This window comes from Equus caballus, chromosome 29 (genome assembly GCF_041296265.1).
Source record: "Equus caballus isolate H_3958 breed thoroughbred chromosome 29, TB-T2T, whole genome shotgun sequence".
In the NCBI taxonomy this organism is placed as follows: Eukaryota; Metazoa; Chordata; class Mammalia; order Perissodactyla; family Equidae; genus Equus; species Equus caballus.
This window is the reverse complement of record NC_091712.1, coordinates 18,381,074-18,669,431: the sequence shown is the minus strand read 5'-3', so window position 1 is coordinate 18,669,431 and position 288,358 is coordinate 18,381,074. Positions and strand designations below refer to the sequence as shown.

Sequence of the window (288,358 nt, the reverse complement as noted above, 5' to 3'; positions counted from 1 at the left end):
TTGCAGCTGTGTTCTCAACAGTCTTACAATTTCCTCTTCTCGGTGGAGGTACGGAGGCCTTCCACTGGCCGAACGTGCATCTCATGCTTTTAAAATGAAAACCTTTTCCCAGGAGTCTTCAAAAGTGTTATATTCCTGAGAGGACAAAGGAGGGGATGAGACCCTCTCCCTGGAGCCCCCGAGGTGAGAGTTCTTTGCCACCCCTGCCCTCTCTGCAGTCACTCGGCTCCGACCTTCGGTATCGCCTTAGGTAATGCAAGCGTCAGTAATCTCAGTGTCACTGATACAGTCAGTGTTAACCTACTCAGCACTGCCACAGCTCATATTTGGGGGTTATTTTGGTGGGGATGGGGGGAGCGAAAGGGGAAGGAGAAGGAAGATGGGTGCAGGGAGCAGGGACACAAGTGCTCAGCCACGTGCTCAAAATCCCTCCCCCGCCCCCACACCCACAATGAAAGAGCTCTGGGCCCTGCCTTCTCGTGGATTTGGGATCCCCGGGCCCTGTGATCACAAACACGCTGCTTGTCAGTCAGCACACCCTGAACAGGCTCATCTCAAAACCTTCTCAGACTTGTCTCTGTGCCCTTAGAAAACAGACTGTCATGACAGACAGAGAATGACATTAACAAGCTAGTCATTCAGTGGCTCTCTGCCAACTTCCTGTCTGATTAAAATATGGGGGCTCTGCCTGAACACGGGGTTTTGGAGCAAAGCATGTTGCAAAGCCCACCTGGCCACACTCCCAGAGAGAGTTCAGAGGGGCTCCCTGTCAGCCTCTTCCCCATGTCAACCCTGGCTTTGTTTCCCTACATTTCTTTTCCTTGGAACCCTGGGACTCTGGCTTCCTTTGACTTGCATGTGAAATCCTGCAGGACGTAGTTAGCTGAACCTTGAAACGAAGGAGACACAAACCCTAACCTTGTATGGTCTTAAGCGAGGGAAATGACTTGCAGAATGCTGCGTGGTGACTGCCTCTATAAAAATTACTCTGATGGCAGAGACTCAAACGAACCGTGCAGTGAGCCGCATGGTTTACAAAGGAGAGGTCTGCTAATTGAACAACGTTGCTCAGCACATGGACCGCAGCCCAGAGCTTACATTCAGCTAGATTCCCAATCCTCACTTGGTGCTAGTAGCCAGCTGGATAGTGGAGGATTCTGTCCATCCCAGTGCTGAGTCTGAGAGAAGAAGAGATCAGTGTTGCATTTCTCTGAAAGGTAACCTGCTGTGCCAGTGAGGCCTGAATGGGTAGATCAAGTCTTTGTCTTGTCTCCCCTTCTAGGAAGTTAATGCCTCATTTCTGAAGGGCTCTCCTCCTCTGGATTCACGTTGCCGGTAATTCAAGAACTCAACTGGCAGTTGGCTTATTGACATTTATAACTTGCATAAATTTCCCCTTGCTCAAGTTCAAGGGAGCTTGGCACGGACATTCCCTTGTTCGTCCGTCAGATCAGCTCATCTGTCTCTCCGAGCTGCAGTGGCTTTCCTACGTCACTGGTTCTTGGTGGATGTGGACAGGACAGGATCCGGTCTGGTGTCTGTCCCCCCATTCGTGGTTTGGGTGTCTTCAGCTGATCTCAGTCATGGGTCTGCTTTCTCCTTCTCTGCTTCCTGGGAATCCTTCTGGAAGCTGTGTTCTCTCCTTCCCAGAGGGTGACATTCCCAGAGAGAGGGGGACAGTCCCCCAGGACTGGCACATGTGTCCAGGGCAAGAACGGCCGCTGCCTCATGTTGTGGTCCCTCACCTGAGTCCCACTGCTCCCTGACCTCCAGTGTCCCATCAGCTTGTCCCTTCACATCTCCCTTTGATGAGCTCGCGCCTTGGTTTACATCTCACTGTGTCCGTCAGTCCTCAGACTCACAGCTGCGTCAGGGAAATACCAAGAATAAAATTATTTACACATTTGGAACGCAATGAGGCTTTAGGAGGGGACCACAGAGCACCATCTATTCCAGACCTTTGGAGGCTTTGGGGAGCAGGTGGTATAGGAAGAGAGCTTATCTTTCATGTCCAGGCTGATGGACCAAAGAGACATGTATTTTGTGTTCTAAAATGTCATCAAGTGACCTCCTGGAAGGAAGCAGGCTCTTTGGGGGAATGGCTACCTCCAAGTCTAGGCAGGAAACATGCAGGCGGAGCTGAGCCGTCCTGTGTCGTGATGCAGGGAAGCGGTCGGAGACTAATGGGTGTGTGAATAGGTCGCAGGAGCTGACGTGAAAGGCCTCCCACTGGCCAAAGATGGAGCGAGGTAAGAATACAAAGGATTGGTGAATGCAACTGATTGAGACACATCGAATACATAAAAACCCATGAGTTCATAATAATAGTAATAATAATTTGAAAGAGAGAGTCTCTCAACCAAAAAACAAACAAACAAACCAAAAAAAGAAAAAAGTTTGGACACCACTGGAATTAACTAGGGCACCAAATCTTTACTCTGAATATGCGTCCTTGAAAGGAAAGAATTAAGCACCCATCCAGCCTTTCCTGTACGAACTATATTTGAGGGTAATAATAGCTCTCATTGATGAGGGAAAATCAGTTGATGGACGGAATCTAACTCATAAATGTGAAAAGGTAATGAATTTTTAAAAACAGCCTTTTGCAACCTCCGAGGAAATGATCGATCAAGCCACAGTCGCCAGTGAATGGTCTGCCCGATGAAGGACTGGTGAGAGATTCTACAGTGGGAGACGCCGGCTGTCACCACCCAACCCCGCTGCTCCACTGAGTGCCACGCTAGGCGGGCAGCGTGGCATCATGCACCTGCTGGGGTGAGCCATGAGGACCGCCTGGGACAGCTCCTTGCCAAAACAGTTTTTGAATCTAAACTAAATTAAGCCTCTGGAGTTAACTTCCACAGACAGGAAAGACTGGGCCTAAAAAGAAAGGAAATGACACCAGGAAGGAAACAGACCAATCCAGAAAGTGGGACATGCCACAGGGCAAGTGACCCAGTTTCTGCAGCCAGTCCATGGCCTGGGCGGAGCAGGAGGGGCTTCGCCAGCTTGAAAGGGGATGAAGGGACCTAACAACCGACAGCAATTTGCAGACCTTATTTGGATACTACTTAGAACAAACGCACTTCAAAAACAAATTTTAGACAGTTGAGCAAATTGAGTCACAGACTGGGTATAAGATGACCCTAGAAATTACTGTGTGTGCTGATGGCATTGTGATTATGTAAAAAAAAGTCCATATTTTCTTAGAGATACATCCAGAAGTGTGCAATGGTGAAATGATCCCTTCATATAGAGGGATTCACTGTAATATCATGTCTGATTTTGAGTACATTTGAATTTTCATAATGTAAAAACTTAAGAAGATCCAAGATGAATCTTTTAAAGAGTAAAAATTATAGTGAGAGCTAATCATTAGAGTACTGGCTTTCCATTTTGCTTTAAGTATTAAATTAGAAGTTGACATCAAGTTCTCAGCATTTCATTTATGAATTTTAATAGCGAAGACCGAATAGTAATCAAAATTGCAGTAAAAAATCAGCATTCGAGAATTCCACTAACCATGCTGCTCGCTGAACAGGGTTACAGAGCCATTCTTATTCCTTTACAGGCATCAATAACTGTTAAAAAATTCTTACTAGGCCACACAGATGCTGGGGCAGGACAGGACATTGGGAGGGCCTGAGAGAGCCACTTGTAGAGATGGGTGTCCTCTGTCCAGGGGCAGACCACCTCTGGCTCCTGCTGAGCTGCAGAAATTGCCTGGGAGAGCCTCTTGGGGGCGGTGGTGTGTGTGACTTAGTGTCATTGTCCAGTGTCTACTTCCGCTACTTCTGGGCATGGGGGAAGTTCACTTCCCTGTACCCCTGAAGTTTCCCGAGGCCGTGTGACCTGTTCCAGCTGGAAATCGACCCAGAAATGATACGTGCCACTCTGGGTGGAAGTACCTAAGAGGCAGCACCTGCTTCCGCCCCCCCCCCCACCCTCTGCGCACTGCAGCCCCCAGGACAGCCTGCCCACCGCGACGCATGCCGGACATGGTGCAGGAGGGAGAGCTCCAGCTCTCCCCGTGCCTGCCTCTCTCAGTCTCCCTCAGTCTCTCTCATGAGCCACTGAGACTTGGAGAGTGTTGTTCCCGCAGCTCAGCCTACATGGTCCTTTCTCATACAGAGTGCAAATGGAGTGAGCACTGTGGTTTCTTGTTAAATTTCTTATGTTTGTTTTATTTTGCATTTCATGTATTACTACTACAATAGTACTACTAATTAATGAGGGTTTATTATGATAAGCACTTTACAATTCAACTATTCCAGTCTTATCACAAGCTACCTGTAAGAGTTTGTTAATATCATCTCCATTTCATATCTGGAGCAGAGGCTCAGAGAGGTGAGGTAGCTTGCCCAAGATCACACAGCTGGGATAAGGCAGAGCCAGGGCTAGAACCCAGGCAGCTGGACTCTAGGAAACGCTATTAAGCTGTGCTGTCTTGTTATTGTATAAGGGTCCTGTTTCTTACATTTGCAGGGGTTCGAATTGGTTTATTAAGTATTGTTTAAAAATAAACTTTGTTACAGAGAGCAATTCAATAGAACAGTAATTTTGAGGCTAAGTCTTTGAGGTTTAAAAATTAGAGCCCTGGCTTCAGGGCATGGACCACTGTTTGCTTCTCTGTAGCATACAGAACAATACTTTTTTCTAGAAACAGAAACCAAAAACTCTTCGCAAATTGCTTTGTTCTCTAGAGCAAAGCTTGCCTTACGGATCACTTCTAACTGGATAAACAACCAAGGTAAAGCCTCTGAAAGTTTCCCAGAATTTCTGTCTGAGGCTGACTCCAGGGGCAGCTCTCCTCCAGGGAAGAACGCTCTGTGTGGGAGGCACCGGCCTCGAGTGGACCTCAGACCCACAGGCCCCCTCCCGCTGTGCATCCTCGTGGAGCGACATCTCCTGAGCGGACTGCGTTGGGCACTTTTCTAAGTGATTCACGTGTTAATCTTGACAGGAATCCACTGAGGTAGGTGCTCTTATTAGACCTTATTTCACAGATGGGGAAACCAAGGCACGGAGCAGTTAAGTAACTTTCCAGGGCCACAGAGCTAGTGCACAGCAGGGCCAGGGGTTGACCAGGCAGCCTGTCTGGGATCCAGAGCTTTTCACCATGGAAGCACCCTGCCTCGTCCCCTGCCCATGTTTCCAGGGACCCCCACTGGAAGCCGCCTGACATAAGGCAGCAGGCACCATGCCTCCCTTCGGAGGCCCCCTCCCCTTCTTCCTTCCCAGTGTCTCTCACTGGGCTGTCTCCCAGGGGCTGGATACAGGATTCCTGCGGGAGTTCCGTGGCATGAGCATCTCAGAGGGCACATGGTCAACAAGGAGAGTGGACGATGAACCGGCGGTGTTCGCAGAGACCCCAAGGGGGACCCCTCCCTTGCGAGAGCCAGTACCAGAGTCCCCAGCGAACTCCTGCCCTTTCCGACCCTTTCTAAGAGGCTCACACATTTCTTTGGGCATTCTGCTTAATTTGGGGTCAGAATTGACAGGTCCAAAAGGGCGAGACTAGAAACGGCTGTCCCTGAATATCACGGTGAGGCCAGGCTTTTCTAAGGGACGCCAAGCCCCAGGCAGTTTGCAGGAGAGTGACTTTTTTCTCTTTCACCTCACATGTTGGTAGACTGCTGAACTCTGATTAAACTTAGTATCAGGGACAGTCTTGAAGGAAGAATAGGTCATTAAAGGACAGCTTTGGGGTGGGGTGGCGGGTGTGTGATGTGCCTTCTCGACCCTCCTTCAGTGAAAGGCCTGTTGCCCCGCTGCTGGGAGTGCTGGTGGCCGCGCCCCAGCTGTCAGTCCCTTCAGGGATTGCCTCAGCTGTAGAAAGTGCCCTCGGCCCAAATCACACATTTTCCAAGGCAGTCCACGTCCAACAGCGGGTCCATGTGGGGGCACGCGGGCCTGAGCATCTTGGTCCAAGTCTGGAGAACTGTTTTGGCCCATGGGTTGGCCAAGGCTGTCATCAGCCCTCACTGCAGCTTGACTTGTCCCTCTGCCCACTCCTGCTGCCTCCCCTCCCTTCCACAGGCGCATCGCCATCAACATTCTACATACTAAACGCTGTCTCAGAGTCTGCAACTCCGAGAGCCCGATGCACGGGCATGGCCCCGACCTGTGCCAGCTGGGCCTGTGAAGTAGGCAGAAGCCAAAGCTACCACAGGTGGTTGTGTGGGTTGTACTGAGTGTACCGGACACTCAGCTGAGCTCCGGCGTGGGGGCCACACCTGCCAGAGGAAAGTCTGCCTCTTGACAATTGCACAGCAGTGCTGTGTGGACTTCTTTTCCTGGAACAAGTAGTGAGAGGCTTCAAAAGGGCTAATTTCCCCTGATTCCCGGCATCCTTTGCAGTTCCAGCTCCGGCAGCCCAGCTGCTTCAGATACAGCCCAGTCATTCTTGCTTCCGTGGGTCCTCTGGGCCCCAGGGCAACTGGGCCAACTCGCTCTGCCCTGAGTCATGGAATCAAAACAGGATTCCTGTTTGCAGAATTTACTCATGGTGGCAATGAGGACATCTGAGGAAGGCACTGTGTATGGCAAATGGAGCTTTCTGTGTCCAACATGCTTCTTTCAATTCGGAAAGTAATGTACCGACTTCTCTTTACCCATGCACTTAGCCTAGCGCCAACCACAGACCTTGGACCCTCAGCTTCAGCCACCATCAGTGAGAACAGAGGAAGTCTGGAGTGCGGAGCATTGCCTGAGCTGGAATCATGAGGTTCTTTATGTAGTTACATGTGTGGAGCTCACCTCTGTTTCTATTATTAAGAGGTTCTTCTGTGAGACAAACTACTGGTCACAGGTAATCACGAAGAAGTGCATTTCCTTGGCTAACGACAGCTGCCCATGCCCACATAATCATTACTTCTGGTCAAGTGTTAGCCCCTGGTCATCTCTCCGGACAGACCCCAGGAAGCACTTGGCTGAAGAGGAGCTCTGAGGGTCTGAATCTGGGTTCCACACGTCCAGGTGACACATATAAATAACAAGTTTTGAGGCATCCTTTCCCTTCTCCTCAGTCACTCACTTTATTTCCCATGTGGTCCCTTCTCCCTCCATTCCTCTACCTCTTCTTTCTTTTTTCTTTCGTCTTCTTTCCTTGTTCTACCAGAAGAAGACTGATCAAAGATTTGTTTATTTGTTTATACACAGTCTTGTTCTAGAATGGCTTTTTATAAGAGTGCGTAAAACACAACAAGATTGTGTAAGTGTAGAGTGGGTCAACAGGAGAAGAGAAACAAGGCCTGTAAAAACACAAGGCCCAGGAATAAGACAAAGACAGACTCATACAAGCCAAGCCAAGCCCCTGTGCCCCACGGTCTGTGCTCCGGAGGGCTTTTACGGTTGTTTATGCTACCTCCCGTGATTGGCCATCCCCTCTCTTACTATTTCATTATCCGACGCCATGGCCATAAATACTATTTATACACTGATGCCTCTCTATAGCCGAGCCTGTACCCATTATCTAGAAGCCTAGCGATGTTATTAAGGGTGGCAATGCACCAATGAGAAGGTCACATCTCCCACATCCCCCTGCAGCCATGTAATTAAGTTCCGGACAATGAGATGCAAGGAGAGGGTGAGGAAGTCTCCTCAGAGGGAGCTGACTCAACTGGAGGTGGAAGCTGTTGCCTTCCCCCACTCTTCCTGCTACACGAATGTGGAATTAATGGCGAGAGCTCCATGGTCCATACTAGACCATGAGATGACTGGAGAACGGCAGCCACATGCTGAGGGTGACAAAGCAGAAAGACAGGTGCCTGGGTCCTTGATGACACTGGGGGCCCCCGTATCAGCCCTGACATGCCTACCTCCAGTTTCCTGCTAAGTGGGAGAGAAATAACCCTTGGCTTTGTTTAAGCGACTGACTGATATTCGGACTGTCCATTCTATGTAGCCACGCCTAATTCTAAATCTTTGTCTCTACTTCTAATCTTTTCAGCTACATATTTGACCTTTATACTTGAATTTTGAATAGGTGTTCTAAACTGAGCAAGACCAAACAGAACTCTTGATTTTTTATCTCTTCTTTCTTCCTTAAACTTGGTCCTTCCAGAGTCTTCCCAATCTTAAGTAAATAGCACCAGTTGCTCAGGACAAAAACCAAGGCATCATCCTTGACTCCCTTTTACTTCGCTCTCCGACATCGGCAAATCCTGTTGGCTCTACCCCGCCCCCTCCCACCTCTCCCCACCCCCGAGCTCCCCAACCTCTCCCCACCCTCCCTGGCCCTCGCCACGGCAGCCACCACCGTCCTTCACCTGGAGTATCACAAAGGCCTCCCAACTGCCCAGACTCCACCCTCCCCCACAGTCCTTCCTCCACAGCAGCCAGAGTGACGTTTTAGGAAACATAGGTCAAATATTACCTATTTGCTTAAATCCTCCAGTGAGTCCACTGTGATGAGAATAAAATCCGAACTCCATTGTCTGGCCCACAAAGTTCCAAGTGAGCTGGTCCCTGCCTCCCTGTCACGCCACTTGCCATGAGCTAGACTCTTCACCCTCTGTGCCTTTCCCACCCCAACATCCTTGATCCCACCATAAACACGCTGGGAACATTTCTCAATAATTTTCACCAGGCTCCCCCTGCCTGAAAGTCAGTGAAGCTATCGCCTCCAACGCTCAGGGAGCAGATACACAAACCATGGTGCAAATGTAAACTTGCTTGTGTTTTATCATAGAATTTCAAGGGGATTTTGCATTCGGCTCTCTAATATTTTTAACCATCAAGAAGAAGAGATGGCCAGGAAGAAGCCATGTTCCTTGTCTGACTCGGCCAGCCTGGAGCACACCAGCACGCATGGTCATGTCGCACATCACGGGGGGACACTTCCTGCTTTGATTCTGACATCGGACTGGTTTGCTGAGCTCACTACTTCCACTACACCTGAAGGGTACGGACATCTCTCTTGGAGTCAATGCCCTCAGAATCGTTGCCTGGTACGGGAAGGTCAAACACTCCCGCAACTTTGCAGGAAGAAAATGTTTATGACTATGAAAAACATGACAGAAGTGTCTTCGCTAAGTAAAACAAAACTTTGTATGTTTTGCAGCAGGATAAAAACAGCAAATCTTTCATCAAGATAAAGAGTTGTAATCAAAGAAAGGAACTGCAGCCTCTGGAGGAGCAATCTGCTACCCCTCCTGTGTCCGTGCCCCCGCGCTGCCCCCGCGGACACCTCACCCCTCGTCAGGCACCGCCCTGCAGCTGGGCCCGCTCCCAGCACTGTGTCCTCCCTCTTATGGACCCTCTGCCCAAAGAGCATTCTGGGTTCGAAGGCGAAGAAGGGATGAAGAGCCATTCTATTTATGATTCTCTCTTTTTTAATTAGCTTTTCTTTTTCCTGAAAAAATACATAAATAAATACAGTAACTGAGAACATTCAAATTAGCGGGAGATAGAACGGAAAGTCAGTTTCACAGTGTGATGATTAAGAGCACGGACTGCAGTCAAGCCGCCTGTTTAAACTCAGCTCCTTCACTAACTGCCTGGGGGAACGTGGACAAGTTACTGAAACTCCTTGTCCCTCAGTGTCCTTGTCTGTAAAATGGGGATCATCACGCCCACCTTAGAGAACCGTGGTGAGGATTCAATTTGTTAATTCACATAAAGTGCGTAGACTAGTGCCAGCACACATCAGCTCTGTATAAAGAGAGATGATATTATTATTGTCGTTTCTGTTATTTCCTTAGACTTTGGGGTAACCAGAGATGACAGATTTTTGTGTATCTTTCTGGAAATGTTTTAGGCGTGCACGAGTATACCCCTGTTTTTTACATGAAAGACAACGTTATGCACGCTCTTCTGCATAGCAGCTCATACATATGTCTGTTCCTTTCATACGAATATTCCTTATTTGGCCAGTCCCTATTGATGGACATTTAGGTTATTGCCCCTGTTTTGTACTTACAAACAATACTGCAATACATTCTTATACTCGTACTTGATGTATATTTGTGAATATATCTGTAGAATAAATCGCCTGGAGTTGAATTACTGGACCAAGGCTACATACGTTTTACATTTGATATGTATTATTGCACTGTCTCTTAATCCATTTTCCACAGGGTCATCCCTAGGACAGCAGAGACAGATCACCAAGGGACATAGAAAAGCACTTTCTCTGCAGGAAACTCTCCAACCCCCCACTGGCTGACACCTTCCAGAAGCTACTTCACACCACCCTTCCTGCCCCTGGGGCTTCTCCTCTCTGCCTTGTCTTACCTGGAGCAGGTGTCTTACCTTTCCTGCCCGTTTGTACATTATCCATTTCTAACTCTTCCAACCCTTCTGTTATAATGAAGGATTTAAACTTACACTATTCAGGTCCAGTATGAAAAGTCTTTATCCACCTTGAATCTGCTTCCCAATTCCTATCATTCCCTTCTGACTTTATGATTTATTTATTGGATGCATTTTCTGTGAATTCTAAGACTCAGGAGTCGATTATCGTTTTTATTGATGGATGATTTGTCCTTCTTGGAGAGGAAGGGGCATCATTTGAGTTAGGGCTTCAAAAATCCCTTATAAAAGGCATATTTTTAACTCAAATGCCCTCTCACGCCTGCCTTCACTTCTGTGCTACTTGCCCTCCATTTCCTGCCATTGAACAGCACACGTGCCTGAAAAGTGGATTTATTGTCCAGCGTCTTCCTTGACAGAGAATGCTCCTAGGGTTGGAATTTCCCTAAATCAACAGTCTCCCTCAGAGTCATGTCCCACAAGCAGTCTTTCTGCTCTGCTATGGGACTGGGAATGGCTGCGGCGGATTGGGCATCAGGAAACCTCGACTGTGGGCAACACTCGGCCAGCACCTGGGATCTCCTCAAGGCCCTTCAGAGGCCTCAGTTTCCTCACCTGCAGAAGCGGGGCCAGGCCATCAACCCCTGTCAGGATGAAAACTCTGTGTGTTTTATATGCTTTTCCAGATGAACTCTATCTGCCAGTAATGTTTGTGACTATTCTTTCTCGAACAATGTCCTTCTTTCCAGAAAGAAATACAGAAACAATTAAGAAAATGTTTGAACACACATTAGATTTGCTCATTGACTCCCCTCAAGGAGTGTATCTTTTGAAGCAAATGAGAAGTAAATAAAGGGGCCATAAAGTTTCCACCGAAAAACAACAGCAACAAAAACTCCCACCCAAAGATGGAGGCCACCTTTGAGGGAGAAGTGTTTCCAGGGAGAGAGGACATTAAGCTGGGGTCTACAATAAAACCATACTCTGGAGCCTCCTTTTAAATAACATTAAGTGGGAAATTAGAATTTCTGAAAAGAAATTTAAATGCTTAAAATAGAAATTAAAGAATCTGTCTTTGTTTAAACATTTCCTCCGTTTGGCCCTGTTGGGCCTCTATGTGGTTTAGCATAACTTTCCAAGATTTATATCTGCAGATTGTGAAAACTCCTTTCTCACAGTCAGAAATCTCATCACCTTGCACTCTGTAGAACTGTGAAGCTATTTGCGAGTAATTGGACAAAGAGAAGACCAAAGAATAACAAAGAAGATGAGGTTTTCTTCATAGACTGTTGGAAGCATTTTCCTTCTTGGCATTTAGTGGAAGGACTGGTGAATGGCATTAGTACATCGAAGTAGTTTTGGCTTAATGTAAACAGTACAACCTCAAGAGGAAAATAAAATTTGGAGACAGATTTCTCCTTGAACAAAATGTCAGTTGATGTTATATTAACAAGTCTCTTTTCCTAATCTAATCAGCTATGTTCCTTGCCCCATCTTTTACTTGCTCTGTGTTCCTGCAATACTTTCTCTGTTCTCGCTGTCCACCATTTTCAGCCTCATTGATTGCTTCTGTGCATAATATCCAGGAAGTTGGGAGTTTCTCCTAATAACTCGATCAAGATTTCCCTGTTACTCATTTCATATCAAAGCTTTTCCAGAAACTAATTGTGCATTTATTCAATCATCTAACAAACACTTACTTAGTAGCAACAAGGTTCCCAGCATGGGGACATGTGCTCTAGGAAAAGAGTCTTTCTTGCCTTTCAAGGATCTATATCCCAAATTTGCTTTGGGAAGACATATGAATCCAAAGTTACGGAGTAATGTAATTCAGTCCAGCAAATATTCGTTGAAAGCCCACTATGTGCTAGACACTGGGAACACAAAAATAAAGAGGATGCAGTGGAACTCCAGGTTCCACGGGGAAACAGACAGGGGCAGGCAGGCAGTTCTGCTCAGCCCTGTAACACAGAGATGTGCAGATTGCAGAGAGAATGTGGAAGAACACAGGAGGGAGTGCTTCACTGTGCCCAGAAGAGTCAAAAAAAATCTATCTAGTCACCCTCTGCAGGACTTGAAATCTGATCAGGAATTTGCAAGATGGATATGGTGGTGAGTTGGTTACGGAGTAAAGGAAACAGAGTGGGGAGGGAGCATGGACCACTTGGAGAAGGCAAATGACTCCTCACGTCTGGAGCCTCAGATGCAGGTGGACAGTGGAGCAAGGTGAGGCCAGGCAGGGTGACCGGGAACAGGTCGTGTAGGACCAGATGTTCCTAACCAAGGGGTTAGATTTTTTGTTACAGTCTAGGTGATGTGGGGCCGTTGAAGAGTTTAAGTAAAGGAGTAATATGAGAAGACAATAGAAAGAGATGGTACAAAGAAGCATAGAAGAGGTGGTGAGGGCGCAGCATTGACAGCAATGGCCTGTTAGGGTCCAAACTGCAGCCCCACAGCTTACTAACTGCATGACCTAGCTCAAGTACCTAAGCTTTTTGTGCCTTGGTTTCTTCATCTGCAAAAATGAAGACAAAAGTTGTAAAGAGAATACAGCGTTAATACAGGAGAAGTGTTTAGAAAGGGGCCCAGCACACAGGAAGTGTTCATTAGGAGTTACCTGCTGTTATTAGTAGCATCATCATCATCGTAGTTTTAGTAGTTATATCACGTCAGGGTTTTGTCACAATGCAAGTGAGATTTGAGCTGGAGTTCCCACAAGGGAAGAAGAGCCGGTCTTCTACTTGGGTGTTCGATGCGACAGTCAAAGCCAGGGTGGTGTTGAGTGTTGGCCTCCTACAGCATTGACTGGGTTCTGTGAATCCCAGTACGTCCGCATGACACAGCGGCCCACCACGCAGTCCTGGAGCAGGGCTCTGGGAGGAGCAGCACCTTCCTTTTGCCATGCTGGGCCTTCATTATGACCAGAGTCGTGGAGAATGGATCCAGCAAGGCCCCTAACCAACTCACTTATTTTAGAGGTGGGGACACTGAGGTCACAGCCCTCTTCTTCTGTGGTCACATTACCAGTTAATCTCAAGACTGCAGCTGGAACTCAGGGGTCCTGAAGCCCAGGTCAGTTTTCTTTGTCCCACTCCATGCTGGCCGGACCACAGAGAGTTCCTAGTCTTGGTCAGTGTTTTTGTTTCCTTCTGGGAGATCTTCCACCTGGCCTGGTGCATGAATACTCTCTGTATGACTCAGAGCCAGAAAAAGGCTTTTTTCCCAGGCCAAAGTCCTCCTAAGACACCTGTCTCTTTTAAGGAAAGGAAAAACAAACTTGTCCTTTGCCCAGAATCTGTGGATCCAAACAGTCTCTCTTGAATCCTTCCAGTAACCCCTCGGGAAGAATTTCCCCGCTGCCTGCCCTAGTATCAATCACTTTGATTTTTCTCTCTCTTTCTGTCCCCAACCACTTTTTACCTCTATCGCTCCCTGCCTTCTCCCCAAGAGCCGTCCCTGGAGAGTTTATCACACTCCATCACCAAGCACCGCCACCCATTAGGAGGATGCGGGCACAGGGCATCTTCTTCCACTCATGTTACCTGCGTGGGGCAGGATGGGAGAAACGCAGAGAGGGGAAGGGATGGATTTGCGGCCTCAAACAGCCTCTGGATTTCACACATATTAACAATGACACTGGCTTTTTCCTTCTCCTCCAGAAAGATTTTTGACGATAACACTCCAATATATTACCAGCAGGCCCAGCCCTGGTTTTACTGTCTAGCTGGGTTCTGTTTGTACTGGAATGCATTCCATTCTCAATTTAGTTTGGGACAAACCAGAAAGGGAATGCACCTCGAACATAATAAATGCCACTTGAAGGAGAAAAGAGACTGAGTTCCAGGCCTCGGGCCAAATTAAATTCATTCTTTGCTACCGCCACCTCCAGATTATGCCTCACTCATTAACTATTTGTTATATGCAGCTTTAAAATGGTAGGAACAGGCAGGGTTGGAAACCATGCCGCAACTTCAGACAGCACTGTTGGTAACTTTCAAGTTCCCCATGTTTGGCTGGAATGATTCAAGCCAGGATCATTACCAAAAGCATAGCCTGTTTTGTAAAATGTAAGAGAAATGATTAAATAATAGATAAACATCGTTATCACTAAACATATAAATAGATGTTTGTCTTGCTGTCTGGCATGCCATGCACAGAGAACTTGAATTGCACTATGTGGCTAATTCTGTCTGAGAGTGTGGACAGCCTTATTAGGAAAAGGTAGTGCTTTGTTGTGGAGGCAATTTCAAAGGCACAGAGGCATCGCTCGCCCAATCTCTTTCTCTCTCTCTCTCTCTCTCTCTTTCTCCCCCTCAGCTAGGAGAACTGTGGTAAGTGAAAAGGACATTGTTTGGTGAGTAGCTCCTAACAGTCCAGTGTGAGAATGGGGACACGACATATTTTGTGGTTTCTGAACGAAGCCCTGGTTTGAAATAACTAATACAATCTACATGAGGCTTTATTCAGCCCAGGCTGATAATTCCAATGTCGTGAACTGTTTTCACATTTGTCTGCTCAGTTTCAATGCTGAGCCCATCCTTTGAAGACAGTGCCTTAAGCCTAGAGCGGCGCCATGCCACCTCTGAGAAAGACACATCAGCAAAGAAGATTCTTTTCCAGCCTAATTGGGCCCAGAAAAAAAAATACAAACAATTCTTTTCTAGTTCTCTAATACGTAAGGCATACTTTAAAAAAATATATATATGTTTTTAGATTTGAAGCAATCACAAACTTACAGAAAAGTTACAAGTACAGTACAAATAACTTTTTTTCCCTTAGACTATTTGACAGTAAGTTCCTAATCTGATGCCCTGCCTCCCCGAATAAGGACAAGGACATTCTCCTCCATAACCACTATACGATCATCCAAATCAGGAGGTTAATAGTGAGGCATTAAAATTCCACCAATTATCCCAACTTTTTACAGCAAAAGGAGTCAGTTCAGAATCACACTTTGTTTTCTGTTATCATGTCTCTTTAGTCTTCTTTAGTCTGGAACATTCTTCAGTCTCTCCTTGACTTTTATACGTTGACATCTTTGAAGACAATAGGCAAAGTATTTGATAGAATGTCCCTCAGTCTGGGTTTGTCTGATGTTCTCTCAGGATTAAATTCAGGTTCTGTAGATTTGGCAGGAAGATCCCAGAGGTGATGCTGTGTTCTTGTCACTGCATCCCGTCAGTGGTCCGTGATTTCAGTCTGCCCCATCACTGGGGATTTTCACTCTGCTCGTTCCATGAAGACAGCGCCTGTCAGGTTTTTTTCCTCTTTGTAATCAGTAAGCATTTTATGGGGAGTGATTTTAAAACTAAAGACATATTGTTTTTATATTTAACAAAGAGTCAGCATTTTAACTCAGCCAAGACTTGGAAACATAAGTTCCACATCTGGTAGAAAAAGAGGCAAAACAACTTTGCCAACAGCGGCGTCTCATTGGAGTGGACCCTGGAACAGACACGCTGGTGCTCCACCAAGACACGCCTTTGAAAGTGGTGAACGGTAAAACCCCTTGAGGTAAGTGATGCAGAGATTTCTGTAGAGGGAAAGAATCGTTGGAAAACCTCTTTGTCACTTTGTCACTTTTAGTTTCCACTTGGACTTGTGGTACACGATGAGAAACTTTCTTTGAGAGTGTAGTGTGACTTCTTGTTTAGATTTAGCCTGTTCTTATCTCACAACTGCCTTCCAGGAGTCAGGAACTGGACTTGAAGAACATCAAGAGTGTGTCTGAAATCACAGGCCAAGAAATTGAGGAGCTTCCTGGCTAAGAATGACAGTAATGAGCCCCGTGGGGGGAACTTTTTACTAGGAAGCTACTAGATATTGGATAAAGTGGAGTATGCTAGACATGGTAGCTAGTGGTATAGTTTTTATTTTATGTATTTATTTATTTTTTGCTGAGGAAGATGAGCCCTGAGCTAACATCTGTGCCAATCTTCCTCTACTTTGTATGTGGGTCACCATCACAGCATGGCTGACAAGTGGTGTAGGTCGGTCCCCAGGATCTGAACTCACGAAACCGGGCCGTGGGGCATAACCGCTAGACCACAGGCCCGGCCTCTGCTAGCGGTGTGGTTTTTAATATCCTATCCTATAGAGTATCCTAGATAAAGGGAATGCTAATATTATTTGCATTTCAGGAATAAGGTCAATAGATATTAAGTGGCTAGCCCCTCAGCCCAGAGCCAAAGCCTGAAGCCACGTTTCCTGACTCCCAGCTCTTGGGGAAGACCATGCCTGTGGAAGTCAGAGACCCAGGAGACCCTCCCACAGAACACCACCACCTCCTCTTGAGGGAAGAATCCCTCGGCTCCCACAGGCACTCTCTGAAATTGCTCCCGTGTTGATAATTGCTAGAAATTCCTGGGAGTATAACTTCCCACCTTGTTACTTAGTGTGTCACGTATAATGGAACCAAGGCCCAAGTCTATTCATTGCTATGAATAAGACTGATCCTTATAGAAATGTATTGAATATGACTGATAAATTTATTAAAGAATAAGCCATCTTATTTATAAAATGTGTTTGGAATCCAGAACTTTATTCTCCAGGATTTATTTTGATTGTTTGGTTAGATATTCTCTATATGAAGACATTTCAATAGGCCTAAATTTTCTAAAACTTTCAGAGGTTTCTTTATCTGCTGCCTTATAATAAAAGGTACGACAGTGAAATTTTCCTTGTTTTGCCAACTTCATTAGTCTTTAGCAACACTCAGCGTCTACTTTTAAGGGTTCTGACCTGGTTTTGATCATTTTCTAAAGATCTTGAATAAATTAGATGACCTTTGCACATTTTCTGACTTAAGTATTTCTCCAGTCTCCAGGTCACTTTCAGGAATCTACTCCATAATGTATCTAAATATATATATCTGTCTATGTACATTGGTATGGATATAGGTATATGTGTGAAATATTCCAGGGGATCTAGAAAGCCACCAACATTTGCTATAATTGCCAAACAACCAAAATTTTGGGGAGGTAACCATAATTTCAAACATCGTGCTTTCTTTTCAAGTCAGATTCAAGGTTTCCCCCAGAAAATGTAATTTTAAACATAATATAAGCAGAGTGACAGACATATGAGATTTCCCTTTTCTATGGAGCTGTTGAGGTAGTTAGGAAGAGAACTGGGACAAGTAAGAACAAATGGGGGGGAGGGGAGCAGTCATGAAGAAAGAGAGAAGTCCAGGCTGACAAGTCAAAACAGATCAGACGAGGGATGGTGAGGGGGAGGGGTGGCCGGGGAGGAGTCCACAGAAACAGAGCCCACTCCAGTGGTGCGCACCAAAAATCTGAGCTGCTAAAGCTGAAGTTGCAAAGGGAGCAAGCATGAGCATCCTCTGGGTCCAGGCTGAATCCAGCTGGACTGCTGGCTGATCTTCCTGCTGACTTTTATTTATTCTCTCCCTATTTTTGTCTTCTTCCCTCCCCAAACACACACACACACGCACACACACACACTCACTCGCCTTAAAGTTACATCTTCAAAAATAAAACACCCTGGGCTTAGAGCAAGTTGAGAAAAGTTAAGTTCTTTTTGATTAAGCAATAAGACCAACCAAACAATAATTTCATGGGAAACACAAACCAAGAGCCCTTCAGAATTGTGGATAATTACCTTGCACAATAGCCTTCCCTCTGAAAGGGACCAAATCACTGGAATCACACAGGTAAAATGAGTGGAAGGAATGGGTCATGCTCAGCAACTTGCAGCCAAGGGGTGAATCTGAGTTTGATAAAGTTGGTTGCAGTAATCGTTAAAGGTGATCAATGCCAGACACAAGGGGGAGAAACAATGCGAGAAAGTGTTTGGTGCTACAGATAAGCTCCTCTTTAGTGGATTTTGAGAGGAATCTTGATATTCTTTGTCTTGGACTCTACTGGTAGTTGGAGATATTATCATCAGACTCGCCTAACGCCTCTGGAGGGAGCATGAGTTTGTTTAGTTCAGGTCAATAAACACTTTTTAAGCAGAGCACCTCTTAAGAGCCAGGAATTGTACTAAGCCAGTGGTTCTTAAGCTTGAATGTGCATCAGAATCACCTGGAGGGCTAGACCCTACCTTCCCAGAGTCCCTAATTCAATAGTTCTGGGTAGGGAATTTACACTTCCAGTAAGAATTTACATTTCCAGTAAGTTCCTACATTACGCTAATGCTGTGGTCTGGGGAACACACTTTGAGAACCACTGCTAGAAACATGGTAGCTGCTCCATAGCCTAGGATGAGAAACAGCCTGTAAACAACTACATGCACTGTCGCGTAGCACATACAGCAAACCAGGTTAGATTCTGGCCCAATAAAGGCAAAGGAGGAGGGAAGAATCAACTTTACTTGAGTAAATCAAGGATAGTTTCATAGAGAAGCACATGACTGAGTTGAATTTCGAAGAATAAGAGTTTGCCAACGAATCTAAGAGAAAACAGTGTGTAGAAGCATGGAGGAGTGAAACAGAAGGGCTGGGAGCCTGGGAGTTCAGCTCAGTGTGGCTGGAATGAGGAGCGCATGTGTGAGAGCGGCCCGGGACATGAGGGTGGAGACCAGGTCACGGAGGGCCGTGCGCCCCACGCTAAGGAGCTGACTTTGTCCTGTGGGCTTTGGGGAGTCATTGTAGACTTTTACACCAAGCAGTACCTTGGTTCAATTTGTCAAAACACCCAGTGTAATTTTTGCGGGGAAAGGTGCTAGGAACCTGTTTTGGAAAATCACATTGATCAGGCAGGAGCTACATCTGTCTTCTTCGCTGCCGTTTCCCAAGTGCCCAGCCCATGCTCTGGCACGTAGTAAATATTTATTGAACTAAAGGATGAATGAGTGTGTGAGTGAACCGATGAACGACAGGATGAATGAATGGGTGCCTGAACCAATGAAGGAACAAATGAATGAATGAGGTGTAGTCACTTTGCAAAGAGAGAGCACAGAGAGAGAAATCCCTGGACTGTGAATTCGGAGACCTGGAGCCAATCAGTAACTAGCTATGTGACGGAGAGGAAGTCTCAATTTCTCCAAATTTCTGCTTCCTGAGTTTTAACACAGGTGTGGGGGGCCGGGGGTGAGGGGGAGGATAGATTAGACCAGAGATTCTCAGGGCTATGTATTAGAATCACTTAAGGAGCTCTTAAAATGTAGCTACTGGGGGACAAATTAAACATCCACACGGAAGCAATAATGCAGAAGATGGAAAATTCTATAAGCAAATGACCTGATTTCTTCCACAAATGAATGGGAAAAATAAAAGGAGGAACTGTTCAGATTAGAAGAGTCTTAAGCGAGATCTCCCCTTATAATGTGTGGATCTTGTTCGAATCCTGATTTTAATCAAGCAATCAATCAATCAATCAATCCAATTGTCCAGTCATGGACGTTTGAACATGAGGTTGGTTATTACATGATATTATCAAGGAATTATTGTTAATTTTGTTAGGTGTGATAATAGCACTAGATGTGTGTGTATACATGCACAGACACACACACACACACAAGTATAGTCCTTACCTGTTAGAGATACATACTGAAGTTTTAGGATCAAAATGATATCATTCCCAGAATTTGCTTTAAAATATTCTAACAGCAACCAAAGAAGATGGAGAAAGCAATAGATATAACAGGATTGGGAAATGTTGGTAATTATTGAGGCTGAATCATGGGTACAGGAAGTGCATTATATGTTTCTCTCTACCTTGTATATTTTTGAAATTTGACTTTAAAATTATTTTAAAGATACTGATTCGTGGGCTCCATTACAGACCAAATAAATTAGCATCCTGGTTGAGGGTGGAGGATAAAGCTCTTGGTTTTGGTGGTTTTTACCTGTTTAACCTGCCCTCAGGTGATTCTAATTTTGTAGCTAGGATCGAGAACCATTGGATTATTAGGTGATATCTTTAATTATCCCAGAATGGTTAATCAATAAAACATCCGTAAATCAATAAAACATCAGTAAAATGTCCATATGGACATTTAGAAGAACTGTTTGAATAAAGGGACAGACCTACTGAACTCTCAGTATCCCATGGAGGTTCCCCCCCTTGATCATATATTTTTTTAATTAAATTTGTTATTTTGAGATAATTGTAGATTCACATGCAATTGTTACAAATAATACAGAGAGATCCCCTATACTCTTTACCCAGTTTCCCCCAAAGGTAGCTCTTGCAAAACTATAGCACAGTATCATAACTGGAATATTGACATTGATGAAGTCAAGATACAGAGCATTTCCATCACCACATGAAAACTTGATGTGGTTCCTTTTATAGCCACACTCACTTCCCTCACATTCCCACCCCTTCACTAACCTCAGGCAACCACTAATCTTCATTTCTGTAATTTGGTCGTTACAGGAATGTTATATAAATGGAATCATGAAGCATATGACCTTTTTTGATTAGCTATTCTCACTCAATGTAATTCTCTGGAAATTCATCTAACTTGGTGCATGCATCAGTAATTTGTTCCTTTTTATTGCTGAATTTTATTGCTGAATTCCATGGTGTGGATGTACCACAGTTTGTTTAACCATCCATCTGTCGAAGGACATCTGGGTTGTTTCTAGGTGCTGGTTATTAAAAGTAAAGCTGCAATAAACATTTATGTACAGGTTTTTGTGTGAACATAAGTTTGATTTCTCTAGAATAAATGTCCAGGAGTATAATTTCTGGACAGTATGGTAGTTGCATGTATAGTTTTTTGAGAAACTGCCAAACTGTTCTCCAGAGTAGCTATACCATTTTACATTCCCATCAGTAACATATCCCAGGAATACATAATCCAGTTTTTCCACATTCTTGCCAGCATTTGGTATTGTCACTATTTTTCATTTTTACCATTCTGATAGCTATGTAGTGATAGCCCATTGTGGCTGTAGTTTGCATTTCCCTGGTAGCCAATGATGTTGAGCATCTTTTCATGTGTTTATTTTCCATCTGTATACACTCCTTGGTGAAATATCTCTTCACATCTTTGGCCTGTTTTCTAATTGGATTTTTGTTTTATACTGTTAAGTTTTGAGAATTCCTTACATAATCCAGATACAAGACCTTTGTTGGATGTGGTTTGCAAATATTTTCACTAAGTCTGTAGATTGTCTTTTCATCCTCATAAGAGGGTGTCTCAAAGAGCAAGAGGTTTTAATTTTGATGAAGTCAACTCATCAATTTTTCCTTTGTGGATCATGCTTTGGTTGTTAAGTCTAAGAGCTCTTTGCCTAGCCCTAAATCCCAAAGATTTTCCCCATGTTTCTAAAAAGGCTTTAAAAAAAAGTTTAAAAACTCCCATGTTTTAAAAAAATTTTATGTTTTACATTTAAATGCATTATCCTTTTTTTGTTTTACATTTTATGTTTTAAATTTATGCTAAATTTACGTTTTATGTTTTACATTTAAATCCATTGTCCTTTTGGCGTCTATTTTTGTACGAGGTGCAAGACAGCTTGAGTTCATCTTTTTGCTTTTGGATGCCCAATTTCTCCAACAGCGTTTGTTCAAAAGGCTATCTTTCCCCCACTGAATTGCTTTTGCACCTTTGTGAAAAGTCTGTTGGACACGTTGTGCGAGCCTATTTCTGGGTACTCTATTCTGATCCATTGATCTATGCATTTATCTCTCTGCCGTACCGCACAGTCTCGATTACCGACCCTACATAGTAGGTCTTGAAACCAGGTAGACGGATTCCTCCAGCTTTATTCTTCTTTTTCAAAATTATTTTAGCTATACTATTTTCTTTGCCTTTTCACATGAATTTTAGAATAATCTTGACTATATTTACAAAAAATCTTGCTGGGATTTTGATAGTAACTGCATTAAGCCTGCATAACAATGTGAGGATAATTGACATTTTTACTGTCTTAAGCTCCCTAACCCGTCAACATAGTGTGTCTTTCTATTTAATTAGATCTTTGATTTCTTTCATCAGCATGTTGCAGTTTTCAGTAAACAAATCCTGCACAAGTTTTGGTAGATTTACACCTAAGTATTTCATTTTTTGAGCAATTGTAAATGATATTTTTAATATCAGTGTTCTCATATTCATTGCTAGTGTATTGAAATATTTTTTTATGTTTATCTTGTATCTTGCAATCTTGTTCAACTCACTCATTAGTTCTAAGACTTTTCATGTAGATTCTTTGGGATTTTCTACATAGACAACCATGTCATTTGACACAGGGGCAGGTTTTTTTCCCCTTTTTCATCTGTATAACTTATATTTTCTTTTCTTTTCTTATTGCACTGGTTAGAATTTCCAAGAATATATTGAATAAAAGTGATGAGAGTTGACATTCTTGCCTTGTTTTCAATCTTAGGGAAAAAATATTCAGTCTTTCACCATTAATATAATGGTATCTGTAGCTTTTTTATACCTGTTCTATTAAGTCGAGGAAGTTCTCCTCTATTCCTATTTTTCCAAGCATTTTATCATGAATGGGTGTTGAATTTTGTCAAATACATTTTCTGCATCAATTGATATGATCATGTGCTCCTTATTCTTTAGTTTGTTAATCTGACAGATTACACTGATTGATTTTTGAATGTCAAACCAGCCTTGCATCACTGGAATATACTCCAGTTGGTCATGTTGAGTAATTCTTTGCAGATATTGCATAATTCTATTTGATAATAATTGTTAAGAATTTTTACACCTATATTCATGAGGAATATTTGTCTGTAGTCATCTTTTTTTGTGTTGTCTTTGTCTCGTTTTGATATCAGAGTAATACTAGCTTTTTAAAATGAATTGGAGATAGGACTGGCCCCGGTTGAGTGGTTAAGTTTGCACACTCCACTTCAGCAACCTAGGGTTTCACCGGTTTGGATCCTGGTGCTCATCAAGCCATGCTGAGGTGGCATCCCACATAGCAGAACTAGAAGGACCTACAGCTAGAATATACAACTATGTACTGGGGGGCCTCGGAGAGAAGAAGAACAAAAAAAGAAAGATTAGCAACAAATGTTAGCTCAGGGTCAATCTTAAAAAAAATGAATTGAGAAGTCTTCTAATTTCTGGAAGACGTGATGTAGAATTGGGGTCAATTTTTCTTTAAACATTTGGTAATATTCTCCAGTGAAACCATCAGACCCTGGAGATTTTTTTTAGGAGTTTTTAATTACAAACTCAATTTCCTTAAGAGTTATAGGGCTATTCAAATTCTCTACTTAATATCAGGTAAGTTGTGATAGCTTGTGTTTTTCAAGAAATTGGTACATTTAAATCTAAGTTGTCAACTTTATGTGTGTAGAGTTGTTCATAGTTTTCCTTTATTATTCTTTTTATTTCTGCAAGGTCTGTAGTGATATCCCCTATTTCATTCCTGATACTGTAATTTGTGTCTTCTTTGTCAATCTTACAAGGATTTTGTCAATCTTTCCGATCTTTTCCAAGAACTAGTTCTTTTTTTCATTGATTTTCTCCATTGTTTTTCTGTTTCAATTTCATTGATTTCTGCTCTTTACTTTCTTTTGCTTGTTTCGGGTTTGCTCTTTTTTTTTTCTAGGTTAATGTGGGAGCTTAGATTATTATTTGAGGTGTTTCCTATGTTCAGGGTAAAAATTTAGTGCACTGTTTTAGCTGTGTCCCACAAATTTTGATATATTGTATTTTCATTTTTATTCAGTTCCATGTATCTTTTTATTTCCTCTGAGATTTCCTCTTGGACCCACATGTTACTTAGAAATGTATTATTTAGATTCCAAGTGTTTGGAGATTTTCCTGTTATCATTCTGCTATTGCTTCCTAGTTTGAGTCCATTGTGGTTGGAGAACACACTTTGTATGACTTCAATTCTTTTAAATTTGTTAAGGTTAGTTTTTTGGCCTGGGATATGGTCTATCTTTGTATATGTTCCATGGGCACTTGAAAAGAATGTGTATTATGCTGTTGTTGAGTGGAGTGTCCCATAAATGTTGGTTAGATCCTTCAAATGATATTGTTGAGTTCTTCTGTATCCTTTCTCATTTTTCTCTCTAGTTGTTCTATCAATTATTGAGAGAGGGCTGTTGAAGATTCTAACTATAATTGTGGATTTTTCTATTCTCATTTCAGTTCTATCAGTTTTGCTCACATATTTTGCAGCTCTGTTTTTTTGTACATACACATTTAGGATTGCTATGCATTCTTTGTGGATTGATCCTTTTATCATTATATAAATTTATTTGTTCTGAAGTCTGCTTTATCTGATATTAACATAGCCACTCCTGTTTTCTCTTGATTAATGTTTACATGATATAACTTTTTCTATCCTTTTACTTTAAACTTGCCTATATAGTTACATTTGAAGTGAGTTTCTTATGCACAGAATATAGTTGGATCATATTTTTTAATTCACTCTATCAGTCACTGTCTTTTAATTGCTATATTTAGACCATTGACATTTAATGTAATTGCTGATATACAGTCATGTGTCACTTAACAATGGGGATACATTCTGAGAAATGCATCATTAGGAGATTTCATCATTGTGTGAACATCATAGAGTGTACTTACACAAACCTAGATGGTAGAGCCTAATATGGCTACTTAGGCTAGATGGTACTAATCTTATGGGACCACTGTTGTATATGCGGTCTGTCAATGACCAAAATGTTCTTATGTGGAGCACAATTGCATTAAAGGTAAATCTGCCTTTTTATTTCTGTTTATTCTCTCTGTTTTTCCTTTCTCTGTTTTCTTTTTCCTTCCTTCCTGTAGGTTACTTGAACATTTTTTAGAATTCCATTTTCATTTTGATTTATGTACAATATTTTTGGGTATGTGTAGAGCTTTTTTAGTGGTTTCTTTAGGTATAGTAGTATAGATATATAGATAGATCTCTATATATTCTTTATTCTACATATTCTCTCTATACATATTCTTTATCTATATAGATCTATCTATATATTTTGGTCTAAATATAGATATATATTTATTTCATATGTATATTTTATATTTTGTATATATTTCATATAGTGGATTTATGAAATATATGAAATAAATGATTACAGTCTACTGGTGTCATCATTTTACCAGTTTTAGTGAAGTGTAGAAACCCTACTTCCCTTTAAGACCATTATCATCCCTGTTGATTAAATAATTATCTTAAATATTTCCTCTATGTACATTTAGAACCACATCAGCCAGTGTCATAATTTTTGCTTCAACCATAAAGCATAATCTAGAAAACTCAGAAAGAGAAGGAAAGTCTGTGGTATCTACCCATATTTTTGCTTACTGTGTTCTTAGTTCCTTCGTCATGTTCCAAGATTCTTTCTTTTATCATTTCCTTTCTATTAGAGGACTTCTTTTAGCCATTCCTTGAGGGGTAGGTCTGCTGGTGACAAATTCTCTTAATTTTGCTTCATCTGAAAATGTCTTGATTTCTCCTTAATTTCTCCTTAATTCCTGAGGACATTTTTTTCCTCAGTATAAGAATCTCAGTTGACAAGTCTTTTCTTTCCACATTTGAAAGAGATTGTGCCATTTACTGTCACTCAAATTGTTTTCCCCTATAGGTAAGGTACTGTTTCTCTCTCACTACTTTCAAGAGTTTTCATTGTCCTTTATTTTCAGAAGTTTAAATATGACATGTCTTGTAAATTTCTTTGGGTTTTTCCCATTTGGGGCTTGCTTACCTTCTTTAAATCTGTGGCTTTACCTCTTGCCAAATTCAAGTCATTTCTAGTCATTATTTCTTCAAGTACATTTTCAACCCTGTTCTCTTTCTCTTCTCCTTCCAGGGCTCCAGTGACATGAATACTAGATCTTTTATCATCTCACAAGCCCCAGAGGTTCCATACAATTCTTCTCTGTATAATTTCTCTCTGTTGTTCAGAGAGCATAGTTTCAATTATTCTGTCTTCAAGCTTACTGATTCTTTCCTGTTTTCTCTCCATTCTTCTCTTGAGCTCGCTTATTGAATTTTTTTTTTATTTTGGTTACTGATTTTTCAGTTCTAAATTTTAATTTGGTTTTTCTTTATGTCTTCTATTTCTTTGCTGAGATTTTCTATTTCTTTGCTAGACTTTCTATTTTTTCATTTGCTGCTCTTGTGCAACATGATGCACTTGAAGACTTTTTATTTTTTCATTCACTCATTGAAGCATTTTTGTGATGGCTGCTTTAAAAGCTTTGTCAGATCATTGTGTCATCTTGGTGTTGGTATCTATTGATTATCTTTTTGCATTCAGCTTGTGATCATCCTAGTTCTTATGACAAATGATTTTCTATTGAAACCTGGATGTGGGGGATATTATGTCACGAGCCTCTGAATCTTATTTAAGCCTTCTGTGTTAGCTAACTTCCTCTGACACCCTTCTTGCAGGGGAAGCAGAGGATGACGCCTCATTACTGTCAGGTGGGAGCAGAAGTCCAGATTCCCTGTTCAGCCTCTGTTGACCCAAGGGAGGCGACTCTCACTACTTCTGGGTGGGAGTAAGGATTCTGGCTCCCCACTAGGCCTCCACTGATACCTCCCTGGCTGCGAGGTGTAGAATCCCTCATTACTTCTCCCCACGTGGCCTCCACTGACACCATGGGGTGGTGACTTAGTTACCTCTGAGCAACAGTAACAGCCCTTAGTTTCAATTAGGGCTCCTCGGCCACCACCTCAGCGAGGTGAGGTAGGGGCACCGCATTCCTGCTGGGTGGGGTGTGAGGGGTAGAAATCCATTCCTCACCTTTGCTGGCATGGGTGGGAATGCGACCACAGTCTTTTCTGTGGTATTTGCCTGGAATAGACTGATTATTGTCTAAAAACGTTCTGTCTTACAAGGCTGCCCCCTTCTTTATCCTTTGGTAGAGAAAGCAGGCTCTGTTTGGGGCTTTTTTTATCTGCTCCAATTGACATTTTCAGGTTACCAGGTTCTCTGGCTCCAAGTCTGGGATACACGAAGCAGCGGAAAACCCAGAGAACTTATCGCTGTGTTGTTCCTCGGGTCCTAAGCTTCCCCAGGCTGTCTGCTTTCTCTCCACCTTCCAGATTCTTAAGTTTGTTTTATATTTAACGTCCAGGGTTTTCAGTTGTACTTTGTGGGAGGAATAGAGAAAAGTATGGCTACTCCAACTTCCTAGCAATGTACAATGTTTTTAATGTAATATTTATATATAGAAAAGAATATGTGTAAGTATATGTGTGTGTTACAAAGCATAATAGCAGGAACTCTGAATCTTTGAACATGCTAAATATATAAAAGTGAGTTGGACTTTTTCCTAGGGAAAAATGAAAACCATACCACTCACTCCGAAACTAATCGCCTCTGGCTAGCAATCTAAGCTCGCCCTCCCAGGACTCTGAAATGTCCTTTGGGTCTAGAACCTGCTGAGAACCAAATCTTGGCCCCATGACCTAGTTAGCATATCTCTGGTTGTTGTTGTTGTTGTTATTTAAAAGCCACCTTTCCTCTGTTCTGAAGTTTCCTGTCTCCAAGCCACATGTCAGGAGTGACACATCTCTGCAGCTGGGAAGCCTGTGAAGCTGATGACTCAGGATGGCTAAAATAAACATACTTCATTGCTGAGAAGTCCCCAGTCACAGGCTGCTCTGACCTGCTCTCCACGCCATCCTGTGCCTTCTGTCCTTTCGTCTTTCTCCTGGATCCTTCCTCCTTCTCTTGTGCAGCATGATGTTTCTATCACTCCATCTTCTGCCTGTAGTAATGAGCATCAGCTGTCTGGGAGAAGCATCCCAACAGCTGTCTTGTTCAAAAAGAACCAGAAGAGGTATATGAGGAATGGAATATACAAACATGGCCAGGGACCCTGACCAGGAGACAGGGTCTGATTGTCAATTGAAGCATTACCTGAGAGGGCTCCAGATTGGCTGCCAAGGTTCTCCTTCCTTGCCAGGGGGGTCGGTTTGGTAATGCAGGGATTTTCCCTTCGCTCTTCTAGACTCTTTTCCTTTCCCCTGGCAGGACTCCCCAGGCTTCAGGAAGTGAGGGGTACAGGAAGTAGAGCTCACATTGTTATTGAACAGATGAGAGCCCCTGAGATCCAGGAACACCACATGGAGCCATTCCATCCATAACAAACAGGGCGAGCCCCAGCAGGCGGGATGGCTGCAGAGAGGCTGAGCGGCAGGGGTTGTGTGTTCTGTCTGCAGCACACTCTTTGGATTGATTCTGGGAAAAGATCTAAACAAATCTCCCAAGGAACAAAGAGTTGCAGCTGCAATATCTTCCCAATCGAGAAACATACCAGCTGGATCTCGCCTCTGAGACTCTGTGACTGCTCCCCACTTCCTCCATGTCTCCAGCGCAGGAGCTACGGTGGAAAGCACACTGGGCTTTGTGGCCAGAGGATCCCAGTTCTGGTGCAGTGCCCTTCCTTACAGCCATGTGACCCTGAGTTAATTGCTTTTGTCTTTGAGACTCAGTTTTCTTGTGAATAAAAAAAAATGGGGTAAGGATACCTAATCTACAATCAACTATTTATTACGATGATTATATCATTTATTATGTAATGATATAAGGGAATTATTTATAATTTTATTGAGTATGATAACGGCATTGTGAAAATAATGTTATCTGGGATTTGCTTTAGAATACGCTAGTGGAAAAGAAAAAGTCAAGAGGGGACGTAGAGGACAAATGAAACAGGATTGGCAAAATGTTGATAACTGTTGAAGGAGGATGCTGGGCTGGGGGTCTGTCACAACAGTCTACTTTCTACTTTTGTGTTTGAAATTTTCCATAATTAAAAATTGAAAGACTAATACCCATGTTACATTCCAATGCGATTGACAAGATGATGGATGGAAATGCTCTTCGGAAGCAGTGTCTTGCTATCGAAGAGACTGTCTCCACACTGGTACCCTGACTGTGTGAGGATGCACCTGTCTCATGGATCCACTTTAACTGTAAGAACTGGACCATGTCCAGGCAGCAAACCTATGGAGAAGCCCATCCTCAGCACCCCTGTCGCCAGCTCTCCAATAAAGGGGAGATCAAGAGCCTCTCATGGGGCAGAAGGCGGAGTTGTGTGTCCAACCCAAACTGGTTTCAATTGCCTGTCAGTCTTTTTCCTGTGTGATAGGTTCTCCGCTACGATTTCGTGGCCGCCTGTCATTTCTTCTCGGATCTCTGGCCTCCTCTGCCTGGGGGAGATTTTCTGGTTTCCTCCTCTTCTGGATTCTCCTTGCTCTTATCCTCAGATACAAGAGAGGCAGAGCAGGTGGCAAGGAAGCTACTTGACACAGAGAGCTGAGTCAGGCCAAGGGTAGGAGGTCAAGGCCAACGAAACTGTATGGGGCGGAGGTCCCCAGGCCGCCACTGGGCAGTGAGCAGGTTGGTTGGCATCACTGTTTTTGAGCTCTGGGACAGCACCATGCTGGATGCTGGCTTTGCAAAGATGACAAAGACTGATGCCCTATTCCAAGGAATTCACGTTTAGTGGTAAAGAAACACAGATAAACAGATGGTCATGAAACGAATTAAATTCCAGGGATAGACATATGTAGAGAGGATTAATAGGGTCTCAGAGAAGGTGCCCTAACCTTGCCTCTGAGTGTTTAGCTGGGGGTGGAGTGGGGAGCTGTGTGGTGATCAGGGCAGCTTCCCAGAGAGGTGACTCCTGAACTCAGTGTTGGAAGATGGGTAGGTGGCGAGAAGAAGGAATTTCAGCAAACCTGGGGCCTGGCACAGAGAGGAGGCGTGCCTGGACAACACACACTCTTCTTCCTTCCTTTCTAGCCCTCCTCTTGCAAGAACTGTAAATCAAACCACAAATCCCCACATCAGATGCAAGAGGACTAACTCACTTGCTTCATCTATAATCAGGAACTTCAAACGAGAGGTCACTGACAAGTGACAAATGATTGCAGAACCACAAAAGGGTCCAGGTAGTTTACAGAAAGAAGGAAGAATGAATTTTTTCCCACCCTGATCAGGAAAGAACTGGATTGCGCTGGGACTGCACTCTAGCGACCATGAGGATGAAGGATGTTTTCCAATATTTTAGGGTTTTTTGCTACTCTCTTCCACTAATAGGAAACCCTGTTTGTTTTCTGGTCCACTTTAGTGCCCATCGCTCCTGTTTCCTGTGTTTATTTTGGATGATTGAGTCTGAGGTTTCTCCTTGTTATAATTATCTTTCCTCTACTGTGGAGTCTTTTATCTCGGCCACACTAGTAACGTTAGCTTATTATTCATAAGACTCTTGAAAGACAAACAGAACAGAGTCGTTAGAAATATTAAGACAATACCAAAAGATGGCCCTTCTCTAAAGAACCGTAAGCATTTTCAACTTGCTTTTTCTCACACATGGGGGCACAGTGTGCTCACACAGTGGATGTCCTTACTTCCTCTTCCCGGAGGTCTGTCCTTGGCCTCCTTTCTTTCTCTCTGCCCTCAACCTGGGTGGTCTCATCTACTCTCCCGCCTTCATCTTTGTTGATGTCCCCCAGTCCTTACCTTCCACCTCTCTCCTGAGTCCCAGACCTATCTGTCCAAGTGGTACTGGACATCTCCATTTGAATGTTCCATGGGCTCCCCAAACTTATATTTGCTACCTTAGACTTGCTCCATTTCTTATATTTTCCAGCACTAGGGACTCAGCCCCGTGCAAGACCCCTGGCAGCCACGCCCGGCTGCTCCTCTGCAGCTTGTCCTCCTCTCTCCTCTCTGCCGATCCCTCACCAACACCATCCACACACTCCAGAATGGAGCAACTTCCCTCCGGCCATAGACCTCTCTTCCTTCTACTTCCTGCTGCTCATCTCTCCTCTCTTGAATCAATCACTACCACTGCTTCCAAAGCAATTCCTTTAAAAACTTGTGTCACTGCTTTGCTTTCAATAACTCACTGGCTTTCCATTGCCTCAGGATAAATCCAAATTCTTTACTGATATGCAAGGCCTTTTATGCTCAGGCACCAATCCATCTTTCCAGGCTCACATCCCCCCCGCGCCCCGACCCAGGAAGTCAACACCATCCTCACCCTAAACTCTCGGTCATCATCCAGCAGCTCTGTTCTTTCTGCCATCACACACTTTTGTTGAGTGATTCTTCTCCCTGCAATGCTCTTATTCTGCCTCTCAGTTTTGTTCCTTATAAGAAGAAAAAATTGTATTAGATAATCCCCAGGACTCCTGCCTATTTCATGCTTCCATTTATTCATAAGTCAACAAATGTTTATTGAGCATCTACTATACGCCAGGCACAGTTCTAGGCAGCAGAGATGCCCCAGTTACCAGGGTTATGATGAGTGCAGTGTAGACAGGTGAAGCAGGGAGTTGGCGTCACAGTGAAGGAGGTAGAGAGTTTGGATTCTTTCTCCTCCTTCTACACAGTGGCGACAGGTGGCATTTTCTAGCCTGCACAAGTTTCCTGGGGCTGCTGCAACAAAGTACCACAGACTGTGTGGTTTAACAACAAATATTTATTCTCTCACAGTTCTGGAGGCTAGAACTCTAACATCAAGATGTTGGCAGGACCATGCTCCCTCTGAAGGCTCTCGAGGAGGTTCCCCCCTTGTCACTCCCAGCTTCTGGTGGCCCCAGGTGTCCCTTGGCTTATGGCAGCATCGCTCCAATCTCTGCTTCTATCTTCACACCACCTTCTTTCCTCTCTCTGTGTCCTCTCTTCTTCTTATAGAACACCAGTCATTGGATTTAGGGACCGCCCCAAATCTAAGATGGTCTTATTTTGGGATCGTTAACTAATTACATCTGCAAAGATCCCATTCCAAATAGGGTTCCGTTCTGAGGTTCCAGGTGGACATGAATTTTGGAGGACACTCTCCAACCCACTGCACTGTCTAAGCTATAAGCGGACAGTGGCTTGCTCTTACCTCCGCAAAGGAAATGGCAAATTTAAAAGGAAATAAAACATAATTATGACTTTGAAAGGAAATTCTTCCTCACCTATTTAGATTTTTTTCTTTGAGTTCAGCAGTAACTCAATCAGCCATCATTTCAGAGGCTAGAGCTATCCAAGACCCGAGATGACTTTGGTATCCATCCAAACCCTCCCTCATCAGGCTCAGACTGTTTCCTCTTTCCTCAATTACGTTTTTGACCATGGAGATAAAAAGGAGAAGAGAAACAGCTCAACAGCAAGAGCGGCTGTTTGGACATCAGCGCGTGGCTCTGCAAAGGCTCTGAGTTCCCCTGCTCCTTCAGCATCGCCCTGGACTTCTGTCACAGCGTCAGCCCTTTTCAGAAGCAGAAAGAGAAGAGGGCTGTGCTGGTCAGAGGCTGATTTTTTCTCTCTTCAATTTTTACTCCAAACAGGAGTGAAAACGCCTTACCAAATAATAGGGAATTGAGCACCAAATTGATTGAGCACAGTGCTGTGTTTTATATGCATTATCTTCTTTAATCTTCTCAACAAACTTATGAGGTAGACATTATTAATATTCCTGTTTAATAAATGGAAAAAAATTCTGAGGTTCAGATAAGAGTTCACGTGATCACTCCCACCGACGGATGCCCAAGCATTGAGGGGTCACCGTAGCTGTTAATTTACACACTGATGACGTGTGGGTAGTGATTCTTTACCAGAAGTACTTAGATTTCTAAGCATTTGTTTAGCTCATATTCTTAAAGTTAAATTTAGAATTTCTACACCTATTTTCAACTTAATACAGCTCATAAAAGTGTTTATAAGAATTGCACTTATTTCTGAGCGCTTATTTACTTAATTGGTGACTTTTACACATTTTCCTAGTATTTGTTTGCTTAAAGGTTTAAAAGTGTTTTTTTAAATGTAAACACGGTTAAACAACATGTACGACTTTGAAGAACTGGAGAGGAAATGCTTATGAAATAGTTGAGGAGCAATAAGAGAGATACCAAACCAGCAGAGAACATTGAAAAATAGAAGAAAAGTCAGAAATGAGGCCAGCAGAGCAGAATGATGTGAAACTTACTGCAGGCACGGTCCACGTGAGAACAACCAATAAGCAGTCATCAGCCAGGAAAAGCCCCATTTTAGGGAATACCGATTCTAAATGTGAGACCACAGTGTGAAACAGTAATAACAGAGATGAACCAGTCACAGACACCCACTGGAGGCCGTCGTGATGGAAACATTTTACCTAAGCCTGCTTCGAGAACACCCTCAAGAGCTGTTTATGCACCAAGCAACAAAAACCACAGAGACCAAGCTCGAGTTCTCTCAGCACTGGCTGTCACATCAAAGATACCACTTTGGTCCTTGGATTCTTTCAATGTTTTATCTGAGAAAATCATGACAATTTATTGCACTTGCAATAAAATAAATGATTATAAATTAGGTGCAATAATACTTTATCGATATTCGTCCACCATCCAACACTGATCCAGCCTGGCCAAGAGTTTTCCACCTGCCCTTGACCAGAATGCCTTGAACTTCGGGTGACGTCTGCTGGGACTGGAGTTGGGAGCCCTCTGCTAGGGTGTCTAATTTCGATGTGTCTGCTAGGCCTGCTTCCCTTCCTAGCTGAATTTAGTCAGCCTGATTGAATAATCTCCCCCCTCCACAATTCAGATAACTGGCAAGATTAGTTCACTTCTTAAAGTATTTAAGTTTTTTAGACGAATATGCCTGTTACAGGAAAAAGTCACAGAATTTCCAACATCAAAGATCTCTGATTTTGGCTACCCACAGTTACCCACAGTGATAACCTGGCTGATAACACACTTTCCCTCCTTCTCTCTCTTACCCCTCTTCCATTGGTCTTTCCTTCACCTCATAAATAAACTACCTGTACACAAATCCTCACATTTTGGGTCAGCTTCTGGAGGAACCCAAACTAAGACAACACAAACGTCACCGATAATTAATATTTAAGCTGGAATCTAAAAACTTCTAGTTCTTATGTACCTGGAGACCTAATTTTCAATATCTTCAACCTTTGGCAAAATTCTTAACTTAAATGGCCACTCATGGCTCTTACAAAATTTAACTGTGTCTCTGTAAACATTTCCATGTTTTCTTACTGACTGATTTCCTCATTAAGTAGCTCTGAGCACTGGAAATTATCATCATGCTACCTGATGTCTTAACAGGTAGTGCACCAACCAACAGCACAAAAAATTCTGAATGTCACAAAGCAGCTTCATAGTTACCTGGAAACGATAATGATTCCATGGGACACAGACTACTGGAGATTCGCTCACCCCTCTCTCTCTCTTGCACACCACCTTCTTCTCACCCTCCTCCCTCTCTCTCTGTCAGAACTCCAAACCCCTCTCCTTTCAGACTTGGACAAAACACCACATCATGGAGCCTGGAATCTGGCTTCTGGAGCAGCCACTGAGACACAGGAAAGTGTCGGGTGTAAGCTCTCGGTGGATGAGAGGGGTGGGAGAGATGGGCAGACAACATCCTCCCCTGCCTCTCTTCTGTGGACCACTCTGAGGTGTGGCTCCTCAGCAGACTCCTCCAGAGAAGCCCCAGTGCCCAGCGAACAGGCTTCCGAGCCACCTGCTGTGTCTCTGGCTTGTTGCACCATGCACCCCATCTCTGCCCTGCATCCTTCCTGTCTCACGTTCCTTCTGTCCTGCCTCCCAATGCATTGGTTACACCCCTCACGCAAGTGTCACCTCCTTAATCCTACCTCAGGCTCTGCTTTCAGAGGACCCAAAGGCTGTGATGAGGGCCCCATCCCATCACATGGGCTTTCATGTCTGTTTCAGGCAGATTTCATCTCCAGAAATAAGTTGTATCATGCCCAGTCTTTGCTTCTGGACTATTTCATTTGGATTCTATGCTTATTTAGGTTGAAATATGGTTGGAAGGTACTTTCAACACTTTAAGAAGGTTTGCAGTGATTCTGATTTTTAAAAGTCTGGAGTCCCATGGTCCAGCATTGCTTACAAGATTCAGACCCAGACCAATTTGCCCGTTGACTATTGACAAATGTTTGCTAATTTAATGAGAATATCTTTGAGAGCTTCCATTTCACATGTAAAGTGAGAAATGAGATGATCAAATTTATTGTGATCATATTGCTGTTGTGAGATTTAAATGAATACCATTTTTAAAAATATAAAGTGATTTACATACACACAGGGTTGTTTCTGGTCTCCTGAAATATGTGGCATAGCTGTTTTCTTGTTGTTAGTGACATGGAGTGGATTCTGACTCCTAGCGCCCTGTGTACAACAGAGCAGAGCCCTGCCCCCTTTCAGAGCCATCCTCTCACCTTCCAGCCTGTGTCAGACATGCTCCACTGCTATTCACAGGGTTTTCACGGGCAATGTTTTCCGAAGTGGGTGGCCAGGTCCTTCTTCCTAGTCTGTCTTAGTCTGGAAGCTCCGCTGAAATCTGTCTGCCATGGGTGACTCTACTGGTATTTGAAATACTGGTGGCACAGCTTTCAGGATCATAGCCACACACGGCTGCCACAGTACGACAATCGACAGAGGGGTGGTGTGGTTCCCTGACCAGGAAACAACCCTGGGCCTCAGTGGTGAGAGCACTGAATCTTAACCGCTGGACCACCGACTTGTTTTCTAACACAGAGTGAATCTTCAACACTTCATTATCGACTCTCAGCAGCGTAAGACGTGTCAGAAAGGTAGGTCAAGGGGCGTATCTGACATCAATCATCTCTTCCTTTGATCCTTTCTGACGCCGTTGTCTGCTTTTTGGCAGCCTTCTAACGGAGGGTTCTGACACGGCTATCCTCTCATCCATCAGGTCATTTGCTGACCTAGGTCCTCTCTGTCCTCCGGGCCAGGCATCTTTATCCTCTGACCAGGCCCTTACTACTTGTTTGGAATTAAAGTGTTCCTCATTGCATGAAACGATAATGGCAGATGATGAGTTTTATTTGTTTCTTTAATAAAAATTAAAAGTTGTCAATGCTACACTGTCTTTCCTTTTTTTAACTAATATTTTATTGAATGTGAATGTCTGGGCATCACATTTCTGGCTTGCCTCTTCAAACGGTGCCTCGAGTGTAGGTTTCCAGTGGTGTCAAGGTTCACTAGCTTTGTAATAAGCAGGTTTCCTACAGCTGATTAAAGATTCATGTTTTGGTGAGAGGCACAGTGTGAATTCTGCTGTTCCGAATGGTTTCTCGTCTCCCATTAAGGAAGGTGTCTGCCTTCAAGGTTCAATGATTTGATCCATTCTATTAAAGGCCTCCTTAACCAAAGGTCTCTCTACAGCCTGTGTCTGTGCCTGAAAGTCTAGCTATTAGAGAGTTTCTTCCTTAGATTAACTTATTCTGGCTTACAGTGCCCAAGGACAAGATACAAGAGCAACACAATGTTCAATCCTCTTCTTAAAAGTTGGAGATGACCTTGCACTTAGAGCAATGAAGCTAAATGTGAGCAGAACTTAAGATGGCAGAGCAATGATGAAAAGGTTCCACACTGTGAGTAAATAAAATTTGGCATTAACTCTCATCCAATCCTATTTTCTACGTGGTGATGTAGAAAGGAGGAGAGAAGCTAGTGTTGCATTCTGCACCAAGTGAGGACAGAAGGAAGGGAAAGTTCAGTCAAGGGAAATGGCCTGGCAGAACTTCCCTCTGCAGGATGGCGGCCTTCAGGGCTCCGGGGCCTGGAGATGCTGGGGACTTAGGCAGGTGTCCTGAGAGGACTGGCTGCCCACACCAAGGCGGTTCTCAACTCAAGAAAGGACAAGATATCAAGAGGTCTCCTCCCTTCCCAAGAGAAGAGGCTTGCTCATGCTTCTGGTATGCTACCACACGAAAGCCACCCAAACACGTGCCGGTTCCTCGATCCCTGAACTCTCCTTTTCCCCTACTTTTTATTTTGTAAGTTTTCAAACTTACAGAAAAGTTTAAAAAAGTAGTACTATGGACACCCTACCCCGAGAACCAACCTAGAACAGCATTCCTGGAACCACCACCTCCACCCAGAACTAACTACTTACATCACCCTGCTTTGTTCCTAATTAATTTGCAGACATCTCCTGAGAATAAGAACATTCTCCTGGTAACCGCAATGGCATTATCGTGCCCAGAAAAGTTAGCAATATTGAACAGTATCCCCTAAGAATCAGCCCTCCTTCACCATTTCCACTTGTCCCCGAATGTCTTTCACAGTTATTCTCTTTGCTTGGTGAACAAGGATCTAATTGAGGTTTGTACCTTCCTTTTGGGTTTTATGTCTCTTTTCATCTAGAACAGTCTCCCATTTTTTCCTGGAATGTTGACTTTTCGCAGAATCCAGGCCAGCTTTCCTGCAGAATGTCTCGCCTTCAGGAAATCCCCAGTGTATGCATCCTGGTGTAATTTAACTTCACTGTCCTGTACATTCTCTGTAAACTGTATGTTAGGTCTGAGGCATAAGCTGTCTCTAACCTTCAATGCAATTAAACCTGTTCTCACTGTAGAACAGTCTGCCTCAGTCACATTCCCAGATTACACAACTCTTTTGAATTTATGGTTTGTTATTTAACCAGCACACACATGGTAGTTCTCTCTTTGTCATTCACTGCCTCTGGAAGCGGATTAACTCTGCACAGATGGAAGGCATCCCACTAGAAATAAACTATCTTTTGACCGAGGAACACGGCATGAATCACAGAATAGATGGTGGATCTCTACCTCCTCTCCCTCATTACATGAACACAGTCGACATCTGGGGCTTGGGATCAAAGGGGAATATTAGATCCTGGAGAAGATTCTCTCTAAGTCTTCTTCTCTTTGAACCGGATCCTGCCCAGTGAGCCGGGCATTTCCCACTCTCGGTTCCCACATCTGGACCCCATTGACACCCAGCTCCTTCCTGCGCGCAGCCGTCCTAGCTCCACAACCACGTTTGGTGGACAGTGCATCCGTGTGCAGCGCAGAACTCCAGCACTACGACACTGAGCCCGAGGGCCCTCCCGCATGAGGCCTGCTGCTAAAAGACTGAGTCTTCACGTGCAAAGTGAGTGAGGCAATGAACCAGACGGACTAGGTCAAAATAAGTGGAAAAAGGAGATGATTTCTGACGAATCCTGGAGTTACTAGCTCACTGTCACTCAGCTCTGAAAATGGTTTTCCATATCAGGAGAGCTGGAGTCTCGCAGGCCGGTGGTCATAACACCAGCCAACATTTCTTGAATGGGCGCAGGCCAAGTATTCATCTTGTACGTGATTATCCCATTTGAAGCCTCACAGCCTGTGTGTTAGGTTATGATTATCATCGCTAAATTGGAGGCACAGGGAGGTTAAGCATCGTTCTCTGGCCACACAGCAGTGAATTGGAGGAGCTGAGATTCAGACTCCAGCATGAGCTTCATGAGCCTGAGGGTTAACCGCTGTGCTGTGCAGTGACTTTTCCACGTGATCCAAGTGAAGCCGTCGGGGAAGGAAGAGGCTGCCGCTGAGGCACTCTGCAGCCAGGACGCGTCCAGACCTCGAACATGCCTGTTCTTTGGTGCGCCACCTGATGGGCCACCTTTAAACTGTCCAGATACGGCTGGAGGCATGTGGGTGAGCAAGTCAGTTGTGGGGCACTCCCTGTCGCATCAAAGGGAGCAAATGTAGCCTCCATAGATAAGCAACGGATGTGGGGAGCAGCTGGAAATCTGTGCGCAGACTCACAGATCCACCTTCCTCCCTGCCTCCTCCCCTCCCCTGGATGTGCTCATTCTACCCCTCCTGTGACCCTCAATAGGATCACTACAGTGGCAGGTGCAGAGAGAAAGAAAAGGAGCCAGGTGCCAGTCATGCCTTATTTATGAAACTCTAAACGGCTGCTGCCCCTGCCGGTCCCCAAAAGTGAAAACTGGCCCCTTAAGGAGCGCGTGCAGCAGAGAGCCTGGCTCTGCCCTGGTGTCCAGGCCAGGGCGGTGCCAGACCTCTGGGTTCCCCGTCGACGACATCCCGGCAATCAGCGACCTAGCGGACTCGGACAAGAGCAGCAGAGACAGAATCGGATGTGGACATGGGCGTCAATGTTTCTTCATCGACACACTCGTTTATAAATTAACTATCTCTTAATCTACCTTTGTTGGATTTTCCCAAGAGCTCCCTGCTTCATGAAAATATCTGGGTAGTGGAAATTATTAGGTCAAGGGACACAAAATATTGCTGGATACAAATCACTCTTTCTCCACTTGTAGGGATCTCTGCACAATGTTGTGTATTCTTTTTGGTAAAAGATTGAAATGGAGACACTTATGGAAGAAATGCAAACTGAAATAAAAAAGACACCTTTTATTTTTAACATATCAGATTGGCAAAGCTTACAAGTTTAATAAAACCTGGTGTAGGTGACAGTGTAGGGAAATAGTCCCTCTCATTGATTGTTGGTCAAATAGAAAGTCCTTTATGGAGGCCATGGTAACAGCTATAAAAAAAATTTTTATGTGCATACCCTTTGACTTGGTAACTCCACTTCTAGGATTTCTTGCACAAGTGTGCAAAAATATATGAATAAAGAATGTTCACTACAATATTATAATTTTTAAAAACTCTGTATGTAACTTAAACGTCCATCAATAGGGAGACTGCTATGGAAAGAACATCTACAAAAAAGTATACTATGTAGCTATTAAAAAGAATAAAGCAAATCTGTATGTATTGAAATGAAATATGTCAAGATATATTATTAAATATATAATAATTATTTAAAAAACAAGTATCATAGTGTATACAAATATTAAACTACATTAAAATATGTATTGCCAATGTTTGTGTATGCATGGAAGACTCTGGAAGGCTATATAAGAAACTGCTAACAGTATTTATCTTTAGGTAGTGGGGAGGCATAGGGGAAAAGCCTTTTATCTTTCATCTTTTATATCCTTCTCTGCTATTTGAAGGTTTTAAATGAGCGTGTATTACATTTATCATTTTCTAAAACTGGCTTCCCTTTTTTAGAAATAGTGACACTGACGATTCCTGGACCATATTTAGAATTTCCACCCTCCTCTTGTCTATAGAACATACAAACGCCAGAAGCCTCCAAGGCTGAAAAGGAAAACAATTGCAAAAAAGGGAAAGGAACACAAGCCGTGTTAGCCCAAAGGATGGCACGTCCTCAAAAGAGCGTCTGGGCTGGAGCTCAGGCCCGCCCCGGCGCACAGCTGCAGGCGACAGGAAGAAGTGTGGTGGAGGCGCCGGCCGCTGGTGTCCCTGAGCCTGTCCTTTCGACTGTGACAGAGAAGATGGCTAGTCCACAAAGGGTGCCCTGTGCTTCCTGGGGCCTGCATGCAGTAGGACCGAGGATAAGTGACTTTACAGCTGCACCGACTGATTGTGCCGACTGGACTCTCGGTTTTCTCTCTGTCAGCGGCGGCCGCCCCTGGCGGCGTGGACGCACAGGGCTCGGTGCAGGGTGTGACTGCGGGTTCTGACACGGCTGGAGAAGCTTGTGCCCGCGCTCTCTTTACAAACAGCTTTAGCAGGAGGAAACATCTTCACGTTCAATTTTGCCTTTCAAAAATGTTCTCTAGATGTTTCTGAAATATTTCCGAGATGGTGGCTCTCTGCCTTTTCATAGGATTTAAAATAATGATGTTCTAAGTGACAAGTATTATATGGTACTTATATCAGTGATAAGTTAGCTGGGTGATGTTCCAGTTCAAGAGAAGGGCCAGCTGATGAGAGCAGAGGGTGAGACCAGTGATTCCCAGCCAGGAAACGGGGACCCTGTGCATCTCAAAAAGCTCCTATCCTAGTTCCGACCACCTTCCTGCCTACTTCCCCCACTGCCCCCCCTCCACCCACCATAGCGGGCGTGGCCCGGGGTTGGGGAGGTGAGCTTTAACGCTCTAAAGATGTCCTCATCCTGCTGTTCCTTCCTGCCGCTGAGCCCTCAGGTGAAAGCGCTGACAGAATAGCCCCCGGCGGGGCTGGGCTCTCTGCTGCCCTTTCTTCCCCATCAGGGTCTCAAAGAATATTCCCTTCCCCCCACACAGAGAGCCCCCGACTCTGTTTCCAAATTCACAGAGCTAGAGGCGAACTCGGGTGACCATCTTCCCGCCTTTGCCTCCGAGGAAGATTGTACATGCAATCATGGTCTTCCACTTTGTCCGTGAGACTCACGATGTCTTCTTATTACAAACGCGGGTCCCTGGGCGCCCTCCGCAGAGACGCTGATTCAGCAGACGTTGTCAGGGCGCGGAGGTCGCACTCCAAGCAAGCGCTGCGGGGATCAGGGCGGCACGTGGAGGAACGCTGACCAGCCCAAAGGAGGTGCCGAAACAAAAAACGAAGTCATTGAATGAATTAACAAACTGACAAAATGACTGAAGAAGAAATCAGGAACCTCTCAAGGAGTGATTTTTCAAAACTTTCCGCTAAAGCATCTGCCCAAAGAGTTTTATTTTGAAGCCTAATATGTAAAATAAATAACCACCAACTCCTCTGGTTGTCAAAAAATGCAGTCTCTTGGCCCTCCTTGTCCCGCAGGTTGACAATCCCTGTTCTAAGGTGCCCTGGAAATGCTAAACAAGATGGACTTTAGGTAAAAGTGGGTGAAAGACTCTCCCTTATTAGCAGGATAAAGTGAAAACGCCGTTCTGATAGAACCAGCTTCTAGACGTAGCAGGGCTGGGGGACGTGGGATACACTAACTCCCCAGCCGGCTCTCCCTCTATCTCTTCGTTTCCTTTACTGCATGACCTAAACTGCTCATGACTCCCCAGTCCGTATCCCTAACCCCATCCTCTCCTTGGAACCCCAGACTCCTGTATCCCACTGTCTCCTCCACTGCCCCGTTAGAGAACCTGCTAGACATCACAGACCTAACTTACTGATTTCCTCAACATACACTCGGCTGCCACCACATCACAAAACCTCATCTTTCCTATCGCAGTAAATAGCACCACCATCCATTTAATCGCTCCAGCCAAAAGTCTAGATTCATTTCTGTAGCAGAGATAATACTCTATGTTTCAGCAAATCCCATTTCATTTTTCAGCACCTGGGCTCACAGGAAGATTAGTTTTTCAAGCTTCCCTCGCAGTCAAGTGGGGTCTATGCGATGGGGTGGAAACTGCACTTAACGTTCCTGCTTCTCTTGCCCTGACCCAGAGGTCACAGAGACACTGTCTTCTGAAGGTACTGCCACAAGACCAAGGAGGCTCCATCCACCAGCGTCCCTGACTGAGTACATGGAGCAGAGTACTCCTCCCCCTACCACTTACCAACCAATGCTTGGAAACACAATGTGAGCTAAAACTGAACTTTCATTGTGTTCAGCCACTGAAATTTGGGGGGCTGTTATTACACGTCAGCCCAGTGTTAAGTATCCTAACATATTGTCTTCTCCTCACTTCAAACATCCTAGTAATTAGCAATCCTGCAGACTCTAAAACATACCCTGAATTTTCCCAGCCTCCTGCAGGCCCACTACTACCACCAGGGCACGCCAGGGGCTCTGCGTGACCCACCTGCCAACAGGGATGTGTCTTTTCTGTCAGATTGCCAGAGCCGGTGGGATATTGATCTCCAAAAATCCCATTTTAGAGTGTGTTTTCTTAGACCATTTCTGGGACCAATCCTCAGAAGGTGGGTTTCCCGAGATGCTGAGTCAGAGATGGAAGTTAGTATGCAGAAATGTTCTTAGGGAGTGACATGCGGGGCAAGGGAGTAAAGCAGGCTCGTGCTTCCAAGGGACCAAGAATCTTCTACTTCATAAGCTGAGTGATAGGGATGCGGGCATTCGTTTTATTAATATTCTTTAATCTGCACATTTATTTACATACGCTGTCTTAAGTGAATGACGTGATTCACAATTTTGAAAAGTTTTTTTAAAAAAGCCTTCAGAGTGGTGGATCACAGTGGGTAGCTCTAACTTCAGAATTCCTGCATTCCTGGTATGTTACCTTGGGCAACCATTTAAGTGCTCTGTAGTTCAATGTCTTCATGTATAAAATGGGTATTGAAATAATATTTACTTCACATTGTTGTGGTGAAGATTAAATGAGATTATGCATGTGTAGTGGGTTAAATAGCTTCCCTCCAAATTCACATCCACTTGGAACCTCACAATGTGACCTTATTTGGAAATACAGCCTTGGCAGGTGTAATCAGTTAAGATGAGGTCATACTAGACTAGGGTGGGCCCTAAATCCAATGACTGCTGTCCTTATGAGAGGAGGAGAGAACACGCAGAGATGTCTGCAAACACACAAGGAAGGAGGCCATGTGATGGAGGCAGAGATTGGGCTGATGCAGCTAAAAGCATCACCATGCAGCTGAGTGAGGTCTGCAGATGGAGTTTTCTGAGGAATTATTACTCTCTGTATGTCTATATGTAGGCTTCTCACAATTTGATATTTGTGTAGCATAGAGTTTTCCACTCATTAAAAATTTTTTCTTTTCAATCAACTTTATTGAGGTATAATTTTAATTCATATAAAATGCACCTATTTAAATTGTTGATTTTGATGAGTTCTGACAAGTTTATAGACCCAAGTAACCACCATACAATTAACATTCAGAACATTTGCTTCACCCAGAAAATTCCTATGTTGCTTCCCAGTCAATCCTTCCACCCCCGGCTCCAGGCAGCCACTGATCTGCTTTCTGTCACGATAGATTAGATTTGTCTTTTCTGGAATTTCATATAAATGAAATCATACAGTACGTACTCTTTTGTGTGTCAGGCTTATTTTACTCAGTGTAATTATGTTGAGATCCATCCATGTCATTGTGTATAGCAGAAGTTCCTTCTGTTTTTATGGCTGACTAGCATTTCATTGTATGAATAGATCTCAGTTTGTTTATCTCTTCACCTATGGATGGAATTAGGGTTGTTTCCACTCTTTGGCTGTTACAAATCAAGCTTCTGTGAACATTCGTCTCCATGTCTTTCTGTGGACATATGTTTTCACTTCTCTTGGGTAAATATTAGGAATAGGATTTCTGGGTGTATCTCTCAAAATGTATCATTATAAGAAACTGCCAAACTATTTTCCATAGTGGTTGCACAATTTTGCTGTCCTACCAGCAGTGTATGAGAGCACCATTGCTCTACACCCTTGCCGACACCGGCTATGAACTTGGTATGTCTTTTTAATTTTAGATATTTAAATGGGTTTCTCTTGTGCTTTTAATTTGTATTTCTCTAATAACTCATGCTATTGAGCATCTATTCATGTGCTAGTTGGCCATTCTAGTATGAAGTGTCTCTTCAAATTTTTTTATCATTTTTGTATGGATTGTTTCTTATTATTAAGTACTAAGAGTTCTTAAATATGCTGGCACAAGTACTTGTCATATATGTTGCAGATACATGTGTATGACTAGCACCCTGAAAAGACTATCATTTCCCCCATTACAGTATCTTGGCATCTTTGTCAAAAATCAATTTTGTGTGTATATGTGTGGGTCTTTTTCTGGACTCTGTTCTGTTTCTGCAATCTGTCTTTCTCTTCATACATCAATACCACACTGTCTTGATTCTTAAAGCTTTACAGTAAGTTTTGAAATTAAGGAGTATAAGTCCTTCAACTTTGCTCTTCCATTTCCAAATTGTTGTAGCTATTGCAGATCTTTCGTATTTCTGTATAAATTTTAGAGTTAGAGTGTCAATTTAGATATTTTTAAAACTGGCTGGAATTTTTATTGAGATTGTATTGATTCTATAGATCAATTTGGGAAGAACAGATATGAAAACACTATCTTCCAATCCAGAAACATGATATTTCTCTCCATTTATTTAGGTCTCATATTTTTCTCAGCAATATTTTGTAGTTTTCATTGTTCAGATGTTGAGTATATTTTGCTAAATTTGTCCCTAAGCATTTCATGGTTTTTGATGCTACTGTAAATGGTACTGTTTCTTGTAATTTCAATTACCTACTGCTCTTTGCTAGTTTACTAAATGTTTTCATATGAACTTCTGCTAAAATTTTCCCATTTTTTTGGTCCTGAACAAAGGCACTGGGCAAAGCATAAGTGCTATCCAGAAGTACTCTTGAAACTACTGGAAGAAATTCACGAAAAGTGTGTATAGACAGAAATGCTGCCTAAGAAATGGCTTCTCCTAAGAGCGAGGCCTCAAACAGAAGTTAGCCAAGGTCACAGGGGACCCTGCATGCTAACCTAGTTATCTTAGAGAGCCAAGTTCAGTTGGTCTGACTCTGTGGGAAGAGGAATTAAGGGGTTTTGATTGGTGGTTCACAAACTTGGGGGAAGAGGGAAGAAAGAAATTACTCCACTAAGCTCCTCAGAATCCCCTGGACAATTTCTCAGAAACCCCTGAGATTCTGGTACTCAATCCTCAGGTAGGTATCCTTCCGCCTAACTGCACTCTGACGACCACTGGGAGCACTGCGTCTGTCTCAGTGCGTAGGCAGTAGTTCTGCATGACATGGCGTCATTTGCAATGTGGGTACTTAGTGTGGGGCTCTGAAGAGAAGTCACTCTGAACCTGTCGTTCCTGCTACTATGCTCTTGTTCCACAATTTGCAACTGGTTCTGATGGGAATGCTTCAGTCCCTCATTAAATTGGAAACGCCCCGGAAGTGATGACCTAGGTAAGTCATTATCAAACAGTTAACACCTGAACCAATGAGTAATTTTTTGGAAAGAACCATCACCTTGGAAATGGTCTACAGTGCCCTATGGATAGGATTTGGGGACTTTCGATGAGAGGGGCGGTGTGGCAGAGGGAAAAGGAGGAAAACTCCGGAGCATTCGTGCGCTACTGATAAAGTTCAAAATATACGAATAAGGGAAAAGAACAAAGAAAGGCCAGTTGGAAAAGTGAAAATACACTACCTCCCTCCACTTGCAGAGAGCGTGTAGTTGGCTCACAACTACCACCCGTTAGCTGGGCCTGCCTTCTAATTAAAGAAGTGAAGGAATATTTATGCAGATTGTCCAAAAATTCCTCTGCATTAGCCTAACAAACTCCTGCCCATCCTTCTAGACTTATCTCAACAGCACCTCCTCTGTGAAACCTGTTCTCAGTTACCCACATTGGTAGCTACCCCTCCTTTCTGCTCACACAGAACATTATTCATAACTCAATTTTTGCACTTTCTAGGATAAATCATAACTATTTCGCTTGCATGTCTCTCCTCCACTATTCCGGGAGCAAGTTGCTCCAATTATCAATTTTTATCTCTACTTCAGACTTTGAGCTTCATTCCCCTAAAATCCGACTGCCTTTTCTGACATCCGCATTTGAATCCATCAAAGGGACCTCCAACTCAGAGTATCCAAGGCTGAGCTCACAACATCTCTTCTTTTTCAGTGTTTTCTCTCTCTTGGTGAATAGCTTCTTTGTTTCTCTAGTTGGGCAAGCCAGAAATGTACAGTCATCCTTGACACCCACATCCGGGTCATTCTCCACACCCACATCACTCTACGACTTTACTTCCTAAATATCTCCCAAATCTCATCTTGTTCATCCATTCTGGCTGTCATCACCCTAGAGCCAGCTTGCAGCATCCTCTCTCCTGCACTCTTGCAATATCCTGTTACTGATCTCCCCACATGTAGTCTAGCCTGCCTCTAACCCATTTTCCTCACTGCAGCCAGTGTGATCCTCAGGAAATGCAAATCTGGTCTGTCACTGCCCTGCCTATAAGCCTAGGGTAAAGTTTCAAGTCTCTAACATCACCTACAAATCCCTGTGTGGTCTCCAGCTGCCAGCCTACCAGCCTCTTATCACTTTCAATGCTCCAGCTGCATTGGTCCCTTTTCCTTTAACTCTTTGCTTAAACTTTTTATTTGAAATAATTTCAGACTACAAAAAAGTTACAAAAATAGCACAAAGATTTCCTGTATACCCTTCACCCAGCTTCCCCAAATGTAGACATCTTACATAACCAGAGAATAATTATCAAAAATGGGAAATTAACATTAATATGCCATCCTATTAAGTAATCTACAGATCTACAGATCTTGCTTGAATTTTAATAGTTGGTTCAGGATCCAGTCGATGACTCCTCTTTGCATGTGGATGTCATGTCTCCCTAGTCTCCAATCTGAAACAGTTGTCCATCCTTCCTGTGTTGTTAATGACCTTGACAATCTTGAAGAACAAAGGCCAGTTATCTAGTAGCATGATTCTCAGTTTGGGTTTGTCTGATGTTTTCTCATGTTTGAATTCAGGCTATACATGATTTGGCAAGAATATCTCAGAAGTGATGTTGTGTTCTTCTCAGTGTATCATATCAGGAGGCGCTTGATATTAACGTGTCTCGTTACTGTTGATGTTAACTTTGAGCCTTTGGTTAAGGTGATGTCTGCCAAGTTTTTCCACTGTAAAGTTAGTCTTTACGGGGGATGAGGGGGTGAGGGAACGTTGCAGCAAAGAGAAGAGAGAGCTTGAATCTATGTAAGTATTCTGTTTCTCGTCATACTTTTACCTGCGAATTTTATCATCAGTTGATGATTCTTGCATGCAGTAACTATTACTGTGGTGTTTGACAACTGGTGATTTTGTTTCCATCATTCCTTCTTCATTTATTAATTGGAATTCTATTATAAGAAATAGCTTTCCTTCCCTGTTTATTTATTTAATCAGTTGTTGATTATCACTGTGGACTGGTGGATATTTATTTGTTCAATGAATTATAATCTATTGCTATCATCATATATTTTGTTGCTCAAATTGTTTCAAATTTTGGACTTGACCCTTTTCATTGCCGTAAAAGTAACAAATATGTATCTGCCGCAAGGCCTTTGAACACCCTGTTCTCTTAACCTGGAATAATCTTCTAACCTCGCCCGTTGTCTCTGTTCCACCTCCAACTTCTTTGTGCAGTGAATGCTTTTCAAGCCTGGAGATTTCGGATCCAGTGTCCTAACTCGAGGGACGCCTTCCTTGAGACTCTGCGAACTGGTTAGGGCCCCTGTGATAAGCTCTCACAGCACTTTTCACTTTGTCTTCATAGCACTTCACATATTTTGAAATTAAACCCCTCTTTGTGAAGATTTCCAAGGGCAAGGATTGTATGTGTTTAGCTTAGTGCATTAATAAGCACTCAGTAAATTACTCGGATTGGATTAATGGAAGAACTTAATACCTAAAAATGTATGGGTGCGGTCTTTACAGAAATGCCATACGGATGATTTATTTGTACTCCAAAAGAAAGCTTTTCCCCAGATTATCCCGTAGATTCAGATAAGATATGGTTGACAGACAGTTTGACACAATGATTTGTTTTAAAAAGTCATTAAGTCTGACTCTGTGACTCGGTCAGATCTAATGATTGTTTCCTGGACGGTCTCAATCCCGTGAAGGTTGTTTTGTCTTTTTTTTTAGATTGGCACCTGAGCTAACAACTGCTGCCAATCTTTTTTTTTTCTGCTTTATCTCCCCAAATCCCCCCTGGTACATAGTTGTATATCTTAGTTGCAGGCCCTCTAGTTGTGGCATGTGGGACGCCGCCTCAACGTGGCCTGACGAGAGGTGCCATGTCCGCGCCTAGGATCCGAACCAGCGAAATCCTGGGCCGCTGCAGCGGAGCACGCGAGCTTAACCACTCAGCCACGGGGCTGGCCTCATGTGTTGTTTTGTCTTTGTTTCTTGCAAAGGTAACAATGTACTTGCACCCGTATCTCATGTATGACCTGTCATAACTCCATACTGTCTTACAAGGAATTATTTAAACTTTGACTCTGAATTGTGGGAGAAACATGTTACTGGGTGCAAAGAGCTCTGCAAACCCCATTGTTCTCTGAGCCTGATTGTCTGCAATACATTTTCTTCATTCAGACCATCGCAGGTGACATATTTGTAAGTTAGATCCTAAAACTTACACCAAATCCTTAGAATCAATTCCATACTCTGTTCAAATAGGATTCTCACTGGGCAGATTTCATTTTCAATTTGGAAACTTGGAGTGCCAAGGCTTTCTGATATTTGAAGACAGACAGCAGGGGCTACAAGGAAAGCAGACCCTTATTCAGGCAGTTTGAGAGTGATGCCCTCGGGTAGCATTCTGGTTTATCTTTTCAAGCTGGTTGCTTAGATTCCCAGGAGGGTGTGAAGATTCCAGAGAAAATTCTCCTAACAGGTGAGAGCAGCTGAGCACACGTGCAACCCAGCACAAAGCCCATACCCAATCTTGGGGTTTCAATTGTCTGAGTCTGCCAGGATTAAGAAAAGAATATAAGAAATATTATTTGGAAGAAGTTTAATTTCTCTGGGCAAAGTCCTGAGATAAGCAGGTTTTCTCTCTGACTTCTCTCTTTATGCTTAATTTGGAATGTTACCTGTCCATAAACAACCACCTATGTCAGGAATTATGAATGGTCTGAGATTTACCCTACTTGCAAGCTAAAAGGTTAACCCACCATGGTTTCATGAGTGCTGTCTGGAGACACGAGACTCCTGGGTCAGAGACAAAGGACAGTCTATTATTCACAGCAATAGCAGTAGCTGGTGTATCAGAATTTTTCACCACAAGTGCAGAATTTTTCACCACAAGTGTCTATTCCCATTGGGTGATGACAGCTACACACACAGTGGGTTACATTACAGGAGAAGAACCCTGTGCTTAAAGAGCCTGACTCTTTTATAATGGGCACTAAGCATGCCTGCTTTGCTATGAAGGGAGACCTTATTTTTATTATACTGCCTGCCTTTGCTTCAGAGAAAGATAGAATCTCTACCTTGAAAGGTGGTAGGCAAAACTACTCTTTGCTCTGGAAGAGACATCTCTATCCTTTGAGCTGTTTGCTATACAAACATCCTTGAAAAGACAGTTTGGAACAAAAGGCAGTCAGTGCATTGATCACAAGATGTGCAGAAACACCATAGAGCCATGGAGAGTTTATTCCAACCACATGTTCTTTCCTTTCTCCTCTTATTGAAGTTCCACTGTGTGTGTATACCTGAATGTTCCTGATCTCTTTCTGATGACCCCTATACACATACACCAAAACTCACTTGTTCTCTGCTTCAAAATCCTTAGGACATTTATCTGTTGTGTGGTGGGGCAAACTGTACTTATGTACATCCTTAGTCAATTGCCAATTGGTCCAAATGCCTAGAAATGAAGTAATTTTGGGGGTGTGGGTAGATGGAGGGAGCCTCCACTACTCCTTATATCTCATATCTATAGGAACTAGAGATCTGTGTGTTATCACACACCTGGAACACAGCAAATACTCAGTACATGTTAGCTATTGTATCCGTCAAAATCAGCTAGGCTTTTGCTGCAGTAATAAATTATCTCAAAATACCAAAGTATGTTTTTTTGTTTGTCATGCCCCTTGGCCATTGCAGGTGGCCTGGAGGCTGTGCTCTGTGCTACAAGGAAGCCATTGTCCAAAGCATTGCTGGTCCCTATGACAGAGGAAAAGAGCCATCTGCAGAAACTATACAGGCAATTAAGTGCTCTGGCCCAGAAGTCATACACGTTACTTCAGTTCACAGCTTACAGGCCAAATCTGGTGACATGGCCCCAAAAGGGAACCAAGAAATACAATGTTACCATGTATAGAATATTTGGGGAACAACACAATGATTATCATAGCTTTTATTATTAATATTAAAAATTACAATAAAAATATATCCTGTGGCAGAGACATCATAACTACCTACTCAGCATCCTTTGGATTTTTTTCTTTTTGGTAATATAACCCCAATTTCAGCTCTCTCCCCTTCCCCCCATAACCACTGAGCCTCAGGGGAACATGGCTGACACCCCCAACACCAGGGTTGGGCCCGATTGGTCAGGGGCACTGCCATCTCTCTTGCTGGTGATTGACTCAGGAATGAGCACCTGAAATTCAGGCCAGTGACTTGGAAACAGAAGCTTCAAGCCCCTGAGGGCTTAGGGGAAATTTATTTCTCAGTCTTCTTAAAGAGCTTCAGGAAGTGTCTTTTTCTTTCTTCTTGCGGATACTGTCAAGCACATACATGAGGCCCGGAACCAGCTGCAGCATCTTCCTGCCATCAGCCTGAGGATGAAGCTTGCAGAAAGAATCCACGGGAAAACAGACCTAGAGCCACTGGACTGAGTGAATCCTAAAACCCTCTGGACTTCCCATTGTGGAGCCTCACTCTTGAAGCTAACAGAAAGATGATTTTCTGTTATGTTTAGCTGAAAGGAAGCTAACCAATACTACTATCTTCCTGTGCTAACTTTGGGAAAGAAGGACAGTATGGAGTGGGGGAGGGGCAGAGTCAGACAACCAGCACCACGGGTGGCAAGAACCCAGCAGTGGCAACAATCAGAAGGTGCACACGATGTCTAAGGTCCACCACCAAGCCTGTCCACCACCCCTGAGAACCTAGCCCTGAGAACGCCCAGCAACATGGGCGTTTTGCTGACCCATTCTGCAACTGTATTCTTAAGCTCTCAGGCAAGATCTATTGCACTGTCTGGAAGAAAGTACTATTCTTAAGACCTGTGATTAACCCCAGATTTTGATCTTCAGCACAGATTTCCTGCTAGTTCCCTTCGAACCTTCTAGAGGGAAGCGCCCAAAGGGTTTAACTGCAATTTCCAGGGCTGGGTCATAAGACAGTCCTGTAACTTGACTGCAAACCTCCTGTTGTGTCAGCCAAGCTACTGCACACAGACCGTGTCCAATGTGATAGACGAGCAAGGCCTTTCGATTTCCACTGGATCAGGTCAGGTGGTCCCCGTGGATGCTTCCAAGGCAGTCCCCGTCACGGCTAAGCAAGCCTGTTGGCTTTCATTTTCTGGAGGTGGGTTTCTCTAAGCCTTTTCTTACGTCACCTTCTCCAAGGCATATCAGGTGAGAGTCAGAAGGAACGTCTTAGATCAGCATCCCCAGCAGGAAAAGTGTCTTCAGGCCCCTGACTGCATGGCTTGGCTTTTATTTCCTGTGTTGTTCTAGTTCATACCGAAGGGGAGAACGATTTATTTTTTATCCTGCCATATTAAATAAAATCCTGGCCTAGAGTCAGGCAAGTTTTTATAAAGAGGATAAAAGGGCTGTTTTTAATAAACAGGGGTGGAATGATAAGAAACATCTTCCCTCCGCAGTAGCTCAGTAACACAATAAAGCCTGAGGATCTCCAGCTACGTGAAGGATTATCGTCCGCAGTCCGATCAACAGCCAGCTGTTTGCTGTCTCACCCGGGAATAGAACTAGAGGAAACAGGCTTAATTAAGGCATATAGGCTTGGGTTAGACTGGGCTTGAAAGAGGTTCAGGAAACTTTGTAAACAGCACAGACCATTGCTGGGGTGTAAATACGTCCACCACTGCTGAGTGAGCACCAGTGCTGGGGCGGGAGCACCCCAGGCTCTCACCTGTCTCGTGGGAGCAGGAGCAATCTCTAGACCAGCGATGTCGCAGGTAGGGATGGCATTTGCAAGGTCACTCAGGTCATTTTGTGCTGGTGTAAAAATGAATGTCTACTCTCTGAAGCAAATGATGAATGGATCAAGACCCTTGAAACGCTAGCAGAGCGTCTTCCTGAGGTTTTTTTTTTTCTGTCTTTCTTCACTGGCTGACTTCTATCCATCTGTCACGACCTAGCCCTATGTAGGTGCCCCCCGCACCTCTGTTTTCATGCTTCTGCTTGAGTGCCAGCACAAGGCCCCTTGGGAGGCCCCGAGCCCAGCCCCGCAGCGTCTGGAAGTCAGAGGTTGTGAGATCAGCTTTGAGGGGCGCTCCTGAGGGGCTTGGCTGATGGCAGATGGCAGAATGTTAGCTAAGCTACTCTGGGGATCCCAGGCATCACTTAGAAAGGAAACCCAGGCCACGCCGAATTTCCTTTCAGTCAGGGCAGTGGAGGTCAGCCTGCAAGGGCTTACAGTCTGCTGGGAGGGGCAGCATACAAATACAACTCAGACATCCTCAGACTTCACCTGCTGGGGACTGCAAATAACCCCTGTTGCCTCTGTTATCTCAAACACAAAGATGCCGGCTGATAATTTTCCATCTAGTGTCTGGCACAGGGCCTGAGAAGCTCAGCAAAAAGTTGTTGCAACAAACACAGAAAATGCCTGTGATGGTGCATGACAGGACATCCGAGCTTCCTTAGACTGCTGACAAGCTTGACTAAGTCCGAAGTGGTTCCCATTCAGGTAAGTGATTCACTGAGATAATGAGGCTGGAGTTTTCATTTATAATAACTAAGAACAATAGTCAATATTTATTAACCACTTACCACGTTTGAGGTATTGCCCTAAGTTCTTTAAAACAGTCCCAAGAAGGGGCACTCTTATACCCTCAGTTTATAGATGAGGAAACTGATGAACAGGGAGGTTAAATAACTGGCCCAAAATAACACAGCTGTCAACCCAAGCAGGCTGGCTCTGCAACCCTCAGAGGATAGAGATACAGGTAACCTACAGGGCTAAACCAGAAAACAGACTGCAGCCTACAGGAGGTGAGAAGGAGGAAGTGACAGGTGAGCAGAGAGTAGGCAAAAACCAAGCAAAGGGCAGGGAAAGGTCGCTTCACAAAGAATCCTATACACTATTGGGTTCAGCTGCTAAATCCCATGTCCTGGGGTCTTTGGCCATCTCCCACCACAAGGGCTGAAAGAGCCCTCTGTGACTTGTGGCATCCTTTTCACAACCCCTTTGAGCAAAAATGGTATGGCTTCCTAATTCAGTGGACTCTGACCCACCTTCAGCTGTCTCCCTCAAAGGAGGATGGCTTGCTACTAATTTTAACAGCCAAAAGAAAGCTGACAGCGCCAAGAGATGCAGCAACACAAAGAAAATAACTACACGGCCTCCTGCAGCAGCTCCCTTGATGGAGGTGAGCACCTTCTGCTAAGCTAGTTCCACCCCAGGTACGTTTTCAATTTTTATTAGAGCCTTCTGTTATATATTCCTCTTGGTACCCAAACCACCGCTAATTTTCAAGGTATTAAAGAAAGGTTTATTTTTTATTTTTTTGAGGAAGATCAGCCCTGAGCTAACCATTGCCAGTCCTCCTCTTTTTGCTGAGGAAGCCTGGCCCTGAGCTGACATCCATGCCCATCTTCCTCTACTTTATATGTGGGACGCCTGCCACAGCATGGCTTGCCAAGCAGTGCCATGTCTGCACCCGGGATCCGAACTGGCGAACCCCGGGCTGCTGAGAAGAGGAACGTGCGCACTTAACCGCTGCGCCACCGGGCCAGCCCCTAAAGAGAGGTTTATTAATCATAAAATTACACAGAATAAGGAATGGAGGATGAAATTATAGCTAAAGAATCTGCTCTGTATTTAGGGGAAAAATTCAAATGACACCCATTTCGTTTAGTTTAGATCGTTGAGACATGGCCAGTGTTATAAACAATATCAAAGAATATTTCAGCCTCCAGGAATTTTTCACAAAAGCACATTTTTTTGCCAACCTGTTCTGTTTTGTTTTGGGTTTTTTTTTTTTCCCCCAAAAGCTGAAGAAGAAGAATCTGGAAACTATTTTGAAGTTTTGTTAAAACTCATACTTGCCTTCATCTGATTTCTTTCAGATTTTGTCCATCTTCCAATTTCAAAATATAATTCTATCATAATATTCATGGTCAAATATATTTCTATTTAGAAACAGAAGAATAGAGAAGTTTAGAATTTCTTTTCTATTATAATTTTGGCTATCTCTATTTGCCTCTCTTTTTAAAAAGCTTGTCGATATTCCCCTGGCCCAAGGTTTTATTCTTTTAATCTGCCCAGACAAGAATGATTTAAGCAAAAAAAAAAAAAAAAAGCAATAACATGTATTCTTTATTTACATGGCATCCTTCTTTTACAGATTCTAAACTGTAGACTAGAGAGTGAGAACACTGCCTTCTAAATATTTGTGGGCTGGATCTAGGTTCCTTGGTTAAAGGCGTTTAATGTGGATGGAAACGCTCGGCATGACTCGCAAGGTTATAGTTTTATAAGGGCCACTTGTTATTCTCCTTTGTTACATAATCCTATCTCATTTCTGCCCTTCTTTCATAGGCTTCCAGATTAGTGGACTGTCAGAGATTAGAAAATTTGGCTTTTCAGCTAAACATATTGCTTTGAGCACTGCCCATCGCTCTGGGCTTCTCACATCTCCAACTCAGAGAAAGTCGTATTTTTATTTCAGCAAAGGTTAGCTTAATAGCATACTTTCGATCTTGGAACATTCGTGATGGAAACCGAGTTAGGAATTCCCCTGACGCCGCACCTCTTGCTCATGTTTGGAAAGCTCAGGGAACACCAGTACCGTCTGGCGACAAACCAGGCCTCCTCCCCTTCCTGTGTCATTGATCTCAAGTCTTCTTACTCCTGGACAGACTCCAGCCAAGAGACCTTCCCATACATATCTTGCACATTCCCATCCATCTCCACACAGACACCAGTCAATAAAAGCATTTATGAGGCACCTACTGTGTGCAGTAGAGAGTTTCACTCTCCACTCTGCCAATTCCTTGATTGAAAAACTGGCTCAGAGTATCTTTCCAGAAAATGTTCTCGGCTTAACACCACCCCTCTTCCATGTCTCCGTAAATACGTCCTCTGAGGAGCACAGATCCAGCACTGCCTAAGACAGTATCTGTCCAACTTCTTGACCACGACCCACAGGAAGGAATAAATTCGATGACACAGTAACGCTGTATCCACACACATTCACACACAACTCACAAACACAGTTAACCGAAACAAAAGTTTCATGAAAACGATAAATACTCTTAATATGTATGATGCACTTGAGTATATTTAATTCTAATTCTACTTCATAAAACAAAAATGCTCATCTTCACCCACAAAATTGATTTCACGACCTGCAGTTTGAAAAATCTCCAAGGAACATTGGGTATTTAGGAAGGAGAGAAGAGAATTAGAGGTTCTGAAGGATCAACCTATAGCTCAAACAGGAGGTGACTTACAAGTGTTCACAGATATTGTCAGAAAAGTGAAAATTGCTCCAAATAAGGTATTTTCAAACAGATGCTGTTGGATCAGATCCTCTGAACATCTGAGAGTTAATCATTCTGTTAAGCAAACTTTTTTTTGAGCATCACGTCCATCTAGACTTCAAAGATACAAAAATGGATAAGGTTCCTATCTTCCAGGAGCTCATGATTTAACAGAGGACACAGAAAAATGACCCAGTAATTATGGCCCATGTCCTAGGTACTGTGACTGAGAACTGCATTGGCTGCTGCAGGAGCCGTGAGGGGGCACCTAATTCAGAAACAGGGGGCGGGCTTCCTGGAGCTGGTGACTCCATGGAGGAGGCTAGAAGAGGAGAGACACCTTCTTTCTAGACCAAGAAAGTCCTGAATATTTGTGTTCAGAGAGCATGGAACCTTTTGAATCTGCAGGGCGTTGTGGGGGGTTCCTAGCGCTGTAGGAAAGGTCACAGATGGAGGAATAATCAGAGATGAGCCTCCGGAGGGGGGCGAGCAAAGGAGCTTGGATTTTCTCCTGAAACAGGAAATCTGCTGCGAGGTTTTAAGAAGGTTTCTGTTTTTTGAAAGATCCCTGAAGATGCTGTGTGGGGATGCTGGCCAAGAAGCCAGGCTGGAGCAGTGGGTCTAGTTAGGAGGCTGGTGTCGAAGACTGGAGGAGAAATAACACAGAGGGCCTTGGCTGTGGCAATGAGGGAATGGATAAGAGGAGAGGCTCTCAGAGGCCTTAAGGACACAGTAGCTGGTGGATTAGAGCAGGGCATGTCCCTGACGACTCCCGGGTTTCTGGCAGGCATGACTGGAGTGGCATTTGTGCCATCCACCCAGATGGGGGTGCGGGGGGAGGACAAAGTTTGAGAAAAGAGTTCAGTGAGGGACACACCGAGTGGAGTGCCTGTGATGATCCAACAGCCACTTGGACCTGGAGCTTGCGGAGGTCTGGCCTGGTGTTAGATGAAGCTACAAAATGAAGTCACGTAGTTAAGACCAGGAGAGGACTGGGGAAGAGATCCTAGGAAAGCCCCCGAATTCAGGGCAATTACTGATTTGCTTAAGATCAGTCATTGGGATGGCTCTGGTTAGTGTGGGCTCTGTGCACACAGCCCTCGTCCTCGCTTCCTTCCTGCCTTCTCTAGCTGTGAGTGCCGCCAGAGCTCTCAAAGACAGCTGGAGGATTGAGTCCTTAACGTGTTTATTCAACACAGAGCTTCCTTCAGGGGCCTTCTGAGATGACGCAGGTGCCAGGCAGAGGGCACAGCTCCGACAACGGCAGGTTGGAGACAAGGCTGACTCTCCACCTACCACTCACAAAGGGTAAAGGGCCAGTTCTGAAGTGTTTGTTGGGTTGAGATCCCAAATTCCTGATAGATTCCCAATATTCTTTTCACACATTGGAGTGTTGTCCTATGTGTCTTTCAGAGGCTCATAAGCTGAGTTGAGAGGGCTGTTTCTTTACTAGATTTTAAGTCCTTCCAACCTTATATTACAGCGCTTAACTGTTTGTGTGCGAGTCTACAGGCCTGCCTATAGTTGGGGGCATAGGGGTGGAGCAGGGACTAGGGAAGGCAGAGCTCTGTGTCTGTCCTAGGTCTCAGGGGCAGTGAAGTTCACTGTTATGGGGTGAACTGTGTCCCCCCAAAATACATCTGTTGAAGTGCTCACTCCCAGTACCTCAAAATGTGACTGTATTTGGAGACAGGGTCGTTAAAGTGGTGATTAAATTAAAATGAGGTCATATGGGTGAGCTCTAATCCAGCAGGACAGGTGTCTTTATAAAAAGAGATTAGGGAACAGACATATACAGAAGGAAGACCATGAGAAGACACAGGGCAGAGACAGCCACCTACGAGCCAAGGAGAGAGGCCTCAGAAGAAGTTAACCCTGCTGAGAGCTTGATCTTGGGCTTCCAGCCTCCAGAAGTGTGAGAAAATAAATTTCTGTCCTTTAGTCTGTGGTTCTCTGTTATGGCGGGCCTAGCAAACAAATACCCTCACCTTCCGCTTTTCTGATGGGAGCTAGCACACACAAGCTTGGTGCATAAACAAGAGGAAAAATGAAAGGGTCCACCATTCCGAAGACAAGAACCAGCGGGTAGAAGCAAAGTAAACGCGAACGCTGCTGAAAGACAAGGAGCACAAGTGGATGTGACATGTTTAAATTTATCCACCGCTTTGCAGATTACCAAGTCCTTCACAAACCTTAACTTGCTTAACCTTCACGACTGCCTCAGCATCACCTGGGAACTTGCTAGAAACGCAAATTCTCGGCCCCCCCCCCGAGACGTCCAGAGTCAGAAGCGGAGCGCATGGCAGCAGCAATGAGTGTTCTAACAAATCTCGGGGATTCTGGTTAGCTAAAGTGTGGAGTGTGAGAACCACTGAGAGAGGGTATGCTCCCCTGTCACGGCGGGCAGTGCGGGGGGTGACGTGACTTTTTCACAGTTATGGGCGGCCAGCCAGGGCCGTCTCCTTGACGACGGGCCCAGAGCGATCCCGACCACAACGTTCGCACACGTTGGTGGGGTCTGTCGCTGGAACGGCTGGAAACTCAGAGAGCCCGCTCTGCTCTCTAAGGTAAGCGGGCCCCTCCGGCCTCCGGGCAGCGGCGCGGCTGTCACCACCAGCAGCCGCGGCCCTGGAGCCCGGAGCCGCCGGCGCGTACGCGTGGGCGCGTCCCCGGGCCGGGCGGGCCGGGTGCGCGCCGAGGGGGTGGGTCGCGCCGGCCCCGCCGGCCTGGCGCGCCTTCCGAGCCACTCAGATCGCCCGGCGGCGGACACCCGGGGGCCCTACAATTAATACCCGGCGCCCGCCCGCCGCGCCGGGACTCGCGCGCCCGCACTCCGGGAAGGAGGAGCCCGGTCAGCCCCGATCAGCCTCGCAACTCGCTCTGGTCCGGCAGCTGCGGCGACCGGCGGCCGGACAGACCCTCCCGGGCCCTGCGCCGAGAGCCAGCTGGTGCGGGGTCTGTGCCACCGCCACCGGGGTCCCGCGCGAGGGTGCGCCCCCCGGTCCGGCGCCGCTGCGTAGCGGCCGCCACCTTCGTCGCTGTGGGGAACTTTGTGCGGCGGCCGGCCCGGCAGGTGGGCGAGGGCGGCCGGGCTCCGGCGAAGCGCGCCGAGTAGGTGAGTGGGGTCGGGAAGTTGGGGCGCGAGTGTGGACGCGCTCCCCTGCAGGACGCCGGCCCTCGCGCGTAGTTTTCCTTGCCCCCCTCCCCCCACATCTGGTCCCATCCAGAGTTTCACTCAGGACCTGGGATTGACGCCCCCGTCGAGTAGGCTAACTCGCTGGAAGTGTGTTTACTCGGGCGAAAGAGTCATTCGGACAGCCACTCCTCCTGGCTGGGGGAGTGACACGCCGGCCCCAGCCTCCAGCCCCAAGCCGCACCTTGGGCTCCACGGGGACCTGAGAGCCCCGGCAGCCCCGGGGCTACGACGGCATGTGGAGCTCGCCCCAAGCCTCTTCCTAGGACTCAGGGGGGTGTGACAGGCCACCGCCCTCCCTTCCGTCCCTTTAATTTGGGCAGAAGAGGGCTACTGAGATACAGGACACAAACTTCGTTTTCACACAGTAAAACTGCCTTTCCAGTGTTTTAATACAGGACGTGCATATGCGATTCATCGTGGTCTCCTCGGGACACCTCCTGGGCGCAGGGCTGGACCGGCTGGCCCACGGGTGGGGAGATTCAGGGCGCGAGTGGGTGCCGCGGGGACGGGGCTGGTCCTCCCCGCCTGGGTCTGGCCCTGGCCTGTGTATGAAGACCCAGGATGGGCCCGGCGCGCTGGCCCCTGCTGGGGAAGGAGGTGACCCGCGGTGGGCGGCGCGGGGTCCCTGCGCTGGGCTGGGCTCCATGTTCTCGACCCCCTCTGCCCTGCTCCTCGCTCTGTCCCGAGGGTGCTCCTGCCTGGTGGCCCGGCAGAGGGCGCCAGCTCCCGATCGCTGCGCGGGCCGGCGGAGGGGAGGGGACTTGTGCGAGCCTCCAGGTAAGGAGCGTAGTGAATCATCCCGAGAGGGGGGACCCGGCCCGCGCTCCGCGAAAGGAGGCGGGGAGTGGCCGTGGTGCAGTCGAGAAGTCGGGGCTGCCGAGTTGCTGTCCGGCGGGAAGCGGCGATTCTGCCACCCGGAGGTCTGGGGAAAGCTGAGGAAGGTGAGGAACGTCCCTCCGCCCGGTGGCCAAGGGGTAGGGGGCGGCGGCGTAGGGCTAAGGCCGGCAGACACTTGGACGCGCCACTGCGCGCCCTTCTCCGGGGCCGCAGGTGGGTCCCTTTTACCCTGGCTCTGGGCGCTTTTGCCGGGGACGGCGACGGGAACCTGGGAGCGCCGGCAGGGAGGGGGCGGCCGATGCTGGGGCCGCGGCGCTGGGGCGCTCCCGGCGGCCCGCGGGTCCCCGAGCAATAACAAAGGCGCGGCGCGGCCACTGCTCCCACCCACTTCCGTCCCCGGCGCGCCCTGGCGCGCGCAGCCGGGAGGTGCGAGCCGGTCAGGATTTCCCTCTGCGGAGTTTCGGGAAGTTAACACGGCGGCCCGTTACGCTGGGAGGAGGGGCGGGGAAGGGGCGGCCCGTGGAGCTGCGCGCGTGTGGTCCGCACTGCGACGTCGTCGGTTTCCTTTCCGGACCGCGCGGGCCAGGGGCGCGAGCTCGCGCGCCCTGCTCCGGGCCCGGGGTCTCGCCTCCGCGGGGCCCGCGCGGGTTTGAACTCCCCGCGCCGCGCGCCCGGCCGGCCCACGCCCCTCCCTGCAGGCTCTGGCCGCGTGCGGGCTCCCGGAAGGGAGTGGTTGGGTCCCCCGGTGACAGCCAGCGCCCCGGGCTCTGGAGTGGAGCTCCAGAAGGCGGTAATTGCATTATTGTGAGTGAGCGGCCGTGAGGCTCGGGTCCAGGCCGCAATCTGGGTCAGGAGCCGGGTTAAGCGCCTCTGGCGTAGGCATTACCGCGCTCGTGAAGTCTGACAGTTATTGCGGCTGGAAGTTCCACCGAAGGAGAGGGGACAGCAGGGGACATGAAGAGAGCTCCTTGTTTTCCGCGAGGTTGTGGCACCTTACGCAGCCCCCGGCATAGGCACGCTTAGTGTCATTGAGAGGGCGGGGGCGGCACCCACCGCGCCCAGGACGTCCCAGGAGGGGGAGGTGCTGCTGAAGAGAAACCCAGGGCCCTTGCTTGGCTATGAAACCTTATCCCCCAGGCAGCGATGGGTAGAAGTCACAGGTTTTCTTATCTTGTCTGATCTGCTGCCACTCCCTTCGCCTGGAGAAGGGAAAGGGCGGGAGCTGGCTCTGATGAAGCGCCTCATGTCTGAGAGAACCTGACACAGCCCTTTGGAAGATCTTCATCCTTCTCTCTGAAACCTCACGGCCTCCTCCAAAGAAGTTATTTCTATTTTACAGATGAGGAAAGTGAGGCTTAAAGAGGTTTACAGGACCAGGAGCCTGTCCTGCTCCCAAGAGGACTGCTTGCTCATCCCTGTTTCTCTGGCACAGGCTGTTCCTGAAGAGTCATTTCTGGACTGCTGACTGAGGAGTCAGCGCAGATGCTGGAACCCAGGTTCCTTTGCTTATGTTAGGCACTGGGGTTAGATAGACCTGCCACATATTGCTGGCTTTTGTTCCAGCCAGCACCTCAACTAAACCAGCTTTTAGTTTAGAGCTTAAGGTACTTGAAGACAAGTAAGACAGAGTTATCTGACAACTCCAAAGACAGTCAGAAGTACCCGTCCCTCCCTTGCTTTCTCTGGTGTCTCACCAGGCAGGTGGGCCTGGGCTCAGCAACTCTGCGTAGCCTGGGGCCCTGTTTGCCTTCTCTGCAGCAAGGAGCTGCACTTCCCGCCCTGTTTAAACTGTTACTTTGCCACTGTGCTGAATATATGTTTAAAATTAAGTGAAGTCTGCCTTGGAAATATGGCCAACCTTAATTAACTGCCTGATGAGTTAAACCTCTAGAAATTCCTTTTAGGCATCTAAGAACATGGTGTTATCTACACACCTTTATGCATCTTTGAGCTCGAGTTTGTGATATGGGACGTTGGTATTGTCTTGAATGTACTTAAAGTGTACTGCCGTAAAGAAAGATGTTGTTTGAAACTCTGGAATGACAGCCTGTGACTCAGAATGTCCTAGTGTAGTGCCAGTTGTGGAGCCAGCGAGGCATGATGGTGAAGGGCCAGCCTCTGAGGTCAGAGTGGCAGGCCTCACATGCTGCCTGCGCCATTTAGAGCTCTGTAATAGTGGGCAGGTTGCTCAGCCTCTCTGAACCTCATTTTCGTCTTCTGAGGCAGGGGTGATGATCGCACCTCCTGGTTTCGGGCTAGGAGGGTTAGATGTGATCATCCCTATAAGGCACTCAGTACCACAGAGTCTAGCACATCATAGCTGCTCGACAGATGTTGACTAATAACAATGATGTTTAAGAACAAAATCCTTCTTCCCTTCCCTCATCCAAAGAGGTGGAATCGATCGTTCCCTTGAACCACTGTTCTTCCTTGTTAATGCTGCAGTGTGGCTGTGGTGCGGTTAGTGATCCCTGTTTTTTGTCAGCAATTGGGGGTGGGGTTGGTAGTGATGGAAAACTTTGTCTAGTTGCCCAAGGAATTTACAGGGGGCCCCAGGACTGTCGACCTTTCCTCCTAGTTTTACCACTGTGTAATTTTGTGGCCAGCCCTCCAGCCACTTCTCTTTTCTTTAAATGTGAAGCCAATATCCTAAAGGCCAAGATGACAGGTCTTAAAGAAAAAGACAAACTCGAAACCAAACTGGAGAAAAGGAAGCAGGTCTTCTCTTTGCTCATTTACTAGCCGTTTAGAACACTAAAGAGAAATATCTGCTTCTCTGAAAGTTGTGCTGGCCCAATCTTGGCAAGAGGGAGCCTTTTGTTGGAAAATAGAAAATTTTCTGGAGTCTCTTTAAAGGTGACCACCAAATCAATGGAGGAGGGAGGAGAGTTTGAGATAATATTTTAAAAATACTTGCTCAAATATGGTAAACTATGTATGATCTGGAAATTGCTAAAGTAACTTTTGGAAGGTGACACAAAGAAGTATGGTTATGTTAAGCTGAATAACTAGTAAACAACCAGTATAGCTGTTTCTTATGTTAAAAAACTTGGAAGCTTTTTAGTTTAGCAAATAGAAGTGGGGAAATGGTTTCTTAGAAAATGTCAAGTTGTTTTTGAAAGACCTTTTTAACATTGCTATTTTATAGTTCTTGATTTTACTTTTGCGTAGCATGGGCTATAAAGCACTAGAAACCTTCTAATGTCATTAAACACCACCCAATCATGACAGTTGTCACCGAGATGTGCATAGGACTGGAGTACAAGCAGGGATTGCCATTAAAAGCTTTATAGAGGTTCCACATTTGGATACAAAATGCAGCTTTCCCCCACACAGGAAAATGAACTGTGTGTGTAACAAGTGACAGCACGCAAAGGGTTAGGAGCAAGCTTCCCGCTTTTGTGCATCTCGCTCCATTTGTAGCCACTTGTTGCACTCCGGCTGTGAAGAAAGAAGCAGCTGCGGGGCATGCGCCAGACCTGCGCTGGGCTGTCGCTTCCATTGTACGGAAGATGAACAGGCAGCCTTATTTTGGATCACATAGCAGCTTGTTCAAAAGCATCTTGCATTCCCCAGCTGTTCCACAACTTCTTCGCATATGGGAGAGAACTTGCCAGCTGCTGGGGCAACTGTACTTACATTTGTTGCTTCTGTGCAGTAACCAAGGAAGGTAAAAATCCAGACGCCTTTGTTCAACTGTAGCCATTGTAAATAGCCTTATTTGTTTCTGTTATGTCAATGTTATTCCAGATACAGTCTCTCAGGGGAGAAGGTTTAAAAGGAAATGTCAGAATTAACATTTTTTTCCAAATACATTTTTTTTTTAAGGATAACAAAAAGCATGTATAGTTTTTCCATACTTAAAACCTAGGCTGCTTTTGTATTTCATTGAGTAACAAAGGAATGGGTCTAATATGAAAATTGCGTGTTTTTAAAATTGCCATATGAATCAGGTTTAATTGTGTACATTTTTCTTTATTGCATGAAATATGTAAAAGTGTGTCCAGACAGTGCTTTTTTTGTTGTCAGAAGATTAAGTTATTTTGCATTTGTGAGAACTGAAAGATACTCTGCCCACACCCCTTATCTTATCCAGGAGAAAACTTGAATTTCTAAGCAGTTGTTACTTATCCAAGGTGATTTGGCTCTTTGGTTTAATTTGGCAAATCTTAAGTTGGGTGTTTACTGTGTGGCGGGCCTGGAGAACCTGCAGAGATGGGTGAGGGCTTGGGCCCAGCCCTGGATGGATTCACAGTTCAGAAACAGCAGACGCCAAACAATACCAGACGCGGGCTCTTGTAGAGACAGCACCTTATTGTGAAGATACTTCTTCAGGCACCTTTTGGTGTCATCGTGTCAGTGTGGTAATCATGTCAGCTCAAATAAAGCCAGAAGAGCAAGTTGACGTGCCAGTTAAAATCAAGGAGAGCCTGGGTTCTGGAGGATCGAAGAGACATTATGTGGTTTATCAAATTTTGAGAACATGTACTTCAAAAAGCAGACCTTGCGTTCGTATAGAGACACCTGTGTCCACATACACCTCCCTGACCCCGACTCCTGCCCAGCCCCTCTCAAGCTTGTTGCCTCCTCGTCACTGAGTGGGGTGAATCAGTGCCCTCTGGCAGCTACAGCATCAATCACCATCCTTTATTGGGATTCGGTCAGCTTCAATCCCTTTATGCTGTAAGAGATTATAAAATAAACCATAATCACTTGGACATGTATAAAACCCTCTGACTGAATCTCATCTAACTCTTAGGAGCTCTTGTCCTGGAAACGGCTGTTGCTTCAGATCTCCTAGCGACTCATGCTTGCTGAGTTAGACCCGCAACTCTGAGCTCTTTAATCCCCTTCTGGGCTCTGCTGCCACATTCCTGTATCTTTTATTTCATCTCTTTTGCACAGTAATATTAGATTTTTACAGTGTTTCAGGTTTCAGTTGGTTTTACATTTTCATTTTCATTTGAGATTTTCAAGCACTCTGTCTGGTTCTCAGGGCTGATGGCTGGGGAGCTGTTTTGCAGAAGGGGAAACTGAGGCTGGGCAGTTGAGAAGCTTGCCTGGGCTCGGATTAGAACGAACATCTCCTGACTCAAAACTCGGTGTTCTCATTGGCTGAGTCTCAGAAGGATCACCTTATACAAAGCTAGAGCCTGAGTCACCTCCTTCCTGAGCTTCCCGTGCATGTCCTGACCACAGCAGTCTGCTGGGATTTTCCTGGGTTCTTTCCCTGGAATAACTCTCTCTTCCTTATTACACTTCTCTGCACGTTATAATTGTTCACTGGTCACATTAGGTTTTTAAGTCTTGGCTCTCAAGTGCAATTGCTGGCTTTCTAACATATGCATCCCTCCTTCCTATCACACACACTCACACACACACACACTCACACACACGCACACAGGCCCAACATAGCTATTGGACCCATTATCCTTCTTCCGCCAACCCAGCTCGTGTCAGAAGATGACTTCACATTTACTGCATCAAAATGTTTACTCCTGTGTGGAGTGCTACATAATTCTTGATGGATGTCAGATATAGATGGATGGTCAAAGTTACCCTGTCTCATCTTTTCCACCAGGGCCTGTTGGAAAACGAGCCAGCTCCCCTTGGTAATGGTGACCTTGCTGTCCTTCAGTATCACGCTCCTTAGTGGTTAGAAACAACAGCTGTTTCCCTTTAGAAAGAAGAAGGTGATGAGCTTTCGGGGTGCAGACACAGAGGGCCCCCCCTTTGCGCAAGACTTCTCTAGCATTCCTTGTGCAGCCACAGTCCTGCTCTCCATACACATCCTAATGGACCCCCTCCAACCCCCAAACTTTGGCAGCTTTCTCCTCATCCTAGGACCCTTTGTTTTCTGTTTGACACGCTGCTCCTGCTCTGTTGCTGCTGCCTGGTCACCTTCCGCAGTCCTCGGTTTCAAGTGTCTTAAGGACAGTTTCCCTTGGATGCCCTTATCTCCATCTGTCATTGGTGTTTAATTGCTCTCCCCACTTTCCAGCCTGCTCTTTGACACGGGGTAAGTTTTCCCCCTTGCTCTCCTTTCTGGTGACTTCTGTCAGCTGTTCCTCTGGCTGATCCTCCAGATCAGGCTGCCCCGTGTTGGCTTCTCCCCTGTGCACACAGCTCCTTGTGTCTACAGTTTCCCAGGATTTCCAGTCTGTGTCTTTGTTTCTGTCCGGCGCTGCCCTGCTCACTCTTTCTCTCTTTCTTTGCTTCCTCCCTCCCCCCTTAAAACAATTTTTTATTGAGATATTTGACATATAACATTATATTAGTTTCAAGTGTACAACATAATGATTCGATATTTGTATATATCATGAAATGGTCACACTAAGTCTAATTAATATCCATCACCATACACAGCTACAAATTTTTTTTCTTGTGGTGAGAACTTTTAAGGTTTACTCCTAGAAACTTTCAAATATATAATATTTCCTTCCTGTTTCTGACAGTGCTTCTTGAGAAGTAAATTCTTTCTCCCTTATTTGTTCTTCTCAACAATTTATAGACCCTTCTGCCTCTGTCCTGAGCCAGTCCTGTTTGGCTGTCACCTGTGTTGGGTGTAATAATTACATTAAAGACTCTATCACAGTTTTTATTTAGAGGAAACCTTGCTTTGAAAAAATGGTTCTTTGGAATTTAAACTTGCAAATGCCAGTTTTGAAACTGGTCAGGTCAGGGCATTTCAAAGGCCTGAACTTCGGGGGAAATGGTTTGGAATTTATTTTGGCTTTCCTTCCACATACGGGGCCTTGGAAGCAGCTGAAACATGGCTTGTTTCTGGATGACCTTTCCTTGCAAATGGAAACTGTACATACACAGAGCAGAGTTCATGTTTGCTTTTTTTTTTTTTTTTTCCCAAATTTCTGAAAGATCTTGGAAGGCAGTTTGTGCGTTGTGGCCAGTCTGGCCTGTGTGTAAGTCGTGAGCGATGGGTCGTGTTAAGACTGTGACGGGCCCTTTGGTTCCAGAGGCTCATCAGTGGTATTTCCAAGCAGTGATCCTGTGGCCATGAAAATATACTGGAGAGTAGGTCTGAGGAGATCCTTGGTTTAAGAATCTTTATTTTCCTCTCCAAGGCTGTGAACATGGAGGGGTGTCCGCGGGTCCGGGACGGGGCGGGTGGGCTGCTGGGAAGCAGTGGGAAGGCTGTTCTTGTCCTGCCTGGAGCCAAAGCTGCAGGGTCACCGTCTGGGTTGGTGAGGTTCCTGCCTGGCAGTGTTCGCTGTGAGCTCTAGAGCCCTTCCGCCTTTACTCACTCACTGCACAGAAATGGCTCTTTTTCTGAAATTTAGGGTTTTTTTGTGCTGACTACTTAACTTACATTTCTCCTTGCTGTCCTTTCTTAAGTTCTGAAAAAAGTGAAAGGATGCTTACCTGTGCCAAAATGGAGTTTGGTTCTGGAACGTCCCAATGAAGAGGGCGCCCAGTGTTCTTGCCCCAGGAGATAGGAGAGTCTGTTCACAACACTGGGATAGGAGCTTATGTTAGCATAGACGGTAACTCACCCAGACCAGGGAATCCTTGTTCTTCAACATCCTTAACTGATGTGGCAGCAGAATCTTGATGTGGTTCCGTTAACCTAGTCAAGTTATCCATCTGTATCAACATCTAGAAGAACGTTTCTAAAACTAGAATTATATAGAAATAAGAAATGAAAGTAATCAGTCTGTTCATTCATTCACTCATTTGTTCAGCATATATTTGTTAAGCCCATGGGGGGGTGTATATGTGTGTGTGTGTGTGTGTGTGTGTATTTAAGTGTATGTGTGCATGCTCGGTATTGAGAATAGAGGGTGAATCCTGCCCTCACGGAGCTTACAATCTGGAGGTGTGTTTGTAAGCACAGAAGCGTAGGAAAGTGCCATGGGTGCTGTGATGGAAGCACTTTTCAGGTGCGAGGGAGACACAGAGGATGCAACGGTGAGGGCGTGCTGCTGGTGACGGCAGCATCATGGATTGACTGTACACCACACGCTGGGCCCTGTGCTGAGGGCTTGGCATGCTGCATGTCTTTTAATCAGCCTGATCTTATAGGTGGAAGCCTTGATAGGTGAAGTACCTCAAGTCAGGTAAGACAATAAGTAGTGGAGTCTGGGTTTGAAGTCAGATTCAAGGTCATAAACCTTATGCAGGAAGTGAGAGGAAGCGGCCGTATCCTCCTGGGATTGCTCTTCCTTCGCTGTCCATCTCTGCCACTGTTTGTAAAGAAGGAAGGAGGCAGCCGGGAGAGCCATTTTGTGTTAAGGGTGTACAGTGGGGATCTTGACTCCCCCCACTGTCATATAAAGGATATACCATTGGGATCCAGACTAGACAGTTGCTCTAATCTGTAATGATGCATTTTCTCAGAGTATTCGTTGTAGTCAGTGTTTTGCCAACTGTATTTCTAAAGAGGCTTTCTTTGCCCTCTGCCAAGCTTTGCAGACACTGGCTGCCAGGCTTATTGTCACCCAGGAGGGCTTGTACCCCACAGCTCTCGGCCTCTTTGCTTGGTGCTGGGCCTCGTAGCCAAAAGCCTCTGATTCCTGCCTTGCTGGTCTCAGCTGTGTTTGGGTGCGGGAAGTGGTTCTATTTCAGGCAGTAACCTCCTCATCAGGCGGAAGCCCGTGGGGCGCACGTCCGGGCTCTCAGAAGTCTCCTCTTCACATCCAGCGTGGGGTGGTTTCCCCTGCCCTCATCTTCCGTTTTCTGCCTTTTAAGGAATACAAGTCTGTGTTTCTGATAAAACCCAGTTCTGATTGTAAGAATGCCGGCCAGGCAGGTTGGAGGAAACCCAGTCTTGAAGGAAAGGAGAGGCTCCAAAGGGAAGCCAGGTCCTGCCTTCTTCCAGAGGGCTGCTGTGAGGCCAGGGCGCCGCCCTCTTCAGGAGGGTCTCTGGGGGGCTCGAGAAGAAGCTGGACAAGCACAGTCTGCCTGAGGGCTGGGGCTCTGTGTCCTCTTTCAGATGTGGCTCTTGAGAGCAGTGCAAGTAGGAAAAGAGACCTCTGTCCCTGAACTGTGTGCCAGAAGGAGGAAATTCCATGCTCAAAAATTTGGAAGTAAGCATGCTTTTTTTTTTTAAAGACTGTGATTTTTAGTCCGTTGGATTTTAAGTCCAAAAGCTCGAAGAGTAAGGCTCAGAACCTGCATTCCTGGAAAAATTGATAGACCATGAGCTCAAGCCTAGAGAGAACTTCCTTCAAGCAAAGTTAGACTATTTCCATCCCATTCCTAAAAACGAATTTGATATGACTTTTAAATACAATTTATATGTATATTTTTCATCCTGACCCCAGAATTATCCAATTATCTGTTGAAAAACAATCATCCTCGCATACTTCTGACACTGAGTTTCCAGAAAAAAAGCATGTTATATACTTGACAATAAAATTATATGGTAGAGAAATGTTTTGGTTGATTATTTATGTAAACCCAACATCTGTGTGTTTAAAAAAAAAACTTCATCACTTTTAAAAAAACGATAAGCTTTGGTTGCAGAGCGGTTTTTTCTATACTTAGTTCTCACAGTGTTGGAAAAAACATAACAGTTAGAGCAGGCAGGGAAAGTGCTTTATTTTTTTCCATGAACAAATTAATTCCGTCTCGAGTGTCCAGGCTTCTTTAATAAAAAAACAACCTAGAGGAAACTGCAAATTTATTGTGGAAAACTTCACACTTTCATTTTGAGCACAGATACTGGTTCTAGCTTCCGATAGTAGCATCTTTTATCTGATTGTAGAATGACTAACATTTATAAACCCACTTACATTTCATTTACCCCCAACTGTGGTTTCCAGAACACATTTTCTTCACCATCACTTCTCATTTCAGCTAGAAGTTGGCTTTAAAAAGTTAAGTGCTATGTTTGCATAATCATCACCCAAACCTTTTTCTCCTCCAAGCTTTTTATCCTCTTTGGTTGCCAAATTCACAAGGAATGGCTTTTCTGTTTCATCTTATCTTATTTTCCAAATGGTTTTCCCATTGTTTTTGGTTCTAGGGACCACTGGGGAGAGTTAATGAGCTGTGGTGGGAGAGTTGCCTCCATTGTGTTGCAGTCGCTGAATTAGTTATCATGACCAAGTGTAGGAAACAGGAGGATGCCTGCCGAGGTAACGTTGTCTAGTTTCAGTATAGAAAAGAGAGTGGAGACAATTTAAAAGAGGAAAAGATTGCATAGTTTGCTAGAATTTTTCTCTCTTAAGATGTTTTTCCTTTTATTATTATTATCATTATTATTCCCTAAAGTATCGTTCATTGTCTGATAGGACAAACAGCTCTTGCTAAGAGTAGTGCCTTCTTAACCGTGAATGCTGGAAGTTTGAGTGACAGTACTATGAAAATGACTCATCATGAATAATCATCATTTAAATTTAAGAGACGCCTATTCAAGTTTATTAATATTTATGAGCGCTGTCACGCACAGAGCACTCTGCCAGGCACTTTCACGTGTCTAATGTCATTTAATCACAACCACCACGTGAGCTAAGTAGTGTTATTCCCATTTCACAGATGAATGGTTTTGAGGCTCATGGAGGTAAAATGACTGGGCAAAATCATTTCTCTAGTGGGTGACAGGATTGAGATTTACATCTAGATCTGCCGACTCTAAGGTCACATTCCCTTTGCGGTGCACTAAGCCAATGTCCCAGTGAAGGTCACACATATGATAGGGGATTCCAGAAGTACAGCTTGATGCTAATGTAATAAAATTGTAGGAACAAAACTATCAAATTGGGGGCAGTTTTTCATGCCCTTAAGTCCACATTGGGTTTGGAGGATAGTATTCAAGTATTGCCTGCTTTTTGCTAATGACATTGATTGTCCCAGATCTATGTCCAACTGTGTTTCCAATAGTGGAAACACGAGGGTTTTTCCTTGTTGCTTTTGTTGTTTTGTTAATGTGTGCATCCTCCAAAGGCCTCTTCCTTCCTTCCTTCCTTTCCTTCTTTTCTTTTTTTAACAGCTTTATTGAGGTGTAATGTTGCCACTGTTTTCTTAACTTTCTAGCAGGGTTTTTAGGGAAAGTTTGGGCCAGTAGCCAAAAATTTCTTAACTTCTAGGGCCTTATGATATAGTCTTGGATAAATTACTCCAAGTTTTTCTTGTTACTACACTTCTGTATTACTTTCAGAGAAATCTTTTCAGTAGTAATTTGGAACACTTTTGAGTTTTAAAAACTCATGGTTGCTGACACAATATTGGGTGCATAAATCTAAAAAGGAGAAAACTAGTAGCTTGATATTGAGCTTTTCCCCTTTCAGTTACCTCTTGATTTTCTATGTTAATAGGAGGAAACAATGACCATAATCATTCAAAATAATACTACCTTGCAATTACATGTGCTTTATGGTTTCACATGCATCTCATTTTCATTCTTTCTGCACTACCTAAGGTGGGCAGGGCTTGCCTCATCTTTCTTCTATAGGTGAGGAAGTTAAGGCTTACAGGGCTCCAAAGAAGAATTTTCCATGCAAGATCGTAAGGGAAGCAGTACCAGGGTCTGGCCTGGAACCCATATCTTCTGATTCATAGCCCTGTTTTTTCCACTCTTGATTTGGTTGAGTCAATAACAAGTGATAAAGATTTTCCAATGGGATTTTTAAAAAACTTAAAATAGTTATGGTTATTTCTGATATATTTGCCACAATTTAGAACTTTGTTATGAAGCTGTCTAACCTCTTCCTTTCTCTCTTAATCCATTATGAGATGTAGGGCAACAGCTGTGAGGATATAAATTACCACCATAAATAAAGTGAAGCTCTTCATTGAGAATGAGAAGGGAAGGTATTGGCTGAGTTGAATGGTGTCTCAGGATTTTCATTGATCAAAGTGGAGATACTGGCGTGCTTTGTAGCTGACGCTATTGACTTTCCTCATCCTTACTGGGACTATTCAAGCAGAAGGGCTGGGAAGCTGTGCTCTGCACCAAGAGTGATCACACTGATTAGTCAGTGCTGGTGGGAAAGGAACCAATGTTTATTGAGCATGCATTCTGTGTTAGGATGTGTGCTAGGTCTTGTCTACATATTACATCACCCAAGCTCTTAGCATAGCCCCATAGAGTACCTTTTGTGTGTGTGTGTGTGTGTGAGGAAGATTGGCCCTGGGCTAACATCTGTTGCCAATCTTCCTCTTTTCTTTTTCCTCCTCAAAGCCCCAGTACACAGTTGTAAGTCCTAGTTCTTCTATGTGGGATGCCACCACAGCATGGCTTGAGGAGCCGTGTGTAGGTCCACACTCAGGATCCAAACCAGTGAACCCAGGGCTTCCGAAGCAGAGCATGCGAGCTTAAACACTCAGCCACAGGGCCGGTCCCTGTAGATAACTACATTAAATCTCAAGGAGTTTAAATCTAAGTGATGGAGCTGGTGTTATTTTCAGGTCTATAAGATGAATAAGTGCAGAGTCTTTCAACTTTACTGTCTCTAAATTCCGTGATTTATTTTTTAAGATTAGCTTTCTTGAAAATACCTTCTCCTCTAATTTCTGGTTAACCTTTAAGCCAGACAAAAGAGCACCAGTTTTGATGATACCAGTGAGAAGCCGAAAGAAACATTTGCCAGAAGTTGACCGAATATGGGCTATCTACCCATTATGAGTAGTGTAGAGTAGTGTTTTTCAAACTGTAGTGTGCATACAGATCACCTTGGGATCTTGTTCGAGTTTGTATATATTTACTGATTTTCTGTCTATTTGTTCTACTTGTATTTGATACAGTCATGTGTCACTTCACAACTGGGATATGATCTGAGAAATGCATTGTTAGGCAATTTTGTTGTTGTGTGAACGTCATAGGGTATACTGAATGGGGACAAAATTTGCCACCCAAAAATGTATCTCTTTAACATGAGGGTTATTTTAGACTGATTATTTTTAAGAAACAAAAGATTCAGAATGTTTTTCTTGTTACCTTCCCTTAACTGCCTAAAAGAATTCAGATTAAAAAAACCTGTCTCGGGAAACAAGCTATCACCTAAGCATCATATGAACTGGGTGGTAGATAGGGAGGAACCTACAGAAGCCTGTTTGTTGGGCTCCCCTCTGTGTTCTTCTGTTTCTGTGGCCAAACACTTGTTTTCAAAACGCTTGCCCCTTTTCAGCTGCCTGGGAATTGCCTGCCTTCCCTTTGAAGTCCCTGATTCTCCCCACTCACAACATCTTCTTTTGTCTTTAGCTGAGGACGGTATTTAAGGTGAGGGCTTTGGCCATTTTGGTGAGTTACTCGGTTTTCCCGAGTTTCTCTCATCTATATATACATTATTAAACTTTTGTTTGTTTTTCTGCTCTTAATCTGTCTCATGTCAGTTTAATTCTTAGACCAGCCAGAAGAACCTAGATGAGTAGAGGAAAATTTCTTCCTCCTTTACAGGACTTACACAATCCTGGATGATATACCCAACTACACACCTTGGGTGTGTAGTAGTTGTCTTATGGGACCACCATCATATATGCAGTGCATTGTTGATGGGAATGTTGTTCTGCATCACATGAGTGTATATGGGGAGAGCAGTATTGAAATCTGTCACTTTTATTGTGAATTTGTCTTTCTCCTTGCAGTTCTATCAGCTTTTGCTTTATATATTTGGAAACATGGTTGTTAAGGTGAATTGACATTTAGGATTGCATTAGGATTGCAATACCCTGTTAATGAATTGGGACACTTTATCATTATGAAATGACCTTCTTTATACCAGGTGATATTCTTTGCTCTAAAATCTCCTTTGTGTGATATTAATAAAGGCACTTTAGCTTTCTTTGGATTGGTGCTAGTATGATATATCTTTTCCATCCTCTTACTTTTAACCTATTTGTATCTTTATGTTAAAGTGCACTTCTTATAGGCAGTATATAGTTGGATTTTGCCTTTATTTTTCCAACATGACAATCTCTGTGTTTTAATTGGGGGTATTTAGACCATTTACATTTAATGTAATTATTGATATGATTAGTTTGAAGTCTGTCATTAGGCTTTTTGTTTCCTATTTGTCCTGTGCTTTATTTTCTTTTCCTGTTTTTCTGCTTTCTTTTGTATTATTTGAGTATTTTTTATGATTCCATTTTCTCTCCTTTGATGGATAATTAGCTATATTTATTTGTTTAGTTATTTTAGTGGTTGCTTTAGCATTTACAGTGTACTTCTTTAACTAATCACAGTCTACCTTTAAGTGATGGGCGCTTACAATAGTATATTTACATCTTGTCCTTTGTATTATTGTTGTCATACGTTTTACTTTTTCTTATGTAATTAACTCCACATAAATTGTTATTATTTTGTTTTAGAAGTCATTTTTCTTTTAAAGAGGTTTAAATAAGAAAAGTGTCTTGCATTTACCTACATAATTGCCAATTCTAGTCTCTTCATTCCTTTGTGCATATCCATACTTCTACTGGATATCTTCCTGAGTACCCAATGCCCCTGAATTATGAGGTTTTCCAGTCTGCTGGTGGAAACAGGTACTGTTGTTGGCCCTGTGTGAGCACCAGGCAGTGCTACCTCTAGTCCTTTCTCATAATTTTTTCCCTGGCCATAGGTGGTTTGCTCACACACATGCACTGATCAGTACTCAGCTGAACACTCAGGGCAACTCTGCAGATTCTAGAGTTCTCTCTCTGCAGCTCTCTCCTCTGTCCTCCAAACTCTAGCTATCTTGGTCTCTGCAGACTCACAGCTCTGTATCCTCAACTCAGGGAGTCTTCTGAACTCTTCCTGGGTTCTCCCTTCCTGTGTCTTGGCCAGGAAATCTCTTAAGGCAATAAGCTGGGACAATCATAGATTCACCTCATTTGTTTTCTAATGTCCTGTCCCCTAAAAACCATTGTTTCCTATATTTTGTCTGGTTTCTTTTTCTTTTCTTTCTTTCCTTTCTTTTGAATGTCTCAGGAAAAAGGATAAATCTGTTTTCTATTACTTTGTCTTGGCCAAACCTGGGGTTTTTAATAAAATTCAGATTCTATTCAGTAGGTTTAGGCTGTGGCTTGAGATTCTACATTTCTAAGAAGTTTTCAGCTGATATTAATGGTTCTGAAAAAAGATTGCTTTGAGTAGGCGGGGCCTCTATTCAATAGAAATATAATGTGAAGCACGTACGTAATTTTCTAGTAGTTACATTGAAAAATTAAAAAGAAATAGGTGAAACTAGTTTTAATAATACATTCTCTTTAACCCAACCTACCCAAAATGTTACCATTTCAAAATGTAATGTATATAAAAATATTAATGAGATATTCTATTTTCTTTTTATTGTACCGCCTTGGAATTTGGTGTGGATGGTAGAGTTATAGTGGTTCTAAATTCAGACACTACATTTTCATCTGAAATACTTAGTCTCTATTTAAATTTCATAAAATTTAGAGTTGAAAAAGTAGATCTATGTAACCAACTTCCAAACATACTTGTTTTTGAGTAACTGAATCAAGTGTCAAAAAAATAGTTTTTCTTAATATTTGCATCCAAATTGACAAAACCAGTTCATATTTTTTAAAAGAATTGATTTGACTTTTTGAAACAAAATCATATCAGTTTTAAAGCTATGTCTGTTCGCTAACTTAGGGCACCTCAGAATTACCAACATGAAATTCAAAGGAGTATTATAAAAATTGAAAATCAACTCTAAACTTGTCAATCTCAATAAAGTGTTCTTCAAGTTTTCCTTGTAGATTTTGAAAGTAATTTGTATAACGCTTTTGATTCCAATTAAATCTGCATGTTGATTCAAATTAGAAAAATGTGTAAAACCTTTATATTTTGCTTACCTTATGAAAAGTATTAGTTTTGATATAAATTTTCTTACTTGTTTAGCTAGATCATAAATAAACATTTCCTTTCCTTGGATCTTCAAAGTTAGCTTGTTCACATGCAGTGTGATATCTGTGAGAAAACGTAAATCACACAGCTATCTTTTTTTGTCTTTATTTGGCAAGTATTCTTTTTGCTTACGTGAAATCTTGAATTGGAGTTAACTCTACAGTGAATCTTTGTAAACTTCTTCCATTACTCAATCAAAGATCACTGGCAGACAACGTGTGATCATTGAATTCATTGTCTTTGATTTCTTTCAGCAGTTCTATAAACCGGTGGTAATTCATGGCATTTATGTGAATATACTGAACAATTTTAACAATATTGATAAATGTTTTCATAGATTGTGCTTCAGAAAATCGAATACAAATTAATATCATACAGTAGAATGATGCAGTCAGGGAAATACCAGTCTCTTGTTTTAAAAGTCTGGATTTTTCACCCAACATAGCTGGAACACTGTCGTGGTAAAAGCTTTTAATTTCCTTATCTAGCTGAAATTCTTCTCTGACAGATGTAAAAGATTCAAAAGTATCTATGCCATGAGTTCAGTTTTTTTAGGCTGTGAATCGACAACATCTCTTCATAAATTTGGAAGTCTTGAGACAAAAATGTTCCCAAAGTACTAATTGGGCAATATCTCTTATATTGTACAACTCATCTAAAGCTAAAGAAAACCTTTTGTGATTTTTCAAGTTTAGAATTTATATGTTTTTGATATTATTAGAAGGATCTTGTATTCTATGGGCAATTGTTTGGTTGCTTAATTAAAAATCTTTCGCTTTTTGTACAATTTTTAAAATCTTTTTCTCATAATTTTCTAACAAAATTTCCATAACTAAATAAAAATCTCTTTTACCATCTCTCCATCTATAAATATTTTTGTTTTTTTCTTTTTTTCTGTTCAAGAATCCAAGATGTTTCATAGCTGGTCAAAGTTACAGGCTCAGATTTGTTAAAAATCATTTAAAATTTTTTTCTTGACCATTTAATTCTGATTTCAGGTGACTGATGTCATTGATTCCTTTTTGACTACTGAAAGGAAATTTAATATCGAATTCACTATTGCCTTTGCTGAAATTGTCTCTTAGTATTGTCTGCTTTACCTTTGATTTTTTGATGCAATAAACAGCTTTTTCATTTTGCTCTATCACAGCAAATTGTAAATGCTGTTTATTATGACATTTTTTTCTTCCAGTCCCTTTTTTCCTTTACTGTTCTGATTATAGGACTAGCTTCTGTATCTCCACTCTATTCTATATCAGTACTAAGACTTTGTTTTAAATTTGACTGTATTTATTTTATAAACCAGAAAAATAATTAACTATTTTAATTAGAACAAGTATTTCGTTGAACACCAGTTATGATTTACCTAATTATCACTGCAACTTGTGCTGTCTGCATAAAATATTTCGATGAACGCATTACGGTGTTACTTACATCAATGTGTAGAAAAAGAAAGTCATTTAAACGGAATGATCTTGTTAACTCCGCGTAGGTCAGTGATGTGTTTGTGTGCAGACTCACACACTGCAATACGTCAAGACCATTTCAAGCAACGTAGCGTTTAAAGTGGATCTGTTCCTACCAAAGCAATACATTTGTGTTTAATGGAAAAACATTTTACATGGCTTCAGGGTTTAAAAGTAAATAAAATCAATTAAAATTCATTAAAATTTAACATTCCGTTCTTCAGTTGCACGTGCCACATTTCAAGTAGCCTTGTGTGGCCAGTGGTTCTGGTATTGGACAGAGCAGGCCAGGGGCTGTTTGTGTTTAAATCTAGGGACCTTGTATCAACTTAGATGGGTTCTCGCTTTTCTTGCCCTGCAGCTGCTTCCTCCTTGTGCAGTTCCATAGCACCTAGGCATTTTAAGAGTATGGCAATGGGAGTCTTGTATAATTAGTGGTCTCTGAAGGATCTGATGACTGTCCCTCCAGGGTTGGACAACTTCCCACTGTGCTAGGCCATGAGAACGAGTTTCAGGGCACGAGTTCTGACCTCAGGGACAGTTTGCAGGTTGTAATATTGGGACAGGGCAAAGGCAAGGTTTGTAGGTCAATGGCAGCTGCTCTTTCTCTTCCCATGGGCTGCTAACTGACTGATGACCTTGGAGCAATCTGACCCAGTCTTGTTGGATGGGAATTCTCTCAGCAGACGGAGCATTCCCATGGTACTGGGAGAAACAGATTTCCTTTGCAAACCATTGATGAGGGTGTTAGGAGCAAGCTGCCCCTTAGCTAAGCTGGCTAAGAATGTTTTCAGAACTCCATCTCTATTAATAATCATGGGCTATGAAAATATACCTAAAAACATGAAGATTTGTGAATTAAAAGAAAAGAATGACGTTGTAAGACATTCCAAAAATCCGTAAACCACCTTAGGAACCGAGATGGGCTTTTCAGGAGGGGTCTACCAGTTCTGTTTCATCCCACTTTGCCTAGAACACCTGTTAAGTCCTGCATTTCCTCCTTTTCTTCTTTTCTTCAGTTTATATCCTGAACGCTTTTCGGAATATGTTGCTTTGTTTCATATTTTTGAACTATCTTCACAAGAAATTAGGGATGTTTCCTTAGATCTTAGGTTTCCCAACTCTTTTTCTTTAGTCCCCAATCCTTCTCAACTTTCCTTTATCTCCCACACACCTACTCTGTGCTTTGTACGTTGCTGTGTGTTCAGATCGAGCTTAATCAACAGCTGTTTGTGACTTATATGTCATAAAATACAGAATGTGCTTAGTACCATGGAATAATATGCTCTAGAATCATAAAAAAATGTTGAGAAAAAGATTTTGCTCTTCCTCCTTATTTATTTTTTCCTACTTCTTCCCACCCTCGCCCCCCCACCCCCGCCCCCTCGCCCCATAATAGAGATGAGGAAACAAACTCACAGTGAATGAGTCTAATTGGTTCAGCTCACCTTAGGATGTTTCTAAAGAAAATAGTAAAATCTAACCCCACAGTCTTCAGGTTTTTTAGGTTTATGTATTGTTGCATCAATGTAGTTACATTGTCTCAAAGTGTGTCCCTTAAAGTCACGCGGGATAGAGATGTTATTAGCTTTGCTCTGGTTTGTTCCATGGGCATCTGAACGATGCCCCTCTGGAGTTGGCGGCAAGCACCTCGTGCTTTCTGAGTCCTGGTCCCGGTGCTGGCACCATCCAGCTGAGGAGCCTTGGACAAGTCATGTGCCACTCTCTGAGCCTTATTTATTCATCTTTACAGCGTAGGAATTTGATTATGACACTGTTTCCCAAACTGTTTTACAGAATACTAGTGGCCTTTGATGCTTTTCCAATGTATTCAGGCAAGCCAGGGAAATGTGTACAATAGACTCCTTCCATATTGGATATTCAAGGCTCAAAGCACACCAGGGGCTGAAGTCTTGAAGTAAAGAAGTCTGCTTATCATTGTTTAGTGGTTTTCTAAACTCTGAAAAGGCAACCTCTCCCCCCTTTTTGGAAGAATACCCTTAAATATATCAAAGCATCCTGTAGTACATAGTTTGGGAAATGCCGGACTAGATCAGGGGTCAGCAGCCTACAGCCTGCAGGCCAAATCTGGCTTGCCACCTGTTTGTGTAAATAAAGTTTTATTAGAACAGTCGCACCCATTCGTTTATGAATTGTCTGTTCACACTACAGCGGCAGAGAGGCGTAGCTACCACAGACCCATATGACCCACAGTGCCTAAAATATTTACTCTCTAGTTATTTACAGAGAGAGGTTGTACAATAGATGATTTTCTATTTTCTAAACATCAAAGTGTTTCATGGACGTGGTTGAAAAAAGTCAGATGGGAGAAAAGCACTGATAATGAAAAACAATAGTCTTGTTGTCCAGATGCAACACGTTAGTTCTTTTAGCAGTTATTACTTATATAACTCTAATAATGTATTTACTCAGCTGTTTTTGATGTATCTGCTTGAGGTTTTATCTGTTGGCTCTGTCTGCTATTATAGATGAAGCCCCCCCACCCCCTACTAGCATGACAACTTCTTAGTTTTAAGACTATATGAATTCCTCTGTTGATTACCATTGCAATTTTAATATTGATAAATCTCTGTATCTTGTTCCATCTACTTTCACGTTTTATATCAAGTGCCAAATTTTGTGACATGAGGATATTAGGTACCACTACCCTCTGTCTGCCTCTCTTTTCCGTTTGTCCATCTTTCAGTGATATCTTTTAACTGTTGAGGTTGATAATGTTTGCCTTCTCTAACTGGCGATATTTTCTTTGCTTTCTCCGTGAATAGAGTTTGAAGGTTGCAAGCCAATGAGCATATTAATGTAAATACTGTCTGTGGCAGAGCCAAGTAGTGTGCTATACTTATACTTCTCTCCCTGTAATTCTAATATCACAGCATCACTCAAAGGAGAAAATTTCTGGGGCTGGCCCAGTGGCGCAGCAGTTAAGTTCATACATTCCACTCTGGCAGCCCGGGGTTCGCCGGTTCGGATCCCGGGTGTGGACATGGCACCGCTTGTCAAGCCATGCCGTGGCAGGTGTCCTACATATAAAGTGGAGGAAGATGGGCTTGAATGTTAGCTCAGGGCCAGTCTTCCTCAGCAAAAAGGGGAAGATTGGCAGCAAATGTTTGCTCAGGGCTAATCTTCCTAAAAAAAAAAAGGAGAAAATTTCTAATATCATTTTCAAATGGGTTTATTCTGTTCACTTTCACCAGTTGCTCAAAATTATGGCACATTTGGACCATATCATTCTTGCATTTTGTTTGTGGCATTTGTTTTTCCTTGAGTTTTTTGTTGACATGCCCTTTTTCTTTCTGCCTTGTGGAGGGAAGAATCATGTCTCCTTTATCGTATCCCCAATACCCTCTGAACTTCTAACTCATTTGTCTGTTGCTGGAATAAATTCATTCCTCTTGAAGACGTCCTTTGTGGAGCCCCCTCGTTGAAGTTCTCATTGCCCCTGGGCCTGCTCCTATTAATCTTCCTTGAATTCCGGGCTTTGTTCCACCATCCTGGTATTCTACATTTCCCCTTTCTTGTCTTTTACTCTCATTTTGGTGGAATATAATCTCACGTGACTTCCCCAGATTGAAGTAAACTTTCTGCGTCTTGCATGTTTGAAGACATTCTAAGATGTTCTTCGGTATGATCAGTATGGATTTCTAGGTTTGAAATAATTTTTTTCTAAACATCAAAAATCTTGCCCTATTGTTGCTGGGTTGAAAAGCCACATGCTGGTCTATTTTTTTTTTTTTTTAAATCTTCTTAACTGACTCTTTTTTCCTTTTTGGAAGCTCCTAGAGTTTCTCTCTTTCTCTTTATTCCTTAATATTTTGCAATTTGACAGTAGTTTCACAGCTGAGAGTCTTTTCTCATTTGTTGTGTTTGGTGGTCAGATTCTATTGAGGCGACAAAAGGCACAGGGCAAGTTTAAAGAGTTCTTAGTAGCAGGGGATTGACTACTAAGGGGTTAGCAAGGGTCAGCTACTGATGGGGGGAGAACCGTAAAGCAGGGAGGAATGTGGGTACAGGGAGCAGCCACTGCCCCTCGGGCTGAGGCAGGCTCGAGCTTGGAAGCAGTGCCCCTTGCCTGCCCCCCAAGGTGAGAGACCCCCTGGGAGGGGGCATGGCCCTGGGGCCCACTGTGCCAGGGCAGGTGGGTGAGGTGGCACATGCAGGCCCAGGTAGGACACTGCCTACTGAGGTGGTGACTGGGCTCGTTAGGAAGCCACCCCTGGGTGCCTACAAGACTTGGTGAGGGGCTGCTGAGGGAGCTCCCTGGACACCGCTCACGGCTGGCTGCTGCTGCTCCTGGCTGGGAAGCGCCTACTGGGTGCCTGCCACACTCGCTGGAAACTACCTGCAAGGGTGCTGCCCACGCTCTCTGGGGTGGACGCCCTGGGGTGTTCTCTATGCTGCTGGCCACTGGGCGCAGCAGGAGCCAGCCGGCAAGAGCACAGCCGACAGAGAAGCCCCTTCCTCCTGCCCCCCTCCCACACCCTAACAAAGCTTGGCCTGATGTCAGCTGGCCAACGAGAGACATTTTCTGTGTCCAGCTCCAGTGTCAGAAAGGGGGGCCGAGAAGGGGTGGGCTGGAGCAGAGAGGCAAGGCCATCATGGCCCACACAGCCGGGATGTCTGAAGACACACTTCTCCCTTTAGCTTGGAAAAGTTTTCTTATATTATTTCTTTGATAACTTTTCTTTTTTTCCCCCACTTTTCTCTGGTTTTTAGAACTCCTATCATCAAATGTTAGGCTTCCTGGATTAATCCTGTCCTCTTACCTTTTCTTTAATTTTTCATCTTTTTATCCTTTTGCTCTGTGTTCTGAGTGATTTCCGTAACTTTGTCTTCTAACTTTTCTATTAGGTTTTTATTTGGTAATCATATTTTTAAATTCCATTAGCTCTTTTTTTTGTTGTTTTCAAATTATATATTTTCTAAGCATTCTTTCTTCTTTGCTAGCTGCGTGTTCTTGTGGTTATATTCATCTTCTCAAAAATGTGTCAAAATCCTTAGCTTCCTGATGACTGATTCCTCTTTTCACTAATGTAAGTTTACGCATTTTAAAAAGTTGTTTTCACTGTCGTCTTAGTGGGTCAGACTACCTGAGCTTAAATTGCAGCCCTGATGCGGAGTATGTGTGTGTGTATGTATGCGTGTCTATGTATTTCAGCTGTACTATATATGACTTGTCTAAGTCTTAATTTTCTCATCTATAAAGTTGGGATGATAATAGTACCTATGTCAGAAGTGTTAGGAGACTGAGATAATATATGAAAGTACTTGTACAGTGGCTTTAGCTCTTATTTGTAAATATGCCACATTATTTTAAACTGCTTATAATCTATTTAATTACAATTGAAAAAGCACTTGTAATCTGTAAAATACTATTTCTTCGGTTCTTTACTGCAACTGCTGTTGCTGCCATTACTACCGTGAATGTCTTTGAACCAGTAGAGAGAGTCATCAGCAGAAATTAGTTTAGGGCAAAATAATGACATGAGATGTGAAGACATTTACCTTTCCCTGGAATTTTTCTTCCAATTTTGTAAATTTTGAAAGTTTTTAACCCTACAGAAAAGCAGGAAGAACAGTTTAATGAATCTTGTATTTTTTACCTAGATGTACCAACCGTTATTCACATGCATTTTTTCCCTTGTTGAACAATTTGGACATAAGTTACACACATCGTGAAATTTATCCTTAAAGAAATAATTCAGGCATTTCCTAAGAATAAGGACAGTCTCGTAACCACGATACCATTATCACACTGAAGAAAACTAACATTAGTTCAATAACATTATCTAATATATAGTTCCTTTAAAAATTTTTCCAATTGTCCAAAAATGTCCCTTTATCCCCCATCCACCCCACCCACCCTCCAGCCCCCGCCTTCAGTCTTCATGCGTTTCTTTTGGTTATGCTTCTTTGGTCTCTTCTAATCTAGAATAGAGCTCTTGCCATTTTCTGTTTTTCATGACACTGTCCTTTTCTCAAACTGGACTAGTCGTCACGACAGATGTCCCACATTCTGCGTTTGTCTCCTTGTTTCCTAATGATTAGACTCAGGTCTAATCACTGTCCCGAAGTGATGTTGTGCCCTTCTTGCTTAATCTCATCAGGAGGCGGCTATAATTAGCTTATCCTGATTTGGGTAACTCCCAGTTTGATCACTTCGGTGAAAATCATAAGATCTCTGCCTTTTTAAGGGGACATTATAATTTCCAGGTTCATATTGTACTTTGCCGCAGATTTGGAATCAGATATTTCTCCGTGGAGTCTGGTTTCTTTTCGTGGGGATGGGACTTAGAAATCAAGATCTAGGGGCCGGCCCGGGAGCGCAGCGGTTAAATTTGCACATTCCACTTCTTGGCGGCCCGGGGATCACCGGTTCGGATCCCGGGTGCGGACATGACACCTCTTGGTACGCCATGCTGTGGTAGGCGTCCCATATATAAAGTAGAGGAAGATGGGCACGGATGTTAGCTCAGGGCCAGGCTTACTCAGCAAAAAGAGGAGGACTGGCAGTAGTTAGCTCAGGGCTAATCTTCCTCAAAAAAAAAAGAAATCAAGATCTAATTGATGTGTGTGCTCTGTGTGCCATGTATGCTCTCTGCTGGTGTGATGTCCTTCTGTCTAGGTCGCGTCTGTGCACAGAGCTAGGAGGTAAACGTAAGGAAAAAGGTTTTAGTTCACACTGCTACTCTCCTATTCAAATCCACCTTCGCGGGTCCTCTCACCCTTTTCCCACAATGAAAACCTGGGCTCCCAAGAGGAGTTGTCTCTTTAACTATTTGCTATACGTGACCTGCAATCCTCATAAAAGCGGATCCCGGTTCCAGCACCAATGGCCCTGCCGAGGAAGGGTCGAGATTGCCTGCAGTTGTTTGCAAGCACTAGATGATGCGTTCCTCAGAGTATACAATCAAAGCACTCTGGGCCAAAGTCCCTTGAATTTATTTTCTCTGTTCTTAGAATTTTAAACTGTTACATATTATTCTTATTAAGCAAATATGAGGCTATTCTCTTTTGTTTCTTTATTATTTTGTTTATAAATGCTTCAGATGTTTCCAGGATAAATCATAGTTGAGGTCCTGGTAAGTTTTGTCAGCTGACACATTTATCCATTTGCCCAAGTGAGGCCTGCTCTTTATTGAGCAAACATCGCTTTGTTATTACTGTGACAGTTTCTAGAAGTGGAGAGAAAGCAACAGGTATAAAATTGATAAATTTTGAGGTCTCATTTAAACTTCTATGTCTATTATTTAGCCAGTAAATACAGCCTGAGATGCCATCAGAGTGGATCACAGATAAGCTGTATTCTCTAAAGTTTGGTGTGACGAATTGCTGTCGCTTTCATTCCTATTTTAAAATTAGAGTTGAGTCAATTGCAGCAGGTATTTCTAATCCTAATTTGTAATAAGAATTATATCTAAGAACTAAGTTAGCACTATAAGATTCAAGAAAATATACCGTTATAATAGAACAAAAATAAAATACAGATTTCCAATTATATCTTGAATGTGATAATGATGGGAGGGTCTTGCTCTGAAATGGAACCAGAGGTATAGCTTCTGCAAAGAGAAAAGTCACCCAGAACTTATTAGGTCAGACTTAGAGGTTTACATGTTTGGGTATGAGAATTTCTAATTATTCTTTTTCTAATTAGATTTTTGATCAAGTAATTTGGAATCAAACAACCACAATGTATCAGTTTCCTGTTGCCACTGTAACAAATTGCTGCACACTTAATGGCTTAAACAACACAAATATATTCTCTTACTGCTCTGGAGGTTAGAAGTTCAAAATGAGTCTTTTGGGGCTAAAATCAAGGTGCCAACAGGCTGCTTACTCCTCATGGCTCCAAGGAAGAGTCTGTTTCCTTGTCTTCTTCAGCTTCCAGTGTCTGCTTGCATTCCTTGGCTTGTGGCCCCTTCCTCTGTTTTCAAAGCACATCTCTCCAGTCTCTCTTTCCATCCTCATCTCGCCTTTCCCTCTCTAGTTAATCTCTCTCTGCCTCCTTCTTTTAAGGACACTGGAGATTATCATGGGCCCATCCAGATAATGCACGATAGTTTCCCCATCTCAAGTTCCCTAAGTTTATAATATCTGCCAAGTCTGTGCTGTATTAGGTAACTTTCACAGGTTCCAGGCATTAGGACATGACTATCTTTTGGGGGGCCATTATTCGGCCTACCACACATACCTTTTTCCTTTTGACCATGAATATTTATGCAGGCTGCATTAGTTCTGGCTGTACTGCACATCTCTTTGGGAAAGTGGCAAATTGAAGAGAAAGTGCCCCTCCCCCCCCAATTTTCCTTTAATTACCAATATCCAGGGATAAAGAACTTCCAGCACTTCTTGGTTTATATTATGTGTATTCAAAAAAACAATTGTGAAGCTCTCATTCCTAGTCTCCTTACATTTCAAAAGGTAATGATACTTTAACAGTTGGTACCACATTTATACGGTTTAAAAGGACCATTGTAAGCATCTCAATTTAGATGTAAAACTAGTACATAAGTGAGGCTAATGGTTTTTAACAAATATATTAAACATTAAAGTAGCCCTCCCCACCAGGACTCCTGAGAAGCATCTGTGCATGTTTTTGGTGTTTGGAGGTTAGGCCTCAGGCACTCTGGGTTATCCTCGCCAATGGAGGAAATGATGGCGGGAGCAGTGACACTGAACAGGTGCCCGAGTGGCCAGCACTGGGTTGGGTGTGGGACACAACCATGGCTCCCAGCTCCATCCTCTTCTCTGTGAGCTCCAGCTTGCATTCTGTTCCTGTAATCCCCCTCACTCCTTTCCACTGGCCCTTTCCCCATCCTGTTCCCACCCGCCTCAGAGACCTGGGCCCGGGAGATCATGCGGAGGAGGGTTTTATGCTTTGCGTATGTCTGTTCTCCAGATCACCTGGCTCAGGAAGAGAGAGGAGGAAGTGGCAGTAATTGCTCGGCCACTGTCTACCAGGCACTGTGTTAGGGGCTCTGACAAGGACCCTGTAGGGAGGCAGCTGTGCCTGTTTTATGTAAGTAAAAGGAGGAAGAAAGATGAACCCCTCAGGGCTGCCTGACTCTCCTGTTCCTGTGGGTGACCATTTGCTCCATTCGCTCTCATGAGCTTCCTCTAGGATTTAGGACAGCTTTTCTGACTCCCTCCACCTTCGACCGTGGTGGTGGGATTGGCCATCCTGGCATTTGTATCCTCACGTGTTTATTTGTTCACACACCCCCCTTCTCTGTGCAAAGTGCTGTGCTAGGTATAAGGGGTGCAAAGAACAGGCCTGGCCCTGCCCTCATGGAGCTTTCAGTCTAGAAAGAGAAACGGACATGAGCAGCGAGCCAGGAAATCCAGGATTACAAATGGGTTCCATGCTCCAAAGTGTGCTGTGGGGAATGTGGGGGAAGGAGAGAAACCTAACTTGAACTGGGTGAGCAGGGGGCGCTTCTTAGAGGAGGTGCCACTTAAGCTGATATCTGAAGTTGGAGGAGCAGCCGGGCCCATGAAGAGTGTTGCCAGCAGCACCAGCTGCGTGTGTCAAAGCCCATGTGTATGTGCATGCACAGCACACGTGGAAGCCCATGTGTATGTGCATTCACAGCGCACGTGGAAGCCCATGTGCATGTGCATTCACAGCACACGTGGAACTTCAGTGCACCTTGCTGGGCACACATCCTCTACCCTCTGCTTACAAGTCCTTGAGGACAGAGACAGTGCATTTGTCACTGTCCTCCCAAAGCTGAGCGTGTTTTGTGAATGAATGATTAAATCCCCAGAGTAATATTATTAAGTTGTATCTTTTATCCTGGCTTCCTGATTTGAAGAATTTGTGTTCTAGGATAACCCTTGATATTCCTTCAAATTAAAGTGAACAATAGTTAATTTTTCAATTTCACCAGTAAATGATTTTCTTGGTTGTGGATGAAGAGAATGATTCAGGGAAATGATCAATAACCTGAAAAATTAACCTTTAAATGGAGTGTGGTGAACAAATAATTGAGAACCTGGTCTATATCTACATCTGTGTTAGGTGCTTTGGGAGATTAAAAAAAGGAATGTGAGAAAATATAACCCCTGCTAGTGAGAGAGACGTGGTAGAAACATTTCAAAAGTCTTGTCAAACAACATATTTTATGTCGCAATTTAGTGCATGCTCAGTTACTCAGTAAATGCACACACAGAAAATGCTATGGCTAGGGAGTGGTGTGAGCCCTGTGGGCCTGGAAAACTTAATGGGAAATCACAGATTTGGCTGTGGGCAGACTGATTGTAATTTTGGGGTGGCAGACTGGGGGCCTAGCCCACAGAATCAGGAAATGCCAGTGAACTGCGATGTTAGTCTTCATCTGTCCGGGCTCCTGTAACAGAACCGTAGACAGAGAGGCTTATGTAACAAACTTTGATTTCTCACATTCTAGAGCCTAGGAAGTCCGAGATCAAGGTGCTGGCATGTCCAATGTCTGGTGACGACCCACTTCCCGGTTCATAGGACAGCTGGCTGTCTTTTCGCTGTGTCCTCACGTGGTGGAAGGTGGGAGGGAGCTCTCTGGGGTCTTTTCTCTAAATTGAAGTATAGTTGACACAGTATTATGTTCGTTTCAGGTGTACAAGTGATTTGACATTTATATAAATTATGGAACGATGACCATAAGTCTGGTAACCATCTGTCTCCATACAAATTTATTACAGTGTTATTGACTGTATTCCCTATGCTGCATATTACATCCCCTGACTTATTTATTTTATAACTGGAGGTTTGTACCTCTCAGTCCCCTTCACCCAGCCTCTCATTTCCCTCCCCTCTGGCAATCCCCAGGTCTCTGCATCTATGAGTCTGTTTCTGTTTTGTTTGTTCATTTGATTTCTTTTTTAGATTCCACATATAAATGAAATCTTACAGTATTTGTCTTTCTCTGTCTGCCTTGTTTCACTTAACATAATACTTTCTAGGTCCATCCATGTAGTGCAAATGGCAATATTTCATTCTTTTTTATGGCTGAGTAATATTCCATTGTGTGTGTGTCTGTGTATATGAACACACAATATCTTTTTTATCCATTCATCTGTCAATGGACACTTGGGTTGCTTCCATGTTTTGGCTATTGTAAATAATGCTGCAGTGAACATAGGGGTGCATGTATCTTGGAAGTCCTAGCCACAGCAATCAAACAAGAAAAAGAAATTAAAGGCATCCAAATTAGAGAGGAAGAAGTAAAACTGTCACTGTTTGCAGGTGACATAATACTTTATATAGAAAACCCTAAAGACTCCACCAGAAAATGATTAGAACTAATAAATTCAGTAAAGTTGGAGGATACAAAGTTAATATACAGAATCTCTTGTGTTTCTATACACGAATAATGAGCTATCAGAAAGAGAAATTAGGAAAACAATCCCATTTACAATTGCATCAAAAAGAATAAAATACCTAGGAGTAAATTTAACCAAGAAGGTGAAAGACCTGTACTCTGAAAACTATAAGACACTGATGAGAGAAATTGAAAAAGACAAAAATGAAGGGAAAGATATATGGTGCTTATGAATTGGAAGAATTAATATTATTAAAATGTCCATACTACCCAAAGCAATCTACAGATTCAGTGCAATCCCTATCAAAATACCAACAGCATTTTTCACAGAACTAGAAAAAATAATACTAAAATTTGTATGGAATCACAAAAGACCCCAAATAACCAAAGCAATCTTGAAAAAGAAGAACAAAAATGTAAGTGTCACACTGCTTGATTTCAAACTATATTACAAAGCTGTAGTAAATCAGTGGGGTATCTTTTATAAGGGCACTAAACCCATTCATGAGGGCTCCATCTAATCACCTCCCAAAGGCCCCACCTCTGATTACTGATACCCTGGGGATTAGGTTTCAACAGATGAATGGGGTGGGGAGGGCACGAGGATTCAGTCTGTAGCAGTAAACATGCGGGTTCAGGAGCACACCTGACAGTTACCTCCTGCGGGCCTCTGCCTTTGCCACTGACAAGATTGTTTCTTGGGGCCACTGAGGAATTCCAGATGAGAGGAGAACAATCCATGTTTCAGGGCACTGTTACCTGCAGGTGGGTCCAGGGATTCCCCACTGACGTTTCTCTGCACCCTTTCGAGGCCACTGATGCCTGGACTCTTCACTTAGCAGGAGTTGCCTGGCTGGGTCCACGTGTCCGCCCCACTGGCCCCACACTGGGGTCTTTGTTCTGAGCCCAGAGCCAGTGGCTGCTGGAGTGCATTTGGAGAACTGACTGACAGAAGGCCTGTGTTCTGTCCTCTTGCACTTTCCCTGCTTCACTTGTCATGAATGAACATCACATGAGTGGAGCAAAGGAATGCATTTGGGGTGGAAGATGCGGTTTTCAAGAGGGGGGCTTCTGACAACAGGTGGCAGAGATGGCTGAAGGGCTGCCCGCTCTTTATCAGCACAGCCAGCCCGTGAAGGGGAAGCGCAGACGTGCTCAGTGTCTGGTATTTGACCCCAAACTGACCCAAGTTAACTTCAAATCCAATGTTAGAACAAAACCTTAAATAACTGAACCCAGAGAAATTTTAAAATATTGATGAAAAACCATGAAAATGGGGAAAGAATCATGGATCTGTTTTAAAATTAGAATTTTTTTTTCCTTTTTACAAAAACTAAGCTTTCTCTTTTTCCCGTACTAAAAATAAAGGCCTAGATTATTCACATTACCCCGAAGCCTGTGTTGGGCCCTCTCACAATTTTGCAGTATCTTTATTAAGATCCTAATATCCAAGGTTTTGGTTTGTTTTTTTTTTTTTTAATAGGAAAGTGAAAGGAAATATGATTTATCTGCTTAATGAATATTTATTTGTTAGTCAGCCTGTCAAGTTCCACTAGAATCTGGGCCAGGAATCGAGATGAGTGAGACGCCGTCCCTGTTCCTAGGGTTTGGGTTCTGCCGCAGGAGGCGGACGTGCAGAAAACAAGGTGTCAGTGGGGAGCTGGAAGTTGGAGGTTTGTAACCAGGAACAGGAGCAGCCCAGAGGTAGCCCCTGAGGAGGTGACATGTCTGGTGAGGAGATTGTTCACAGATAGTACATTTGAAAGTCAGGAAAGATCAAAGGTCTGTGAGCTTTGTCAGTTTGAGGATTTATTTTCAGTGTCACCGTAGTAAATTTTAAACTGATGCCTGTTAGGATGGCCTAGTTTATGAAATGGAATAACTTGATTAATTATTCCTACCACATCTGAGAGACCTCATCAGCATGTGGTCTGAGTTCACGTCCTGATTCCGCCTACAGCTGCACACAGCATCCGGGGAGCAGTGTCTGAGCCAGCGCAGAGGCAGCGGGCCGTGGTGGGCGGCTGCCGCATGGGCCGCTCCAGTGGTTCATCTTAGCAGAATCCAGTGGGGAGGTCGGCGTCTCCGCTGGTCTCCGAGGGATGGTTCCGCCCTGGGTCTCTCGGGATCACAGAGTAGCACCTGCTGTCTCCTGTGGAGAAGTCTTCATGAGGCTTCAGCCTGGGACGGTTCACAGGGAAGCACCTTCGTTGATTACTTTTTAAGTTGCCACCATGTCCTGTGTGATGTGATAGAAATTTTTTAAAAGCATTTTATGTGATTTTTCAAATTTATTACAATGTCACAATATATTAAAAGGTCATTTGGAGGCTTAGAATTAAACCATTTACTTATAAGATTTCAAATAGCAAATTAGAACAATTTTCTGCACAACAGAAGTGACCATTGTATGGATGTCTTTGTGAATAATCATTTCCTGTCCAAGTGAGGAATCTATTTTACAGGAATTGGTAACTGGGTACATTATTAGATATAAAATTGTTTTCATATTTAAAAAAGCAACTGTCTTAAGTTTCTTAGGAAAGATTGGGGTTACACATCTCTCCCCTCCCCAACTCAAACTAGCTTAAGCGAAACGTGGAATTTGTAGGCATACACACTAGGGGAATCCAAGGATGACGCTGGCTGCAGACGGGGCTCAAGTGCTCTGTGTACCTTGGCCTCATTTTCTCTTGCAGTGGATGGGCCTGAAAGATGGCTGCTGGCGGCTCCCACAGCTTCCACCCAGAAAGGAAGGAGGGGCGCCCTGTGTTTGAGCTGAGGCGGGGCTGGAGGGTGGAGAAGAGGGAAGTGACAGTACCCACGTGTTTACTCAGACGCATTGTCTCCCTCCTCTGTCAGGTGAGCTTTGAGGTTATGGGCTAAAGTACAGTGCTTTTCAGACTTGTTTTTATTTAAGTCCCCGAATAGCCAAGAAGAACGAACTCATGCTAATAGGGGTGTGAGTGTAGGGGGAGCAGCCAGATATTGCCTCCCATAAATAATGGAGGCAGTATGAATTTCTTCCCTGCTCTAGAAGCTGCGGGAGGGGATCCACTGAGGGGATGCCCAGAACTCTCCCTGTGACTTTCTCAGGCTCCTGTTGGTGGAAAGATTTTGCAAGTGTGTCTTCTTGGTGAGAGGGTGTCCCCGTTTTCACGTGGTAGGTGAGAGTGTTTTCGGGGAAATCCTCATCAAAGGGCTTTCTCAGTAAAAGACGTGACTGGTGATGGCCTTCGTTTTACTGTGAGTTTCCGTCATGCATAAATGAAGCTGGAGCCCCAGCCTTGCCAGGGGCACCGCTTCCTTTTCATCTCAGCAGCTTTGTCTGACACAGTCAACAATGTGTCTTGGCAGGATATCTGTTAAGAAGCCCGCATTCCGAGCCCCTGTTATTTTAGGGGCATTAATTTACATCGGCTATGTTTTACTCTTTCCTGTGTTGTCTTTTTTCTTTTTGAAGAAAAATAGCGCTTCGTCCCTGAGTTTGGAGACCTCCCTTCCTTCGTCCTTCCTTGGTGAGCCAGGGCCCGTGAGTGCGCAGTGAGCCTTTAAAACCCCTTTCCAGGTCCTTACAAATTTGTCTGAGGGGAGGGTTTACAATTCAAACCACTGTTCAGTTTGTTGGGTTTGTTTTCTTTGGAGCTCACCGTTTTCACCAGCCCATCATGCCCCGAGGAAATAGCGCAGTCCATGTTCTCCGGAAGCTTCCACGTGGGCCTGCCGGTGCCCTCAGGTGACGCAGGCCTGGACCTGAGCTGCCTTCTGCTCCCTCGAGTGGAGATTTGGCCCCATCTGGCTTCACATCCAGTGTCCCTCCGTCACCGCTACCACTCACTAAAAAATTTAGCAAATCTTGCTGAGAAAATTCTCCTCGTCCATTTGGCCTCAACATGTCCTGAGCTATTGTTAAAAATATAGCAACTGAACAGCAGTCGTTCAATTATTAAAATCCCTTCTTTTGTTCAGCTATCAGACAAAGAAAAGGGCCGGGTGGAGTCCGGCCTGTCGACCAGTTGTTCAGACTGGTCTCTTGGGCACAGTAAAATGCAGAGTTACGGCGTCACGCGATGAGGTGCTGTCACAGCCGGGCTGGCGCCTGTTTGCTCTGACAGGTGCAGCCACACCGGGCACGGAGCTTCACCAGCTTGTCGCTGGTTAGGGCCGTTTTTCTGTCCATCTTGATTCTGAAACGGAGCTTGAGGAAAACTTGGAGCAATCTTGATTCTGAAACGGAGCTTGAGGAAAACTTGGAGCAATTTTTAATTTGTATGAATGTGCTTCCCATAGTCTGCATCTAGCCACATAGACTGCTTTTTAAATACAAAATACGGGGTTTGTTTCCCTTCAAAAGAGTGAGAGGATTCAAGCAGCGGGGTTTTTTCACAGAAAACATCAAGGTTACTCACCGTCTGAAATTACCAATTCGCATTTTAAATAAGCAGCTCCCACGTTCTGTGTAATTGAACTTGGCTGCTGCTTCTGGCTGTTGAAGCCTTTATTTTTGCTGCATCTTCTTTCCTAGGCTGTCTTCATTTTTGTGGAACCCAGGGCCTCTTAGCCTCCAGCAGAAGTTGTTCTCTAAGCCCCTGGGATCCTGACTCACCTGAGTTTCCTACTTTCTGCCCTCGGAAATGCCAGGAGGAGTGCGGTGTATGCACAAGAGGGACCAGCCTGGCTCCACAGCAATTCCCAGCCCTTCTCTCTCATTGGAGCCGTCTTTCTTCCTGAATTCACAGCTACTCCCCAAACACCCAGTTTCCTTCTAATTCTGCCCGTAAGGTTGCTTAGTTCAAGTGGGTTAGGATGTCAATCTCTCACCTTGAGCTTTCCCACAAATGCCAAATTCCTCTTTAGTTTTCCTTTTGCCCTTTGGTTGTGTGAAGAGAGCCTTAAATTGTATTTTGGGACACACTTGTGATTGCTAGCATAACTATATTAACCGTAGGCGCAACAGGAGCTATGTTAAGCTTCGTTGTTCCCTTCCCTGTTCTCGCAGGTGTGTGCCTTCCTCCTGGGGTGCAGTAGTCACCCAGCGCGATTCCCAGGGCTGTGTGTGGGATGGGGGCAGGTGGTTGCTGTGGTCTTCCAGGAAGTTCACTGGGCTGCTTAGCCTGTCATAGCATCTACAAGCGGGAATTTTAATTATGTAACGTTGATAATATATATTATATATATATGTATCAGTCACTCTGTGGCTTGAAGCGCAACACTCCATCTCACAGGCTTGCCCTGCAGTGGGGATAATATTTAATGGCGAGGGGAGATTTGAGTCGGGTTGGTGATGAAGTTTGAGACCAGACACATATATTCCCATCCTTGTTTCAGTAGCAGCTACTGGTATTCTGGCTTTTCTCACATTTGAAGTCATCCTATTTAGGAAGAATGCTTTGGGGACTATTTCTAGGGAGGGAGAAAGGTCTGGAATGCACAGGTGTCTTGTGTTTGTGTAGTTGTGATAAACACAACAGCCTGGTCCTAGACCGCACTTGGGTCCACAACAACACGCTCCTCTCCAGGGACGGCGCTGCAGGTCTCATCTTTCTATGCTTCTCTGTGACACCATCCCGCCTGGTGTCCAGGCCTCTCTTGCCTCCTGCTTCTCCAAGTATCTCTAGGAAAAGAATGCCCTTTTCCTAAGATATTGAACATTTTTATTAGAACAACCAGCCGGTGAGAATGTACTCGGTGATGTCTTTACAATTGAAATTTTCTTTGCTGTGAATGTGTGTGTGTGTGTGTATTGAGGGAGAGAATCTTCTAGACTGTTTTGTTTTTTCCTTCTTCTTCCCTCCCTGCCTTTCTTCTCTGCACCCCCCAAATACATACACAAAACAGAGGTCCTGTGCGGACTCTGCAGCTGCCCTGCATGGCTTGAATCCTGGTTTGGCTGTGACACCTGGACAAGTTGCCTAACGGTTCTGTGTCTCAGTTTACTGATCTGTCAAATGGAGATAAGGACCCTTCCTGCCTCATAGGATTATGAGTTTTAAATAAGTTAAGACATGGAAAACACTTTGGGGGCCTGGCGCTATGTCACTGTCAGTGATCATTAAACACAGTCATAAGGGGCGTGTCTATTCTGGAGGCAGGAAAAAGGAGTTCAGAATGCTGCCTTCTGGAGTCTTAGTGTTTCTGTATCTTCATAGTAATAAAAAAATCCCTGGTCATAGTTTTGGGCGGAAAGGGTCAGCTTTAATTAGAGAAAACGTCTAATGCAGCCTCCCCCAAAGTTCAGAGAAGGTAGAAAGTTATTCTATTCTGAATTTAGTAAGAAAAATAGTAATAACTAACCCCCGAACGTTTTGTGTATGCCAAGCACAGTGCTGCATGCTTGATACCTACAGCTGTCAGAATTGTGTGGGTTTGTTCCTCTACCCGTTTTACAGAAGAGTAAAGAGGTTTGGAGAAGGGAGGAAGCTGCCCGAGTTAGGAAGTGGCCGAACGCCTCAGTCCGAGGCATCCCTGAGCCCACCTGGCCCACCTGCTTTTATGGGGTAGGGTGTTCTGCCTCGCTCATGCCTAGAAGGCTGCTCAGCTTTATCATCTTAATCGTCTCATCTCTTAGAGTCAAAAGTAAGTCTAGGAATGCCTTTCCTTTTAAAGGCAGGTTTAATGTTGAGAAATATCTGCTTCTAAGTCAATTGGCTGAAAATAAGGAGCCAAATTCCTGACTTCTTGTTTTCTGTGGGTTGCTCAAGCTTCCCTGCACAAAAACGTCCTTTCGATGGCCCTGAAACCACCAGGGTTCTTCACGGAGGTTGACGGCCGCTCACCTGAGCAAGCTGGAGCAGGGTTCCCTGTCCTTGAGCTCCCTGTGCTACTGGCTGCTCACTGCGTCCCTTCCAGGAAGGGCCAGAGGGCTCTTCTCATCCCTTGGCGTGAGTCTCAGATTTGGGAGCTGGTTTCGAGCTTACTCTTCTTCTTGTCCTTAGACTGCAGCAGTGAAACAATCCGGGCGTCTGCAGTAGAGCCTGGCAGGTGTTCCACATCGCTGTCCCTCTGCATCTGGTGGCTGTGGGGAACCGGGGCCTTGTTGTCCTTCCTGGAGAGAACTACTAGTCACATCTTAATCCTGAGCCATACATTTATACTGATTTGAGAGATAAATGAGTCTGACAGCAAGACTGAGTCAATATTCTTGGTCTTGACCTTTGAGACAGAATTAGTAAACAAACTAAATCATAAATTGTTTATTTTCTTGGTCATAGAAGCTGACAAGTCCCTAATAAATGAATCTTTAAAAATTATTTATTATCCCACATAGTTTAAGTGTTCATCATCAATTATTTAGACCACTAATATTGTTACCCATTTGGAAAGTAAAAGGAAAAATATCTTTCTACTATAGAATGTTGCAATTTTATTTAATGGAAAAATATCCTCTTATTTTTCTTATTCTTCTGGAAGAAAATGTTCCATTAAATAATTGAAGCTTCTAAAATGAAGCCTTGTGTTTTTATCATACTAGAATAGCTTTCATTTTCTACGTGAATGTTAGAGAGCCCTGAATATTAACTATTTTCATGTAATAAACATTTTGAACATAGGGAAACTCAGCCAACTTGATTGTTCTCAGGTGAAGTTCAGACCATGAATTATACAGAACTACAGATAATTGCAGGTGATAAAACCAATCACAGTATGCAAATCAGCAACTATTAGAACCTCATGGAGCTTTTTCCATGGTTTTGTTCAAATAAAATAGGATGGTAAAACTGGAAACTTAATTATGTAATTCAGGATGCTAAATGCATTATTATATTCTCACACTTTTTAAAAGAATTGGGACAAAATAGTCATTTGTAATTTTGTAATCTTTGCTTTCATTTTGTATAAAACAAAATATAAAAATGTGTTATTTTTGAGGATAGAGGGGCCAGCTAGAGACGTGACGTCCCTGAGTAGTTCATATTTCGGATCTGAAGTTTCCGCTTCTAAAATGCATGCTTGGCTTGAAATGATAGATAAATACCCTCCATATTACTGATTTATACTTTAAAAAATTCTTTCTGAAAATTCTACAGCAGGTCCTTGTTATTCGAGGATAATTAGAACCAGAAAAAGGCCATTTGAAGTGAATCCACTTAAATGAGGACCAAAATTTCATAATGTAATGAAAAAAAGCTTTGGGATTTTATCTTGCAAAAAAATAAACTGAAAATTATGAAAATAAGTTTATTTTAGTTTATAGTCAACAAAATTTAGATTATCATTTTGACCATGGCTGTCTCTTAGAATGAGCAATGGAAAATCAACTGTTGATGGTTTTGAGATGAGTAAATCTTTGGACAAAATTGTATGATCGTAAATTGTGGTACTTTTTAAATCACATGTGACATTTACATCACATCTTAAAGATGGCCAGTTTTTCAAAAATATTCCAGGTCTTGATCATTTTCCTTTGGGGTCTTTTCTATTCTTTAATATTAAACTCATTCCATATTGAAATCCCTAGCTTGCCACCAACTTACAGTTTTTCTCTTTAATGATTGTCTCCTCCTCAAACTGCTTAGTCCCCGTCTGCCATTGTTTTTACCTGTTATTGGGGAAGTTCTTTAATGTCATTTTGATTAACCTCCTGAAATTCTGTTTTGGGGGCAGGATTTGCAGTTTCACTTTGCAGTGGACACACATCATTTTGTGGGAAGTACAGGACACTAAGAGACATGATCGGGTGTAGCTGCTGATGGTGAACAAGGATGGAATTTTGAGTGGGAATTCAAGTCATAAAATGGTTGATTATTAGGAAATATTTTAGTGTTTTGAAGGCATGCTTCCCTGAGAAAGATCCTAACTGTCCAGGGATTTGGATGCTGAGTGATGACAAGGACCCTCTGACTTATTTGCATGAATCCATTGCCATGGGCTCTGTAGAAAAGAGGACAGATTTATGAGTGGAGAGATCCCAGTGCTGGTCTTGGTTCTGCCAGTGAGTAGCTGTATGATCATGGATGAGTCACTTAATTTATTTTGGTGTAAATTTACTAAGCTGTAAAGTGAAAAGGTTGAACTCAAGTCCCTTTTGGTCACAAGCTTCTGTAATTCTGAAGTGTTGGATATTTTAAGTCTGGCCAGAGCTACATCACTCTGTTTTCATAGAGTCCTAGAGTTTAATAGTCATCGACCAACTCCTTCTTTTAGTTTATTTGCACTGTATATGTCTATGGAGATATATAGATATATCCCTCTCTCTCTCTTTATAGATATATGTATATATTTACATATGTAAAATTTTATAATTTCTGTAGCTATATCTATATGTCATCATACTTTTGATAAAGTTGTGATCAGCACTTGGGTACAATTTTAACTTCTGCTCTTTCCAATAGTGTTCTAAGTGTTTGCCTATATATTATAATCTTAATGTTTCTCTTTTTTTCACATTTATCTGATCTAATGGCTGCCTCATAGCCCATTGGGTAAATCTGTTTTAATATACTTAAATATGTCCTGACCACTGGGCCACTGATCATCTGTGTAGTTTAGAGTTTGGGGGTTTTTTGGGCCATGTTGCCGTAGACATCCCTGTAGGTAGACAGTTTTGTGAAGAGCTTCTCACACGCACGCACAGTTCTCTGTGCACTTCGGTACTTCAATGCCTTTTGCTGCTGCTGTAAACAGGAAGACACAAACTAAGGCGAAGCCTCTGGTGAATGAAGCGGTGGGAGGAACAAGGAAAACTGAAAGAACATTGTCTTTTGCTCTGCCAAGCAGGGCAAATAGAGACCCTGGGGGGTGTGGCGTTAATCACAAAGGAAGCAGGGAAGGAGACGGAAAACCAGGGTTCTGAGTGCTGCCCCTGCCACACCACACCTAGTGTTTGGACACCTGGGGGGGCCGGTGACCTTTGGCTTCTGAAGTTGCACTGTCTGGTCCAGAGAACAAAGCCATCAGTCACGGCCAGAGGGAAGACGGTCTCAAGGAGCAGATGTGGTCACAGCAGTAAAGCATCCACAACCTGAATTAGCTAATCCTACATTATTAAAAATTGCAGCACTTTTCATTTTGATTCAAGATCTTGGAAATTTTCATTGCATCCTTGGGAGATAATAATTTGTTCATCCGTTATAATTAGATTTGCTCCCTCTCATTGAGATAAAGGAAGCATAATTGACACTTTTCCCTTCCTACTTGCAGTGTCTACTGTGGATGGTCTGTGGATGTTGTTGCTTCCTCTGCCTGTGTGGGTGAACTGTTTGCAATGCTTGTTTGACATAACTTGCCACAATACTGAGGTGGTTATTGGGCAAGAAAGGGAACTGTGCATTGCTGAAACTGGGGGTAACTTGGTTGTTTACAGTCGCTGATGGCAAATGTTTCAAGTTAAGTCAGATTAAAGCGGATTCAATCAAGTGGTTTTAGTCATGATTTAAATTACCAAGTAGAGAAAAAAAAGAGAGTCATAGAAATTGTGTGTCAATTTCCAATTCCACTGTGCTAGGTCGTATGGGAATGAAAGATATTGATAAAGGAGGATGTACTCTAATATTTTCAGAGGTTAACTGAAGCACAGACCTCACATATGTATTTCTCAGCTTTGAAAGTTACATCCAATAACTTTTAAAACTTTTTTTTTCTTTTCCAGATTCTAGCCACATTGGAGACTGGTTGTTTTCCAAAACTAAAGGAGAAGCCCATGAAGGGATGGTGAATTCTTTTTGAGTTTTGAGTAACAAAATAAAGGTAATTATTGATGCTTTCAGAATACGTTTGCAATACGTTGTGGAGGCCAGCTGCAGTGGTAGCAAACAAAACACAGAGTTTTGGGTATTTTCTCTCACAAAAAAAACCTGGTACTTTCCTGATTTAGTAATCTGATTTTTTTTTTAAACAAAACTTAGCATATTCTTCTTACGTAAGCTTTTCCAGGTAGGTATACATGAGGATGAAGGTGTGACCCAGCTAAACAGTTTACTCCTTTTCTTAGCCTGGATCCCTGGCCACACCTCCCTTGCCTGTGCTGTGTGACATCCCCACATTAGAGAGAGACTGAGAATTCCCAAGATTATAAGTTATAGAAAGACAGCTACAGTGTAGGGGGCTCATTTTAATCACACATAAATTTGATAAAACTTAATGACCAGCTTCCCTATCACCTTCCCGGTCCCAGCTAATTTAAGACCCATGACAACTGAGGGCCTCACCTTGTCAAGACCAGTTCTTTTTTTGGCTGGGTTTCAGGAGCAGCTCTTCTCTCCCAGCCATCTAATCCCAGAGCTCGTTATCCTCTCCAGGCCAGAATTCCTTACCTAAATGCCCTCAGTTCTCGTCTTCCCCAGAACGTTCGGCCAAAAGCTCAGGCCCACCATCAGCTTGTTTACTGTTCCCCAATAGACTGGTTCCAGAATCTCTTCACAGTATGTTGTCTTAGGGACAATCACAATTCCTCCTCACCAATTCTCAGACTCTCCATTTATTTTTCCCCTCTTTTTCAAATTTCTCTGCTTAATGATTGGATTTATAGTTAAAAAGTAACCATATTTAAATTCATACTGATCTACTTTTTTATCCAAAGCAGTCCTTGGGCCAATAGGCTGAGGATATAAAGAAACATCAGGAGAATTTTGGAAACATCTGACTGTCCGATGAACAGGTTGCCTTGCCTAGAGGAAGTTCTCTGTTGTAGGAGATATTTCTGTAGAAACTGTACACCTGTCCGATGAGGACGCTGCTGAAGGGGAGCCTGACTGCATCAAGAAGAAGGTTTTCTAGGTCCCTTTCGACCAAAAGGAATTGTCCAATTTCTCAATTGATGGCCCAAAGGAAGTGAAGATTTTGGTTCATTTTTTTCCTGCACATCTAAAAAATTAAGCAGATATTCACCTAGATTATGGCCCTTGTAACGTCTGGTGCATCTGTCATGCTTTAGGGGTGACTTTCTTGAAACTCATTCTCAAGCATATTTTCTGAATGGCTCCCTCTTAGCCCTTATGACCTTGGAGAGCTGTCTGGAAAGAAACGGCATACTTCCTTGGTAATGAGGTGCTTAGAGGGGGCTGCAGGGCAGCGGGGAGCCCAGAGTGCCGTGGACAGTGAGGGCCAGGCCAGGCCAGGCAAAGAGCACCCTGCAGCTGGCTCCCAGCAAAGGCGTCAGCGCCCGTGAATCATGGTAAATGACAATTAGGAGCCACCCAGGGGAGAAAGTGCTGAAAAGCTGTCTGAAGTGGGTGTGTGTGTTGCTGGGCTGGGAGGGCGAGGATTACCTGAGTTGATTATAAACCTGACTGTTAGGAGGATCTTAACATGCCCTTTGAACCCCACCTGCTCTGCCACCCTAGAGCCGCCAATGTCTGCCTCCCACAGCCAAGCTTCCCCGTCTGCCACTCCTTGGGTACGGCAGGGGCATGGTCATTAAACATGAGATAAAACATAACGTGATCACCGTTTTTAAAGTGTCTAAATGTCCCGGGACCATCTCTGGAGAGCATGTTCTCGAGCCTATAATGGCATGTTTGTGTTTTAACAAAGGTTGATGCTCCCATTTCCTCATCAAGCCTCCCTTATTCCTGCAACAAATGTTTCCTCTGTCTTCCTTATAAATGCAGCATCACTTGGTTCTTACCTTACGTCATTGGTTGGGTCCTTTTATTAATTATGTGTGAGGGCGTCTCCTCACTTATCGCTGGAATATTAGCGCCATGAGGCACAGGACTTCTTTCTGTTTTGTTTGGTACTTTATGCCAAGCCCCTTGGTCAGTGTCTGCGGCATAGCAGGTGCTCGGTGAACATTTACTGAATGAAGGAATGAATGCATCTCCCTGCCCAAGCCAGAAGTTCCTTGGGGACTGGCAGTCCCTTTGTCCATGAATTTCTTGCTGTGCTGACACAGCGGCTGTGGTCTTCACTGACCACCAGTCTGCGGGGGGCGACAGCCCATGCTTGGTTCCCTCTCTTGGAAGGGCTGAGGAAGGGGCACGCTGTGCTGTCACTATAGTGGTGACCAAAAGCTGTGCCTATGTACTACTTAACCCACAGAAGACTCTTTCCAAGATGCTTACAAGTGAGATGTGGAGAGAAGCAATAGCCAAGAGCCAGCATTGGTGTCGCCATGGCAGGCAGTTTGCATGCTGTGTTCCCCAGCCCCACCCAGGAAACCGCTCTGAGGGGCTATGCGGTGGGGGGCAGGAAGGGCGTTTGCTGGTTGTCACAACTGAGTCTTCCCCTCTGTCAGATCTGAGAGGAAGTGTGTGGTAAGTCACGTGGAGGCGGCATGTCTGTCCCCGAGACAGGGCCAAGGTGCCCTGTGTGAGAAGCCTTGCCTCTGAATAAATGAATGAGCTCAAGGAGCACGGACAGAAGGAGCTTTCCTGCAACGTGTGTAGTTCGATTTGTAGCAGATGAGAAGTCTGGCTGATGAGAGAGTCAAATCTAATTCTGATGATCTAATAATATCTTTGAAGAGGTGCCCTGAGGGTCAGTTTCAGTGTTTTGGCTTCCCCTCCCAGGTGACCATAAGGATGAAGGTGGTAGGCAGACTTTTCCAGAACCTCCATGCTAAGTGAGTTTATCAGGAAAGGAAATTTTAGGTACAAGGACTTTAAAGCACAATAATAATTGCCTTTTGGTCAGCTGAGGAGGAATTTTGAGACAGTCATGAGATGTTAACATAATGAAACCATGGACTTGTGCTCCATGTCTTCTTCTTTGTCTTCCTCTCTCTCTCTCCCCCTCCACACACACACACACACACTCACACTCACTCACTCGCGCGCCATTCTGACTTGAGAAATTCTCATGCCTTTGCGTGTCGGGCTTTGTGCTGAGGTAGCTAGTGTCTCTCTTCATCACCAAGTATTCGTGAAGCTCTCAATCTGTGTCACATGATCGCTGCCAACTTGTCTCCCCTCCCCCTACACAGGCCCTCAGTCTGGCTTTCCAGCCCTGCCCCACTCTCCTACTCCGCCGAAGTTCCATTCTTCTCCTGCCATCCCCTTCCCAACTTTGCCACTCAGAATCCCCTTCCCTCTGGCCCAGCCCCGGCAGCTCACTGGTCGCAGCCCTGCAGGGCTCTGCGCTTCTCTTCTCTCACAGCCCCTCGCTCCTCCTGCCCCTGACAGCTGTAGTGAGACGAGCCCAGCAGGTAATGCCAGGCTTGCTGGCCCAGTCAGGAGCCTCATCAGCGAGTCATTCTTCCCAGCCCCCGCTTGCCTGTTGTTCTTGATCTTGCACTGGAGTCTGTCACCTTCTGAAATGCATGGTGCACTTGTTATAGCCTCAATCTTTGGCTGTCACCTTAGGCTGATTAGCATCTCTGCCTGGCATAGAGGGAAGAACCTTTGATTCAGGCTGCCCTCTCCTGCCCCGCTGAACCATGTTCTAGTCATGCATAATTACTGTCAGTCTTCTGAAAATGCCAGGCTCAGTCTCAACCCTATGGCTTTGCACATGCTGTTCCTACTCCCTGGAAGGCCTTTACCCTCCCTTCTCAACGGGCTAAGTTTGGCTGATCACTAATGATGTCATTCAGGTGTCTCCTCCAAGAAGCCGGCTGGGTCAGGTGCACCTGTTGGGGAGGGAGCTTCTGGGCCCCACTGGACAAAACTCATATTAGAGCCTGTGCCTGTGTGGTTTAGATGCTGATCTCTTCAGGTAGTGGGCTTCTCTGCGGGGCCTCTGGATCTCTGGCCTCGAGCATCACACCCAACACAGGTGTTTAGAAAATGTCAGGCTTTCTGGTCGTTCATCCTTAGACCTGCCAACCTACAGTCAATGCTTTTTGTTTTAGGTTATTGTTTTTCTAACCGAATATTTAATAAAGAAGTGCCATCTGATGCAGAGAGGAGTAGAGCGTGTAGACTGAGATTGCCAGTCTTTCTTAGAACATGGCTTCGCTGGCTGTATTCACTGCTTCTGTTCTCACAGGGCTGTGCCATATGCATTTGCCACTGTGTTTGACAGTTTAGTAAAAGTTAGCGGAGCAAGACAATCTCTCCATTGCGTTCAGACGACTATAAACCCAGGTGTATTAATTTTGTACATGGGCTGTGACAAGAAAACCACTGCCAGGAGGTGGCCGTGCATTCAACTTCCATCGTCTCGTGGTGCTCTCATTCTGACATGGGCGAGGAGGGCACTGGCGTCTCAATAGTAACTGAACTCTTGAGGCTCCTACTACGTTGGGTAACTTCTGTTTGGACAAAAGCTTGTTCTCCGTACTCAAGGTTAGTTTGCTACATTGTGCTGGGCTTAATTTCCCAGGGAACAATCTCTTAGCTTCCCTCTGACACACAACCATCCCTCACCAGTGTGGGGCTCCAGCAAAAATCCAGACCTGTTGTCTTCCAGAAAAGGCAGAGTCTGGCTTCTCTGCTGAGATCTGTCCTGGTATGAAGACTGGTGACTTTCTCACAGCATTTCTTCTCCCATGACTGAGGAAATGTGGGAGGATGATCTCTTGCACATTTTGGGTTCTCTGGGTTGAAAGTGGAGCATTAAGGGTGTGATGAATGAAGCTCAGTCAGACGAATGAGCTTCTGACGGAGTTGACCCGAGAATGCAGATAACAGCACTTGAGGGCAAAGGGCAGTTCTTCCGTCTCTTTGCTCATGGAATTTGGGAGATGACAATAAGTAGCCCATGAAACTAAGTCCCAAGTGTCACTTTTAGTGACACTAACACCATTCAGGTCTGAGCAAGGCCTGGTTGTCCTGACAGGATTTTTTCTTTGGCTTGGGGATATTGAAGTGCCTGACAGAACAAAGGAGCACGAGAAATGGAAATCTTCTAGCATTTTTCACCTCTCACGCCTAGAAGGATTCCATGGGGGTGGAAAGTGAACACATCTTTTTGGCATCTGTGTTCCCAGGCTGGGGGTACAGCTGAGCTGAAGGGGAAAAGGGAAGAGGAAGAATTTGTAGAATAGAACGTCTGGGAGAGTCACATGGAGAGAGTGTCAACACAATTCAGTCTCTTTCCTAAGTTTAATTTTTTTTAATTTGAAATTCTAAAAATGATCACAATTAAATAGCAGTTGTTAAGTACCAATCGATCAAGGTATTTTTCAAACTTTGTTTTGAAATGTGACTGAGGTGAGTGAGCTCTGGTCCCTGGACAGATGGGCTCTGATGACCTGGGAAGAACTCTTGTACAAATGACTAGGGCTGTTCTCAATAGATGCTTCCAGTATCCAAGGGTCACAACTGCGTGCCAATAGGAGAGAGAGTTGGAAAATCTGCTCCATACAGCCAAATGGGCATTCTGTCCTAGGCGAACGCCGGCTGAAATGGAGCCGATGTGCGGCCAAAGGCTGTTGTCGAAAACAGAAGAGCTGGCTCTAATTCCCCCAAACCAGAATCCAGCTCAGTGTTCCAAACGCCAGTAGCCCCAGCTCCCTAAGGTGGTATCTCAGGGCCCAGAATGACCTCTCTTGTCCCACTGGACCTAGCCACACCACACGGTTCTTTCCACTTTCCTTGACGACGGGAAATCTGGACAAGACTCTGTGTACAGTCCCAGAAACATCTTATTTTATTGTCGTGGTCAAAGGTGGCTTAGTAAGCTCTCGGCTTGGAGGTTAGCTGCCTAACCTAAGTTTACTGATTTACTAAGTATCTGTGTTTAGCAAGTTAAACAGTCTTTCCTCTCAAGGAATTTATATCACACACACGTGCGTGTACACACGCGTACCTATTCTTTGAACTTTAAAAACAAAAGAATGAATGAACACATGTATGTTTATGTAACACAGTACCAGGACATAGATGAATAAATCTTTACTATAATTAACAAGTCTCTGTGTAACACTTGGCCAAGGGGGTTTTATCCCACCTAGAACAGAAGGATGCAGGAAAGGGCATGGTTTTCCCTTCACTTGGGGCGGGGAGAAAAATCCCTGGTTTAATTCTTAGGACAGTTGAGGGCATGGTTAGAACATGGTTCGATGAGTGGGAGATGGCAGTTTCCTGGGAGGGACTGGTAAAGAACAGGGGTGATGTGCTTCTGTGAGGCGTGGGGGGACTGTGTGGGCAGGAGTAACATTCTAGCAAGTGGTGAGGACTGGTTTCTAGGAGTTATGTTCAAGGTTTCACGCTGGGTCCTACATGTGACCTGGGCTCATTGACCTGACTGCTACAAAGATACGTGTGGTAGGAAGGATCACGGCTCCCCAAAGGGTCGACGGTTCATGTCCTAATCCTGGGAGCTATAAATATGGTCAGTTACATGGCAAATGGGAATTTAGGTTGCCGGCCAGCTGCTTTGAGATGGGGAGATTATCCTCGATGATCCAGGTGGGCCCACTGTCATCACGAGTGTCCTCTGAAGGAAGGAGACAGACCACAGAGTCAGTGTCAGTGAGGCCATGTGACAAAGTCTCCACCGCCTTTGCCACATTGAAGTTGGAGGAAGGGGCCACGAGCCAAGGAATGCGGGCAACCTCTAGACACTGGAAAATGAGAAAATGGGTTCTCTCCTAGAGCCTCCAGAAGGAATGCAGCCTTGATGTTTAGCCAGTGAGAACCATTTCAGACTTCTTCCCTCTAGAACTATGAGATAATACATGTGTGTTGTTGGTTTTTTTTTGTTTTTTTTCTTAAGATTTTATTTTTCCTTTTTCTCCCCAAAGCCCCCTGGTCCATAGTTGTGTATTTTTATTTATTTATTTATTTATTTTTTGAGGAAGATTAGCCCTGAGCTAACTGCTGCCAGTCCTCCTCTTTTTGCTGAGGAAGACTGGCCCTGAGCTAACATTCATGCCCATCTTCCTCCATTTTATATGTGGGTTGCCTACCACAGCATGGCGTGCCAAGTGGTGCCATGTCCGCACCCGGGATCCGAACAGGTGATCCCCGGGCCGCCAAAGTGGAAAGTGTGCACTTAACCGCTGTGCCACCGGGCCGGCCCCACATGTGTGTTGTTTTAAGCCACCAACTATACAGTAATTTGTTGTAACAGCAGAGGAAACAGTTCAATATGGAAACCAGCCTCTATTTTGGAAACATGAGCCCCTCTTAGTTATTTATGGAATATATTATAATGGAAAATTTATGGACTATAGATAACTCAAAGAAGAATCTCATCAAAATAAATTCTGCGATCTCTCTAAACTCATTGATTTTACCAGAGTGAGGGCAGGCACTTTATTTCTTCACTGTGACATCCTCACCGGCTCGCTCAGAGCCTGACTTGTTCCTGTCTGACTGAATGAATCTCTTTTAACTAAATCCATGAGAAACCAAAACAACTATCTTTCCAGAGAAGTTATTTTATGCTAAAGTGAATCACCATAATTAGAAATCTTAAAATTCAGGCTCTTGTTATAGACAAAGAATATCATACTTTACATTGTCATTCAAAGATGAGAGGCTTGGTTAGAGTTTTTTTTTTTAAGTTGTTGGTTTAAACAAGGGTCATTATTGCTTCCTTGGGTTCTAGGAACTTCTTTGTAACTACATACGATTGGAGTGTTGACTTGCCCTTTCCATGCTCAGTAAAACTGCTATACTATGTAGCGAGTTATAACCTTAAATTGGCGACCAAAGAAAAGTGTTCATTATTTGTGAAACAGTTTGGGAAGTCTGGTATTATTTACTAATACATTATTAATGATTTTTGCATGGCATTTTTTAGAATTTAGAATCTTTCTAGTGTTGATTTGCTATTTCTTCACTCACTCATTCTGTGAAAAAAATCTTTGCTAGGATCTTGCTATGTGCCAGGCCCTGAGGAAACAAGCTAATAAGATGTGGCGCTTATCCCAGAGGAGTCCACATTCTAGATGGGGAGAAAGACAAGCGGTTAGATAAGGAGACTATGGCAGAGCCGTTGGTGAATAGTTTGGGGAGCCAAGCAGAGGGAAGGTCCATCTCTGCAGGGAGAATACAGCGAAGAGGAGGAGCTATTGAACCAGGTACTGAAGGACCAGGAGGAGCTTGCCAAGTCGAAGAAGGGGAGGTATATTTATTGCCTACTGAATCTCAGGCTCTGTGTGTAATTTTGTCATTTAATTTTATGTTGAGGAACATGATATTCTACTTAAGTAACTTTGCAAAGCCACACAGAGGGGGATTTACAATCATTGCTTTAGAAGTCATTGGTTTTAAAGCTCTTGACCACAAGTGAGCCTTTTTCTATAAAGGGCCAGATTGTAAATATTTCTTGCTTGGTGGACCATATGGTGTCTGTCACAACTCTTCAACTCTGCCAATGTAGCATGAAAACAACCATAGATAATATGGAAATGAATGATCATGGTTGTGTTCCAATAAAACTTTATTGACAAAAATAGGCAGTGGGCCGGATCTGGCCCATGGGTTGCAGTTTGCTGATCCCTGTTCTGGAACAGCAATTTTAGCTACCATTCTGTTTTGGAATATTTCTGAAGAGGCAGCTTATAGGCCTCATTAACTTTTCAAGTGGGTCAGTGACAGTGTCAGAATGTATTATAGAATCTCACCAAGAAATGATAGCAGACTGGATTAATAATGGAGGTTCAGACTGACCCAATTTTCTAACATTTCACATCATCATCGTTAATATTTAACAGACCTCTGAGAATCCAGATATAATACATCTTTAGGTCATTATAGATGAGTCTAAAGAAAAAAAACGCACTAATTCAGTCTTGGCAGAGGATTTGACATTGCGTGGGTATGTGTGTGTTTTAACTCTGAGATTTTCAAAAAACAGAAATTGAAAAGATTTGTCTGGAGCCACTGGGAAGGAATAAGGTAAATATCTGAACGGGTGGCCTGGGTAAAGGCCCGATGCCACTGTCTTCTGGAAAAAGGCAGACACATCTGGTTAGTGTAACCTTGAGGGGCTATGTGAGGGAAAATCCTAAGCCCAGATTAAAAAAGTAGTATACATCTTGACATCTTAAAGCAACAAGCCAGAAAAATCTGTCTTTAATAGCTGATACTGTGGGAAAAGTCACCAAACTCAGAGAGATGAGTAAAGAATTCGTTGGAGCAAAACAGTGAATTGTTTTGAGGACAGATCTCTCCAAGAGTATATTCTAAGAAATTTAGCGTGGTAGGAAAACACCTGCAAAACCATTAAAGGACTTCAGAAATGTTACCAAAAGGAAACACAGGGAAGCCATTTAAATCACCTGTCCTGGCCCTACGTGACTAAAAGGAGATTTTTCTCTTGGCTGATGAAGGAGAGCTGGACGAGTATGGGTGCATTGGGAGCTGATTTCTTTTGAGTAAACCTTTTAAAAAAATCAAAAGCAGACTAAGTTTATAAGATGGTTTCAAGTTTGGATGGTTCCAACTGGATCGAAACATTGTCTTACCACCAGGAAAGGATTAAAAGTGATGTCTGTTCCTGTTGTCTCCAGAGTTCCATGTGCTTGGTGTCCCCAAATGTGTTTTGATCTGGTTCTCCATCAGGCTCTGTGTTGTTGCTTTGAGGTTTGAATTTGGAGAAAGTGGGAGGAAAAGATGGAAAATATTGGAGTTGATATCTTCCTGGAAGACGCTATGCATGTTAGCAGGCTACAGTTATTCCAATCAAAACAATTTAAACTTTTCCTTGTGTTTTGGATCCTGGGCACGAATCTTGCCTTGGATGAAACAGATGTGATTTTGGGACGTGCACAAAGTCCCATAATGTGGAAGCTGAGCTTGTTGGCTCTCTTGCTACTGTACCTCACTCTGAACCTACAGGAATCAAACTCTACCCGTTGTGCATTTGTGCGTTGTTTCTGACCTCTTTCTAGGTTAAATGCAGCTTCATAAAACTCAGAAAGATCTTCCTGAAGACAGAAATCTTAGGGCAGCTGAAGAAATAATCTGTAAAGTAGATAAATGCTTTGATGTGGATTATGTTCAGCAAACAGTGTTTATGTAAAAGGCTTTAATATGTAAACCAATTAAAGAGTCTTATAATTTGACTTCTCTTTCCCATTGAAGAAAACTTTTTTATAGTGTAAATATAGTAAAGAATATCTGTATTCTACAGTCTTGCTGACATTCTTTTCTTTTGGCAAGGGTTAACTAAAGGGGATCTTCAAAGCATTGTTGATATATCGTAGAAAGCTTTGAAGCTTTTATTAGCATCACTGGAAATCTTTGTTTCCTGGAAAGTTCACTAATGGAATACGTAATTTCTTACAGAAATCCATTTCTTAGCTGTATATAGTAAATAACCTAATCAGTGGAGATGCTATTGCAAGGTAAAATTAATATCTAAACTGGTCCTGAGTCAACTATATCCATAGCCAAGCTTTTAAAGTCTTAAGGTATGATGTTATTTGAATCAAATTAAACTTTTCTTTATCTTAATTCACCCAACTCTGTAATAGCAATATAATGTACATTTTCTAGCAACTCAGATGGCTGGTTTTGAATATGAAACCAATCTGCTCCATCTCAGCACCTTCCATCTCAGTCAGTGGCGCCATCATGCAGCCAGTTGTCCATTCTGACCACTTCTCTTCTCCTCCACTGTCACCACCCGTTCCAGGTCTTACTATCTCTACCTGGGTGGCTGTGTGGCCTCCTATCAAGTTCTCTGCTTCTTCTTGTCCACTTCCCCATCTATCTACCCCCAAAGTCTATTTTTCTTGAAGGAACTAGAGTGATTCTTTAAAACTAAGTCAAGATCATGTCACTCCCTTGCCCACAGCCAACAATGGCTTCTAGCAACTCCAAATAAAACCCAAAGTCCTTCTTTGGCAAAGGGCCTGTATGACCTGTGCTCAGCTCTCTCTGACCTGCATATCCTGCCATCTTCCCTGACACTCTTCATTTCCCTTGCTCCACTCCAGCCACACTGGCCACCTTGCTAGACCTTTGGACACACCAGTCACTCTCCTGTCTCAAGACTTGAGAATTTATACATGTTCTTTCCTCCTCCTGAACTCCTTCCAGATACTCACCAGCTTTCTTCTCCAATTCCTCCAGGTCTCTGCTCAAATGTTACCTCCTCAGAGACACCTGAAATATGACTTTATCTGAAATAGAAGCCCCCCATTCTCTTACCCTGTTTTTCCTTCCCAGCTCTTACTAACTGACATTCAGTGCTTTATTGGTTGATCAGTTTGTTTATTTGTCCATTCATTTATTTATAATTTGTCTATCCTGTGAGCTCCATCATGACAGGGACTTTGGTTTATCATTGTATCTCTCATGCCTAGCGCTCACAGGCAGTCGAGACTTAGCTGCTAGGTATTGAACACAGGAAAGAACCAGGGTTATTCAGGTAGTTTTGGTGTGTGTATGTAGATCATATCCTAGTGCAGTTATGTTGTTTAACAATACAGCGAAGTTTTTCATTTTCCTGCCCTACTAAAGGTTTGCCCTTCAAGAGTCAAGGTTTATCTTCGATTTAGTTCTGACCTAAAGATTCTAGCAGTAACCTTGGTTTACCTTCAACATACTTCAACATAGAGATTGCAGTACCTGAACTTCTTGGTGATTTAATGGTTTTATAGTGGCAATCTGTGTAGATGGACAGAGCGCCATGGGCATCTTACGTGGCTGCTTCTTCAGTGATCAGCAGGCCCATATTTAGCACGAGGAAAAAGAGCCACATACTCAAGTCTATTTTTAATACAGAAGAGTTCCCATAATTATCTAAACACTTAGAGGTTACTTTAAGAAATTTTATATGGTTAAAGGAGCTTTTTCTCCTACAAATGAGCGACCAATAATCTTCCTGTGAATATTATATGAGAAGAAATTGAGAGTAAGAGCTAATAGAGGAAGTTAGAGAAATGGTTTGTCCATCCTCGCAGAAGATAATAATAGCCATTGCATGAGATCATTTTGTTGGCGTAATTGCCCTGAGCTGCTTTTAAAATGTCAGATGTATTGCTATATAATTTACAGACAGTAAAATTCATTCTTTTTAAAAGTGTACAGCTATGAGTTTTAATAAGTGCATATAATTGCACAACCACAATTTGTGTAACCAATTTATAGTCAAAATATAAATTTCTATCGCTCTAAAAAGTTCCTTGTGCCCCTTTGTAATCAATCCCTCCATTCGGCCCTGGCCCCTGGCGACCACTGATCTATTTTCTACCCTCATAGTTTTGCCTTTTCCACTGTCATCCCAGTGGAGTCGTACAGTGTCCAGCTGTTTGAGTCTGGCTTCTCTCACTTAGCTTAAGGCACTGCAGATCCGCTCATGGTGCAGGTTGTCAGGAGTTTATTCCTTTTTATTGCTGAGTAGTATCCCGTGGTGTGGATATGTGCTGATCCATTCATCAGCTGTGGGATATTTGGGTTGTTTCTGATTTTTGGTAATTACAAATAAAACTCCCATGACTTTCATGTACAGGTTTTCATGGGAACATACATCTTTATTTTTTCTTGGATAAATACCTAGGGGTGGGATTGCTGGGTTGTATGGTAAGTATGTGTTTAACGTTATTAAAAAACCACCAAACTGCTTTCCAAAGTGGCTGTGCCATTTTCCATTCCCACTAGTGAGGGGTGAGAGCTCAATGAGCTGCTTCTGAATCCTCAAGGACTGACTCCCGGGGTGGTCTGCCTCCTTGAAGAGAAACCTCAGGATTTTTCTTTCCCCTTTGTTCCCCTCAATTTTGTGTTCCCGTCTCTTCTGCCTGAACCTTTACTTTTTTTTTTTTTTTGGTGAGGAAGATTGTCACTGAGCTAACAGCTGTGCCAATCCTCCTCTATTTTGTATGTGGGACACCGCCACAGCATGGCTTGATGAGTGGTGTGTAGGTCTGTGCCTGGGAACCAAACCTACAAACCCTGGGCCACCAAAGCAGAGTGCATGAACTTAACCACTACCCCACTGCACCAGATTGAAAAATCTTTCAACCCTTCACTGTTGCCTGAGTTTCTTTTTTCCTCCTCTGCATGTGACACAGTACCTTATATTGGGTAGATGCTAATTCCCATCTGTTTGACGTGGTTGTGGGAGACTACGTTAAACTTTCTCAAGGGGAAGGACTGCCCTCTGTGGAACTTTGGTGCATGTGTAGCAGGCTCTGCATGAGGTGGTTGAGCCCCCGCCAAGGTCTAGGAGGGAGTCCTGCCATCTCTTTCCTGACAATAAGCTATCACCTACCAGGTGTGGGCTGTAGAACTGTGTTTGGACTTTCACTGTGCTGAAGATCAAGTTTGCCCTAGGCAGAAAAGCCAGAAACCAGTCTGTGGTTATTGAAAGGTATCTAGATTTATCTTGGAGATACTAACCACGAAGGGTGTAGAATCTTGTGAAAAGATTTTTCTCTCTCTTGAAGCTTTTACGTTATTTTTCAGCCAGCGGTACAGCATAGCACAGCGGTTAAGGATGAGAACTTGGGAGCCAAACTCTGCTGCTCACCACCTGTGTGACCTGGGGCAACTTTTCTGTGCCTTAGTTTCTTCGTCTGTAGAACAGGGATAGTAATAGTAAGTAGTGGTGATGATTAAGTGGTGAATATGTGTTTGGTGCTTAGATCAGTGCCTGGCAAATATTAAGTGCTGCAGGCCTGTTAGTTGCTGCTGTGATTGTTATTAACTAAACTTTATCCCCCATACTCTGAAAGCATGTGTTTTTCATGCATTGGTCCCACTTTCACAGCTGTCAGGTACTAGATACCTTTTCTTTTCTTTTTTTTTTTTAAATTGGTACCTGAGCTAACAACTGTTGCCAGTCTTCTTTTTTTTCCCCCCCTTCTTCTTCTCCCCAAAGCCCCCCGATACATAGTTGTGTATTTTTAGTTGTGGGTCCTTCAAGTTGTGGCATGTGGGAAGCCGCCTCAGCATGGCCTGATGAGAGGTGCCGTGTCCGTGCCCAGGATCCAAACTGGTGAAACCCTGGGCCACCGAAGCGGAGCGCACAAACTTAACCACTGGGCCACCAGGCCGGCCCCTAGATACCTTGTCAAAGAATGACTCAAATGCAGTTACGGTGAGAGCCAGAGTTGTATGACATCACCTGGAGTGATGTCCAGGCGCTGAGTGTGCCCCGAGGCGTGTGTTTACGCTCACCGTGCTGACTTGGGTCACGTGTTTGCGTGGCGTCGGTTCTCTGGTCTGGTCGCTGATTTCTTTACTCTTGGAGGCTCAGGGGGAGGTTGTGATTTCTGAGGCGCACCGTCCTGCGCCCGCAGACCTCTTCCTCCATTTGAAGGGTTGAGTCCACCATAGTTTGGTCAGTACGTCTGGGTTAGAGGTTTTGGCACAGCTCTTTAGTTCTCTCTCTCTCCCCCTAGTTTCCTTGTTGCTGTCTCAGAAATGACTTCTCTAAGTGCTGGTATTTTGCTTTATGAAAGTGGTTTCTTTGAGTGCTGCTTAGCAGCTTTGTTCTCTGACTCTTTTACACTGGCCCTCTCTCCAAGGAACAGAGCTGACCTGCTTTCCCATTTAGGACCTGTGGTTTGTGGGAATCAGTCAAGTCCCCTCTGTTTTGTGAGGCCGCTGCCTCAGGGCTGCAGCACGCGGTCCTGGGACCAGTGAGCATGCACACCGCCAGCAAGGAGGTCCGTCCTGCCCCTCGGGCGGGGTGGGCCTGCCCCGGTGTGTGCACCCCGGCTGTGATGCTGCTCTGCTCCACTCACGCACTTCAGTTATCCCCGGGGGGAAGGAATTTATGTTGTTCTGAGCATTGTCTGCAGGCTAACTCCATTCTCACGAGTGCACTAGAACTGCTCCTGAGTGCCGTAACTTATAAAATGTAAACTTGTGAGAGGCTATATGGAGTTCCAGTAGCCTTTCAATATTGTCTTACTAAACACGCACCTGCTGGCATGGGGCGGATACCAGAAAATGTTGACTTTAAGAAGGGGCGCCTCAGACTTGAAGCTCTCGAGACCCACTTCTGTAACAGGCAACCGGAAGATGTTACCTGGAGATGAGAGGAAGGAGGCGAGAGGGACCCAGAGTCAGTGAGGACCCACCACCTCCTTCCCGTCGTGAGGGTTGACAGGCAGACTGTGGGGAGAGTGAGCTCTAGCTTGTAGTGTATATTTTTCTTAGCAAGCACAGTTTGAATATCAGTAAGTTTTTTTAATTTGCTATTTGTTGTTCACTTAGGGGAAAGAGAGCAAGGCCTAACATAAGCATCTTATTTTCAGGAAAACATGCCCACGTGAGGCTGGTAGAGAACAATAGAAAACATTTGCCCTCCCCAGTTGCTGAATTGCATGGATCGACTGTAAGTGTCCAGGGGTCCAAAGAGGGCCCACAGTATCAGGGCTGCTCCGAGCCACTGCGATTCCGTTGGGAGACCCCCATTGATCTCTGATGGAGGAACAGTGAGGGCTCGATTCTGAGAAGTCTCTGGGTCCTCTTTTCTTTGTGGTGGCTGCACATCTAGAGTACCTCCTGAGACTGCCTGTGAAAATATACTCAAGTGGTGCTTTTCAGACTTGTTTAGCTTTAAGGACATTTGCAGAAAGCCATACTCTTTGAGGCATATTAGATGAAATGTGAAGGGTTGAAGTGTTGCATTCTGTTTTGCAACTTAGTGTATTAGATGTTTTGTCATTATAATTACATATCTATGTGTGTGTGTGTGTGTGTGTACAAATTGTGTATGTATATTTAATTAGTAAGTGTAAAGTTGTCTCTTACTATATGTCTTATTCAGTCCGGGCTGTTATAACAAGATACTGTAGACTGAGTGGCTTAAACAGCAAACATCTATTGCTGACAGTTCCGGAGGCTGGGAAGTGCCAGACCAGGGTGCCAGCAGATTCATTCCTGGTGAGGGCTCCCATCCTCATTAGCAGACAACCGCCTTCTTGCTGTCTCCTCAGTAGTGGAGAGAGAAAGAGGCAGCAAGCTCTCCTTGTGTCTTCCTATATGGGCACCAATCCCATCATGAGGGCTTTACCCTCATTGCCTAATTACCTCTCAAAGGTCCCAACTCCAGATACCATCACACTGGGGATTAGGACCTAAACAAGTTAATTTTGAGGGACACATAGCACTATATTTGGGTTCTGTAAACAATGTAAAATCATATTGACAAGCACATCTATCTGTCTGACAGCAAGCTGTTTTTCTTCAATACTTGTTTGCTACTTGTTTACTCATTTTGTGGTTACAATTGGGCAAATAGTAGGAGGCATCAAAGATTTTATATGAGAGAACTTAAAATTGAGAATTCTGCCCATTAACAATTTTTCTACTTGTGATTTTGGATAATACCTACATCCTTTGAATTTTGGGGTAGAACACCTCCCAGGGTTTTGCAGGAGAATATTTGAAAATGTATGAGGACCTGACGTGGCCTTTTAAGAACTTGTGCTGTAATGGGATATATGGGAAGCCCACCCAATAGCAGCATAAACCCCTAAAGTGGGAAACGTGTCGCCATAGGGAGATATCCCCAAGGACAGAGGGGTGGTGGCGTTTCTGGATCTCACCAGGGAGGATTGTGGTGCTTATTTTAGCTCCCTCTCCTTCATGTGTCCCCCGCGTCAGTTGCTATTTTGATGGTGAGCATCTCCCTACAGCTGGTGGTGTGCTGGTTGCCAGGAGCCCTCACAGGGGGAACGAGCTGCCCCTTTGCCCACTGGTACCCCTGTCAGTCTCTCAGCATCTGTTTCTTGAGCACTGGACTCATGCCTATGAAATAGTAAAAGCATACAATAAAGAAGAGAGTCCTGCTTATAAAAACCCACAGCCTCATTTTAGAGAAAAAATACATATGAAATACAGGTAACTCTTGATTCAGAGAAGTAGAGTTCAAAAAGGTTGTCATAGTCAAATTGTACTTTGAAATACATTTAATATACCCTGACTTGCTGAAAATTACCAACATTTACTTAGTAAAAAAATCTATTATTTAGGAAAATATTCACTGTTCTGTGGATATTATTCTAGTGGGTAAAAATATTACAAGCATAATAGTTCAGGATCAAAAAATCTCCTAGAAATTACTTGACAAATAAAATGGGCCAATGTTAGTACTCTTAAAATGGTCTATTATTTGCTCTTTATCCAAGCTTTCTGTACCCCTCCTCCCTGGCCCCAATATTAAAACGAATCCCAGGCAGGCAGCCTTAGTGTGTCATTGAGAACTGTCCATTCCTCTTTCTAAAGGCGTCACAGCAGCCCCAGTGTCTTTGAAGGGAGCCCCTCCCCCTCAGCGTCCCTCCCGCCCTATCTCCTAAGGCACCTTCCCACTGTTGTCATCACTCATTTGGCTCTAACTTTGGCTCCTGCACATGGCTGTCCAGTCACTTACTAATGGTTTTTCCATCAACTTGTGTGGTCCTGGAATTGATGTTAGTAGAATGACACCTGGGCACCAATATAGTAAGTACATGTCTGAGAGGTGATAGAAGGGAGCTGTCCCCATACTGTTACAGACCCATGGCGATGTCTCTAGCTTATTGTATAGTTCCAGTCAGTGTATACTTTCTAATAGGCACGTGGTTTTGCTGATTTGGAGACATTTTATTTATTTTTTACAAATTTTGAAATAATAAGAATGATTACTGTTTTATTATTACTCTTGTTGTTGTTGTGGCTAATCTAACCCTGGATGGTTGAGAATGAACTGTACTGGTCACTTATAATCAGGTATTTGGCGTGAATTTAGGAGAGAGGAAAGTCCCTAAGGAAGAAGTGAGGCAGTCAGGGAAGGCCTCATAGAAACTGGAGGCATTGAGCTGAATCCCAGAAGGTATCTTGAGGTTTGTTGAGGATAGGGGGAAAGTGCCCATGGCTCTGAAAACGTCTTAAAGAACCTCCTTTCTTTGTTCTGGGCATCCAGGGAAAGAAAGAGGGGAGAAAGTAGCCAGAGGAAAAATTGGGTCTCTGGAAGCCTTGTCCCCAGAGCCTGCAATGGGGTCTGTTGGATGGATGCCTGGTGAAGGGGGACAAGACTCTGCTAAATGCTCTGGACCTAGAGGGTCCTGACACCATCGGAGTTAGGTAGTATGTGAACAAAACTCTCGGAAATGTCCCTTCACTGTGGGCACCTCCATGAGCACCTCCTGTCAAACCGAAGTCTTTTGAAACGTTAAGATGGAAGAGTGCCTTTCTCTGGAGTGTCTCCCCTCCAGATGCAATTGGTCTAGAATGAGTCACAAAGTCATGTCAGAGTTTTTGCATACAGATTGATAACTGTCTGAAAGTCAAGCGAAAATTCATTTTTGACCAGGAAGAAATGCTTTAGAAAGGTGGAGAGAGCCCTGGGGAGATGAGCAAAACCTCCTGGGTCTGACCTTGAGCTGACCTCCTCTCCCTGTTGCGCTCACCATGTTGAGTCTCCTTTCCCCAAGGCCCTGTTTTCCTCTGGAACTTTTTCTGCTTTTATCCAGGTTTGACTAGATTATTAAACTTCAACCTATTACTTAATTTGGACCCTTTCCTGATGGTGATCTTGCTCTTTTCTTTCTCCCAAATCATCTTGAGCGCATGAAAGCTGATTTATTATTTTGTTTTCCTGTCACTTACTATATGCTGAAGTTTTGCTGTCTAGTGACTGAGGTTTTCCTTTGTTTTTGAGCAAAGCAGATTCCTAGAACTCAAGAGTCTCAGGGACAGGCCTTTCCAACTCCTTCTTGGTCTTTGGGCTCATGATCCCTACTACAGAGTTTCTTCTTTCTCCACCCACAGTACAGCCTCAAGGGGATCCTTCTGCACACTCAAGTCTGGGAACCCCTGCCCCAGAGGGCACTGGAGGGACGTCGGCCAAGGACGCCGTGTGATCTCAGACACTGGGGCTCTCTGAGAGGAGGGAGTGGTGAGGGGTTCCTCTCCTGCCCTTGCCTCTTGGCTCCTTTTGGTTCTCTTGGCCTTTTTCCTTTTTGATTTCATTTTTACCTTCCTTTGTGGTAAGAGGGTACAGAAAGAGGGTCTCCTTTTCTAAAGCAGCCAGTTCCTCTTCAGTTTAGCAGGCGGAGGAGGAGCCCCAGGGGAAAGAGAGACTTAAATTGGCCAACCTCTGTTCACAAGGTGCCAAAGCCTTTTAGTAATAGACAGAATTGTGGGGGAGGAGGGAAAATGATTTTTTTTTTTTTTGGCACAAAAAACAGTCTACTTAAATTCAATAGTTTGTCTGTGTTTACCGCAACCATCTTTGTGGCTTCAAGTAATGAATTCATGGCTGTCTGAATCTCACCAAGCGGTGGTGACAATAATGCTTTTTGCTTTGTGGGAACTTCACATGGGTTGACTCGTCTCCACCCCCACATTACCACAGGCTGATTTCCTTCTAAGTTGTCTCAGCCTGGGCTTCCGGGGAACCCCATTCTCTGTACCCGAGGCGAGATAGGTTCTGACACTGTGTCTCCTATATGCTTCTAAAAACCAGGAAGTGACGCCAGCTCTGGTCCTTTATAATGCTTGTGTGTCATTGGCTGCCCTCCAGTTCAGGGCCTTCTGTGCTTGAATGAACTCTTTCCTGAGGTGACTTTTTCAAAAGGTAATACAAGGAAGTGCCTAGACATTGTCAGGAGACAGGAGGAAGCGCTTCAGTAGCCTAAAACGAAAGATTTCCCAAAGCCACCCCTGTCTTAACCACTAACCAACTAACCGCTAACCAGCTGATAAACCTAGGGGCTTTCGTCTTGAGTCTGGGATCTCAGGGGTGAAGCTTTGCTTGAGTTCTGTACCCCTCTCCCAGGCTGAGTCATCAGAACGCCACACAGGCAGTCAGCCATTTTGAGTGTAAGGAATGAGTCTATGACCACCTGTATACAAATTACACGGAGTTAGGAAAATCACCCTGGGAGATGTATGTTTGCCATAGTCCTACTCTGCTGTACTTCCAGTATGGGTGGAGTTTTCCCTCTTTCCTCAGCCTTTGAAGAAAATAGATGGTGAAGATTTTCTCTTCCTGAAATTAATGGCGTAGACCAAGTTCTAGCCCGATCACTCACTCTGATGCCCTGGATGGGTTACTCTGGTCTCCTAACGTTTTTATCCCGTGTCTCTCTTTCTCTAAGGAATCAAGCCTTTGTCAGTTCCTTCTGGCTGTACCTATTCAACTTGATGAATTCCAACCCGTTCTCTTCTGTTTTCTCAAGTCTTTCTTTGTTACAAGGCTTCTTTCCTAAAGCTCCTTATTTGGATCTGATGTGAGTTTGTATTTAGAAAGTGCTCCTGTTTACTCAAGATAACTCTTGTCTTTAGACTAAATATCTTAAATTTCAGTCATCACAGAAAAATTAGAGCTTTGGAGAACCATTACATGGAAATTACTTTATTCACTGAGTATAAGATGAAGGAAAAAATTACATTCTTTTTATTGAGTATTTTTATAAGAGATTTAAAAGATATTCTAACCAATGCCCTTAATTTGTAGTCACTGATGTAAATGAATAGTTGAAAGGGGGAAAGCTCTTTAGCAGCAGAAAATTAATCACAACAGTGTATCCTGCTTTGCTCATATATGCAGTTGTCTTATATTGTTTACTGTTTTCTTTCTTAGATTTCAAAGTGGGAATTTCCTTTCTCCTTTTTCAGAGAGAGTTTGCGTAGATGACCTTAAAGACTCAGAGAGCTGAGAGATGAAGATTTTGAAGTCATTCTATATCTGAAGCCATGATTTAAATAACAGCATTACAGTAAGTATTTAGCAAAGAAATATAACTGTTTTGTGGTGAACATGTTGGCTTTGCCTGCATTCTGAGAATAGGTTAGAGTACGTTGTGAAGGGTGAACTTGTATAACTTACATTCAACAAACAAGAGCTCTGGGTAATTAAAGCCACTTCTGTGACCGGAGTTTTCTTTCTGAACTGAGCTGTGGCTCTGAGGAGCTCTCAGGGATTCTAAGATAGACTTTTCAGAGGAGAGCAGAGCCAGGCACAGAAAGGGAGTGAAGCAACCTTCCAGGAACTGTGCTATCTGAACTGCCTCTCTGGGGCAGTATTCCTCAAAGTGTGTTCCTTGGAACACAGCTCCCTAGACTATTAATGCAGTGGGGACAGGGGTGGGAAGATGGGTCTGTGCTCATGAGTTTGGAAAACATTGGCTTAAAGTTAAACATCTTCCTTACTGAAGGATCTCAAAAAACGAATGAGCCTTGTGAATCTCCACGGGCCTGTGTAGTCGGCAGTGCTTACAAGAGTCCTATGGAACTCTTTCCTTGTGGGGCATCTGGAGACTAGTGTTCCATTTGCTTGTTAAATATTTATTGAACACTACTCATGCATGGTGTCAGATGCAAAAAACTATAGCAATGAATGAGATTGGCAATGCTTGTGTATAGACAGCAAATAAGGTAAGAAGTAAATAAGAACAAGTATTGATTGGCATGATAGCAGACGTTTGAGAGAATGGTCTCTAATGGGAGCTGGGGGGCCTGGGTTTTAATCTCGAGTCTGCCACTTATAAACTGTATGACCTTGGGCAAGACACCTGACCTCTCTTTCGATTTCCACATCTGTAAAATGGTGATAATAGCATCTACCTAGTAAGCTTATTGTGAGGATTAAAATGGTGAATGCATGCTGGCAAATACTAAACCTTATACAAGTGTTATCAAACTTTGTACTTATAATAATAGTGGCTGAATGCTTTGAAGGTTGTATGATAGACAGACTGGGGAAAAGATAGTGGTGAATGGGGACTTTTGAATAGGATGGTCCAGGACTGCTCTGAAGTGGAGATCTGTAAAGATGAGAAATACTGAGCTATGGAGACAATATAGGGAGAGAATACAGAGGGAAGTACAAGTGTAAAAGGGTATGTCTTATGGAGAGAAAGCATTTGACAAATTCCAACACCTCTTTAAGATTAAAAAAAAAAAATAACTAAACGACAAGAACAAACTAGGAATCAAACAGATCTTCTTCAACCTGAAAAGAGCATCTATGAAAAACCCACAGCTAACATCATACTTAATCATGAAGGACTGAAAGCTTTCCCCCTAAGATTGGGAACAAGACAAGGATGTCCACTCTATCACTTCTATTCAGTATTGTTCTAGCCAGGACAGTTAGGAAAGAATGTGAAATAGTAGTTTTCTAGATCAGAAAGAAAGAAGTAAAACTATCTCGAGTTGCAGATGACATGATTGTGGCTTTGGAAAATCCTAAGGAATTCACTAAAGTGTTAGAACTAATAAATACATTCAGAAAGGTTGTAGGATATAAGATCAGTATACAAAAATCAGTTGTATTGGTATATACTTACAATAAACAATCTGAAATGAAATTAAGAAAATAATTCTTTTTACAGTAGCATGAAAAAGAATAAAATACTTAGGAATAAATTTAATCAAAGAAGTGTAAAACTGATCCAGTCAAAACTACAAGACATTGTTGAAATAATTTAAAGAAAATCTGAATAAATGGAAAAACATCCCATGTTCATGGATTAGAAGACTTACTATTGGTAAAATGGCAGTGCTTCCTAAAATGATCTATATATTCAGTGCAATCTCTATTAACACCTCAGATTGATTCTTTACAGAAATTGATAAGCTGACCATAAAATTCATATGGAAATTTAAGGGACCTAGAATAGCCAAAACAGCCTTGAAAAAGAGCAGAATTGGAAGACTCACCCTTCATGATTTCAAAACTTAATACAAAGCTACGATAATCAAGACAGTTTGATACTGGCATAAGGATAGACATATAGATTTTTGGAATAGAATTGATAGACTAGAAATAAACCCATACATTTATGGTAATTGATTTTTGACAAATGTGCCAAGACAATTCATTAGAAAATAGTCTCTTCAACAAATGGTCTGGGACAACTGGATATCAACATGAAAAGAATGAAATTGGACCTCTACCTCACACATATACAAAAGTTAACTCAAAATGGATAAAAGCCTAAATGTAAGAGCTAAAACTATAATACTCTTAGAAGACGACATGGGTGTTAATCTTCATGGTCTTGGGTTAACCAACGATTTTTTAAACATGTAACACCAAAAGCACAAGTGACAAAAGAAAAATAGATAAATTGGGCTTCAACAAAATTGAAAACTTTTGTGTATCAAAAGACACTATCAAGATATGGAGAGCCCACAGAATGGGAGAAAATGTTTGCATATCACATAATCTGATAAGGGACTTGTATCTAGCATATATAAAGAACTCTTACAACTCAATAATAAAAAGATAACCCAATGCAAAAATAGGCAAACATCTGAATAGACCTTTTTCCAAAGAAGATAGTCAAATGGCCAATATGCATTATGAGAAAATTCTTAACACTGGCCATCAGGGAAATGCAAATCAAAACCAGAATTCTAGATTCTACTTCGTCCCCACTATGAAAGACAGACAGTAACAAGTGTTACTGAGGATGTGAAGAAATTGGAACCCTCATACACTGTGGGAACGCAAAAGCTTTCTAATGCAGCTGCGTTGGAAAACAGTCTGGCAGTTCTTCACACAGTTAAACAGAGTTACCTTATGATCCAGCGTATCCACTCGTAGGTGTATACCAAGATAAATGAAAACATATGTCTATACAAAAACACAAATGTTCCCAGCAGTGTTATTCGTAACAGCCAAAGAACAGAAACAACCCAAATGTCTGTCAGCTGATGAATGGACAAATAAAATGTCGCACATCCATATGATGAGATGTCACTTAGCTGTAGAAGGGAATGCAGTACTGATGCATGCTACAACATGGATGAATCTTGAAAATATGCTAAGTGAAAAAAGCCAGACACAAAGACCACATATTGTGTGATTCCATTTATATGACATTTCCAGAACAGGCAAATCTATACAGACAGAAAGATTAATGGTTGCCTAGGACTGGAGTGTTTAGAGGGAAATCGAGAGTGACTCCTAATGAGTATGTGGTTTCTTTCTGGGGTGATGAAAATGTCTAAAATTGATTTGATAATGGTTGTACAGCTGTATGAATATACTGAAACCATTGAATTGTACACTCTAAACTGGTGGATTATATGGTATATGAATTATATATCAATAAAGCTGTTATATATATAAAAAAAGATATGTCTTGGAGGTATAACTGTCAGCACTTGGTGATAGATGGGATACAGGGAATGAGGGCAAGGGAAGAATTCAGAGTGATTGCTAGATTTTGGCCTTGGCAACTTCTGAGAAGGAGAGGAAAGGCTGCAGGAGGAGGTTTGGTGCTGTTTGTTGTGTTTGGTTTGGCTCTAATGGGGAGGGTCAGCTTTGAGAATCAAGAATTCTGCTGTGGGGGCCGGTCCTGTGGCCTAGTGGTTAAGTTCCCACGCTCTGCTTCCGCGCCCAGGGTTTCGTTGGTTTGGATCCTGGGCACAGACCTAGCACCGCTCATCAGGCCACGCTGAGGCAGTGTCCCACACAGCACAACCTGAGGCACTCACAGCTAGAATATACAACTACGTACTGGAGGACTTTGGGGAGAAGAAGAGGAAGGAAAGAAAAAAAAAGATTGGCAACAGATGTTAGCTCAGGTGCCAATCTCTAAAAAAAAAAGAGTTCTGTTGTGGTCATATCACGTTTGAGGGACCTGTTAAATATCCAAATAGAGATATTAGGTGGACAGTTGAATGAGTCTGGAACTAAGAACAGCAATCCTGACTGAAGATAAAATTCAGCTGACAGGTAAATCCATGGGAAAGGGTGAAAACAGAGAGAGAGGGAGAATGTGTGTGTGTGTGTGTGTGTGCGCGTGTGTGCGTGTGCGCGCATTAATAAGGCTCAGGATGAGGTGGAATAGAGGAGGAGAGCCAGAGAGAAACCTGAGGAGTGTCCAGCCACCGAGGAAGGAAAGGAGGAGAGTTCAGGCTCCCGGAGCTCAGGTGATTTCAGAAGGAGGGAGGGGACCACCGAGCTGATGCTACTGAGAAGTCCATCAGAGGAGGACAGAAGTGTCCGTTGGAATAGCCAAAAGGGATGTCATCACCTTGACAAGAGTAGTTCAGTAGTGGAGACTGAAGAACAGTGGATCAAAGAGGGAATGTAGAGTGCTAGAATGGACATAGTTAGGCAACTGAAGTTTTGCTGGAACCGCACTCTGATGAAAAATTGCTCTAGGATCCTTTCCTGCTCAGCTGAAACACCCGAGTGCTGGTGGGGTTTGAAGGCCATCTCTTCCCAGGAAGCCAGCTCTTATAGGTGTAAATCCTGCCTTTCGGAGCTGCCAACGTGTAGGTAGGGGTGGGGCAGGGCCTGGGGTCCGGAGAAAAGTCAGTCTTTGCTTTGTTCTCTGATGGTTTTGATCTTCTTTTGTTATTTTGCTTGGGAGAAAGCTGAAAGAAGGATGTTATTAATGTGCTCTTTTGAAGTTTTGGTAGCATTGTTTAAAAGAATCTTCATTTTTAGATGCAGTTCAGGTCTGTATGAAGCAAAGTCTTGGCTGTTGATACGTCACTGCTTTGCATCTCTTCAGACATCAGTGGAACCCAGTATTTGCACCGCTGAGACTATAGTGGGTTCTGAAGCGAGGTGGAGAGGAAAGCTATATTTTCAAAAGGTGCACATACGAATGCTTGGGGTAGATGCATTTCATAAACCTCAAAAGTATGGTGACCATGGATCTTACCATTTGCATCAGTACATTCTTTCCCCATGCTTCTTTATTAATTTAGATTGTGTAAACAACTTTTTAAGCTATTTTTCCTCCTAGTAAGAACCTAGTCTTTACCTTCTCTTGAGAAAATGGAATGGTACTTAGGCCATAAAACCCATTTGATGTCTTGGGCAAACATTGTGTTTTGGGAACATGACTACAGACTGCTCATTTTGGACAAGTCCAAGTGATGTTTTTTTTTTCCTTTACAAGATGTGTGTGAGTGTGTGTGTGTGTGTGTGTGTGTGTATGTATGCATGCACACTTTGGTGAGTCAGATTTTTAAAGTTATATCTAAGTGTTCTTAGCTCAAATTTCTGCTTTTTGTTATATGGAATAAAAATGGCCTGTCATAAAACAATATTTTTAAAACCTGGTATTTTCTAACTGCCTTGGCATGGAATTAGAAAACATCCTTGTTTTACAAGCCCTGGTTAAAGGCTCCATGGAAGGATTTTTCTTGTGTGTGTGGTTTTTAAAAAAACTTTTATGTGGTCGTTGTTTAGTTGTGTTTCCTTGTATTTGTAGGGGGCATGTATTGGGGATTTTGAGGGAAGAATTTTTCAGTAGTACTTTCATTAAAGCATTCTTATTCTGAAAGAAGCATCTTAATTTGTTCTAAAGAGCAGATCCACAGGGTTTTTTGGTTTATTATTAGGAGAAAATGATATTAGTAGTGTCCTCCTTGGTTAGAAGCTAGACCATCATCCACGAGGAAATCACCAGCTTAACAGAAACCCTGACTTTAGAATCCTGTTTTTTTTCCAGCTGTCCTCCGCCCTAGGTTTAGAGATTTTACGAACTTCTAGCAACTTCCAATCACAGGGAGAATTAGAGTGGTTATCTGGAGGAATCATTTGAACCTCAACCTGTCATTTGGCTACAGGCCCATGCTAAAGGGCACTTTTGATACCTTGATTTTAAAAGAGCTAGAGAAAGTGGTTGCGGCGGGAAAGGGTTGCGTTTGCTCACGTCCGCTCTTTGAGGGGAGGCTGCCGCACGCCCTCATCATGACCGGGGTCAGGCAAGGTCAGTTTACAGTGTCTTCTGATTGTTTTTGGAGAATTGGACTGTATTAAGCAGGTGCTACTGACAGCATTTCGGGTCAGGTTATGGAGAGTACTGATTCAATGTTTTCTGCTCAGGGTGGATCTGTGCAACTTACTTTGTTTCTCAAAAACATCTTGTTTGTCTTGGGATGCGGCCAGGCCTCTGATGTGGGTGGTGTGTGCTGTGTCACCAGCCTCAGCCCTCAGTGCCCGAACTTCACTTTCTCTGTCCGTTTGGATGAGTGTGTGAACCGGGACTAGCCTGTGGAGGAGGCAGGGGCAAGCGGCAATGTGACGTCCCGGAGCCCTTGGGCAGATTTCTTTGAGGTGTGGGCATCTGGGTGATGGGAAGAGAGAAGAACAGAAGAGGACAGGTAAGCGACTTTTGGATTTTCTGAAATAACTCCATTTGGCTGCGTTTAGAAACCTGGTTAGCATTTCATGTGCTGTCCTATGACCAAAAACCTACTACTAAAAACTTACTACTATCCAGCTCTCTAAATAGGAAAAACAAGCAATAAAAATCCAAAAGGAATCTCTTTCTTTATGTTCTTTTATTAAATCCAATGTACGATGTAGCCCTTATTTAAAATACAGTTTGCCACAGAATGGGAAACAGAAACCTTGGAAGAATATGAATACACCTTTGGACTTCTCTGTTCCCTGCCTGCTCTCACACACACACCTCTACCTATATTTGCATGAAAATGGGTAGCACACGTCTTGAAGGGCAAACAGAAGGTGCAACACAATCAAGTAAGAGGTTGAATATAAATTGGAACAAGTCAACTTTTCATTTCACTCTCTTTTGGATACTTTTACTAATTCTCTTTGCCGGGTTTAGGCTTTTCAAACATTCCTTGGCCCTGGGAGGGAGTTGTATAACCATAAAACTTGAGAATCCTGGCCATAGAATAAATGTTCCTTTAAAAACCCCAAGGACAGAAAATTGAACACAGCTGTGCAAAAGAAAAAGAAAAAAAACCCAGCGACGGTCGGGGCTGCCGGGGCCCTGACCGACTTTCCCAGTGCCCTGGGGCTGCGGTTTCTCCACGGGAGATGGGAGCTTCACCGTGCTTTTTGAAAGTTTCAGGAAAAGACCAAGACCATCCTTCAGAACTGTGTGTTTCTGTGATGTGGTTAAGGGAACATTCTGAGTGGAATTGTTATCCGTCACCCTGCTCGTTCTATGCATATTCTCTTCTTTCTCCTGGAGAGGATTTGGGTTTCTGGTCATTTTCTCAGACGCCATCATTCTGCAAACCTGACAGTTCCTACTTAGAAGGAAGTTTTAGAGCATCAGCAGTTTATACACCCGTCAAAAGGTAAACGGACAAGACTTTTGAGCCGCCAAATTCCAACTCCTTTGCCCTCTCAGTCACAGAATTTTCCCCAGAATAAAATGCTTTATAGTATGGTCCTGAGAACATGGCACGGTTGCTCCTGGCTTCTCCTCCCCTGGGATGGAAACGATGATGTTGTCTCTCTCATGTTTGGTTTGTAGCCCAGGAGGAGCCATCGCCATGGACCCTAACCTCTGTGCACCCTGGGATTAATCACTTTGCTCTTTGTCAGACTGTGTAATGATGATTCATACTTCTGCCTCTGCAAGATTAGATTACTGTAATTTTCATATCCCGGACTGCCCACTAGGGATTGGAATTAATACTTGTTGGTATAGAAAGCAGTATCGTGTTTCTAGGGAGAAAGAACTGAACTTGCCCACTTGGCCATCATCACAAAACACTTAGGGAGGGCCTGACTCTGGAAAGTAATCCTGCCTTCAGGGTTCCCCGTGTCAATTAGCTTTGGGCCTCTGCATGCACTTGGGCCAGGTGCAGTGGATTTGCATAAGTGATGCCATGCCTAGAAGATCAGAATGCACAGAGGGTTTTGCAAGGGGGTCCTACACTGAAATCAGGCGCTGCTTAATGAGGAACATCTGCCCCAAAGAGGTGTTTGGGAAGGAGGTAAACTGACTCAGGCTTGTGGAATGGTCCACCCAAAGGCAGCAGGGATTATGATCACAGATTGTGGAGAGTGGGGAGCCATGAGAGGTAAAGTAGCCTTGGAAAAAACTCTGTTTTGGCACTCCCTGTAAAATATGCATTATTCATTCTATTCCTTCAACAAATACTTATTGAACACTACACTTACTATATCCTAGGCGCTCTTGTTAGGCCCTGGAGATTAATAGCAGTCTACAAAACAGAGACTTCTGTGCTCATGGAACTCACGATCTCAGGGCCCAGGGCACTGGGGCAGGAATGTGGGCTGAAGAAAGCCACAGCAAGGAGTTAGCAGTTCCGGAAGAACTCCTCAGTGAGTGTCATTGTTGGGAGAGATTTGCCTATGTATTTCTTCTCTTCCCTCTGACACCATGTGCGACTTCCTTCCTTCCCACCAGTAAGGTTACCAGACCGGTTTAGTGGATCTTCTGGAAAGAATTCTTCATACATGCTAATAAGTAGTCCACTCTGGTCTAAGGAGTCCAGCGATGACTTCAGAGTCTTGGAAGGGATTGTCTGCCATAGACTGCATCTCTGTTAGAGGGAAGCTGAGGGGTGGTCTAGTGTTTTTATCGTTTACTTCCAACTGTCTACTAATTCTCACTCCAGAAGGCCTGGCATTAACATACTTTCTCTCTCTCTGGATCCCCTTCCATTCTTTATTCCATCTTTTCTTTCACTTAACTCTCTCCAGTTTTCTTTGGTGAATATGAGATGATGCTTTGTCTCAATTACAGAATCTGTTTTTTAGAACTGGATGGGACCATAGGAGTCTTAACCTAGACCAGTGATTTTTGGTTGCTGGACTGAAACTAAGTTTTCACCTGATGCAGTAAAATGAGAAACATAAGAAAATGAAGTAAAGGTTTCATAAAGCTAAACTTCATCAATTGATTCCTATGTCTTCCCATTATTTTCTTTTCTTGAACTTTTCAGTTTTTAGTGTCTTCTACCTACCCAGAAATTACTCATCCTCCTGAACTCAGCCCCTGACCCTTCACTATGCTGCCACCGCAGTTGACTCCGCCCCCTTCCCCATCCTCCCCCACCCTGGTTTTCAGATGCTGCCCTCCTCAATTTGGTAGACCCTGCCGCCAAAGCAAGAGTCGCTGCCTAAACCTTGGCGGTAGGAAGTCCCCACTTGTGTTGCCAGGGAGTTGCATTTTAGGATCCCCGATTGGAGCCACAGATACATTTCAAGCTACATCCCATAGTGGTTCAGTTTTATAGAATTATTGGTACTGTGGTTCCACTTTATTACAGGTTTATCAGGCGTTTGTGGGTTGGCCCAAGTGTGCAGTCATCACTTATAACTGTATCTGGAGGAAAATGAGAATGAACTTTGCAATAGAACCCTTACTGAGCTGAATATTCTGTGCTTCAAACCAAGGGCCTGTGGGAATTTCTTGGTCGTGGAGGTTGGGAGAGGATGGTTGCAGAGAAAGCTGCCCGGGCCCTTGCTGTTCCCATGTATCTCTGAGGTCTGGACGTTGCTGCTGGTTCTCCTTTGTAACACGGTGTGGATGTTCACCTCTCACAGCGCTCCTTAAGAAGCACCATAGGTACTAAGTGTTTTTCATTCAGGGGTAAGAATTATCCATTCCCTCTTGGTGTTTGGAATCAGCAAAGGAAACCGCTGATGGTGCTGTGCTTTGCGATGTCAGCAACAGCATGGAAAGGAAAGAGCTTCTGGGGTCTTCTCTGGAATAGGAGATCCTCACTCTACTAGCTGTATCGCTTTAGGCTCATTTTCCCACTTGAGAAGCAACCTCTGTAGTTCTGCCATGCAATGAATTAACAGAAATCCCATACTTTTAGATATATAGTGGCCTAAATGGAGCATGTCACACTTTGTACATCTCTGATTACTCTCAAGACTCTGAGCCTGGTGTCCAGGAATGTGATGTTGGTCCAGCCGTGTGAGAGGCTGTGTCCCTGGAGCCAGGACTCATAAAACACAGTCCAGGCTCCCCCCTGGCACACTCACATTTCATTTTGATCACGAGGCCAGCAGTTCTGTTCATGCTGAGCGTTGCTCCACACCCATTGCTCTTGAAGCAGCAGCCTGGGAGAGAAGAGTTGGCTTGCTCATCTGTTGTTCAAGCCAGTGACCTACACACGACCTTTGAGCTCAAAAGATTGTCATCCAAAGCCAGTGAAGTTCTCCATGAGCTTTCAGAGAGACAGACAGAGAGAGACTCATTGATTGATTGATTGATTGAGATTCTCTGGGAGAGGGAAAGATGTTGGTTGAAAAATATTATTAAGCAAAAATCATATTCCCCCCCTTTTTTAATGTACCCCCAAATAAAATTGTCCATGGTGCGGAAGGCCACCAGCTCAAACTCATAGTGATGTGTCAGTATAGATGTTCGAGACTAAGGCACATTCCTGTCTTCACTCATAGATGTCAAAATTCCAGGCTTATTGAAAAAAGGGGAAAAAACTGAAATGGTTCCAAGTCTAGTCCTGTTAGAGCAGAAATTAAGGCAGAATACAGATTCTGATTGCCTAGTCTCTTCATCCCCTGGAAATGAGCAGCTTAAAGAAAGACTTCTAACGATGGCTCAAGTTCATTGCCGTTTAGAAAGCGGACCTTTCAGAAGGCAGAGCAGTGAGACAGAGCTCCGTTGTCTTGCTTTCCCTGTGCTGACAGTTCTGGCCGCTGCGCTGACATCATCGTTACTTCAGAAATAGGTGCTTTATGGAGGGAAAAATGGAAAGTGAGGCTCTTGCCCAAAAGCACTTGAGCCGGCGATATCTATTTTATGTTTTTGCCTATAAACCAAGGAGCCAGCTTGTCACTCCAACTTCAGAGGAGTAGTAAGCCTTGATTAGTCAAACCTGAGAAAAAAAAGGAGAATGTTGTTGCTGAATTAAAATGAGAAAAAGAGATCTAACTGCAAGCTATTTTGATTCTGGTTTTCAGTCTTCATATCGTAAACATTTATTGCACTTGTCAAGTGGCAGACATTGCTAGGTTCTGGCAATACAGAGATAGGATGGAGTCTTTGCCTTCTGGAAGCTAACATCTAGAGGTTGGAAACCATAGACCGTGTTATGGAAGGGTTCGTAGGTTCAAAGTCAACCGAGCCCTGAAGGATGATTAGGAGTTTCCTAAGCGAGAAGGAAGGAAAGGCATTCTGAGGAGAGAGAACAGCCCGGACACAGCCGATGAGGGTCGGTGTAGTTTCTCATGGTCACCTACTGGGGGTAGAGGTGGTAGATACGGCTGGTGAGGTAGGGAGCGGCCAGAGCCCAGAGGCTAAGTAAGGAGCTTGGGATTTACCCAACAGGCCAGCCATTCTCCACCACATTATCACCATGTGATATCCGTGATATCCACATGTGTCACGCACCTCCTGGGTGTGTCCAAATGTGACGTTTGTAGTAAAGCAAGACATCAAAATGCCTTGTAATTATCACACAACTGTTAGCAGTACATCTATAAAAGCCACAGAGCTTGGTCTATATGAGATAATCTCTGGGTTAAATGCAATTTCCAAAGTATTTATTTGTAACTCGATCCCTTTTTCCTCCTCCTGATGAATATCTAAATGCAAGAGGGTGAAAGTGACTCTTTTACAGGGACGTTCTTACATTTACTCTTCAAGAACATTCAATTTAAAAAGCTTGTCACATGAGCTTCTGTCAATGAGAAGTAACCGGCTGCCCATGGGAGGCAGCCCCTGCCAGGGCCCCGCTTGGGACCTGCTGCTGGAAGGAGTGGGGAGGTCTCGGCTGGGAGCAATGCAGCCAGGTTGGGACTGTTTAAAAGGCATTCTGGGGGCCGGCTCCATGGCTGCGGCGGCCCGGGTTCGGATCCTGGGCGCGGACATGACACCGCTCGTCAGGCCACGTTGAGGCGGCGTCCCATGTCCCACAACTAGAAGGATCTGCAACTAAGATATACAACTATGTACCGGGGGTTGTGGGAAATAAAGCAGAAAAAAAAAAAAAAAAGATTGGCAACAGTTGTTAGCCCAGGTGCCAATCTTTAAAAAAAAAAGGCATTCTGGAAGCTGTGGGGAGGATGGGTGTGGGGAGGTGTCCATGGGGGAGGGAAGAACAGGTTGGAGACTCTTGCTGTAGTCCTGGCAGGAGGCAATGAGGGCATCAACGGGGAAGTGGAGTAGAGAGGAGGGCGGAGGTTCAGGCAGCAAGACTCGGTGAGTGCTGAGACGTAGGAGATGAGCTCCGGTGAGGAGGGGCCGAGGGGCTGTGGTCCATCAGGAAGACAGGAGTGGTGTCGTGGGAGAGGATGAGTGCAGCGCTGTTTGTCTGGAGTTCCGTGTTCCTGTGAGAGGTCCTGGTATTCTGAACTCTGGGAACTCACCAACATCCTGAATTCTGCTGCAGGTGTGGTGGAGCTCACTCTGGGGGAGGTGGCACGCGGAGATGGCCAAGGTCTGCATCCTGGAAAACAGACATTCGAGGGAGAGGGAAGGAAGGAGGAGCAGGGAAGCAACTGAGGAGAGGGTGGGAGAGGGTGGTCAGCAAGGCCTGGGGAGAGCCAAAGAAAGTAGTGTCACATTTTTAAGAAGATGATGTTCCAGAAAGGTGGGAGTATCAGAAGGTGTCTGACACTGTAGAAAGGCCAAGTCCAGATGAGGCTCTGGGAGAGGCCGTGGTTGGGGGGAGCAGTTCCTGGGGTACGAAGGGAGCTGGAATCAAATTGCAGAACTGATAGGGGAGCAAATGAGGACTGGGGGAGAGGAGATGGTGGTTGTGGCAGATTGGTGGTGAGGAAGAGAGAAATAAGGAGGGCCAGTGCTTGGACGGGGCATTGAGCTGAAGGGACGTTGGGGGATGGGAGATAGAGGCAAGAGCAATTCTTAGGCTTGTTGTGCTGCTGTCCCTCAGGGAACCCAAAAGAAGCGTGCCCTCGTCTGTGCATTCCATGGCATTCCCCAGAGCTAGTCTCTTCTAGAATAAAGTCCAGTGCAGGTTAGTTTGGCCCTCAAGGAGCGCAGGTCAGGCTGTTTGGATCTAGGTTTTATGCTGTGGCATCTGAGAGGATAAAGGGCACTGGAGCATCCTCAGTCTGCCCTTTCTACTGAAAGGCTGAAATTTTGTCCTTTATTTTCAAGAATGAAACCTTCAAGACTATAGGAGTCTGGAGTTCAAAAACTTGTTTTCTATGGTATTTTTAGTAGCATTAAAATGTGAGATGACCCAGTCTCCTTCTTTAAAGAGTTGTTTTCTTGCTATTTCTCAAGTGTAGGTCAGATTTTGAAAATAAACCATCTTGGCCGGTGGATGGAGCTTCTGAAAATTATGTGGAGGTCTCCTGTTTGACTAGTGGATAGGTCCTAGGTATTGGATATGTTCTTTTTAAGTATCCGTACAACCTGCCAAATAAACATATTTAATTGGAAAGCAATGCTTTGTATCAAATATTTTACTTTGGATTAATGACTTCCATTCTTGTAGGGAAAAGGAAACATTTCCAATTTGAATTTCTTAAGATGGCATTGAGGACAGATAGTAAATCTATAGATTTATTTAAAGTATGATACAGTTAAGTAGACGACTTGTAAATGAGTTGCATTTGGCAGTTTCATTTGAAGTAGGTTTTTAAAAAAAATGTCTAATTCAACTTTGAATTTTGGGATAACTGTAGATTCAAATGCAGTTGTAAGAAATATCACAGAGAGATCCTGTGTACCTTTTACCCAGTTTCCCCCAACAGTAGCATCTTGCAGATCTATGAAACAATATCACAATGAGCATATTGGCATCAGTACAGTCAGTAGCCCAGTAGAAGGGTTCCGTACCAAGGACCCCTCATGTTGCCCTTTATGTCACTTCGCCCCAGTACTAAGTTCTGACAACCACTGATCTGTTGTCCATTTCTGAAGTGTTGTCATTTGAGGAATGTTACGTAAGTGGAATCATACAGCATCTAAGTTTTGGAGATTGACTTTCTTTCATTCAGCAGAATTCCCTGGATTTTCATCCAGGTAGTTGCATGTGTCAAGAGTTTGCTCCATTTTATTGCCTAGGAGTGTTCCACAGTCTGGATGTACAGCAGTTTATTTAACCATCCATCCATTGAAGGCCATCTGGGTTGTTTCCAGGTTTCGGCTATTACAAGTGAAGCTACTATGAACATTTGTATTCAGGTTTTTGTATGAAAATAAGTTTTCAGTTCTCTGGAATAATGTTCAGGAGTGCACTTGCTGGGTCATATGGTAGTTTGGGTTGGCGTGTTTTGTTTTCTGAGAAACTCTGTTTCCCAGAGTAGCTGAGCTGTTTTACATTCCCACCAGCAATGTATAAGTGATCCAGTTTCTCTTTGCCAGCATTTGGTGTTGTCACTATTTCTTATTTGTGCCATTCTGAGAGATGTGTGGGGATATCTCATTGTTTTAATTTACATTTTTCTACTGGCTAATGATGTTGAACCTCTTTCGGGGGCTTATTTGCCATCTCTGTATCTTTGGTGAAGTGTCTCTGCGGTCTTGTACCCATTTTCTAATTGGCCTGTTTGGTTTTTTGCTTTTGAACTTTGAGAGTTTCTCATATATTCTAGATATTTGTCCTTTTTCAGATATTAATTTGAAATATTTTCTCCCACTCTGTAGCATTTCTTTTCATCCTCTTAACAAGCTCTATTGCAGAGCAAAAATGTTACATTTTGATGATTCTTGTTTATCATTTTTTCCATTTATGGATTGTGCTTTTGGTGTTAAGTCTAAGAACTCTTGCCTAGGTCCTAAAGATTGTCTCTTATTTTTTTTCCTAAAAGTTTTAGAGTTTTATGTTTTACGTTTAACTTTGTGATGCATTTTGGGTTAATTTTTGTGTAAGGAGTAAGCATTAGGTCAAGGTTCATCTTTTCTTTTTGCCTATGGATATCCAATTGCTCCAGCATCATTTGGAAAGGCACTTTTTATCAAAAACCAGTTGGGTATATTTGTGTGGGTCTTTTTCTGGGTTCTCTGTTCCAGTACTGTAGTTTTATAGTAGACCTTAATATGGGATACATTGATTACTTTCACTTTATTCTTCTTTTTCAAGACTGTTTAGCTATTCTAGGCCTGTGCTTCTGCATATAAATTTTAGAGTAAGCTTGTCTATATCTACCAGCAGTCTTTGCTGGGATACTGATAGCAATTGCATTAAATCTGTAGATTGTTCTGGGGAGAATTGACATCTTTGCTATGTTAACTCTTCCAACCCATGAACACAGTATATGTCTATTTATTTATTTAGATCTTTGGGTTGTCTTTTATCAGCATTTTGTAACTTTTAGCCTACAAATCCTGTATATATTAAGTTTATATCTAAATATTCTATTTTCTTTGTTATGATTGTAAATGGTGTTGTTTTAAATTTTGGTTTCCACATGTTCCTTGTTGTTATGAAATAGATGTAATAGAAATATGAATGTAGTTTCTCTTAGAAACAATATCATAAATAGATATGGTTCCTAGATTAACCCACCAAAGCAGGATTAAAACTCATGATAAAGCTGATACAATGAACAGTTACTCAAAAGCATAGTAGACTACCGTGTTGTTTCAATACTAGTGTTAAATAATAGCAAATTAGAAATAATTATCAAATATCTTGGAAATGCATGAGTCTAGTATAAGTCTGGTTCTTATTTTAATTTTAATTCGTAATAGATGATTTCCTTAATGGATATATCATGAAATCTGCTCTCATGCATATCAAGTCTGATTACTGTCATTTTTTGGAAACAAAGTGTGTGTGACAAGAGTTTCCTGAGTTTGGCAGACGGCAAAAGTACTTAGGAAAGTGTTTAAACGGATTGTGCAGGTAGAATTAACTGGGATTTGAACAAAGACAAAAAGAGGAAGCTGAGAAGAATTATTCTGTTGCACCCAGTGCGTTCATCTAGGCCAGTTTGGTTGCTACAGGAGAGCAGTGAGCAATAACTTAGAGGATCCAAAAGTTTGATGTTTGTTTTGTAGGAATGAATCTTTTTTTAGGGAAAAAAAAACTGCATTGTTGCAACAACAGTGATTGATTTTCTTCTCTTCTCTTTTCTTAAAAGACCCAGAGAGTCAACTGTTTTACATCAGTTTTTTACTTTTACCCTGCTCTGCTCCAGGAGGAGTTTAAAGCAGCTTATATAAATATATAAAACAAAATTAAAAATGGATGAAAAGCAAAATTGGTCAAAGGGAAAATAAGATGAAGGCCATGGCGGAGACTAGGAAGCAGACGTCATGCTGTGGCGTTTTGTTTGCTTGTCATCTTGAAGTGGGTAAAAAATTTGGCTTGGACAAATTGTTTTTAGTCCTTGCAGAAAATAGTCATGAAGCTGGTGTCGTTCCGCTGTCCAGGGTATCTGCCATCTTTTCATCTGGCCACAGGACTGTCTGTTCGGGGGGTGGCATTGTCCTGCAGGGTTAATTAGTAACAGGAATCGAGATCCTGCCTCGGAGGCCTCGGCTGGCTGCCCGATGCAGCTGGTGGTCTGTGCACTGATACCCACAGGCACACCGCCCAGGGCCTCACCACCAAGCTCCTTCTCCAGCCCCAGAGTTCTGGCTTTGTGGTGTGTATTGAAGTTAGAATGAACAGTGAAGACATTCTGTTATTCTTCTTAACAGCAAGGACACCAACAATTGTAAGTATTTTTGTAAGCAGAGTGGTAGTGTTTAGTTTTAATATCTAAAAAATCGAAATAACCTTTTAAGAAGGAATTGTGCTTCAAAATTCCTTTTCTTCGTTAGTTAAGGTTCCTCTGGTTTTTAAGCGACTTGAGCCACCAGAGATCCATCTGAAGGTAGGTCTTGCCAGTTCAGATCATTGTCTTTGGTTTTCAGACAAAATGTTGGTGGTATTTTAGACGAAGTACCTACAACGCAATTCTTTCTTCTGATGTCTCATTTTCTACAATTACTGGGAGTGAGAAGAAATCCACAGGTGTCTACACGGTTTGTAAACTTGTAAATCGACATCTGCCATTCTAGCATGCTGTTTAATATACGTGTGTATATATATGTATATATTTACCTTTTGAATGTTCAGTATTGGAGCTTTATCAACGCTTACGTGTTCTTTTTTAACCCCAAATCTAGAGTTAGAGAAATGTTTGCGCACTCAATTCTGTACTGTTATAGCGCATTCAGTAGACTGCCATTGCATTTTTAATTTCTCCATAAAATGAGCCGAAAGACACCATGATCCGTGTTGCTGCATCTGAAGTAGCTGCTGGCCAGGCCTGTTGCAACAGCTGACGGGCTCCTCTGAGTTTCAGGAGCTATTTCTGGTAGATTACTGGGATCCAGGCTCTGAGTTCAGGCCATAAAAGGCCCGTCCCGTGTAGCGTTGCCTCACTGCTCTGACGGCGTCCTCCGAGGCTGTGTGTCCTCAGGTTTCACGTGGATTTACCCCGTAATGGATGGCCACACCAAGGCCAGATTGTGGACGTTCAGCATCAAGGACACCAGGGGACTGACGACTTTGAAAAGAAGACTCTTTTTCATATTTTGGCGATCTTTTTTCAGAGAAACTTTGGGCATGTAGCCCTCACCTATTTTCTGATCTGGCATCCGGGCGCCTTTTGGAAAGCCCCATTCTAAATTTTCCCTCTTCTGAATCGTCACTTCTGATAGAGCTGGCTGCCTTGTTTGCGTGTGATGTTGGATTTCCTACAGTGTTCCTTGGGCTAACTTTTGATATTTTATCTTTTGTTTAGAATTTGAAAATAGTGTTCCTTGAAAGGAGACTCAGAGAAAATACTTGAGGACATCCAAAGCCAGATTAGAGGATATAACGTGTTTTGTTTATTTTTTAATTAGGAAAATAAGGAGTTACAGTGTGATTTTTTTCCCCCTCTTTAACTTAGAGGAACAAGGATTATACAGAAATTTGAAGTAAGTGAAAAAATCTTCCTGTAAATCTAAATGCAGTTGTTTTTTTTAAGTGCCATCTGTCTGAGCATGCTTCCTAAGGGTTTGTTGACTGCGTGAAAGCACTGGAATGTTCCTGCCAATATGTGCTGGTTACTGCAATTACTCCTCTAGGTGCCCTTCGGCGTGTTTTGGGTTTGGGAATGATTAGATTTTTTTTAAAAAAACAAAAGAACTTACTTTATGGTTCAGTGACATTGACACTAACAATTTGATGCATATAATTTAGTAAGTACATTCTGTCTAAATGTTAGCACTTGAAGCCTTGGAATTAAAAACATGAATTATAAGCGTATTCCTGATACAGAGTCCTTCCCTGATTCTGTCACAGGTGTGGGCTGGAGTTCAGAAGGGCAAGTTGTATTTCACTCCTATTGTTACTACATCTGGAAATATAAATCACCAGGGAGCCTTCTGTATAAGTTTTATGTTGAGGTTCTTTACCTTGGTTCGCTGATTCTTCAAGCTTGATTTATAGGTCCTCTGATCTTCCAGAATTTATTTTTTAAAAATCTTGCTTTAGGAGTTTTTAAAGCAAGAGATTTTAAACATGAGATTTAAAAACTCTCTTGGTTTTAGATTTTGAACTTTATTTCATTTTTAAATTCTCCAAGGAAAAATGCCGTATCAGCCTTTTTAAACCCCAGAGATAGCTATGGTCTCTTTGTAATTTAGCTTGGTGATTTTCTTCTGCTAAAAAAATAGCAATGAGCTATACGGTTTACTTGGCATAGTGCTCCTTTAAAAAAGAAAAAAAGATTGATACTTTATACATATCAGATGGACCAGTAGGAACAGTAATTATTTTTATCAGGTAGAGAAACAGAATATTTATAGAGACGAGCTTCATCGGTGAATATGCTGTGGTCCTCAACCAGAGGCAGTCCACAACCCCAGGGGGTGTTTGGGAAGCCTTGAGGTGTTTCTGGTTTTCATCATAACTCCAGCTGGCATTGAGGGGAATGTGGTGGAGAATTGTAAACGCCCTGTCCTGTGGGACAGTCCCGTACAACAAAGCATTGCCCTGGCCCAAATGCCTGGGCGTCCCCTCCTGAGAACAACTGCAAGGTTCAAATGCTTTTCCCCGTCCTGGAGAGAAGCAGCTAGAAGCCAGGTGTGTTTGGTTGCTTCTCACCCAACCCCATTGGGTGTCCTGCCAGGAGTGGCTCATCCTTGTCACTCCTCTGAGGAGGAGAGAAGGTGACAGATGGGCGCGTTTCCTCCTGTCAGGAGTGGAACAACGCTTTTTAGCCCTCAGGGAAATGCTAATTCCGATGCCCTGAGTGTAATTCTCCAAGTAACATTCCGTTAAGGCACCGGCTTCCATTCCTTTCATTCAGCAGCCCCAGGGGTCTCTGCTCGTATTCCTGAGACATACTGTTTCTCGCAGCCATGCTTCTGGAAGATGTTGAATTTCAATTCAGAAAGAACATCTTCAGCAACACCTGAAGTCATTTAAAATTCTACAAGTGAGGAACTGTACCCGAAGAAAAGGGCCGTTGGCTTTTGGGAGGATGTAGGATGTCCTGCAAGCTGCAGTTCAGGGTTTGCAGGCTATGCAGCAAGCTGCAGTTCAGGGTTTGCAGGCTATGCAGAGAGCCATGGCGAGTGGACCCCCAGAGGTGCCTTTGTATTGTTGACATTCAGAGAAGTCAGCTCCTCACTGAGGGCTGCCTGGGCCTTTAGGAGAGTCGCTGCAACTCTATGTTAAAGCACTGACCTGGGGGGCCTCCCTGTGACCAGGAGGATTCCCCTTTCTGGAGCTTTCCTGCAGTGCTGGGCTTTCACTGTTTAGTAATGGAGCCAGAAGCCATGTCCTCACCCTTGACTCCTCTCCCCATAGGTCACCAAGGATGCTAAGTCTATCTCTGAAATGATGCTCCTGCCCACCATCTTCTCCTGAGCGTCTCTGTCCCTTTCCTGGATGATTGCATTGCCCTTAATTGGTCCTTTTGCCCCTAAATTCTTTACTCTTCAATTCATCTTCAGAATGACCTTCCTAAGGATCTGATCACGTCCCTCCTCAAAAGCCGAAGCCTCTGTGGTTTCCCACTGATTAGAGGCCAGAGCCCAGCTCCTTAGCCTGCCCCTCAGGGTCTTGGATGTCACTGATTTTGCTGGTACGTCTCCTGGAAGTGTTCCACCTTCCTTTACCTCCCAGAGAGGTGATATCAACTGAGATTATCCCAGAAGCTTCCTCTGGCCTCTGCCCCTGGGCTCAGGGCCTTGACTCCAGCCTGTACTGCAGAGCCTCACACCGTGTCCTGGTGGTCCCTGCCTCTGTAGGGGGGAGCCCAAAGGGGCATTCGGGTCCCAGCCCCCTTGCCACCTCAGGGTCTAGCCCAGTGCCCACTGCCCAGTGGGTGCTCCACAAATGTGAGTTGATTGAATTGAATGCATAGGAATGACTTGTGGATTCTTCATATCAAAATTTAACTGTGTTCCATAAAATACTTTTGCCATTGTTATACATTATTCACTACAGAAGTGGGTGTTCTGTGTTGTAAGTTCTTGGGTTTTTTTCTTCCATATCTAATAAGGCAAGCAGAAAGATTCATCTTACTATTACAAGCCTGGTGGGGTTTGTGTATACATGCTTTTGCCAACACAGGAAATTAAGGTGCATTCGATGAAGTCAGCCACTTCATTACTGGAGCCTTGCCTAAAAGGAAGAAAGTCATTGAGTGGTGTGATCTGACTTATGTATTTTTCCCGGGCGTTCGACTTCATCCCTTAGGTGAAGTGTCTCGGAGTGGTGTGCATGGCTGACCTCAAAGCGGGCAGAGCAGCACCTTGACGTGCATTCAAAGAGGTCTCTGTCTCGCTTTCTTGCGGACACTCGCTCCTGCAGGAGGTTTTGAAAGAGGGATGTATTTCGCCTCATAACTTGCTTATTCTCTTGTGAAAGTTGATACTTTAATCCTAGACAAGTTCATAACCTGTTTCTAACTGGCTTTTGTGTCAATATAGTCAAAGAAAGAGCTTTAATCTTTGCTTTGGGATGGTTGATTTATCCACGTCACAGCACTGGATTCGTTTCAGCACATGGGAATTAAGTGCTTCACCTCTATATTGCACACCTGTGTGCAGGTGTCCAGGTTGGAAGCTGTGGGATGAAGACTGAAGCGTGTTCCCTGTCCTTGGTGAACTCGTGCCCTGGAGGAGTTCGGATGTGGACATGATGAAGCTGTTATCCAAGTAGGCTGAAGGAAGGGATGAACAATAGGAACGGGCCATCCATCATTACTGTGTGCCAGGCTCAATGCCAAGCTCTTTACCTACACTATCTCGTTAAATTTTTACAGTGGCCCCTGAGAAATAGATCTATCATTATCCCCATTCTACAGAGGAAGAAACTGAGGCTTAGAGAGGCTTTTCCAAGGGCACATCCCATGGGGTCAGGGTAGAGCTGGATTTGAACCCGGATCTGTCTGACTTCAGTGCCCATGTTCATAACCACTGCTTAAACCAGGGCTTCCCAAACTTTAATAGGCGTCACCTGCGATCTTGTTGCTGTGCAGATTCTGATTCAGTAGGTCAGGGGTAAGGTCAGAGATTCAGCAGAGAAGACCCCACCTAATACTGATGCCTCTGGTCTGAGGACCGGCTTTGAGTAGCACTGTTTTAAATGACTTCCTTGGGGAACCACCGAGACGGAAGCAAGCAGGTCTGATGGGGGTTGAAGACACCTTCCTGGGGTGCAGGTGGTCTTCCAAGGCTATCTACTGCTCTGTGCTTTTCATTCCGTCCATTCCCACTCTTTGCTTACACTGTTGTCCCCATTTTCTCTTATTTCCAATTTCTGCCTTTCTCCTGGTTCCTCATCCCCATGTTGAAAACATGCTCAAATTTCCTCCATCCTAAATAAAGCTCCTCTTGACCTCAAGCCATCACCTATTTCTTTCACCACGCATTCACTCCTCAACATCCACAACTCCGTAGGAGCTTGGTGTCCCCCCTAGACCTTCCTGGTCTCCCGATGGTGTTGACCTCCTTGAGCTTTACGTCTGAGCACCTCTTTATGAGCATCCCATCTCAGGTCTAGCAAAGTCTACACAGACTGCTGTGTTCTTGAGCTCTCCTGTCACCTTTATTTTCTACGTCGTTTTCTGTATTTCACTAGGGCCGCTCACCCTTCTTAGGGTCCATGTTAAGGTAAAAATTCTTGTGCTGCTCTTTATGCAGTGAAATCTATGACCTGTCCATTTGAGATGGGATATATTCACTTGGGTTTATAGCTTATTTTCTCTTTTTAATTAGAAGTTGTTCACTTCTAATTAGCTATGTAGGGTCTGTATCCTATATAACCAGTACTGATAGAATTATGCATAAAGAAAGAACAATTTGTTTCTGAGTGGAAACCCAAAGGGCTTTTATAAATAATGCACCTACAATTTGTGAACTGTGTTTTGGTTAATCAGAGGCCTCTTGTTTCTTTCTGGATTTCCAATTATATTCTGAGTATGGAAAGTTGGCAAATAACTTAGGCTCTGATACATATGGTCATTGAACAGAGAAATCATATTGGTATTTTTAGATTTTTAAGATTTCAAATACTTTAAATATTTTAATCCCTGGTCTTTTCATACATTCTGAAAATTCCATACCTAACTTTACCCCATCTAACCAAAAATTTAAAGTATACACATGTACTTGCACACATGTTACACACTGAACAAGAACAAAGCCGCTCCAGCCAAGACCCAAATAGGAAAGCAGCTGATTTTCAGTAGCTTAAAATATATATTGAATTAAGAAGTTGGTTATGAAAGGTAAAATAACCTTTGAAAGTTTTAATACTGCTTTTGATACAGATTTTTTAAGAAAAAGATTTTTTTAATTTAAGCTTAATTTAAATTAAGATTAATTTATTTTTTACCATGTGCTAGAATGGTCGTAAAATACAGCTGCGTTCGTTTATTTTGTGATTAGTTCATTTCTTTAACAGCTACTATGATGAAACCCAAGGACAAATGACATCGTTTGTTTGCAAGTATTTCTTCGGATACCTAACACAGCTAATGACTCTGGAGGTTTAAGCCGGGGTGAAAATAAAAGCGTGGGCCTGCTGTTAAGTGGTGGGTGGCTCTGCACATTATGCTCATCGTCTTCATTTCCACCAGATGTTTATTTTAGCCACACACACATAATCATTTGGCTTTATTATTTCATACATTTTTTACTAAAAATGTTGACTATTTTCTAATTCCGTGATGGGATAAATGTTGTGATGCCACAGAAGAGGATGAGTAAGCTTCACGGGATGCTTTATACCCCAACCAGGATCCTCCCATTCGAGATGGAATTTATTTCTTTGGATTTCTATCAGTTCTTCTCTCTGGAGGCTTCGAGGAGCTTGCAGGCAGCTAACGCTTCTTAAATATTTCAAAGGGGTGTCGTAGTAAGAAGGTGGAGTGGGGAACAGATGGGAGGAACGTAACGTGAAAGCCATGATAGCCAACAAGCTTTGTGCTCTGCCCCCCTCAACCCACCTCCCAAAGCTCCCGAGAAGCGCTTTCCCTCCTCTCAGCAGAGGAAGAAAATTTCTTGCGGACATGGCAGAGCAAGTGGGAGCAGCCCTGGTCTTAGTTAATAACCAGCTGTGTGAACTTGGGTAAGTTCTTAACCTCTCTGAGCCTCATTCATTAAAATGAGTGTCGCACTGGAGGATTTCTAAGATCCCTTCTACTTATTTGGATTCTGTAATCCAAAGATTTCAGAGCTTGAAAATATTCCAGTCTTGCCTGGAAAGAAGACCCTATATTTGGAAGGTGGTGGTTCAAGGTGGGAGAGCAGGAAAGAGTTAGAAATGTCCTGAGCAAGAATACACATCTATTTGTAAATGTCTTCTCACTGTCGTAGCTTGCTTCTGTTGAAATGTGCAGCCTATTTCTTCCCTCTCCGTTGGCTTGATAACCGTTTTTTGTCTTCAATCCATTTTTTATTGGAAGTTTCTGCCATCTCTTCAGATTAAGCTCTCGTCGTTTCTTTTGTATTCATTTAAATACTTAAATGGTCTTTTCTGTAACCTGATTTGTTCTTCTTTGGGGCTTTGCTTTTTCTCCTGCTGTGAATCCCATGAACTCGAGGAGGAAAGCCTGGGACAGAATTTTCCTGTTCACGACAGGAGTGGGCTGTGCTCTGCTTATTTCCCCTTTAAGTTTTTTAGCTCTTAACTGCCAGGCATTCATTCTTTATCAACTATTATTTTCTGAGCACTCCTGTGTGCCAGGGCCTGGTGTAGGTGTTGGGGAAGGAACAGTAATAAACGACGTCCCTGCCCTCAGGGAGAGGAAGTGCCTCCCCTCATTCAACCTTCTCTCTCTCTTTAAAGTGCTTAAATGACAGAATTTAAAATACCTGCCGTGATTCCTAACCCAAAGAAGGTACTTGTGAGGTTCTTATCCGCCTGATTCCATTTTCTGTGTTCTGAAATTCTCTTCCCCTATAATTTATACTGATAAAGTTCATAAGCTTTTTAAAAAAAACCTGTTCACTGTAGGCAAGTATAGGTCAGATACCTCTCTCTCTCTCTCTTTTTTTAACCCATCTTCTCTCCACTGTTGTAAAGTCCTGTCTATAAAATGTTGATTCACTGCTGAGGCCAAGGTTGACATTGATGTCATTCAATAAGGATGTTCCAGAAATAAATCACTGAAACAACTTGACTTCTTTCTTACTTTCAGACTTTGTCTGTCTTGAAACTTTAGTTAAAACTTAGCAAAAATTAAAGGTAGTTTTACCAGGAGACTTTGAAGTGAGTTTAGAGAGTTGGGTCACATCAGATGAACTGTTATGTTTCACTAGGAGCGTGAGAGAAGCTGACCTACGACAAAACCTTTGGAGTCTGCCATCTATCTCTCTGTGTGTTTTTCTTTTTAAGACCGTTCATCTGGTCACTTCTCCCACTGGATGAAGCTGATTTTACACCAACTTGTACATTAGCTGTCTTCCTGTCTACGTTGTCTGTTAGTGCTATTTTTACATTTAATTTTGCACAAGTTGTAAAGAGCCTTCTTGCTTCAGAGGGCTATAAACATTTCAACCTTTGTCCTTCACAAGATAATTATTTCATTAAAAGTAAATTACAATTTATTCAGTAGCTCCAGATAAAAGTGGTGCTCGGATGGTAAATGGATGCTCTAAGATTTGAGGAGAACAAGTTACCTCAGCATTTTAATGGAGAGAGTTTTCTGAACTAATTTTTATGCAGAGCATCTCTGGCTAATGTGAGAGCTGATGATTTCTATAATTAATGGAGTCAAATTAAAAAAAAAATAAAAAAGGCTGACAGAGAACTTCTGGCAGGTAGAGGCCAAAGTTGTTACTGCAGGGAAGTTGTGCTTAAGATGACCATGTAAAAGACGATTTGGTTCAGCAGATATTTTTAAGCAGGTCCATGAAAACAGGCTTTAGAAAGTTAGAATATCTCCCAAAAACCTTATGAAAAATGTTTCTTTTCTGAAAGTTCATTTAACGGAGGAGAAGATCCATTATTTTCAGCATTTTTCCTAAAGAGATTGTGACTCCCCAAAAGTTAAGAACAAACGCGCGAGAGACAAAAGTCATATTCTGATTGTCTGTGTCGAAGTGAGGATCTTGGAAGTGCCTGGAGGTGTGTAGGGGACCGCATCAGGAGGGTCCGGTGGAACTTCTCAGCCCTGCAGTGGCCCATCTACCCCCTGAAACAAGGTCAGGACAGCCCATGGGTCTGAGTCATTGCCATCTGGTAGAACTTTCTACATTGATGGCAATGTTCTCTGGTTGGTGCCATTCTGTAGGGGACCCACTAGCCACAGGAGGCTGTTGAGCGCTTGAAAAATGTTGCTAGTGCAACTGAGGAACTGAACTTTTAACTTGACTTCGTTCTAATTAGTTCAGGCTGCAGTGGCCTTTTGTGTTGGACAGTGCGAGTACCGAGGAAGTGGATTTACGCTTTGTGTGTCTGCTGCTGTGAGTTGACCTGTTGACATATCCACATGGTTTGTGATGCTTGGATGGCAGAAGAAAAGTAGAAAATATTGTGCCTTTTAAACGAAATTGAAGCTTATTCTATCAGAGGAAGCTTTTCTATGGGTTCCCCATCCCTCCCACCAATCCACAAATCCAAACCCCAGTGCAAGCATGCACACACACACACAGTGTGGCCCTGACCGTATTAAATGTTTATTTCCACATTTTGAATTATGTATCCAAAAATACATGCTTTACAGTCTCACCCTCGCTGCTAACATTAGAGCTGAATCCTTCAAGCTGACATCGCAGGCAGCACTTGCTTAGTGATCCATGCTGCTGGGAAGTGCTGTGAAGTCAGTGACATGGTGGCTAGGGCGTGGGTTGTAATCTGATATGTTGCCACCATGTCCTTTGACTGCTTTATTGTTTCTTCCTCAGTTTGAGTTTTGGCTTAAGGTTGTGGAGTTTGTGAGAAATTAGTTTATATGATTTTTTTGTTTGTTTTTGCTTTCAACTTGTTTACACTTAAGGATGCAAACTCAAGATGTCCTTTGGGAACCAGGGCTCCGACATGTGTGGTGAGGAGACTTTCCTGGCGTGACGGCTTGTGTGAGATCATGTACTTACTGAGTGAGCCATGCGAAACACTGGTCATTTATTCGTTCATTCCAGTTGTTTTTGAGCACTTACTGTGACTGCTGAGGGTACCGTGTATTTCCCCCCAGTGCCTCCGGGCTTGTCAACCTCTGACAGTCCAGAACGTGGAGGCAGGCAGTGTGATGGGAGGAGACTGCCCTGGGAGGCTGCACAAGCCACAACCTGGCATCTAAAGAAATGAGGTGTTGACCCACAGAGGTTCTTTGTGCTCTCAAGCCTCAGATTTGTGTGTGTATGTGTGTTTTCCTCAGAACCTTTATTATTAAAATGAACCCATAACAGAAGTGGGTGGGAACTCTTGGGCAGTGTAGGAAATGTAGGGATGAGAAGGAGCCTGGCCAGTCTAGCTGGAAGTCCAAGTTTGTGGCCCTACCCCTGCTCGTGAGCCCACAGCCCAGGGGGCTGGAGTGACGTCCTTTGGAAGCCTGGTGAATTGCTCTTGAGACAGTGACGCTTCCCGATGCACCTGGGCTCCCACAGCAATGGCAGCCCCTGTTCCGGGATGCCATGGCCTTCCCCACTGCGCCATTGGATCCATATTCTCCTCAGTCTGGAATGCCTCTCCCTGCCAACCCACTCAGCCTTCCAGCCTCAGGGAATTTGCTGCCTTCACTGGGAATCTCCTCTCAGGATTAAGCCGGCCCCCTTTCCCCTTGCACAGCAATCTGCTAGTCTGAGCAGCTAGTCCTTATGTAGGGAGTGACACAAACTGGTCAGATAATTCTTGACTGCGTTTCTTTTCATCTAAAATCAAAATAGACTAGAGTGACTTTACACTCTACAAGTGCAACGAAACTTACCTGTTTCTTAAAGGAATGTAGTAATCCGTAATTAAATATGTGGAATGTAGGCAGGGATGTGCCTCCCTTCCCCGGCTTAACCCTGGCCTCAAGTGTGGATGAATAAATGCGTTTAATTGGATTGAGTGACTGTATATCAAAAACAATTCAGCTCAGCTGTTGAGCTGAATGGATGTTTTTAAAATAACCAACACAGTTGACTATCCGAGTTGGAGCTTGACCTTTTTTGGTTTTGTCGGAGGGGTGGGTGAATTTTTAGGGGCGATATAAGGAGAGGCAGCCCGCTCCTCTCCCTCCTCTTTCCTGCTCCCCTCTTCTCTTTCTTTCTTTTCTCCCCCCCGCTTCCCTTCCTTCCTTCTTTCTTTTCTTTCCTCTTCTTTCTTTCTCTTCCTCTTCCCTTTTCTCTTCCTCTCCTCTTTCCTTTTCATCTTTTTACTTCCTATTTTACTTCTATTTTCTCTTCTCTTGCTGCCTCTTTCACCATCAGCTGATAAGTCAAGACATAAGCAACATAACCATGGATATCTGTAAGTTTGCTGATTTTAACATGTACAACGTGTGCAGTTTTTAAGATGTGTATAACATAGATTCATATAGATATAAAAATCCCCCTTTACACAGAACTGATAGCTTTTGTAGTGCTGTTAATACTATAAATGATCTTTTAAATTATTGTATTCTGAAACATGGGATCTAAGGTGTAGGCATCATTAGATTTTGTGGAAAGACACTCATTTCTTGCTAGAGTGAACTGGTAATCTTTCCTTGTTGTCTAGGTTTATATATGTGTTATACATGTATGTGTGAATATGTACGAATAACAACCAAAAGATATCTACTTACATTTTTTAGAATGTAATTTGCCGCTAGTAATGAGGGGTAAGTGAGTACATGACATTCTGGTTTAATTTTAGTAGAGCAAAAATGAAAAGCCTCAGCTTCTGCTTTGGTGTTTGTTAACTCAAATTTAAAATTAGAAATGTGGTAACTATCTGGCAGTTCTGACTTTCTAAGGGAAACCATATCATATTGTATGTGTGTGTGTGCTGACCTAAAAATAGACGTTGCCATGAAGAGATGAGTGTTCTCATCTCCACTCGCGGCCGATTCCTGTGAATTGGTGGGCTTTGTAAGCCATGGCTGGGAGTTCACGACTCTTCCAAGAAGCATTAAATACCAGCTTTGGCTGCACTCAGTTCATCTTTAGTCAAAGCTCTTTTGTTTTAAAAGCTAACTGCTGAAGAGTCAACACTCTTGACCCTGATCATAAACATTTGTCACACATCTGGTTAGTTTTAGTTTTCACTGACCAAAATCATTTTGACGGAAGAGTCCTTAAAGTTTGACAGCCCAACAAGTTACACAGAATTCCTCGTTTTTCTCTCAAAGGCATCTACTGTGACCCACAATCCATTTGAAAACATTTCTTCTCTGGTATTGAAACGCTCCATAAATATATATTCTTAAGCAAATGAAGTATATGAAAGAAACATGAACGACCGAAGAAAATTTTTTCACGTATGGTGTCTTCCATCAGTCCTCTGAGGAATTCAGAGGATCATGAATTTTAGAGTTTCAACTTTAGATTCGAGAGCTCAGGCCTCGACCCTTGTTCATCCTCTGATTATCTTTCCAATGGGGGATTTGATCGTTGCCATTCTGGGCTACTTAGGCGATGGCAGTGCCCCCGGGACCTGGAGTTGCCACTTTTAGCATAAATCCCATCCCCACATGCACACATGCTTATGGAGCCCTCGAGCGCTCGGTGGCCACACCAGCAGCCACGTTAAGGTGTCTGCTGAAAGGCCTCATCTATAACCTGGAGGGGAAGGGGCAGCAGAGGGTTTGGGACCCCGACTGTTGACTGTGGAAAGACCCAGAGGTTCTCTGAGGTCTGCCTGCCTGTTGCATCTGGGTAGTCGCACATGAGTAGAACGGAGGCATGTGGGTTTTGTCAGTGGTGAGAGGGTCCTGGCTGCGCCAGGCATTGTGGGTCTGTACGAGAAGCAGAGCTGGGGAAGGTTTGAGTCCCACTCTGCTTTGACTTTTGCTTGGGCAGCCACTAATCCGGAAAATTCCTGCCTAAGGCCCTGGAGGCCGAGCCTCTTCTCTTCAGCAGGGTCTTCTTTTGTCAGGGAGCTGTAGTCAGAGAAGAGAGTGTTTTCCTTTCCATGGCCCTACGGATATAAAATAAAACTTGAATTTGACAAACTGTACCATAAATTCCTCCTCCCTGAGAATTATGTTTTGAGGTCTTGATTCTTAATCCGAACTGTGTGCAGCTGTTGGGTTATTAGCTTACTATAGAGCTTTCTGTAAAGTCAGATTTATTAAACATTCTCCCATCCTGAAGAAGACTGGGTGAACCAGCCTCCCATGAAAACAGTTCTCGCCTGTCTTGCATGTATGAGCCGCTGGGAAGCAGCGCTAACATCTCCACAATGCTGCCTACAGCAGCGCATCCGCAGTCATTTATCACAGCATTGGCGCTCACCACAGTTTTAGATGGCCCACGACATTGACTGTGTTTTAGGACTTGAAAACCTGTTAACACCTTGGCCAGACTGTGGAATATTCAAGCAGGTATCAGTCTTCTAAATCAGATATTTCCATTTGCTATCAAATTTAGCCTGTGTAGACCAGTTTTTTCCTCCTGTTCTGTGGAGATCCACACGGAAACTGATTTGAAAAAGTCTAATCCCTGCTGAAATATGGAGTCCACCAGCAACAAATACACTGTGTCCTGTGGAGGGCACACAGAAACTGCATGTCATGGTCATCTAGGAGGCTGTCTCCAAGGGATCTCCAAAAAGAGTTGGTTTATTTTCACATACTCTATGGAGATGCTTGACTTATGGGGACAGAATTTCTTAATGTGAATTTGCTTATTATTTAGTTGATTTAAATAACCTGACAGCAGCATGGAGAACATCAGGTATATGTACATGTGCACGTGCATGCGCGCCCACGCACACACACACCCCTGTGGAAGACCTTGGCACAGGAGAGAATATTCTAGAGCCAACGAATGCCCTGGCCTCTGTGTGGACCTAGGCGCAGGGAGAAGAATAGCATTGCTTGGGTGTGTTCTGGCTGCACTCTGTACTCTGTCATTTTAGGATTGGGCAAAAGAATTGACATATATTATTTGAAATTTAAAATAAGACCTGTTTCTCTTAAGAGAAATACATGACCTGCCGTGCACTTTACGTAAAAAATATCCATGCAGTACCGTAAATCATAATGTCAAATTAACAAGTTTTCTATGTGAGATTTTATTTATCTGAGCTCTGTCTTGTATATCAATTTATCATAGATTTTATTTGATTTTGGAACAACTTGCACATATATGTCATAATTACCTGAACTCCAAAGTTATAGAACAGGCTTACACGTTTTTGTCTTAAAGCTAGAAATATAATTTTCTCAAATTGTAAAGGTTTAATAAGCCACCTACCTGTATTTTGAAAGGATCTTGAGTTGATAAAGATTTAAACAAAAACTACGTTTGGTCTTCTTTAGAAGCATATTATTTAGGTGGGGTATTATGTCATGTTATTGCCAGTTGTGTGGGGAAGCATCAACTTCAGTTTAAACTTGCTGAAACGAATGTAAGGAAATCACTGTGGAGGTTTGTTTGAAGTATGGTGAACTGTTAGTCAGGCACTGCATGATGACGTTTTGGTCAACAATGGACCACATATATGACAGGGGTCCCATAAGATTAGTACCATGCAGCCTAGGTGTGTACTACACTATTCCATCTAGCTTGTGTAATTTTAGTCTATGATGTTCACACAATGATGAAGTTGCCTAACGATGCTTTTTTCAGAACACATCCCTGTCTTTAAGTGACGTGTGGCTGTATTCTGAAAACTGGGTATTTCCAAGTGGCAGATATTTTTAAGCATTTCTAAACAGGATTTGAAAAATGTTTTTGTCCTTACATTTGATATTGGTATGTCTGATATTTAGGACTTTTGACCGTTATTGCCCTAATAATTTGAAAATAGCAGATGCTTAATAAATAGTTGTGCAATGAGGAAATTAATGAATGGGACACACGCGCACACTCTCCCAGGAATGAGCTGAAAGTACAAAGAGAGCTGAGAGCCTGTTTGATGTCCTCATCTGACAAGCTCCCCAGTGAAAATTTGCTTTGTACCACTTCTGATTCATTCAAGACTTCCCCAGAAGTAATTGTGTGTTTTTGTTTTAAAGAGTTCCATTTTTATACTGCAGGTGACAAGTGAGGAATAACCAGTTTTAGCTTTTAACGAAATGAGTAAACACAGAAGGTACTGCCAATAAAATGGAAATAAAACCTGTCGTTTAATCCAGTGCTGTGTAGAATTTGCTTTGCGTATTGATGGTGAAGAAATGCTAAATAATACACTATTGAATTTTTTAAAATAACTGAGAGAATTAGGATAGTTTTAAAAGGTTTGAAAACAAGGTCGTGAATGTCTAGAAAATTGTTTCATTAAATCTAAAGCAAATGAGATAAGATCATTGTGATATAGTGGTTTTTAATAATAGCAATTTAAACATTGGTATGTTCCTTACGTAGATGCTGTCTTTTACCTTAAAAGGTTTGCTAATGTGATTCACTTACTTGGAAGTTCAGACCTGATGTCTGGACTGCAGGCTGTCTGTGACCCCCAGAGCCAGACTGCTTGGGTCGAATTCCAACACTTTTAGTTACTAGCTGCACTGGCACAGGCAGGGCACTCAACCTGTCTTGATTTCCTCATCTGTAAAATGGGAATGATAACACTACATGGAACATAGGGTTGTTCTGAGGATCAAATGGGCTAACACACATAAAACACTTCAAGCCGCACTTGCCACACGGCTGTGTTTATTGAGAGATTATTAATCCTCCTAAGTGCAATGACAGCTTGTAGCTTTCAATTTTAGCCTTCAGCTGTAAGGACTTTCTTTTTTCCTTTAAGATTTGATTTTTTTCCTTTTTCTCCCCAAAGCCGCCCAGTACATAGTTGTATATTCTTCGTTGTGGGTCCTTCTAGTTGTGGCATGTGGGACGCTGTGAGACATGTGAGAGCAGTGTCATGTCGGCGCCCAGGATTCGAACCAATGAAACACTGGGCCGCCTGCAGCGGAGCGCGCAAACTTAACCACTCGGCCACGGGGCCAGCCCCTGTAAGGACTTTTTTTAGGTAAAACTTTATTGCGATGTTTTTTGGAACTTCAGTGTTAACAGTAGATGATCTGAGCCTGTGATTTCTTTGAAATCTAGGGAAATGATTTCTTATCCTTTAATTTTAAAAAAATTGTTTAAAAATGTATTATCTTAGTAACAATAGTAGAAAATGACTACTCTTGATGCCTGAGTGATCATTCCAGAGTTCCTGAGGAGGTGGCACTCAGTACGTCAGGTTTTACCAGCATTCTGAAGGTCCTTCACGCCAAGAAAGCTTGGTCATAACTCTTATACATTCCACAAGGGGAAAGGAAAACTTTCCTACTTATGTGGAGTTGGGTGGGTTTTTGGAACTCAGATATAAGATGATTATCTCGATTTTAGAGTCCTTAGCTGGCTTCATTAAAAAACAAAATACGTAAAAGAAGACGGTGTTCTTGGGGCTGGCCCCGTGGCCGAGTGGTTGAGTTCGCGCGCTCCACTGCAGGCGGCCCAGTGTTTCGTTAGTTCGAATCCTGGGCGCAGACATGGCACTGCTCGTCAGACCACGCTGAGGCAGCGTCCCACGTGCCACAACTAGAAGAACCCACAACGAGAAGTATACAACTATGTACTGGGGGGCTTTGGGGAGAAAAAGGAAAAAATAAAATCTTAAAAAAAAAAAAAAAAGAAGACGGTGTTCTTTTGGTTCAAATGTTAAATTGTAGTAAATATCTGCATATTTATTCACCTAGAGGAAAGTCTGGATTAATTGAAATGAAACATTTCAACTAGAATCATATCATCATGGGTTTGAAACAGATCATAGTTCATTAAAGTGATTTTTTTCTAAAATCGAAGCTTGATAAAGCTCTTAAAAATATATAGTTTGCTGGGCCCCACCCCAGACCTGTTTATTCATAATTAGAGGGTGGGGACTGTAATCTTCCCAAGCGATTCTGATGCACAGCATGGTGGGTGTCGCTGGCCTTGGCCTGCTGTCCTCCCCCGGCAGCATCTTGGTCGGATGCCACCTAGCCATCCAGCATGTGAATGGACCCGTCTGCTGTGGGGCTTTGTGAATCTTGTTCTAATCAGCTGCTCTGTCACAGTCACATGTGACTTGGGAAAACACACTTACTAAAGGCCTAAGGGTATTTTGAAAATCAAATTTTCCTTTTCCTAAGTCTTTGTGGGTTTTTTAAATTATGTAACATCTCTTAGAAAAATCGTATTTAAAATCCGAGAGAACTCATAATATCCTCTTCTTATTTTTACTGGACCAAAAGCTCCAGAGCTGTGTGATTGAAATACAAATTATTTGTTGAACTGCAGTGCACATGGGCAGAGCACATAGGGGAAGACAGGGCTGGCCCCAACCGAGTTCTCAGGAGCAGGGAAATCGTATCAGTTTGCACATGACTCGACTATAATTCATCCCAGCTCGTGGAGATCACTTCCAATTCCATCACTGGTTTCTCGTGTGTTAATAAAGAATGCTCAGTCAGTCTATTACCTGATGTCATTACCAACACATGAGAAACCAGAAGAGGAGTAAAAGGATAGCAGAGGTTCTAAAAGGTTTTCCCTGAGAATAAGTGGAACAGGAGGATTAAATTTCTGTTGCCCATTAAGAACCTGTAGTCAGTCGTTACTGTCCGTGCATCTCCAGATCCCTGGAACCTTTGCTCAGATGACCTCACCACCCTGCTGGCATGCACATGCCACCCCCGGTCCAAGCAGATTCTCTTCTTACTCATAATGGGAAGAAGGGCTGAGAATTGATATTTTCTGAGATAGCCGAGGGGGTGAGTCTTGCCAACACCTGAGCCATCCCCTAGGGCAGATAGAATATTTCTAGAGAAAAATGAGCCAACATTTTGCTGACAGATTTCACACCATTCCGTACCCCCGCCCCTCCCACCAGGCTGTTGAGTATCTCCCGGAGGTTAATGTCCATGGAATGGTACATTCTCTCCCTTGTTGCTGGCGTGACCCCTTTTTCTGTCAACATCCATATGTAAGCTTGAACCTCTAGGCTGTCCCAAGTTTGGTGGTCCCAGGGAACCAGCTAACTCCAGTTACCTTGAAGGATTCACTGAGTTCTAACTGGTTGAGACGAGAAGTTCTCCAAGTAGTTGCTTTGCTTCCAAGATATTCCTTTTCCTTGCCTGCAAGAAAATACAGAGCCATGGCCCTGCCCACCTTGTAGCCACATCTAACAGTAGTCAGCCCTAGCTTTGGGGTACCCCTTGAATTCAGTGACTTCTTTACCTTTGGCATTGGTTTGCTTCCCATTGCTCTCCAGCATATCCCAGGATGTTAGAAAATGTCAAGTAATTTTTATCTTAAACAAGGGGTGGCATTTGAACCATCATATGCCATAGGGACACGCCTGCCAGAGCTAAAAAGAGACTCTTATCGCATCCTGTCCTGGCTTAGGAGCAAGTGGGGATGAGTAACCACTTGACACTTACTGTCGGTTCTGCCCCGCCGCCGTCCTATCTGAGATGAGCGGGAGCTATGCCAGCACCAGTGTCCAACCCTTACTTAAAACAGTGAAAGCCTTTAAAAAGAGGGGATTTTGAGTGCTTTTAGACCTTTAAAAGATGTGGAGGAACAGTGTCCTGAAGATAGTGAGCAAGCTTGCTTCTCCCCTGACCAAGTAAACCAAGAATCACAGTGAGATTGAGGTGGGGCACGAGGAGACGGTCGAGCGGCAGAGATGGTCTCGGGTGCGAACCCTTGACTGAGGAAGTGGAAGGCAACACTCCTCTCAGGCACTTAGTGTTAGATGAGCGTTACTTATTATTATTATCCAAAAACGCAAAAAGAAAGGCTGATGCTACATATTGAAAGAGCAGAATGAAGGAGAGAGATCTGGTGTGCATGGCAAATACTACACAGCCGATCACCCCGTGCACAAAGGCAACTGGAAGTGTTTATGAGCAAGCAGCGCCTTGGGTACTGCAGAGCATCCTCAGGCAGCGCAGAAGCCCACAGGTGTGTGTACGCACTAGTAATCACCATTTGACGTGCCGATGCTCGTGGCCGTGTGAAGGATGGAGTGGAGGAGGAGGCACTGAGGGGGTAGTTAGGAGGGAACGGTGATTGTGCAAGTCTAACTATGATGATGGCAGCAGGAGGAGAAAGGAAGGGACCTGAGATGGGTGAGGGAAGCATTGCCCAGGTTGAGGGATGATTGGATATGGAAATCTGCAAGAATAGAAGACACACAAGTGGGACCCGTCACTCAGATCCACAGGGAACCACAGGACATACACAAGAAAAGTGATGAGCTTGCTCCATCCTCATGAGTCCGTCCAGGTGGGGGTTGGGTAGGGTCAGCAAGAAAGCGTGCAGAGCACTCTGTCCTCAGGGAGAGAAGGGATTTGCGGCCTCAGCGCCTTGTCGTCCCTCTCACAGGGGAGAAGCTAATCCTGCCCAGGCTGGAATTCTGGTGGGTGGCGGTGAGTGAGAACACCGGACAGTGAGATGCTGGGGTAATAGTGGCAGGTGGGAGCGGGGCAGGTAGAGAGTCTGATGTTCAAAATGACGGTCAGATCCAGACCTGTGCAGCAACTGCTGAGGGCCTTTTGCAACGTTCCTCAGAAATCTGGATGACTTATCAGGGAGATGCCTGCCTTGCAGTCCAGTTAATCACAGAGCCGATTATTTGTAGCATGTTAGAGAAAGTTTAACTTCCTTGAAGGCTTGACAGAAGACAAGGAATCTCATAGCTTCCACAGTGCTTTTCATGTCTCCTGCTGACTGCAGACTCCCAGCTCCGTGAGCCTGGGAGTAAGGATGGGAGTAAGGACGGGAAGGCTCTGGCCTGGTTTGACCTGCTCGCAACTCTGCTTCAGGGGTGTGGCCTGGTTGTCACAGCACAGGTGAGCCTGGACCTCTGAGCATCTTCTGAGGCAGAGAGCAAGAGCTTGTCACTGTTAAAGGCTGGACCTCCAAACAACAACCCATTCAAAGACTTTAGGGGAAGAAAAGACAACATTAATATGTAAACTTCCAGAAATCCTAAAAAAAAAAAAAGCTGTAGAAAAATTGGCAAAAGCTTTTAAAACCCACAACTCAGAAAAAAGGAAAAAGGACATTTAAGTGTGTCTAAAATACGTGAAAAGATGCTCAAACTCATTCATCGTAAGAGAAATAAAAATGTGCTATGACTGGGAAGCCTCAGAGTAGCAAAGATCTAGAAGTCGATCATACACTCAGTGAGACTGTGGCGGAATAAGAGCTGCTGCCGATGGGGATGGAAAATGGTATCATGTCTGCGAGGGACGATTTGGCCATTTCTGTCAGAATTCCTTCAGATATCCTTACATGCAAGGATATACACTGTAGTTTTTTGTGAGATAGCAAAAGATTAGAAACCTTGATGCCGTCAGTAGGGGACAGGTTAAGTAGGTTATGGAATACCACGCAGTGGCATGCTGTCTGCGTGCCTATATGGAAAGATCTCCAAAGGACATCGCTAAGTGTACTTTGCACACTACTGTTTGTGTATAAAGGGGGAAATAAGCATTTATGTGTATTCGTGTAAAGAAACTCTGTAAGGACAAACAAGAAACTAATAATTGGCAGCTAGGACATGGAGGAGAAGACTGGAACATTTCACTGTGAGCCTTGTACTTTTGAGCTTTATTTGAAGCACATGAATTAAGAAATTACATACAGAAACTGGATCTTAAAAGACTATACTGTGGGCTCCATACAGAGTCAGGTTCTGGCTTTATGTATTACATCTCTTAGCAGTATAATTTTATATGAATCGAGTAAATCTCCAAAAATAACAGTTAGGTCATTTGAAAACATATGCCTCAGGTGCCCATTAAATGCGCTTTTCAATGTATGTTTTGTTCCAAATGTGGTCTGACCGGCCCTGGATGGGTCCTTGATTAAGTAAGATATTGTGACTGCTGTGAGCGGGAAGGCTCCTGTCGCTCATGCCTCCGGGATTTCATCACCTCCTCCTGATCCAGCCAGCTGCTCGATTAACTCTGAGTACCAAGTATGTTTCAAAACTACAGGTGAAGAAAGGAGGTGAACTGTCTGCCCGTAAATTATATCATGATTCTTGGGCGTTTTTTTAGCCTGGAGTCAGAGCTGTTTTACTGCATTTGAGACTTGAAGCATTTGCTTGCTGAAGGCTGTTTCATTTTTGTTTTAAAAGCTGCCCCTTAGTACACCATGCCCAGGGGAACTCCTTTGAAAGACAAAGATTGCTGGTTTTCGTCTTTCGGGAGACAAAATTACTGACTTCTCTCCTTCTTCTCCCCACATATTTTCTTCTTTATAAGGAAGAAAGGGTTAGAAGTATTATTTGCATTTTCATTCTGGGTATCGGGTAAGAGGATGAGAGAGAAGGGCAGGTTTGTGAGGTTCCTTGCTTCAGAGTCAGTCCATCACCTGGGACTAAATGCCGTTCCCATCAGGAGCTGGGTCTGGGTCCTGCTCAGAGCCGCTCTCATCTAATTCCAAAGAAAGACTCATCCTAGAGGGGTAGCAAGGTTCCTCGAGCATCCAGGAGTCAGCCCTTAAGGAGCCCTTCCTTATCTTAATGGGAATGAGAAGATTTTAAATACATTTTTTGTCTCTCTCCCCTCTTTCTTTTTAAAATTAGATTTAGTCAGCTTTCAGACTCGACCATTTGCATCTTTAACATTAAATTGCACAGCCAGGAAAACTGCAGTTTACAAAATCACACGGTTTACAGGTTTTTACTTAGAAGGCCTGACTCCATAAGCATTTATATTGTATTCATGAATGGAAACATTTGTATTTTCTTTCTTCCGAAAATCATTCTGGTAGAGAACACTGACAGCCTCAGCCCTTCTATGGGAGAGAGTGGGCCCTCTGGGCTTGTGGAGCCAGGAGCCTTCCTGCCCGGGAGCAGGGAGGAGAAGTCGAGGCAGGCTGGCAGTGATGTGAGAAGACGTAGCACATCAGGGGGTGCTTCATGAGACATCCCGTGGTGTTCTCCTTTGTAAGTTATTGAAAATAACCAAAACTGTGTTGGTATGGACAGTATTTCTTTTGTGGCTGTTTAAGATTGCTAATAGCTCTGTAAACTGTTAAAGGCAAAAAAGACTAAAAGGCACCCTAATAATCGAGGCCCCATGATTTGAAAGAACACTGCCAAATCTATCTCATAGATACCAAACACTGTCACCATCTGGGCCAAAGGGAATTTATAGTGATCCCAACAGGCAGTGAACTGCGAAAGAGAGAAACAATTAGAAGACTAAGACTAACTGGGTAATGACCCCAGCGAGCATTAAATGTACAGGTGATGAATTAGAAGGGAATCTGTGTACACGTGTGCCAGGAAGGAGTGTGGGAAGAGAAGAAATGGGCAGGGAGGGAAAGGAAAGAGGGAAGTGCCACGGGGGCTGTGGAGGACGCCACCAGGGAATGGTGTCTACAGCGGCCTGCACTGAGCTGAGCGCCTTGTCACACACGAGAGTTTCCTCAGCCCTTGGAACAACCTTTGAACCTTCATCATCAGAGGGATAACTGGCCTAAGAGTCCCATAGCTGGAAAAATCCAGAGCTGGGCTTGGAACTCCTGTCTGTCTCAAGAGCGCTGACCCTTCGGCTCCGGGCAGCTCTTCGCATTAAATATCATCTGTGGCTTGTCCTTGGCGGCCTGCTCCTACAACAGAGCTGAAAGCCACGCATGCTGTCCTGAAATGGGCCCAAGGCAAGAACTTCATTATTTAGTTGCAAATTGTACCTCAAGCTTAACCCCTTCCCAAAATTGGGACCAGACATGGCTGGGTGCTAGGGTGAAAGAAAGAGCATAGCTCAGCCTGCCTAAACACATTTTCTCATTTAGAGAAATACCTTAGAATGCACCTTTCCCTAATAATGGTCTAGAGGCCTCCTTTTCACAGAGAAAGAATAACACATTTTGATCTTTGTGTGTGTGTGTGAGGAGGATTGGCCCTGAGCTAACATCTGTTGGGATTCTTCCTGTTTTTGCTTGAGGAAGATTGGCCCAGAGCTAACATCTGTGCCAGTCTGCCTCTATTTTATATGTGGGATGCCTCCACAGCATGGCTTGACAAGCAGTGCTAGGTCCGTGCCCGGGATCCGAACCTACAACCCTGGGCCAATGAAGCAGATCACATGAACTTAACCACTACGCCACTGGGCCAGCCCCCACATTTTGATCTTTACAATCATTTTTAGCTCCAGCTCTGGGCTTTGGTGAATCTGATGTGTGCATTGGTTTTAGATTAATACACGACATGTGGCATTTTGGAAAACAAAATGAACCAATAAAACTCTAGGGGGGATTTTTTTTATGCCTTTGCTCTGGCAACTTATTTATGCTGGTATTGTTAGCTATTTTCCTTGGATGACAAACTTGCATAATTGTAGTAACATGTTTCTGAGATACAGAGGGTGAAAACCACGACAAAATATAAACCTTTCAAGTTAGCACATGAGTAATGTATATTAATGACAGCGAGAAATGGAGCCAGGAAAAAGGATTTTAAACAAAGAACACCACAGACATTAGGGGAGTGCCTGTGTCCTGTGGTTGTATTGTATCTGATTTCCAGAAGTGAGTTGCTTACCATCTGAGTGTTAGAAATAAACTGGAATTTAATCATAGTATGTAGTGATGTAATTTGGGTCAGTCAGTCCTTCTAACTCCAATCTCCTACAAAAGGGGTCCCATCGCCTGGAACCCTGGGAGGGGGCTATGCAGATGCAACAGTGGGATTTTAGTTAGGGTCTTTCCTTTCATGTCCTCCTTTCCCTGGTTCACTGGGAACTGGTTTGGTTGTATTTTTATCATAATTCTACTCCATAATGTTTGAGTGGGGTTCTTTTTTCCCCAGGTTCTGGGACTGATAGAATTTGGATCGCATATTCTCTAATAATATTTGTTTAAATGCACCACCATGTAACCATCTCCACTTTGCTGCTGACGCCACCTTAGCCAGCCTGTGTGGTGTTCTTCCATCAAGTGAGGAGGTTCAGGGCGCCACGGTTCTCATCCAGGCTGCACCCTGAATCACTTGGGGAGCTTGAACAAGGTCTTCAAGCCTGGCTGCCACCTGGAGATTCTGGTGCCATCCATCTGGGGTGTGGCTGGGGCCTGGGGAGGTTGTAAGGCTCCTCCGGAGATTCTAACAGTCGGCTCAGTGGAAGACTACTAAACCAGAGGATTCCCAAAGTCCTCGCAAACCTAAAGGTCCCAGATGAGTTTGACTGCCCCTTTCTGATTTCTAGTGTGTGTGATATTACAACTAATGGTCAATAATTAGTTAAACTTTTCAGTGGTGCTTGTAAGAATCTCATCTAGCCTGAAGTATTAAATAGTAGAGCGTCTCTTTTGCCCTGTGTAGCGTATTGTATCACTTCATTCACGGGCTACATGTGAGTGATATCCTCTCCTACCTCCACTTCTTCCATGCAGAATGGCAAATACTCAGAATAGCAAACCACACAGGAGAGTGTTCTAGTTAACAATGCACTGGTCCCCCCTTACCCACGGGGGATATGTTCCAAGACCCCCCGTGGATGCCTGAAACCACAGATGGTACTGACCGCTGTATAAACTGTTTTTACCTATACATACGTATCTATGATAAAGTTTAATGTATAAATTAGGCACATTAAAAGATGAACCATAATAGCTAATCATTAAGTCAGCTTTAAGGCCATTATTAAGTAAAACATGGGTTACTTGAACACGAGCACTGCGATGCCTCTGACAGTCGATCTCATAACCCAGATGGCTACTCAGTGATTAACAGGCCGGTAGGTATACAGCGTGGAGACGCTGGAAAAAGGGGTGGTTCACGTCCCCGGCAGGGCAGAGCGGGACTGTGCTCAGAACGACATGCACTTTGAAACTTATGACTTGTTTATTTCTGGAATTTTCCATTGAATATTTTCGGACCACGGTTGATGTAGGTAACTAAAACCGCGGAAAGCGAGACTGCAGATAAGGGGGGACTAGTGTACCCTACTTAATATATACTTGATGAACATCTTTCACATTTACTATAATTTAAATTACATTCGCCCTGTGGGCCACGGTTCTTGTATCTCATGAGAAACCCAAATGTTGGCTGTGTGACCTTCTGGGAATTGATTTCATTACCTTTGCTTCCTGCTGGAGGACTACAAAACATTTTAAAATGAAGAAAGACTGAGCAAAAAATGGAGAAAAAAATAAAAATATTCTTGTGATTCAGAACTTTCTAAATTTTCCAGGCAAGAGGCAAAAACAGCTGTTTTCCTGTGAGTTTGCCTGAAGGTCAGAGTCAGGCTTAGGAGCTGATGTTATCCTCGGTGTCAGGCTTCAGACCCACTCCATCACTCAGAGACCCACCTTCTGCCTGCGTCTCAACCCTGACTTGCCCGAACCAGTTACTGCAGAGAGGAAATATTCCTGCTATAGAACACTTTTTTTCTTTGCCAAATCAGCATGATCAAATATTTCTAAAGCTAAACAAAACGACAGATTGGCTTGCAAGGATTATCCACGCCCTCCATCAATGAAAAAAAAAACAAAACCCAAGCTGCTGCTGGGAGGGAGTGGGGAGAGGCTGTTTTGTGCTCAGAAAGATGCCCGAGGCAGCTGTAGATACCATTGTTTTCCTTCAGCTTTGGCTGGGCTGGGGTGTGCATTAGCTCATGTTCCAAATCTGTCACCAGAAGAATGTAGTGAGAATCTTGTTTCAATCCTTCTCTCTCGCTTCGCCCTCTCCTTAGCCAGAGCCCAGTGTCTGCACAGCCACTGTCGCCAAGACTTGAAAACAGCAGTTTTGACTAAAACCTGTCAGACTTTTCACATGAGTCATGAGAAGAAATGGAGACGCCTATCCCGCTAGCCCCAGACACACATTTCCAAGCCTTTTCCCGCACTCACCCCAAAGGAGTTGCTGCTGCGTTTTAGAACATATGCGGTAATCCTTTCTGTACCATCAACATGTCTCCACTGGAGCTGGAGACAGAAAGAGAGAGGGGGACAGACAGGATGAACTGGGGGCAGCTCTTGAATTGGCCCCTTGATTGCGTCCTTGAATCTGCAGTTCAGATTGGTCATCTCTGCCTTTTAAAAGCTCAAGCAGGTGCTTACCAGAGGGGAAGAGGGTGGGATGAGGACAAAAGGGGTAAAGGGGCAGATATGCATGGTGACGATAAAAACTGGACTATTGCTGGGGAACGCGATGCAGTCTATACAGAAGCTGAAATATGATAATGTACACCTGAAATTTACACGGCATTCTAAGCTGACGTGACTTCCATAATATAATTTAAGGGAAAAAAAAAGCTCAAGCAGGAATCCAGGGCTTTGGGGTAGCTTTCAGAGACCAGAGAGCCCTTCCTCTGTCCCGTCCGCACATGCACGGAGCCCACTGCTGCCCGTTTGTGTTCCTCATCTCTGGCTAAGCCTGCGTTTTGACCTCTCTGGACGTCAGTTTCCTCATCTGCGAGATGGGGATGGATCCCACCTTCATGCCAGCAGGATCACATGAAGCCACATTGACTAAAGCACTTTGTAAATTATAAAACACTTTACCATGTCCATTTCTGCGATTTGAAGATTAAATGAGATACTGAAAGCACTTTGTATTTAAAGACTGTACACGTGGAAAGTGACAGTGCTATTAATTTATGCACGTGAAGACTTGGGTACTTGGCACTAGGTAGGAACTTGCTTTCCATCTGTGAGAAGGTCCAAATGCAGGAGAGGATGGGGTGACCCCCTCTGGCTGGGTGCCCAGTGGGCTGCACCCCAATACCTCTTTAGCTGTGGCATCATTTCCCAAACCCCTAACCACTCTGTCGCTGATAACTTGCTGAAATGCTCTCACTGTGAACTCTGCCTGCAGAGGGAAAGGAATTTTCAGAAGACAAATTACAGTCGGGTGCACAGCAGCCGAGTCCACATGGCACAGCCGAGCTCTCCCGGAGGGGTTCTCATAAGGGGAAGGGGCATGTGGTGCAGCCTGTGTCCCCAGACATGAAACCCGCCGGCCCATCACACGCGACGGTAAACACAGGATGGGTGACGCTGCGCAAAGGAAGTTCTGGCCTGGTCCCCCAGCGCGGAGGGATGAGTCCGCAGGCTACACGCTGCAAAGGCGGGAAGGATGGCTGCTGTTTCACCAGTGGCCACATCCCGCGTGGAAGCAGGCCGGGCACAGGAGATGCCGGCGGGAGACAGCTTTGTGAAGTGGGTCACTTCATCAGCAAGCCAGGGCCGGTGAGGTGGTGAGGGCCACGGAAGGCAACGTGCCATCACGGAGAGCAAGAATTTGAAGAACGCGTTGTGTGACCCACGGGACGTGGAGCCAGCTCACTGGGGTGAAAATCAAGAGTAAGGATGAGCTCTTGACTTTCCCCCTATGCAGTCATATATATTTTTGTCTTGAAAAATGAGTTTACAAGTTTTGCCCACCCAAAAAAGTATTTTGTCCTGTTTTTACTGTTATTAGTTCTTTCCCCATCAAGTAACTGGTCAGTAAAACGAATGGGATTCCCTCTTTCCTACTCAACTGAATAGCTATTGCCCGTGTGTTCCCTATGTCACCATCTCTTGTAAATAAAAATGTCGCTGCTGTCAGGGCACCCTCAGTGTGCACGGCGCTGAAATCCACGTGCCCTTTCCATGCTGTGCCCAGCAAGCCATTGCTGCGGCGTGTGCCTCCCCCTCGGCACCCCGAGACCCCCTCCCCAGCAGAGCCGCGGACTTACGGCTTCCAGCTGGTCTGACTGCTGTCTAGGCTTTAACCCGCTTCCCGGAACACAACCCGCACCGGCCTCCAAGTGAATCTCGTCTCACTGCTTCCTGAGGCGGCCGCTCGGGCCTCTGTCTTCAGTCCTGGAACCAGAGGTGGCTGCTTTTAGGGTCCGGTCCCCCAGGATCCCAAATTCCAGGAAGGGGATCGATCCAGCTCGGACTTCACTGCCTGGTTTAGCAGATGTCGGGTAGCAGAGACGTACCTAAGGAGACGTAAGGACTCCTCCACCACTGGACCAGCTCCTCCTCCCCTCTCCCCTTAGTGTAGACTTCACCTTCTAGAAGCTTCTCAGCATCTTCTCAGGCGGGGCTGGGTAATCGGACAACCAAGCTTTCTAGAATTGGGTGTACATTAAGAATAACATGGCTTCTTGAATCTCCAAGGGTAGGTTTTGGAGTCAGTACATTTAAAAACATATTAAAAAACTATAGAATTTTAAACTATCTTTTAAAAAAAAAACTATAGAATTATAAACATATAGCTTAATATGTGTACAGTGTTAAATATTCTTAATAAAATTTGACACATTGTCCAAAATACCACATTGCTAATCTGGGAAGTTCCGTCCTGTCTCCTCCTTTTCCTTGGAGGGTTTGGGCTGGAGGAGGATCCCCGGGCACCGTGAGCTCCTGGGCGCCATCACAGAAGCAGGGAGGGCGGGACAGTGGGCATTTGCCATAATTGGGTTTTGATAACCGACATGGTTAGGGTTTAATGAAGGCAACCTCGTTTCTAAGGACCTGAGTCTAATGGGCAGGTCACGGGGCCCTCACGCATGAGTTCCCGTGGTCTAGAATCTTCCTGGAGGGCAGGTGGGAAGTGAGAAGTGCCCTGAGGTTCCCAACGGACATAGTTTGGGAACTTCAGGCTGGGCAGCTACATTCTTCATGGGAAGGTCTCAGGGCAGGGCAGGCGTTAACTGGTTTGCCTCTGACTACCGGCTCCCATCAGAACCTGCAGAGGACTATGGGACCATTTGTACCTTGTTCATACTTTTAAAGCAGTGTGAAATTTTTATAAAACATTGTTTTATAATACAGCTTTAGTATAAAATTACAGAAGCCCTCCTTTTTCACAGGTGACCTCTAGCTAAACCGATACTAACATGGCGGCTATCAAAAAGTTTAAGTATAACACAGAGATTAGACTCACAATCTTGGAGCTCTGTTTCGGCCTGGATCACCGTATTTGATAACTTTCAATGTGACCTTGCTTATCCAAAGTCCTACTTTTGTTTAAAACTTCAGTTTAGCAAATCAGTAATTGAGAACTTTGGAGATTTTTTTTTTTTTCCAATTTGGACACTGAGTTGAAATTCAACGTATTTCCACCACCCCTTTTCTAGCCCTAAAAAGAAGTGAGTAGAATGAAGTGTAATCTAGGCCTTGGCCATAAAAGAAAGATTTAGATAAATCACCGGAATTTGTTTAGACTTACAGTGTAATAGTCACACAGATTTTGCTTGAAAATAAACCAGGCTTTCTCTTGCAAGATGACACTTTACCTAGCGAAGCTCACTATGCATTTTTTAACACTGGTCCTTTATGTGTCCTAATTTGGATCACATTAGGTCTTGCAAAACCCCTTCCCTTTCCTGCATAACTATCAGAGATCCTGTAACTGGGGACCCCCTGACATTTAAATCTCTCTCAGGGCGACCCCACCATTAACTGGAATAATCTCAGCAGCCAGAAACTGTGAACGGAACCTGGGCGGTTTAGATACAATTTTAAACAGGGAGGGAAATGTACATGTGTTCAGCTTTTGTCAGAGTTTATGCTCTAGACTCTACTCCTTGTCTGGTGAAATATTCAAGTGGCTTTGTTCTCTTATTTGAAGATATGTAATATGTTGAAAAATAGAGTATGTGTATTTGACACAAACACGTTAGCATTGCTTCCAAGAAGGGACGGAGCAGCTCCTAGAGCCGGTATAGAGGAGCAGAGGGGGGTCGTGCAGGCCAGACCCTCTGCCCTTCCCCTCTCCGAGCCCAGAGCTGTGGCTTTCCACACGTCGGGGTGGGTGAGACCCCTTCTCAGTGGAGCTTCTCGCAGCCAAGGCCAGTGTCCCCGGTTGGCGTGAGTGCTGTCTGCTGCCCCGGTGTATCCTGCAGCACCTAACATCCTGTAAGAGCTCACATTGGGAACTTTATTAGTTCTGACAATGCCAGTTTCAAAACAGATGGGGGATATGAGGAGTGAAAAATAGTGTTCTGCAGCTTTGGAATTTATAATTATTGTTTCATTGGATGTGAGATTCTGAATAAAGTGTCCACAGCATTGTAATGGTTATATTCAAAATATATTATTGTGGTACATTATTACATTAATTTATATGGAGATATATATATATATACCTATTACTTTTTTGTGAGGCTGCCTCGCTTTTGTAGCCATCAATATTTTAGTTTATAACATGGACAACTGAAAACAGCAAAGACCTTTTATTTAGCTGATCATAAAGCCTCGTTAGTTTGGATTCCACAGGAACCTACAGCCCACAGTCATTATATTCAACAGGTGCTTATTGAGGGCACGGGGTGGAGGCTCTGGCCTGCCTGGGGGAAGGGGCAGGTGAAAGGAGGGCGAGATGACAGACGGGGGGTTGGAGACGGAGACCAGCAATACAAAGTCACTAGCATTTCCAGAGAATTTGATGTTTGACTCATCACATATTTTTCAGGTACATTAAAATAAAAGGCACCTGGGCATGTTGGGCCTTCCATTATGCCTTTGTGTTAGTTGTTTATTCCTAGAACGGAATTTTCTGTCTCCTCACTCTCACTGTCACCCCAGCCCCAGAACAAGGCTTGGCCGATACGATATTCAGTGCACATTTGTTGAGTAAATGAAATAATTGCTAACATTTAAGTTCTTCCGTATCTCCGAGATGTTAAATCTGCTGTAAACAAAGCTGTCCAGACTTCAGGCTTTCCATTAAGAGAAGTGTTGGGACGGCCGGCTTTTGGAAAGTGCACCATTCCTTTCTGCCACTAGGGGGCGACGTAGTGCAGCTAAGGAATCAAGTTTTTAATGAATTGTTTTAAAGAAAAGTTAGTCCTCTTAGATATGGATAACTGTGACTAAGTTCAACCAGTACTGCAGGAGAAGGTTTAAAGCTCTATCAGCATATTCTGAGCTTAACACAGGGTAAGCACGTGTCCAGGTTAAAAATGTATTCACAAAAATAGCCTGATAATGTGCTTAAAAAATAAAGTATTATATAAATAGGTATCAAATGAAGATTTAAGCCTTAATCATTTTAAAATCACTTTATTCCACTCAATCAAATAGCATATGTGGTCTAATAGCCAAAAAGATGTAATGTACGTCTTAAAAAAAGGACATTCTTTCCTCTTCCGGACAAGAAAACGTCTGATGCAGATCCATCATTCTGCCTATGTAATTGGCACAGTTTTAATTTCAGGGGGAAATGCAGTGGTTTAGTTCTGCTAAATGGATGTTGACTAATACATACCTTCAAAACTGAGTGTCCATTGCTGGTTTAATATTATCAAGTCTGTGAATAGATCTCTTGTGCTGGAAACCTGTTGAACAACCTAGCTTAAGATAGAAATGCCACTGGGAGGGTAAGTCCGGTAATATCTTTATTGTTAAGGAGAGGGTCACAGGGACTGGAAGAGAGGGATTTTTTTACAACATTAAATTTAATTAGAATAAACTTAAGATTAGCTCCATAGTCATCGCTGATTATTTGAGAAATTAATTTATTTTTGTACTGTCTTCAGTTTGAAATTCCTAATATCCTGAGGTTTGGCCCAATAGGAACTATGAGACGGATCTGGGTCACCCTATAACATCACACGTTCCCTTCTGCAGCGGCCCCCTCATCTTCGGAGAATGGTGGACAGAGCTTGCTGGCAAGAGTTGGTAGCCCGTAGCTGCGTTGTCTCCATTTCTTTTCCTGGCCTAGTCTCTGGTGCTGCTTAGCAATGGAACAGCCGCAGGAGCTGGCAGTTGAAAGAGGGGAGAACAGTGCTTCTGTCTTTCTAACTAGCTGCTTGGGAGGAAGATAAACACAAAAGCCACCCAGTTCAGTGGCTTCATGGGGCCACAGACTTGTGAACTCCCTCCACTTTCTGAGGGGTAACAGGAGCTAGAGAAACTCGACACCCCTCCAGATTCTGGCCACACCTGTTGGCCCCCTCTGGTTCGTCTCCGACTTTGCCTAATTTAGAGGCGGTAAAGGCGAGCGCAAGCTGATTCCTCTAGAGTCAAGGTGGTGAGGACAAAGGCCTGTTGGGATGATGTGGGGGTGGATGTTACTTTTTTAGACTCTGCTTTCCAAGCCTGTTTTCCACAGAGCTAAAGAATAAGCTTTTGGTTTTAAGTATACCACATCGCTTGCTCCTTCTCTCTGCCATGAATATCTAGACAGGAATGTCTGGTAACCTCTACTGCAGAATCCCCGAGGGGCTGTATAGGTTAAACCCTGAATTAGTGAAAGCTAAAAATTGATCTGATATTTACATCCTCAACATATCAGCATTGTATGGGCCTCCGTTTTTCATAACTCTTGTTTCAGACCCTCTAATCTCCATTCCTCTGAGAAGCAAGGAATGGCTGCTATAAGTTAACTGTTGGGGCTCTGAGAAATTCTAAAGGAACGCTATGTTAACACGAAAAAAGTTAGCCCTGGACACTAGCCCAAAGGGAAGGTGAAATGATGAGGCTGTCAGATTGGTTTTCATTTACCATAATCACATTTTGGCTATAAATTTGCTTTTGCCTGTGAACGGAGAGCTGGGTGAATACCTCCTCAAGGTTGGCTGTTTCTCGCTCTCTGATCCTTCCTCTTCTCGCTCCAGGTCAGCATCGCCAGCCCACTGTTGAAACTTGAAATGCTGGTAGTGTTCAAACTCTGTTGGGACATATCGAATTTGGGTGAACCAGGGGGTGGAATACCTTCTGAATGACAAAGAAGACCGATGGCTAAAAGCTAAAGGAAATTTGCGCAATGATGAATGTGCTGCAGTTAATCACCACAGATGTATTCTTTTCCTTATATGTATAGAAGTCGTCCAAGGAGCTGAGGGCAGGGGCGAGTCTCCGAGCCCAGACCTTAATAGAATTAAAAATAATGGGTGTTTGTATTCAGGCAGGGTTTGGCCAACAGAACAGCTCAGCCTCCTTATTTGAAAATACAGAAGTTTGTTTTTTGCTGGCACATACTTATTTGCTGGAATGCTAAGGATTGTTTCTGCACCTGACCCAGTGACTCCCTTTTAAGTACCCAGACTTACAGTCTGTTTGGAGACGGTCGGCTGCTGTTTTTGAAGTCAGGGAGCCTCAGAGAGCCGGGATGCAGGCTTAATAAGTTTCCCCAAAGATTGACTGTGTGGGTTGTCTGATGGGGCTGGGGAGGGGGCGGGGGAGGCGGAGGTAAAGCAGTCTCCCTTGCAGGCCTAGCTCACTCCAGGCCCCAGCTGAAGCTGCTGTTCCCTTAACCCTGCAAGCTGGCCCTGTGTCTAGAGCCTGGCAGGCTCCGCAGACAAGTTTCTGTTATTATGTAAATGGACCAACAGTGCAGCCTTTTAAGAGTTTTTGGCAAAGGGTAACCCTTTGTCTGCCAAAAGGTAGGCTCTTGCATTGCTTTCCAGCCCAGAGTTTGCACAGTAAACAGTGGTGACCTATAAGCCAGCCAGTCAACGTGCACATTGCCTTATTAGGCTGGCCGGCAGGCAGAGAAGGCTGGCGTCTGGGGACAGGCTGGCAGAGCCGGTGGCAGTGGGCTTTCGTTCTGTAAGGAGCCGGAGAGCCCAAACCCTGGAGACCTGGCCTGGGACTACTCAATTAATTCTAGCATGCTGCAAGGACGGGAGTGTGCGCTCTCCTTGGCAGATGTCCTGTATGGTATGGGTGGAAGACAGGAGGTGACTTCCCAAAGGACAGAGCGGCATCCTCATTTTCCTTGGGTTTCACCTACTGTTTACTTTGTACTGTCAAGTCCTGTGTCAGGACGACTTCTTCGGAGTGTGGACTTTGTCAGGAAACGTTCAATGGTCTCCTTTTAATCCGAGATGTTCTGGAGGCTCTTAGATCTTGATGGTGCTTTATGATAAAGTCTTTCCAGTGGTGAGGTCCTGTGTGCAGTAGGGAGGAAGAACGCCGGACAGCAAGGTGGTACAGAGGAAAGAACAGAGTCCTAGGAGCCAGGGGACGTGGTTCTAGGACTGCCACAAATGGGCTGAGTGACCTTGGACAAGTCACTTCCATTGCTCTCTATAAAGTGCCGGGTTAGACTGAATGACCTCTAAAATGACCTCTCCATTGTAAATTTCTCTTCTAAAATTACACTCATTAAATTCTCTCCTCTCCCTCTCTGTTCTCTTCAATAATAAGCTTTACTGAGTGTTCACGGTTAATAGCCACAGCTGAGCATCCAAAGGAAACACCTATCTGCGTGAACCTTCCAGGCTCAATCCATCTTTTTTCTCTTTTGCGTTTTTTTCAAAAACTTGATGCAGTAGCTAGAAACTAGAGAAGGTGGCACTTTTCTGTACCGCAATTTTTGTTCAGGCTTCTCAAGTTCTGGAAATTAAGCCGTTGTGGCTCATGAAGCAAAGCTGCACGTGAGACAAATGAGCAAATAGAGGCGGAGCCTGAGTGAATGATGTGGCCACCAGCACACAAAGAGCTTCAAGTTCTTGTCTCTTGTCTCAGCAGTTTCTTTGTCATTTCTGTACCTGATGCAGCACTGGACAGCCTACCGAGACACAGGAAGGAAAGGCAGCCCGTTCTAACTGCCCCATCACCATGCTTCTCTCCTCTCCCTCCAGCAGTCTTGTAGTCGCACAACTCGCTGGCCATGTGTGGGAACAAGGCCGGCCCCTACTGCTGGGGTGACATATGGGGGGGTGTGGACTTTCACTGCATGGGACAGCTCACTGCTGCTGGCTCTGTTTTGACCTTGTTATCTTCTTTTAATTGCCTTAACGTCTGCTTCATGTTTAGGGAAAGAGTACATTCACTTTTGCCCTCCTATTAAAGAAATCTATTTTTTTCTGTTTTAAATGTCCATTTCCATGTCTGTTGACTGCTGAGCTGATTGGCTTCCCAAGTCATGGGCTATGACTTTGAGTTACGTGTTCTTAACACATGAACCTTTGACCTGTACAAAAAGGGACTTGTTACCTTGGTGCTGAGCTACACAAGGACTTTAGAAGACTCCTGAAACTCGATGGCCAGGGGAAAATTATTGCACTTCAAATTTTAAAGAGAAAAAAATGAACTGTGTCGGGGACAGGAAGGAGCAGAGACATGTCTGTAGTGGGTACCTTTTCTTTATGCATCACAAAGATGTCAGGAGAAGGGAAAGGTGCTTCTTGTTAGAACACACACTCTGAGTCCCTGAATTAGAAGCCACAAAAGTCTACCGCATTGTAAATGCCAAGACTGTTGCCTGAATTTTTTTACATCCTAGTTATCTTGAAAGAAGTTAGAATTCTAGAGGGTAGGCCATTGATTTTTCCAATTTGATTTCAAAATATATAGCTTTCGTGATAAATGATTATTCGATTTTGAGGAATAGTCAATATTTTTGGAAAGTTAAAAAAATGTTTTGCCTTTTTGAGGGGAAGAAAATTGCTTAATCACTGACTCAAATGGATTATATTGTTTTAATCGGCTGCGTTTGATTATCCCTTAATTACTTCAGTAACTGGTGAGCTACAATGGAACAATAAGAAACATTTCACTCCAAATCAGTGTGAATGTAAAACATCATGTGATGATTTACATTTTTCTAGGACGTTGCAGTTTACACACTTATTCACAGGCATTGTCACTGTTAAAATGCTTCAGCTCATATCAGCAGGTGTTTTGAAAAGGAGGTAGGAGGTGCCAACTGTCGTCTGTTCTAGGAAGTAAGTCCTGGCAGAAATCCCGCAGGATTTTGTCAGTTCTGCTTGTGATCTTGGTTGGTCCAAAGCTCAAGGGAACTGTCTCTCATTATACCCAGGAAGCATTTCAACAAGCAGGGTAGAATCTGTCTTCAACTTCTTTGTCATAACCTTGCCATGCCTCTCAGTCTGTGAGCTCAGGATCTGCTTTCCTGGTGATAAATGCAGGTGGAAAAAGCCATCATGAACGTGTCAGATGTCATTGACAACTCCCCCTCCACCCCCCACCATCAACCAGCAAATGCCCTGGGAACTTGTGAGACTCTAGGTAAAGTTGTGGGTATCAGTTAACATGACCTCCTGGAGAACATTAGAGATGCTGAGAATGGCAGGTTGCTGAACTTTTCTTGGGTTTTCACACTGATTATTACTGTTGAGGTGGTCGTTTTTATTAAGACGTCATTCTGAGGACAAGGATGCCTAGAAATTATTTTATTCAAGTCTCTTTCCTTCAAATCATTCAAGTGTGGCTCTAGAACAGCTATGATCTATCATGTATCAACAGTCATTTTATATAATTTACTTGTCTGCCATCTGGATTTTTAGGTCATAAAAAATTCTCGTATCTGATGATTCAGCCTTTCCTTAGTTTCTGCTCATGTGAAAACCATCAAATAGTGAGGATTGAATGATAGGAGTTGGCAGAAGCCTTCTCCAACCTCTCTGGATAGCTGTAATCCTGTCAGCACCCTTCCATCTGAGGGCTTCCCCCTCACTGAGATGGGCCTGGGTCCTCGAGGCTCTAAAGACAGTGTTCTGCACCCTGTGATGTTCTAGGAAACAGCTTCAGATGTTATACAGTAAACACTTAAGTGTGTATTCGTCAAATCATTGTTTAAGGACTCTGTGTGTTGGTGCTTTGAGGAGGTCAGAAACGTTCTTGGTGAGCCAGCCCTGATGGCCTAGTGGGTCAAGTTTGGCACACTCTGCTTCGGTGGCCTGGGTCTGATTCGTGGTCATGGAACCACACCACTCATCTGACAGTAGCCATGCTGTGGCAGTGGCTCACATAGAAGAACCAGAAGGACTTACAACTGGAACATACAACTATGTACTGGGGCTTTGGGGAGGGGAAAAAGAAAATGTTCTTGGTGTCTCCCCAATCCGGAAGGAGTGGTGGGCAGATCAGCATCTGTCTCTGGTCCTGTGCCCCTCAGGAGCACCATGCCCTGGATGCCCAGCATGTGCCTGCATTTTGTGCTTCACCTTCAGTGTACATTTTTTTATTTGTGATAAAATATACATAACATAAAATTTACCGTTTTAACCATTTGTAAGTGTACAATTCAGTGGCATTAAGTACATTCACATTGTGCAACCATCATCACTATCCACCTCCAGAACTTTTCCATCTTTCCCATCTCAAACTGTGCCTGTTAAACAGTAGCCCCCATTCCCCCTTCTCCCCAGCTGCTGGTAACCACTGTTCTACTTTCTACCTCTGGGAATTTGAGCACTCTAGTCCCTCACTTATGTGGAATCATGTACTATCTGTCCTTTTGTGTCTGGCTCATTTTATTGAACACAGTGCCTTCCAGGTTCATCAGTGTTGTGGTATGTGTGAGAATTTCACTCTTTTTTAAGGCTTAATAATATTTCATCGTGTGTGTATTTTAGTGTACATTTTAGACATGGAATGACCTTTTTCTTTTTTTTTTTTCTTGCTCTGAGAAACTGTTGACCTGACAACTGTTGACTTTAAGCTCCATGGATTGTTTTCCCCAAGAATCGTAAGCTATAGATTCAAAATTGACCACAAGTTAAAATGATTAGAGATCATTTTCACTGTGAATGTTAATGCTGCTCGCTTGAACGTTTATTTTAAAGACGTTTATAAGTCTAGGGGGTTGCAATAAGCCTTTTCTTTAAAAAAAGGAATTCTCAAATATAGCAAGGCTGGCATGGTTCTTTCAACATATCTGATAAAGAAATATTTGTGGGTTATAATATTTCTTATTGTTGAAAGTACTTTTGCCTTTTCATCTCTACATACTTGGCCTGTTTTAAATTACCTTCCATAATCATATAACACAAGATTTTATTTGCAGACTTGTCCTAAATATTACCACTAAGCAAAATTCACAAAGCATTTCACAATGCACACAGGAGGAGAATTACACTAAAATAAGGAATCTGGAATATATGAATAACAGTATGCGATAAAAGGGAAATGAAAAGAACTAAATGGGTTTCCCACCGCTGGGATTACCTCATGTCATGCAGTTCTGCCCAGATTAAGAGTCTATACACATAAATAAAATCCACCAAAGAAATGAGAATACCATTTACAGCTGCTTCTAGCATACAAAATACTCCTTTACTAAGCTATAAAGATATATCCTTCACTTTGGAATTTCAGCCCCACCATCATCTTTAGAAGTTTATAGTGGATTTCATTAAAATCATTCTGTGGCACTTCTTAATTTTAGAAATGTACCAATAACTCGCAACAGTATGTATTCAGGCAACTGTTAGTCATAATTTCACACTTCCCTGTATTGCTGGTTTAAATTTCAGCTCATTTTCCTGTAGTCTGGGAGTGCTTCAGCTGCTATTCAGGAAGCACAATAAAGAAATGCAAGATGATGTCACAGGCCTCAGCAGGAGTGTGCCGGAGACCTTTATCTCTTCTCAATATGGAGATCCATGCATCAATTAAATCACGCGCCCCAGTTTTTAGAGTGCATCCACATACATTCTCTCATTTAGTCATGACCTCGTCTTCTTATTTATCTCTTTGATTTTGTTTTGGCTGACCAGGGCATGGTTGTTTCACTTTCAGAGATACATTTTAAGTGGTCAGTCTAGGCTTGAATATTTATCCTAGATTCACACCGTATCTCAGTTTTCTCATCTGCAGTTGGGAATAATAATAGGATCTCCCTGCAGGCTTTGAAGGGACTACAGGAGTTTAATGTCCCAGAGCACTTATTATTGTACCCACCCCATGGTGATAAGTCAATAAGAGTCCAGGTCTTATCCTGTTCTTTACATCATCACACCAGCTGTGGTAGAAAATGACTGTTGCCAATCGGGGTATTCAACTGTTTGTCTTTTCATTGGCTTTGTTTTCGTTTTCTCCTCCCTGCTGATGCCCCCCCAAAGCACAGCTGCCACTCGTGTTACAGGGGTGCGTGAGTGTTTTCAGCCAGAACAACTGACAGGAGGACCAGCCCCTCAATATAGCCTCCATGGAATCCTGAGCCACAGCTGTGAACTGCACTGCACATTCCCTGAGGGTTTAATACCTTCATCCTTTGTCATCTAACACCTTATCTTTTGACCTTGGCAATTTAGGAGGTGACCCTTCTTACCTGGACTGTTACCGACATTGTCCACAATTGGACCCCAGGAATCATCTCCCTGTTTTTCCCGTTACATGATGTCCCTGGGGATTCGTTAACATTTTCTCCCTATTTCTCCCCTGCACACAAATATTTATGTTCCGCATCATCACTTCACATTTTAGGAAAGGCAAGAAGACTTCAGTAGGAGTCTCAAGGAAAGAGTGGTGATACTTTTCCTTTTGCCACCTGTTTAAGAAATAGAGTTGGCTGAGAAGGAGGCAGAATCTAAGAATGAGGAAGAACAGAATGCATTGTGTGTCTGCTTACTTGCTTGCTGGATTCACTCATTCTCCCAGTATTTATAAGGCCTTGTTCTGAGCCAGGCCATGTGTGAGGAACAGGCCCAGAGTGTCTCAGATGTTGCCCCTCAAGTCTTTACAATCCTTAGCTGGGAGACACTTAAGGTTTTTGAGCAGGAAAAATAAAGTACTGACAGAAAAGAAATCTCTAAAGGGGCTTAACAGATGAATTCAGTGTTGGTTAGCAGAGGGAGTGGATCCAGGCACTTCCTTGTGAGAACGGCCCACCTGATCAAGTTTGAGAAACACTGTGCTGCATTTTGTCAAGTACTTTGGCGATTGTCTGGATCAACTCCTCAATTTGTAGCCAAGAAATCCATGTAGAAGACATAAGCGGGTTGGTGATGTGCCGTAGCTCTGTGGGCACAATTCCGTTCATGATTTTCTCCTGGATTTTTTGTCCAAGTGTAAGCCTTGGGATTTCAAGAGGACCTATTACCTTCATCTTTATTTGTACTTAATTGTTTTAATAAGCATAGAAGTAATTTGGTTTATTGTGGACACTTTGGAAAAGAGAGGGAAAAACATGAACAGAGTTATCTCTGAGTTGTGAGATAATTAATATTTTGGTCTGTTCCCTGTCTCTCTGATAAGGTGTATGTGTGTGTCTCAATATGACATATCATGAAAAACTCTCCAAATCACTAATTATTTCAAACCTAGTTTTCTTGTGTAATTTATTTACCCATTCTTCTATATGTTCCCCTATGAGGGCTGGTTCCTGTTTTGTACATTTATAAACAAAACCGTGGCAAACATCCTTGTACTCATTCATAGTAATTTCCTTGGGTACGTTTCTGGAAGCAGAATTACTGAGTCCTTGTTTCGTACACTCTTCCAAGTCGATAGTAACATCCTTGTCTTGTCCGTGTCCGATAAGCTGGGGGCCTTGGAAAGGGAAGGAAGAATCATAGGCAGTTGCTTCCTTTTTTTCATGATGCCCACCCCCTACCAGGCACAGTGACTTCTGTCTTTGCCTTACGGTCTCAGATATGCCCTAGTTACTATATGTGGAGTCAGCCCTTGTTTTGAGGAACATCTATGGAAGCAAAACTAGACCAAGAAATATGATTTTTATAAGAAGCAACCAGAGCTGTCTGGACTCCTCCTCCTGGGGTCAGACCCCTTTACCAGTTAAGCCCACATGGGCTACAGGGCTGGGAGACCCTGTGACCTCAACCCAGGACAAGTTTACAGCAATGGCCCCAGTCATTTTGTGTCCAGGCTGATCAGGAATGTGAGATTTGTCTTGGGGAGAGTGAGAGGATATGGATTTCTAGCTTGGCGCTGCCACACCAATAAAATATTTCCTTCCATAAAGCTATGTGACCTTGAGGGAGCTGTCTAACATTTTGCCAAGTGAAGACCAGGTGATCAGAAAGACCCCTTTAGCTCCAATTTTCCCAGAATCCGCGGTTTTGGATTTACCAAGGCCTGATTCAGTTGTCCCAATGATTCCACTTTGGGATGTCAGCATCTCAGTGGCCCATTCATAGATCCTTTTTGGTCATCCAGTTCTTCTCCAGCCACCATCCGTGTATCAGGATATGACATGGTCATGCCTATCCTAATGACCGCCCTCCTCCTCTCTCAGTCACACATTTATGCCCCTTCCACTAAAGCATGTTTGCATGCCCATCTACAGGCAACTTAAACATTTGCTTTATTTCTTTTTATTTAAGGATTAAAACTTCAAACACATCCAATAAAATATTTCCTTCCATAAAGCTTTGCTTCTAAATACTGAAGACCGTAGGGCCTTGGAGTTGGTAAAAATTAGTGTTTCTAAGTAACACTAAGTGGCACGTAATTGGGCACGTCTCCTTTCTTTGTGCTGAGCTGGTGGTTAAGTGATCTTGTTGGAAAAGGAATGCAGCACCATCACTGTTTTAGATTAAGATGTCTTCTCCCTGAAATTTAAGAAAATCACAACCACAACTTAAAATTTTCTCTGTAGATAAATGAAATATGTTAAACTACAAAATGATGTCAGGAAATGTCTGTCTATTTTGTAGCTCCCCTGTTTGAATGAGCCAGCCTAAAATAATAGTTATTAATTATATAATTATTTTATTAATTATATTATTATTGTTATGATTTCTAATTATTGGAGAGTAAATAAAAAAATTTCATAGCTACTTTCTACCAATGTAAAATGTAGATTTCTTCTTAGTCCTTTCTGGTTTTATGTGGACAGGATACTTAAATAGGAGGTTAAATTGCATATTCATAGTTTAATGAAGAATTTTGTGCTTTTCTTTTCAACAATTAAGCCATATTTAAGTGTATTTGTATCATAATTGACGGGTAAGGCAAGTCATTCTAGTAAGATCCCATTACCAACTTAAAGAGAATATCCAAATTCTTTTTATTCTGTATTGGAATTTCATTTTAAAAATGTAAACTAAATTTATTCCTTAATAATAATTAAAAAGAAACATTTAGATTCACTTAGGATAATTCTGAGTATTCTATAAGGAAAGTCATTTTCAGGAATGTAAATGGTGCATGAGCAAGTGATACTGTTTTATAAATTCTGTTATTTATAAAGGATTATTTATACACATAACTATTATTTTATCCCATCTAATTGTTCATGTCCAGAATCAGTTGCTTCCGCAATTTCCTACCCTTCCTATTCTCCTTCCAATGCCTCCTTTTTCCTCTTTGTCCTGGTTAACCATGACCAGACAATAAAGTTTCCATGACACTTACCCACAGCACTTACGTTGTTCCTTGCTGAGTTTTTTTAAACTGCCCTATTTTCCATATTTCCTCCCAATTTTATAAAAGTTGGAGTAACCAGTAGTGTAGAGAAAATGCTGGTTGCTACCACTGAGCCATGTAGTAACCAGTACTGATATACCTTCTGTTGATGTGCTTTAATTAATTTGGCATGTAATTCTTTTCAAGTGAAGTTCGTTTGTAGTTCAGAAATCAATTTAAGTTGATCTGGTTTGAAAGCAAGATATAAAATCAATGAAAATCATTTTAGAATGTGATCTCTAGTCTTTAGAGAAGATTATTGCATTATTTCCTGTGGTCATTCAGCAAACACTGACTGCAGACTGGCTAAGCAGCTTGTACAGTGTTCAGTGCTAAGCATACAAAGATGGGCAAACTCAGGGTCCCTGCCACCTGGTGTGAGTAGGTGGGGGCGAATCATGGCCTTGATCCCACCTCCCCAACATCCTATGGCCCAGTCACTAACCAAGTGTCTACCCATGAACAAGTTACTTCTCTAGCCATCTCTTTCTTCATCTTATAAATAAGATGATTTTCCTAGGTTCTCTTTAATGTTCCTTTTAGCTGTAAAATTGCCGGTCTCTGATTGTTGCATATTTTTCTTGGAATTGTGTTATCCCTGGTTGGGTCCAGCAACTACATGTTGCAGTTAAAAATAAATGAGAGACTCTAGGATTTCCGGTTCTGCGTGTAAGGAGCTTGGAAGTCACCACTTCATCCCAACAACAAGTGAAAAGCTGAACAGACTGAAAAATCAACAACTCTTCTGGAGTCTGTAAGACAGTAGAGGTCACAGGACAAACTGCTGCTCCTAAGATTGGAGAGACAGACAGGCCAGTACAGGGAGTTGCGGTTTGCTGGAGCAAAGACTCATGGGCAGTACAAAGGAGCAAATATGGTCTCTTCAACACATGGTGCTGGAACAACTGGACATCCACTTGCATGAAAATGAATCTAGACACAGACCTTACTCCCTTCACAAAAATTACTTTAAAATGAATCATAAACCTAAATGTAAAACACAAAACTATCAAACTCCTAGAAGATAACATAGGAGAAAACCTTGATGATCTTGGGTAGGGTGATGCCTTTTTAGATAGAACACCAAAGACATGACCCATGAAAGAAATAATTGATAAACTGGACTTCATCAAAATTAAAAACTTTTGTTCTGCAAAACACATATCAAGAGAATTAGAAAAGCCACAGACTGGGAGAAAATATTTGCAAAAAACATATTGAAGAGAGGACTATTTTCCAAAATATACAGAGAACTTTTAAAATTCAACAATAAGAAAACAAACAACTGAATGAAAAATGAGCCTAAGATGCAAACAGATACCTCACCAAAGAAGATATACAGATGGCAAGTAAGTATATGGAAAGATGCTCCATATCATATGTCATCAGGGAAATGCAAATTAAAACAACAGTGAGACACCACTACACACCTGTTAAAATGACACCACCAAATGTTGGCAAGGATGTGGAGCAACAGGAACTCTCATTCATTGCTGTGAGAATGCAAAATGATATGGCCACTCTGGTAGACAGTTTGGCAGTTTCTTAAAAAACTAAACATATTCTTACCATATGATCCAGCAATCACACTCTTTGGTATTTACCCCAAAGAATTGAAAGACTATAGCCACACAAAAACCTGCAATGGATATTTATAGCAGCGTTATTCATAATTGCCAAAACTGGGAAGGAACCAAGCTGTCCTTCAGTAGGTGAATGCATAAACTGTGGTCCATCCAGACAATGGAATATTATTCAGCGCTAAAAAAGAAATGAGCCATCAAGCCATGAAAAGACATGGAGGATCCTTAAGTTCATATTACTAAGTGGAAGAAGCCAGTTTTAAAAGGCTGTATACTGTATGATTCCAACTGTATGACATTCTGGAAAAGGCAGAATTACGGAGACGTAAAAAGATAAGTAGTTGTCGGGGGTTGGGGGAGAAGGGAAAAGATGAACAGGCAGAGCACAGAGGATTTTTAGGGCAGTGACAATACTCTGTACGATATAATGTCATTATACATTTATCCAAACCCATAGAATGTAGAACACCAAGAGTGAACCCAAAGGGAAACTGTGGGCTGTGGGTGATTGTGACGTGTCCGTCTAGGTTCATCCTTGGTAACAGATGTACCACTCCGACGGGGGATGGTGCTGGGGGAGGCTGCGCATGTGAGAGGAGAATATGAGAAATCTCTATACTTTCCTCTCAGTTTTGTAGTAAACCCAAACCTACTCTAAAAAAATTGTCTTTTAAAAAATAATAATAAACAGGAGGTAGTCAAGTAGGTAATACTTAAGAGTTTCTGTCTCAAATTAAAATTTTTGACCCTCTAGTAATATTTGCCTTTTCTTTTCCCACAATTTCACTCATATGTTGTTCATAAATCTTAACTCTCAACTATGGGGTTTTGGCTCCCTGTTAGCTAAAATATTTCATTTAACTTAGCCAAGGCAGACTCAGAGCAGCCTGGGAATAGTTAGGCAGCGTCCCTTCTTCTCAGTACTTGGAGAGTCTCTGTAGGGTTTTCTTCTGTTTGTTTGTTTGTTTTTAGGCAAAGGAGGAGTTGTTTTTGACTCCCCCGATCATGGTGAGGTTGCAGCAGTGTCTACTTAGCTGAAGCATAAGTTGTGATCCGGCCATTGCTTTGAAGCATCGTAACGGCCCCATCACTGGGATCCAGTCTGCTTCAGCATCCACAGGCCTAATTTCTGCTTGTAATCTGCTTACGGGGTTTGAGCTGTTCCAGCCTGCAGTCCCTGCTTTGCGTCTACGTGCTCTCAGGGACACAAGTGCCTCTCTGCTCTGGCCCCGCACTGTGGAAACCTCAACCCAGTTTTGCTTAGACGGGCGGAGGACCGTGGCTGGTTGAGAGGTAGCTGTAGGGAAGGCTGTGTTACTGAACGTTACACGTGCAACCATGTTCAGAAGCCCAGGGATGTCCAGCTATGTGGGAGCATTCAAATTCTCGGAGAAACAAGGTAAGGCAAGAGGAATAGAAAATACGCTTATGTCTTTATTTTGTAACATAATGAATACCTTCATCCTCCATTGTACCTTGTATTCTCCTGTGTCCAGTTGGTTATACAGTTTTCTCAGAGGACACTTTAAATATCTAATTGAGTTTATAAATTATCTTGTGATTGCAGGAAAACGTGAAGTTTTTTCTGTTGTAAGTTGAAGGTGCTGCTAAGCCACTAAAGCCTTTCCTTAGGAAAAATTGCAAATTAAATTGAAATACCCAAACTTTGGATCAAGTTCTGGGTGTGCTGTGCTTTCACTAAAATATTTCCTAAACCAAGTGCTATATGTACTAAATTATTTCCAGTAGGCAGCGATGAAGGTTTGTCTTTTTATTAAATCTTCATGTGAGACAGTTTGGAACAAAATGTCTTTGTAGTGGCTTCCTCTCATGCCCAGAGGAAAATGTATGCTTTCAATGTAACTACTGAAGTGGTCTCACAGATTCACTTCACTAACTGAACAAAAATGAAATGCTGAGGTTATTTTGAATATCAGTTTGAAGTTCAGCCACTCTATATGAAAGTATTTTCTAGCACAAATGCACTATTAGGAAGCGATTTGAACAATTCAGCCCTCAGATTCAGGAATTTTCTTCTACAATTTGGTACCTTTTTGGACTGAGTTTTCTTTTTTAAATACATAACAAGATATTTATGTAATTAGGATAAAAGCCTCAATGTCTAATCGGCATTATGCCTTTCATTTTGTTGTATTTCTCTAGTTGGTCGGAATTTCCAAATTCCAGGATTCAGGCTGTATTTTGATGGGAAATGACATGTCAGCATCTGGGTATATTTTGTCCCTACTTTTCCTGGGCTTCTGCCCCCAAATATTAAACAGTAAAAGGCACTTCCTTAGGGGAAGAAGTTTCTGTAAGTGGTCTACTTGTGGTTTTCTTGGTGGACAAATGGTTACCGTGCCAAAAGCGGTAAATCAGATTACTTGCCATTAGACTGATTCTAAATGTGTCTGTGCCTGGTTTTGATTAACCAGTTCACTTGGGATGTGTGTTTTTGCTCTATAGGATTGTTACCAGCTGTCTTTATGTAATATATAGCTTACCTTCAAAAATAAATAAGTGGTTAATTTGATGTGTTGTGATTGTTTAGGTTTTGAAGAAGGCAATGAAGTGCTCCTCTGCTCTTCATCAGCTGCCCCATCCGCAGGCGTTCTTTAAAGGCATCTCTAATATATCAGGCAGTGATGACTTGCAACATTTAATTGTTTAATTTTTTCCTCCTGAGTCTCTAACTGTGTTATTCAGTATTTAATGGCTTTGAGTTATTCTTATAGCCGTAATGAATTTAAATGATAGCATTGAGCCGTGTCGGAATTTTTGGTTTTTTTCCCCCCGGAGTTGGCTACTTTTCACAAGAGGAAAACAAAAAAACTTGCCTGTGTAAAATGTATGTTGTGGAATTCAATTCTTAGAAGGTGTCATTTTTTTATTCGTATTTTTTATTGGTTAATGATTTCCTTTTTCTTAAATCATATGTTCGAAGGGACTTCGAAGAATTTTTGTCCCATTATTTTTTTTTTTTAACTTGTTTTAACTTGTTGTCGTGTAGCTATTTCAATGTTACGTTATTTCTTTCCCCTTAGATTTCAACAAGAAAAACTTAAGCTTCATTGGATTTCCACGTCAAAGAAAAGTTCCAAGGTAAAGCGGTCTTAGCTCAAGGAATCTTAAGTTTTGAAGATTTGTAGTAGCTTTTAAAATTATTCTCCTAAATCCCTAATTCATAAGGTTAAATGTTTGGCAATATGTTTTCTCCCCTGAGTTTGGTTTATTAAAATATATGAAGCAAGCCCACTTCACAGTGCATTCAGCCAAGCACAGATTCTGTTTGTATTTCATGTTGATGTTGGGCTGGTTGCAGAACGGGATGTTGGTATCTCTGTAGTTGCAAACTTGTAAAGGGCTATTGTCTTTTCTTTCTCCTACCTACCTCTAAGCTTGGGATGTCCTTTTGCAGTCTGTCCATCAAGCAAGGGAGCTTTTGATTTTTTAAGAAAGGGTTTAGCCTTGTTCCTCCTCCCTCTCTCCCTTCCTTCCACCCTTCCTTCCATCCTTCATTCTTTCCTTTCCTCCCTGCTTCCGTCCCTCCACCCATCCACCCATCTGTCCATGTGAGTTCCTGATGCCTGGTCTCTTAACCTTTCTGCACTTCAATTCCCTTGGCTGTAGGATATTATGGGTGCTAGTTTGATTTACCCAATGTGCAAAAATTCTGTCGTACGTCATCATTAATATAAGATAACGTAAAAATTAAAAGTTTGTGCCCAAACGATAGCTGTATCTCAGGTGCCTCTTGGTTGATCGCTGTCCCTAATCAATTTTGAGATGTTCAAGTGGAGGCACAGTCATTGTCCCTTACACATGGAAGTGTGGATCTCAACCTGCACTTCATTATGCTAGAAAGACCCAGCTCCCAGCACCCTCATTCCATCAGATCTCTTGTTCCTGATGTATTATGTACGACATTGTTTCTTCACCCAAAATCATTTGCATTTCAGTAGCATTGGAATAAACAGTTGTCTAACCACTGTCCCTGTCAGGCTAAGTCTGGCTCTGCATTTGAAAATGGCAGAGTTGATCTTGTGAACACAGAGATGGGATAAAGCTTTGTGAATTCCATCCATGTCTTAGTATCAGGTAAACTAGGGCAGCAATGAGCCAGGGTCATCAGTAAGGGTGTCTTATTTGACTCATGAAATCTTACTTTTGTAGTACTTGACACAGTCTCCCATATTTCTCATCTTTGCCATATTTCAAGAGAATCTAAGACTTATGTCTTAGTTCGTTCAGGCTGCTGTAACAAGCCACCCATAGAGTGGGTGGCTTATAAACAACAGAAATGTTTTTCTCACAGTTCTGGAGGCTGGAAGTCTGAGATCAGGGTGCCAGCATTGGCGGGATGAGGGCCCTCTTCCCGGTTGCAGACTGCCAACTTCTTGTGTCCTCAGTTGGCAGAAGGGGCTGGGGAGCTCTTTGGGGTTCTTTTATAAGGGCCTTAATCTCATTCGTGAGGTCTCCACCCTCATGTCCTAGTCACCTTCCAAAGGCCCCACCTCCTAATACCATCACCTTTAGGGGTTAGAATTTCATCATATGAACTGGGGGGTGGGGCCCAAACATTCAGACCATAGCAGCTTAGTTCCCAATGTGCCCCAGGTTGGTTTAGCTATAATACAGCTAATTAGTGACTAAGAAAAAGGAAGAAAAGGAAGGGGAGACAGGCATTGCTTATGCAAGGAGGATAGGAAAAAGCATGAAATAGGAGGGTCAGACACTTCAGTGGGGAGGGACTGAGAGGGACACAGCTCTTCTAAAACTGTAGGTATTATTTCATGTGTACCTATTATGGCTCCCTTGCCGTGGTCCTAAGTGTAAAATGGGCTGGAGATAGAAGAAATCTAAGTCAACCAGACAGCCGAGGTGAAAACGTGAGGTAATGGATTCTCTCCTCCCATATCTTGTAGTTTAAACTTGCATGGAAGAGTGAGCAGATTGTAGGGGAGCATTTCACAGCGTAGGCGCTGAGTAGTCACTGCAACAGTATAGCCCACGTTTTGTAAAAGATGGAAGGTGACAACTGCAGAATATGCTGCTCTCACTTTAATCAAATTTCCCCTTGTTGCTACTGTGGAGCATTTAAGTAGGTTAATGGGACACATTAAGAAAAATTATCATGGAAACAAGGAGCGATTCCTTCTTAGATTATTGAAGCAGGGGGAAGGAGGGCAAAGTATGAAAAATTTAGTCAGAAAGAGTGAGCACTATTTCAGAGGTGATGAAGATAGGTGGTAAAAAATACAAAAGGTGCTTCTTAATATTAGAAACTTTTAAAATTATAATTCCAAAAAAAATTAAGAGTGTAGCATTTACTTTAATTCTATATGGAGGGATGGTTTCATGCTCAAATATAGGATTATACTTTTTGGTTGAGCTATGGCAACCCACCAGGACCTGCAGAGGTTGTCCGGGCAGGGACTTGTCATCCTTGAGAGGATGACCAATGAGGGAGAGCACAGTCCTGGAGCTTGGTGCTCTGGAGTTACCAATCGTGTGAGGTAGGAATGGGCCCTGCCAGTAATGCTGCTCTGAAGCCTCTGACTCAGAAAAGTGACGGGGGGTCGTGTTAGGGCTCTTTGGGGTATCTGTAAGTGTTTAATCAGCCATTAGATGATCAGAAGGAGTTACTCATTCACGAATGGTCCAGAATTCTTTACTGGTGTGTCTTGCCTGCGTTTTCACTGCTGGCTAGGGCCTTTGGGGGTAGAAAGTCTGGGGAAGAGAGGTGACTTTTTTCAAAACCTGGTTTCATATTGATTTGAGGGGTCTTGCATCAGTCACAGCTTCTGTGACACTGTCCACCCCAATCTCCTTGTTCCCTCTGCCCATTGGCTTCCTCACAATGTAGCGGTCATTTAGTGGGAACAGGAAAGGGAGGCAATAGAAGCAAGGAGAAATTGTAGAGACAACCACATGGATTCCAGTAACATAAGATGACCTTGAAGATGGAGACTTTGAAAATAGAATACTTCATGAACGTATGCAAATATACTAATATTTTCATACGTCTATGTGAGGTGAGCAAAGGTAGTGAGGAGAGATGTTTTCCCAATTATATATTATTCTAAAGAAGAACAGAAAGGAAGAGAGGGAGGGAGGAAGCTTCTAACTGAGGTTATTAAATACATACCCTTCTAATTATTTTCAATATTTGTGATGCTATTTGCCCCATCGTGTCGTTAGTCTATGAAGTATACACATAAAATTTCAGAGTGAGTTGTAGTATGCACTGGAAGTATTTTATTTTACTCATTCATTCAACATATATTTATTGATTTTTAAAAATCAATAATTTTAAATCAGCTAAGACACTTGTACTATGTTATACAAATAAGAAAACAGGATACTGTGAGAGAAAATAACAGAGGTGCGTAAGATAGATTCAGTGCCAGGTGGCACGGGCACTGGGTCCAGGGCTCTTCCTTGAGGAAATGACCTTAAAGGAGGCCCAACCAGGAGCAGGACTCAGCCAGGATGGATGGAGAGGAGAGAATGCACATGGCCGGAACAGCGTTTACAGTAAACCATGTTAAGGCGCATGAGAGAGGTTCCTAACAGTGCTTTGGTTTTCCGTTGGTTTCTGACCGACTGTGAAGAGGCTGAATTTTTTTACTGGCACTGACACCATGTGTAGCTCGTTTCAAGAAAGTAAGTGCATGTGGAGCTAGCGGGTGTCGGGGGATATAAAAGTTCAGCAAAATGTTTAACTAGGAGGTAGTTTCTTAGCCTTCATTAGTGGCTTCATTGAGCTTTTTGATAAGCAGAAAAAAGGAGGAAAATAGAACCATTCAGATGTTTATTTCTGAGAACATGAGACAATATTTGTTCCACAAAGTCACTGGCCTAAGAAGCCGAATATTTCAGAGATGGCATCATTTCACTCTAATATAGAATTTTTTCCTGAGATTTTGATTTTCCGAAGAAAGTACAGAACTTTATCAAGATGTGTAAACAAGCAGTTAAATAATCAATTAAAATAGCATGCCATTCCTTAAGTAGGGTACATTTCTGCAGTTATTTAATCTTTTAGGTTTCTACTAAATCATACATCTGAATGAAACACTGAAAAGAATTGTCACTGCATTAACAATTCACTGTGTAGAGGTCAGACCTAATTCCGAGTTTCTGAGCAAAGCAGGTGTCCTAGGATCTGGAAGCGATCTGGAGTGTGGTTTATAAAGACTGCTTATTTTCAAGTCTCTTTATTAAATAATGTGAATACATGCTACTCATTTATGAATATAAGCCATAGTGCATTTATAAGCAATAACTAAGATTTCAGATGAGCTTGGTTCTGGGAATATGGGATAGTGTACCATATTTTGGAATGTGTAGAAGTTGCTTGAAATTTGATTTACAGACATACCTCGGAGATATTGCAGGTTTGGTTCCAGACTGCGAATATTGCAATAAAGCAAGTCACACAAAGTTTTTGATTTCCCAGTGCGTATAAAAGTAATGTTTACACTATACTGTAGTCTATGAAGTGTGCAAGAGAATTGTGTCTAAAAAAAGAATGTACATACCTTAATTAAAAAATAACTTATTGCTAAAAAATGCTAACCATCATCTGAGCCTTCAGCAAGTCATGATCTTTTGCTGGTGGAGGGTCTTGCCTTGTTGTGATGGCTGCTGACTGATCAGGGTGGTGGTTGCTTAAGGTTGGGGTGGCTGTGGCAATTTCTTAAAATGAGACAACAACGAAGTTTACTGCATCTATTGATCTTCCTTTCGCCAATGATGTCTCTGTAGCATGTGATGCTGTTTGGTAGCATTGTACCCACTGTAGAACTTCTTTCAAAATTGGAGTCAATCCTCTTAAACTCTGCTACTGTTATATCAACTAAGTTTGTCATATTCTAAATCCTTTGTTGTCATTTTAACAATCTTTATAGCATCTTTACCAGGAGTAGATTCCATCTCAAGAAGCCGCTTTCTTTGCTCATCCACAAGAAGCAACTCCTCATGTGTTAAAGTTTGATCATGAGATTGCAGCAATTCAGTCACATCTTCAGGCTCCACTTCTTGTTCCAGTTCTCTTGCTGTTTCCACCACATCTGCAGTTACTTCCTCCACTGAAGTCTCGAACCTCTCAAAGTCACCCATGAGGGTTGGAATCAACTTCTTCCAAACTTCTGTTAATGTTGATGTTTTGACTTCTTCCCATGAATCATGAATGTTCTTAATGGCATCTAGAATGGTAAACCCTTTCAAGAAGGTTTTCAATCAACTTTGCCGAGATCCATCAGAGGAATCACTGTCTATGGCAGCTGTAGCCTTACGAAAAGTATTTCTTAAATCGTAGGACTTGAAAGTTGAAATTACTCCTTGAGCCATGGGCTGCAGAATGGATGTTGCGTTAGCAGACATGAGAACAACATTGATCTTGCTGTACACCTCCCTCAGAGCTCTGGGGTGACCAGGTGCATTGTCAATGAGCAGTCATATTTGGAAAGGAATCTTTTTTTCTGAGCAGTAGGTCTCAACAATGGGCTTAAAATACTCAGTAAACCATGTTGTAAACAGATGCGCTGTCATCCAGCCTTTGTTGTTCTATTTGCAGAGCACAGGCAGAGTAGATTTAGGCTAATTCTTAAGGGCCCTAAGGCTGTTTTATCATTCGTGTGTTTACTGGAGTAATACTTTTAATTTCCTTCAAGAGCTTTTCCTTTGCATTCACAACTTCCTGTTTGGCGCGAGACGCCTAGCTTTCAGCCTGTCTCGGCTTTGGACATGCCTTCCTCATAAGCTTAATCATTAGTAACTTTTGATTTAAAAAGTTTGATTAAAGTGAGAGACATGTGACTCTTTGTTTCACTTGAACACTTGGAGGCTATTGTAAGTTTATTAATTGGCTTAATTTCAATATTTTTGTATCTCATGGAACAGGGAAGCCTGAGGAGAGGGAGAGACAGGGCAATGGCCAGTCGGTGCAGCCAGGACACACACACAACATTTATCAATTAAGTTCACTATCTTATGTGGGCGTGGCTCACGGCACCCCAAAATAATTACAGTAGTATCATCAGAGATCAATGATCACAGATCACCACAAAAAATATAATAATAATGAAAAAGTTTGAAATATTGCAAGAATTACCAAAATGTGACACAGAGACATGGAGTGAGCAAATGCTGTTGGAAAATTGGTGCCATAGACCTGCTCAACGCAGGGTTGCCACAAACCTTCAATTTGTAAAAAATATAATATCCGCGAAGCACAATAAAGCAAAGCACAAGAAGATGACGTATGCCTGCATATATGGGATATAGATTCCTCGTGTGTCCCACTTACAGAGTATGCACAGCACCTTCCTCAGTCTCTTGTTGGGCTTCTGTGGAAGTGTAGCCCTGCAGGGCAGAGACACAAACAGAGCACCACTGCCGGTGAAGGTCAGCTTTGCACTGAGTGTGCTTTCAGGCCCATTGTTCACCTCTCTGGAGGTGCTCATATCATTGGGGAATATTAGTTTCCCGTCGTCCTAGATTTGTTTTCTTCCTACGAGGCAGCAGCTCTGTCTGTCATGCTCAACTCCAGGCACATTCCCATGGAAGACCACGGAGTTGTGTGTCCAGCAGTCTTGGGGCACCTGTGCCTAGTATTGGAGCAGGAGCTAGATTTGAATTTCATGCACTATTTTTGCCAAATATGTGTCCTTGGGCAAAGCATGTAACAGTTTCCTAATCTGCACACCGAGCATAGTAATAGTTGCAGTGGTGTGCTGGAGCGGACTCATAGAGTGAGCATGCATCTCTCGTTCAACTCTGAATTCAGTGAGTCTGTGGGTAGCTTGAAATTGGCCATGGTGAGAGTATTTACACTACCAGAAAATACTGCAAAGCAGGCACGTTTGGGGGTGAGGGGGTCAGTCAAGAGGAGGGAGCCAGGTGTTAAACGTTTACCAGCACAGCTCTGAGAAGTTCATACCTCCTAGGGGCTGGTGAAGATCATTCAGGTAATACCTGGGATATGCTTAGTATAGAAGAAACATACATAGCAAGGGCTCAATTCCTTTATTCTTCTCGCTTTTTGTTTCTTCTTTTTTTCTCAAGAAGGTTTTCATGAGCTTCGTAGACCTCTTCACCATGCCTTGATTTCCTGGTTGTTGGAAGGCGTTTGTTACTTCAATGTAATCTCACCAGTGGAGGAAAGCATGTAGATCATCTAGACAAGTTGTTGATTTTCTGAGAGGAAGAGATTGTAGCACAGAAAGGTTAAGTGATTATCCCAGCCATCCATCTACTGGTGGCTCTAGAAGAGTTGTCAGTCTGAACCAAGGCCTGCGACTCCCAGTTCAGCCGTGTTTTGACCACCCTACGCCACAGCCCCTGCCTATGCAGATGTAATTATTTAGTTGCATAAAAGAATCATATTAATGTAATTATAAATAAATGAAAACTACCAATTAACTCTCCCAAATACAACTTTTTACTTGTAATTTACATGTACATGTTTAACCATGTATAACAGTAGCATAATTTTTATGTTTTGCTTTTTTTTGCTTAACAAAATATATCTTGACTGAAATTGACCTTAAACGTTTTATTAATGGAATAACTTTTAGCTTTCAGAAAGAGTTCTTGCTTGAAGATAAAGAACAATTTGCTAACCACAAAAGAGGAATCGATGCTAAGCTTTTAACTGCACTTCCTAAAGGTAAGACTTTTTCTAAATGATTGAACAGTGTTCCAAGCCTGTAAGCATTGTGTTGTCGGATTTTCTTTGAGGAACTTTCACTAACCTCTAGCTTCTACTTTCCTTTGTGTCATTTTCTCCCTTATCTAAGAATTAACCTCAACTGAAGTCTCTTTCTTCTTGGATTTGTAATCCTCACTTTTCTGCATGTTCTTTCCCTTTCATTTAAGCATCTTCATTTTCACTGGAGGCTGGGTGGACAGGATGAGAGAAGGTTCCTAGAATCAACCTCCCTCATCTCTTTCCTACCTTCATCTTCTCCAAGGGCACTGAGTTCCACTCATACGCCCATTTCTTCTCCACCTACCCCGTCCTATCCCTCCAAGCCTCTGATGCTTTCCAGTGTTCATAGCATTTACACTTACTATCTTGTAGCTCCCTACTGGGCTATTCGCTAGGCTACCAGCACAGGCTGTATCTTCATTGTTTCTCTTCTTCCCACAGTGGGTACTCACACACAGTTGGTGAATTAGTATTTTCATGGTAAAGATGCTCGTGCAGTAAAATACTTGCATCTGCTATCAGCCGACCACCCCTAGTTTTACCTGTGGAATGATGTGAACGTTGCCTGATCTTTGTTTCCACCAAGTATAACACTAGCACAAGGTAGTACCAGCTCACAAAGTGTCTTCATCTGGAGCTGTGTCGCCCTCTCTTCAGAAGAAACAGGTTTGGTGGAAGGTCAGATTTTTTTTCTACTCCAAAAGAGGAAAAAAACCACGAGATCAAGCCCCCCAAAAATTAGGCCAGAAAAAGTATTCTTTAAGTAGAAACTACATCCAGTTTAAAAGGCCCACTGACAACTTGGCGTCCATCCTGAGAAGTTGAATGGGTGATGCACCCAGATGGAGCCTGACAAGGATGGAGATTGGAAGGACTCCAGGGACTTGGCCTGGTAGAGAAAACTTGAACGGGGACATTTTTCAGTTTTCAAGTACTTACAAAACTGTCAACTGAAATGTAGGCTTATTGTATGTTGCTCTAGAGGCTAAAAATAAGAATAATGTGTAGCGTTACAAGGCAGTAAGTGGGATTTCATATGAGAAAGAAAATTCTCATAGTTCCTAGCACCTAGCAGTGAAATGAACTGCATCGTGGTCTCATCAGCTCTGCTCATTAGCTGTTCGAGGAAGGACGTCCACCCCTGTCAAGGGTAGGACAGATGCTGTGGAGGGTTCCCACCTGGATGAGTGTGTGGACCAGGTGTGAAATGGAAGGGTCCTCCCATTTTTTTAAGACTCTTTTTGAAAGGCAAAGAAACTCAATTTAATCTGAGCCAAACTTAAACAATCTGTGAAGATGATCAAAACAAAGTATAAGAATGAACAAACTGATTTTTAGCAATCGCTTAGAAGATTTGACTGATGAGGCAGAGTTCTCTATAGCAAAAGTTGCTTCCCTCTTCCTCTCTCTCCCCCAGTTCCTTTTGTTGATAAATCATACTGTAGACAATATTGGATCAGAAAAATTAAAAACAATATGAGATGCTAGTTTTCTTAACGTTCAACAACTTGTAACTCCATATATAACAAAACTTAAAAACACGTAAGCTTATTAACCGGTTTTACTAGTTAAAACATAATGTTCACAAATCAAAGATGGTAAATTTATGTATTAACCAGATTTATGTTTCTAAATTAACAAGATCTTTGAAACATGCTTACAAAGTATCAGAATCCCTCCTTCCCTGAATTTCATCTCAATTCCCTATAGTCTAGCTTCACAATCTTTGCCCTTTGTGAATTTGGGCAAGCGCGTTTGGAAAGACCCATGTGTTATTGGCAAGCTTTTCATTTTTCCATCTTAACAGATGTGTTAATGATTTTATCAGCTCTTGACTGGCTAGCTAATGTTAGAAATAGGAATTGATTATGGCTGTTTTAATGGCATAGAGATTTATGTTGTTTATAAGTTTACAGAAGTTTCTGTTTGTTTAGTGAGGGATTCTTCTGTGAAATTGAGAATTTAAAATGATTATTGGTGTTTCTCTAAAGGACTTCCTTTAACAGTGTCTCACAAACAAGTAATCAAGGGATTAATAACCTTTACCTATGTAAAGATTCTTGTATTAAAGTAGATTTTCCAATTAGGAACTATGAAATAGACCAAATTATTACTCTACTTTTTTAAACACCTTTATTGACATGTAAGTCACATACCATACAATTCATCCATTTAAAGTATACGATTTAGTGGCTTTTAGTATATTCGCTGAGTTGTGCATCTGTCACCACAGTCAATTTTAGAACATTTTCATTAGCCAAAAAAGAAACCCCACGCTTCTTAGCCATCACCCCTCCTCCTTATTCCTCTAGTTTTGTAACTACTTATTTTATAAGCTGCTTGTATTTATATTAGTGGCTGCCATTCAAGTGTAAAAGTAAAAATGCATCACTCCTGTGGGAAGTAAGAGCCGTATTCAGAATATTCTAGATCTGGCGTCTGCTCTCAGGTTGTCACATGCAGGAGGGGGGAGAGGTGTTCTTGGCAGTCCCCCCGTCACTTATATTTCTTTGGAAGATTCTACTGTATTCAGGTTTGAGGACTGAACCCAACAATAACTTTACCAGAAAGCCTATTTCTCAGAGCTAATTGAAGAAACTGTGTTTTCCAAGAAAAGTGCCTAGCAGCCCAAATTATCCTGAGGATTGGTATTATATGTTATTACAAAGTATATTAGGCAGTTAAGTAACTTTTTTTAAAGTATTATAGCCCTGATGTCAAATGTCCTTAAGTTGCCGTTCTTGGAAAATGACCAACCAACTCCCATTAGAAATAACTAAAGAAACAGACTCATGGAATGCATATTGCTCAGACAAGGGCAGCAGACTAAACCAGCAGCTATAATAAGGGATAATTTAGTATATGTGAAAGTCTTAATGTACTTGAAAGCAAAGCATAAGATTTATCATCACAGAAGTTAGATCAGCTGTGCTTGTTTATAGCAGGATGGCAGGATGACTGACTGGTATTACTATTATCTGAACCATTTATGAATTATACACATATGGCACAGCATGCAATCAATTGAATTATAGCTGTTGAATCTAATTTTAGAAAACATTCTTATTCCTTATTTTTAGGAAGTATGCACTGAAGAATTTAGAGATAAAGCATCCTGCTGCAACTTACTCTTAAATGGTTCAGAAAAATCACTGTGTAAACATGAGTGCCTGTGTATACATACCGAAATACACATGTAGAGAGAGGAAAAGAGAAAAATAAACCAAATGGAGTAAAGTCTTAACATATAAATGATGTCTTTTAATTTCTCTGTAAGTCTGAAATTATATAAAACTTTTAAAGGAAAGAAAGCTTTGCTTGGTAGATCATAAATAATGATAAACTGTTCAAGACCATCAATCAGAAGACACCTGGGGTGGAACTGTTGGGAGTCTCCATAAAGAAACACTGGAGAGACAGCATAGATTTCCACACCACGGGTGACTTCCGCAATTTCCTAGTATTAACTTTTTCTCAATCCTTTATAATAAACCTGACCAAAATTCAGTGGGAGGGCCCAATGAGGATTACAAGTACTCGTATGAAATTTTTGTCCTGGGAAGGGACGAAAAAAGTACACATACACATCAGCAATTCAAATACAACATCGTTCTCTTTTATACAACACAAGTGTTTTCCCATGGGATAGATATACTAGAGTAATTATATTACATGTTTGTTTTACTAATTTTACTTTTAAATTATTGACTTGAAGAAAGGAGTCTGACTCAAGATGTCTGTCTGTTACTTCATTTTGTCTTCCACATCATTTCTTTCCCCTACAATCTCCTCTCTATAGGAATGAGGCAAATCTTGGTGATTAAAAATATATTTATTAGAAAGAATAGGCTGGTAATTTATTGTTCTAAAAGATTCATTATAGATTTGCACTAAGAATTAATAAGCTCACTGATACATTTAGTTTGATACATGACCTCATTTCATTCCTCAGTAAATGCTCAGAGTGGACTGTAAGATTATAGGCGTGAAATAGTTTTGGGTTTGAATGTGAGCTTGATTGAAGAGTGTAGTGATGGGCTAGTGGTGTCTGTCATTGGTGTAACCTAGGGTATGGATGGCCAGGGAACAAGCTGCCTATTTGAAATCTTTGTCCTGGGATCGACGGTTCTCAGGCCAGGACAACACCCTCCCTAGGAGGGGACTTTGGAAACATATGGGAGCATTTTTGTGTCATAGCAGTGGGAGTGATTTGGCATTGAGTGGGACAGCTAGGTAGACTCAACAGCCTGCAGTGCAGGGCCAGCAGCAAAGACATTGCCCACTCAAAAGGCATTAGCGCCCCAATGGTGATCTGTGATCTCTTCCAGAGCCAGCATTCTCAGTCTGTGACCCTGAAGAGGGGCACTGGATGTCTGCTCAATGCTATCCTAAGACTTCTTATACCCAGCAGTGCACGGCGATCAGATGGCAGTGTTCACTGGTGGCTGCCCAGCCTATGTTGTCCAGAAAGGGACAGAGAGCACCGTGGACAGTGGGATAACTTTGCTTGTCCACCCTGTCCTTCTCTTTCCTCTCCTCATCCCAGGCTTCTGGGGGTTCGGTTTCTGTGATGAATGACTATTCTGACCGTCAGCCTGCCCCCGTATCATGTTATCTTAGTCCTTATAGAATATTGAAGTGGAGGGGTAATGGCAGTAGGAAAGGATAGTTGTGTTGTGGGACATTTACATAGTCTCCCAATTAGTTGATCTTTCCTTCTAGAAGATGGGAAAAAAGAATATCAGGAAGCAACTTGTCACTTAGCTTTTTCACTGTACTGCTAGAAATTCTTTTTAATGTCTTTAGTTACATAATTTTTATAGAAAATTTTTAAAGTTTAATGAAATGAAAAGTGATTTTTCAGTCTTAAATTAGGACAAAAAAGTGTATCTTAGGGGCCGCCCCAGTGGCGGAGCAGTTAAGGTCTCGTGCTATGCTTTGGCAGCCTGGGGTTCACTGGTTTGGATCCTGGGCATGGACTTAGCACCACTTATCAAGCCATGCTGTGGCAGGCGTCCCACATATAAAGTAGATGTTACCTCAGGGCCAGTCTTCCTCAGCAAAAAGTGGAGAATTGGCAGTGGATGTTAGCTCAGAGCTAATGTTCCTCAAAAAAAAAAGTGCATTTTAACTTTTCCCAATAGAAGTTATGTGCCACTCTGTGTGTGTTACATTAATATTTTTATGCTTACTCTGTCTTATTCTGTTCAGACTGCTTTAACAAAATACCGTAGACTGAGTGGCTTATAAACAACAGAAACGTATTGCTCACAGTTCTAGAGGCTGCAAGTCTGAGATTAGAGTGCCAGCATGGTCAGGTCCCGGTGAGGAACCTCTTGCAGTTGCGCAGTGCCGTCTTCTCGAATCCTCAGGTGGAGGAAGGGCTAGGGAGCTCTGCGGGGCCTCTTTTGTAAGGACGCTAATTCCAGTCATGAGGGTGGAGCCTAATCACCTCCGAAGGTCCCACCTCCTAATAGCATCACTTTCGGTGTTAGGATTGCAACATATGAATTTGGGGGCCCATAAGCATTCAGACCACAGCATACCTAGCTGAAATAATTTTGGAGAAGAAAAGGCTCATTATGCCACTCAGGACCCCAATAATATAGGCTATTCCTCAGGTAGGGGTTTGAAGCATGGATTTAAGACATACCTTTCAGAGCGCTTGGAATTTGATTTCATTAGCTTCTTAAGTGGTCTTATGAAAAATACCAGCCCCATTCTCTTCTTTGGGGCTTAAATAATTAATTGATATCCTTTGGTTTATATCATCCTTGAAAATGTTTTCAAAATAGGTACTGCCAGTCATTAAATTTTTATCACCACAATCTCACTAGAGCTAATTTGCTAACTGGGAAACCATTACTGGCCAAGCTTCCTCAAAAGGCCAGTGCAGTATGCGCCATTATCCTTATACCCTTTTCTTCCAAATAGGAATGTAAGTGACACTGCAGAGCAAGCACGCCTCCGCCGCCGGCTGCTCTGCTTCCTGGGACGGCTAGTTGAGAGAGATTTTTCTGAGGCCAACTATCTTTAAAAAAGTCAAGCCAACTAAAATTTTAAGGTGGCTATCATTTAAAAATATATATAAGTACATGGTAAATACAAGGTTTGTATCTCTGAACACAAAGGACAATATGAAAGCCCTGTGTGTGTGTGTGCGATTTTGACTCATTACTAAAAATGACTACTTCGAAAAAATAAAATGGAAACTGAAGCAGTGAAACTTAAATTCCATGTATTCATACCCCCTCCTTCGAGTTTCTTCTTGGACTCAGCCTTTCAAAACGTTTCCTGGACCCTGGGGCTGTCAGCAACTCCTCTCCTTCCCCCACCCATTCCTGGGGCCTCAATAGGAACCACTCAGATGAGCCCTTATGAATTCACATGATTGAGGGGGAGTCCAGAAGAGAGTCCTTTATTCTCCACCAAATTTGGCCATTTCTCCAAAGAAACAACTATTTGGCATCTTAGTAATATCCTTGTAGTCAGTATCACATGAGTCCTTACCAACCTCAGCAAAACATTTGTCTTCTCATCCAGTGTTGCCAGAATTAGGGTAATTACTTCATCCGCCATCCACCTAAACTGTAGCAAAGAAACAACTGTTAACACTTCCCTCTAGTGCACGCCTGTAAGGGGAAGCTCAGGAGCTGTGTTAGTCTGACCTGTGGTTACCATCCGGCTATGCTGCAGTAGGTGCCGCTGGAAACCCAACCGGGTAGTTAGAGATATTTACAGGTTATGAGATAGGAGTGTCCTGAGTCGTGGTGGTTGCCGCCTGCTGATGGGCATGTAGGTCTTCCTGGACTAGCTCTACTTCTGCAAATGTGTGAAGTTTTCCATAATGAAAATCTTAAAATGCTTTTTTAAACCTAAAACAGTTAAAAATAGATTTCCCCTTCCTAGAGAGATCTTACTGTTCAGGCCTCCTCTGACTCCCCAGGATGAAGTAGAACCCGCTGCTCTTACTCCATCTCTTACTCTCATGGTTTTACTTCTTAACGCAAACATATGATGTGCGTGTGTGTGTACATGCTTCTCATTTGGCATCTGCTTCTCCCCATAGAAGACAATCTCCTGGAAAACAGGAACAGTGTCAGTTTTGTATCTCTCATTTGTGTGGAAGCCAGGAACAGAAATATGAGTTAAATAAATATATGTTGCATGAATGAATAAAATGAATGCATGACTACTAAATACGGGACTATCATTTTATTCTTTTTTGTTTTATTTTAGTTGCAGAATTAAGAAAAATCTTTGAACCAAAGAGGAAAGAATTTTCAGAAATGAAAAGGTAAGATATTTATTGTACGTAATTAGGAAGTAGGAGCGCATCCTGTATTCAGTTTTCCCTTGGAATTGATTTTCGTTGTTCACTATGCCCTTTTTGGTGTCTTGCACAGAAAAGAAAGAATTGCCAGGCGCTTAGAAGGAATTGAAGCCGACACTCAGCCCATCCTCTTGCAGAGCTGCACGGGGTTAGTGACTCACCGCCTACTGGAGGAAGACACACCCCGATACATGCGGGCCACAGACCCCGCCAGCCCCCACACCGGTGAGCATGCGTGTCATCACGTCGTCAAACAGGCTGCGCGAGATGTTTTTGATTGGTATTGGAAAATGGGATATTCCACGAAAATGAATTGTGTAGATACAGTTATTTATTAAATACATGTATTTGTTAAAAACAAAAACAACACGTCATCTCTGCCGTGCCTCACAGGTGTGGTCCTCTGGTATCACAGCAGTAAGAAATGCTTGCCCTTGGCACACTGTTGGGTAATTGATGACCAGTCATTTCTTCCCCCAGCCTGGAACACCTCAAGGGCCGGAACTGTCTTTCTCTTCGTACCCTCAGGGCCCCAGCATAGGACCTGCTGTCAGAGACCCTCAGTAAAAGTTTGTTTCGTAAAGGACTGAAAGAGACATGTTTGAGCAGAATGCCCAGGTGCTCAGCACAGGGCACAGCTGTCCTCAGCAGGCAGCATTTAAAGTACAGCTGGGGGCTGACCCAGTGGTGCAGCGGTTAAGTTCACACACTCTGCTTTGGCGGCCCAGGGTTCTCTGGTTCGGATCCTGGGCGTGGACCTATGCACCGCTCATCAAGCTGTGCTGTGGCAGGTGTCCCACATATAAAATAGAGGACGATGGCCACGGATGTTAGCTCAGGGCCAGTCTTCCTCAGCAAAAGAGGAGGATTGGCAGTGGATGTTGGCTCAGGGCTAATCTACTAAAAAAAAAAAAGTAAAGTTGGACCTTGAGTGATTAGGCGTCTTACTCTATGTGTTTATGCAACAAACATTCTATTTAAATTCTTTTAATCTATATGATTTTAAATGTATTGCCTGTTGGCCTCCTGTTAAACAGCGTGTCAAATATCACTGAGTTTTGCCTTGATTACTCAGTTGTTGTTAGGGGCATCAGATATCCAACCTGACCTTGGGAGAGGATGAGGCATACAGGCCTGTTTTTCCCACCCTCGTCTGTGGTCCGTGCTGCTGCTTTTTGTACCAGTGTTTTCTAGCTTCTTCCTCAGGGGCTGTTGCTCTGAGTGAGCATGAAGTGATCAGTTTGCTTCTCTCTACAGTTTCTGATCTTCTATAGCAGAAAATTAGAGAACTAAGATTTTTTAAAACTACACACATGAAGAATCAAGAATAGACAGAGTACCCAAATGTGTATCCAGAAATGAATCCTAGTGTGCGTAAAATGTTAATCTATGTCTTATATGATAATTTAAGCATCACGTGTTCCTGAGAAAAGGAAGAATTACTTAATTAAATGGTATTGGGAAGATGGGGCATAGTGGGGGAGGGGGGGGACATGATCCTCTTCTCACTTCACACTAAACACAAAAATAAGTTCCAATGATTCACGTGATAAATTTTAAGAAAATAATTAAAAACATGAAAATATAGGTGAATATCTAACTCAAGTTGAATGAAAAAGGCTTTCAAAACACAGAAACAGCTGTAGAAATTACACATGACCGGATCAGTTGACTTGACTACATTAACAATTAACATCTGTACTCCAAAGAAAATCTTGCATAGACTTCACAAAAAATTAGACAAGCAAATGTGAAAACATGAGTAAGATGAAGGCTCATATTCCTATAAAAGTTTACACAAACCAATAAAAATGACAGTAGGAATCAATAGAATGTACAGCAAGAAGCTTGGCCAGGTATTCTAGAGCAGAAAAAGAGAATACAAATGACTAATAAATAATTGAAAAATGCGTATATTCTCTTCTTCTAGTGTGTGATCCAAGGAAATTTTTTAAAGTAACACTCAACGTTTGTAAGAGAGCATGTGCTGCAGATTCGAGTGTAAATCAATGTAGATTTATGGAAATTCATTTGAGAGTCTAGCCAGTGTCTTAAAATGATGTCCTCTTTGATAGAGCAATTCTGCTTTTACCAGGCTACCTATTGTGATAATCAGAAACTCAGACTGACTAAAAGTTAGAAACAACTGACATGCCCAGTAATATGAGAAGGGTTAAATCAATTATAGAATGCCTGTTGGGTAGAATGTTATGAAGCCTTAAAAAATGACGTATTCAAAATATTTTCAAATGTAAGAAAATGTTTTATATAGAACATTAATGTTATATAAAACATGAATTATTTTATATGGAAAAAATCAAATATATAAAAGAATAGAAGGAATATATAGAAATGTTTGGCAAATTGTCAATTTATTATTGATTATTATATATTAGTGGTTATTGGTGATTTGGGGTTTTACCTTCCTATATTTTCATGGTAGACATTTTCTACATCAAATGTGTACTATAATTGGAAAAAGCTACTTCTGTAAAAAAAAAAAACAAACTCAACCACAGCCTGGTGAATATTGATATGAATCATTATTGTTATGGTTACTATCAGATCCTGTGGGACCACAATCCGTCACTTAAGAATTACAGCAGTTCAAATATCTGTTATCTTTTCTAGAGGACTCTGAACTCGTCCTCTGGCCTCACACATGAAATATTAAACTCAAAAACAAAAAAGTACATAACTAAGGGGAATAAGCCCTGAGCAAGGATTGAACCGTCTGAGGAGCGAGGAGTGGGGCTTTACTGAGGCCGGTGGAACAGCCACGGCCTTCCTGAGTCTCACTGCAGAGCCCAGAGTCCTCAGCATCTCAGGGAGTCCCCCTAGCTAACCAACCTGTGTGAGAAGCTGGTCCTTTGCAGCAAGGGCGCTCGAGTGTGCATTGTAGAACAGAGGATAGTGCGGCGGCCCCGTGGCCGAGTGGTTAAGTTCACTCGTTCCGCTTCAGCGGCACAGGGTTCAGATCCTGGACGCGGACATGGCACTGCTCATTAGGCCACGTTGAAGCGGCGTCCCACATGCCACAACTAGAAGGACCCACAACTAAAATATACAACTATGTACTGGGGGGCTTTGGGGAGAAAAAAGCAGGAAAAAAAAAAAAGATTGGCAACAGTTGTTAGCTCAGGTGCCAATCTTTAAAAAAAAAAGAAAACAAAAAGAACAGAGCATAGTAGAAAACAGAGCATAGTAAATGTGTGTCTATTGGGTAGAATGTTATGAAGCCTTAAAAAATGATGTATTCAAAATATTTTCAAATGTAAGAAAATGTTTTATATAGAACATTAATGTTATATAAAACATGAATTATTATCTTGAAATCTGTGTGTATTAGCCGTATGATCTTCTTTTAGGCCGATCAAATGAAGAGGAAGAAACTTCTGATTCTTCGGTAGAGAAGCCAATTCGATCTAAACCCTACCCAGAAACCTCAGGCGTCCATGGTGACTCATCTTACAGTTCAGGGGTCATGGACACACAGAGTCTTGAGTCCAAAGCCGAAAGGATCGCCAGGTACAAAGCGGAAAGAAGAAGACAGCTGGCAGAAAAATATGGACTAAGTCTGGATTCTGAAGCAGACTCTGAATCAACATCTCGATATACCAGGTCCAGGAAGGACCCTGATGCTGTGGACAAAAGGGGAGGAAAAAGTGACCGACAGGCCGAGTCAAGCAAAGAGTCAAGTTCTCTCTACACCAGGACTGAGATCTCGGGGCTCAGGACGGGCGTGGCAGAGTCCAGGGACTATGCCCTCCCTGGGAGCGATGGCGTCTCGGACACCGACGTGCTGCTCAACGTGGAGAACCAAAGACGAGGTCAAGAGCAGAGTGCCACCGGGCAGGCCCGCGACCTGCCGCCCACGGCTGAGAGCTCCTCATCCTTCCCGTTCTCCGGGCGAGACTCCTCCTTCAGTGAAGTGCCAAGGTCCCCAAAGCAAGTGCATGGCGTGTCCCTGTCCTCGCCTCGGCAGCCAGCCTCGCCGAGCCACACCACTGGGGACTCGCCATTCCCCGCCGAGGCTCGGTCCAGGTAAGCATTCAGCGCGCTGACTGCCGTCGAGTTGGGGCAGTGCCCCTGTCTTCTCTCTGCCTCCCCGTGGCTTGGAGTCTGGGTATTCTTGGCATTCTGCGGTCTCAGCTCACTGTAGAAATAATATGACTGTTTAAAATTTCCACAATATCAAAACAGGTGCTACGGAAGCAGGAAGCTTCACGTTCTTTTTTTTTTTCTCGTATGTTCTTTTTATAATTAATAAACTGAACAGATGTCATGGGGCCACTTTTAAGGAAGCCTCACTTCAGGACCCTTCGTACTGTGTTTCTCACCTGTCTTTAACAATGGCCTTTCTCTCTGTATTTGTCTGTAATCACGCTCAAGACTTTTTGGTGATTGTTTTCGTTGCTGGGGTTGAGAATCACAAAGCAGAAGGACCACCACTAACCAGTGGCAGGGTCTCGGTCCAGGGTCCAGAAGGCTGACTGCAGTATACACTGAACATAACTGTAACGTATACGTGTATAAGTGTATCAACACACACGCTAGGAAAACAACTGTGTATAAGAACGGCTCGTTAAAACCGTCAGCCCTCAAGAGAAATTGCTGTGTGATAGGATGGACCAAAGACAGGAATGGCTCCCATTTTGGAAAATCAGAAAAGGGATAAAATCACAACATCAAATGCCAAAAGAGAATATATTTCTTTCTAAATTTAAATTAAAATAGTTAAGTTGAATGTAAATATTTAAATTTAATAATTGTGATGACCATATTTAAAATGCAATTTGCTTAAACGTCCTACTTGAAGTTTTGCGTGAGTGTCTAGGTAGACTCGTACGTGTATTTTTCAGTTCAAACAAGCGGTAGCTTCACAGATGAACTGAGGGATAAGAATTGAAGGGCCGACAAACTTATTCTGCAAAAAAAAAAATATGTTGGAAAATACCCCTATTTATTTCACAGGGGACAGAGCAGTAAATGTGGTCATCTTTCAGTGGCAGTAATACGTCTAGAACAGATCGTTTCAGTTACTGGTGTTTATTGAGCCAAAGACCTGTCACTGCTTACTTATCGTCCACAATAAAATACTTAGAGATAGTAGCTTCTAAGAGAATTAAATACTGTAGATCCTGAGATTGTATTTTGAGAGCCTTTGTTCTTCCTTTGGACTTGACTACTTGAAATTTAGGGACTGTGACCTGTTGTCTCATATTTTGAAATGAAGCTGTTTTGGGGGAAATTTGTATTTCAGAGTAGAAACAGTGTTCTTGGTTTAGTTACTCTATATCAAAACAAATTCTTCGTGTGCTTTGTGAGCAGGACAGAGAAACCTAACATTCCAATTTAGAAAGAAAAATTGAGATTTATAGTTAGAAGGATTAAAAAATAATGAGGAATCTAATTTGTGATTGCCAAATTATGGAAACTGTGTAAGTTGTGAGCACAGTGTCTAGGTTACTCACCTAGATCACGTATAATGGATTCTCACTGAGATTTTGAATTCGTTGTAATAATACTTAAAACTTTGTTGACTATTCCAGGTAAAAAGATAGGATACTTAACAGTTTTGTGTGATTTAGAACCTTAAAATTCAAAAATATATATAACAAAATCTTAGGAGCCATTTCTTTCTGGGTTGTTTGAAGAGGATATTACCCAGAAGTCTTCATAAGCCTAGCCTTAGCCTCACAGTAGAAAGCCATAAGAGAATTAAGAATTTGTGAAGAAGTTCTTGAGGAGGCACGTGCTTTATTTTTTGAAGCCACCAAGGCATGCAATTCTATGATTGCTAGGAAAAGAAACACAGATCGTTTCATATATATGTGTGTGCATATATATGTATATATGTATATACACATAAAATACTTGAGATATATTTACATTAAAAAGGATGGGAAATAATGTGTGACAACTGTGACATTAAAAAATAATTGATTTATATTGTAATGACTCCAGTTGTTCAGCTTATAAAGATGGATTTAAAATAGGTTAACCTTCTGCTAGAAGTCCTTTTTCTTAGAGCTGGGAAATTCAGGTGTCAGACAATCATTGTTGTCTGATTTCCATTTGGAGGGAAGAAAGAAAAACAAACCTTTGTGAACTAAAACAATAACCAAAGAAACCTCGAAGACCCAATAACCATAAGTGAAAATAAGATGCCATCTGACATGGAAATATATAACACAAAAGTTTAAGAAGATTAAGGAATGAAAAAGAATTATCTACAAATAACAAAACAATTTAATACCACATTTCATCGTGAATTTGCTCTATCATTGAAATGGAATATTTTTCTCACTACTGTACTATACTCTCATTACCTAGCTCTACCATGTTATTTGGCTGCTAATCTCCAAATTAACTCATTCCCGTTTCATTTTATTTTGTGCTCACTAGCAAGAGGCTGTTTTTATTTCATTCATTAAATATGAACACATCACTCGTGAATATACAATCAAAAGATTGTATGTATATAGTGTCCTAAAAATTTAAATGTGAGCCGGACATCAAATGCGTAGTTTTGTGTGTACTCATAGACTAACACGTGTATGACAGAATGGTCATTAGTTCTTACACCTCATTGTCAAGCACTGTAAGCTCAGTCACAGTCTTTGGGGCGTTATTTAGCTGAGTAATAAATTTATTTCAGAATTATTTAACATTCAATGTATATGATAAAGAATGTATTTATATATGTACATTACATGCTCAGAAACCCTGTTGGTTGCCTGGGGATCAGGTGAACACGTTGTTCTGAATCAAACTAAGAATACGCATAGTAACAGGATAGAGCGTGAGACACCTCCCATCCCCCACCCCCCATCCCCCAATCCTGCCAAGCCCCGTAAACTTGGAATGTCAGTGTTTTCTGGAAACGTGGTGTTCCTGATATGAACCATTCTTTGTTAATTAAGCCTCTGTGAATTTTAGAATAAAATCGAGAGGTCTGGAGCCTATGGATTATGCAAATTTTGAAAAATCTGAGCTCTTGCTATTACTACTAGAAATTCTGAATTCAAGATTCCTGTTGAATTTGCTGTTTTGCACATCTCCTATTTTCTGAAAAAATAAAATGCACCGTCTTGGTTACTTCTGTGAGTGGAGAAACGCACCACCCCACATCCCACAGCTGCTCTTTTCCTGAACATCAGCTGTGCTCTCCATTCTCAGTGAACTACGCGACTGGGAGAGGGGAGAATTTCACCTCATTTCCTAGTGGTGATCCATTCTAGAAAATCCTTGTTCATTTTTTTTTTCATTACTGTACTGCAATCCTCACCACTCCTTCTCCCATTTAGCAAATTGTGCCGTTTGTGGCCAGAAAATGATTATGGTGGCTTCCTGCAGAGCTGATGCTGAAATTTGACCTGGAGAGAGCTGCTGTGGGTAAATCATGGTTTGGACAGGGCTCCTCATGACACCAGAGAGCAGTGGATCGGCTCAGGAAGCTGGACCAGGGCACCCTCCAGAATGAAACTTAGACTTGGCCAACCAGGATGGAAAGGAAAGGGCTTATGCTGTGCTCTAATAGCTTAATTCTGATTGCATTTGCTTGTCTCCCAGTGAGAGGTTTGAGTCTAAAAACTCTCTGCAGAGGCTCAAGCTCATTGTTTAGCTGTTGTCTGCTGACCTACACCGTTGGAAATGTCCACCCGCTGCAGACGGAGATAACTGCCCCAGACCGTCAGCAGTCCTGTCTCAGCTCCTGTCTCTCGGGTGGCAGGAAGGTTATCTAACACACCCTCCATGTCGGGGCAGAACATGGTGGGTCTCTGAGGATCCGCTCTCTAAAGAAGAGACCTCTGGGGACCCCTCACAGATTTGTCCCAATCTTGGCATAGAATCCTCTGCACCTCTCAGTCCTTGTGCCCCAGACATCTGCGCTCCTCATCGTGCTCTCTGCCTTAGGGCTGCTCATATGTGATTAACTCATCCCTATTTTTTTCCGTTTTTTTTCTGTTCTCACTGGCAAGCATCAATTTCTGTTCATTGAATTAAATATGAATATGTCATCCAAAATACTTGCAACTATGTCCTAAAACTTCAAATGCCTGCCAGATTTTAAATGCAAAATTTTGCCCGTATGTGTGTGCCCTTGCACATTCACACACACCGGTGTATATATACAAAGCATCACTAGCGGTTTTTCCAAACAAGCAGCTAAACTGCTAATTTTAATGAGATGCTGAAGTTAATAGCCATTCTTCTTAAGCTGAATAATAATGTTTTATAATTAGAAGCTATTATATAACTAGAGCTGGACACCCACAGGGTGAAACTAATTTTCCTGTGCTGGATGTGTCTTCACTTGGGTGGCAGGAGGCATTTTTTAGTCTGTCTTGTAGGGGTTATAGAGAGTTAAAGCATATCCTTATACCCTTGGGGCTACAGACCAAGAGCAACTCCTGTTCTCTAGGACAACTTAGGGTGAGTTCCTCTTTCCTGGTAATACAATTCTCTGCAAGTACCCTATAGCCGTCTCCCAGGGGAGGTAAGCCCTGCCCTATGGGGAGATGGCTCACCCCAAGGCCCCACAAAATAGATACTCCATGTTAAAAAATTTTAAATCCATAGAACCAGAAGTAACCCTGGAGATTATTTAGTTTAAAAATCTATTTCATACCTGAAAAAACTAAAGATGGAAGAAGTTAAGTAACTGAATTAAGACCATATAGCTACTTTGACAAAAACAAGTCCACTATCCATCATCCATTCATTCATTCACGTTCTCTGGATCCACAGAGGTCTTTCCATTACAGTCTACTCTTGTTATTTATATCGTTCTATTTTCCACCGTAGTGGAAAAGAGTTTGCTGGTTTTGCCCTTCGAAGGTTAGAAATTTTAGGAAAGATAATCAGAGGTATAATAGAAACAGTTTATGTGGATTTACGTAAGATATTTAAAAGCCTCATCCTCATAAACAAAATGAAAACTTGTAGTCTAGGAGGATTCAAACTCAATAGGCATCTGTCCGTCTATCGAGACCTCATAGGTATTGATTTATGGGTTAATTTCAGCTCTAAGGTAGTTTAGCTAATCATTGAAGAAAATTGTATCGAGCTTTCTGTGTGCCAGGCACTGTGCACCTAGATGGGCATATCATTAAAAATTTTGTGGGAAATAACTACACCACAGTGGGGTAAATAAGGTTCTAGAGACCAAGGATGGATGTCATGGGAATACAAGATGGTGTATTAATTCTTCCCCCTTGGAGAAATGGTCATATTTGAACCAAGTCCTTGAGGATGTGGTGAGTTTGCTAGACATGGAGGCAAAGCTGCTCTAGGCAAGAAGGCACAGCTGTCCAGTGTAGACCTAGAAGGAGGGGGACGCGATGAGGCTAAGAGCCAGGTGGGGACCAATCGCGAGCACCCCAGATGACACAACAAAGCCTTTGGCCTTTGCTTGTGGACAATGGGAAGTGCTTGAAGCATTTTAAAACAAGAATGATTATGTATTTTAGAAACCTTGGTCTGGAGGAGTATGGAGGGTTGGTCTGAAGGAGAACTGATTCCACTGAGGATGGCCACTGACCTGATGGTGGTACTTACCCAAGCAAGAGATAATGAAGTCTCTGGGTCCAAGTTAGTGTTTTCCATTAACTTTGTCCTGTTTGGCATTTTATTAACTAATCTGGAAGATATCGATGATAGGGTGATCAGATTTCTGGAGGAGGGATTGTAAACTTGGCAATAGAAAGAAAGAGAGTGGGGAGAGAGGGATGGAGGGGAAGGAAGATGAGAGGGAGGGCGAGAGAGAGAAGAAGGAACTGGAGCATGGAGGCAAGAGAGCACATGTACCTGCAATAATGGTCAGAAACTAACAAGATGAAATTTAATAAAGCTCTTTATTTAGAGGGGGGAAGAATCAGTGTACAAGTTCAGGATTGGGGAAACCTGATTTAACAGCAGTTCGTGGGAAACAGACCTAGGAGTTTTAGTTGACAACAAGTTCTTTATGTGACTGCCAAAACGGCTGGTCCAATCTTGGGGTCCTTTAATGAAAGTGAACTGTCAGTAGCACAGGTAGGCCTGGTCCACCTGTGTTCTGCAGTGGTCGGATTACATCTGGGTGTCTCCTTCTGATTAAGCTGGTGACAAATGAGAACGTGTCCAGAGTCTACCTTCCTACCTGCCCTGCTTTCTTGACCTTTCCAAGGTTTCATAAACTTCTCCTGGTCTTAATAGAAACTAGAATCATGTTTGGAGTCTGCTACACATTCTCTGGTGCTTAGACTCTCAAACCAGTCTGTTCTTCCATTATCAGGCTGTCTTTTTCCCAGTGCAGTTATAAAGCTAAAGCTTGGCTTGGCATGGGGAACCCTAATGTTATCAGTGTGGCTTCTGGTTGATGATGATTCTGCCAAAAGAGAAAAGGAGAGAAGGAGATCATGAACCAAATGAGATGTCTCACAGATGCAGCTTCCCCAGCACCTCCTGTCTTAGGAAGAAGGACATTCAGGTTCCCCACACCCTGCAACGAGGCTGACCTACCCAGGAAAGGACTTTAGCCATTTTCTCAGGATGCCCCCAAGCATGGCACCATGAATTGGTATTATGCCAGTCTATAAGATTGGTGAGGATGATCTCAATGAGAGCGTCGCTTTAGTAGAAGCCTTACAGGAGGGGTCCATACCTTGTCTTAGTCATTTTCATATCTCCCTCCCTGCCTCTGCCCAGCATCCAGCACATACCAAATGGTTCAATGTCATTTTCGAATGAATGTTCTGCTGTTTTCCATGTTTTCTTAAAGTGTCACCAAACTATAGCAGTGCTACTTGAAATAGCCAGTCTGTAGACTGTTGATCAGCCCACACCTCTAAGGGACTGGCACCTGCATGTGAATCGTGGGTCGTTTCCTTCATCGAGAAAGTCATGCTATGAACAAAATGTCTGCTGAACTAAACAGCAGGCGCTCTGATGTTGCTCATTTTCCTTCTGGTGCAAGGCTGTTGTCTCCTCATGGACCAGTGACACCCATCAGCAGAACACGCTTTGAGTAGCACTTGTTTATATGGCAAGGCTCTTTCCACCTTGTCTGAAGTTGGAATTCTTGTATATGGTCTTGAGTCAGTGTGCTCGTAAATTATTAGTAAACTGTGAGTGGGAATCATGATAAGTGCGCAGAAAAGGCTGATTGATTCTAGGCTAGTCTCGTGACTAAGGCAGTAGAGTCCCTGGATTACTTTGTTTTAGGAGGGGTGATTAGAATCCAAGCAGGAGAGATGGAAATCCGAGTGCATCTGGGAACCAGTGGCTGGATCCACTTTGGAAGGCCCACTGCACACCTCCCTCAGAGCCCGGCACTTTCTCCGGCAGCTCTGTCTGTTGGTGCACCTTCTGCCGGCTCCCTTTCCTGGCTGAGGTTGCAGGGTTTCAGCATTCAGCGCTGAGCTTAGCTCAGAGGGAGGCTGGAAAAAATTGATTATCTCACATGTTTATCCTGCTTCTGCCCGAGAAGTCTCTGCATTTCTGTTTTCATTGCTCAAGGAGTCCTCACTCTGTAATCCAACAGTGTTATATTTTTTAATTGAGGTATAATTTACATCAAAATGCACATATTTTAAGGATGCAGGTTGATGAGTTTTGGGAAATGTACAGGGATTATCCCAGTTGAGATAGAAAACGTGTCCATCACCACTGTGCCTGTCCCCCAACAGATTCTTGACTCTCTCCGCAAGGACCTGACTTAGATGTCGCAGCCTGACAGTATCACATACTCACACACTCATTACGTTGTATAAACCAGTTCTTCCCACTGTTAATTTTTTACCAAGCCTTAATTATTACAAGCAGTTAAGCATAACATTAAGGGATACTACATAAAATAACAGCATCCAGGCAAGATTTAAAGAAATGAAGAGAAAAAAAACCCAAGGCATCATTGCCACTATTCAGATGTGATCTCTTTTTTGTTCACATTTTTTAAAATTCACTAGCTTTTATACCACTTCTCTGAAACAGTGCCCTCTAGGGCATCATTTTAAATTTTGTACTTTTATGAAATGTTACATTTTTTAATCTGAAATAATTTCGTACTTTTATGAAATGATGTATTTTTAAATCTGAGTTTGGGCATCCCTTGGCCACTGCACAGTATTATAATCAGGCTAGACTCTATGATGGACAATTTGGTCCAAAAAACTTCCATTATTTTCCATAGTTTTGGGCTGCCTGTGAATTAGCCAGATCAGTTCTGTACTTTGATTCACCATTTTTGGGAGCCAAGGCATGCTTTTAATCAGCTTTCCAAAGGAAGAATTTGGCTTCTCAGCTATGTAAACACTTAAAGAGTGACCACTCTGGGCTCTTCTCAGTTCTTTCCGTGGGTTTCGCAGTCTCTTTGGGCTTTGGGAGAGAAAATTTGAAGGAAAGAAAGAAAAAAGATCCAAAACAGGAATTGACTGCGTGTGGTCCACATCTTATTTACTTTTTATTTATTATTTACTTTTTTTGCTTTTAAAAGACAAAAAAAGATATTTGAATTTAAGAATCCCATTAACTGCACTAAACATCTGCATCAAAGTAAATTCCTTCACCGTGACCATTACCCAGACCAATTCTGAAGATAGGCTGAGTTCATTTTTAGAAGGTTTAAGTTTTTTAATATTATTTTTATTGAAATAGAGTTTCATACGGTAAAATTCACCCTTTTTAGTGTACAAGCCTATAAACTTTGACAAATATATAAAGTTATGTAACTATCACTACAGCGAGATATAAAATAGTTCCATCAGCCCAAAAAAATTCTCTTGTGCACCTTTTGGTTGACACCCCCACCAGGCCCTGCCAACCAATAATCTGTTTTCTGCCTACAGTTTTAGACTTTTTAATATGTAAAATCGAATTCCTTGAGTATTTTGTTTTTGTCAATTTGAAAGAATTTATAAAAGAATTTGATGAAAATCATAGGAGAAATGTTCATGTCGACTGTTTATAACATTCTCAAGAAAGAAAGCCATCTTAAGTGGTTGTGATTTAAATTTACGAGGTCGTTTATACGGAGTTGATTTTTAATTTCAGACTTCCTAGTGAATACTCAGCACAAAATGAAGTCAAGTCTGCATACCGAAGTTATTTTCCCTGACGCTGGCATTATGTGTGTCATAGCCAACACAGGAATATTTATTGATGAACAGTTAATATTTAGCTCTTATGATGTTGAGTCTGCAAAGTGCCCATGAAAGGGGGAATTAAGTTTCATGAATTAGGTGCCATGTCGCATTATCATTTTATTGTGCCGGAGGAGAGCCAGCGGAGAGAGCAGTCCTGCTGAAGTATTCTCTTGGTGCTCAGAGTATTTGTAATTCCTCCCTTAACATCACCAGTTGTAAGTTCATTCCTCCCATGAATTTTCTCATTTCCAAGTGGCTGGTTCTTTCACTTGTCTTCTGCTATAGACTGCTTTTGTGGGGGCAGGAGACAAGATTTCACCCACCTTGCCACATCTGGGCCCCAGCATCCCCCTCCTAACCACCCCCATCCCACCTCAACAGTGAGCGCCCTCTGAGCCAAATTGTCTTCAATGCCGACTCCTTTGATTTCATGTTGTACATTGGGAGAAACAGAGGAAGAAGGTGATTGGGTTTGTCAGGATTTCCAGGTAATTGGGTGGCTCTCTGCTGGAGGTGAACAGGCACAGCTGAGAGCAACGTCTGGTCAGGGTTGTGGGCGTGACCAGGAAGCCTTTGGTGCCTTCCTTGCTTAGCCCGAGAGCACGTGAACACTAGCATCCCGACTACATCATTACTCACTCAAGCCAGGGAGGCATTACTCATTCAGTACTCGTTCATTTTCCAGAAATCAGAAGCCTGTGGTTCTGGAGGAGAAGACATAGGTTTGTGGGTCCCACAGCACTGGGTTCAAGCCCCATCCTTTCATTAACCAGCTTGTGATCTTGGGCAGTTAATATACTTTTTCTACACCTTCCTTTCTTTATCTATGAAATGAGGATGAGAATACCTCAGAGAGTTGTTGTGGAGATTGTCATTCAACAGTTCATCCAGTCTACAAAGATTTATTGAGACCTGCTATTTGCCACACACTGTTCTGAGTACTGATGGTGCAACAGTCTCTTCTCCCAAGAAGCTTATCTATCCTAGTGAATGGAGAGAGATGATAAACAAATACATATGTAACATGACAGGTGTGGTAAGTGCTATGAAGAAAACTCGAGCACTTCAGTGAAGGCAGAGAGAGAAAACATTGAGGGGTTCTATTTGATTTAAGCGGTCAGGAAGGTCTCTCTGCTAAAATAACAGCTGAGCAGAGACCTACATAAAGTGAGGCAGCAAGTCATGCAACTATTGGGGTGGATTGGCACGGGCAAAAATAGCCCCTGCAAGGCCTGAGTGGATACCGTGGGTGGAGCATCTGAGGAGGCCCCCGGTCACCAGTGCAGCAGGAGCATTGGGGTGAGGTCGATGTGATGTGTCAGGGAGGGGTGGGCAGATCGGAGGGCGGGGGCCTGTAGCCCACTGGGAGGGCTTTGGGTTTTGCTCTAGATGATGTCTGGTGCCATATAAGGGTTTTGAAAAGAGGGGTGACCAATCTGCCTTCCATTTTAAAATAATTACCCTGACTACTGAGCTGAAAACAGGCTGAAGGTGGGCAATGATGAAAACAAGTAGAGTAATCAGGTGGTCATCTCAGTGATCTAGGTGAGAGATGGTGGTGGATTGGACTAGAAGGATAGCAGCAGAGGCAGTGAGAAGAGGTTATGGTTTGAAAGTAACCAGTAGAATTTGCTGATGACTTAGAAGAGAAAGATCTGAGAGAGAAAAACAGATGAGTCAAAGGTGAGTCTCAATTTTTTGGCCGGAGCAACCCAAAGCAAGGAGTTGCCATTTGCTGAAATAGGGAAAACTCCAGTACAAGTTGAGTTTGGAGGGAAATCAAGAGTTCATTTTTTGGATATGTGAAAATTAACCTGTCTATTAGATATCTTAGTGGAAATGTCAAGTAGCCAGTAGAATCCACAAGTCTGAGTTCAAGGTGGGGATCAGGATGGAGAGGAACATTGGAAGATCGTCAGCAGGAAGTGAAAGCTGGAGGAGATCCTCAAGGCCTTGACTGCTGATGGGGAAGGAAAGGAGACAGAGCTTCGGGGCCCCCAGCTTTAGAGGTATGGATGGTGAGGAGGAATCATCAAATGACGATGAGTGATATAGAAGGCAGGCGAGGGGAGTGATCGCCTGTTCTCAAATGCTACTAGTGAGTGAGTAAGAAAAGGACCGAGAAGTGACCACATTCTGCAATATAGTGGATATGAAGTGCCTGGGACAGCCTTGTGGACAATAAGTGTTTAATTAAATTTAGGTGTCCCCCCACCCCCTGCTCTTTTTTTTCTGGTTTCGGTGGCAGAAAACCTCACCCAAATAAGTGCCTTAGCCAACCTCAAGGATCCTGAAAGCATTCCTTTGAGAAACACTATTCTAAATCACTCTTGCTTTCAATGTACCTAAGACAAACTCAGGCCCTCCTGGTGAGGCTGGACCCGTTCCTCACAGTCACACAACTTCTGAATTGGGACTCATTATGTGTCATCTCTTTAAAATATAAAAACAGTAACTCATCAACTTGTACCTATGTTGTCTACAAAGAAGAAAGGAGAGGAGACCAGCATGTTGAAGTGCTTACCGTGTTCTTGGCACGATGCCTTTGCATACGTTTATTCCTCCTTACATTGTTATCATTATAAATGAAATGTCAAATTTTAACTATTCTCTACCATGGCAGCAGTTACTTGGTTTTTGGCTAGTTCCATCCCTTATGATGCAATGAATAAATGGAGCCTAGCAAAGTCCCCCAGTGTCTAATTTTCATTTTGCAAATGCTGACTCAGCATATTCTTAAACAAGTCTCTGGTAATTTTTTATAGTGATGCTAGCCAGGTTTTAGTCTTATCAATAAAAGCCATGTTCAGAAAGTTGTAGAGGACTTCACAGTTTACAAAGTACTCTGCTATACAAAAAGCATCTGAGCCTTAAAATAACTCTGTGAGGTAGCCATGTTAGTTACAGTCAGGAATCGCTTAACGGCAAGGATGTGCTCTGAGAAATGCGTCATTAGGTGATTTCCTGATTGTGCAAACATCATAGAGTGACTTACACAAACCTAGATGGTACAACCCAATACACACCTAGGTTGCATGATAATCATCTTATGGGACCACCGTCGTGTATGCCGACCTTCATTGACCAAAACATTGTTATGAGGCTCATGCCTGTATATTAACTTGATGGTTTTCAAAAGCAAATATCCGTCATTTCCTCTTTTCTCACTATATTCTGTGCTGCATTGATTGCCTCCTTTCTTAGCTGCAGCTGATATGCTGAACTATTCCTATGTTTACCTAAATGTTGAAAATTAGACTCTTTATAGTTGGAAGTAAAATGGCTTTCCATTTTATTTGGAATGGGTTTTTTATTTGCTGTAAGCTAAATTGCTGTACTGCTGGGGATGGGGAGGTGGGTGATAGGTTTCAGTGTAGAAAGACAGGGGGATGTCACTGGAGAAACAGGTCCAAAGCTACACAGTGACAGACTTCAGTGGTCACAGCAAAATGTACAGTAGTGGTGACAGACAGGTGCCTGTCAGCTTGACCTAAAACTCAAACTAAAATGATTTTAGAAAATTAAGATAACTTTATTATAATTATCATTGTATTCTTTTGGAAATTGTTTTTGGCTAAATTCCAGCCTGGTATTAAAGGACTCTTGCAAATAGGTTGGTAAGGTTTTGAGGTGGTAAACATTTTAACTAGCATGTCGAATTTCCATTTTTTTTTCCTCATTGTAAGAGGATACAGGTCCGTAGCTTGCACATTCCTCCTGTGTCTTGTTTTCCATATTACCACAGGGTTTTCCTTGCCTATGATTTTTCTCTAAAATATTTTCAGCCTGGCATAATTATTTTGTCACATTCGACCTTGCATTATGTTCGATTGCATGTTGAGGAATGAATGCATAACCATATATTATCTTGCCTATCACAGTGTAAGTTTTTTAATGGCTAGGATGATGCCTCATTCCCCTTTGTTACTTCTTAGAGCATAGCTTAGTGCTTTGTACAGTCTTGCGTCACTTAACGACGGGGATCATTCTGAGAAATACGTCGTTAGGCGATTTCGACATGCAAACATCATAGAGTGTATTTACACAAACCTGGGTGGTATAGCCTGCTACACACCTAGGTTGTATGGTACTGATCTTATGGGACCACTGTCGTATATGTGGTCCGTCATTGATGAAGACGTTATTACACAGTGCATGACTGTACATAGTAGGGACTCAGTAAACATTTGTTGACTGGACCTGAAGTAGTATTGGTAACTGCGGTGTCGGTTGCATTATTCAGTAATAAATATAAAAGGAAAATGTATAATAGCAATTAAAGATATCTTATTGAATTTCTGTTTATTTATTTCCTTTATTTGATATATAGTGTTTTGCATTGATGCTATTTTTATCTTTGGCTATTTACCAATGTACCTTAACAAAACTTACAGACGATAAGTTGCCTTATATTTTTAATCCAACTTCTTACAAGAAAATTGTTCAGTATGTGGGCAGAGTGTGACCATGATAGACTCCTAAATACTTTAAAATTACTTGAAAAACACTTTATTGGGTGGCTTTCGATGTATTTATTTCTCTCTCTTGATTTTTATAGTGAGCCAAATGTCCTGGAAATTCCATGAAATGAATATAAACCCCATGGCAAAATGTGCTTATACATTTTCAAAAGCCAGGATTAATCTTTACTTAACAAAAACCAGCCTTTATATTTTAAATTACAATTACATCTGTGAATATGTTGACATTTTAACAAAAAGTATCTGAAGTTTTGTTTTTTTGTACATGATAGTACAGGGAAACCCAAACATGAGTGGTTTCTACAGAAAGACTCCGAAGGGGACACACCTTCACTTATCAACTGGCCTTCCAGGTATATCCCAAGTTGAACCCCTCGGCTTACGTTGAGTGCTCCTTTCCTGCTGGTCTGACTTGCTGTTCCACACAGTACCCAGGCTAACTCTCCTCTTTTTAATGGCCGTGCGTTTAAAAATCACGTGCTCAGAAAGGGGCTGCTCAAAGTTACTTTCTAATCATCTGCTTTCTCCTCCAATTGCCTTAATCCCTGCTAATAGTATTTCTCCTCACTCCTCTTTCTCCCACTTTTTGAAAATCTTCTGATTACACCTCGTGCCTTTCTCCTTTCTCACCAACTCACCTACTGCCAGAAGGGGGTGGAGTGAGGGCCTCACCAGCCCCTCTGGGTTGCTGTCCTCTTGTCACACTAACCAGCTGGCGTCCCATCTTGTCATCACCCCCTCCACCCAGCACTTGTAGTCTCCTCCTTTTCATGTCTCCTCGTCTCTAAACCAATAGTTAATTTGCAACATTTATATTTAGGGCATGTGGTTTTAAAAGCAGACAAAAAAACGCTATCATTTCATTTTTAAGGTTGGGGGCAGGGATAGGCGGAAGGAGTAAGAATGAATAAGTCATTGGCAGGACAAAGCACCCATATATTGAGTTTCTAACAGTCACTTTGTTCTCGGCCGAGGACAACATTCAGATTGTCTCTGATTAGAAGGACACATTCCATAGGAGAACTCGAGCCACATTTCAGTCTTCTTTTGATTAACAAAGCTTATAAATATGAAAGCCTCCAGCACTGGCTTGTCTCTGGGAAAAGTCACAACTCAGAATGCTTTTTGCCCTGAACTGTGCATGATAACTGCCTTTTATGTGTGTCTTTGATTTTTCTTTAATGAAATATGCATACATATCCTTCATTTTACTTTGAAAAACTTGCAGGAGTTTGTATCAAATTTATCAGGGTGCCTTTGACATTTAAGGAAATAGTCTCTTCCAAAAACATGTATCACAAATAATTATTTTTGCTGACTAATCTTAAGAATGAAAATTTTACATTCTCCAAGAAATCTCTTCTCCTACTCCAAAAGTATGTTTTTACTTTTTAAAAGATTATCCTCAATCAGTAATCCCATTCTTAAACAGCTCGAATGTTTTCTCCTTTCTCACAATATGGTATTTCAAAAAGTAAAAGTAAGAATGAGCTAACACTATTAAATGTTTACTCTTTGCTAAGTGGTAAGCCATGTGCTTTGCAAACATCACATTTTGTCACTATTATTTCCATTTAAAAAGTCAAGCAACTGAGGCAGGTAAGTTGCCCGAGATCACACAGCTAGTACTGGCTGAGCCGGCCTCTGGGCAGGGATCTCCTCGGACCCCAGGGCCAGAGCTCTTGGCTACTTTGCTTCTGCAGTAATAGAAAAAGGTCTGTAGCTTTTAAACTGGATTTCAGTTTTGCTGTCAGATATTTAGATAACTCTAGAAACAACCAGAACAGTCTCTTTTTAGATTAGTTTTCGACTAAGGGCCTAATAGCAATTCCAGAGGGGAGAAAATGTTTAGTTCATGAATTCAGTCAACAAACATCGTTTTTCTGACATTCTTCTTGGTGCTACAGTTGTTAGTAGTAATGATGTCCAAGCTGGTCACGTGTCTTACAAATGAATGAATGTCATCTGCCTTGCATGAAAAGCTTGTGAATGTTTACTTGAGTGCTTGAAAGGAGGCGATTGTTTGTTGGATCTTGAGCTCAGTAAAAAAAAATAATCATGAATGCTCTTAAATTTCCAGGAGACAATGAAACTCCATTTGGTCAGCAGGTGTATGTACATGAAAACTACACCCTTCCCCCCACCCCCGTCCATATACAAGGCCCGTACATGAGGCAAGCTGACCAATTCACAGCTCCAGCCTCAGGGTGCCCTTCTGTGCACTGGTGCTGTATATTAATGAATTTTCCTGTGGCTTCGGGGTGTTCACTGAATCAGAAGGCATCCATTCTTTCCCAGGATAGCATCCGACCCCTCCCGACTTGACAAAGGACAGAGTCAGTTTTGCACCATGCTGGCATACATATGCACACCCGGAAACTCAACTCAAAATCTTTCATCTGGCAAGCAGTGGGTTTCTTCCATTAACCACCAAAAATGCCTTCTCACAAGTGGTTCTCTCTTTGGGTTGATTTCCACACACGGGTGATCTGTGATCTGCGCATGCTTTTATCCTGTTGACTGGTTACTGCACTGTGCAACTTAAATCCTTTTTCTTTCTTAAAGAGTTAAAGTTAGAGAAAAATTGGTGAAAGAGGAGAGTGCTCGCAGCAGCCCTGAACTCACCTCAGAGTCCTTAACTCAGAGGAGACATCAGCCAGTGCATTACCTGTCCTTTCAGTCAGAAAACTCGGCTTTCGATAGGGTCTCCAGCAAGGTGGCCAGCTCCGCACGACAGCCCATCCGTGGCTATGTCCAGCCTGCAGACCCCGTTCACACTGGCAAGCTGGTGACGTCAGAAACCCCAGAAAATGAATCTGAGTGCAGCTGGGTGGGATCAACCACCCAGGATGTCCTAAAGCCTCCCACCTTGAAGGTTCTAGAAGGTGACAGAAGGGATACCCCAGTTCTCCATATTTGTGAATCAAAAGCAGAAGAAGATGTGCTCTTCACCGAAGCTCTCGAGAAAAGCAAGAAAACACCTTTGGCTGTGGAGGACCGTGGGCTCACAGGAAGCCATGAAGACACCTCTGGAAATGAGGACTTTGGCAAGCCGGCTGTTAGCACGATCACCTTAGAACATCAGAAGGAACCCGCAAGTCTGCCACACCCACCTCAAGCTCAGCACCAGCGCACTGAGAGAATGGGCAGGAGCGAAGTGGTTTTATATGTTCAGAGTGAGCCTGTGTCCCAAGATGCCAGGGTGACCAGTCACAAAAAAGAGGCCTCTACGAGGAAGCACAAGGTCCTCACCCGCTCCCTGTCTGACTACACGGGCCCCCCTCAGCTGCAGGCCCTGAAGAGTAAGGACGCAGCTTGGAAGCGAGAGCCGGAGCCGCAGACTCCCAGAGCTGAGGGGCCCCACGCAGAAGTTGGCGTGCTGGACACAAAGGTCTCTGTCGCCCAGCTCCGAAATGCATTTCTGGAATCTGCCCATGCCAGCAAGAAACCCGAACTGTAGGTGATGTTTCAAACGTCCTTCCGATGTGTCACTTGCACGTCCTTGGCAGAATTATTCACTCCTCAACTTGTGTTGTGTCCCGCATTGAGTCATATTAGCTTAGCTCACCAGTGTGTGCAGGGCAGACCATACAGGAAATGGCTCAAAAACTACCATTCTGCTTCAGCCTACTAATGGGGAACTGGAGTACTGGGTCGCTGGAATGTTCCACCTCCTTATGTGCATGGTAGAGGCATGCAGCGGGATTGGCGGTGTCTGTGCCTTGACTCACTGAGATGCATAAACCTTTGCTTTGTTCTCTCTCTCTGTCTCCCCATTTCCCTTCTGTATTCTCTCTCTCGATGGTTCTAAAAGCCAATCACGGGTTGAGAGGTCAGCCGAAGGAGTTGGCTTGCCTACCAGTGTGGAACGGGAGAGAGGGTCCCGGAAACCAAGACGCTATTTTTCTCCTGGTGAAAGTAGAAAAACTTCTGAGAGATTTAGAACTCAACCTATAACCTCAGCAGAACGAAAGGAATCGGATAGGTAGGCATGCGTCCGTGGAGTTCCCTAGTCTCGGAACGTAAAAGAAATGGTACGGGATTTTTCCTGCGGCGGTGGTCCTGATGCTGTCTAAACGGGATGCCGTGATTCCCTAATTCTTCCACCAAATCTATAAGGGTTATTCATTTGGCAGGTATAAATGTATTTTTAAAGAATGTTGACTATGACAACAGTATCACAATACATGGTTTTAAATGGCATTCAGATGGTAAGAAGTAAGAAACTATTTTTCTTCATTTAATGTTTTTAATTTTTTATACCCTTGTTAAATTAGAATCCAATTGAGTATTCACCAGATTTTACATATTCATTTTATAAATGTCTTCCTACTTCTTATATTTGAGTTTATATAATCATACGCTTATGCTTATGCCTAGAAATGATAAGGTTTGTCTGAAAAATGATCAGGTGTGTTTAATAAGTCATACTGAATCCTGGTTTGTCTCCACAACGTGTGCACTTGGCTGGGTTGTGTGCATACGCACTCCACAATGTCCGTTAATAAATGTACGTGTGTATTCACAACTAGAATTGCTACCAGGATGATATTCTTTAAGAGAGTTTAATTGCATTTTAATTTTACTTTTAATATTGATGCTTTCTTTGGATCTTCTACTCCCACCAGCTAATTTTTTGTTATTATTTGCTAATGTCTTTCCTAGGTCCGCGTCAACTTCAGAAATGCCAACTGCCGATGGCAAGTATCTGTTTTCCTTTTTCTTCTTCTTTATCATCTCACTCAGGTTAGATTTAAATAATAAGATTTTTGCTTTTTGAGAGAAAGAGATTATTATGCATATCAATTTCTTACTTTCCTTCAGGTTTTCCTTCTGTGAATATAATAAAACATAGTTGAGATTTTTAGATGAGCTTTCCCTTATTTTTGAGAGAGAGAATTGTAGAGTGGGCAATATTAAAACAATTGATTGGAGGGCCAGCCCCGTGGCACAGTGTTTAAGTTCACATGTTCAGCTTCAGTGACCAGTTCAGATCCCAGGTGTGGACCTATGCACCACTTGGCATGCCCTGCTGTGGCAGGCATCCCACATATAAAGTAGAGGAAGATGGGCACGGATTTTAGCTCAGGGCCAGCCTTCCTCAGCAAAAAAGAGGAGGATTGGCGGCAGGGCTAATCTTCCTCAAAAAAAACCCAACTGATTTGAACCAAAGAAGCAGATTTTTATTGTTACTGCTGCTATTTAACAATAAAGAAGAGAAATTCTCTTCATAAAATCTATTTCTTTTTTTTTTTTTAGCTGGGAACGATTTGCCCTGCCTCTTTCTTTTTTTTTCTTTTCTTCCCCAAAGCCCCACTATACAGTTGTATATTCTAGGTGTAAGTCCTTCTAGTTCTTCTGTGTGAGCCACTACCACACCATGGCTACTGAAAGAAAAGTGACATCGTTCCACGCCCAGGACCCAAACCCAAAGCAGAGCGTGCTGAATTTTAACCACTAGGCCATCAGGGCTGTCTTCATAAAATCCATTTTTAAGTCTCAATTCATTAACTATTATAGTAGAAAATTACTGTCCAGACAGAGTTTTGTTTTAATTGCAATGGAAATTAGCACCTTTTCACCGAGCAGAAGAATGGGCTCCCCACAAGGGGAAAATATTGCCATTTGTCATTTTTAGTACATCTGTTCTTCTATTCAAAGCGTTTCCATGTCAGCCTTGAGAACTTTTCAGAGACTGTACCTATATTTTCTAATGATGTTCAGTTTTTATTTTGTGGCTTTTTACAGATGAAGAAAATGTAGATGAACGAGCCAAGCTGAGTGTTGCTGCCAAAAGGCTGCTTTTCAGGGTAAGGTGTGCTGAAGTGCTTGAGGAGAAACCATCACCGTCCTGAGGGGGCTCCCACCACACCAGCCTGCTTCCAACCCCCGGGGCCCCTGCAGCCCACCTGGCTCCTGCCAGCCAGTGGCTCCCTCCGAGCCCTTGGCTGGTGTGCCCACCGCTGACACAGCAAGGGTACACCTTCTGACTCTGATGCGTGCCTCTCAGGGTACCCCCCTTTGGTGCTGTAGGGGAACAGCGTAGAGACATGCTGCTGCCCACATTTCCTTTCCTTGAATTTATAAGGATTCCACAATGTTTCTGATCTTAGGAAATGGAAAAGTCATTTGATGAGAAAAGTGTTCCGAAGCGACGCTCAAGAAACGCGGCCGTGGAGCAAAGGCTGCGGCGTCTGCAGGACAGATCCCACACCCAGCCCGTCACCACTGAGGAGGTGGTCATTGCGGCCACGTAAGTCTCCCTTGGGACCTCTTGGCCTTGGCTCTAGTGTCTCCTTTTTAAGCAAAGATTTTAAAACTTTTAAATAAAAACAAGGCCGTTGGGAGATAGTTTAGTGAGAAGCCACAGAGAAGTTGATAGTATTTAGGGATTTTCCTTAATGCGGTCTCTTTGAACTTTGTAATGGGATGTGTTGCCTATTGCATCTCCTAGAAAAACATAAAGAGGGATGTTGTTTAATTATTTTTGTCTGTGCATTTTTTTATCTCGTTTTCAGTGCAAAATTTAAAACACGAGAGTAGATGGAGTAATATAGTGAACCCTTGTGTACTCATCACCCAGTTTCAACAATTGGCCACCCTTGCTCTACCTGTAGCCCCACCCACTTCTCTCCTCCTGCATTATTTTCAAGCAAACTTCAGATATCATTTCATCCATGAATATTTCAGTATATATCTCGTAAAGATGTGTTCTTTTTATTTGTTTTTAAATAGTCACCAAATTTTTTTTTAAACTAATTGGAAGTTTGATTACTTTCCAAACTATGGGAAGTCAGTTTTAAGCAGTATGTTCCAATACGTTCAGAATGAATTTCCCAGCGTAATTCATTCAGAGATGATTACTTCGATCAAGTGAAAACTTTTATTAGTTTTTTAAAAAATTGTTTTTGTGCTGCCCCTGGACACACACACATACACACACACACCCACCCCCTTCCTGAAAAAGTGAAGTTCATCTCATTCAGGACATTGACATCGCAAGAGCGCCCTATGTCACAGCTCACACCTGCCGGTAGATCAGCTGCCTTCACTTCCTTTCCCAGTTGCTCCTCACCTTCTTGGGATATTTGTGGATAAGTACATCTTGTATTCATTAGGAACTCTTAGCATATCAGTTTTTTAAAAAAATATTTGAATGGCTGTTGTAAAATAAGAAGCAGCTGCTCCTGGGAGCAAAACAGTAAATATAAGCAAAAATTATCACCTCGTAAGGCTTGCTGAATCTACTTTGATGTGGTTATAGATTATATGAAGACACTGATTCTTTTAAAAAATAGATTAAGAATAATACTCTAAAATCTGGGCCTAATCTGCTGATTTGCTGGTGGTTGATATTAGCCTATTTTTAAATTATTTTTTTTAAACCAGGACATTTATTCTAAAGATGAGATAAATCCTTCCCAAGCTCTCAAAACCTATTCTTATTCTGTTTACTTCGGTCGCCTCTGTTGCTTATTTCCTAAGTTTGTAATTGCTTTTCAAGTTCTTTTGTGATTTTTCCCAAAGTAATTAGCAAATCGTTTTGTGAAAATATTTGATTTAACGGTTTCTGAATTGAAAACTATGCTTTCCTTAATGCCTCTTTTCTTCTCTCTCCTTGTGAATGTTCCTTCTTTGGCAATTGCTTTCAAAGGGAACCTATCCCTGCTTCGCGCTCTGTGGCCACCCACCCCATAGTGAGGAGACTTCCTAGTCCCACCGTAGCTAAGAGCACTGTGCAGCCGGCCAGGTACTGGACAGAAACAGCTGCATGCGGCACTGAGAACAAAGGTGCCAGACAGCTGACGCATCTTAAAACCGCGAATGCCTTTTGTTCGTTTGACAAACAAGTCAGTGCAATGAGTTGCTCCGGGAACGTATGGCGTCTTGGTTTGTCGTAGTGGGAGGCACTGCTAACTTCATGTAGGCCTGCGTGAGCAAACATCTCGTCTACCTGCTGACATTAAGTATTGGAGCCAGGGTCCCACTAACTCAACTTACCTGTTTGCCCTGTTTCCGTTTTTCATAATCACGGTCATCCCTAAAAAAAAGTCATTCTTCATCTAAAATGCTAGCACTTAATACAGATTAATAGAAACATGGAGAGTTAACATGAATGTTGGAATTCTGATAATACCCAGGTTTTTTAACCACTCGTAGACGCAAATACATGTTAAAAACAATCCTAGCTATTCCTCATCGGTAGAGACACTGCTGGCATGTTTGGCGATTGGCACAGGAATAGTTTAGAGCATCTGAACTTAGACATTTTACTATTGTGTTTCAAAATTGTGTTCTTAAAGCATGTAAATATTCCCTATATTTGACTATTATGGGCCAAAACACAAAAGTAAAAATAAGATTAAAAGAAGTAAAATGACAGTGCAGAAGGAAAGCTGGCACAACCAGAAGCAGAGGTCTCCTGGGGCAGTCGGTGCTGTTGTCTTCGCAGCCGACTGCTAGACCTCAGGAAACACAGCGGGACTCAGGTCACCTTCCTCACCAGCCTCGTTATACGCTGGAACACTCACCCTGCTCTTTTGTCTGGGACAACTTGGGAATTGGTGATTAATTGGAGCCAAGGCAGAATAGACTTTTTATTGGATTTGCTGGTGGCAAAAGGTACGTTGTCTTAAACCTTCCGAGGTTCCCCGTGACCAGGTAACTGGAAGCCTTCTCCTCTACCTGCAAGGTGGAAGGCTTTATCAGCACCTGACATCTTCTTCATTTATCAGGTTACTGGGAATTACAGATTTAAGTACCTTTTAGAAAACTGGTAGAAACCTATGAGAGAAAATGCTGGGCTGAGGGAGTGAAACAATCTTTCAAATTAAACCATCTGTGTTTAGCAAGTGAAAATCAAAACCCTGTGCTGTAGATAATGTTGTTGACAGAATGACTATATTATTTCCTAATTATTTAAAATGAAAAGATCACCTCTGAGCCACATATTTAGATAATGTCTAAATATGCCACAGATAATGCCGGACTCCCTTTAGCCTTATTTGTTGTTGACACTAACGATACACCTTCTCTCTCTAAGATAAGGCGTATCCAGGCCAACTCCACTTCCTTAAATAGGAAATTCAGTTTTCAGAAATAATAAACAATAAAAGATATCATTTAAGAGCTAAAAATGTGCTTTTTGTGAAATTGATACTGCTGTGTCCCCAGCCTACTGTGCCATTCACTGTCTTGCTAATAGATAACACAGCTGCCTGAACCTGTGTTAAATTTCTGTAGGGAGAAATAAGCCCTTTTCAGAATTAAGGGACACTTTGAAGAAAGTTAATATACAAAATTAGCAGTGGGCTTTTGTTTGTTTTTATCTGTTACTGACTTTCCATCCCCTTCAGATTACAGGCATCTGCTCACCAAAAGGCTTCAGCCAGAGACCAGGCAAATGAGAGCAGAGATTCTACTGAACAAGGTGAACCTGATTCCTCCACACTCAGCTTAGCAGAGAAGCTGGCCTTGTTTAACAAATTGTCCCAGCCAGTCTCAAAAGCTATTTCTACCCGAAACAGAATAGACATGAGACAGAGGAGAATGAACGCTCGCTATCAGACTCAGCCAGTCACGCTTGGAGAAGTGGAGCAGGTGGGTACGGTGTCATCTAGTTCCAGTTTGCGGGGATGTTCTTAAAACATAGGAGCACAGTGTTACTCTTAGGTTACAGGTGATCTGCCTGTGAACTGTGTTACCTGTAGGTGAGCTGGTGATAACTCCATTCCTAAGAAAGATAACCAGCCCAAGTATGTTTCTCTTTCTTTGCTTTCATAATTTGCTTACTGAAACCATCTGGCGTGAGTCCACTGTGGAGAGAAAAATAGGATGCACAATCTGATTTTCACCAGATGATTTTGATTCATGAGATGCTTTATATAACTCTGTCTGGGATTGGTTTTCCACTAAGATAAGCAGTGAAACTGCCCTCCGTGTAGAATTTCGGTCTATGTGGATCCATACGCTGGGATTTATAGAGACTGTATTTTTCAGTCAGCTTCTTACATTGTAACTGTGTCCTCCCAGGTGCAAAGTGGCAAGCTCATACCTTTCTCACCTGCTGTTAACACATCAGTGTCCACCGTGGCATCTACAGTCACTCCAATGTACGCCGGGAGTCTTCGGACAAAGCCATCTGTGGATGACAACACAAATGCCACTGACCATAGGTTTCCTTCTTCAATAGAAAATTCAGACTCTCCGGTTAGAAGCATCCTGAAATCCCAAGCCTGGCAGCCTTCGGTAGAGGGGAGTGGGAACAAAGGAATGTTGAGAGAATTTGGAGAGATGGAAAGCAAGCAAGTCTTGACAGGTGGAGATGGTGGTGTTAAAAAGTACAGCTCCTTTGAGGAAGCAGAGCCGTCCTACCCCATCCTGAACAGAGTCCGGGAAGGAGACAGCCATAGAGAACCCAAATATGCTGTTCTGAGGAAGGGAAGCCTGGAACTAGCTAGTCCTCCCACGGCTCATCTTGGTGATGAACTACAGGAATTTCCCACGGCTCAAAGCTCTGCACAAGGGAGCCCAGACTCAAAGGACAGGCAGCCCTTTGAAGAGACGTTGGCCATGGAGAATGTGTCAAAAAGGAAATTTTCCCTAAGGGGTAAGTTACTGGTGCTCCTAAAGTTTTGGAAACCAACTGGGTTTTTAGTTTCTGCTGGATTGGTTGCATGTGTTTGTGACTGCTTTTAACTAAATTATGAAGGCAGTTTATAACTAGTATTGATTAAAAGGCCAGTGGAATCCGACTATCCCCGAAACTTCTCCTCCCCTTGAATCTGACTTGTTCAGAAATCAATTTCTCAGCAATAAAAAGTACCTGACATGCTTTCACACATCTTGATAAGGGTTTTTGATGACTTTGGTCACATTAATTCACATAACAGCCTTGTGAACTGCCAGCTCTGTTGGTGCCTTTGATAAGTTGCTGACCCCAAAAGTCCAGGGCTGGGCAGAGGGCGTGAGACCTGGACCTGGTCTGTGGCTTTGCAGACAGACTCTTTCTGCGTTCCTCTTCCGCAGACCAGCCAGCCATGCAGCAGGGGACTTTAATTCTCTTTCTACATTTACATAAAATGATAGTGTGTACGTTATAATAGTGGTTTTGGTTTGTGAGTATGGCGCGTTTGAAATGTGAAAGTATTGTTTTGGAGGAGTAGAAACATCCTGTAGTGTATAGTTAAAGCTGACTTCCTGTGTCTTGCACACAGGAAAAGACCAATTGTCACAAAACGATTTGCTGTGTGGAGTAATCCACTGGGAAGTTTGGTTTTCTCACAGAATATAGCGTGCCTGAGACTGACATAAATCCAAGTGGGTTGGGTAGCCCAGCACGTGCCCCCGGATTGACCTCCGAGTGCGGACGGTTGAGGGGCAAAGAGCTGGAGGAATGTCTGCCCGGAGGAGTGAGTGCTGACTGCTGACCTTGCTCCTTTCCTTCCCAGCGGCAGAGTTCGGGGAGCCCGGCTCTGAGCAGCCAGGCGCCGCTGCCAGGAAAGCTGTGGCTCAAACTGCAACCCCGGTGTCCTGGAAACAGCAAGATCCCTCAGAACAACCACAGGAGAAACTCTATAAGAATCCATGTGCGATGTTTGCTGCTGGAGAGATCAAAGCACCCACGGTGGAGGGTGTCCTGGATTCGCCCAGCAAGACCATGTCAATTAAAGAAAGGTAATAAGATTGAATGATTGCAAAGTAATGCTGTTAGAGAGGAACTCACAACTTACTTTTAGAAAAAGATCTAGTAATGGGCAAAGAGATGAAATCATGAATCCTACTGCGTAAGGGGATGTGCTGTTACGCTCGAATTCTTTGGGAAAGTCAAGTTATTTGAGTGAAGCGCATTCACCCCAGTGCCTGGTTTGGTGTCGCCAGAAGAGCGCCGGTTCCTGACTCACAGGAGGAAACACAGAAACAGACTTGCCCTTGCTTTATTTGTTTGTGGTCCCGTTTTCTTTTTTATGTTAAATTCTTTGACTATCCAGTCATGGGAGCAGAGAACTTGGCTTTCAGTATCAGATACACATGGCTTCAAATTGAATGCACACCCCACCTGTGACTATTTGTCTAGGTAAAATATATGTGGTGCGAATGAAGATAAATTCATATTTAGGATATAAATCTTTGGGATTAGAATCTAAGTTTTGTTTATTTTACAGAAAGTAAAATGGATGACTTTTCTGAACTGTGTTTAGGAATTTTATATCAGGTAACAGCTATGAAAGATTACATTTGAGTATCAAATAACACTGTAATCTCATTTCATTCAAAAGAATGATGGAGGATTGAGAGGGTATATTTAAATGGGACAGATACAAAGAATCAGAGCTAAATATTTTGGGGTGTATTTTCCTTGGTAACCTTTAGCCACAGTGGAATTAAGCATCAAAAGATGTAAGAGTGACAGGAATACTGGGTGAAGAAAGGTCGCGTCGATTTCCCAGTTTGATTGGCAGAACTATTTCCATGTCTGTTCTTTATGGTTCTGCCAGTCTGGACCCTTCCTTAGCACCTCCCACCATTCAGAAGTTTTCTTGCTCTGTCATGCACTGGCCATTCTTGTTTTTCTAGATACATTTTAAACTACTTAGGACTACATTATCAAACCACGATGAAAATTCATTCTGTTTTCCAAGACAAGTTTTTTGAACATTATTCATAAATTATTAAACAGATGGAGCTTTTTTCAACTGACAAATTCATAAAGTTGTTATATCATATTTTCTTTTGCCTTTACTTATTTAAAATTCACAGCAAATTAGACCTACTAGACTGAGGCATAGGTCAAGGGCCAAAGGGTAAACTAAATAAAAGAGTGATGTCTTAAATCAGGGAAGCAATTTGGCCTGTGCTGGCGTGAAGTCCTTCTCCATGGAAACCTGGCTGAGCGGGAGTTTGCTCCCAGCGATCCAACTTTTGATAACTGGATAGGTGAGAAGGAAGAGATATCATTTAAGGGAATTTATCACTTATACACAAGTTCTGATCTTTTGTACATGAGAAAATATTCCCATGGTAAAATTCCAGTGGGAAATACTAATATGCCCTCTTCTTTTAGAGGCTTTTAAGGGAGATTCTCCATCTTTGAGCATATTCTGTCTGTTGTCACTTAGACCTTTTGACGAAGAAGTTTTATGTTTACCTACTGTGCAATAATTCTTGATTTACTTGCCTGTTTTTAGTGAATTTTAGTTTATTTGTATCTTTCTGGAAGCAGCTTAAATTTTATTATAAATTCTCATTTAAAAAAATGTGAGATGCCTTAAAGGCACAGCTTTATAACCCGAGCTTTGTGGATGTCTGAGGAGTTCAAGGATGGCTGTAAGGTTTCTCTGAACTGCTGGAAGCATGTTCAGAATCGACTGTGTGTGCATGCGTACCTTCTGCTGGTGGGAGACAACTTCTCACAGCCTCCAAGAAGCTTCTGAATGCAGTCTGTCAGAACCATGATTACGGAAGCCTTGATAACTATTCGGCTATTCAGTTTAATTGTTAAAATATACGCTTAAAAAAGGATGAGCACGCTTTATTTAGCACCTCTGTTTGTGATAAATTATGCTCATACAAAATATATTGCCAGTGATCTTTCCCTGTTATCCTGATAGTACTTTCATTTGTACTTGGCTGAAATAACAAAACTACGTATCTTCACAATCCATCTGTGATAGCTTTTCCCTAAGCGGGGCTCGTAATCCCTCCCTTTTATTAAGATGAGATCATGAAACTTGGCCTATTTAAAATAAGAATGCGATTCATATATTTACAGTTGTCCCTGTCCCTAAGTGTCTGAGGGGCAGTTAGGTCCAGGACCCCTCTCCTATACTTAAATCCTGCCTACATGACTTATAATGCCTAATCCAGTGTAAATTCTATGTAAATAGTTGTCATGCTGTATTTTTTAGGGAATAATGACAAGAAAAAAAAGTATGTACATGTTCAGTACAGGTGCAAGGATCCTAAGCGTTTCTACCTGCAGTTGGTTGAATCCGCAGATGTGGAACCGTGGATCCAGAGGGCCAATTATATTTGGGGTTTACATTTCCCTTTTGAGGTGACATAAAATAGAACTTTTAAACCTTATTCTAACCTCCTCTGACTGGCTCGTTTAGTTGCAGTGGTCACTAGGGCAATGTGAAGACTAGAGCAGACCCCAGGGCTGGTCTCCAGTTCCCCCTGACACATGTGGCCAGAATGCAGTGTTCACATTAGCATTTCAGCAGCTAACATTTCTTCTCATCAGGAGAAATTGATAAGAGGGCAGAAATTTTAGCTCAACAGTAATGTGAGAAGGATTTCGCCCTACTCTTGTATTAATTCGTTCAATTTACGTGTTCTTTGTGTGGCTTGTTTCACATTTCATTCACTTTCGCCTTTCAGACTAGGAAATAGAGACTGGACTTTGCAGGCTACCTTCACCATTTCTTCTAAACAGCTGCAGCCCAGAGGATGTGACTCTGCCTTGCCCAGGCTTGTGTGCCATCTCTCTCCTGCTCAAGACTTGCGCTGTTGAGTCCTCCATACTGGGGACCGGCCAGCATCCTGTCTTGCCCTCAGCATTTCTCGTGTATCGCCTTATTTAGTGCTGGAGACAGCCCTTAGGGGGAGGCAGCAGTATCCCCATTTCGTCTGGATAAACTAAGTCTTAGAAAAGTGTAGCAACGAAGAAATTACAGGAAATCCTCAATAGGTTTCTCTTTTAGAATATGTTTGCTGCTCAAGGCAACAGATCTAAAAGTTCCTTTTCTTTTTCCATCTTTTCTGACATCTAGGATGTCAAGTTTGAACCATAACTAGCATAAAACTTAGGTTGCAATCTGCCTTTTCCCCTGGATTAATGACATCACTGTTTCATAACTGCCTAAATGATTCGAGTTTAAATTATCCCTGCTTGGGTACTTTTTGAAATGAGTTCTAAATCAAATGAATTTTATGTTATTTAGGAGTAAAACTTTGGTATCTCTTTAAAAGCGTACTAGGCCTTTAGAAATGTTATTTCCACAATTGCTAAAACAACTGAATCTTGTGCTTTCATATTTGGGGGAGAAGATTACTAAAAAAGGCCAAAAAAGCCATCCTTTCACTGGGAAATTGATGGAGTGTAAGGACTTAGTTGAACTCCCTGGAAATGTCGAAGAATCTGCCCCCAGCCTCTCGGCAGCCTGCAGAATTCTGCCATTGGGGGCCAGGAGGGTCCTTCCTGGCTCCCTGCAGCCTCCCCATCCACGCTGTGCTCTCCACCCAGCCAGAGGCTATGTCCATGCTTCCCCAACAGACTTGCGGTTCCTACCTTGAAGCTGGGAGATTTCAGCCCCCGGAAGGCCCCCCGATTTATGTAAGAATTAGGGAGAGAGGTGTCATTTCCCTTTGCAGCCTCTTTTTCTGATCTTTGATTTGTCCACATTGAGAAGACATATTAGTTCACTCCCCCAGCCTGCAAACTAGCCGAGGCCAAGATCTGATATAAACACTTACATCAGTAAGTCCTCTTCAGCCCAATCTGAAGTCTGTGTGGTGCCTGGGATTCTATGAAATGAGGAAACAGAAGAAAAAAACGTGAAGAGGAGGGGTGCGTGGTTTGCCTGTCCCGTATTTGACCCGGCCCTGACTGCCAGAACTTGTTCTCATCAGGCAGGGCTCTCCCATCAGTCCACTGACCTGGCCCTCGTAGGCCGGTGTCCCTGCTGAAGAAATGTGGGCTGTGGCGGAGGGTAGCCGTTCCCCCGGGCAGCCCAGCCAGCACAGGGCCCAGAGGCCCCGAGCCAGGCCTTGGGGTTAACCAGCTACCGCCATGCCGCTCCCTGAGTTGGCAGCCTCAGACTGAGCAGACGCCTAGCTCTCAGCAGCACAGCCCTGCACGCAGCGCTCCGACTGGGCGGCTGGTCAAAGTGCCGGCAGCTGTTTGCATCGCATAGGCATGATTGATGGCATGTGTAGGACCAGCCACTGTGCTCCTGGCCCTCTCTGTGCACGGTGGTCTGCAGGGAGTCAGGAGGGTCATGGGCCGGCGGGAGGAGAGCTTGCCCTTGGAAAGGTCTGCTGCCCTCCTCAGCATGTTGAACACCAGGAAGGAAATCTAAAGGGACAGGAATAACGCGTGTAAGTTCCAGGGCGTGTTATTTTCAAGTTGTCCAGCCTTTGCACTCTGTGGGCTAGGGCTGGGTCCAAGTGCCTTGTGGCTCAATGGAAGCCGTTTCTTCCATATTATTTCACTTCCTCTGTAGTCTTTGGAAGTCCCTGGTGATGACCCTGCTGACACATCCAGAAGTAAGATTTCAGGGTTTGGGGATGGGGGTTTCTTTGAAGGCCATCCCAGGGGTGGGGCGGGGGGACCTAAGAAGCCAGAATACGGTGCAGTTCCTAAAACATTAGGGCAAAAATGTGTCTGGTCAGCTAACACACTGAGGTAGTGAGACGAGCCATGCGCTGGGAGCAGGGCAGGCCTGGGCTGGGACCCAATCTCCTGCCCTGCTGACGTGTGATGTGACCTCGGTTAATAAAATCCTGGGCCTGGGGCTGCCCCCATGCCTCGTCCGGCCCATTGGGAATAACGATATCCAGTTTCTTAGAGGTTGCTGTACAGATCCACAGGGTAGGAGGTAGGCTGTAAAGTGATTAGAGAGTCGACATTTGTTGTTTTCTAAATCAGTTTTACATTCCTCCTAGCAGCCCCCAAGGAAACCATGTGATTATTTAGATACTGTTGTCATTGCTCCAATCATTTGGGAACTTCTTTTTGAGAATGTCCTCAAAGACTGTAGCACGTTATTTTTAATAAATCCAACTCACGAGGATGAATTCGATTTCCTTTAATTTTCTCACATCATTTGGAATCCAATATGACTAAAGAGGTCGATGGCCAAAGTGCATAGCTACTGGTCTGGGTCAAAGGTGAAGCAAGAGGCAGAGCTGGTTCTGGGGCCAGTTGGCAAGGAGAATGTGGACGCCGTGCGTGTCTCGTCACCGGATGATGAACTGGAAGGACATCTTCATTTGGTGGAAAAGTACTGGTGTGCTTACGTTTTGAAAGTCACATCTACAGACATTTTGAAACCTTTGAAAGCTCTTCTGCAGCATGGAAATACTAATTATTTCTTTTCATGAGTTGATTTTATTAGATTATTTTTTCTTATTAGAATAAAACTGACTCATTCAGAATAACTAGAGAAGAGATAACTCTTAGTCATTCTCACATTCAGATGTGATACCCAGAGACAGCGTCAGATGCCACAGGTTAAAGGCTCAGTCCTACAAAACGGGCCCCTCGCTGCCCGCACTCCCTGTAGACTCCAGTCGCAAGTCCAGGTTGTCACCTGTGCTTCTGACTGACTGGCTATGGATTGGAGGCTCCAGTGACCCCTCCTTGGGTTTGATTAATTTGCTAGGGCAGCTCACAGAACTCAGAGAAACATTTCATTTACTAGATCCCCAGTTTATTATACAAGGCTGTAACTCGGGAACAGCCAGATGGAAGAGACGCACAGGGCAAGGCCTGGGGAAAGGGCGTGGAGCTTCCATGCTCTCTCTGAGCGCACCATTCTCCCCAAACCTCCACGTGTCCACCAACCTGAGAGCTCTCTCAACCTTGTCCTTTGGGGTTTTTTATGGAGGCTTCATTATATAGGCACAATTAAGTTCAGTTGCCAATGGTCGATAATTTAATCAATCTCCAGCCTCTCTCCCCCTCCAATCACATGGTTGGCTCCCCTGGCAAGCAGCCCCCATCCTTCAGTGCTTCCAAAGGTCACCTCATTAATATAATAAGACCCCTTTATCACTCTCATCACTTTGAAATTCCAAGGGTTTTAGGAGCTCTGTGCCAGGAAAGGGGGTGAAGATCAAATATATATCACTTATTAAAAATCACCATATCACAGATAGATAAGGTGGCATTATACCAGTTTTATAGGATGAGCATTAGAAGTCTTCTCTGCTGTCACACAGCAGAAAGGAAGAGAAGGAAAAGAGATGGAGGAAGGGGTTGGGTCCAGAATTGACAGCTCCTGCCCTCTTTGGGGAGTTCTTTTCCTCATGGCTTGCTTTCTATTATTTGACTGAATGAACAGACTAGTATAAGGTATGATTATGTATAAATTTGTCGGTGTACGTGGATTCTAATTGAAGTACAGCAAAATTTTTCTTATTTCCTTAACAAGTCTTTTATCATGTAGTATGCTGTATTTTACCCCATCTCTAAGTCAGATATTTGATGGAGTCAGGAAACTTATTAGAAGGCCCACAGTTCAGTTCCCAATATGACCAGCGAGGAGAGGAGACCAGGCTGACAGGAGTTGACAGCCAAACTAGAGCTGATGTGCTGCTTAAAAATACACTGTTTCTGGACCTGCATTAATGATGTTGAAAAGACCTGGCCTGGCAGGCTACCAGAGACGGAAAGGGCACAGTCATTTTTTTCCTAATCTTGAAATTGTTTGAGCATCGAGTCAAATGAGTTTAATGATCACCCTTTTTTGCTTTTTATCTTTTGTCTGTTTGTCCAACTTACATGCCTAATACTTCTGCGCTCATTATTGTGAGACAGCCTCATGTTCACGAAAATCACCTTTCACAGACAATAATATCCAAACGACTTTATATCAAGTCACACCACAGTTGAACTAAAGTAGGTTAGGCAAAAGTCCCCATTAATTAGATTCTTTTTTTGTAGATCGCTTTCCCCTGAGGGAAGCTGAAGTAATAATTTTTAAAAATGGGTTTGTAGAGAATAGTTTCTGTATTAAGAAGATAGATTGGAAGGACCAAGTTCACCTGGAATAAAAGAACAGGGCTTAGGATATAGGAAGAGAAACAATATTAAACATCATCTCTTGCCTTTGATTGAAAGGTATGATATTAAGAGATGGTCAGTGGTTTTTTTGCTGAGGAAGATTTGCCTTGAACTAACATCCGTTGCCAATCTTCCTTTTTTTTTTTTTTTTTTGCTTGAGGAAGATTTGCCCTAAGCTAACATCTGTGCCAATCTTCCTCTATTTTTTGTACGTGGGATGCCTCCATAGCATGGCTGATGAGCAGAGTAAGTCCGCACTCGGGATCCAAACCCGCGAACCCAAGCCACCGAAGCGGAGCACATGGACTTTAACTGCTCAGCCACGGGGCCGGCCCCTGATGGTCAGATTTTTATAGCGTTATGTTTTTAAACCCATTTCTGTTATATTTTCTGCAAATAAGTACTATCCAGCTTTAGTCATTAAGTGTTATTTCATCAAATGACCAGAAGGCGTCACTAGAAGACATTGCCCTCTGGGCATGGTTCCTCTCCTGCTCTCAGCCCAGGGGCCAGGAATAAATAGATTTCTTTGGTGGAATTATGATGCGTCTTTTATTTGGCAAAACAGATTTCAGCTTTGCTTTTCAATAAACTTAAGATTTTTGGGACCATCTTGGTAAAGGACTCCTATATTATTTTTCCAGACATACTTTTTTCAGAATAAACAAAACTCAAAAAGATTCAAATTAGGTAGCTGTGGTCATTTATTGGCCAAAGACTTCTAACTTACCTGAATTATGGTTCTGTTACAAGTAAGAGTTTGGCGCTGAGCTCATTTTGGTTGGCCTGTTTTCCCCTTAGATTAGCACTGTTGAAGAAAAGTGGTGAGGAAGACTGGAAAAACAGACTTTCCAGAAAGCAGGAGTACGGCAAAGCATCTGTCAGCAGCAGCCTGCACATCCAAGAAGTGGAACAGTCACTCAAGAAGAAGGTAACGCTTTCCATGGGAGGAAAAAGCATTCTGACTAACACCGCGCGTGGAAGCGTCAGATGGCAGCGTGCATGACCTAACTATTCCAGCTCTGAGCGTTAGCACCTCCCTGCTGCTAGGGTACACACTTCAGGCCTGTCACAGCTCCTGAGCTGATCAAAGGTGAAGTCTCGAAATGTTATGGAACTGGCAACAGTGCCACATACATAATGCATCAGCAAGCAAGCTGCTCAGGTTTGAAGTGTGTACTTTACTTCAGTTTAAAACCTTCTTAAATGAAGTTCCACTTTACAATGTTATTAAAGCCTTTATAATGAAAAACTTTAATTGACCACTCACAGTTCATAAGTTGCATATAAAATACAGACTTAAATCTGATGCTGAGATTTAAAACCCAAGTATACAAAGTAAGGACATAATTGTGGTCAGTGATCATCATTGTCAGCATGTTTCACAATGAGCAAGTATGCTTTTATTGAGAATGTACAGCAAAATATGTTACAGGTTTAGCGGCCAGCCAGTGGTGTAGCAGTGAAGTTTGTGCACTCCACTTCAGTGGCCCGTGGTTTGCTGGTTTGGATCCTGGGTGTGGACCTACACACTGCTTATCAAGCCATGCTGTGTCAGGCGTCCCACATATAAAGTAGAGGAAGATGGGCATGTATGTTAGTTCAGAGCCAATCTTCCTCAGCAAAAAGAGGAGGATTGGCGGCAGATGTTAGCTCAGGGCTAATCTTCCTCAAAAGAAAAATAAATAAACTATGTACAAGTTTAACTAAAATTAAGGAATACATTGTTATCAATACTGGCAAGCATTTCAAATGCAAAAGTGTTGATGACATGTTAAATTACTAATGTAATGATGACCAGCTTTTGACCAGTGAGTGCACACTTTCAGGGCTGATGGTGACTTTCCTGCTGTTCGGCCCTGTGATTGCACATGTCCTTGCTGGCTGGAAGCAACATGGACACCTGTGACCCATCCACTGGTCAACCTCTAGGATCAAAAGTCTTCAAACAAAAGAGAAAAAAAAATACCTCCATCTTTTGATCACTCTTTCTAGTTCTAAGACAACTTGAGCATCTGTAGAAGAGAGAGACTATGAATGTAATCTTTATGCGTTAAGAAACTTACATAAAAAGGGATGCACAGAAGACTGTGAGGCGGGAGTTCTGACACTTTTATGTGGGGGTTCTGTGTCTTCATAGGTTAAATCAGAACAGCCATTTGAATTCTCTATTTTGAGACATACATGATGTTAAAGATAATGACTAAAGACATTTAATTCTCAGCCATTTGTAAAGTTCTTAAATATAATTGGATATTAAAAAGTGTATGTGTGGAATTTGGATTTCAAGAATGAGATCTTGAAGTTAAAGTGAAGTGGGTCCCTCATTATCCCCATTACCCACAAACTTTATGTGAAAGGGTCTTGAAATCATTGGTTCAAAAATAACTTTAACTCTTACCTCTTGTTGGTCATTTTGGAAGATGCAAAGAAGACTTAGGAGCTGACAGGTGAGAATTAAAATCAAGCTACAAAGCACAAAGCTAGATAGATGCCTCATGAATAGTGGAGGGATCCCTAAGAAGACTGAGGGATTCTTTGAAGCTGTGGAAACCAGAAAGCTGTGCATAGAGGATGAGATCTGAATGCCTTAACACGCGGCTAAGATTTTTGGAAGGGAAGAAATGCGAGAAGCTGTCTGCAGGTGCCCCTGGTGGGGGAAGGAAGCAGGGACTCAGCATGGCCGGGCTTGAGTGTGGAATGATGTCCCTCGGCCTAATGGAAGCTGCAGATTCTGCAGCAATAGTGAACTCACTCTTCCTGCTCCTCCTCAGTGACCTAGTTCCCTTTGGCCCGAGACAATCAGCTCTTTGAAGTTAAAATAAGCCTGTCTATTTTAGGCGTTAGTAGCAGACATTGGGAAATGTCAAGTTCTCTTGAGGTCAAGTGGGTTTCACATGGCCTCTGATAAGCCCTTGGCTTCATTTCTTCCCAAGGGCCCGCTGTATATTTCAGTCACACCTTCCCTGTGCTCGGAGGAGGTAGGTGAGGTGCCTTACACCTGGTCTGTCTTAAGACACTCCCCACATAGCTGAGGAGGAGTGCTGGAGAAATGCCACTGCTTGCTGGGGGTCCGAATGCCGCCCTGGAGAAGGAAAGACATTCGTGACACATGGTGCATGCACGTGGGATCTTGCTGCATGCACTGGATGCAGACTTGCTGATCGAGAGCTGCTCAGGGAAACATGCTCCGGAACCTTCCATCTTTTCCACCGAGGTGGAAAGGAGGTGGTTTTGCAGTCAGGTCATCACTTCCTGCACAATTTCTGAATTCAGCAAACCATGTTCATGGTTATCAGACATTTTACAGCTTGTCCTCCTCAAGCTTTTGTGTGTGGTGAGCACGGTCCTGTGAGTTGCAGCCGTGGGAAAGCAGAGGAGGCAGGAAATAGAGACAGACTTGATATAAATCACTTCCATTGCCCCTGTGAAAATCCATGCTGTCCAATAAAAATATAATGTGAGCCACATAAGTAATTTTAGATTGTCTAGTAGCCACATTAAAAAATATATAAAGGAAGCCTTGAAAATCTGTAACTGTTTTGTTTCTGTCAAAGGATTTGTCCCAAAACAAAACAGATTTGTGGTGTTTTAACCAACATCTCATTTTGGGTCCTACATGGTAAGAAAATATTCTCTTGGCCCATGAATAGATTTGGGAAACTAAGAGTTTTCCTTTCCCTACTAAAGATCAGTCATGTCTCAGGGAATATGCAACTGCACAGCAGTTCCTTGCCTTTTAAATTTATCCCCCAAAATTAAGATTGATGATTTGGACCGTAAGAGCACTAATCAGTTACCTAGCTGACTCTCTCTTTTCCTGTGGTAAATCATTTGGGTTCTTTCTCCTCGCCCTCTCTCTCCCTTGACGACTTCTTTTCTTCTCTCTCCTTGCTTCTGTTCTTGGTTTAATCTAGGGCAGTGCTTACCTGACAAACATTTTGCTTGTGTAGCGTATAAAATTAGTTCTAAAGATGGGAAAGCCATTTGGTTTGTAGATTTGGCGTGGTTCACACCGTGTGGAGTGCGTGCACTTGAGCATGACCTGTGGACAGTTTCCTCCAGAGTAACTCATTCCATCTAAAGACTGAGAGAAATGAAATGACGCAAGGTTTTAAAGAAGTGATTTGGCAAGGGGTCTTTCTGTTACAACTAGGTTGCAATTATTTATTTTCGCCAAATTATTATTTAAATTCCAACCCCATTTTGGCGTATTCAACAATAAGGCATGTACAGGCATTCCCATACCCTTTGAAGATAATCATCCAGAATATCAGACTTTTCCAGGAAGTCAAAATCCTTTATAGGGTTTGCCTTTACAGCTCCCTTTCTACTTCTGAGTCGTAGGTTAGGATTTGATACCTGCTGTGCTCAGCAGTATCAGGTCAGTGAATCAAGCTAAGATCTATGATGTCCCCAGAATGAGTCCTTGAAAATTCAAGGAAGATGAATCAGCCACATTCATGTTCAAACTGCCTGCTGTCGTTGAAATTCCAAATCACAATTCAGGAGAAGGAAGTCAATTTTAGGAGCAAGGATAGGAGAGAGAGAAAGGCTGATGGGATGAGCTCCAGACTGAAGCTTATCATCCCGTTGACCAGGGATGAGTTCTCCTGGTGTGTGTGCCACACCGCATCGTGTGGGCATGTGCATGCTTTCACTGAACCGGGCACAGACTACCTGAAAATGATTGTGACACCCTAACTCGACCCTGCTCTTTCGACACTCTGCAATGATTCCTATTTGTTTTAACCTGTAGGAAGAAGGAGGATTTACAGATGATAGTGCCATTTCTAATCTGCTTTGGGTAAGCCTGACGCTAACATAGGTGTCCTCTACATTGTAGCCAGTGACACCTGGCCACGTGTAATTCTCATCCTCGATGGTTCCCTTGGCTGTCCTCTCTGCTCGGTGTTTATCCCAAGGCGAAATGCCACCTTTATCCAGAGAGGAGAATTATCCTGTTTCCTTACATTTTTTTTAAAATCATGTAATGAAAAAACTTTAAAGGCTTTAAAGAAGATGTTTTATGTTAAATATTCAAACTGTCAATGAAAGACATGGTTCCCCTTTCTGTAACTGGATATTTTATATAAATTGCAGTAATCATGCCATTAACTCATTTAATTACTGCACAAAGCTGACTCAGGTATATTTACTGTGCTTGTGTGGATTTATTTAGCATTCTAAAAGAATAATCAAATAGGAAAGACTCTCTTGAAAAGAGAACTGAAATTGCAATGAGTAAATTAACATTCCGTCAGAGAATTCATTGTTTTGGTCTCTCTCCTTCCCCACCCTGCTCCGGTCAATCTTCTCTCCTCACCTCTAATCCTCTTGCTTTGCTCTATAGGAACCTGTGTATGCTTCTACTTATTCTCCTGCTATACCTGCTGCCCATAAATACCTGTCTTTTGTATCTGTTAATCAGGTGAGGAACAGCCTCTGTGTGTTAAGCCTCATTGCAATTTCTGAGCAGCAGGAAGAATTTGTTTCATTTGGGAAGAAACTCCTCTGCTGCATTTGTGTGTGTGTGTGTGTAAGCCATTCTCCATGTAGTTAGAGTCAGTCCCACACATCGCCTCCTTGGCTCCAGACTTTTAGGTAGAGCCAATGGTATTAATTCGCCTCATAGCCATGAAACTGGTTTAAGAGGAAAATTTCCCTTTTAACCTCCAAGCTCAACATCCTAAGTTGAGTCAGGAGCCCAAGAAATACCCCCAAGTGGTCCTTGCTCCAGCGCAGTGGCGACGTCCCCTTGCTCAGCTCGATGAAGGGGGCAGATAGGGTGGAGGCAGTTTGGGGTGTGGGGGGCAGCACAGAAGAGCTGGGCTGACGTGAGCTGGTTGCAGTGGCTCTGTTTAAATGAAAAACCACAGACCTCCTGGCCCTTACCCTCCATCCACACTGCCCCCGTCTGAATGCCACCCCAGAGGGGGCTGAGTGACCCTCTTGGTGCAGAATATGCGATAATTTTTAAAGTTGAAAATGTCAGTGATTGTTTGTATTCCCCTTGGAACATCCCTGGTGTCAAAATAGCTATGAAACGTGCCTGCATCCACTTTGCCATGAATCCCAGTGCCCAGTCACTTCCCTCTTAGGGCCTCGGTCTCCTCCTCCGGACTGGGACTTTATCACCCCTAAGGTGGCCTCTAACTAAAAACTGTTCCCTTAGGACTGGTAGTGACAAAACAGGTATTTGAGGGAGAGGCGCGGGATTTTGAATATGAAATCAACAGAGTGCTGCCAGCGAGAGAGACATCTGGTGGGCCCTCCTGTCTTCATCTCGCATCTTCACTAATGGCAACTCCCATTCCTTCTCCCTAAGGCGGCCTCTTCCCTCACTCTCTCTGACTCCTTTCCTCTGAAGTTAGGCGTGCTGGTCCGTGAGAGCCCAGCCCACATGGCCAGTCAGTGTCCACCCTGAGAATGAGGCTGGGAGCTGGAGCAAGCCTGCTCTCCCATCGCTAAGGGGAGAAATGAGTTGTTGTTTCTTCTAAATAAGTCAATATTAAACTTTAAAAGAAAAGATATATTATCGAACTCTTTAAATATAAGTTTTATATACATTACATGTATGTATATTTTTTATGGCTTTTATTTTTTAGAGCAGTTTTAGGTTCACAGCAAAATTGAGCAGAAATTCAGAGATTTCCCACGTACCTCCTGCCCAGCCACACACACTGCCTTCCGTTCTATCAACATCCCACACCAGACTGGTACATTTGTTAAAACTGATGAACCTACACTGATCCCTCATTATCCCCCAACATCTGTAGTTCACATTTGGGTTCACTCTCGGTGTTGTACACACTCTGGATTTTGACAAATGTATAACGGCATGTATCCATCATTATGGTAGCATACAGAATAGTTTCACTGCCCAGGAAGTCCTCTGTGCTTCACCTGTTCATCCCTACCTCCCCGGCAAACCCTGGCAACCACTGATCTTTTGACTGTCTCCATAGTTCTGCCTTTGCCAGATTGTCATATAGTTGGATTCATTCAGTAAGCAGCCTTTTCAGATTGGCGTCTTTCACTTAGTAATATGCATTTAAGGCTCCACCATGTCTTTTCATGACTTGATAGCTCATTTCTATTCAGTGCTGAATAATATTGCTTTATCTGGATGTACCACAGTTTATTTATCCATTTGCTTACTCAGGACATCTTGGTTGCTTCCACGTTCTGGCAATAACGAAGAAAGCTGCTATAAATATCCATATGTAAGTTTTGGTATAGCTATAACTTTTCAACTCCTCTGAGTAAATACCAAGGAGCAGGATTGCTGGATCATGTAGTAAGAGTATGTTTAGTTTTGTAAGAAGCTGCCAAACTGTATTGCAAAGTGGCTGCACCATTTTGCATTCCCAACAGCAATGAACGAGAGTTCTTACTGCTCCACATCCTCGCCAGCAGTCGCTGTTTTGGATTTTTGCCATTCTAATAGGTGTGTAGCGATCTCATTGTCTTGCAAAGCAACAACAATCTCGTTGTTGTTTTAATTTGCATTTCCCTGCTGACAGAGGATGTTGAGCATCTTTTCATTTGCTTACTTGCCATGTGTATACCTTCTTTGGTGAGAAATATGTTCAGATCTTTTGCCCATTTTTTAATTGGTCATTTGTTTTCTTATCGTTGAGTTTTAAGACTTCTTTTTATACTTTGGATAACAGTTCTTTATCAGATGTGTCTTTTGCAAATATTTTCTCCCAGTCTGTGGCTTTTCTCCTCATTCTCTTGACAGTGTCTTTCAGCAAGCAAAAGTTTTTAATGTCAATGAAGTCCAGTTTATCAATCATTTCTTTCACAGATCATGCCTTTAGTGTTGTATCTAAGAAGTCACCACTGAACCCAAGGTCATCTAGATTTTCTTCTACAAATTGTATAGTTTTGTATTTCCATTTAGATCTATGATACATTTTGAGTCAGTTTTTGTAAAGGGTGTTAAGTCTGTGGCTAGGTTCTTTTTCTTTCTTTCTTTTTTTCTCTTTCTTTTCTTTTTTCTTTTTCTTTTTTTTTTTTTCTTTGCATGCAGATATCATTATTCCAGCACCATTTGTTGAAAAGACTATCTTTTCTCCACTGTATTGCCTTCGCTCCTTTCAAAGATTAGCTGAGTATATTTGAGTAGGTCTATTTCTGGCTCTCTATGCTGTTCTGTTGATCTGTTTGTCTTTTTTTTTTTTTTTTTTGTCAGTACCACACTGTCTTGATTCCTGTAGCTTTACAGTAAGTCTGGAAGTCGGGTAGTGTCAGTCCTCTGACTTCGTTCTCCTTCAATATTGTGTTGGCTCCTCTGGGTCTTTTGCCTGTCCATATAAACTTTAGAATCAGTTCATCAATATCCACAAAATGACTTGCTGGTATTTTGATTGGAATTGCACCAAATCTATAGATCAAGTTGGAAAGAAATGACATCTTAACAATATTGCATCTTCCAATCCATGAACATGGAATATCTCTCCATATATTTTTAAGTTTAAATAAAAGTAGCATTTACCAGAGGCCATCTGTGTTTTATCCATTCAAAATTAAAATGGCTTTAAAAATCCTATATTTTTACTTCTTGAGCATTTTCCTAGATAAACATCTTATATACCAGTTATGTGGCACTGGCACACCAGTGTTCTTGGAGAATCCTTTCCTCCAGCAGTCCTAAAATCAATATGCAATAATGCAGAGGCTCAGAGAAGAAAATAGAGCAAACGGCACACCAGCTCTGTCTAAATGGACTGTTTTTCTCTCTGTCAGGCTTTAATATACATTTTCTTCTTCCTCGCATGCCTCAGGGCTGTACCAAAATAAGATTTTCCTTTATTATTCTTCTACTTTCATCTTAGTTGCTGGTAAATGGTCACAAGACCAGATTATGGTTACTTTGAGTTCTACGCCTCGTTGAGATCTTGTTTCATGGTTTGTTCAGGCCACTTGAGGCAGCGTGCACTGACAGTGGCCTGAAATCACTTAAGGGTGGGGCAAAGCTAAATTTCTTTAACAGTCCCCAGAATTCTAAATGGTGACAGCATTTTTGAAAATTGAGAAGTACTGATTTGTCATTTGCTTTATTTCTATTACTTATTATTTCTTCCTATAATTTAGTTTAACTAGATGTGAGTTAGATAAAAATTTAAAAGCCAGATCACGATCTTTTCTATCCATCAAGCGCTCCAGTTGGGGAAGAATTTTACCCTTAAGTCTGCGTGAATCCTAGTAAGACATGTCAGTTCTGCTTTCTCTTGTATCACCTCCTGTGTCAGAAGTTTTTGGTGAGATTTGCACAATGATTTCTCAGTAGGTGTAGAGAGGCAAAGCCATCAGTAACAATGTGGTAACCTGAAAACATTCTTGCAGACTGATCCTCGTCACACTTTCCAGCTGCGTCCTACCAAGGCTCTGTCCACCTGAGACCCGTCTCTCTTCCCAACTCTTCATGCCTTCTACACACACACACACACACACTCCCCCCCCCCCCCCGCCCGCCTCTCTCTCTCTTATTCCCTCCCCTCTCCCTCCATCTCTCCCCCTTCATGGGATTGCTATTGGAAGCGTGATGGATGGATGGGGCAGGGCTTCCATTCATATTCTGCCCCAACTCTCACTGTTCTGGCCAAACTTAAACATCATCAGCTAAACCTGGATAAACCTGGAAAATGACACAATACTTATCATAATATGGATTATGTCCTCCTCTAAATGAGGAAAGAAAAACTTAGAAGACCAAAACAGGACAATAATGAAGTTTTAAGCTAAAAAAAAAAGTCAATGGAAAAGATCTCACTGGTCCATCTTGTTTTCATATTTTGAGTTCTAAAATTTAATAGCAACTTGTGATAGGTTTTATTAATTTCTTCAGTGAATAAATAAGCTGTCTATTCCTTCCCCCATTATAGAGCCGTCTAAAGTCAGATAGGGGAATTAGAGGGCCCTAAACCAACCTACTAAGGAGCGAAGTTAAAGTGAAACTTCTAGAGAAGCAAAAACCTTTATGTTTAATATTATCATTTAGAGAGGAGTCAAAAAAATACTCCTCCTTAGAGATCTGGCAAACTACTGGCAGCATTAAATCCTAAAACAGCTGTATGATGCCAGGGCTCATATCCATCAGGTTCTTGCGGGAGGTCCAGGGGAATCCGGTGCTTTGGGAGACGGAATGGTTGATTCGGGGATGCCATTTTTCTGAATCATTAGCCACATCCCACTGGCACACCCAGGGCTTTGGAGATGTGTCACTGAGTTCACCATAGAACTAGTGATGTCTGGATCTTTGGAGAAGCAAACTTTCTTGGCACTTTATACGCTTTTTCAAAATATTTTAAGCCAAGTGCTTAAAGCCATATTGATTTGATTAAAATTCACTCTTGAAACTTCATTTTCAAAGAAAACATACTCTCTTTTTTGAGTTTCCATGAGGTCTTCCTGGCAAGTCAGCCTAACAGTTTGTTTCATAAGGGCATGTGGTTCAGAGAGTTCCTTGGAATTAGGGTCGTCTCACCAATCATGAGTGTGAAGGCTAACGGAAAGAATTTTTAAATTTTTTGATAATTTTTTTATTTTGATAAAATTTAAAACACATGGAAAAGTTGCCATAATCGACAGGACACGCTCATGTGCCCTTGACCAGGTCCACCAATTGTGGGCCTCTGCTGCCTCCCCCACTCCTCTCTCCTTTCTTCCCTCCACCCCCAGCCCCCACTGCTGCCTGATGACCATCGCCATCTTTAGAGCCCGTTTTGTAGGAAGGACCTGGAGGTGGACATCCGAGGGAGGCTCTTTCTGCCCTGGAAAGGATGCTTTTCCTCTCTTCCTTCTTCAATACTAGCTCCCACAGCACCTGCCCCTCTCCCCACTTCTCCTCCTGTCCCATGCCCCTCCCCGCCCCCCACCCCCCACAGAGGGATTTTGTAGTGAAAGGAGGGATGGCCTGAAGGAGGAGAGAAAGCAAGCTGTCCTGCTAACATTTAAGGGCCTCCCGCATCACCCCATTCCTCCCCCATCACCCCATTCCTCCCCCCAGCTCCTTCCCCTCACTGCCCTGAGTGCCCAGAGCCCTGTGCTCTGCCTCCTCCCGCTCCTCGTCCTCCCACCTCAGCCGCATCACTCTGTCCCAGTCCTGTCCTCAGCTCCTTCTCCTTCCCTGCTCTCCCTCCAGTCCCCCCAGCTGCTTCTCTTTAGGCCAAATGAGTGTCACCAATGGCTTAGAAATCGAAGCAGCAGGTGTCTCCAGAACCCCAATTAGAAACTTTTGAAAGCTCTTTGTAGGTAGAAATGTTATTACACATGTAGGTTATGCTTATAGCACACTTCGTCCTCAATGTCACACATACTATGACTTAAAGTTACGTCTGCGGGCTGATCTGGTTGCCTACCTGCCCAGGTAACACTTGCTGGAGGAAAAAGCATGCGGAGTTCCAGCAAACCTCCTTCTAACACCCTTCTTCCTCGTCAGCCTTCCCTACTTTGTAATTGACCATGTTATTATGAACTCGGTGGGTAAGATTTTCCAGATTGACCATGTTCCTTATGAGCATGGATGGATAAAATTTCCTCATCAGCTGAGTTTAGATGAGTGACGCGGGACAACTTGAAAACCACGTCAAGTTCATAGCGTGAAGACAGGCTCGCTGTTTTCGTCATGTTTGCAAAGTATCATTTGGGCGTTCTAGCGTTCCAAACAAATAAGTGAAGAAAACCAAAGTTTTAACCTAAAGTTTCAGTATTGTGGGTGCTGATCTCTAACCCAAGCTGGGAACGGGGAAGCCAGACGCACTGGGGACAGGACAGTGATGGGGACGGTGTTGACAATGTAGTCCTCCTCTCCGCTCGCCCGCTTGTCAGCTCGCGAAATGCTACAGGCTCGTATTCACGTCTCCACCATTTCCCTCCCCTCTTTCCTTGGTGCGCTTTATCAACAGCGGGTCACAGAAAGTCCGGAGAGCCAGATGTCTATCGAAGAGAGGAAGCACCTCATTACCGTGAGAGAAGACGCCTGGAAGACAAAAGGCAAAGGAGCAGCCAACGACTCCACCCAGTTTACGGTGGCCGGCAGAATGGTGAAGAAAGGTCCGCGTGTGTGTGCTGCGCGCCTGCGTACTTGTGGCGGGCGCGCACACGCTCCGCGCGGAGGGGAGGGTGCTGTGTGCTACCTCAATTTACAAAGTCAAGCTCTGGTCTTTAGTTTTCAACCTTACTGAAGTTGTGTAAACGATTTTGGGGAATGTTTCGTGAGATATTCCTCCTGAAAACTTTTCTTCATAAGTAGCGTCATCTTCAGTGTCAGAAGCATAATTCAGTTAGTCCCATTTCAAAACTTAGCCATTTGGAAATTAAGCGCAGGTTTCAAAAGCAATTGCAAATGTGCTAACAAATCTTAGTCCTTTCCGTTAGTTGTGTTTAAGTTATTTCCATTTTCTTGTCATCTGGCAATTAGTTAACCCAAAGAAGTCTTTCTTGATGAAGGAATTTCTCTCTTCTCCCTTTTAGGGTAATTCCTGGGTCCCTTTCCATCAAACCAGAGATCTCTGGCTTACAAAGCCGGATATCCAGATCAGTGTTAAGAGACGTCTCAAATATGTATCCAAGGAAGTGGGATTTCCCTGCAGAGGGTCGTTTTTCTGCAGCTGAGCTCTTGGAACTGATGCGAAGCCTGTATGCAAAGATTTATGAAATTGACTGACATATCACCTGGTTCTTAAAGTCACCAGAAAGGCTTGAGGCTCCATAACCTATAAGAAATGGTTAAAATTTGGGATCCCTTTGTCACCTATATGCACATACCTTCATTATCTAAGCTACTATTTAAAAACAAATTTCCTAACTTATTGATGTGTTCACATTCACTTAGAATTAACTTATATTGTCATCAGCTTTGTAGATTTGTGTTTCCCTTTTCTCAAAAATTTTCATGATCTTCACTCACAAATAGCACCTAACTCATTGTAGGCTCATGCTAAATATTTTCAGAAGGAAGGGAGGATGGGAGGGAAACCCCTGAACTGTGATTAACTCAGAGCTTGGTAGAAGAACCTCTCTACCCAGTCTATTCTTAGCTCATCTTGGAATTGCCAAAGGATAACAGAAGATAATTTACTCTCCCAGAATGAGGTAACCTTTGAGTATTTTCTCCATCAGTTCCAGAACTGCGTAATCCTGTTAACTACTTTAGCATGAGCCCTATCCCTGTGTTAACAAAAGCAGACCCTGCAGTCCACATTGGGCCAGAAGAACTCAAGCTGAGAACTTGAACCAGAACACCAATCTTCCAAATTCTAGCCCCATTTTTATCCTGACAACTTTTTACTTTGGTTTCTTTTCTTCCTCTTCCATCTTAAACATGACATTTTATTTGTAAGCCGGTCCTTACTACCACATACTCCTGCCCTTGTCCACAGTGACACCAGAGGAAGAGACTTGCTGTCAGACAGGTTTGGAGAGCTAGGCCAGAGAAGTTCCTGTCCTAGGGGATGTTTGCTGTCACATTTTCCTGAGTAAATCAAGGCTCTTTATTTAGCAGGTGCTCTGAGGCTTGCTCAGGAAATAATTTTCTTGTATTTTTAATCTATTGAAAAAACTGTACCCTAGTTTTCTAATATTCATTACCACCTACTAGGTTGTGTGTTTCACTGGAGTCTTCAGCTCTTTTTGATTTGCAGTAATATGGCATCCAGTTTACACTCGCTGCAGAATGGAATAGCTCTGTCTACTACAGGCACAGAGATTCCCGTCTCCTCAGTTTATCATGGCCACGAGTTCCCGCGTATCAGCGAGTGGCTGAGACGTGTGTACCTGGTTTTCATCCTCTCACCCTAATAGCCTCGTCAGGATTTTCTCCCTTTTTGATATTCCTGGATTCTGTGTCACAGTTAGTACTCCTCAAGGTTTCTGTGGTTATTCTGGGATTCTCCCCGAAGAAAAATATGCAAAGTATGCCTTTGAGTAAGAGGGATGTAAAAATGTTCCCAAAGAGAGCAGGTGACTGGTTATTGCATGTAGAATTCATTGAAAAGAGGGATGGGGAGTGCTTTGGTTTGTTTTAACGTTGTGTAATTTAAATCTGTATGTCCTTCCCCAGTACGGGAAAATCCTCATCTCTAGCTGGGAAAGATGTCCCACCTCCGGGAGCTCTTGTACGTGCTGCTGCCTGAGCCGGCCCTAGGGGGCGCCCTGAGAGCACGGAGGGGCAGGTTTCCTTGTTCCTTCCGTCAGGCCTCCTTAGCTTAAGAGTTAACGACCTCTGTGCTGATGAGCTCAGATTCCAATGTCTCTTATGCAACCTTTTAGTAGGTAGCAATTTAGTAGGTAGTGATGTCCCAGCCTGTGATACCAGATTTTACTTATCTTTATTATCTTTCAAGAAAGTTTACTTTCTCACTGACATAAACCCTTTACAGGTCTGGTAATCGAAATAAATTTTTTAAAATTTATTAACATCATCAAGCAAACATATGTACCTTTCGAGAATACATATGTACATATGTAGAATATCACCTAAAACTTAAGTTTTAAACTACATTTCAGTATTTTTCCTTAAAATTTTTATGCCATGATACATCCCCCTCCAGCTCACGGGAGGAAGGAGCAGAGCAATTCATTTATTGACTTTTCTTTGTTAGCAATAGTGACTTACATAGTCTCTGGATGTTGTTCTTGAGGGTTGCTTAAAGCCTCAATGCCCTCTGACAATTTCACTTTTATTACAAATGAATAGGAAGAACATTAACATCTCATTTTGTTCTTTGTAAATGTACTAATTATTTCCCTTTCCAATCCCTTCTACCTAGGTTAGAAAAACGTACTCCTCTTTGTCTCTATTAAGATTTCTTGTTCCAATCAGATACCTTCAATCTGTGCTGGAATTCCTTTCTTTCCCTCTCATATGTTCCTTACAACTTGCCCTTTGAAAGATTCCCACCTGCTTCTTGATAAATATATGTGAAAGCATAACACCAGTGCCAGCCACACCCAAGATGCATAGGACCCTCCAACGATCGCAATTCAATTTAAATGTATACTCTTCTGGGTCTTTCTTCTAAAAGGTTAGCGCTTCCTTGGGTTATTGCCCAAGAGAACCACAATCTGAGTGCTGCCCCCAGAGGCCATACTGTCCCTGCTCACCTCAGCATGAAGGAAAACTCCAGTGCTGGGGGCCACTTGGCAGCAACTGTGACGCAGCCCATTCTCCACTTCCTCTGTGGGAGATGGTGCAAATATGCTTTCTCTTTCCCTACCTCCACCACCGCAAAGGGCCTTGAGAACGCACCGCTCCGTTTGTTCAAGTGTACTCTGATTGCTTACGTACTCTCTTATTCCATTCACATGTCACGGACATGTTTTCCTCATTCGTTTTGGAATGTCAGCTTCTCCACTACTACAGTCCTTAGAAACAACAAAATCTTATCTACATTTGCAGTCGTCCGACGTGGGCTTGGTAGCTGCCAAATGCACACGTGTGTGTGCACATGCATGCATGTATGTAAATTCTGTAAGTTGTAAAATCTGCTTTGGGACTCAGGGAGATCCATCAGGTCTTGGGAATTTCCAGAAATGATCCCAAGATGCTAAATAGCTCCTCTGCTTGTTCTGCAGGTTTGGCATCCCCCACTGCTATAACTCCAGTGGCGTCCCCTATTTGCAGTAAAACAAGGGGCACAACGCCAGTTTCCAAACCCCTGGAAGGTAAGTCACCAAGGCACCCGATATGCCAGTTGGTTAATGATCAGAAGAGTCCTTAGTGGCACTGTCTCACTGGTCTCTACTTGCCTAGATATCGAAGCCAGGCCAGACATGCAGTTGGAGTCGGACCTGAAGTTGGACCGGCTGGAAACCTTTCTGAGAAGGCTGAATAACAAAGGTACAGACCAGAAGCCAGAGGGCAGCTTTGGATGATATGCTTATAGCACACTGTGATTCGTATTTCATTGAGTAGCTAAGGAAACCTAAAAAGAACCTCCTCTCTCAAAATCTCTAAATCCTGAGCGTTATTGCTTTTTCTCCTCAGCTAATTTGTCTTCTTTTAATTTGACTTCACTGATTCATACGGTAAGCATTATCCTTGTTGTTCTCTTTTTGAAAAATGAAGTTACTGGTCAAGACTGATTAGATTACTAAGCTCTTATTCACTTGGTAATGTACTAAATTGGGGAGCCCCAATAACATTTGTTCCCAAATCTAAACCCAGGATCATGAACTTGGTAATTTTGCTTTTAACCCTGAAAGCAGATTATTATACAAAATCAACATGATCTTGGCCCTGATGAACTTTCAATTGCGTATGTCAATTTCCAGTAAGGTAGCAGCTGATATTATATCTTATAATTACAAATGATTTCTAAAAGAAAATTCTGGAAAATAAATGTGGAAATAAATACTTCAATACAAAAGTCAATGAAGTATATAAAAGAATAAAATGTAGAAATAACCTCATCTCTTAATAAAAATTCCACTTGAAACTTATCAAATATTAAGCATTGGGAGTCCCCACTATTGACAGTGACCCCTAACTGGTTGAAAATAATACGAACAATGCCTTTAAACCAGAAATATAAAAATGTAATATAGTAACTAAACTGGCAAGGCAAGGAATGTTGCCTAAACAATTCAAAGTTTATTACATATATGTAATCGTAATCTAGCACAGAAGTCAACAAATGAATCTAGCTCGCCACTGGTTTTTGCAAATAAAGTTTTATTGGAACACAGTCATGTGCATTTGTTAACGTATTGTCAGTAGTCGCTTCTGCACTACAGCAGCAGACCTGAGTAGTCGCAACACAGGCCATATAGCCTCCCATACAAGGCCTAAAATACTTACTACGTGGCCCTTTGCAGAAAAAGTTTTGCCAACCTCTGCTCTAGAATGAGGCTGAGGCTACTTCTGCCTCCAGTAGCAAAAGGAACAAGTTCAGAAATGCTCAGCGGGCTTGGGTGCAGCCAGGCCAGCTTCCGGCCCTCCTACCACTTCCAGGTACAAGCCTTGTTCGGACAGGAAGTCCTTTCATCAGAGGTCAAGTGAGGCCCAGGAAGCAGCCACAGGACCCTGGACATCACCGTTATGTTTTCTCCACTCTTGGAACTTAGAGGAGAAATAATTTTTAAGATATTTTGATGGGTAGTTGGAGTAATATTTTTACACAAATCTTATGTTGTCTATTTGCTTGTTTGTTGATAGTCGGTGGGATGCAGGAAACTGTACTCACTGTCACTGGCAAGTCTGTGAAAGAGGTGATGAAGCTGGACGATGACGAAACCTTTGCCAAATTTTACCGCAGTGTGGACTATACCGTACCGAGAAGCCCGGTGGAGCTGGACGAGGACTTCGATGTTATTTTCGATCCTTATGCCCCCAAGTGAGTTACTTGAGTTTGCATCTTTCATACCCCGAGAACGGATTCCTTCACGGGCCTCCACACAGTACTCGCACGAGGACCTTCTCTCGCTGTGTGAAGTCCCGATGTGACAGAACTTCGCTACAGCCAAATTGTTATTCTCTAGGGCCAGATGTGTAGACAAAACGCGAGCACTCCAGAACAGATGTGCATTCAGGCAGAAAGTCTGCATACACAGCGTGTGCCCCAGATGTTTGCCCTGTTCCTAAAAATAATATCGCTGGATTTTTCACGTAACTCAAATATTGTTTTGCAGATTTTTAGATTAACGTCATTTAGCAGAGATTTCTATGTCTGTCTTTCATTTGACATTGAATTCTTAGCCATAACTTTGAAAAATATTTGGGTCACATGGGCTCAAATTAACACAACTAACTAGAAAGTCAATCAAGGATGTTACTTAACTTAGAATAATTTAGAAAATCAGTAGCTCTGAAGGTTTTCTCAGTGATGCCCAAGGGTCTCTCTTCACACAAGAACATGCCTAAACTAAACTAAAGAAAAGTGATTATGGTATTAGAATTCCTTCAGTTGCAAGTGCCAGAAACAAATCCAGGTCAAACTGACGTCAGCAAAAGAAAGGTGTAGGTGATTTCTGTGTAGCTGTAGGGTCACTCATTGAAAAGTGCAGGTGTAACTCAGGGTCCAGAGGCTCATTGGAATGAGGTCTCTCTCAGCTGTTTTCCTTTGGGCTGGCTCGCCCTCAGTCAGGCTGTAACCATGTGGTGGAAGATAGCCACACCCGCCAGGGCAGCTTCTCTTCCCAGTAATTCCAGAGGAACGTCCAGGCTTGATTTTCTTGAGTCTGAGTCTTTCCCTAATACAGTCATTGTGGCCAACGGGATGGAAGATGCTGATTGGCCACAGCTGGTCTCTGGATCCCCTCCAGAGCCAGACTGGGGGGCGGGGAGTGGAGTGAGGTAGTTCCCCCAAAGGAGAGTCGGGTGCTCTTATCACAGGCAGGGGAGAGCATGCTGGGGCAGGCCAAACCCACAGCTATCAACCACATTTATCTATTTCCTACGAATTTGTCAGAGTGACATTCTCTTCCAAAAGTGTGTAGTCATCATAGACTTTTTTCTTAAGCCACTCCTGATACAGTTTTTCCGTATTTCAATTTGTTCAATGTTTTTCAATTTGCTACCTTAAAAAAATGAACAATTTGCCTTTAATATTTTGGGTATTTGCATTCATGGTTATTTAACCATGTCTCAATCAAACCCAAATGTCATTGTTTAAATTGTTATATATAAATATTATGTATGTATGTTTACATACACACACACACACACAGGATAACATTATGTATAAAGAAGACTTCCAGGCACAGCGTGGAGACCTATGCAGCTGGAGGCTCAGAGCAGCGGTGAGAATATGTTAGGAAATCGTGTGCCTGGTTCCGCCCACCTCCCAGGTCTAGGCTTCTGCCCCAGAGAGTTATGTGTGTGGCGGCCCTAGTTGGTTTTGTTTGCCGATTTTAGTGCAATATACTTTTCAAAATAGTGGTTATTTTTCAGAGGACGGTAATGGGTTGAGAGGAGGCTAGGTATGGGGGGATTGGTGAGGGAACCGAAAAACTGTCGTGTAAAGAGAAAGTTTAGTCTGGAGGAAGGACAATTAATTGAGACTCAGGCCTGGCTGTAAATTCTTGAAGGGCTTGCCAGTGACAGAAGAATCAGACACGTGTAGGACTCCAAAGGGACAATCAGGACGCAGGCATGGGTGTGATGAGGATAGCGGAGCGCTGCCTTCCCGTCAGAGCTCCCTGGTAGTGGAAGGAGCTGCCCAGATAGGCACTAGCGCTCAGGCAGAGACCACAGGGGTGTGAGTGGGGGGTTCCGGGATTGGCTGGGATCTCGAATTTCCCTTCCAAGATTTTATGACTCCATGCCAGGGGAGTGGGGGGTAGGAGGAGGAGTTGAAGGATTTATAATGAAATCAAGAAATAAAATTGTGGAGCCCCTTGCTTCAGGTCAGAGACCCACAAATAAACCTGGAGTGGCTGATACGGCAGACCAAGGCCACAGCTCTGCTTTGCTCCTCAGGCTGACGTCTTCTGTGGCCGAGCACAAGCGTGCAGTTAGGCCCAAGCGCCGGGTTCAGGCTTCCAAAAACCCCCTGAAAATGCTGGCAGCCAGAGAAGACCTCCTGCAGGAATACACTGAGCAGAGATTGAACGTGGCCTTCATGGAGTCGAAGCGGATGAAAGTAGAAAAGAGTGAGTGTTTGGAACTCCCACCTACTTCTGTGCTGGGATCTGGTGTTCAGGCGATTTTAATCGTCTCCTTTTTCTGCCTTGCAAAGGCCAGTAATGGTGCTCAAAAGACACTCATTAGACAAAAATGAGTAAGTTTGCACATGCACACCTGCAGAAAACCTGCCTGGAATTTGAAGGCTTTTCAAAGAAAATCTCACAGCCTGGAACATCTGTTCACTTCGTTAATTCAAATTATCCTGTTTTGCTGAGTTTTCTTGCAAGAGGCTGGAGGAAAAGGATGTTTCTGGGCTTTGTAATTCAATCCATTTTGGTCTCGATAGAGCCCAAACGTAGTAATTCTCCACTTAAATCTTATTCAAGAGCAAATCGTTTGATCTCTTATGGGAAAATGTCTCAAATCACTGCTTTGCCTGGTCCTAGACTTTTATATTATTAATTAATGCATAACCCAGTGCTTTTCAGATTGTTTTTGACAGGACCCTCAGTCTCCTTGCAGTTGGGATGTGGGTGGGGGGAATGCAGGGAGCTGGGATGAGGCAGTAAATGGAAAGAGAAGAGGCAGGCTCAGGCGCTCTGTCCTACTGCAGGCTCAGCCACTCTGCTTTTATCTGTGCAATTATATGGAGTTCCATAGTTCTGAAACAGTGGTTTTCTTGGTGGAGATAATGGCATGCATAATCTTGTGATTTTGATATTCTTGCTATAATTTTTATTTCCTATAGCATTCATAAACCTACTTCCTAAAGCTTTTCTTGGAAATATGGTATTTAGATGAAGTATTTGGGTCTTTCCATTATAACTGGCCAAGAGGTTGAGGCATCGGTCAATTTCACAGTGATGTTGTAGGGGTTAAACATTGTGATTCCAGATGTCAGGCTGAGTTTCTGGGGAGAAGGAGATTCTGGGTTAACCCAGTATCTTTTGATGGATACAAAGGAATGTGCCTGTTACCATGGAGAGCTTCTGTTTCCTGCGGGTTTACCAAGAAAGTGTATTTCAAAATTGCTATGCTGTATGCATCGTCAATAACATCAAGTCGTGTTACATTTCTTCAATGTTAGAAGCTTATCCCAGCAAAATAATTTTCTGAATTTCTCTCCAGCGTTACATTTTCTTAAACAATAAGTTGGAGAAATAAGGGTTTATTGGCACAAATTTTATGTCCTTTAGCTTTTCCTCCACTGTCCAGGGACTCAGGGATGCCTTTGTGATGACTGATGCATATACGTTTGTTGGTCCGCACTGAAAGCCCAGCATCTTCTTACAATCCTAAGTCTGAGAGCAAAGGATTTGAAAAAGTTTAGAACTGCACCATCCCTTCCAGAGTGCCTGCTTTCTACATATAGAGACTCTGAGGAATATCTAACAGTCTTCCTTGGGAATGCATTTTCAACATCTAATCGTTGTTAGGAATTATAATACCTTTCGGTGGAACTGCAATAAGTGAGTCCAGCTCCAGATTTTATACTAAAGTTGCTGGTCCGCGTTGTCACTCAGTTCTTGTCTCTGTGCATGATGAGGTGTGGTACGTGTCAACAAGCCATTTATACTTTGAATCCTGTGTTATTTCCTAACACAGTGGTTACGCATTGAACTGAACAGTTAATCAAACTGGAGCATGTCCTCCCCTGGCGATTAACTTTGTTAGAATAAGGCAGTGAGTCGATTATGAATAACCTCCGGTTGTAAACGTTGTCATTTCACTTGAACATCTTATGTCCCCTCATTGTATTTCCTTATTCAACCCGCCCAGTGTCCTCCAACTCCAACTTCTCAGAAGTCACCCTGGCAGGTTTAGCCAGTAAAGAAAACTTCAGCAGCGTCAGCCTGCGGAGCGTCAACCTGACGGAACAGAATTCCAACAACAGCGCGGTGCCCTACAAGAAGCTTATGTTGCTCCAGGTTAAAGGTATTTGAGAGCAGCAGGCAGGACTTACACGGTGACCAGAGGGTTGGTAACATCAGGAGGCCTGACCGCCCCTTACTTGCCTGTAAAGGAACGAGAACGCTTGCTTTAAGAGAACCTTCTGTGTGTCAGGAGTGGTGTTACCTCCTCTCACAGAAGCTTCACAGAATCGCCTAAGACAGGAAATATGATGCCCCCGAGGCACAGAGAGGTTAGTGGTGTGCCTGAGGTCACAGCAGCTCTTGAGTGGCAGAGCTGCATTTGAACCCACGTCTCCCATTCCAGAAGCTCAGCTTCTTGCCCCGTGACCCCGCCACAATGCTGCCATGCAGTTACCAGACACCCCCTAAGTCGTCATGGTGGTTCTCGCCATTCCGTCCTACTCACGGAGGTGAGCAAGCGTCAGTGCAGGCCAGAGTGAGAGGTGCACGTTCTTAGAGAAGGAATCCGGGGACAGCAGAGGCAAATGAAGGGGACCTGAGTCCCTTCCAACACCCTTCCTGTCAACAGCAAGGGAGACTTAGCCAACCACCAGAGCTGGAGGACGGTGACTTTGCTGCCACCCAATGGCAGCTGCCATAGGTTAATCATGAGGAGACGGACGCCGAAATGCGCTCCACGTCTCAGGGGTTTCCAGTGTGTTTCAGCATAACCACTGTCCTTTTTAGTGCATTTAAATGACTGTGATGGGTGCAAATAACCAAGCTCTAGTGCCATGTTCTAACCCAGAGACGACACTGCCAGTGTGATCGTGGGAAGATCTAAACCAACAATCGTTTAGGAGAAGGTGTTGCAAGCAGCACAAGCCACTGCTTCCTTTGAAGCTGATTCCCCTCCAGACTCTCCTAGGGTTCAGAGTGAAAACTCCCGAGGAAGCAGATGCTGTCTGAAAGCACGCCCTCCCCTGTGGCCTGGCCGGCAGAGGTTTTTAAATGTAGGAGATGGGCATCTTAATTAATCCATACACATGCTGTAAAAGGATGCTGATAGTTGTCCCAAGAAACATGGCGACATTTGGGAAAGCACTAACAAGGGAAAAGAATCTCTAATGCTGTCATTATCCATCCCCCTCCGCCACTCCGGGTCATGGGCACTAGTATGAGTAGATGAGACTCACTAAAACTGGAAGAGTCTGTAGCGGGGATGCTTTCAGATGGGGGTGCTTCCTGGTCCTTCGGTGACTAGGAGAGTCCTCCTTTCCGGGAAGATGGTGACTCTTGGCCTCGTGTTCAGGAAGAAGACATGTGCAGACGAGGCTGGTGGAACCTCGAGCCTCATCACTCACCAGCGGGGACTGCTTCCTCCTGGTCTCTCCCCACTACTGCTTCCTGTGGGTGGGAGAGTTTGCCAACGTCATAGAAAAGGCGAAGGTTGGTATCTGAAAAATAAAAGTAGTTCTGTTAAGCATTTCCTTTATATACCAATAGAATGTTCTGCCAGTTTCCAGATCATGAGAAAGCTCAAACACCCAATGTTTCATTCAAGCAAGAGGGAATCGGCAGTATTTATTATCTTGAATGTCTCTCAGACTTCCATTCAATGCTTAAGTGGGATGTTTTAGAAGGATTGAAACCTACACCTGGAGTTCTTCAGTTCTAGGTTTATTCTTACTCTTGACATGTCCCTCCACAGCTGTGTGTCCAGTTACCTATGAAATTCTGCTACACACCTACTGAATGAGACGCTCATGGAGAAAAGCCCAGAGAATGGGTATTTTTTAAAAGCTTCACGAGTGATCTGTTGAATTTGAAGATTGAGAACTATCACTCTGAAGAACTGATAGCCCTGGTCTTTTAGTTACATTTTTTTGATTTTGTTGAAAATACCCAACAACCAGTGCCTCTGGCCCTGGGGTCACCAGGTTTTCCTGCAGACACACCATTTCTCTTCTCGATTCCAGCATGGGCCCCCCCCACCTCGCCCTGGGCTCATCTGCCCGGGTAACTGTGCCTCCCTTTTTGCAGGCCTCCGAACTTGCGACCTTAATTCAGACGAAGAGGGAACTTGGTTGCAGAGCTACTTACATCCAGACTATCGAAGAAGGCATTAATACACACACACATGCAGCCAAAGACTTCTGGAAGCTTCTGGGTGGCCAAACCAGTTACCAATGTAAGAGTTTACTGTATTTCAGGGAATGACAAGACTTGAATATCCTTCTCTCCTATTTCATTCTTCTAGACCAGCCACTTTTCAGTGTAAATGTAATACCCTCTTGTTCTTCTCATCCAAAAGCTGCTGGAGACCCAAAAGAAGATGAACTATATGAAACAGCCATCATAGAAACCAACTGTATTTACCGTCTGATGGAGGACAAACTTGTGCCTGATGACGACTACTGGGGGAAGATTCCCAAATGCTCCCTTCTGCAATCAAAAGAGGTCAGTGACTTCCACAAGAAAGCGCTTTGCACAGAGCTGCCCAATAAAATAGGTAGCGAGTGCCCAGTACACATGAGCCAGTATTCGTACCCACTGTAGAACACTGACATCTTTTTAAAGGATATTCATTTGTGATTCCAAACCATTATGGCCATCTTAAACACTAATATAGAATTCAGAATATTGTTCAGAGGAGGCGTTTCTGTTTCTAAAGGCTTTTCTGTTTTAGGCAAAATGTAAATATTACTTAGCCCTATCTCTTGATTTTTGTATAGACAGTAAATTTTTTCAGTGCATAAGTTTCAGGAATAATAGGTGCCTGTATATATAATGAATGGGTTTGCCAAGTAATGCACTGCATTTTTTCTCTCACACCAGTAAATATTTATTACAATATATATTTCCAGTACCATGAAGTATTCTAAGCGTGAAGAAAAAAGTGGAAGACACAAAAGAACCTTAAAGTCCATTGGGTAGAAGAATATTAGAAAAATGTAATCCAAAGCTAGATTAATTGTGTGATCTGTATGGTATTTAAATGGGAGAAAATGTCACAGAAAAGGAAATAATCAGGAATGATTTTAAAGAGAAGGTGAAATTGAGTCAAGTTTGGAATTAAGTAGAATTTGGATTGCTGGAAATGAAGGAAGAAATTATTCTAGGAAGAAAGAGGAGACCATCCACAGGCATGGAAATAGGAAATAGCATTACAGTCATGTATTCATTCATCAAACACTTAGTTAACCCAACTGTCAGTGTAAGTATGGTATGGCCTCTGTCCTTGAGGATCTTGGAATTGTAGAAGGAGAGATGACATCACAGGGTCCTCAGTGCCTGGCATGTATGAAGTGGCCTATATGTGCTACGTGACTGAAGGAACAAAGGAGGGAGAGAGGGAAGAAGAAAGGAAGATAGAAAGACGTACTTAAATCACTGTTACAAATCAGGGATTTTAGGCGATTTGACAGTTCAGAGGAGGGAACGTTATTAACTTGGGTGTTTAGGACAGCAAGATGGAAGTCACACCCAAGGGGCAGAAGCTGGCTTGGCACTGCCAGCTGGTCTGATGCTGTGACCCTTTTGTGTCTAGTCTGACTGCTCCATTAGGATTTGTATTATCACCTGTTTGACTCACTGTCAGTGGAGACCCTGGTTCAACTGGAGCATGTCCTTGAAATTAACCAATTCTTCTGCGCCATTTTCCAGGTACTTGTGTTTGATTTTGGGAGTGAAGTGTACGTGTGGCATGGAAAAGAAGTCACATTGGCACAACGGAAAATAGCATTTCAGCTGGCAAAGCACTTATGGAATGGAACCTTCGACTATGAGAATTGTGACATCAACCCGCTGGATCCTGGAGAATGCAACCCTCTTATTCCCAGGTACTCCTGTGGCCCGTTGATGGGCGTTGTGGAGCAGGCAGCTTCTTACCACAGTCATGTATCACTCTCCATAGGTTTTCGTTTTCATAAGTGATTGCATGCAGCACCATGAATATTCACAAAAGGAACGTTTCTTTAGCCTTTACTCAATACCGAAATATGGATGTCATAGTCTTCTGGAAGACGTTTGTGTTACATTTCATTTCTTAAAGTGAATAAATTGTTCCCACCTGCAGCTTCGCAGGTGCTTTTGTGGCAGATGAATAGCAATTGTTTAAACAAACTACATGCTGATCTGAAAAGCTTCCCAGGGTCTGGAATTCAGCCAGTGGTCTGAAGGTGCAAAAGCTACCCATTTCCTTCCAATTTCACGCCTTCCCAGCAGTCTGTGGATTCCAGGATTTACCATTTATTTGGCAGTAGATGATGTTTATGCCTTTTCTGGGGGGAGAGGGAGGGAGGATATGGTATTGAAATAATGATTGTAATTTTAGTATTTCCTAACTGTATTGGACTTTTAAAAGTAATTTTGGCAAACCAGCAAAATATGCACAAACTTTAAGAAATATGATCATGGGGCCAGCCCCGTGGCTGAGTGGTTAAGTTTGCACACTCCACTTTGGCAGCCCAGGGTTTCGCCAGTTCAGATCCTGGGCATGGACATGGCACCGCCCGTCAAGCCATGCTGGGGCGGCATCCCACATGCCACAACTAGAAGGACCCACAACTAAAATATACAACTATGTACCAGGGGTGCTTTGGGGAGAAAAAGGGAAAAAAAATCTTACAAAAAAGAAATATGATCATGAGAAAAAGAATTCTAACATGCAAAGGATCTTGTTTTTTTGACTACCAGAAAAGAAAAGAAGTGCTTTTAAATTATGTGTGCCCTGTAATACATTAGGAATCAATGTGCCACCAAATAGCATAGCCTATTGCGTGTCATGCAAGTGCATTTAAATGTTTTCCATTGAACATGTATACAGATTTTAACTTTCCTACTTAGTTTCCTGTTTTAAAATTGAATTATCAATTTTGTTAATTCTCATTGTATAAACAATTAAAAGTTATATCAATGTAGGTGAAAAGTTTTCAAACCCTCTTTTTTTTTTTTTTTGCTGGGAAAGATTCACCCTGAACTAACATCTGTTGGTAATCTTCCTCTTTTTTTCCTCCCCAAAGCCCCAGTACATAGTTGTATATTCTAGTTGTAAGTCCTTCTAGTTCCTCTATGTGAGCCACTGCCACAGCATGGCAACTGACAGACGAGTGGTGTGGTTCCGTGCCCGGGAATCAAACCCAGGCCACCGAAGCAGAGGATGCTGAAGTTTAACCACTAGGGCATCAGGGCTGGGTCCCAAATCCTTTTTAAACAAATGCACATTTAACATAAAATTACTGCTGTAACAACTAGTGTTGTAAGGAGGGAAGCCAAGACTAAAAAGAATATTTTACTTGGTATAGTAAAAGAAAAAACCTTGAAGCATAAAATCTACACAATGGACAATGTGTATTTAGTAGTGACATAATCACGGATCTGAAAGTGGGTGAGTAAGCACCTAACCCACTGGTTTTCAATCAACATCTCCCAGATCAGAATCACCTGAGGAACTTTAAAAACTAAAACACGTGTGCCAAGCCCAGCCCCAAAGATGTGTTTTCAATTTGTATGGCGTGGGGCTCATGTATCCATGTGTCCTGAAAGCTCCCTAGGTATTTTAAAGGGCAGTCAAGATTAAGCACCCAGCCATCTTAAGAGGTGAGGAGGCTGACACCGCTGAGTGTCGTGACTTGGCCGAGTTCAGACACGGAAGTCAGTGAGGAGGGAGAAGCGTGCCGGCTCCTGCTCCCAGTTTCATGCCCTTGCGCTGCAACCTGCTGCCCTCTGCTCGCTCAGCTTCACAGCGTAAAGGAGACATTCCTAAAGCTGAGACCAGGTGCTCTCTCTGTAGGCCTCTTAGCAAGTCTGCAGAGAATTTGTGTAAAAGACAGTCATTCAGGTATTTTCTGATAAAGACCTCAGCCTTTCAAGGTCATCCTGAATTCTCCATAGTTGCTGATAGTTTGTTCCTGAAGTCCCATGAGAGTAGAGGTGGAAGTATTTGTATCCTGTGCTGTATCCTTTCAGGCTCCTTTGAAACAGGCAGCATCTCTGATGTGCCTTAGCTGTGATGTTGGGAAGTGTGGTCTTGACCAACCAGGGGGTGATGAAGCAGGAGTCACAGCAAGGCCAAACAAGCCCTGCTTGTCGGGCTGATGGGATCTGTGCATCCCTGTCCTAACTCACAGCCAGAGGTTGATTTGGAAGGATGAGAAACACCTGCACGTAATCCTCAGGGCTGGACCCTCGACAGCATGTTTTCTCAGCCCCACCTACTTCTCACTTATCTGTGTTCCAAGCACAGTTTCCAGTTCTGAGATCCTGAGACAGTTGCGGACCTCCAGGCGGGGCTGTGCTCTTCTCTTTCTGGGTCATCGTGCTGTCCCTGCCTGCCGTCCTGTCCAGCGGCCTAGAAATAAACTTGTAAAAATTCACTCCATGATATATGAAAGTAGGTTCATTTTAGTAACAGGAGAACCCTCCCTGTTCGTGGATACTGGAGAGCTTCATTGTAACATGACTTAAAATATAGAGAATTCAGAGTGAGCTCCATCTTCCTCCCTTCTTCTCGTTAACTTGATGGGAACTTGGTAAGCTCCTGCAGGTGCCTGGGCAGCATGTAGTAGGCAAGGAAGGCATGCACATGGCTCCTGCTGAGCTGCAGCCTAGTGCACTGCCCCCAGGGATCCCAAATACAAGAATTTGCTAGAAGGCAAGAAAAGTGCAGTGCTGGTTCACATTGCCTTCAGGCATATCAATTCTGTGGACACAAAGCCTTGCAAGGCTTTGTGCTAAAATAATAAAATGTCACTTATTTGGTACAATAAGTGAAGATAAATTATTCCTTCTAGATTCCACTTATGTATTCCGAGTTGTTTTCAATAGCCACATGTTTGTTTTGGATTCTTTCCCTTTGTTTTAGCATGGCTTAATCTTGCTTCTTTTCCCATCTACGCCCCTCACCCCCTGCAGAAAAGGACAGGGGCGGCCTGATTGGGCAATATTTGGGAGACTCACAGAACACAATGAGACGATTTTGTTCAAAGAGAAATTTCTCGATTGGACCGAACTGAAGAGACCTAATGAGAAGCAGGCCAGCGAGCTCGCCCAGCAGAAGGTACTCCAGGTTATCAAGCCTCAGACCTCAGGGCTTGGTTTGGGTCCCAACAAAAGCGGCCTTGAAGCTAAAAGCCTTCCCCGGGTTTACCAGTAGAACAGCAAACCGGTTTCCAGGCATATTCTACCTCCAGGAGGGGAAGATGGCCCTGTGTGTGCCTCCAGGTTTTTGCACATCCCGTCCACTATTGTGGGATGGTGTTCAGGCCTCCCGAATCTTTCCCCAAATGCAGTTAGACACTCTGAGACAGAGTGTGGAAGCTGCGCTTTCACGCTGTCTTCTTAACAGTGAAACGGCGTTGAGTGTGACAAGAAACGGCGGTAGACAAAGAGGCAAGTGAACAAACATTTTTACGTTCCTCTTGCAGGAAGATCCTAGGGTGGACGTCAAGCCGTACGACGTGACCCGGATGGTGCCCGTGCCCCAGACGACAGCCGGCACCGTGCTGGACGGGGTGAATGTCGGCCGTGGCTACGGCCTGGTGGAAGGCGACGACAGGAGGCAGTTTGAGATTGCCAGTGTCTCTGTGGACGTCTGGCATATCCTCGAGTTCGACTATAGCAGGCTCCCCAAGCAGAGCATCGGGCAGTTCCATGAGGGGGATGCCTACGTGGTCAAGTGGAAGTACATGGTGAGCACCGCAGGTGAGTGAGCATTGCCTTTTCTTCGAACTGAGACAGGCTCAGCCCCAGCTCTGCGGCTGAGCATCAGTCACTGTGCGGCTAGAGCAGGGTGCCCTGTGCGCGTGCGCCTGCCCCTCAGCTGCATGGGTGCAGTGCGCCAATCTAGCCATTCACTTTGAGAACCACTTAATAAACCTTAGAGACGAATTCCTAGCAACCTGGCATTGCTAACGTCTGTGACGCTTCCTCATAGAAATGAATCTTGCATGTACAGGCTTCTCTGCTGCCCTCACTCCCTCCGCTGCCCTGTCCCCAGAGGCTTTCTAGGAAAGAGATGATTTGCCTCCAAATGATATTTACCATGTGGCCGTGTGCTGCTTCAATTAAAGTCACTAAGTAAAGCATCTCTGGATGATGCAGAACGGAAACCAAATGGCGTGGAAAACACACGCACACAAGATTTATGAGAAACGAACGACGCTATTTGCTCTGTGGCTGAGAGCACTAACAGTGCTTTGTGGATCTGGTAGAGTAAATCCGCAGTCACAGCTCCTCATGGTTTCGTCAGTGAAATACCCTTTATAGCGAAACCCTCAACTGCGTGCTTTGCACCAGAGGCAGTGAGGGAGCCCTGGAGAGAGAAGCCCTTTTCCTCACCAGGAAGTCATTGTTACCCCAGTTCTCCACAGAGTTCGCATCCCTGCCCGGAGAAGAAGCTGTTTATGTCACAACTCTGTGATTTTCACATTCAACTCCCAAGACAGTTTATTCACTTCTTCACAGCCCCTGGCCATCCAGGCGTGGCTGCCCCAAGTTTGCTGATCAAACACATACAGACTTGGAACCATTTCATTTCTTTCCTGATTTATCCAAAATAAGTCTATTAATCAACAGACCACATTTACTGAGCCCCTACCCTGCGCGTAAGACACATTTTTTAGGGACCGAGGAAGTATTTCGGACCCTGCCTTCAGGAAGCGTACAGCGTAAATGACAGTAGGGCACTTCCAGGAGAGGGGCTACTTCAAGCTGAAGGTGGAGCGCTCTGTTCTCTGAGGCTGGATCTGCCCTCGGTGGGAAGAGCCCAGCAACCAGAGACCTGGGCTGCCAGTGGACGCGCATCGCTGGGCAGGGCAGGAGGGCTGCGCAGGGCTGCACTGTGCCTGGAGCCAGGCTGCAGGCCTAGAGGCCCCCGGCCCCCAGGGCACATGCTGGGGGCTCGGTCGCCTGCCCTAGTTGGTGCCTCGCAGAGGCCCCATGGGATATGTTCCATCATTATCCTCATTTCTCAGACAAGAAACAGAACACCAAGATTAAGTAACCCGCCTGAGTCACACAGCTAGGAGAGAGCAGAGCTGGACACTTAAAGCCCCTTTCCCTTCCTAAGGAGGCCACGTCCCCTGGAGGAAAGGCCACAGGCCACAGGCCCAGGGGCGGTACAGCTTGCCCTGAATCTTCTCTCTGGCCCTACATGCCGGTGAGGCAAGTTGGGTAATGTTCCTTACCTGTCTGAGGCTGTTTTCTCACCTGGATGATAGAGATTATAATACCCAGCTCACAGAACGGTATAATCTGTGAGCCGGTGTGTGTGATGTTAGCACCGTGCCTGGCTCGTGTTCATGTGGTAGCACAGGAAATAATCGTCCCTGACATTCTCGGCAGCAGCAGCATAATTACTGTATTTAACTTGAAGATGAAATAAAGTGGATCTACCCAAAGAGGCACTATTGTAGATCTAAGCTCCTTGATCTGACACAGAGTCTGGAAGCTGAAATAATCATCTGTGTTGCCAGTTGGCAGTAAAGACCATAAAAGGGAATTCAGTGCAGGGAAAAAAATCTATTCACCTTTGGAGTTGTGGGAACTTGAAGGAGCAAGCTTTGAAGGCATACATAGTTCCCATTCTTAAAATACAGAAAGGGAGCTGCACATGTTAGAAAACAGGACAGGGACACTACGGTTTGAAATTTCATCATTTCCTTACCTTAGCTGTTGGTTATAAAAAGGAAGTAATAGGCAGTGAGCAAATGAATAAAACAATATTCAAATAAATTCATTTAGGAGCTGGCCCGGTGGCGCAGCAGTTAAATGCGCATGTTCCGCTTCAGCGGCCTGGGGTTCGCCAGTTCGGATCCCAGGTGCGGACATGGCACCGCTTGGCACGCCATGCTGTGGCAGGTGTCCCACATATAAAGTGGAGGAAGATGGGCACAGATGTTAACTCAGGGCCAGTTTTCCTCAGTAGAAAGAGGAGGATTGGCAGCAGTTAGCTCAGGTCGAATCTTCCTTAAAAAAAAAAATGAATTCATTTAAAAAGTAAATCTAAGATTTGAGGCCTTCATAGACTATTTACTTGGAGGTCCCTAAGAAATAATTATTTGACCTAGGCAAATACTTTCTGAATTCCTTCTCAGTAAGCACAATCTCACAGCCAGCTCCAGCAGCATCTTCATGAGCAAAGTTCACACTTTGAGGAGGCCCAGCTGAGGAGGCTTGTGTTAGAGCAGGGAGCGTTCAGAGTCCAGGCTGTCCCTCGGGGCACAGGAAAGCATAACCAAACTGGTGGCTTTTGTGATTGCTGCATGGTCATCGTGGAAGCACCGGCCCCTCGGGGACTGCTGGCCCGGCTCCTCATCACTCGTTCCCTGAAAACGGCCTGAACTCGCAGCCCGGGCCGCTCTTCTGGGACAGGGTCCACAGAAGTCAGCAGCTGCAGAGACAGTACAGCGGTGCTCTTGGTGGATGCTGGCCAGCCTGCACAGGTGCGGAGAAGCTAGCTCCTCGGGAAGTGGACTAGGGGCTCCAGCGAAGGGAGACTAGGGGCCTCGGTGGGGTCCTACCCTAGTGACCACCTCAGGTGCTGCAGGGCGTGGCTCATGCCCCTGCAGGGTCAGGAAACAAGCTGCTCTAGGTACCCAGTGACGCTGGGTCAGGTGGCTCGGAGCATGCCACAGGTGGACTTCCCATGGTAGGTGCTCGGTAAAGGGGTTCTGCTGTAAGACCACTTGCCCACGAGCAGTTCCTCAGCCTCGGGCTTCTGTTACTCCTAAACACACTACTGGTAACAGTCTTACTCTGGAAAGGATTTTGATTTCATGATGCATCAACGCTTTAAATTAGACCAAGGCTATAAAGGTTACATCCGGAAGTTCTTAGTAGTAAAGGTTTCATCTATACTTTGCTGAAATTAAAATAAATAATTAAAATTAAGGTATACATAGGATTAAATTTGCATATGTTGAAGAAAATGGCAAGGAAAATCACTTGAAAAGTCTGTTTTGTGAAATATTTTTAAAGAAATACAATTCTATTTTAGATATATACACTCAAGTCCATTATGGAATGTTAGGAGGTAACCATTGGTTATTTAAGTGTGAATATGTATTTACACAGTTTATTTAAGTGCTAACAAATCCCAAGATATGTATCAACTGCTCTGATGTATTTTAAGCATGTCTTTTCCCAGTAATCAAGTTGACATGACTAATTTTCACTACTTTGAAGAATGGGATTGCTCATCAAACGCAAACTTTGTTCTTATCTAAATTAGCAGGAATTTCAATTGAGTGGCTTCCAAATTAATTGTGGATATTTTCAGTCTATTCATTGATGGTTCCTGTTTCACTTTACCTACTTAAAAATACACAAACTTGACCACTTCAGGTCCACAGTAGATGGCACTGAAGGCTTTGCTTAGTCAAAATATTTTAAGGATTATTATAATCATTTATGAAAACTGTCATAGAGTACTTTGCTAAAGGGCCAAAAAAGTCACATAAATAGGGCCCCTGACCTCTTAAGAAGTTAAAATAAATGAACTTTCTTCTTACCTTCAAACCTCAAAACAACTGTGATTTGGTAAATGGGATTGGAGCTGAGAAAAACTGAGGTAATATAGAACCAGAAAATCCATTTATTCTCCCTGATTTTTAGGGTGCATGGGTGTCACAGCCACCTACATCCACCCATTGTTGACCACCTCTTACTGGGACCACCGGGCATTTGAATCAATAGCTTGGTCTCCTGACCCTCACTCAGCTAGAGGGCACTGTCTCCAGGTCATTCAGGTCTCTGCTCACCCACCTCTGCAGAAAGGCCTTCCCTCAACAGGCAATCCCATGAACACTCATCCTGCCGCACGTCACATCCGCCCTCCCCACTCCCCCGTCTTTCTCGAAGCACTTATCGCTATCTGAGAGTATCTTGCTCATCTACAGTCATCCATCACTTAACGATGGAGATACGTTCTGAGAAATGCGTCCTTAGGTGATCTGGTCATTGTGTGAACATCACAGAGTGACTGACACAAACTTAGGCGGTGCAGCCTACTACACACCTAGACTGTGTGGGACTAATCTTATGGAACCACTGTCATATACGCGGTCCATCGTTGACTGAAACATTATGTGGCGCGTGACTGTATTTGTTTATTAGAATGAAAGCAGGGAAGTTGTCCGTCTTGCTCATCAGTGTCGTCCCACATCCCCAAGAATCCCTGGCCACTGGAGGTGCTCAATAAATATTTGTTGAACGAGTGGATGAGAAGAGTCTGGAGTGACATACATTCCTAAAGGAAGCGATTTTGATCTGAAATACTGTCTGAAAAGACCCACTCGACCAGTTGACGTTCTGTGACTGCTCTTCAGTGAGACCCACGTTCTGTGTGCCGCTAATGTTTATCGAATGCCTGTGAGGTGCCGGACAATAAGGATAATCGGCATTTAATCCTGGCTACAGCCCTGGCGACAGATGTTGCTTAAATCCCAGATTATTTTATGAAAGTGATATGTCAGCAATTTCTCTCTTCCATTTCTGACAGAACTTGGAAACTTCAAAGTGTTTTTTCACTAGAATGATTTTAACAGACTAAATTTTTCCCTTTGTGCTTAAACCTGGCCCAGCTGTTGTTTTCAATTTCTTTTCTCTACCAGCTAATCTTTTGCCAAAGAATGGCGTCATGTGGAAAACGCGTTTGTGTCTGTGCAAGCCGTTGGTCCTGCTCTGGCGGTCACCGTCTTTCAATGTCACACACTTAGAGTGATCTGCCACCTTCCTCTAAGATGACAGGTGTTTTTCTCAGGGTATCCAGAGGGCCCTTCAGATCACTTTTCTCCAGCTCAGAGGCTCAGGATCAGGATCAGGCCTCAGGCTCAGAGAGAAAGGTGTCTGTTGTCTCCTCCTGCGGTATGATTTACATTCCCTCTGGTTGTGAATGTCGTCTCCTCAGCCCTGTGCCCAGAAGCTGTTTCTCTACTGTTTGTCCTCAGAGAGACTGGAGAAGGGAGCCATGTACTGCTCTGCTTTTGGCTTCTCAGCCGCTTCCCCCTAAGCCCTCCATGTTCTGTGTGTTTGCAGTGGGAAGTCGACAAAAGGGAGAGCATCCGATCAGGGTGGCCGGCAAGGAGAAGTGTGTCTACTTCTTCTGGCAAGGCCGGCAGTCGACCGTGAGCGAGAAAGGCACGTCGGCTCTGATGACGGTGGAGCTGGACGAGGAAAGGGGTGCCCAGGTAAGTCCTGGAAAGCCACTGCAGGGGAACGGAGAAGAGTGTCCTTCTGGGGAGCCGTAGGTGTGGGGCCTGCTCCCTGAAGACCGAGTTCTAACAAACAGACAGTGCTCACCCACACCCACACCCATACCCACAGCACTTTTAGTCCTGGTCTGGCTTCTCCAGATTTCAGGCTCTGCCTCCCCTTTCTTCCCACCACTCGGCCAGGAAGGCCACCTGTTGTAACACGATCTTAAACAAAATGTTGTATCTGCAAAGAGGAAATCCACAAAACAAGTACAAAGGGCCAATGAGTGTTTTTTCAAAGTTTCCATTTAACTAATAGTCAAGGAATTGTAAATAAAACAAAGAGATGCTATTTTCCACTTCTAAATTGGTGGGGAGTTTTTATCACATGGATCCAGGCTGGCCAGGATTCAGGAGGATGGGTACCAGCGCATGCTTCCATCGGGGAGTGTAACTTGAAACCGCCATCCTGAAAAGCAGTTTTGGCTCGAAAACCTTAAAAAGCTCATAAACTTCGACCAGTTACTCCATTTACACAAACCTATCCTAAGGAAATATCAGAGATTAGTATAAAAGTCAGTATTCCCATCGTCTGCATTCCTCCCAGCAGCCCCAGTGATTTTTCTAGAACATGCCAGATGGTGTTGCTCCCTGACTGTCCATCACACTTGGACTGCAGTCTCAGTGGTCTCCCGGTAGTCTGCCAGCATCTTGGTGATTGGCCCTGCTCCCTTCTCTGGTCTCCCCCAATCTTGCTCCCAGCCCAGGCTGCTCCAGTCTCCCTGCTGTTCCTCAGACACACCTTTTTCGCCTACCCCAGGGCCTTTGCACAATTTCCCCTGTCTGGAATACTTCCCCTGGATCCACGTGTAACTCTCAGCCTCATATGATTCAGGTTTCTGTTCAAATGTCACCTCCCTATTTTATCCAAATCCCTCCCCATTCTCTCTCCCTTTACTATGAATTTTTTTCATAGCATTTACCACCACTTAAAACTACACAGTCATTTGTCATTTTGTTTACATTTTGTATACACTTTGTTTACTTATTTATTATCTGTCTTCTCTCACAAGCATGAAAGAGACCATGTCTGTCCTGTCTTATCCACCACTATAACCCCAGGGCCTGCATGATGCCTGGCAGGTCCTACTGCCCAAATCCGAGGCTGTGTTAACATTTGTTTTTAATGTTTGGATTATCTATGCCTCAAGTCACATCCTGTAGCACCAGTAATTAAGAGTTGACTCTGGGATTTTTGGAAAACATGACACCATGTGCAAATATTTTTACTGTCTTGGATGAATAGTTCACAAGAGCACAAGGGAAGAGAGCAGAGCAATTTTCTCCAGAAATAGGTCAACACTCACTCAGTCTTCCAGATTTCCAAGGACCAGTCCTCTTCCCTAAAAAATATTTTATGCATATTTTCTACTATAGACAGTATTTTACAAATAGTTGTTAGTGACCTTTGTATTTTCATTTCTTCCTAATGCTGGGTAATTTCAGCTGCCCTTTCTTTTTTCAGTAAAGGTCATGAATGAGTATGTTTCAATCATGCCTTCACAATCATCCTTAGAGTTTTTGTCTTAACCTCTCTAGCTTGAGCATTTTGTTTTTTATCAATCCAACAAATGGAAAACCACTTTAGACGTATAAAACGCTTCCACAAAATGGCACTTAATGCACAATGGGCCCTGAGATTGATAGGGTAACTCACGGAGGGAAACGCTCCCCACCTTCAGTGCTCGCTGACTGCCGGGCTCAGTTTCCGCTTTAAGGGACAATGTCTTGCCAAAGGAAGAGCACGTTGACTGCACCCTAACTTTGGGCTGATGCAGCCCCCACCCGATGGAAGAGTGCATGAAGAGGTGGGGATGGGCTGGGGTTGGGAGGCTGTACTGACATGGGTGCAAAAGAGGCAGTTCTTAGCCCAGAATTACTAAGGCCATGAGTAGTCATTCTCAAGGCTCAGAGGACTCCTTTGTTTAAATGTGTTCAAATCAGTCATGTTAATCTATACCATGGAATACCATTAAAATAGCAAAATTCATGTTTTAAAAGAGTAATGACAGAAAACTATTAAGTGAAGAAAATCAGGGTATAATGCAATATAAAACAACAATGGTATTTTTGTTTGGGAAACATATATACCTGAAAAATACCTTGGAAGGAAATCTACACACTAGAATTTTAACAGTGGTTCCCTTTAGATGATACTATCATCACTGGCTTTTGTTTGTTGTACTTGATATTCTTCTGATGTCCCACAACAGGCATGTGTTATTTTTATGACTTTGAAATACCACGCGTCCTCCTGACTTTACTGTGTGTCATTTGAAGGTCCAGGTTCTGCAGGGGAAGGAGCCCCCATGCTTCCTGCAGTGCTTCCAGGGGGGGATGGTGGTGCACTCTGGGAGACGAGAAGAGGAGGAAGAAAATGCGCAAAGTAAGTCCTTAGACCGGTGGAATTAGATTTTCGTTTTCCTCTCCTGGAAGGTATTTTTATAGACTTGGGGGCTTAAAGTACGTCTCTCTTCATATCGCTGTTTCTTTACCACTGACAGCCTCCTCTTGCTGCCTTATAAATCAGCCTGATGGGGAGCCCATAACCCCCTCTCGCTGCCTTCACGCAGGCAGGAGGCTGGAAGGTTACTTCACCTTAAACCAGATCCGCGCAGTGACTCTGTCTCCTTTTAGGAGAGGGAAAAATATTAGCAGATCTTTTATTATAAATTATGAGATTTTTCTTGGCCAACATCCAGAAAAAAAATCTTAGCTTAGAGCCTTTTAAAGTACGCCTGTTATATGACTTACCTAGGTATTTGTAAGTCTTGTAAAAATGGTTATTCTGCATCGCGAACTTTTGGCAACCTGCTTCTAACTCCAAAAAGATTTGCTTTCTGGGCCGGCAATAAGACAGATGACCCCTGATCAGCCATCCCACGGCCTCAGCCTCCACCTTCGCTTCAGTCGAGGGAGCAAGGTGTTTGCTGGTGACTGCCCTGGGGGGCCCGAAGGGCTGCATGCCCCCTAACTCTGTGCCGCTGATGCCCCCTGCAGGTGAATGGAGGCTGTACTGTGTGCGAGGAGAGGTGCCCGTCGAAGGGAATTTGCTGGAAGTGGCCTGTCACTGCAGCAGCTTGAGGTCCAGGACTTCCATGGTTGTCCTCAACGTAAATAAAGCTCTCATCTACCTGTGGCACGGATGCAAAGCCCAGCCCCACACAAAGGAGGTTGGACGGACGGCAGCAAATAAAATCAAAGAACAGTGAGTGTTGTATGAGGCCCTCTCCCAGCAGGGCCTCCGGGGGGAGGCGCCGGCCAAAGCAGGAAGGGTGCCCAGGATGCTCAGTGGATGCCCCGGTGTGCTGAAAGTGGCTTCAGCGAGGGGCAGTCATGAACGTTGTCCAGGGCCTCAGACATTCCAAGTGGCCATGACACACATCTCAGCCAAAACCTCCAACTGGAGAGCGTCCCCCACTTTCTGGGGATTTACCTACCTCAGTAAAAGGCAGAGTGGGCAGCCAGGGAAAGGACCCGAGCAGGCGCTGTGATTTCTTCGTAGGTGCGATTCAGCTTTTGAATTATAAGTCTGGAGTCCTTTGTTATTTACAAAGAGCAAATTTCAAAATATCTTTTAGGGGTTCAGAGTTTTAGTTTTGTCCGAGCAGTAGAATGTTAAAAAGCCTTTAGCTAATGAAGAGTTTGGGAATCCACCAACTGTATCGGACTGTGAGACTTTTTAGGAACAGCTGTTTCTGCATTCTCGAAGGCAGCACACCGGCTGTTGGGTTTTGCGCCTCTCCCAGGCAGGCACCCACGGTTGACCACTTACACAGGGAAAGCCCACTAGGACAGAGCATTAAGTGAGGGTCTCAGGGAAGAAGTAAAACTGAAGTGAGGAGACGAGAAAGCATCCAAGGGGGTGGCTGTAGTGGCCCTGTCACCTGTCGAGAGGTGGCCTGCAGCTGTGGCTCTGCCCTTCCTAGCAGCCCATGCCACATGGGCACTGCAGGCAGCCGAAGAAATCCCAGCATCAGCCAGGCACTCAGGAGGTGCTGGCGTTTCCCCAGACGGAGACCTGGGAGGACCTCAGGGACATCTGTACAGTAAAAATGAAGCGTTTCCCAGGGCCACAGTGTACCCCCACAGTGCAGTTGGGTAAAACCCGTTCTCCGGGCACCAAAACAGTGCAGTGTGGGCCCACTTCCCTGGTGACCGCTCTGAAACCCAGCGCTACGTGGAGAGGGTGGAGCCGAGGAGAAGGCGAGTGCCCGTCCACCAGGCGGGAGCCGGGAAGCACAGTGTCCCCTCGCAAAACCATTCCCAGGGCTAGGGAGCAGGGCAGGAGGGTAAATGAGGCTCAGTGAGACATCCAGCGGCGCTCATGGCCATCAGACCTCCCACTGGGGCCACTGAGAAAAGAGAAAACAAAGAACTCCTTCCCGCACTCATTCATTCCAATATTTATGGAGTACCTACTTGGTAGCAAGCACAGATTTGGGGAGTCGGGACTTGCTAGTGAGCAATCCCAGGTCTCTGTCCCCACGAAGCTTATGTTCCAGTAGGAGAGGACAAGGAATGAAAATATGTGGGTCTTTTGTAGGACTGCGTATCACTTTCATGACATCTTGTATGCAGTCATCCACTCCCCGCTCCGGCCCCTCCCCCACAGTCATCACCTGCACAGCACGCCTCCTTCATTTGTAAGCACCCTGTCAGTCAGAAAGTAGAGGAGAGATGTGAACCCATCTGTAGATTTAGTCTTGGACAATTTCATGCTGCCCGCACTTCCGGGGTTTATAAAAACCACTGGACTTTCTCCATGCAGATGTCCCCTGGAAGCAGGCCTGCATAGTAGCAGCAAAGTGACCATACACGAGTGTGACGAAGGGTCGGAGCCCCTGGGATTCTGGGACGCCTTAGGAAGGAGAGACAGGAAAGCCTACGACTGCATGCTCCAAGGTAATGCAGCCTTCCATGGCCTTCCATCACCGATTCATTCAGGACACGTTCACTGACACATACCCTGTACAAGACAGTACATTAAACTCGGGCTGGTCCTTGTGGCCCTGCAGCCCAGTAAGGCTGAATAATATGTGTGACTACTTATAATGCCAAGTAAAAATTCCATGTGTCGTAAAAGAGGTACAGGTGAAGGAGGTTGAGAGTTAAAAAGGAAAAAGATTACTTCCGCCAGGAAAATTCCCACAGCTCCAGGGAAGACACAGCATTGACATAGAGCCTCGCAGGTAGGTATGACTTGAAAAGAAGGGAAGACAAGAAAGTTCCAGGAAACCAGATGAGCAATGACACAGGTGAAGCCATGGAACAAGATGCTCTCAGTTGGCCCGCCTCCAGGGTGCAGAGAAGTAGTGGACTTTAAATGAGAGAGTAGGTCAGTTTTGTATTTAATTACACAAAATACAGGTCCACTTAAATACAGAGTAACATAGACGAGAAGCTCACAGTTATTAAGCAGTTGGGATGATTCAGGCCCTGTCTAAGCACCTGATGCAGTAACTCATTTAACCCTCAACAACCCAACATTCTACCATTTTTACCAATGGGGAAACTGAGGCACGGAGAAGCTACTCAGCTTTTCCAAGCTTGGATAACAATGGAGTGTACACATAACCACTCCCATTATACTGCCTTTCAATTTTTATAAACTTTTATATAGCTTTTTAAGAATAATTAATATTGATGATGGAGAATGTTTGAAAGCATAGAGAAGTTGAAAAAGAAAGTCGCTTATAATCACATCTCTCAAAGATGACCAGAATGAACATCTCTCTGTTATATATACATAGCTTTTTTTTTTTTTTTTTTAAAGATTTTATTTTTTCCTTTTTCTCCCCAAAGCCCCCCAGTACATAGTTGTATATTCTTCGTTCTGGATCCTTCTAGTTGTGGCATGTGGGACGCTGCCTCAGCGTGGTCTGATGAGCAGTGCCATGTCCGCACCCAGGATTCGAACCAACGAAACACTGGGCCGCCTGCAGCGGAGCGCGGGAACTTAACCACTCGGCCACGGGGCCAGCCCCTATACATAGCTATTTTTAAAAAATAAAATTTGGATAGCATTATACATACTCCTTTGTGACTTACTTTTTCCCTTTGTTGTGAACAGTTTCCCAAATGTTGTTAATATTTAGATTTTTAATGGCTGCAGGGGCTTCCATGAATATTCTATAATATACCCCATTCTCTACTAGTGTCCTACAGTTGGAGAGTTGAGTTGTTTCCCATTTCTATTATATAATAATACAATTGTGAATAATTTTTTTTTTGGAGGAAGTTTAGCCCTGAGCTAACATCTGTTGCCAATCTTCCTCTTTTTGCTTGATGACGATTGTCCCTGAGCTAACATCTGTGCCAGTCTTCCTCTATTTTGTATGTGGGATGCCACCACAGCATGGCTTGATGAGTGGTGTGTAGGTCTGCACCTAGGATCCAAACCCATGAACCCCAGGCCACCAAAGCAGAGCGCACAAACTTAATCACTATGCCACTGGGCCAGCCCCTTAGAAGAATTATCTGCATTTATTCCTAGTTAGGGTAAATTCCTAGATATGGACCTGTTGTGTTGAAGTCATAAAAGTCTTAGAGTATACATCAACCAGTGTATCAACACAACATCTCCAAGTTTTATTCTCAGCAGCACTGTACAAAAGTGTGCATTTCTTAGTACAGCATAGCCTTGGTACCTTACCTTTTTCCTGTTTGCCAAAATCGATGGGGGAAAACTAAGCACTGTTTTCACTTAATGTTTTAAATTAAAAGTCTATTAAACACTTTCTGTATGTATTTCTTAGCCATTTGTATTTCTTCTTTGGTGAATGTTTTCTTTGTGCCTTTTGCATATTTTTATTGAGATATTTATCTTTTCCTTATTATATTCCTTTATACACTAAGGATCTTAACAAGTTTCCATATTTTCCATTTTGTCACTTTTTGTTTGTTGCAATGCAACTTTTCATTTTTATGCTGTCTGTGCATGAGTCTCTTCCCTTTATTTCTTTTCCAATTATGATTAAAAAGGCATCACTCCCTCCAAGCTCAGACAGACTCTACCTATTTTATACTAATTTTTTGACTGTTTCAGGTTTTGCATTAATTCTTCAATCATCTGGCATTTATTTCAGTGCATATTTTGTCTTTAGCTTTGTTCTCTTTTCTTTCAAAGATCCTGGAAATTTTAACTTCACACCCCGCCTGTTCATCCTCAGCAGTTCCTCTGGCGATTTCTTAGCCACGGAGTTCATGTATCCCGCCCGAGACCCCTCTGTGGTCAATTCTATGCCCTTCCTGCAGGAAGACCTGTATAGCGCTCCACAGCCAGGTACGGCCCACCGAAGGTGGTAATCGCGGCGAGCAGCAGAAGATACACCTTCCAAAAGCCTTTTTGTTTTACTTTCGCATTTATTAAGCAGTTTTTCATTTGCCAAGGACACTGCCAGAACACTTTCTTATATTATGTCATTTAATCCTCACACCTACTGCAAAAGGAAAGTGACATCAACCACATGTTATAGTAGAAGAAACTGAGGCTCGGTTACTTCACTGACAGATACATCAGTCAAGAATAGGTTGAGCACAACAGCGTCAGGCCTGGCATCTCTGCTATTCTCCCAGACTACCCTCAGTCTCATTGCTTTCTGGTCCCCAATTGGCTGCCCCTGTTCCAGCCATCATGTTTTCGTTCAAGATGGAAAGAAGGGGGTAGGAAAAAGGCAGTGATGGCCATGTCTCTCCCTTTATAAGATAAAGCAAAAGCTTCCCCAGAAGCTACCAGCAGACTTCTGCTTACATCCTAGTGGCCAGAGCTCTGTCACGTGGCCACCCTGAGCTGCAAGGGAGCCTGGGAAAGCAAGCTGTCAAGGAGCAGGGGGTTGGGAGTATCTGCTGAGTTAGCCAAAGAACAGTGTCTGCCGTACCAAGGCTGCACAGCGGGGCCAAGGTGCTCGCCTGTGTCTCCTGACCTAAGGTCAGGGCTGTTTCCACTAGCCCACCACCTCAAGATGGAACCCCTGTGCCCTCATTCCGGCTGGGATGGTCACAGTCACAGAGACCGGGCTGTGTAGCTCCTCTTGGCTATCTGTAGGATACTGCCCTCCCCGCAGTCGAGTCTGAGCTCAGCTGCCCCTGCACTTGAAGCTTCTCCCCGTCACATCACAACAGCCTGGAACCACCGCAGGAGCCCCACCCTACACAGGCAGCTGGGTCACCACCCTAAGAGCTTGGCTGGTGCACATGTCATTCTGTGGGAAATATTAGGAAGTGTCTTACAGGAGGCTGCTGGCCATCCCTCATCCTGTGCCTCAGCAGGGATGATCAACCCCCCACTGGACTTTTCAAGGGTGTGGTTTGCACAGAATCCTGAAATGTATGCTAGGAAAGGACTCATGGCGGGCTGAGCTGGCAAGTGTGACAGCCCCTTTGCCACGTGGAGTAAGAGTCAGGCTGATGGTGTGATGAAGACAGAAGTGAGTTACACTTGATTTGTAAAGTCCATTTCTCTCTGAAAGAACCACGGACTTACATCGCCTGCACAGCGGTCGCACGTGGGTCCTCAACATGCGTGACCAGGAGGACAGGCATGATGTACCCTCCAGTTTTAATACACTCTTTGGAGATAAACAGGGCTCACAACCCCTTGAGGGGCACATGCATTATCTGTTCCACTCCTGGCAGCCTGCTAATGCCCAGAAGGGCCTGGCAGGCTGAGGGCTGAGGAGGGGCGAAAGGGAGGGGATGGAGGGGAGCCGAGGGGAGGGCAGGAAGGATGCCGGCATCATCAGCGCCCCCTCACTCTGTAGAGGCTCTTCCTGACTTAACATGTGAAGGGCTGAGGGGTCACAGAGCCGCTTCATTTGCTCCTTTGCCCCCGAATTTAACTGCCCAGGGGGTTCTCCGCACTGACGAAGGCAGCTGGGAGGGAAGGCATCCGTTAGGTTGGGAATAGTGACCTGGAAGTGTGCATGCGGGAGCTCCTGACCGTCTGGTCTGCCCTCTCCCCCAGCCCTCTTCCTCGTTGACAATCACCATGAGGTGTACCTCTGGCAAGGCTGGTGGCCCATCGAGAACAAGATCACCGGGTCCGCCCGCATTCGCTGGGCCTCCGACCGCAAGAGCGCCATGGAGACGGTGCTGCAGTACTGCAAAGGTGAGGGGCCCCGAGGGTTTGCTGCAGATCTGACCAGAATCCCAGACCAGTCCTTCCCTTTCTGCGTGTGCCACCAGCCTTGAGAAAGCCTGGCAGACAGCGATGAAACTAATTTTTTTCTGTAGCTTTTTCAGGCTTGTTAATTTTGAGATTAGTGCAGTCAGTCTTGGCCGCCAGCATGAATGAGAATTCATTTCTCTCTTATATTACGAGGCCATCTGACTTGTGACCCTCGAGATTGAAGGCTGTGTCATGGATGCCCTGGACTGGTCAAAATCCTTTTGCCTTCAGCATTAATGGTGCTGTGGGACACGTGGGCCTCCACCCACACGAGTGTCCACACACAAGGCCACACTGTGTAAGAGTAGGAAGCTACCCCCCAGGGGCTGGAAAGCGAGTGGCAACCTTATCATCATTCATTATTATTTTTAGTATTATCTCTAAAAAGAAAGATCTATAGTCAGTTCGTCACTTTTTACTATACTGTCCCCCTGAAATGTGTGGTATTTTCTATAAAATGAGGATGCCAATAATTAATTTCTTATCTGAATTTTTAAGTTTTTGTTGCTTAGTTTAGTGTCACTGAGTTTGTACAGTTGATTCTCTCTTGAAAAGCTCTTTAGTAATAAATAACTTAAACTTTCCACCAAGTGTTTAAGCTAACGCGGCTTGTAAAATGCCGCCATGAGCTGTTCAGTTGACCCTGAGCTTAACGCTGCTTCAGGAAGGCGAGGACACTGCCACGGTGAGTGCAGGAGGAGGAACAGGCCCACCAGGGAGCTGCAGAGAGAGGTCCCCGTCTGTCCAGGGATCCAGAAGCGTTCTCTTAGGTTCTGGAGGGATGGAGTCAGGTCGATTACATGCAGTTTCATGCACAGTCATAGGCGTGAAATTAACCTTTTAGATAAAAATCCCCATCTGTTGTTGGGAACTACTCGAACCTTCTGTTTTAAGCATGTAGTCAAGAGATCCAAACTAAGAGGAAAAGATTTCAGGGGAAGCTGGAGAAAGATGGCGTCTTCGGGCCCTCCCTGGGCCTACTGACATTTGCATTCTGGGTACCTACAGGAAAAAATATCAAGAGGCCGCCCCCCAAGTCTTACCTTATCCACGCTGGTCTGGAACCCCTGACGTTCACCAATATGTTTCCCAGCTGGGAGCACAGAGAGGATATTGCGGAAATCACAGAAATGGTGAGCACACGGCCCTGCCTGTGACGGGCTCCCGCCCATGCATGTGGGTTGACTTCAGCTGGGGGAGAAGTGTCCAGTTGCATTTTCAGAGGGAGAAAATGTTTTTCTCTCTTTCAACGTGTTAACAAGTCTGCATAGAACCAGCTGAGGAAGAGGAAAAGCCTAAGGAGAAATCAATTGAACTCTTTGGGTAATTTTCTACACATGGTGCTCAAATTAAAAACACTTAAAAGGAAAGATGAATTTAATTACTTTGAAGAATATATATAAATAATCTGTTGCTTCTCAAGGTCCATCTCAGGCACAAAATCCTCATCTTTCAGACGTCAACCTTGTGTCAGAGGAGACACAAAATAAACCTGTGATGACTTAACCTGCCCAGGTCCCCTGGGAGTGAGTCACCCGAGAGGGCCCGCCCGGTGTCTCCTCAATGCTGCCTTCCATGAGACCCCCTGGTATTCACACAGGAAGCATTTATCATAACCTCTATTTACCAAAACGTATTATTCACCAGAATGTTATCATTTCCATCCGCACAGAAAAAAGGAAGCTAACACAGCTATGTAGAATTTCTTAATTAATGAGTTTTTAACATTGCTAGCAATGGCAATTCCTAAGGTGTTTTTGGTCTAGTGGGAGAGAGGTTTGTTCTGTGTTGATTTTCTCACTGTGTAGGAGAGCTGCTTCTCTGGGGGAGATGACACGAATGTGTTTTATAGGAGGTCTGAATACGTTTAAACAAAGTTCATGGCTGCTGCTTAACCAGGGAGAGCGCCTGTTCGGTGGCGCCTGCCTCGTGCGTCGCTGCGGACGTGGGCCTCTCTGTAGCCAGGGGACTCGGTCCGTGCAGCGAGGGGCTGAGGCAGCCTGCTATCCACGGGCCTGGCGCGGTGGCCGAGCTCACCGTGAATGCGTGGTCCCCGAACCTCAGAGCTCTAGGGACTGTGAACACCGCCGCTGCAGCCCAGGGACGTAAATTGCTGCCGCCTTCCTGCATGCACCGTAGGTCACTGGGGGCCGGCGCAGGCTGCAGGAGGTCGTGTGCAGGCCCGCGGGCTTCCAGCCGTGGAGTGGACGGTCTGGCCTCCCACGCCAGCAGGTCCTCGCAGTAATTAGCATTCCCTGAGCCGGCTCTGCGCCGGGCACGGCTCCAAGCACTTTATATTTATTTTCTCCTCTAATTTTCACAACAGTCATTAAGATTCACCTTATTATTATCCTCATTTTACCGGTAAAGGACTGGAGCACAGACACGGCCAGTGGCTTGCCCAGAGTCTCAGGCACAGGCCCGCTCTGGCCCCGCCCCCGGACCGCCAGTCTGTGCTGGCTGTTGCTGAACTGGGCAACGCTATTAGTCATCCATTCCACCCACCCACCAAGAGGGCAGCCAATCTGGGAGCCCAAATTTAACGGAGGAAGATAATTTACCCGGAATTACCCCTTCAGATTAAATGCACACAGTGGTTTAAAAAAAACTCTTGATTCAGCCCCAGCATGTTCTAGATGCATTTTCTTACCTTCTTTCCCATTGTGAGTTAAGAACTGGGGTCTGGAGGGAGTGGGCGGGTGTGATTCCTTTTAAGGTTAATTACTTTTTAATATTTTTAGACCTATTTTATTATTTGGATGCTTCTGGCACTTAGACTTCAAATGTAATAATCTTGTGCCATGGTTCACACATGGGAGAGTCCCTCAACTTTCTTTCTGAGCAGCCTGAGACAGGATGTACGTGAAACCTGGTGGCGGGGTGAGAAGACATCTGGAACGTGGGGCTATGGGCACTTCCTTCCCCTTGGAGAGCCCTGTTTCCCCCGGGGGAGGGTCTCCAGGCCAGGGTGTGGACTGGACGCTGTGTATCTTTGCAGGCGAGCGATAAAACGTGTTCAGATGTGGGACACAGAGTTCTCCTCTCTACTGTTCTCTAGGATACAGAAGTTTCGAATCAGATCACCCTTGTGGAGGATGTCTTAGCCAAGCTCTGTAAAACCATTTATCCACTGGCTGATCTCCTCGCCAGGCCGCTGCCTGAGGGAGTTGATCCTCTAAAGCTTGAGATTTATCTTACGGATGAAGAGTTTGAGGTAAGTGTTTCTTCAGGTGGGATACCCATTAAGCAACGCGCTTGGCTTGTACTCGAGTCTTCTTACGCCGCCGCTGAGCGTTTCTCCCCATTCTTCCAGTTTGCGCTCGACATGACGAGAGAGGAGTACAGTGCACTGCCCGCCTGGAAGCAGGTGAACCTGAAGAAAGCTAAAGGTCTGTTCTGAGGGGAGACGCTGGAGGCACCTCTGTTGTCACTTTCACTACCATTGGACCAGGAAAATGGAGATTTTTTGGGACTGGTATTTTAAGAAAGATTTTTTAATCAGAGTTTTCAACACCTGAACTTATTAGCTCTACTGCTTGTCCTGGAGTTGTGTATTTTGTAAATGTCTCAGAGAACTCTTGGGAAAGTCTCTTTCCACGATGCCGCAGGTCCTGTTAATAAAATACCCTGGTGTGCACTTAGCAGCTCCCACAGCTGCGCCAGCACTGCCCTCCCGTTCCAGCGAAGCGTTGCCTATTTTTTTTGAAGCAGTTCTCTTTATAAAGTGTTATTTTGATAGTTTGTGGATTCTAAAATATATATATATTTATATAAACACCATATAAATCAAATATGTATTTAACAAAGCAATATATATTCATTCACTTTTAAGATTTTTTTTTTTCTGGTGTCAAAATAATATGAAAAAGTAGATGGAGTTGCTTCTACGGAGTCAGCTCTGCCACCAACACGTATCTTCTCACATGGCCCGAGACGTCGCCTGCAGCGTTAGGCCTGGCTTGTTCTGAGTGCTGCTTCCGGTGCTAAACTGAACAAAGAATTCGTACTTCCTTGCATGGGCTCTGAAGAATCTGTGCAAATCTACCTTCTACCTTAATATCGCCCCAAAATGTATAGTGCCTTGTTTTTATGTACAGTTTATATACAGAAAAGTTTGCTCTGCATTTTTTGATGGTGGTTTGGAACATTATCTACAATTTTACTCTAAAATAGTAGAAATTTAAAAACATCTCAATTTCTAATACCTGTTGTAAACATTAAACATGTCATTTTGCGATATAGGACTCCAAAATAAAAGCTTCAGAATAAACACAAGTGATTGATTGGTTCGCATTGAATTCCAAGCATGTTCCTTTCCGAAATGTTAACCCAGTGCTAATATTTCACCATTGCATATTAACTGCTGTAACTTTTAGTTAGTTTAAGGCAAGATTTTATACAAGGTCATTAGACTAAATAGGCAGATATCCAACCCATAAAGTTAGTTCTGAATACTATGTTGAAGACGTATTTTTGTAAATCATCATTCAACAGAAACTCTTTACCCTACAACTGTATCTGCATCTCAAGTTCAGATCTCAGTCCTTTTGTTTTTTTTGAGGAAGATTAGCCCTGAGCTAACTGCTGCCAATCCTCCTCTTTTTGCTGAGGAAGACTGGCCCTGAGCTAACATCTGTGCCCATCTTCCTCTACTTTATATGTGGGACGCTGCCACAGCATGGCTTGACAAGTGGTGCCGTGTCCACACCCGGGATCTCAACTGGTGAACCCTGGGCTGCCGAAGTGGAACGTGCACACTTAACCGCTGCGCCACAGGGCCGGCCCCAGATCTCAGTCCTTTTTAAAGAGATTGAATATATAAAGCATTTAGAAAATTTAAAAATGAATTAGAAAACTCTTCACAAGCTCATATGTTTTTAAAACCCCAAATTCATGATTTTGAACAAACTCTGTACACCTACTATGAGTTGTTCCCACCCCCGGCTTTTGGTTTAAGTTAACATATATAAGATGACAGCACATTTGCCTTAAACTTCATCACTTACTCGTGTGTCCCCACCCTGGGACTGCACTGAGGTCAGGGGCATGAACACCCCTGGCCCCACCACTTTATGACTGTGTGACATTGGGCAGTCCCTGAACTTTCCTACCTCGATTTCTTCTTTTTTTAAAAAGGAGTGAAGACTGGCTGTCCTGTCCACGTACAGGATTGGTTCTTGGTGAGGACCCAGTGGCAGCTGCTTGACGATTGTCAAGGGCTGATATCTGCTGATGTTAATATCAATGTTGTGGTAGCTGACACAGGAAAGCATGAGGTTGGAGTTAAGGAATGTAGTCACACACACAGAAATTATAGATTAAACCAAAATGAGTAGAACCTTCCCCAGAAATAAATGTGGAAGGAAAAGTAGAGAGAGGAGTTCAAAGTATAGGTCCCATAGGTGGTAAGCAAGGAGGAGCAGAGAAGGGTTCATAGAGCCAGCAGGGCAGCCAGTGGAGTGTCGGAGGCAGGGCTGCCTACATCCATCAGTGACAGTTCAAACAAGTCATCTGGATCCTTACATACACAGACGGTAACTTGGGTTGCGGTAAGAACTCCCAGTGGAGAGCCTGCTGTAGATGATGGGTAAGACGGGTGTCATCAGCAATACTCATCGCCACCACGTGGTCCCACAGCGCTTTGAAGTCGTGTGTGTCTACTGGTATTAAGGGGCAGCCGTCAGTCTGCCTCTCCCCTCCTCCCCGCAGACAGCGTGCCCCATCTTGTATGCCAATTTCCTTTTTGCCTCTTTCCCTCTGAGATGTTTCCCGCATCTCTTTCCTATTTACAGAACTAGATTCTCTGCTACGTGATTGTTCTGATCCTTTTCCCTTCAGAGCTGCAACTTTTGACCTTTGCATACTGGGAAGGGACCCAGCTGAAAACTTGAATTGCTACATCTTAACAAGTCAGCCAATTAAGTTGCACCAAAGCTTCAGGCCCTTCTCCAGAGCTGCTCCAGAAGCAAAGGGCCCTGGTGAACTTGTATTAAACACAGCAGAGTCAGGTAATTGGTGCTTCCTTGATTTGCTGCTTTTGAACCAAAGGACTTTTAAAGAGGGGCACTGATGTTTGGGCTGAGATTGATACCAGAGCCGCACTGGGCTCGGTGAGCCGTTGCGTGTTCTGGGCGTTGGAGGAATCTTACGAATATGAGCAGTTTCCAGAGGAGTGGCACCGTCGTCCCTCTTTGTTCCCCTTGGGCTGTGCCCGTGTCAGGGTCAGGGGACGTCTGCTCAGGAGCCCACTTCTTTCTCTCCTTATTTTAAAACTTCAGCCCTACTGTAGAGCTCCCATTTTGGTAAAAGTAGACGCGTTCCAGAAACAGCTCGCAAATCCATTGTAATCCTTCCCTTTTATTGTTTTTCTTTCTTTCTGATTATGAAAGTAACCCTTCTGTCTACACAGAGACTTGCACACAAAAGTTCATAGCAGCATTATTCAGAATAGCTGAAGCCTGTCAACAACCTACGTGCTCATCGACTGAGAAATGGATAAAGAAAGCGAGGTCCATCCATGCAAGAGAACACTACCCCACAGCACAGAGAACAACCCGCTGATCCACGCTGCACACGGATAAACTTCAAACATCTTCTTAAGTGAAAGAAGCCAGATACCAAAGGCCACATATTGTTTGACCCCATTTATATGAAATTTCCGGAAAAGGCAAACGCATTCATAGAGAAAGCAGATCACTGGTGGCCAGAGACGGAGATGGGAGTGAAGGTTGACTACAAATGAGCACAAGGGAGCTCTTTTTGGGGGATGGAATTGTTCTACAACTGGGTTGTGGTGATGGTTGCACAACTGTATAAAAGTACTAAAACTCATTGAATTGTACGCTTAGATAAGCGTGTGTTATGCCATATATATTATACCTCAAGAAAGCTGTTTAAAAAATAGTATTACTGATCCATGTGAAAAATGCAAACATTATAAGGCTGTATAATTTAGGAATTGAAACTCATAGCTCTTCCCACTGTTAAAGACATAATTATTCACGACACTTGTTAAGACGGTGGGGCAGACTTTATGCAGGACCATCACAATAGCTATGGGAACCACTGCAAGGAGGTTTTGCTGTAGGGAAGGGAGACGGGCTTGACTCCAGTTACACAAGGGAAAGTGGGAATTTACAGCTAAGGAGAGAGTAGGAGGGGTCAGTGGGTGGAAAATTACTAAGCAGAAACATCACGGGCAAGAAGGTGTTCTGGCTGACCTGACCTCACAGGATTCTTGCTGAAGCCAGACGGGTGAGCAGACATCACCTGGGATGCTGATCAGATAACGAGGGTGATCAGATATCGAGGGGGCGGGATCTGGCTAAACCCACTTGACAGGATTCTTGCTACAAGTGGGCTCCTGGAGGACATGCCCAGGGACAGGGCCTAGTCGGGCTCAGAGGAGCCTGACTAAAGTTTGGTCACAGGTGCATCTTTGTCACCACTGCCCAAATACAAGTACTTCGATAATTTGATTTATATCATTCTAGATTTTTCTTTACATCTACTAACATAGAGATGTATGCTCAGATTTTTAAAGAGAAAAATTGCATTTGTTCTTCCGCGTCTTAATTTTCCTGTTAACAACAGGGCTCAGACCCTGGTCCTTGGATGTTTATCTGGGTGTGTGTGAGGCTCTGAGGTCACATGAGGCGCAGCGTGCAGGCCTAAATCAGCAACCTCTCCCCACAGCCCTTCCACATTCCTTGCTGAGGGTGGGCAGCCTCAAGCCAGGGCCAGAGACAGGATGTGGGGGTTTGTTTTCACAGGCCTTTCTTGCTCTCAGATCCAGAGCCAGGGCCAGAAGCCTCAAAACAGGCGTCTGTACAAAGCCTTTCCGAACAGTGTAGTGAGTGACTAGTAAGAGTCAGGGGGAAGATGGCAAAGATCAAGGTAGTGATTCAAATGCAAAAGATCTTCCTTGACTTATCATGAGGTTATGCCCCATAAACCCATCGTAAATTGAAAATATCCTGTCGAAAATGCATTTAATACCCCTAACCTACCGAACATCCTCGCTTAGCCTCATCTACCTTAAACATGCTCAGAACACTTACATCAGCTTACAGTTGGGCAAAATCATCTCACACAGAACCTACTTTATAATAAGTGTTGCACATCTCATGTAATTGACTACTGTACTGAAAGTGACAAACAGGATGGTTGTGTGGGTGCAGAATGGTTGGAAGTCTATCAGTTGCTCACCCCCGTGATCCTGTGGCTGACGGGGAGCTGCAGCAGCTGCTGCCGCCCAGCATCACGAGAGAGGGTTGTACTGCACAGCACTGGCCCCGGAAATGACCACAAATCAAAGTTCAAAGTATGGTTTCTACTGAATGCATATCACTTGCACCATCATAAAGTTGAAAAATGATAAGTCAAAACATCGTAAGTTGGGGACCATCTTTAGTAGAAAATTGAATGTAGTCATACATCACATAACGATGTTTCAGTCAACAACAAACCACATATACAACGGGAGTCCCATAAGATGGTACCATCGAGCCTAGGTGTGTAGTAGGCTATACCATCTAGGTTTGTGTGAGTCACTCCATGATGTTCACACAAGGACTAAATCACCTAATGGCACACTTCTCAGAACATGTCATCACTGTTAAGAGACACATGACTGTATTTGGTATGGCATTTGACCCAAAGAAAAATTACTACTTTACCTTTTTTTTTCCCAAAGATTGGCACCTGAGCTAACAATTGTTGCCAGTCTTTTTTTTTCTGCTTTTTCTCCCCAAATCCCAGTACCTAGTTGCATATTTCAGTTGTAGCTCCTTCCAGTTGTGGCATGTGGGACACCGCCTCAGCATGGCCTAATGAGTGATGCCACGTCTGCACCTAGGATCCAAACCGGTGGAACCCTGGGCCGCCGAAGGGGAGTATGCGAACTTAACCACTTGGCCATGGGGCTGGCCCCAACTTCCTAGTTTACTTTTAAAAAGTCAGTGCATTACATTGCAAGCACTTGTTCTTTCTGTATCAGAGAAAGGATGTCAGGGCCGCTTCAGACTACCTATATGTACAGACTACAATAGATGTACCCCAAGAGTTAGTTCAAAAAGATGGATTTGCAAGGGGAAAATGCCAGAGGCTTTCCCTTCCTATAATCAGGACCATGATTTGCTGCGAGTGTTGAGCTTGTTGGAAATATCCCACAGGCTTCACCATTTGAGTGCACAGTGCATAATGTTAATCCTTGAGGACTAATAGGGAAGTAAGATTAACAGACCAGCATCCCTCATCTTCAATAATGAACTGGTCGTCTACTGAGCTTTTATATCATGCTGCTGAGATTGAAAAGAAAGCTACAGGAGCAGAAAGGAATGCTAGCTAAAGTACTGGAAGGCAGTGCCCAAAGCACCTCAGCCCTGACATTCCTCCGCAGTCTCATCAGTTGTGGGGAAGGTTCTTGATGCCGGATGCCATGGGGCTCTGCAAGGCTCTTAAGGGGCATATATTGGAACTGACTCGTATTATCTGGAAATTGATGTAAATTGCCTCTTATTGAATCTCACTGAATTATCAAGCCCAGCTTTACCATCTGAATACCATTTTAGCATCCATCCTGAAATGATTGTAACAGGATGTGTTATCTCCGCAAAAGTAAGGAAATATTGAACAACAACTGAACAGGAGCCTTATGCTGATGTGGAAGCAAAGAACAATAAAATGGGACAAGGAGGAGAGAGACAAGCTTAACTAGTACTTTCTGATTCGTGGTTTCTGTGTGTGAAAAAAGCAAGCAACGGAACAATGCACTGGGAACTGTAAGACACTGCTAGTGTCAGAGCCCATGCCAGGAGGCGATTGTGATAGGTGCCTGCCTCTCCTCCTCCTGTCTGCCCTTGCCTCCTCCATCCACATCTTCAGTGATTCCTTCCCCACCCAACACTTGCGCTTCCTGAAGGAGGCCCTTCTGTTTTTTAAATCAGAATCACAAAGAGCTAGCATGGAGCA

The 288,358-nt window shown here is 43.5% G+C and overlaps 1 protein-coding gene and 2 long non-coding RNA genes across 53 annotated transcripts; 1 reads left to right on the top strand and 2 right to left on the bottom strand.

The window, feature by feature from the left end:
* Positions 1-58,561: 58,561 nt before the first annotated feature.
* Positions 58,562-282,661, top strand: SVIL (supervillin). 50 transcript variants are annotated; one of them, XM_023631957.2, is made up of 43 exons: positions 58,582-59,005; positions 99,089-99,186; positions 119,835-119,935; positions 183,129-183,186; positions 190,668-190,759; positions 198,041-198,098; positions 198,208-198,359; positions 201,503-202,178; positions 216,015-216,095; positions 218,308-219,198; positions 219,557-219,727; positions 220,408-220,442; positions 221,491-221,552; positions 221,856-221,995; positions 223,397-223,492; positions 225,099-225,342; positions 225,775-226,351; positions 227,193-227,418; positions 235,334-235,463; positions 237,469-237,513; positions 239,292-239,339; positions 239,886-239,963; positions 246,448-246,595; positions 250,118-250,207; positions 250,296-250,382; positions 251,700-251,877; positions 253,962-254,134; positions 255,888-256,043; positions 257,274-257,410; positions 258,005-258,152; positions 258,276-258,421; positions 259,628-259,803; positions 262,877-263,021; positions 263,389-263,665; positions 269,000-269,151; positions 271,498-271,603; positions 272,218-272,425; positions 273,989-274,122; positions 276,347-276,502; positions 278,183-278,326; positions 279,395-279,519; positions 281,445-281,600; positions 281,700-282,661. In XM_023631957.2, exons 6-43 carry the CDS (start codon positions 198,091-198,093, stop codon positions 281,784-281,786), a joined length of 6,789 nt encoding a protein of 2,262 aa, XP_023487725.2. In that variant the 5' UTR covers positions 58,582-59,005; positions 99,089-99,186; positions 119,835-119,935; positions 183,129-183,186; positions 190,668-190,759; positions 198,041-198,090; the 3' UTR covers positions 281,787-282,661. The 50 variants fall into 50 exon arrangements, with proteins under 50 accessions (XP_070111642.1, XP_070111637.1, XP_023487725.2 ...); XM_005606858.3 differs by lacking the exon at positions 58,582-59,005 and adding an exon at positions 59,888-60,027; XM_070255497.1 differs by lacking the exon at positions 183,129-183,186.
* On the bottom strand, positions 88,418-91,265 carry LOC106782739 (uncharacterized). 2 transcript variants are annotated; one of them, XR_011434057.1, is made up of 2 exons: positions 91,177-91,265; positions 88,418-90,739 (listed from the first exon to the last, which is right to left on the bottom strand). It is a non-coding gene; the product is annotated as an uncharacterized lncRNA (long non-coding RNA). The 2 variants fall into 2 exon arrangements; XR_002804861.2 differs by having other exon boundaries at positions 90,010-90,739; positions 91,122-91,253.
* On the bottom strand, positions 167,763-169,658 carry LOC111771183 (uncharacterized). Its single transcript, XR_002804860.2, has 3 exons — positions 169,432-169,658; positions 168,944-169,049; positions 167,763-168,138 (listed from the first exon to the last, which is right to left on the bottom strand). It is a non-coding gene; the product is annotated as an uncharacterized lncRNA (long non-coding RNA).
* Positions 282,662-288,358: the final 5,697 nt, after the last annotated feature.

Excerpts from the sequence above, each read along its gene's own strand:
- SVIL (XM_070255497.1), top strand. Across the intron at positions 226,352-227,192 it reads AAGGAAATTTTCCCTAAGGG|CGGCAGAGTTCGGGGAGCCC; the intron begins GTAAGTTACTGG and ends TTTCCTTCCCAG. Across the intron at positions 250,383-251,699 it reads GAGAAGGCTGAATAACAAAG|TCGGTGGGATGCAGGAAACT; the intron begins GTACAGACCAGA and ends GTTTGTTGATAG.